Genomic DNA, 288,358 nt, shown 5'->3' with positions numbered 1-288,358 from the left:
TGTTGTTGACATAGAAACTATCTTTAAATGCTCACACTGGTTCTTAAACAATATCACAGTCCACTTCATCTTGACCCTCTCAGCAAAGTAGCAAAAGATAGTTACTTCGTTTTTATTACAGACAATGTTAAAATTTAGAGTTAGAATATGCTGGAGTAGATTGTTCATAAACTCTTTTAGAAGTGTTTGGCTACAGATACCAAAGTACCATTTACTTTGTAAGCAGAAGGTTAATCTGTGCTACCAAATTCACAACTGAGTAGAAACCAGGCAAGGTAGCAGAAAAAAAAAAAGAAAAAAAGATACAAAATGGTTTTAATAACTTGTGCATAATTGACATTGTGCTGGGTACTGTAAAATGGTTTTATCATCACATCTTATCTTAGAACTCTATGATGAAAATTTCTTTTTACATAAAAAGTAACCAAAATTCAGAAAGGTAAGATGACTTAGTTCACACTAAGTCAGCAGATGGAACACAGTTTTAAGCCCTGATTTGTCTGCCTTAAGACCTAGCTCTTTTGGAACCCTTGTGCACTGTCAGGCGAAATATAAATTGCTACAGCCATTATGGGAAATAATATGAAGGTTCCTCCAAAAACTAAAAATAGAACTACCATATGATCCAGCAATTCCTGGTCTGGGTATGTATTGAAAGAAAACTAAATCAGTACCTCAGTGAGATACCTCTACTCCCATGTTTATTGTAGCATTATTCATAATAGCCAAGATATGGAAACAAAAGTGTCTTTTGACAGATGAAAGAATAAAAATATTGCTCTCTCTCTCTATATATAGCACAATATATACAGCAATTATAATACATAGTAGAAATATTTTATATATATGCATATATATATGTATGTATATATACTACAGTCTTAAAAAAGAAAGATCTTGCCATTTGCAGCAGCACGGATGAAGAACCTGGAGGACATTACGCTAAGGGAAAGGAGTCAGGCACAGAGAGAAAAAAACTTCATGATCTCACTTTTAAGTGGAGTCTAAAAAAGTAGAACTTCTGTAGAAGCAGAGAGTAGAATGTTGGTCTCCAGGACCTGTGAAGTGAGAGGATTGGGGGCATGTTGGTCAGAGGGTACACAGCTAGTTATGTGGTTTGAATAAACCCGGTGATCTGAGGCATGGCATGACCGTACATAGTTAACGATACTGTGTTGAATGCTGGAAATTTGCTAAGAGATTAGTTTTCAGGTGCTCTAACCACATAAAAAAAAATGGTAACTATTTTGGGGAGAGAAAATGAATATGCTAATTAGATTGACTTTAACAATTATTTGACTATGATTGTGTATATCAGATTATCATATTGTTCATCTTAGCTGTATATTCTTTTTATCAATGAAATAAAATACAATAATTTATAGTAAAAAAGAAAGACCTAGCCCATTTCATGGCGAGTACTGTCCTTTGAATTAGGAGTTGAGCTCAAGTGGCAATCTTCCGACCCAGAGATATGACTACACTAATAATTGGTCCAAAACAGCCTTTCTCCATTTGCTTTTCTCTTTGTGGTGTGATGACCTTGGTGTTTCAGAATCTAGTCTCTGTTTTGGAGGCAATACAGACTTAGAGGTAGGCGGATCTACTAGCCGTGAGACTTCCTATAAATCATGTAGCTTCTCTAAGTCTCAATGGTCTCATCTCTGCATTATTAAATTTATGCCATAATACTTAGTATATTGCAGAGAGGATTAAATAAGAAAAGCTATCTGAAGTACTTAGCATAGTACTCGTCATGAGGTAGAATTACTGTCTTCTACATAGTGCATTGGATTTGAGTATTTGTTGCTACATTACTCATTTATGGCTGGCACCTAGGGCTTCACTATTCAGAGTGTGATCAGGAGACCAGCAGCACCAGTGAGCTACTTACTGTTGCCTAGGAACAATAAATTTCACTCTGCCCCCTAGACTCAATGGCTGAGGCTCTCAACTGAATGATAAAGACAGATTAACGACAGCAACAAAACAGTTTTTAACACAGGAATTAACAAAGAAAATTTGTGACTCAAGGAGGCAGCCAAATGAGTGAGGCTTACATACTGTCCCAGGAGAAACAAAGGAAATGGGGTTTGGAGCTTCTGGGCGTGTGCAGGGTACACCTTATGGGAAAGCCAGGGGAAGAAAGGGTTGTCTTGTTATGCAGATAAGAGTCTCTCGGATGATAAGAGTTGTGTCCTAGAGTAGCTAGCTCTCTTTCTCATGCAGCAACATTTTTATAAATGGCAATCTCCTTTACAAAACGAGAAATTTATACTTGATTTTTAGGTACTTAAGGAGAGGTAGTGCTGGTTCTCTATTCTTTTAGCTCAAAATCATCCTTTTACCAAAGTGGCATATTTTGGGGAGGTATATTCTGGTACTGTCATTAGCTACAGAACCGTAAGCTCCAACGGGAACCTGCATTGTAGCATGATCCTCATGATTTTTAATGTACATGAAGGTCTGAGTAGCACTCAAAAATCAGATTATTTTCTCATTATTATTGGCCTTTATAATAGGTAGCTCAGCTTACTTCCTCCTTTCCAATCAGTAATGCCAACCTTCTGTGTATCAATACGCACACACATATACTTTGTGCCAGACAGTATGATAAGAACCAAGGGTTCAGCAGTGAGCAAAACGGTCTTTGCTCTCCTGGAACTTGAAATTCTGGAGGGCAAGCACCACCAACGAAAGGAGAATTCCTCTGAGGACTTAAGGAAGTACATAAATGTGTTCCATGAGGTCGAACCAGGAACAGGTAGCGGGAGTGGTTGCAAGCAAGAAGGTAGACATGCCACCCAAATTCATGAATCGATCTTTCTACCTAGCCAGTGTTAAGGACTGGTGAGCAGGCTAAGCCTTATGAAATTAGAACTATATTTCCAGGGGCTTAGGAAATCCTGTGAATCTGATGGTTATCCATTGAATCAGTTGCCTCGACAATTCATGAAACATCTTGGTCCGAACTAAGTTCGCTTTGGTCATGAGTCCGAGGAAGCTGCCAGCTGATGCAACAGAAGGCTCAGTCTATATCTTGAGCTCCTCAGCGGCACTAGGCTAGTGGAATTCAGAACTCTTTAAAAGAAGCTTGTTAATTAAAGTGTATTTATTGAAACATCAAAATTAGACAGGCTTGTGCATGGCTTTCCTTTCCTATTCCAAGATATAATAAAGCTAAAAGCCTGAGCTCCCCTCGTAGATGTGATCAGTTGATTTTCTACAACCTAGTCTCTCACCGCCAGAATACTTACTTAGTCATTTTTACCAAGAAGTGCATAAATGTATTCCATAAGATTTTCTAAAAGGCAGAGTTTTGTAGGATTTTGTATCACATTGCTTCAAAGTATAAACTTTTTTTGTTTTATTTTGTTTTGTTTTAAATCTCTAACCTGAAAAAAAAATAGTAAAATTATGGTGAACTGAGGAAGTTAGGGAAGCTGTCTTTGACTACACATTGGCTTATTGGCTGATGTACATGATGGCATTTACTTTTGAGTTGTGTGGATGTTAAGGTTTCCTTTCTATCTACAGCTGTATTTCATTCTTAGCAAAGCGTACCAATTGGTGAGCGTCCCTTTCCAGTATCCTGGTATCTTACCTGGATGCTATACCAGTACATTATTAACCTTTTCATAACCCTATGACATAGGTGCTGTTTTTAATCCCCATGTTTCAGAAAAGTAAACTATAACTTAATTATATTGAGTTTGTGATTAAATGTTTTACCCAAAGGAGGTTGCATAGGCCAAACATTCAAATAGATCCAAGATAGATTCACATAGATTGATTAACTGCTCTTTACCTAGTCTGAAAGGGCAGTAGGACAACCTGGTTTTCTTTGAAAATATTTTATTTTTTTACATTTTATTCTTTCACACACATCCTTAGATATCAAGGACAGACTGTTTTGTCCTATTTAGTATGGCATTGAAATTTTTAAAGAATCCTGTTCTGATTTAATTTAAATCCAACATGAAATATAATTTATTTTCCTTTTCGTTTTGATATAGTTTATTTTATATTGTACCTTTTATTATCTTACTTAAAGGTAACCTACTTGTTAGCTTCATAAACCTGAGTGGGTTACTTACTGGCTTTGGGCCTCAATTTCCTTATTTATAAAATGAGAAAAGTAATAATACATACTTCACATGGTTGTAATAATGAATAACAGGCTAATTTTTTTTCAGTGACTACAATAAGGTTGGCTATGGGTTTGCTAAATAAAAATTAAAAAGAGTTAATATGTCCAGAGAAATAAGCTTACTTTTTCTAGATAATTTCTAGTGGATTTTTTTTCAATTACAAGAAATCAAAACATAAAATCAGCCCTGAGTAGAAAAAAAAATCAATATTTTAGTTTTTTTTTGAGAAGTATTTCCAAATGTTGATTTAAAATGTGCTATAAGATTCATAGTTCTTTCTCTTTCGGTTGTAATTCTCCAACCAGAATATCGACTACTCAAGGCCAGGTTTGGGAGGTATACGTTGACCATTTTTACTCTTAGAACACAATAATCTGCCCAAAAGTTGGTGTTTATGAAATGTTGGTTGAATGAATAGGCATATAAGTGTTCTTTTGGGGGGAATTTTCCAGGAATTCCCAGCTTGGTTAAACAGTCGCTCCTCCAGACATCCTCAGTTAATCCTCAGTTAATCCCTATGACTATGGCAAATTGACCACTGTGGTGGGTAAATTCTGATGTAGCTAGGCAGAGGTTGATAATACAGATCAGAGGCTGAGAACTTCTGGAGAACTTACCACCAATTTCATCATCCCCCAGTAAAATACTTTAAAAATAAGTTTTGAAAATGAGTCCTTGGGTTTAGTATCATTTGTAGCATTATAAGGAAATACATAAAGTATCTCATAAGAAGAAAAAAAAAGGTTTGTAATAATTCCTGGAATTTTGAAGCATTCTGTCTGATGAGTAGATTTTTTAAAAATCTCCCTAGAGAAATTTAATATCTTAAAAAATTGTTTAGCAAATTGCTGTAGAACAACCAGGAAAATAAAATAATCTCTTGTTTACATTCGGACTATTTTCTGGAATTTGCAGTTATATATTTTTAAAATATTACCATTATTTAAAAAATATTGATCAGTGTCCTGGGTTTTTACGAAGACAATGTACTGAGCATATGAGTATTCAATGAGTTTTAGTTTTCATCATTATTATTGATCTTGACATCTTTAATACCTTCTTTTTCTCACCCCCTTCAATTCTCATCAGCATCCACTTGCTCCTTGGTCTAATCCAACCTTCCTTGGGCTTGAACCAAGCCTGGCTTAAGGACTTCTCTAAATCTAGCAACAAAAGTTGAATTTATAATATTTGAGTTTATTTATAGTGTTGGAGTTTACTGCCAGAAACCACCCCTAAAAACTCTTTCATTACTTTCTCGACTTGCTAGAAGTCCAGTAGATTCGTGGGAGCAGCAAAGCTAACCCCATATCCACTTCTGCACACACTCGGCCTCCACTGAAGTTAATGGCAACTACATCTGCAGCATTAAAGAGCGATTACTTAAAAAGTGCACAAGAGAATAGTGGGAGAAGACGAGGGGAGTATGAGGAAAAAGAAATATGTAGACGACTGGGGAAAGTATAAACGACAGCAGAGTAAAAGTGGATGGGTGAGTAGGTAGGAAACGAGACTTATCTGGAATAAGGGATCAGTGACAGAGGAAAATGTGTGGGAGAGAGAAAGTACTTAGTGAAGTAACTGGAGACAAACTCCTCAAACTCTTTCACTTTTTCTTAAGCGTTTTTCATTTTGATAACAACGCCTCAGAAAGTTGCCTTGTTTTGACCTACCAGGATTCTAGAAATCGATTTTTCTTTATAACACCCTTTTTATGTCTCTAGGATATGGTGCTACTGAAGGTAGACATATTTCAGTAAGACTAAAGAAACTCTGTGGGTTATGTCTCCTATCAGCTATTAGCTTTTGTGGTTGTACTCTGTGACATAGATTGTATTGTGGATAACACAAAGTAAAAGCAGCTAAACAGCATATTTGTTCTCAGTGCTTGCACTAGTCTGCCCAAGCTGTCATAACAAAATACCACAGACTGAGTGACTTAAACAACAGAAATGTATTGTCTCACTGTTCTGGAGGCTGGAAGTCCCAGATCAGGGTGTCAGCAGAAGGAGTTATTTCCAAGGGCTGTGAGACAGAATCTGTTGAATGCCTCTCTCCTAGCTCCTGGTCGCTTGTTGGCAATTTTTGGCATTCCTTGGCTTGTAGAAGCATTACCCCAATCTCTGTCTTTATCTTTACATAGTATTCTCCCTCTGTGTGTCTGTGTTCAAATTCCCTTTTTATGAGGACATTGTGCCAGGCATATAGAATAAGGGAATCATTCTTCTGCAGTATGATCTCAACTCGATTACATTGGCAATGACTCTTTTCAAATAGCACATATTCTGAGATCCTGGGAGTAATGAACTTCAACATGTGAATTTGGGGAGGTACACAGTTCAGTGTATAACAGCGCTAGTTTGAGAAAATTTAACTTAATTTATTATTATTGGAACACTATCATTTAGGTTTGGTGTGCTTGGATAGGTTCTCTTAATGAATAAAACCCATGGAATGAAAGACCTCTAATTAAAAAGTACAACTTCTAGGCTACCCAGATGTGAACTCTCATATGCAGCGTACGTGGGAAAACCTATTTACATGAAGTGGGAGCAGGGCGCTGAGGTAAACTGGTAACGGGTAAAGAAGGGTACAGCTGAGCTCAGTGGTCCACCTTGTCTCTCTTACTGATGCATCCTGCAATCACGAAGCCCTTCTCTTTCCAAGTCCGGCTCAAGTTACCTGAAGAAATTCTAATGGTCTGTTTTTAATAAACTATTTCTGTACTGACTGGAATGTATTTTTTCCAAGTGCTTCTTCGCTTTTTCTCATGTTGGTTAGAGGAAGCCCTTAATGGGGCTTATCTCTAATCTCTAGATTTGGGTCCACTAACAGAGAACATACCCCTACCTTTTCTATATCACTTAGTCTTTAAGGAGGAGGGTGTTGGCAGAAGTAATTTCACTTCTGTTTTTCTTCTAGAATATATTTGCAAACCCTGTGAAAACATTTAGTCCTAACCAGATTTATTGCACACATACCACACTCTCCTTGCCCCTCATCTATTTATCTTCTCTCTCTCTCTCTCTCTCTCTCTCTCTCTCTCTCTCTCTCTCTCTCTCTCTCCCCGCCCCCCAACTGTGCTGTGGAAAAGTCTTAGGGGTAACAGCTCACGAAGTCTGCATTCAAGTCTATGAGAAGTTTTAAGCTATTGGTTTATATTTGAAGAATATCGTATTTTTGACCCTGGACTACTAGTATATGCAGGGAAACAGAAAGACATGAGTCTGACTAAAACCACATTATTAAGGAAAAGCCATAAGTTTACTTACAGCAACACCAGTAAGAGAATCACAAAAATTAGATTCCAATAAAACAAAGATTAAAAAAATAATTCCTAGTATACTTATAGTTAGAGATTTTATCACTATTCCAAGGTGCCTAGATGACTGTGTTACTAATAAAATAATGTTAGAGGAACAGTAAACCTAATTTTTTTTACAAATGGCAAGCCATTTTGATATCAAACCACTATTTAAAAAAAATTGTCATCTTTTCTCAGTGAGAGAATTATCTATTTGGAGAAATTATGATAATAAATATTTTTACCACATGTATCAGAGTACATTATCTAAGGCTATGTACCCTTAAGGAAATGAAAATCTATTAAAATAATTCTCTAGTAAGATATGTATCATCATTCTTTCTTAGACCTGAGGCTCAGTTCTTATCTCAGGCATTCCCAACTGTGCAACCCCATTGTTGACAACTGAAGCAATTTAGAAAAATTTTGGATATGTACCTTTTCTGGGTGGTTGGTAATTCACACTGATAAGAAGATTTTGTCTTTGTCTAGTTTATTAGTAGTTGCTTCATTTGACTAATTTTTCCTAGTCCCCCCTTAGACGGCTCTATCTCATAAACCTAATATTTACAAAAGGCTGACACAAAATTTTTGTGTACCTTTGTTTTTAGTTACCCATAATCTTTTTTTTTTCGTGAATTCAACAGAGAAAGAAAATTGAAGTTTCACATTTTTTAAGTGCTTTTCCATCTTTAAAAACTTGATTTCTGCTTGAATCTGTCATTCCATATTTTAATTTAAGTGGATTTAAATCCAGTGACCTTCTTTTCCTTCTCTCTTGTTTATTACACAGGTAATACAGGGCTATTATGAAAGAGTTGAAAAATACGGATAAGCAAAAGGTATAAAAAGACATTTGTGATCACAATGGCAAGAGTCAACCACTGTTATTTTCATCTTGCTGCATACCTTTCGCCTTCATATTATTATTTTTTAAATATGAAAAGAGATCATACTATATACACTGCTTTTAGATCTACTTTCACTTAACAACATATTGTGAATATGTTTCCATATTATTTTACTATTTGCAGGCATTTCAAATGGATGTTTAATATTCCATTATAGGAATGTGCCATTCTTTTCTCCATCGAGCCCTTACATTCAAATCCCTGAATATTCCAACTCTTTTCTTTTTTCCTCTCAAATATCGCAAACAGAAATACAGATTTACAAACACGGTTGCAAAAACAGCTAAATATTTGCATGTATCTTGAACTGCTTTCTTTAGATGAATTGGGAAACTTCTAATATAAATGTCTTAACAGAATTTGCCCCTGTTGCCATTTTTCTGATCATGAAAATGAGTAAAATACATAGGTTATTTTCCCACCTCCAGCACAGAAAAATATAACTTAATGCTACAGTGAGCCATCCACAAAGAGTCACTGTGCATGCTCCCAGTGGTACTAATTAGGTTTGCATGGCCTGTTTTCACCATGTAGCTCGGTTCAGAAGGTATGGATTGCTAATGACCAAATGACTCAGGGAACCATGATATATTGAACCAGTTAGAAACCTCGACTTGTATAACTTTATTGGAAGAAGAGATTATCATTTACAGGACATTTCATAAGAAAAATCATAGCTTTAATTCCTGTATATTAGCTGTGAATTCTGATGAATTTGTTTTGGCTAGATCCTGAGCCAAACAAGCAGAAAGCATTCAGTAATCAGCTTGCTCCTGGAAACCTAGCAGTAAAACATGAAGTGGTGAGTGAAGGTCTGAAATTGTGGAGAAGGACCGCATGGAGACCACAGCTGCACAGTGACTGTTTCTTCATTCCCTTTCCTAGGTGGAAGAAAAAAATAGAAAAAGAAAGGGGAGGAGGACAGGAAGAGATGAGAGAAAGATCGAAAGGATTAGTTTGGCCCTGGAAGTGCTCCAGCAGAGAATTTCTGGTTATTTCATTTTTAGATCCACGTATCCTTGACTCTTAGAGGATTGGTTGGAACAAGCAGTTTAAAAAGTGAACCCACTAAGCAATAAGCGTTAGGCAATGCATTTTGAACGCTTTACAGAGCATAAGTGGTTTGGTAGTATTTATAAGTGCACGGTGGAAAACTAAGACTCACGTGTCCAGATTTGTCTCTTATTACAAGTCGGAAAGGTAGAAAAAATGAGCAGTATAATTTAAAGGCAAGGGAGGTTTTATTATCAGATTCCATTGCCAAAAAAACTTCTCTGGTTTAAAAACACAGTAATGGTTTTTAAAACAAATCAGAATGTTGACATTTTAAATGTTCATTTCTTTATTTAAAAGCTATGTGATGAAAATAATATAAAAACACATATATTTCAGATTGCCAATATATATAATATAGAGAAAATTAATAATGTGAAATAAAACATGCCAAACAGTATAGAAAATAATACTATGAATACTCATGTTCTGATTATCCAGCTCAGGAAACAATAGTTATCAATACTATTGATAACTTCTTTTTTCCTCCCCAATTGCATTGAAATATATATAAGTATTGCAAAAAAAATGTAACAATTTTGTACATTTTTAAGTTTTATGTACATAAAATTGTACTGTATTTTTCTGTAACTCGATATTATGTTTGTGAGAATCAACCACATTAATACCGGTAGAACTAGGTTATTTGTTTTATTGCCGAAGAAATCTCATAGACCGTATTAAAATATACTTATCCATTCTCTCATTGATAAACATTTAGCTTGTTTCAAGTTCCTTGCTATTACACCCACTACTGACAGCAGCTTTTCTCTCTATGAGTCCTGTGCACAAGTTTGACAGGGTTTGGGGAGATATTTCCAGATGGAATTTCTGAATTAATAGAGCGTGTGCATTTCCAACCTAACTAGAGTTTGAAAATTGGACTCAAAGAAGTTTTTCCAAGGTACAGTCCAACCAGCGGATAAGAGCTTTATTTTTCCACATTCTTGGTAACACTTGGCATTATCGGGTTTTCAGTATTTGCCATTCCAATGAATGTGAGACAATATAGTGGTTGCAATTTGTACTTTTGATTGCTAGGTTAAATATATCTTTTAAAAAGACTTTATCCATTTTCTTTTTAAAGGGCAGTGTTAGTTTTAGTGTTAGTGTTAGTGTTAGTTAGCTACAAACATGCATAGCTTCTTCCATTATCAATATCACTCACTTAGAACAGTGCATTTGCTACAACTGATGAACCTACACTGACACATCATAATCACCCAAAGTCCATAGTTTACACTAGGGCTCGCTCCTGGTGTGGTACATTCTGTGGGTTTGGACGAATGTCTGATGACGTGCGTCCATCATTATATAATATCACACAGAGTATTTTCACTGCTCTAAAAATACTCTGTGCTCCATCTATTCATCTTTCCACTCCTAACCCCTGGCAACCACTGATCTTTTTACTGCCTCCGTAGATTTGTCTTTTCCAGTCTCATATAGTTGTAATCGTACGGTATATAGTCCTTTAAGATTCACTTAAATACATTTAAGTTTTTTTCATGTCTGTTGTGATAGATCATTTCTTTTTAGCACTGTATATTTCATTGTCTGGATATATCACAGTTTATATATCCATTCACCGACTGAAGGGTATCTTGTTTGCTTCCAAGTTTTGGCAATTATGAATAGACTTGTGCGGGGTTTTGTGTGAACATAAGTTGGCAACTTCTTTGGGTAAATTCCAAAGAGTGTGATTTTTGGATGGGGTAGAAAGATTGATTTGTTAATTCTCCTTGTGGTTGTACCAAGTTTTGCTTTACTTATTAGGAGATTATGGTGTTAATGCGTAAAAGTAAACTGGAACTAGAACTGGTTTCATTATGTGACATTTCGCACTCTAAAAGCTTTTTGTCTTAATGTCTATTTTGTTTGACATTAATATAATTATTATAGCTTTCTTTAAGTTAGTATCTTTTTCTAGGTATATTCTACATACTTTTATCTATGCTTTTGCTTTTTTATCTATATAACTGTATCTTTTTAAAATGCTTTTGCTTTTAATTTTTCTCATTCTTTCTGTTTACATCTATCTCTTAGAAACAGCATGTAATTGGCTTTGTTTTTTTTTAATCCAAATTTTAAAATCCTTGTCCTTTAACTGGCAAATTTACTCCAATGATTTTTATTATGATTATGTATATAAATTAAATTTTCTTCTTTAAATATGTACTTTAAAAAATATGCCCTTTCTTCTTTTTTTATTGCTTATGGAATAATGAGTTTTTAAAAAAATTAACTTTCCCTGTTAGAAGATACATTTATTTTAACTTTTTAATTGATTGATTACCTCTAAAATTTTAATGTAGTTGATTAAACATAATTTAAAGTTAATCCTTAAAAATATGTTTAAAAAAAATGAGACTTTTCAGGGAAACCAGCCTATTTTATTTATCATTCTGTTGTGCTTTTTCCTCCTTTTCTTTGCTTGCTGGTGGTTTCCCATCCTCTCCCCTAACCCCCCACAGGTTAGCTTTGTAGTTCAAAAAATGTTTGTTACATTTTTTTCTGTATTTCCAGACATTTGTAGCATTAGCTTTTTTTTTTTCTTTCCCAAGATAGATTAAGTACAACACTATCAGAGACAAAGTCAACTTCGACTTTTAATTCCATGGAGTCAATCCTTTTCTTAAGGGCTGACGGTTCTTTGTAGGATGAGAGAAGAGCGTGAGGGCTAAGTGCTTCAGAGTAATAAATTTGCCAGAATGGATGTGAAGCCCACAGAGGAGGCTGGGCAATGCTGAAGGGAAAGTTTCGCTTCACGGCCCTACCTAAATCTGACCTTACCCACCATTTTAATAAAATGAAGGAACATCAATTTCTCCCAGGGATTTACTGTTGCCTTTGTAAGAAGCAAACATACTATTGACTTAGAAAATAATAGGTTATTTTTTCCTTTTGAGTTCAGAGTTTTCTGCGCAAGTAATCTCCAGGAAGAGCAAGGGGGGAAAGTTTCGCTTCTGTAGCTGCTGGAAAGCTGCATATTCCTTCACAGCAAGAAAAAGTTCTTTATGACATATCAAAAGTTAGAGTCCTTAGGCTCCTGCTGGGGACTAGCATGGTAGCTGCTATGAGAGCAAAATTAAAATAGACTCTTTTCTCAGAAAAATCTAATAAGTTGAGTCCTCTAGAGCAAGGTCTTTATTCTTAATGTGTTTCAGTTTAGGGCATGATTTCAATGGGAACGACATTAAAACTGTAAAAGAAGATTGCTTACCTCGAAATAAGTTACATCTGCCAAGCCCATTGCTAGTTTGCAGAAATATGCAACTTCAGACAACAGTCACTGGCCTTTAATGGTATCTTAACATCTGTTCTGTGTTCTCTCGTCTTAGGGTGTTATTTCTGTGCTGAGGATGGATGTGGGAAGTGTGTGCTAAGTCATTGATTGGTTTAGAACTAGGCCCTGGTTCTCTGGGATGCTTTCCCTCTGAACCTTCCTCCTTATGACTTGGGCTTTTGGGAATTTATATGAGATTCATATAGAGTAGGAGACACTGAGGAAAAGAATTCATAGGGCACTAAGGAAATGCTGAGGATAGAGGGGCTGGGACTGGCCGAACCTGAGAAGGGGCAGTCAGTCACTTCTAACATAGCTACGACTGAAACAAGGTGTATCTGCCTTATATGTCAATTCTGAGCAACTAGAAGAATGGAAACAATCTTTGTAAGCTTTTGTATCTGCAGTGAGTATGTGCCTGACAGAATAGGTGTTCAAATCTGAATTGAAAAAAAAACAAAAAAAACAAAAAAACATTTACAAACCCATATTTCAGAAGGTCAAAGAATTAACAGAAATTAGAAAGAATTTATTTTCATTTCCACTTCTGATAGTCATTGGTGAAAAAAGAAACTGAAATAAAATAACTCTATATTCTAATAGTCACAAACAGAGGTTTTGGGGATTGCTACTTTAAGTTTTTTTTATTTAAAACACATGTTTACAAATGATTAATACATGGTCTGATGACCTATTTAGAAACTTCTAAGTGATATGTTAACTTTAGCATTGCTATATCCTCATTTATATTCTTCTCTAGTCGCCACACACTATATATGATCAGGATTTACTAAAGCAGTGACTTGAAGTGGGTGTTTTTTAAAACTGAAGACACTTGCTTTTCACAGCAGCAAGAACTATGATTAATATTTCTTGATTAATATTCCACTGGTCTGAGAGTGCAGGAGACAGAGTTCAGTCTCATTTCGGCCTGCAAAGAATTTTTCCTCATTTGAATTTTATGAGCCTCAGTGTTTTAAATTACAAACCAGTGCAGTTTGACTACACGACCTTGATGGCTATCTATAATTGCAAAGTATGATACTCTAACTTATTGAGGATTACCTCGTTCCCCATTGAATTAATTCCAATTACCTTGATTTTTGCACAAGTTATATATTTACTACTGCCTATCCGACATTTGGTGGAATTTGTTTTGTTTTTAAGGTAATTAAACTATTGCAATAGATAGATGTAATTAAAATATTGTAGTAAAATATTGTCCACTGCATTTAAAAGAGAAGTCATCAGTCTGAGGTGCCAGTTACTAATCATAAAAACATACAATAATAAGTAATAATAAAATAAAAATTTATATAAAATAACTAGCTGTACATAATAAAGTAAGAACATTCTGATGGTGAAAATGTGGAGGAGTTGCAAAATAAAGTCTCTAGGCATTTGATTAAAAACCAAACCCAAACCAATCTTTCTCTCTCAAGGGAAACAAAAACAACTTCTCAAACCATGTCACCATGTTTCAGGGTCAAAATATTTTTCTAGTATTTATTGACTATTAAAGCACATTTGTCAGTTCAACCATCCTCTGACTTCGTCAGTAATGATAAAGGGAGAAGGGTGAAAAGAGAAGAGTCAGAAGTAGCCAGTAGAGGAGAGAAAAGATCTAAGAAGATGAGAGTCAAAGGACAGAGGGAAAATGTCTCTAAATCAGGTTGATAATAACATTCTAAGACAAGCTGCATGCTTTTATTTTTTAGAAAAGAATGTTTGACCTCATAAAATACCTAGTGAATGTGTTTTGTTCTTCCTGACCCAACCTAAGAACAGAAAATTGAATTAGAGATTGACTACAAATACCCAACATAAGAAAGTTCTGTTCAATGTTTACTGTGACTGGACATACTTCATTCATCTTAACGGTATTTTTTGATAGCAAGCTTAGACAGCTTGTTGTCTTTTTCAAATAGTTCACTGGCAAGCAACCAGATATTTGAAGATAATTTCTATTTTTCTATAGCTTGAAGACTGAATCAGAAAAAATAGCATAATATTTTAGTTTTGAAAGTAAATATTAAACCAAATCACTCAGAAGATGATTTGTTATGTACAACCAAACTATAGATAATATATTTTTTACTTCCTCTCTATATAAATACTCTAGTCAAGTGGCTCTTAGTCATGTCATAAGATTTTCCTCTACCCCTATCCTTACAATTAAATGGCCTGCTTCTTTTCAAGAAAAGTTTGTGTTTTTATTAATATTCTTTTGGTCGCTTTGGTAGTTTGATGTCAGAACATGAAATATTGTTAGTTTTCACTCACTTGCCAGTCAAGACAAACTTGAATGCATAGCATCAGCTTTTTGCCTTGGAAAGACCTAAGGGTGGGTTCACCAGCAATGAATAGAATAACTCGCTGGTCTGTGCCTCAGTACCTTAAGCTAAAATGAGGGCAGTAGACACAATTTAGTACTGTCCACCTATAAATTTTATGATTAGAATAAAAACCAGAGAAATGAGGTAATGCTTGAGATAAACTTTTACACTGAAATTCTTCTGTAAGATTCTCAAGTTCCAGGAGGACGGAGCTGTCCATAATGGTCAGCTGACTGACAATACATTATTGCCCTGTGAGGTAAGGAAAAGACTACCAATTTATTTAACTTCCGTGAAGCAATTACCTGTTAGTTAAGGATACAAAAACAAATAAATTATGATCTTGTCCCAAAACATGAGGGCAATGTTTGTAGATGAATATGTAAACTGAGTTATGTAGTAGTAAATTAAAGCAGGTGTTCAAACAAACAGATTCAGGGATTTAAAATATTTGCTGATTGTATTAGTTGCCTATTGCTGCTGTAACAAATTGCCATAAACTCAGTGCTTTAAAACATCACCAATTCATTATCTTATTATTCCAAAAATCAGAGTCAAAGTGGGTTTCAGCTGGGCTAGAACCAGTGTGTTGGTAGGAATTTGTTTCCTTCTGGATACTAGAGGAATTAATTTTCTTGCCTTTTCCAGTCTCTGGAGGCTAATGGTGTTTTCATCTCAAAGCCAGCATTGGCCAAATCGAGTTTGTCTCATATCAGTTGATTCTGACACTCACTATTCTAACTCCCTCTTGCACTTAAAAAGGCACTTATGATTGCCTTGAGCCCACCCATATAATTCAGGACAGTCTCCCATCTCAAGGTCAGCTTCTTAGCGATCTTAATTCCATTAGCAACCTTACTTTCTTTTCACTATGTGACATAAAATAGTCACAGGACCCAGGGATTAGGATGCAGACATCCTTGAGAAGCCATTATTCTGCCTGCCATGCTAATGGGATTGTAAACGCTGGCTTTTTATTTAGCTTTCATGAGCAATGGAGTTAATCTTGCTCATGCTACTGTAACTTAAGAACACATTTAGTTCCATAACTTTGAAGTCCTCCACTAGTCTGACATGAGTCTTTGAAAATTCACCCAGAACACAGAGGAGAGTTGGGATAGAACATCTCTGGCACTACTTTCATGGAAGCTGTGAACCCATGTTTCCCTTGCTCATCTTTAGTAATTCTAAATCACTCTGACCATGTATTGCTTCAGTATGTACAACTCTAAGGAAATGATATTTTATTAGTATCATCTGTTTATTACAGACCATGAATCATGAATTGGCTCCCAGGACCCTAAGGCCTCACTCACTCTAATACTAATTCATAGGTCTTAATAGTATCATTACAAAGAATATTGAAAACTCTTTTTTTTTTTTTATTGCCAAGACAGTGCTGCAGTTAAAACTCATTAATGCACTTCAATATTAAATATAATTCTTGCCTCCAAATAGGATGATGCTAAGAAATGACAATTAATTATTCCTCTAGGAGGGTGACTCCTAATCAGAAAATTTCAAAATTATTCTCCCAGATTCTCACTTGATAAACCAAATGCAATTTTTCAGAACTAATAAAAGCTGAGGGCAAAGAATACAGTTATGGTAGGTGTTGTGGGCCTTACCATAATATCCTAAAGAAGGCTAGAAGTGAATTTTTAGGGTGCCAGATGTGAGATGACTCAGTTTTTTTCAAATAAGAAAAGATTATAACCTCAAGATGTTCAGTTATAGTAATGCTGGGACTAGAAGCTAAGAATCTCGATTTTTAAAAAATTCTTTAATAGTTTTAAAATAAATCTATGAGTAGCTTCTACTCTAAAGGCTTATTATGATTGAAGTCACATAGTATAAGCACATTTCAATGCTTCTTTCTTTTGAAATACTTGTTAAATACATTTTGAAACAATTATAAAAATTAAAAAGGAATTAAACCATCCATAACTCTCTTGCCTACTTATAGTTAAGTTTTTGTTATATTTCTATCTAGTAGTAAGGTCTTCTTGAATGATACAAAAAGAATCAGCATTTCTCAGCATCCTGCTTTTTTTCATCATTCATAGTTCAACCAGCTTTATTATATAAACTTACTTAAAAATCTTATATGCAAGTTCTGCAGGGCCTAAAAAAAAAAATGAACCAAATTTGCCTGACTTATAGAAGTTTAGAAGCAGAGTGTATATAAGTATCACGTCTCCGCTAATCCTATATAACCTCTAGGGTGACAACATGGCCAGGGAGTGGGCTGGGGGTGGGGGCAGTGAGAGAAAAGAGAAAGTGAGGAAGGAAAATCTTTGCGCAAACATTGTGTTAACTCTGGGAAAACAAAGAGGTATAAAATATGGATTTTATAGAAGCTTGTAGTAAGGTTGCATAAGTAAGACATAGACCCAGAAATAATTTCGATACAAGAAAGTAAATCATCAAGGACCAAGTGAGGGGTACACACAAAACTGCCAAAAAAATTTAGGAGAGCTCATTTTGGTCTATAGCAAAAAGGCAGATAGGAAAGTTTTCATGAAGGAATTAAGATTGAATTGTTTCTTCAGAGAAGAGAAGACGAGGGCTTTATTCATTTACTTTCTCTCCTTTATTTAACAAATGCTTACTGGTTACTTATAGAAAATATTGCAGACCACATAGTTTGGTTTGGGCTTGAAGACTGGTGAGAATGACTGCTTAGACTTGGTTTAGGTTGCCACGAGGTAGGGCTAGAATGAGACCAACAATGGAAGTGAGTGGTCGAAGCTCCCTTATGCTTCTTTAGTTCCTCCTGATTTAGTTCCTCAGAGCGACTTCTGATTTTCAGCTTACAGGGAATGAGGTATCCACCAAGCCAGATGAGCAATTGTGCAACAGTATGGCTTGTAAGAAGCCACACCATCGTTCCAGGATTTATCTCATTATGGAATAAGCTAATCAGTGCTGAGCCACAGTTACATTTTCCCATGTCTTACTTCCCTCTGCTTAGGGTTCACACAAGGTTTCCAGACAGAGATCTGCTATGAACACTTAGCATTGTGTAAGGGGGAACAAGACACATAAGTTCTCTGTTCTTATAGAGTTTAAATTCTGCAGGAAGTTGAATAAAATATTCAAAAAGGAAGGTTGACGTGCACAATGATGGAGAAGTGCAGCTTGTTCATGAGATAAAAATGGGTCTCCAGTGAGTATCTCTAGAATAGAAAATAAATGGAATGATGGAGAATGGGTTGTGTCAATTAATAAGAGAAATAAAATGAAGAATATTTTATCTGAGGGAAAAGTATTTGGGTATTCTACTAAAAATAATGAAGAGTTGTTTAAGATGGAAATAGTATTTTTGAGGAGATTAAACTAGCTAGCTATACTGTGCAGTGAATTTGAGAGATCAGAGTTTGAAGGGGAAAATATGAGTGTGACAGTTAATTTTATGTGTCAACCTAACTAGACCATGACTATCCCAGATGCTTGGTCAAACATTATTCTGGGTGTGTCTGTGGGGTGTTTCTGGATGCGGTTAACATTAGAATTGGCAGACCGACTAAAGCAGATGCCTTCCCTAATGTGGGTGTTACCGGTCAATGGAAGGCCTGAAGAGAACAAAATGGCTGACCCTCCAATGAATAAGAGAAAATTTCCTCCAACCTGACTGACTACTTTTAGCTGGGGCATCGATTTTTCCTGCTTTCGTACTCTAACTGAAATCTTGGCTTTTCCTGAGTTTTGAACCTGCCAGCCTTCAGACTGGGACTACATATGCTATTGGTTTCATTTCTCTGAAGAACTCTGACTAATACAACTAGTTAAGAGATTTTTTTTTTTTTTTTGCAGTATCCCAGGTGTAAGGTGATAAGAGCAGAGACTAAGAGGGTGACTGACTCTAAAGAGGCAAAGGAAGGGAAAGTAGAACTAAGTGATTGAACAATTGACTGACTAAACAGGGCCGACAGAAAGACTAAGGATTACTAAATATCTGTCTTAGTCTAGTTTTCCTAGAAAGTAGACACCCGATGCAAGACTTACAGACACAAAAGTGGTATGATTCCTCAGAGAAGGAAAAATAAGGTAAAATAAAATGATAGACAAGGAGGGAAATCAAATACCAGGTGGCCACAGCTTTAAAAGAAACACAGATGGCTGTTGCTCAGTCACGGGAGACTTTTCTGGGAAGGCTGTATAGAATCACTTTGACTTGCACTATCTGATGAAAGGAGGGGAGAATGAAGTTGATTTTGTCTGTCAGACACTTATTCTCTTTCATCTCTTATTGATCCAAGTTTATCCCACAGAGTATTAATTCCTCTGTACGTGGGCAACCTTTGGGGAAGCCAGATCCCAGGACAGTTTAAATGGTGTCTAGAGCCCTGGGTGAGTCAGCCAGATGGTGTTAGAGAGCTGTCTCCTTGCCTGCTCACCTGCCTCAGGGCCTGACTGGATGAGCTAGTGATTGGGCTTCATGCAATCCTGTATCTTCTCGTGCTTGAGCAGCAAAAAGAGAGCCTAGCTGGAATGTTATAGCCATTGGGTAAGGTATATCGAGAGTACCTCTGAAGCAACCTGGGAGCTGAGTATGATGGGTTCAAGCAGTGATGCTGTAATGATTGGTCTCTGCTATGAAGGAAATAATGCTCAATGAGCCTATTTCCAGGAAAGATCAAAGTCTCCTCTGTAGGTACAGTATTGTGCTGGTGCCAGACACATATACCAGAGGGAAATCAGAAAACTATGGGCGAGTGAATCTTAAAAAGTACAAAACTGAGTTTGGAATAGTCAGTTCCTGAGAGAATGATGGTACCATTGACCAGGATAAGAAAATGCCCAAAAGAAACTGACGTAGAAGAAGAAAAGTGACAGAGAATAAGTCAATGATTAAACTTCATAAGATGTCTTGATTTTTGGTGTGGGAGGAAGAAGAGAAACCATGAAGGAAACCCATAGAGAAGAAGTGGGTAGTAAAGTAGGAGAATAGGAAAGCCTGCGGGGATTGAAGCAAGAGGAAGGGCTGGAAAAGGACTGATTAAAATTGGCCAGTGCCACAGACGCCAAGGTGAGGATGGAGAAAAGACCATGAGACTTGACAATGAGAATCTTTACATATGAAAGACTTAAAGTACAGTGAACAAAAGCTTGAGGAATAAATTATTTATAAGAAAACAGATCCAAAAGGGGAGAAAATATTAAACGTGGATAGTTCAAAGATATATTAGAATAAGACGTAAGGTGTAGAATTAGCATGGCTGTAGGCAGAGGAGAAGAGCAAGAGACTGAAGATTTGGAGAAGAGGATTTATCTGAAGGAATGAGATCCCAGGAGAGTTGGAAGAGGTAGAATACCTTAATGTAAATAGAGAGGCTGCTTTTCGCATGGAGAAGGGCAATTCTTCCTCTGAAAAAGGAGTGAAGAGAAAAACAGGCACCTAGAAATACAGAGAACTTTGGAGGTGGAGGTCTACAGATGCAGAGATGGTTTGAGGTGGACAAAAGGGTAGATAAAGGACTTGTGATAAAAGATTTATCTCTGAGTCAATGTGGAGGCAAGACCCAGACTGGATGGTTAGACTGGATGGCTGAGGACTTAAGAAAAGGATCCAAGAGAGACAGTCAGCAGAGATAATAAAAGGCTGAGCTGCGGTGACGGCAGTTATAGCAGCTAAATAAACACAGACAACAGTATTTCTGTCATCCTCGTATGTACGATTTTATCCCTCTTATTTTAGTGCTTGGGTGCTAGATGAGAATTGGGGAAAGTAGGTGTCCCAGGGCTGGAGCTGGGCAAAACTAAAAATTACAGGATAGAAGGCATCCGAGACTCTAAGTAAGGCAATTTAAAGTTGCTGGTCAGTGTTTCAGGCTAAATGTTAGGGAACAAAGTTGTAAAGGTGCTAATGAGCTAGACAGCATATGGGAGATTAAGGAACTGACCATGATACTAGGGGAAGAGCCAGATCAGTATTATGAGGGAGTGGGAAATGCTAGGTCAGGAAGTCATGTTTAGAGAGGGAAATAGTTGAGGGAAATGAGGGAGCAGAGGGAATGATTTCTATAGGTAAAAGATGCCTGCCCTTGCAGAGCTCACACACGAGCAGGGGGAGACCATCGATAAAGCACAGCCACAGTGAATAAGCAAGTTACTTAGGATGGAACAAAGAGAAGAGGATGGCAGAGCAAGGCAGCATGGGACTGCAAGGGGAGGGAGGATGGGACGTCAGTTTCACAGTGGGGTCAGGGCGGGTCTCACTGAGAAGGTTTTATTTGAATAAAGACCATTGGGGGTGAAAGAGTGAGCTATGAAGAGGTCCAGGAGAAGCATGTTCTTCGAAGAGGAGACAACACACGCCAAAGGCTCTAACAGGGAGCACGGAGTGCATGAGGACCGGCAAGGAGACTGTCTGCCACTTTTCACTACATCGTGCTGCTGGACCCCTGCCTTTTCTGAGCTGTGGAAAGGCAAAGCCCGGTGTTCATGTCATGGCCAGAGACAGGGATGGCACGGACTCTACTCCAAATTCCTTCCCTCTATGTAGTAGCGGTACCTACTCTGTTATTTTTGTGCATTACTTGTGAAATACAGAAGTCTGCATTGCAGGCATTAGCTGTGCAAGTTCCTTACTATAGAAAAACTAATTTTTACCCAATCTGACCTTCAGCTAGAGATATGACCTCAGCAAATGGAGGAAATGAACTTTACTTCACCCCTTCAGGTCTGGAGTCAAGAGGATGAGTTCCTGCCCATACAAATGTTAAATTTCTATCTATTAAAATGTTTCACTAGAATTTTCCATCTTTACTGAATAGTCAGCATGTCATGTAGGGGCTTATTATGAATAAAATCATCTGGAAGATCTTAGTCACAAATTCTATCCCTAGTAACTGATATGAGAATACTTCTAAGGGAGAAATCCAGCTTTCTTGTGAAAATGCCTGACTGGATAAGCCCTTGAGAATTCATAGGTTTTGACAAAGACTTTGGACTGTGAGGCTATGAAATTTGGAGTCTGAATCAAGATTGTTTATTTCTTTAGTAGTCAGGGTGACCTTAGCTAGGATCTGGGTTATACAGGAGTTATGGGTGGCATTAAAGGCGGGAAGGATATTGTTAGCCTTGGTTGTTAGTTATAAGATTGAACACATCCTATGAAGCATTGTTGACATATTCGGAACGGACATGGGATTATTTCTAATGCACAAGAACTCTTTGATAAATGTTTTCTGAGAACCTATAATAATGAAACAAAAAAGGACTTTCAAATATCACAAGCTTTTTAATCAAAAATAAACACCGGCAACAAGCTGTAAAATAACATTCAGTACAGGAAAGTCCCGTTTACTTTATCATTCTAACAAATAAATAATTTGAAATAGAGTTTGGGAAAATTTATAACCAAAGATAAGGACAAAGCTCCGATGCCAGGGTGCGAGTGACAGAATCATAAGATAAAGCTCCCTGGTATTTCTGTCATCGTATCCTTGTTTGTTATAGAAGCTCAGCTAGGAAACTTTAGTTTATCAAAACAAATTTATCTCTCCCAGATGTTCTTATAAACATAAAGACCACATTGTCTAAGATGAGCTTCTGCCCAAATGTAATTAGGAGTTGACACTATAATTTTTCAAGCCATATTGCTAGTGAAGTTAAAATCTGATAATTTCTACAAATTCTGGTGACTGTGCCAGGAGGTTATCAAGAATGGTCAGTGTGGTGCTGGGTAATATAAGTGCTCTCAGCCCCTGAAGGCAAGTCTCTAATTCTCACTCATCTATTGTATCAGTTAGAATGACAACTTAGAAATCTAATGTGTTTGCTGCCTCCCTGTAAATTAGAAAAGAAGAGTGAAGAGGAGAGAAAAGAAAAGGGGATAAATGTCTTTGGCTGAACCACCTCATTAAGGGGAGACTGCAAAACCCAAACCAACTGCTTTGAATACAAGAGAGAAACCTTCCCAACATAGACCGATTAGATGGGAAAGAGCTATCATTTACCACTAAATTGGGGAAGAAGGAATTTATTTACAACTTTGCCACTATCTAGAAGTTGCACTGTAGTTTGGCACTGATGAGCCAGCTCGTGGACAGTGTAGAAGTTGGGGAAGATTAGTTCATTCATTTACCTAAAGAAGATCTCAGGTAAATTCGAGGAACTTGAATTTGCAAGGAGGTGGAAGGAGTATGTCTAGAATGCTTTAACTAGAAATGGGTTCTGATGTTGGGAATGAATTTCCTGATGAAAGACCATTTTTAAATGATCTGGTCCATTAGTCATCACCTGCTGCACTCAAGCAACAAACAACTGTCGGCCACCACAGTGGTGAAAGTTATGCAATTGCATGTTTGCCTTAAGCAGATATTGAAGACAAAGGAAAATAATCCTCTGAATCATCAAGTGTTTTTATCTATACTAGAATTCTGGATCATGGAGTTATTTAGGCACACCACATAGCCAGGAAGAAAATATGAATCAGGAAAATATGTTCTGGGGGATTCAGTGACCTTAACACTGTGCAAGTCAATTAGAAATTGGCTGTTTACATATTACATAATTAAAACGGTTATATTACAATGGTGGGCAGTGTAATAAAAGGAAAATTTTTTTTTTAACGCATAGGTTTAAATTTTTTTAATTAATTTTTTAATATAGCTTCTTCCGTGTACAGAACTAGCTTTTCTTTTATTTTTTTTTTCATAGAAGGTGTTAAGAAATGTGATTGTAGCAGACTCATATTTTAATGCCTGATTTGAAAGCTGTAGGTGCTTGTCTTCCCCAGGCATCTTGTATTTCAGTGCCTTTTCTGTCATTCATTCTTTCGATGGCAGGCAGACACAAATAAAAACTATTTCTCTGATTTCTGTCTCCTTTTCTCTTCCTTGTTACCCTTTAATTTCTAAAGAGTTACTTTAAAGGCTCACAGACTTTCTCAGGTCTCTTTCCCTTCCAATTCTTAAATAAATGCTTGTAACAGGGACTACAGAAAACAAGTGCTTGCCTATAGACATGTATGTTTTCTGGGGTTGTCAGACATCATGTGCAGCTCCTGGGCTGCTGTGACTTTGAGGCTGACTTGGTCAGCTAAAGAAGGTTAGTCTTTTATGAGGTTTTTCCAACAACACCACAAGCACCAAAATTTTGATCCCATGTGAGAGAAACTGGAAAATAAGCGGAACTAAATTACAGTTTTGTTTCTCACTTTAAAGACAGAATTTTGAATTCCAAGAACAAGGACACTTGAAATGGGATTAAATACTCTAAAATTGACTTGACCTTGTCAAGTCAAAGATTTCCCAAGAGTTATACTTTTTTTACTTTAAACTATCAATCATGATCCTTACTTTGTTTTAACTTGAGCTTTTTCCATCCTAAAATAAAAAATGAAATGTTAGATAAATATCTATTACCATTGCTACCCACTGGAATAATGCAACAGTTTTTTATCCAGTGACCTTATTGCCACTGTTGTTTCTCTTTGTTTTCCATGTAGCAGAACGAATGATTAAAAATTTTTTACAAGGGCATCATGCCATGCCACTCTCTTGATGAAATCCTCCAGTAATTCCAGGACTCTGTTTCGAAGTACTCAATTTCACTTGATAGAACTATTCTCAACCAAGTGTTATTATTTATTTAATCGATTTGTTTATTAACATAATATCTGTTTCTTCTATAAAACTGTTAGCTGTGTAAGGTCAGCGACCATATCAGTATCTATCTATTACTTTTAATTCATACATCATGGACAAGATAAAAATGTTTCTTGACCACATGGACCTTGTGGTTTAGTAGAGGGAAAAAAAATCAGACAAGTAATACTTAAAGTGTGATATGCAATTTCTGAGACATAATGTCATGTGAGTGCATGACAGGAATATCTAGATAGTCTGAGAGATGGGGTTGGGTCATAAAAGAATTTCTGGTGTAAATGATATATAAGTTGATACTTGAAAAGTGAATCAGGCAATTAAAATAGCTAAGACTGGTTGTGGAAGCGTGTGTCAGGGGGAGATGCTAAAAGAATTATATTAGAGATGCCTGTAATATGGTTCAACATGCATTGTACTTGGTGTGTGAGGTGAAAGTGGCAAAAGAAGAGTCTAGCCAGCGGGGCAGTTTGTGTGAGCCCCCTGAGCTCTTAAGGACTCAGGAAGCCACTGCAGTTTTATCAACAAGGAGTCAGAGGATCTAGTAACACATTCAAGCTCTTGGGGAAAAGGTTGGTGGAAAGCAAGTCAGAAGACAATTTTGGCAACCCAATTGAGTGACTAGGGCAAATTGGAATAGGACAGTGGTGGGGTTACTGGGACAGAGAAAAATCTGAAAAATTATTAAGAGGTAGGTTAGACAAGATTTGATTTTTGACCGAATGTGAAAGTGAAGTAGAGAAAAGAGTTGGGAAAACTGAAGTTTTTGGCCTGGACAATGAGGAATACCTAGAGAGAAGTGCTTGGAGGAGACAATGACTTCAGTTTTGGATACACTGAGCTTCAAGTGCCCAGAAACCACCAAAGCAGTAATGTTCAGTAGGCTGGTATAAACACGAGTGTGCTGCTGCACAGAGAAATGTGGCACAACGATTTGAGATTTACAACCATTTCGATGATATCACTGGTGGTGCATGTGTAGAGCAGGAGAAGGTGGCCTACGACTGAACCTGGAGGAAATATTTTTTTTTTGAATTCTTATAAGTTTATTTGAGCCTAACTGGTGACATATGCTGGGAACAAGATCCCAGATGCTCCCAAGAAAATATTTCCTATTTATGTAAAGAGCAAGCAGTAGAAGAGGACCTTTAAAAAATATCTGAGAGGGAAAGAGGTTAGAATTATGGGAGTCAATGGGAACAAAAGTGTCTTAAGGAAGGAGTGGTCAGCCAGCAGTAAAAAAGTCCCCAGTAGAACTGTCAAGAAAAAATTCACCAGTCACTTGGGCAGTAGTGGTTTAAATAGCCTGGTAGAGGTGAAACCTGGATTGTAATGGGATACAAGGAAATGGAAGGAAAATAGATAACTTTTATAAGATGTTTAGTTAGAGAGGAAGAAAAGTAGTGGGATAGCTGGAAAGGTAAGTGAAGTTAGCAAAAAAATTTTCACTGTAAGAGATACTCGAACATGCCACATGGTTATGCCAAACAATCAGTAGAAAGTGAGTGGTCGAAGTAATTGATGAAAACGTCCAAAATCTATCCTAGAAATATTTATAATTTTCTAATATGTGGGTAAAATCAAGTATCAGGAAATAAGTATTACAACCATATTCTGTTTCATGCATTGTTGGTCAAATTTTGTAGAAGATTGAAGTTAAGCATGAAATTTGTTTTGACATAGCTTAATTTGAATTTTATTATTTGCAAGATGTTTGAAATTGGACTTTTTGGAGCCTATCCATCATAGCAGAAGTCTTCAACTTTCTGAGTAATGGTATTGGGCATTATGTTAAACAGCCAGAGGGTGCAAAGCTATGCAATATCTTGTTCCAAGTAAAATTTTAAAGGTTTGTGATATAAACTAGTCAGATAAGTCACACTACTGAGAGCAAAATTCATTTTGACGCATCTCTGGCAGGTCTAGAAAAATATGACATATATTCTCTACCACACGAGAAGAGTTGTATCAGAGTAGCAGAGTTTGTAATTGTTGAACCTGAAGAGGGCTATACCAGGACAGACGCTGCCCCCAACTGGGACCTGAGGAGAAATCTCAGTGACTCTAGGTTGAACCAATTCAGAGATTTCTGGAATGATCTAGAAGTTCAGACTGGAAAGTAAGGGGCCACCACTGAAGAACTCAAGAGGTGACAAATTCCACAAGGTTGTGCATTTAGCGAAGACTTTCTGTGTAAGTAAACACTAATTAGCCCCTCTACCAAGGTGAATAGAACCCACAGAAAACTCTTAAGGAGGTTGTTGGAAAGAAAAAGAAAGCATTAAAGGTTAATTTTATTTCATCCATGCTTTCTCTTCTCTCCCTATAAAGTCGTGGAAATCATTCTAGAAAATAACATGGAAAATGCCAATGTTGGTTATTAGTCTAAAAACAGAAACTTTGGAAAGTTCAAAAGGGAAAGAGAGGTCAGTACAGACAAGGCAAATAAACTACAGCCAATGGGCCAAAAAATCTACCCGCCACCTGATTTTGTTAATAAAATTTTATTCAAACACCGCCTCACCCATCCGTTTAAGTCCTGTCTATGGTGGGGGCAGAGTTTAGCAGCTGTGACAGAGACCTCACAGACGGCGATGCTAGAACTACTCATTATTTGGCTCTTTAGAGAAAAAGTTTGCTAGCCCTCTAGTTCAGCGAATCAATTTAAGTTTTTAAAAATTTCTTTCTATAGGTTCCTCTTTTTAATTCAGTCTGAAAAAAAAATGCAAAAGTTTACTTTGTAAATTGTGTATATGTGACCAAAGGCTTAATTACCTCTCAACCAGCCTTCTCTGATTTGAGTAGAAACTGAAAGGAAGCAATAGGAGAAAGGTGAGTGTGTAAAGGTAAAAAGTGAAAGTAAAATATATAAGAAAAGAGTAAATTTATAAAGTTAGATGCACTTCCAGAGAAAATATTTTCAATTTTAAAATTATTTCAATCCCTCGTCCAGATAACTCGATATTTAAAGGGCTTAAAAATAAAGAAAATCAAATGAGTTTCCTTCTTCTTCGTCCTCCTTCCTCATGAAGTTTTCATTTCTTTATAAGGAAGAAAACAAATGTTAGGGGAAGAAAATGTGGTGTGTACTAAGATGGCTTTTTTTTTTTTTTTTTTTTTTGCTACTTGGTAATGGTGAAATTACATCAAAACTTTCCAAATAAAAACTAGAATGCTATTTCCTGTGATTTGTTCTTCCATACTGGGGCTATCTCATTTTCACATTTCTCAGAAATTTTTTTCTTTAGTAGATTATTATAGAATTTGATAAGCAAAGTTTTGAAGCTTAATAACTTCTATTACCTGTTCTTGGGCAAAAATAGACATCAAATGCTTAAAAAATACATCCCTCTTGACTCAGCAATTCATTTAATTCAAAATCATCCTAAATAAATTATCAAGGACATAGTCAAATGTTTAGATATAGAATATACAAAACAAAATTCTTTATAATAGATAAACATGAAAAATCTTTAAATGATCAATAATAGAGGATTTGGTTGAATAAATTATGATATTTACATTAAATGGCCTACTTATAGCCATCAAATAATATCTTAGGTAAATATTTCTGAACATAGAGAACATTCATGGAAACAGGATACAACATGGTATGTATATTTTGATCCACTTTTAATTTAAAGGTATATCTTTCTTATACCTATATACCAATTTTTAATCCTAAACTTTATATATTTTTAATATGGTCTAATTTAGAAATGTATATATCAAGTTTTTAATGGTGATTATTTCAATGATAAAATTATAGATATTTTAAAAGTTAAAAAATGTATAATCTCATTTTTCCTAAATAAATGTTTTGTTTTTTATTTTACATTTTATTAAAAGCTATTGTGCCAATAATTAAATGTAAAAATAAAATTACATTGTATTTCAAGTTTAATTGTATAATTTTTGTTCATTATTTAAGTTTTTATTTAAAATATTTATCAGAGGGGATTTGGGGCAGGGGGAGGTAGATGAAGGTAAAGGGGGTCAAATATATGGTGATGAAAGATTTGACTTTGGGTGGTGAACACACGATGCAATATACATATGATATATTATTGAATAGTACACTTGAAACCTATATGGTTTTATTAACTAATGCCACCTTAATTAATTTAATGTAAAAACAAACAAACAAACAAACAAATAAGGGGCAATAAAAAATAAATAAAATATTTATGGAATTATTTTGAAAAGTTTCTGAAGTGAGCGATACTATGAATTCGACCTACTTGAGTAAAAAACCAAGAAGTAAACTTTTCCTTATCTTAACAGTCTTAATTGAAAATGACCAAGGGCATCAAACTAGATGAACTTTGAATTTGTTGCTAGCCTCATACTTTTTTGAAAGAACCGGAAGATGTCCTCAGGTCCTAATTTACTTCCATCACAGACTCCGCTTTTTGAAGTCTATAGACTCTGATATGAATAAAATAATGGTGGTTAAAAAATTCGGTCCTACAAAGCAAGATCAAGTTCAGAGGTGATTATTTGTCAAAACTCATTAGTGAAAAATAGGTTACATTAGCTAAATAAAGGCTGTTCACTAATTCTTTAGTTCATAGTGTTTTAGGAAAGCAGATGAGGTCTCACATCATGGCACAGCTGGGGTCGTGGTGATGATCTAGGGCTTCCCTTTGAAAGAATCAGATCCACGTTTATGTAACTAAGATTTTTCTATTATGCATTATCCAGTCATTTATTTATTAGTACAAGTAGTCAAGATTTAAAATTTAATGTACCTATAAGTGAACAACTTATAAAGCAACTTGAATTTGTTTTCTAACCTGACAGTCTAATTTTGGTAAACTTTCAGTAAAATGTGGTGTGTGGAGGAGGGGAGGGATCTCTAGTTCTTTTCCACTTAAATCTAAACTTTAAAATATTTTATTTTCCTTAAAATTACCTATAGTGATTTACTTTGGAAATTCTTGTAATGGACTATTTTAGTTATTCTGGAAATATCATTACCTGCACTGACTACTTACATTTTTAAGAAAATTGCTATTTCCTAAGGAGCAGTGGGTACCCTGAGCTAGCATGTTGAGTCTCAGATGCATTGGAACGTGTTTTCATGTTACTACTTCTGATAGAACTGATTAACTCAGAATAAGTCGTCAATAGAAGGAACATAGACTTGTATGGGTTTGATTTTATATATTCTCATATGTGAAATGTGCTTTAAAAATAAAACAAAAGGCAAGTCAAATGTCTGAGATGCTAGCTATATTTGAAAAATATGAGAGGAAATAAGAAAGTACAATTTTAATGTAGAAGAAAGCATCAGATTTGTTCCTAAGAATATATTGGTATTCATTCATTAGATTACCAGATTTAATCAACACCAACATTCTAAATCAATACCCATCTATTTTGTTCAAAAGTCTTCCATTATTAACTTTAAAACCAAAGCAAAGATTCACATGACGTGGTATTTTGCGTAATACTTTAGCCTTTTGGTAGACAGTGATTTGATAGAAATTGGTTTCCTCGGTAGGCTGCCAGAATTTTTATGTTGCTTTATTAAAATCATTTGTTTACTGCTATGGCTGGATTTTAAAACTACATTTCTGAGCCAGTTTCCTCTGGAATCTGGCATTTTCGGGCTAGAGTGAACTATCATATATATATTTTTTTGATGTAAAAAATACACTCTGAAAGACTTTTGACATTGAACAAAAGTGTCTTCTTCCATTGTTGTTTAAAAACATTTCACTTAAGATGATGAACAAAGAAGAATAACCAACTCCTTTTCCTGAACCCAGCCCTTGAGATACCACCAAAGTAAGAGGGTGATAGGTTGAGCTAAAAATGTAATAAAATCTACAGGTATTTGTGGGGGAAGGCAGGTATGCCTGGTGTGTATGCACTCATAGCCTGGGAGGAAGGCAGGTATGCCTGGTGTGTATGCACTCATAACCTGGCATAGCAGAGGATCTGGCACCACAGATGACAGGATGAAATGGAGATTTCAGGTTGGATCCTTCCTTTTCCACCACTGCTCTGGACGTGCGTCATTGTCTGTACTATTTATTGCTTATAAGGCAGGAAAACCAGAGCCAGCTGAACCAGGGCATCTTGCAGATCGGTGGAACTCCACGCGGATTTGTATCCTTCTTTCTCACACCTGCCATACTCCATGGGTGATATTACAATTAAAGAAGAAAAGGTTGAAATCTTTGGAAAAGAGTGGAATTGGGGTAGAGGAGTGGACCTGTATTAACAAGAAATTGAAATAAGAGAGGATATTGGTATTATGGAACAAATTTAAAGGAAAAAAACAAGCAGAAATATAGGATCGAAAAAATATTATTGAAATAAACTATTCAATAAAAAAGATGAATGGATAAATAGTTACAGTTAAAGGATGTATGAGTGACAAGGAAAGTTAATTCAAGGAACTCTCCCAGAAGACATCATATATGAATAAAGAGGTGGACAATAGAAAAGAAAAGATAAATGATAGAGTGGAAATAGATATGTTAAAAGGACCTTAAGAGTCACAGAAAGCTAAAAATTAATGGAGAAACTAGCTTTTGTTTAGGAAAAGAGCATCACTCTTACCATACCAACAAGACAAAACTGTACAAATGATAAATGTTTTTTTGAGATTGTCATAAAACTTAGACAGGAGGGCAACGAACTAGCCTGAAAACTAAGGAAAGACAGGCATTCCAGGGACAGTAGTGAGTACTGTCTTACCTGGGATTGTGCAAGAGAACAAGACCAGACCACAAAAGAAGCAGGTAAGATTTTGGTTAAAGTTTTCAACAAATTATAATAGGCCAAACTTGGACTAGCATGAAAGTATAAGAACCCTGAGAACAGTAGACACGGGAGTTCGTAGGCATCCACACGCTCTTTTCCATGGACCTCGCCAGGCCCACAGGAAGGACTGGGAGAGGGGTGGAAGGCTGGAGAAGCCTCCCCTGTGGGACAGGTCAGACCAAAGGCGCTTCTCCCTCTGCTGGAAAGGCACAGAATCCCACTCAGATTTTTCTCTCAGCCAAAACAAATGCCTTAAACTGAGGAAGGACAGACAAATCTAATGCTCCCAGACCACCTACTGTGGTTGTGCTAAAAGAACAGAAGAATTCTCTTTCCTGGGTCCAGATCATTAGGAATCTGCTCTTGCTAGGGGAGGGGCAAGGACCACTGAGCCCCACCTCCAACACCCAGGCACAAAGGACACATTAAGATTCAGGCCTAACCAAGACAGCAGAGTCTGCGACAATAACATGAAGGATAGGGAGAAGGATCATCCTGTTTTAAGGTTTTTAAACTGCATGTGATTTTGAAGACACTGATGTACCAAGGGTAAACATAAAAACTACAAACTCCAAATATAGCTAAGCTTCTAACTGGATTGACCCTTTCTCACCATGCATGTAGGAAAAATGTAGCAGACTTGTGTTTATTAATCATAAATATAAAGGCACATGTTATAAACTAAAAGCAACCACTAAAAGTCCTTTAAGACAAGGTATAAGTAATAAGTTAATGTTGGAGATAACTGAAATCATCTAAAATACTCAGTCCAAAAGAATACATAAAATGAGGAAAAAACAAAGAACCAATGGAACAAACAAGAAAAAAATGGTAAGATGAAAAATTTTAATCCAAGTATATTAATAATTGCATTAAATTTAATAGTCTAAACATACTAATTAAAAGACAAAGATTGTCAAAATGTGATGATTCACATATTTTAATCTATATTTTAATCTTTAAAATTAACTACAGGAAATCAAAGCGACATTGAAGTTATACATTCTGTATATGGGTTGCAGACAGAAAACACATTTATTACTGCCTTTTGATTTCCCTCCAGGAGAAAATCTTAAGATTGAGCTCCTGGTGAGAGTACAATTAAGTCCACTTTGCCTGGGACAGGCCCTATTTACACCTATTGCCCTATTTATTGTCTGATTGGTGAGGTCACCAATCACTTTCAGATTTATACTCTTTGGACAATAATCATGTGATAGCCCTAATTCTGATTGCTACATTTATGTAATGAAAATATCATTGCTAGACTATCAAATTTAGTTTATAATCTAATTTATGGTTTGGGGTCCTGTAAACAGTGAAAACTATAAAATAAATATCAATTTTTTGAATATTTTAATTTGTTTCTCTTATTGATGTTGGTATGCCCATATATTTAAAAGAGGTGTGAATCATCACTATAAGTTTTCAAGTCATTATCATTATAGTAGTTTATAAGAATGAAGAATAAAAATAAAATGTTATGTCTAAAACAAAGAGAAAATAAGAGAAGATATACATTTTATTGGCGACTGATTATTTGGAACATTAGAACAAACCTACAATTCATTTTCTTTCATATTTTATAAAGGTGCCTTGTACACCTGGCTATTATGAAAGTCCAAAAGTAATCTTTAATTTCTACTTTTTAAAAGAGTTCTTTAGGTAAAAATAAGAACAAAAACAAACATTTGAAAATATAGTGAAGAAATTTGGCAAAAATTTAGAATAACAAAAATTAGGAACATATTTAACAAGAAGCTATTAGGTTGTTATTAATAAATTCTTTTCCAAGGTATTATTATTTTCAAATTACTGCATCTCTTACTACTATGATTTTGTTAATTTATTTGTTATTATCTTACCATTTTCAAAGGCACAGAAACAATCTACAAACTAGCCATTAGTCTTATCTTTTTTCTTTTTGTAAGTAGCTAACCAATAACAAAATAAATAGTTTGATTTGCATATTTTCTTCATATTTTAAGTCATAATTTGAATAAATGTACTAAAGAATGTTGAAATATCATAAAAGAAGGTAGTGAGATGAAAAAATGCTAAATTACGTTGCAAATCGCAAACTAGGACAAATGAGTTGTAAATTCTATAACATGTTACATAAGACTATCTTAATCTGGAAAAGCAAAAAACTAGATTCTGGGTAAGAAAATTTATTGTATATCATTGTCCTGATGGGGATCACAGATTCATTTAAAAATGTGCAAAAGTCTCTGATACCCAGTGTTAATTAGCCATGACCTTTTTGCCTAATTTTGTGAATGAATTCAATTCACTAAAACATTGTTTTTCATAGAGAAGACAAAATGGCCAAATTCTGACATGTCGTGTTTAATGAAAGCCTTTTCTTCTTTCTTATTCTTCTAAACCTACAATGCTCAGGTGTATCTTTTAAATCTCACTCCTTCAAGAACGTTTCCTTTGTAAGGTGTTGTTCTCTCCCTTCTCCCTTTCTTTCTTGTCTCTTCTTTTCTACCCTGAAGTCTTGCTCTTGGCATAGTATGTAGATTCGATTTTTTTTTTTTGAGTCAGTTTATTTCCTTAGGGAAAAAAAACCATATTGATAAAAGTGTACAATATTCATACAACATTTGATATTAATATATTTGAGATATCAAATTAATAAATAAGATTTGTCTTGCTTTATGATTTAGATTTATTGAAGCTCCCAAGATATCCTAATGACTACCAAAATTTTAAATTTACGATTCAGCCATCTGTCTTAAATTCCAAATCTACATTTCCCAGTATCTACTCAATTCTATAATCATATGTCTCATATGCACTTCGCAGTCACTCAATGGCTACACACATTATAACACTTCTTATATTGGCTCTTTATCTTCTATTTCTTCGTATAGTTTATGGAATCTTTACCAAGGTTAAAATAATCAAAGAAAACAATTGACTTAAAAAATTTTTTATGTTAAACTTCATGAAGTAGAGAGTCTCTACTCTCAAGAGTCCAGACAAACTGCAAAGTCAGGGGAAAGGACTGTACCCTTTTATAAAGAGGCAAGCAGGAAATTAGTAAGACATATTTGGCCTGAGTTGACTGGCTGGGGTTGCAGATCTGACCTTACTTAGATAGATCAAGGAATAAGAGAGTAGCACAGAGTCTAGCTGTTTGGCTTGGTGTTTGAGGGTTGGCTGGCTGCATGTACTGCCTTTCTAGTCAATAGGAACATTTACAAGGACACAAAAGTTATCAAAGTTTGGATTTGCTGTCGTGGCACCTCAGGCAGGACAGGCTCCATCTTGAGCCCAGAAGTTTATTTCACTACCTAGGTGCCCAAGTTAGAGACGCAATCATTTCAGAAACTAGCATAGTACGGCGTGGTGTATAGGAAAGCGTAGTATGCTTGGACACAGGTAGGAATGGGTACAATCCTTAACGATGCAACTTTCTAAATGTGTAGTGGCACGCCTAAGAGATATTGAGGGTTCAGTTCCAGACCACCAAAATAAAGTGAATATCACAATAAAAGAAGTCATAAATTATTTGCTTTCCCAGTATATACATAAGTTATGGTTACATGATACTGTAGTCTGTTAAGTATGCAATAGCATTATGCCTAAAAAATAATGTGCATATCTTAATTAAAAAATACTTTATTGCTAAAAATTTTATCATCTGAGCATGCTGGGGAAATGACACCGATAGACGCTCAACTAAGGGCGCCCATAAACCTACAATTTATAAAAAACACAATATCCGTAAAGTGCCATAAAACAAAATGTGCCTGTACTTTAATCTATTTTATAATCTGAAAAATCAGAAAAACAAAATGTATTTTCTAAGTTTGTCGGGAGACTTATAGGAGCTAATGTGTATAAAAGTGTTTTGTAAAAAGCATTAATTTTCTAAATTATTTTTCATCTCTCACTGAGCATCATGTTCTTGTTCATTCGTACTTTCTTATTATCTCTCAGATGTGCTTTCTTATCTCTTCTTATCTCTTCTTCGGTTAATTTCTCATCCTGATTATCTCACTTCCCACATTGTCCCCGGACTACAACCACACCACACTCCCCCAGCCTCCACTGATCTTGCACACTGATGGAAGTGATAGCAAGGAAGTGCAATTGGATTTTATTGCCAGGGTTCTTTAGAATCCCTTAGCTGTTTGCAAAGATAAAAGATAGCACTCAATGATAGTAAGCATGCCAGAAAACAGCATCTCTTATGCTATTAATGGGAATGAAATTGGTCTTTTCCCAGAAAGCAATTTGCTCTATATACCAAACCCCTTTAAATAGAACTTCTTGGCCCAGTAGTGACACTTAACATGTACTCACTCTGAACTAAAACAAGAAAACATGTCCTGGGTTTCAGGCAAAGCTTCTTTGATGAGCAAACTTCTCAAATCCTTCTCAACAATTGATCAATATCTTAGAATAAAAACAACAATAGGACTAGATTTAAAAAAAAATAAATAAAAAGTTTCTTAGTACCAAGAGTAGACAGTCACAAAATCAAAGAAGTGTCTGCAAAGTCTAGAGAAAATTTAATCAGTCTGAAAGAACCAAGACTGACAGAAGAACTCATTGTTGTGGAAAAGAAGTAGAGAAAACTCTAATGAGACTTGGGAAACACCATTGACTTCAGGAGATTTGGGACAGTATTCCCCTTAGACTGGTAGCACTTGAAGGCCCTTAGAAGCATGACTGTGGTATAAAACATGTGTCAAGCCACATGATAATTTGCTGATAATATATAGAGTAGGTTTAATTATCTTCTTTGTTTTCCCTGTTTAACTATTGCCATTGATGAACGGGAATTAATTTAATTGACAGCAAAAAAAGAAAAAAAATCAATAAAAATCTTTCAGTGGCTCCTCAATACCTTTAATGTAATAGGCAAATTCTTATCATCTTCCTGTTTTATACTCTAAGCTCTGTTGAAATATTCAGTTTTTCAAAATATGATATTCTTTTCTCTTCCACATCTTTATAACTGCTTCTGCCTGCAACTGTCCAGGGAGTTCCTTGTGATCGCTTGTTCCTCAGCTGAAACGTCCTTCCTTCCTGAAGTATTCTGCAATATCTCTAGGCATGATTTATAATTCCATATTTTTGTGATCTCACGATACTCTGCCAACACCCCAGTTGTGGTACTTGCACACTTAGCTTATTGTTTGTGTATATTTCTTCTGTACCATGAGAGCTCTAGCACTGCAGGCATTGTGTCACTTTAAACTTTGTGTGTTATTAATAAATATTTGTTAAGTCAACACACAGGAAATGGGGCATTACTATTTCACTTTCTTCAGTCTCTTCACTGGGTTTAGTGGGAAAATTTATCACAGTATTGCCTGTAGGACATCTTTGAGTAAAGAAGTATTTTTCTTAAATATTGTTTTTTTAAAAAAATATTTATCACTATATATTAATTTTAAAGGAGTATTTAATTAGTTTTTATTTATTCTACATTTATTTATATTTCTTTATCTTTCTAGATCAAGAAGATCCAGTTTCCTGTGTTTGCATTGCTTCACTCACATAAGTTATATGACATGACTTCACTTAAATTATTTCATAATACAATGGCAAAATTTCTATTTGGTCAAAACTAAAAGTTATTACAATTACCAGTTGTATTTATTTCTCAGATGTGAATGTCAAGGGCTTTAAATGCGCTATGCAGAGATGGTACATTTATAAAGGCTCAAAAAAACAAGCTGATTACTTTCATTTTCTCTATGCTCACATTCCAAAAAAAAATTCTGAGCTGGCTTTTAGACTTTAGTAGATTAGATTTATGGAAATTAAAAATATGTTCCTATGTGAATGTTCTGTTAAAAAAATTTATGCTGATACTCAGTGAATTTTAAGCTTATTTAGTCTAAAGTAAACTATTCAGTTCTTTCCAGAACCTCAAAACATATATTTAATTTTAAGAAAAAAGTTAATTTCATACATAAATGATTAAAGATTTTGACTTTATTATAACATAATTATTTTCATTTATTTAAAAAAAAAACATTAAATTGGTCCTTTCTGTAATTTAGACAAACACTGTTAATAGTCTGCCATCTCTGACAAATTAAAAGGGTCAAGATTTTCATAAAGTGTTGAGCCTTGTCAAAACACTTCTAGGTTTGCATTTCTTCCTAGACAAATGTAAAAAGTATCATACCTAATTTTGGATTCTTATCTAGAATTGCCCTGAAATAATTGAAAATATACCGAACACTTCGCTTTTCCCAAAGTATGAAACATTTTACTCTCAAACTTTGGCTGAAATCTGAAACCAATGTGAGCTTTGACAGAAAAAATAAATAAATAAAAAGAGTATGTGAGGAAGAGGGAATGGGGGAAGGAAGGAAATATATTAAGCAGAGGCTAATACCACTTTGTTAAAACTGCTTTTTTGTGGTTTTTGTTTTTGTTTTTGTTTTTTGCTTATTAACAACAGAAATTTATTTTTTTATAGTTCTAAAGGTTGCAGAAGTCCAAGATCAAGGTGATGGCAGGTTTTACATCTGGTGAAGACCTGCTTCCTAAATGGCTATCTTTTTGCTCTAAGAACTCTTTTAGTTTTAATCGTGATTTGTGGGGTTATCTGTGCACACATGCTAGGGGATTACAACACAAAGCACAGGAATTGCCTTTTCAATTTTCAAAATTTTCGGTTTGGCAGTTTGCCATATTTTTCACACTTATCAGGAAGAGGGAAAGAAACTTGTTATGAAGCCTTTTTTTTTTTTCCTTCATAAACATGATCCCAACTTTCATAGAACCATTGAATTCGCTATCCAGACTATTTAAGAAATGCAACTTTGGTACTACAATTATTGGCTTGTAGAGGGCGCATTTTTTTCTTACTGTTTTTTTTTACAGCAATGTGTTAAATAATATAAAGCTTTATGAGCATGTCACAATCTGACTCAGTGACTCATATGTTGGCGGTGGCCATGTAAACAGAGCTACTGTGTCTGAAGGTAATAGGTAGCTACTAGCTACCTTTTTGACAGTTTAATATAAAAATTAACTTAAAAATTTTTCAAAACAAAGAATATTTGCAAAGATTTGATTTCTGGATCTTTGAATTTTATCATGAGATTTTTCATTAAAATAGAATGAAAACTAAACTTCAGAATAAAGATACACAGTATTTGGAGTTTTTAGTCCTCTGCCCCAATTCATCTTAATTTTTCAAGATTAATTACTTTGATCTATTTTTGGATTTCCTACATTCCTCTAGAATATTAAAAATATATTTTAAAACTATTTTACCAGGCTTTACAAGGATGTATTCCAACATGATAAAATGATGGAGCTGAATGTTAAGCAGACTATCTTCGTTATTCCAAGAACTCAGTCTAGGAAAATTAATTTAACAATTGATCATTTTGAACGATTTCTTTTGAGGTATTTGACAAAATAAAAGTCACTACACTCACTAATTGTCCTAGAAGCCCCACAGACTACATGGGGAAGTAGAAAGTATACTGCACTCCAGTCTGGTTGACCAAGGTTTGAATCTTATCTCTGCCAACTACAAACTACGTGAAGTTAGGCAAGTTCTTTATCCTCTGGGAGGTTCAGCTTCTCAATTTATGGTAGTTATTGCTACATTTTTAGAAAATAAACTAAAGAACATGATGCAGGTGCACCTATTAGCACTAGACAGATCAAATATAAAACTTCAAGGACTCAAAAGTGTCAGTTTATAATTTTGTTACGTTATTGACATAAACATTTGGCAATATTGGAACAACTTAATTGACATGGCATTTTAAGAAATGTATATGCATTATTTGGGGAGGCTTACTTAATTTGGCTTAAAAACAAAAGATTAAGTTACCAAGAAATAATTTGATTCTTTGGATACTTTAGCCCTGCAGCTGCCTGAGTTAAGGACTCAATCTGAAAGGTTTTAGAAAGACCCTGGGTTTCTAAAGGTCTTTAAATTGAGCCAAAATTTAGATTTTTAAACTTTTTAATCATTTAATTTTTTGTTTAAGTTTTATTTCATAATAGAATAAGGTTATTTTTTTTATTATAAGAGTAATACAGTTTATTATTTTTAAAAAGTACCACTACAAATACATGTAAGAAAGTTAAATTAAAATGAAAGCTCTTCACCCTCAGGTAACCTTAACATTTTGGTAAATATTCTTTCATACATCTCTATACACAACTGTGAAGCTTTGCAGGCCTGCCTCTGTCCAGGAGCCCCCAACTACCACACACTCCAGGACTCTTAGCTTTATGTCTCAAGGTTCTCCTCTGGCACAAGAGGAACCAAGTCTTGTGCTCATTTTCTCCATCAGGATCTCGGAAGAACAGAGCCTACAGGCGTACCTGGCGGGCTTCTGAGTCTGCCTGCTAGGAAAGGGAAACGATGGGTGACTTGGAATTGAGAGAGGCAGGCTGAAGACTCACACTCACGTCTCCCTCTTTCAGAATTTCTTTGGATTCTTCACGTATTTCATGCATTCTATAGATTGGGCAATATGATACCTCAAAGCCTCATCCCAGAAGGTACTTTATCCTAGAAGACCCAGGGAATACAGGTTTTCCTCTCTATAATAATTGTTTATTTATAGTTTTTTATCATACTGCTTCTTGAAAAGTTTACTTCTTCGTGAATGACTCCTTTCTTTCTTAGTATAATGACTATTTTTACCCCTAAATGTACTAACAAAATATACTACAAGAAATTACTTTTCAACATTATGTTTTCAGGAAAAGACATACCATCAATAAAATTGACAGAAGAAGTTATAGTCTGAGAATATTCTTTTTAACAATGGTTGAATGTAAAATTGTGGAACGTGTACACATACTGAATGAAAGGTATGTGAAAAGGAATGAAAGATTCTTGAGTCTTATGTGCATGTACTGTCTCTATAGTTTACAATACTCTCATATACAAAATTATTATGCTCTTAAAGTGGTTTCTATGTTATAACATGATTTTAAAGTATAGTTTGAGGTTGAAAATTGGTGAATAAAATGGTGCAAAAAAAGACTGTACCTTCCAAAGAATGACTGGCTTGAATTCTTCCTCCACTAACTTCTACCCACATTCCAGCTTCCTCTTCTTTTTTTGGTGAGGACATTAACCCTTCATGGCACTAAAGTTTATATATAAACTGTAGGCTATTTTCAATTGCCATTATTAATTACGTAAGCTTGTTTTCACTGTTCAATTCATATGTTTTCTTATCAATTGAAAATATCTTTGGGATAAAACAAATCATAATTTGTATCATAAAAGTTAATAGAATTCTAAAAAAATTAATGGTTTTTCATTTAGCAGCAAAGATTTTAGAAATGTATTAAAGTTATCCAGAAAGATATAGGTGTATTTATTCAGAAATATTAGAGACTGCTTACTTACAGCCTCTCCAAAAGTAAATAATAAATCCTAGAGTCCCCATATTTTCATTTCTCACAAGCCTCTTTCTATTATTAATATCTGTGTTAGGAATTGTGCCAGAAGTAGGGAAAATAAATCTCACTGTCATAGCAAAATTTATATTCTCTGGAATAATATAAGGGGTTCAGAGAATCGAGCAGAGCCTGGAAGCAGCAATCAAAGCTGCCGGGTCAGCCCATCTTGGAATCAAAGCCCAAAGCCACTGGACACTATTGCTACCGCTTGGTCACTGCCAGGACCATTGAGTCTGACTTTTGCACCATTAATCTTAATCATTCCTTACTCATTTGGTCTAAATTAAAAATAATGGGTAAGGCAATTCAGTTGGCAGAATGTGGCTCTTGTGCCTGGCCTCTGACCACCAGTGTGTGAAGAGAGGTGTTTCCTTCCTTTAGAGTCTTTGGTGGGAGGTATGACACTGCACCCCTTTGGCATTGTATCTATGGGGGATTCTCCTAAAAGAGAAAAGGAGAATTTATGTTGGAAATTCAAAAGAAAACACATATCCTCTATAGTTATCTTTATCGTAGAAGACATGATAAACTTAGTTATAAAATAATAAAACTCAGGGGAGGTCATTTTCAATGGGAAGAGAGAAATGTGAAGTAGCACCTTATACTAAATGGTGGACAGGTACTTTTTAAGAGATATTTGGAGCAGAGCTCTCTGAATGAGTTTCTTTAGCAGGGATATTAATGTATAAACAGGTACTTGTCAAAGGCTAATGCAATAAAAGAAGAGAGTTGATATTTAAATAGTGCAGCCACCATACCATGGGAAAGCCAAATGACATTACGATCTCCTGTGTGAACAAAGTTTGAAATATCGAGATGATATTTATATTGAGGTGGTTATTTTATTTCAGGAAAATGGCATCAGCTGCCATATTAAATCAATGTTGTTAATACAATTTTGTTGTTGTTGTTTATATTTCTTTTGGTCTTATAGTTTTATAAGAGCTATAAGAATATAAGTTTTCTATCTATTTTTGTGTTTGTGCATATCTAAGCCAAAGGGGCTATACAGTGTCCATTTTAGAGAAAAAACTCTTTCTTAGCTTTGATTAATAAAATATATTCTTATCTTTATTCCGAATGCTATTAACTGACATGATAGAGATACTTTTTTTGATACCTTTTATCCTTATTATTATGAAAATAGAAAATAAATCCTTTTGTTTCGTATTGCTACTTTTGAAAAAGTTCCATGTTGGAGGCAGTTCAGCTGAATGGTTAAAAATTTGAGTTTTGAATTCAGACAGCTTTATGAACTTGGGAAAGGAACTTGGCTTTCGGTTTCATTGTTTAGAAAATGGAACTCTTAATACATAAATCATTGGGTTGCATAGCAACCCAGCAAATAAAACCTAGTACATAATAGGTATTGGATAAATAGTAGACATCATTGTTAAATTTGGACTCAGATATCACAAAATCTTCAGTATTGTTCGAAGAGATATTTGGTGGGGGATGATTGTAGTTGCTTAATATTTATTAAGTAAAAATAGCGTTTAAAGTCCAGAGAACAGAACAGCCACTCAAAAAAAGCAGCAGGTCATTGTGGGAAGATTAGTAAAGGATAGGACATGAAAATGACACGCCTCCATGTTAAGTTTAAATACTTTAGGGTCAGTTGATGACCTCTAGCTAGGAAAATCTGGTTTGTACGTGTTTACTCTCCCTTCGCCAGCTTGTTTCTCCTCCATTTCTCTCTAATCTTATTTCCCCTTCTCTCTCTCTCCCTCCTTAACACCACAAGCATTCCTCTACACAGGCTTTTGTTTGTCTCTTCTCTTTCTTTATCAAATTTGCACACAGTACTTTTTCATGATTAATTTAGACCAGTAAAACAACAATTTTGGCCATTTTTATCCTCTGTTCACCTACTTTTAGCAAGAAAATTTTTAAATTATTTTGTCAGACAAAAGTCTTCTTTAACATGTGATCCTCATGCCTGCACATGTCTGATACAGTTTGCTGTGACTGCTGTGTGTGCAAGAAGAGATTCTATGGCCTTGAGGCACATGAATTCACAGCTTAATCCTTTATCGGGGAATATGGAGTCCATATGTCTTGAACCCTATAATGGGAGCACTCTAGGTCAGCCATCAAAATCCTAAGGCTCATAACTTAGGCTGCACTTAGAACAAACTGAGAGTTTAAAAATAATACATTTAAAAATATTCTGCCTTCAGCCTGAAAAAAAAATTAATTTCTGAATTTTAATCCACAGAGATTCTGATTTAATTTGTTTGGAGAGAGGCCTGGGCATCTATCTTTTTTTAAAGATAGATGGGCAGCTATCTCTTTTAAAACACCGCCAGGTGTTTTTTAAAGTTCAGCATTGAAAATCTCTGCTTTAGATCACTGCAAGCCCTAATAAATATCTATTGCCTTCTACATTGTGTAATTAAGCCATCCCTGGAGCTATTCTCCCACCAGATAGCTGATAGCTATTTCACTAGACATGCGGGTTCTTGATGGATGACTATTACTCATTTCACCTTTGACATGTGGCCCACAGAGTGCACTTTGCCAGTAAATGACAGCTACAAGTAAACTAGTAATTATGACATGCCTTAAGCAAAACCTCAGAGATTGATGAGGAAAAGAAAAACATAGTTATCGGACAGTTACATAATACTGATTGCCTTGTCCTTAGCCTGGTTCTCTAGACTTTCCATGGAGACATTTTTCAGGTTGCAGTTGGAGTGTTTTAAAATGTAAACCTGATGATGCCACCACTTTACTACTAACACTTTAACATTTCCCCATTTTTCTTGATAAAATTAAACTTCTTTAACAAGAACCTTAAGACCCTTCTTAATTCGTCCCCTGATTAATTTGCCTTTTCAGCTTCATTTTTAGTAGGTATCCCATCTCACATTCTGCACTGCCGCCAGACTGGACTATTTCTTCAAACATTTACTCTTCATTCTGAGTCTTCGTACACACCACTCTCTCTACTTTCAATGTCCTCTTCATTTGCCTAATGTCTATCATCTTTTAGTCTTAGTTGGCACTTCCTCCTAGAAGAGTAAGGTACCAGTCCTAGCATTTGTTACCAGGTAACTGCTTCTTTATTTGTCCATATTTCCCATGTGACTGCAAATTGCCTGAAAGTATGATTTGTATTTTGCTTACTGAGTACTGTATCTTTTGTGTAAAGCAGTAATATGTCTAACACATACTATAGGTAATATTTGTTACGTGAATAAATAAAATTTTTAATAAGACTCTGGAGAAATAAATGGGGATAAGAATAATTTCTATTTTTTCCTTTCTCTGGCTTAAATATATTTACCTTAATTATGAAACTTGTAAGGAAAGGAAATCCTAAATGTGAATATTGTTTTTAAATCTCTTTGCAAATGGCTTCCTGTTGTCTTTCTTTTTTTAAATTAAATTTATTGGAGTAATATTGGTTAATAACATTATGTAAGTTTCAGGTGTACAATTCTATCGTCCATCATCTGTATACTGCATTGTATGCTCACCACCCAAAGTCTAGTCTCCTTCCATCACTGCGTGTTTGAACTCCTCTACTTTTTTCATCTTCACCCTCTCTTCTTTCCCTCTGGTCACCACCCACTTGTCTTTCTTAAGCTCACACACTGACATTCATATTTGAAATATCCACTTTTCCAGTTTAATATCTTTTGGTCTAAAAGATACAGAGTAAAATATCTCTTACTGTATTTACCAGAATGAAGTCAAGTTTACCATTTAAATAATTATGTGTATAAAACAAATTTTCTCAACTAACTTTATCAGAAATTCAAATTTAAGAGATAAAAAAATATTCTACAAGCTGATACATTTATACCATTTTAGATAAATCTATTTTGGAGTCTGTGATATTCCTGTGTTTATTTCATCAGTATGACCAAGACTAGATATGTTTCCTGGCAACATAGTCAAGAGATTATATGAACACATTGAAATAATAATAACAATATTGCAATTCCAGTGTTCTCCACTATGCATTTCTGTTAGTATTTATTTATGTGGTGCCAAGTATGTACCAGCCATTAGAAATAGAAAAATCTCTGAGACATTAAGTATGCTAAGTAATATTGCTTTGGGAAAAATATAATAGGATATGATCTGCTTTCCAAAGGGGTACATCTAGAGTAGGGGAACAGGACACTGGGCTTCATTATTGGATATCATGCAAATAACATGCCTGCAGGCAGCTACGTCAGCATGGCACTTTGGTGGGGAAGCGGCATGAGCAGGGGGCAGAAACACCACCAGCAGCGATGATAGAGTAGTTGGCAGTGTTCAGAGGCCTCTCTGTAAGAGGCTGGAGTCAAAGGGGCATGAGAAAGGTAGATGTCACATGGCAGCTGAGACAGCGTTCACCTGAGGGCTCACAGCTTGAAACTCTCAGCAACAACAGGGAAGTACCCTACCCTTTTTTCCAGTGAGCAGGGCAAACTTATTTGTACCAAAAGTGTGACTTCACAGTTTTTTCTAGGTTGCAATACTCTGGAAAACACAGGTTATTATTAGTATGTTTTTTAAGGAATTTTTTTTCCCACAGTTATATGCTTTTGATATTATATGCCATAGATATGATCTCACTTATTTTTGCAAAGGTCTCAGGTGGTTGGAATTGGCTAGAAAGAATTTATTTTACTTTACAGATAGACCAATTAATGTAGACAATGTCCTTATGTCCTCATTCAGTGTTAACCTGTTCAGTCTGTCTCTGAGATAATAACCCAGTCTCTCCAACTTCTAACCTTACTATGACTATACACAGTCCAGGGGAGTGGGGCTGACATCTAAAATCTTAATAGTTTTTGGTTCTTTAAATTGCCAATAGGCAGTAGAAACATACAAGCTAGGAGGAAACTCTGCCCCTCCTTTGTTGTGTAACCTTTGATCAAGTCACCTAGCCTTGCTGGGTTTATTTTCCTCTTTGCAAGTAAAATGCTTAGGTCAAATCAGATATGGCTGGCCTGGGGCCTCTGGGTCCTGCCCTCCCCTCCCCAGCACTCTTATCATCCATAAATAGGTTTCAGGGAGTTGACAAATCAAAACTTCTATGTAACATGCCGAATGCATGCAATTTTCTCAGCAGGGAGTTCAGAGATAACAACAGATTTAAAAAAACAAAACAAAACAAACAAACAAAAAAAGACCTGTGATCAAAAATCACTGATAGCAAACAAATCAACAAAATTAGAATATATAACTGTAAAGGCCCTAATTGACTTAAATACCTATGATTCTAAGTATTTTAGAATTAAATGTGATATGAAAGAAGAAAAGCACTTCGCCAGTGTAATTTCCAATTACTAATGGTTATAGGATTTCAAAACAACTCCAAGCTAATCTTCAGAGGAATGTGAATAAATATGAGAGGGCAGATCATTATATCATCATATCTGTGTCTAGAATTCCAGTACTTTTATGTCTCTTCATTTAGTCTTATTTCAGGTTATATGGGAACATTTCCTTTGTGAGAAATCCTGAGAAATTGTTGAATCATTTGTTTTACAGACATGTGGGTGCTCTAACTTCTCACGATATATGTTAATGTTTTAAATTAAGATGTTCCTAAGAAGACAAATTTGGTTGTAATTCAAATGTATAAAGCTCATGTTTTTGGTTGCAAATTCAATTATGTGAATCATGTTGAAATTACAAAATCATTCCAGGAGCTGCCTGTGGTTTTTTCGGGGGGAGGGGCTGGGGTGGGGGGAGCTTTTGGCAGCAATTAAGGGAGTTTCCTCAAAGTTTTTGAATGCTTATATTATTCTCAGTGAATTTTTGCCAATAGGACACTTGAAACTTGTCTGTTTTTAGAAAGCTAGGGAATTCTTATCATTATGCACATGGAAAGATACAACAATTTTTATCTGGAGGATACAATAAAATGGATGATGGTCTAGCTCAGTGATTCTCAAGTTAATTTTATTTCTTCACCCCCCAGAACCTCTTACAGGCACATTCCAATGCCAATGTCCCCAAACCTCTCTTTCCAGATAAGATCGTCACCAGTGATTGGATCAGCAAGAAGACTGAGGCTATTAGCAGCAGACCATCTCCTTCATTACTGTTCTTACCTTCTACCCCAGCACCATTTCTAACTCATGCTTCATGCAGGTATTTTCTAGATTTCTCCTTTTATTTCCATTGCCACAATCGCAATCTATTTTCAATTCCATTTTATCTCTACTACTGTTACTTATCTAAATATCTTAACTTTTCTTTCCATAATATTTTCTTCTGTGAGTTAGCTTACACTGAGCAGTAAGAAGTATCTTTCTCATGCATTCCTGATCTAGCCATATATTTATTTTCTGGATCCTTTAATAATTATCAGTAATTTCAAATAACCTATAAGCAAGTTTTTTTTCTCCTCTCCTTATACATATTCTATCTCAATAAATTTGTCCAACACATATATATGTTCTATGAGGTGCTTGACACTAAGAAGAGAAAGATGATAGAAAAGAGCCTTTAACATATGAAGGGAATCACAGTTTGTAAATTAAATAGACATGTAAATAATTTTATGTTTCTTCTGAGCACTTGGCAAAATGATAATTATTTGACTTATTATTCAATGTTATCTTTCTCACCGGAGAATGGATCATGGCTCTAAGTTCAATGTTATTTCCAGCATTTAACCCATACATATAAGGACAGAATGCATAGTTGTTGGATTAATCACTGAATTATTGGTAGGACAATAGTATTCTAACGGCGGCACATGCAAGCTTCAATGGAAGCAGATAAGATCTACTTATTTTTGTGTAGAGATCAGAGGTTTCACAAAAAGGACAATATCTGGGCTGAGACTTGTAAGAGTCAGTAGGAGATGAGGAAAACAGGTAAGTTAGATATTGCTGTGGCAGAGGATAAATACAGAAACTGTTAGGAGATAGAGCTGGAAAGAACTTTTTTTCTGTAGGTCAGCATTTCCAAAAATATGTTCTGAGGACACTGGTCTTACCTGTTCAGAGAAAATAGTTTTCCATGGGTGGTAATGTGTGGTAAATGTTTAACAACTAACTTCCTTGAAAAAATAAAAAGCCCTGATTTGTAGCATTTGTTGGGAAGAGATGCAGAGTAGTATACCTTTTTATAGTATTTCTACTAGATAGATACAGTAGATATAAATAACTTCAAGAATCCAGATAGTAGTAACTTATAGTAACTATATAGGAGGAAAAATAATTTTCCCTCTACCTTCTTGAGTGATAAACACAGATTAACAAGAGAAAAACAAAGAGAAGTTTATTAACATGAGTACCTCATGTATAAGTGGGTAATGCTCAGGGAAAAATGACTAACTCTCCGAAGTGGCTTAGAATTCAGGATTAAATGCCATCTTAATAGGAAAAGGGGAGGAGGAGATGTAGGCCTCTTAGAGGATAGAAAATGATTTTTAGTTAAGATGAATAGGTTCCCTTGAAGAATAGATGGGAGGTATAGTTTGTGACAAAGTTTGGGTGTGGTGTCTACTTCTGGTCTCTTGTCAGGTGACAAGAGTAAATCCTCCCCAGTGGATGAAACTCTCTGAGAGGGAATTTATGACAATTAAGTTTTTATTGGAGGATCTACCTTTAAGCAGGTAAGAGGAGTTCAGAAAAAAGCCTCTCCCTGCATTTGTTATTTTTCAAGTGCCTAGAGCTGAAAATAATCAATATGCCAAAGGGGCATATTTCGAGGTGTATATTCCGTTGCCCTTGATAACATACTTAGAAAGGGGTGAATTTTGAGTATTTATTAACTTAGTTTTTAATATGATCTATTTAACTAAGTTTATATAATTTAATTTTTATAATGATTGTGTTTAACTACTGACTTTCAAAATTTGTGAAATAGTTGGCTTTTAGAAGCTAATTCTGGATCCAACATACTACGAGTCAAGTACACTTAAGATAGTTTCCTTTTAGAGATTTAGCATGAATATTTGTTATTATTAAGGGTCCTGAGAAGTCTTGAAGTAGAATCATGTATCTGTCTTGGTTTACTGATTGGACAATAAACTCATTTTTAGCATAAAAGGTACTAACAAATCTCAGAGAGAATAATATGGCATCACATATATTGGGGACTTGCTGACTTATTGTCCAATTTGCTTATTTCTATTCTATAACTAGAAATAATAATAGAATTTACTATTTTCTGTAATTTTTCTTTTTCCTTCATTGCTTATAAAAGAAAGATCCATTGGAATGCCTACTCCAAATTATATTCTACCTTTTCAAATTTCTGCTTGAGTAACACTTCTTTCCCAAAGAGGATGAAACCCCTCCCTCGTCCTGCATGGCTTACTGGAAGATGAGAGGCTGAGTTGACTTCAGGGGTGATCTGGGAGGAACAGAAAGCTGGCTTGTTCCACAGCAAGAGAAAACTCCTGAGGAGCAAGCTCGAGAGTGAGATTTCTCCCTATTCTGTGGTATTTTCCTCCATGTCTAACAGTCTAACATCATCCCCTCTGTAGAAGGAAAGCCATTTGGCTACCTTTTTCACAATGAAGGATTAAAGATTGTATTACAATTCCTGGAGAATTCGCCATTTAAACGGTGGCATCTTAACATGCCATTCTACCACTATTATGTAGGAGTAAGAAACTGGTCAAAAATAAACACTTAAATTGCCATTGTTCTTTCAAAATCTAGGATATTTCATTAAATGTATGACTGTTAGTAAAGAATGCTGAGTCTCATTCAAATGCTTTTTTTTTTTTTTTTTAAGCAATCTGTCAAGACGGGAGGCCCAGAGAACAATTGTAGCTAGATTCTTACAATAGGGGAGATAAATGTGGTAGCAAGGAGGCCACAGGTGATAGAATGACAAACCTAAGTTAAAGAAATTTTAAATCTCCCTGACTGAGTAATTGGCTGTGACCTTACTCTCTCACTGGCAAAATGTGTTCCAACCATGTTTACATGTTGGAAACAAGCAGCACAGGATAATGATGCTTGAGAGAAAGGATGCCAATGAGGTGAACCCTGGAATTGCCTTAGTTTTCCACCTGGAGACCCTTTCTGGAGACCTTTGCTTCACATAAAGAGGAATCCAAGCAAGGGAAGTAGTTTCACAGATTCCACTGAGGAGATAGATTCAGAACTCATATAGGGGGAAGGGTGTCAATTTATGAGACAAAGCAGCAGTGAGGAAGCAGAAAAAGAGCTACAGAAATTTGTATACCAGTTCCTTTGAGTTTATCGTTAAATCCTGAGCTCTGCATTAATACAGTGAAACTCCATGAGGCCAGAGAGAATTGCCAGGGAGCTGACAAATTTACAGAACTTCCCCAGGACTGAGAGTCTACCAAGTCTGAGATAGCTAGAGTAGAAAGACCTCATTAAGGAGATCAAGAAGACAGAGAGAAGACACAAACTGATGATTTGAGGAATAACAGAGGAGTTACCACTCTAGATCCTTTTAACATTTAGAGAATAATAAAAGAATATGAACAATATAATGCCAATACATTCAATAATTTTAATTAAATGGGCACATTCCTTGAAGGACACGAATCAGCAAAACTGATGCAAGATGAAGGTGAAAATCTGAATAGCAGTCTGTGAAGCCACCTTATGCTGAGATGGTGCTTTAAAGCTCTCCATTCTTCCTAGCAGCAGTTACTTTCCTTAGCAAAACTCAATGAAAAGTCCATAGCTATTTATGCAGAAGTAAATAAAACAGAGAGGGTGTCTAGACATGAAGGGGCCAACGTAGAGAATGTCTAGAGATAACAATGCCAATATCTCCTGGGAAAGCTCTCACTGATGTATCAAAATGATAAAAAGTGAAGCTTGCCAGGAGATTAAAACAAGAACGGTGAAGTTGCTTGGAATCAAGCCATTAGGGAACAATTCATTTGAAATTCAAGAGATAACTTAGAAAATAAGGATGGAGAAGAAGCCAGAAAAAACAAGATTGTTAAGATAGGTAAAGAGGTGAGTTTTGAAAATGGGAGCAGAATATTTCCATGTGATAAACTGAAGAAGTGAATAGGAGGAAATAAGGTAAACTTTATAGATTAGAAAAAAAAGAGGTCAATGTTTACTGTTAATTGCTTAAATCTTTTCAGTGATATAGCCTCTGGGTTTGGATGTAGAGAAAGTATTAGGGAGAAAAATGGAAATGATTTAAACTAACCTCTAGAAGAAATAGTGAAGAAAAAGATTGCTAACTAGTTCAAGCCAAGTTGAATTTACTTGGCACGTTCTCTGAATGGGCACAATCAGCAGAAATGGGTGTGAGAATGACAGAAACCACAGGATTAGTTCAAGATGAGGAATTATCATTGTTGGTATGACAAAATGTTAAGGACACAAATGATTTTAAGGCAATTTTTTGGACATCATTGACATGACTTACCACAAAATCTAGGCGGGGTCAATAAAAATGGCACCGAGATACCAAAGGACACCAGAGGAGCTTAGAGCAAGTTCTGCGAGACGTAGTACCTTCTCTCTGGTTCGTCTTCTCACGTTGTCATATAATGCATGCCCCTACCATGTAATTTTACTTTTTTAAGTAAAAATGAATATTCTTTACTTTAAAATATTCCGTTGTCACACAAAAATAGTCAATCATGCCTCAAACCTTCGAAAACTGTAACCAATTACAGTAATTAGCTCTCTCACTCTGAGAGAGATATTCTTTACTATAAAAATAAATTATAAATGTACTTTCTCAAAGGCTAAGCCCAGTTTTTCCCTTATTGTCCTCAATGAAAAGGCCTACCCGTTACTCAGTCACTATTCATTTTTTATTCACCAAGATTGTGTGGCTATAGTCGTGCCATGTTTTTAATATTCTCTTAACAATCTATTAAGTTGAACCAGATGAAACTGTCATTTTTTGTAAATCAAAAATGATTATTTGTGCACAGTTTCACATGATTAAACCTAATATTTCAAATTTCATTTCTCTAACTTTGAAAATATTTGAATTAGACCCAGAGTCTGATTGTTAGCGAGTGAAAAATTACAGTTTGTATATGCCACAAACAATTTTAAATATAAAACTTTTACTAATAGTGGACTAATAACACTATTAACTTTAAAAGGAAGTAGCACCACTAATTTCTGAAGACTATAAAAATCTGGTTCATCCCCAGGTCCTTTCAGTCATGCTCACTCATCCATAGCTTATTCCTTGTTTTTTAGTTCTACTGTATTTTTTTCTTCTTAGCTCTATTGTGCAATTCTTATTTCATTTTAATTTTCTCTCACCAATTTCAATTTAATACTTGAAGCACCAAATCCGTTTGCAAACTTAATGAACATGCGTCAGTATTTCACCTTTCATTTGTGATTCCCCCGGGCAATATCGGAGTAGAAAGACCCCAGTCGGCACGGTTCTGCAAGCTGAGTGTGCAGCATGGTACGACCAGATTCCCTTCTCAGGGTATCATATGGCTGAAATCAAGGTGTGGACTGGGCTGAGATGTCATCTGGAGGTTCGGGGGGAGGGGGGGAAGCTCACTTTCCAAGTTCATTCTTTTTGTTGGCGGAATTCAGTTCCTTGTGGTTATAGGACTGAGGTTACCAACTCTCTGCTGGCTGTCACTCAAGGACTCTTCTATGTATCTAGAGCCTGCCTACATTTCTCAACAATTGGCTCCCCTATCACCAAGGCAGAAATGGAACACTGGAATCTTTCTCGTACTTCTGATCTCTTACTTCTGCACGCAACCTTTTTTTTTTTTTTTATATGTACAAAGTTTAATGGGCAAGGTGAACCTGCTGAAAGCCTTATAAGAAATTTTAAAAGTCTCGAATAAGTCATTTGAAATTATGTATGGCTCTAATTGCCTGATTACTGTGTAAATTTGTAGTTTAAATGCAACTATTCCAAAATAATGATGCTGAAGGATATAAGAAAGAATCGTCTAAGCCAGTTACCTTCTAAAAATATAGATGGCGTATATTCTGCTGTTTGTGCATCATCTTTTGGATGGCTAAGATCAAATCTTCAAAAAATAACAATCATTTTCTTCCTTTTTATTATATAAGATGTTTCTTTAATGTCTATCACAGTAAGTCCTAAATGGATTACAGAGAAATATTGGTCTTTACAAACTCTCTCATCTATTTTGACTTTGTATTTACGACTCATGTTTTAGGAATTATTTATGCCAACTATGTCAAAGAGCATTTGGATTTCTTTTTGTTTATTTCCTAATGTTGGCTTATGAATATGCAATTATATTTCCCCATTTCTGTTGTCGATGACCTGTTTTTTCAGAACAAAATTTTTTCACATTGAGTAAAAATGCCAAACTGAATTTTACTGATAATCTCATGAGTACTTAACATATACTATTCCTTACAATAAAGATGTTAGTTAAAAGTATGAAATATAAAATTAATAGGGTCTACCTATTTAACACTTTATATTGCTTGCTTTTGCATTGATTGGTAAAATAAGAAATAATGTCAATTTTCCACTTTAATTTTATTTTATTATTATTATTTTTTTAAGCAAGGCAACCCTTCTTTGACCTCACAGATTGCGAGGACCTTGTCAGTTTACAATCTCTTCTTTTTTATTTTATTTTTTATGCCTACAGCACCTGGTCTTTGCAGGTGGTCTTCCATCCAAGTACTAACTAGGCCCCACCGTGCTTGGCTTCCGAGATCAGACGGAATCAGGCTTGTTCAGGGTGGCATGGCCATAGACTCCACTTTCATTTTAGAAAAGAATGAAATTTTTATTTTTAATTTAATTCTGACACCTTTAAGAATTTAACTTGTATAATTGACATTGTTACTTCGATTTGTCATGTATATATTTCAACCATCTAGATATTATGCAAACATCTCTGAAACTTGGCGATAAAGCAGAACTTTCCATTCCAATATGTTAGCTGAGTCCCAGAATTAGTATTGTTTAGAGACAGCTGTCCTCCCGAGACAATTCTGACTAAAATGAAACATTTTCTGGTGAACAATTTTCCAAGCCTTAAGGCATCAGTACACTCTGTTTGGTTCATCACAAATGGTAATTCAAAGGATTTGGCATTAAAGGAATTATTGTAAAACATCAAAATCACGTACTAAAACTTTTTTTTCAAACGGCCACAGAAATTGCAGTATCTCTGCAAGTGACTGTTTAGTTTATCCTACCTGCCAAGTATATAAATGTTTACCTCTTTGAAAATGGAAGAATGCGTTGGTTAAATACATTTTGAAATGTTCTTTGTCTTATAATATCCCTGACCCATCATTGGGGAGAGTTTTCTCTTCCAGGTGAAAGATGTTCTGGCATGGTCTCTCACTATTTTATTGCTAGAGAAAATATCTCCCTCTGGTATTTCATGGATTTCTTTTTCTCTGCATCACTACCTAAATGTTTGTCTCATTTCTCAGTCTCAGGCATGTGGGATATGTATGTGTGTGCGTGTGTGTAAAATAAAGTAACTAAAAATTTCAGAAATGATCTTGCTTTGCAAAATGCATGTAATTATCAAGTGCATTGAGCTAAATATCTCTGAAACATGTGATTAGTTACAATTTCCTAAGAAGCAAGTAACTTTAATCCACTGATTTCCTTAGGGAACAGGAAAATCTAGAGCTCAAGTTTTACATCATCATTCCTTGGAAAATTGTGTTTTTGTTTTCTGGTCGGGAAACAAAGAATGCACCATTCCACTTACCTAAGCCAGGTCATATTAGAGAAGTGGAGGTGTCCATCCCCAGGAGTGACTGAGGATCATCAAACATTGAACTGATGAAGAGCTGAAACTATTTTTCAGCTTTTCTGAGTCAGGTCTCTGTGGTCTCATTATATTGCTTTGTCTGAAATGCAAATTCCCAGAATGCCAGACACACCCATATTTCATTGCAAGTACAAAAACAAAGTCAAACACAGTTGACTTCTTTTATTGCCTGTCACTTTGATTGGTCTTGTCTCCTCCCTGACTTCTTCCCACCCCAATTAAGTTGAATAACCAAAAACTGCCTCTGTTTAATGGAAAAAACAAATGTATTAAGTGGATAAAATACATAGAGAGTTTTTCTGTGTAGATAGATAGAAGCCCCCTCTTTTAGCTGATGGCTCTGAACATCGCCAGGGGTTATTGATGTGTTATTTCTTGGTGGTAGAGCTGACCTTTACTGGGGAAGGTGATACAGAGACAGGCTCCTATCCAGCCCTGCTGCTGTTGGGCCTGTTTTCCCTTTTCACACAAGATTAAAGAGGCTTACTTGAGATTCTATGTTCTGGCGAGCCTTGTTGCTGAACTTGGCAAGAGCCTTAAATTATCTTTATTAGAAGCCATGAATCAAGTTCCATCACAGAATTCATAACTTTCCAAATCTGGCTGCCTCCTTTTGTCAAACTTTAAAGAAAGGTGTGGCTTAAAGTTTATTTTGGGGTGCAAAGATCCAACCATAATGGCAAATTTTGTTCTCTAGCATAGATGAGAAGTTTTCATTTAAATTAAAAAACATCAACCTGTGATTTAAAAGTCTGTCTACAGAAGTTCCAAGTATAATTCAGAGAATTTTGCCAATGAAAAGATATGAGCTATAAAGGAACTATGATGGATTTTGAAAAGGACCGATATTTTCTTTGAGCCTGGTGAAAATCTGTTGGCTTTGTTCTTTAAAGACTCATGTAGGAACAGCCATAATGGGAAATTCTGTTTGTACTTTCTTAGAGCAAAGGTTTGAAATTGCTCTCTCAAAATTGCTTACAAGTTCTAGAAATCTAGACTGAGTCTAAAATCTCAGTGATCTACAAGACTTAACCTGTCATTCAGACAATGAGGGGGTTTCATAAATATTGACGAGAAAAAGTTTAGCATGTATACAAGCTCTCCTAAACCTGGGTCTTGTTTTTGTAGCATGAGCTGCAGCCTGCAGGCCTCTCACAAGTGAAAGGTGACATACAATCAATAAATGTATAGAATAGGCCACAGAAAATCTCAAATACATCTTTGATCCTAGAAATGATTTGGGGCTGGTGGTCAGAGTTGGGGTGAAAAAGAAGCCAAAATGTTTTTCAAGGTGAAACGTGGGAAAAGATGGAACATTAGTTCACAGAGAGTTTAATAAATGTAAGATAACATCTTCGAGGAATGTTTTGGAATTTACTATCATTCTGTACAAGTGACAGGGCATAGACCAGAATATAAATTCTGAGTCAACTCTGCGAATCATAGAATTGTCCAGATAAATTGGGGTTAATGGCATTTTTTAGAAGACTGTTATGTAGTCAAATCACTGTTCATGAAAATATTGTTGGTGAGCTGAAGGCATTAGCTTTATATTAAAAATGCTGTTTTTAATGTTATATGTAATTATTTAGTAGAGAATAATTTGATGTTAGAAGTAAGAAAGAAAGGCACTAACTAGTCCAGCTCCTATTACCAATTCTTCGCTACTTCGATAATTGAGCTGTGAATTTTGTGAGCCAAACAAGTAATGTATATTGTGTCCCTTTAAGCCTCAGGATTACCCAGGAATGCATTCTTTTCAGTTATGTAATAATAGCTGACTGAGAACGCAGAAATAGGTTAAATCTTATTAACTTTGCAGTGTCTATCTATTGCTCTTAATTGTTCAGAGGCACCACACTGGAGACCTTGTTATTGTGAGAGGGTAAGTTAGAAAGTGGAACACTCCAGCTACGTATGATTACACTTAACACGCCACCTGACAAAGCTCATTCTGTGCTGTAAACACTCCTTGTTTAAGAAGTCTTAGAGTAAAAACTTGGCTGAGAGGCTGAGAACAACACACTGTTGTTTTCTTCCTACCTGCCTTCTGTTGAGAATATTTTGGCAACAGACTTTCTAAAATCTGGGAAGTGTTTGTTGAAACTCTGGGTGTTTATTCGTTTGTTTGTTTGTTTGTTTTTAAAGAAATTGCTATACCCTTCCTCTTTGGTATAGACTACTCTTCACAGAAATCCCCATCAATTAAACTTCTTTCCATGAGGTAGGGAGGTGAAGAAAGAACACCTCTGTTTTAGTTTCCTTAGTAGAATAATGCATATTTGCTGTATATCATAAGAGGCTGACAGGTTTGGACCCTGCTTCCAGATGTCTAGATGGTTTGATTACAGAAGAAGAAGAAGAAGAAGAAGAAGAAGAAGAAGAAGAAGAAGAAGAGGAGGAGGAGGAGGAGGAGGAGGAGGAGGAGGAGGAGGAGGAGGAGGAGGAGGAGGAGGAGGAGGAAGAACAACAAGAACAACAACAACAACAGCAACACATGGCATACATATTTTTTTCTGATTCAGAAAGAAACAGATTCCTGTCAAGTCAACTGAAAGTTATAAGTTAAAGGAAACTGTTATGTAAATAAAGAAGATTGATAAAACAGAAGAAAACAGGGCAAGTACAGACACTTTGCCCAGAAAAAAAAAAGGCATATAATAAAAATTATTTCTTTTAAACAAAGACTGAAATGTTTATATGATTTACTACAGTCTAAATTATATGTATCTCTAGCTCCTGAGGTAATCTCAAATTCAACATATTTACAAATAGCTTATGTCCTAGAGTCTTTGTTACAAATTATCATAAACAAAAAACATATTTAAAGTTAAAACTAAAAGAAAAAAGAAACTGTATGAATAAGCAAGTTAACCAGGAAGGTTTATGTAAGTCAGACATTTGTCAACATCTAGACATATACTATTTGGAATAAATTTGATTTATACTTGCGTAAAACTCCATAACTCCTAAAAATTAAAACTTTCTTTCCAGTATAAAGTTTAGTATTTTTAAAGCCGCTTGACTTCATCTTTCTAAAAAAGTATATATAGTATATATAGTTAGACCAAGAGACAACAGGTCAAACAGTTCTTTCCTTAGGTAATAATTATGGAAAGGAAAAGCAAGAATCTGATTTTTGAAATCAAAATTATCCCTATCACAAAGAAAAAGATCACTCTCAGAGGGAAAGTAACCTTAATTGGTGCGACCTTCTGCTGTTATTCAGAGGCCTTTGAACTCTGTTGCTGAGGTCGGTACTTTACTTTATGAATTGGCCAGTATGTAATTTAGTGGAATGAACATTAGACGTTACGGGGAGGCTTAGGTTCTAGCCTTTCCTCTAGTCAGGTGGCTTTAAGTATGTCATGGGAACATTGGGTAATCTATTAACAATAAAAACAAAAACAATATGCAGAAATGATTTAAAAGAAAGACTTTTAAACTCAAGATATTATCATTATTATTACTAGAATAAGAAAATAAAACCCACTGCTATGATCCCAAAATATTTCCTCTGGAGCTTGATTTTCACCAATGTTTAATGAATGTTTTGGTCCATTTCCCTAAAAATGTGTGGGAGAGACAGAGAAGAAGTAGAAGAAGGTAGGTCCATGGGTCATCCAAAGTAGGAAAATAAAAAATCGTGACTCTACTTTATTTCTCTTATACTTACATTCAAAATCTAAACCTTGTAGTTGAGCCACATAAACTAGTTATAATTTTTTTTTTTTTTTTTTTTTTTTAGATTTAAAAGTTGTTTACGGATGCTTGGGTAGCTAGAAAGGTAACAACAATAAATTGTGGTGAATCCTTTAATGTTGAAAATATTGGTTTTATAAAATATAAGTATATTCAGTATTTTTTCCACATAGAATCTGGTGACTTCTGTAGTTTTGTTTTGGTTGGTTTTCCTCTTGGAAGTATGCTAGTACATGGAAGATTAGAAAATACACTGAGAATTTATTTCTTTAAGATTTTAACTAGAATTTGGATGGTGAATACACAATGGAATGTACAGATGATGTATTATAAAGATGCACACCTGAAACTTATATAATGTTATTAACCAATGTCACCCCAAGCAACTTAAAAAAAAGATTGTTAGCAAATATAGCCATATTCCAAAGCTATCATTTAGACAGAGCTTCTGTCTTTGAGGTAGAAAGCTTCAGAAGGAATTAAAAAATAAGTTCCTGAGTTTGCCCGATGCCATTTTTAAAAGTTCTTTCTGATAAGTACTTCACAAATTTTCCAGAAATAGAACTCAGATTCAGCTGTAAGAATGAAGTATAATTATCAGTGGGTTATGAGGGCCATAGTGAGAATAGTGTGCAAGTAGATTTACTGAATTTTAATTTTTTGGCATTATACTTCTAAATGTTTTTTTTAGAGGTTTATAAACAAATTTAAATTGATCTGTCTTCTGAGTCTAGGATTCTCTGCTACAGTCCATTTGATATAGTGACTCCAAGTTTCCTTTCTGGATTACATTATTGATTTCTAGGGTGGGAGTGGATGTGTGGAATGGGAGGTAATGAGGAAAATTAAGACATTGTATATTCTGTGATTTGATAAATTTTAATATTTCACCAGGTTTGGTCTACTTCTGCCAGAACCCTATGAAGGAAGACAGGTTGCTGATAAATGAGTTTATGTGAAACTTAGAAGCCTAAAATAAATAATGTAATCTTCAAATTTCCTGATTAAACAAAATAAAAGCAAAAGGTTAGAATCTCAAAACTAGGAATATTTGGTATTAATCTACTGGTAAATCGGTACTATGGGGATGGGGAAAAAAAATCCTTCTTTTTTTTCTCCTCTGGTTTTTTTGACTGGCTGGATAATCAAATCCAGATACATATTAACAATAGAAAAATCAAATTTAATTTTTTTGTGTGCACAAGAATTCTACATACTCGAGAAAGTCAGAGACCTTACACACATGAGAGGTTCTGAGACAGAAAGGGAAATTGGGTATACATGACATTCTGGGCTAGGGATGAGGTCAGGTACCTGGGGCTTCAGAAGATCATCGCAAGGAGATCATATGTTTAGTAATTGGTAGTCCTCTTGCCATATAGGTATGTCAAAAAAGATTCTCTCTGTTAATCTCTTATTTAGGGCAAGGCTCCTCATTCCAATTCTTCTAGATAGACAAGGGGGCAGAGCAACAATATTTTCTCTTGAGCCCACAATTGCCTTTATCCAAGAATAATCCTCATATTACTGAGGCACATCTTGGGGTGGCTCATTGTAAACCCCCACAGTACCATGGCTCAAATGAGGCTTGAATGGTGTTTGTTTGTTTGTTTGTTTGTTTGTTTGTTTTTTACCTGAAAGTAGATCGTAACCAGATAAATAGATCAGAATTTTTCACTTCAAAATGATCATACGTGGCATTAGTTTTTCTTAATATTGTAATTTTGCACACTAAGGAGTTTTGTTAATATTATAAATTTTTATAAAATGTTAACTCAAAACCAAATGGTCAAGTGGTAGTTTTACATCTTAATATAATACCTTTCCTCTCTCTATGTTAGAAAAAAAAATTTAAACATTTTAAGATTTTAATTTTTTTAGGAAAAAAACATTTTTCCCAAGGTGATTTTATAAAGCTTTTTCTTTCAAATATTTGGAAACCTCCCTAAAACCAAATTACCTTTTATTCGCTATGTTAGAAAAAAAAATAAAGCTGTAGTTCATAGATAACAGAATGGAAGGGGAAAAAAGGACCCCATTTCTTTTAGAAATGTGAAGTTTATTAAATAAGAGCTGAACCAACTTTAGTTATATCTGGATGCAATTCTAATAGTTAATCACTGCTTCCTTGCAGTGAGACAAGTAGAAATTTTTCACAAAGCTGGTTCATTTCCATTTTGGATGGAAAATGCAGCAGAGAGGTCATGCGAATATCTTGTAGGGACAGATTGCTAAGAAACCCATCGACTGACAAGATAGTATGATAGAAGGAGGAGGGTAGGGAAAGGGATTAGGAAGGCAAATTACAAGGTTTAAAATGTGGCACCTATTCAGTTTGTTTATGACAAGTTTCTGGCTTGGACTCTCTTCTAGTTTAGAGGTTGTGTTCTTTGTCAATTGTTGGTGTCGGCGTAATAAGAAGCCCAAAAGTTAAAATGTGATTTCTCAACATTCCCTACATTGACTGGCTCTGGAGGAAATTAAAGTGAGTGAGGTTAGTTTCTGAATAATGTTTATTACTTTACTCCTTTTTCCTCACCCTAAGCCGTTCTTACGATCTCCACTCAGATTTGCCTTCTTCTGGAGGTTTTCGTGGTCCAGAACTCTTTCTCCCATGCCTTTCCTTCACCTAATAAAGTTTGTATTCCATTTTCTGAGGATTAATCTGTTAAACTAATGCCTGGTAATTTGTTTAAGAATAAATGATTGTTCTGTCTTTGCCCATCTAAGATTATAACTTTGATTATTAAGATCTTTCAAAGCCTTATCTTATTAGCATATCTAATGTTGGTTATTTTGTGTAATAGGGCAGCTCATTAGCAGAGAGAAAATTTTAGATTAAACAACCCCCAAATGGATCAATTTCCTTTCTGGGCATAGTTTTTGAACAGGACTTTCAAAGTTGACATCAAACATTTATAAAAAAGCACTTGATTGATGACTACATATATACAATATCAAAGCATGCTTAGCTCTAATTATCTTCCTGGTTTTTCCATTCAATATTCTTGAATCTGTGAAATGCTACCGTGAATGAAAATAAAAAGTAATGATCAATTTAACTTTCACTATGTTCTTATATTCATTTCCTGGATAAGTCCACCTTCCCAGACGCTTTATATATTAGTTGGGATTTTTTTGTTGCAAATGACAGACCTTCCACTCAAATTAGAATAAATAATAAACCAGATTGATTGGCTCACATATCCAACAAGTCCAGATATGTTTTGATTAAGGCAGTCTCCCCATGTTCTGTGATTCTCTTGGCTATGCCTCCTCCAGATTCTGGCTTCATCCCCAGGTTGGCTTTCATCACAGTCACAAAATGGCTGCCAGTAGCAACGAGGAAAATGTGTTACTTGACTCATATCCAAGGGGAGCGGTCACCTGGATTCTTTTTAAAAGTTTTAGAATAAAAGTCAATATCTTTTAGCATCCCATGAGTGTAGATACAAAGGTAGAAGTATGGGAGCAATTAGTGGCTGTATATTTTATTCTGTATACAGAAACCAGAAATCAGTCATTAGCATGGTATTCAAGTCAAAGTCATAAAAGATATAAAGCTCCAATAGATGTTAAATCTCAAAAGAAACTATTTTTAAAAAGTACAAAACCGATTAAGGGGTGAAAATGTTAGCTAAAGTCTCATGTGGCAAATTACATTTATTCAGATCAGATAGAAATATTAAACAATGTCTTCAACCTGGTGTCACTGGCAGGAGCAGTATCGACTTGAACGTCTACTGTCTCAGGTCTTTCATGTTGGCTCCAAATCAGGTCAACAGCGATTTTTTAGATGCTGAGGTGGCAATACCAGTTCTTATTTGAGTAACAAAATTGTCTCGTAAGGTTTAAAATGAACTATAGTGATGATCAAGCACATCAGATTAATACTTTGTTAAAGTCAGTCCTCACTTAACACCATTGAAAGATTCTTGGAGACTGCAACTTGAAGCAAAACAATGGATATAAAAACCAACTTTACCATAGGCTAGTTGATAAAAGCAAGAGTTAAATTTCTAATATATCTCTAATCACAAAAACATTATCAAACTTCTAAATAAAAGCCTAAAACACTTTTAATACTAAACATTGACATAAATGTGTGCAGTACATACATTTAAGAAAGATTAATAAAAGCAAGCGAAATCAGCATTTTCCAACTTCATTACTACAGTTCAGGGTCACGGATGGCTGGATCCTATCCTGGCAGCTCAGGGCATGAGGTGGGCACCCTCCTTGGGCAGGATGCCCTTCCATTGCTGGGCACATACACACCACCCTCATATTCACTCAGACTGGGACGATGTGAACATGCCAGTTGACGTGACCTGCACATCTTTAGGATGTGGGGGAATCGGAGTCCACGAAGAGAAAATTCAAATAAATGACAAGAAACGGCAGTGCTGATACTTTCGGAGGTCCAGGATCCAGTTGTTTTGCCACTAGATGCATTTCTGTAAGACACCTTGTTGTCCTTATAATTTCTTTCACTTGTAATAAAGAGCCCGAGTTTTACTGATTTATTTTGTTTTGTTTTTTTCTGGAATCTCTTCTGTAGAAATGTAATTTGTGGAATACAAACTGGAGATAATATCTCCTCTAAAAATAGTCATTCTAGGAGAACCAGAAAAAGCCCTCCACCATGGGCATGATGACACCCAGAGTTTCATTCCTGAGCTGCCATCATTATTTTCCAGATCTGTCAACTTACTCATTTATTAAAATAAAATGGATTTCATATTTGATGCCTGCCTCATGTAGATATGAAGAAAATAAATAATAAGCTCCAACATTTTTTGAAAAGAATGATTCTAGTTCAAGGTTACTGGATTTAGAGATACGTTTCAATAATCTCCCCAAGGTTGTTTAAACTTCATTTATTTTCCAGTATTGGGATAATAATGGTATCTGTCTTATAAGATTGCAGCAGGATTTGAAAGGAAGTTCATGGTGTCTGGGACAGGGTAAGCCCTCCAGAAATATTATCTGTGATCCTGCTGATGCTTTTTAAAACTTTGTACGTGGCGTCTAGAACACCTGTGAGTTGCTCTACTTCCTTTCCCTGTGACTGCTGATTCTGATCCCAACTATGCTCCGTCTGTGTTCACCTCTACATCCCCATCGTTACTGCATTTAATGAGGACTCTATCCTCTCTCCTTCAGAATTTTGTAATATTTCCTCACTTAGATATCCAGACTTTCAGGCCAGCCCTACCCTATTCCATTCTGAATCCACCTCAAGATTATCTTCTCAAACACAAACCTGTTCATATTACTTCATATTAACAACCATTGAAGGTCTCCTGTCACCAACATAAAGTGCAAACTTCTTAAAACGACATGCAGGATGTGTCATACAGGTTTCAACCCTAAGTTCTATGCTGAGCCCATAGGGAACGGATTATAATTTGTTGGACTAATTATACCGTTTTCCTCTCTGTGAAACATCTTCCCACACTCTTAAAAATCTTTCAAGGCTGGGCTCAAGTGTCTCCTTTTTTATGAAATCTTCTTCCCTGACCCCCTCAAGCAGAGTTTCCATAGTAACTTCCCATTCAACCTCATGGATAAATCTATTACATTCTTTATAACATGGAATGGTGACTGTTTTCCCTCTACATGGTTGTTCCCCAAACATGATTTCAAGCTCCTTAAAGATAGTTATGTGACCATCTTCTGCTCCTTGAAACAAGATGGCTATTCAATAAATGTATGAGTAATTGAAGGTAGAGTTCTTGATAGTCTTGAAATTTACTATATTAAATGTAATTTTAATTTAAAATTAAATTAAATTTAAAAATTTACTCAGTAAATATCCTGTTTAAGAGCTTTAAGAAAATTAACTTTCCTCGCAAATTTCTCTTCTATTGAGAGAAAGGACTGTTTTCAACTATAGCAGAGCACTAAATTAAGGTAGAGTTTGAAAAAAAATTTAAAAAAAAGAGTAAAGTTAGTATCTTTAGATAGTAGGAGAGGGAAGAATAGAAACGTATTTCATGTTTGTTTTTTTTTAACTTTGTTTTACATTCAGGTTAAAACATCATTAAAATATGATGTTATCTTTGTCACAGCTAAGCTCAAATACAGCAGAGTTGATTGACTACATCTAAATTAAATGAGAGGAGTTTAAAGAAGGGCTAGTTTCCTTTTTATTTACTTTTTGTTTCCATGTTATTGTGAAAAACCCCAATAGAGATGGATTCAGGGAAGCTTACAATTGAAAATTATTTGGGTGATGACTCAGCCTCTTCTCTCCACTATAAAATGCTTAAGTAGCCAAGAGGAGATAATGAAAAAAGACACTAGCATTTTGTCTTGGAAACCTAGAAAATAGAGTAGACTCTTAAAAGACAAAGTTTTATCGGAGATTGCCATTTCTATCCTTTCTGGCTTTCTACTCATCAAGTTGTGTTTTGTGTGTGTGTGTATCTCTGTGTGTGGACAGCTGTCTAAATAGTGTTATTCTGCTTAGTTTTTTGTTTTGTTTTTTAAAGTTTTGAATGTTTTATAGCAATGACAAAAAACAGAATTGTTTGGAGTTCAGCCTTCTTCATTAGTCACTCACCACAAATTGTAATAAGTTGAAAAAGGTAATGGAAAGCAGAGATCAATCACTGCTGTTGCACTGTGTGTGAAATGATACTGGGAGACAGAGCAACCCAGTGACCCAACAACCCTGGGGCCTGGCATGTGATATTTTAAAACACAAGAAAAAAGAATTGTCCAGGGTAAAGTCCTGGGATGAATGGACATTTTTAGATTCTGACTGAATCCCACTCCACCCACCCCGCCCCAAACAATTCAAATCAACCAGCAAGTCATAAGCACTTACTATGTCCCAATGAGCTACTGGGAACTATGGGAAGGCCTGCTTTTCTTAGGTGCTATGATTATCACATAAAAATTTATTCATCATTGCTTCATTGAATCTGAATCGACGATTACAAACTTCGGTATGCATACAATTAAATTTAGAAATCTATTCTTTATGTTTTTATACAAGGCTAAATATGAAAAACATATTTCTCTGAAATTCATTCAAGTCCCTTTCTTGTGTCTTTACCCAAAAACGCCCATCACCCTCTGCCCTCATCCCTGATTTTAATTTTCTTTCATTTACAGGATTTTAGCTACTCATCCCCCTTGTACTCTCTTCTACTCCCTCCCAAGAAGACCTACAGATGAAGATAAAAAGAAAATAGAGTAAGCAAAAGTCCGGGGTGGAATGTGGAGAAGCCTGTTACTTGATAAGGACTGCTGGGGAATTGAGATCTGATTGGGAAAGGCCTGGAATGTCTGTCTGGAAGTCTGGACTTCAAGCCTTTGGATAAGGAAGCTGAAGGTTTTGAGATGAGGAATGGCCCGATCAAAAGTATGTATTAGATTACACCAACATGGTAGTTAGGGTTAACTGACAAAGACAGACACTGAAGGCTGGAGACTAGTTATGAGAAAAAATCGAAATACGTTAGCACATGTAAGATGTTATAAGAACTTGACTTTGGGTAGTAAAAGTGGATCAGAGAAAAAAGAATGGGAAAAACAAAACATCCTAGGCTAGAAAAATCCAATATTCCGACTCAATTTTACAAAAGGCAGCACATTCCCCCATAAAACCCTAAAGGTCTGCTCGTGTGATTCCTCTAAACTTATGAAATGCTCTCACTGATAAGATTTAGGAAGAGTAGACAACAAAAAAGAAGTTTTATGGTAACGCTTTAGTGGTCATCAGGTAAAGATGATAAAATTTACTTAAAACTTATACTGGAAACATTCTTTTACCAAGAAAATCTCCCACCTCCATCCCCGTGGACAGAAAGAATGGAGCAGACCACTAATCAACTAACATTTTGTCAGCTCTTTGCCACAAAATCTGAATAAAAAAGACCCTGGATCAATCCAAAATTAGATGGCTATTGCGACTTGTTTAAAAAGTTCCTTGCCAGTAGCTGAAAGCAGGCACCTGCTTGCTGTAAGATGGGGCAGCAACAAAGTAAGGCCACACAGTCTGGAAATCCTCCTATCAAAATACTCTGATAATAAAAAATAAGAGAAACTGGACATGAACCAAAAGTAGGAAAAAGCAAAATAGCAAATGAAAGTCATAATGACCCTTTACGATTAAGGAAAGTAATACCATGAGTGGGTTTCACTTGGTATAAACTTAACTGCAAAGACCATTATGTAGTATTGTAGGGTAGAAACAAAGTTCAAAGAGATTTAAAGCTCTTTTGGTCCAACTTCCCACTTACGCAGAAATTCTGTGTACTAGATCCCTATTAGGTGGCTATCGGCCTCACCCATTTCAGTGAGCAACTCATTTTCTGCTTAAAGGGCAAACGTATTTCATTTGGAGTATCCTCAGTCTCATGGTACCTTATATCCCTCGTACCTCTGCTTATTCACAGTTCTAGTCCCTGGAGAAAACTGTGTCTATTCCATCTGCCTTACAACCACTCCAAAATGTGCAGTTTCGTATACTTCTCTCATTACACTTAAGGTAGAATCCAAGCCCTCTTAAAATGTACTTAGACTCAAATACAATATCATAGAAGTTGTCTGGTTAACACAAAAAAGAGTGGAAATATTCGGGTGTTCGGGGGAACTTACATTTTTAAGACAGCTTAGGATGCTTTAGACCTTTAACAGGTATTTCATTCATTCATTCATTCATTCATTTATTCATTCAATGATATCTACTTGATGCACACTAAGCTCTATGCACTGTTTTACATACTGGGATTAGATGGAGAACAGAAACAGACAAAGTCCTGTTTCTATAGAGCTTATATTGTGGTAGAGTAGAAAAACCATAATGAAGTAAACAAATAAACAACCAAGGTAAATTCACAGAGAATCAACTATATGAAGGTAAAAATAAAAACAAGGGTGATATGATAACCTAGGTGGGATAGCTAAATGGTTAATTTAAAGTGGTGGTCTTGGGAGGCCATGCTGAAGAGGTAACATTAGAGCCCAGCCAATAATATACAGGAAGAGAGCCATGTAGGCAGAAGAGTGAGTGCAAGGGTCCAGAAGGGAGAGAAAGTTTGACACATTTAAGGGTCAGAGAAACCAGTGAGCCTAGAGAGCTGTCAGAAAGGTGGGGAGTGAAACCAGGTGAAAGCACAGCAGGATTTTATTTTAACTGCAGGGGGAAACCATCGAGGGTTGTGAAGAGAGGTATAAGATGATTTTATTTACAATTTTATCACCCAAGCACTCATTTGTTTTCTAGTGGGTCTCTCATTACATGTACTGTTTTTTCTTCTTTCTTTCCTTTAGACTCATCAACTAATGATTATTATTCAAATTTCTTCTCTATTAGCTTGTTAGTCATACATTATTTACTAAGCATTCTTGATTTCTTAGTATCTAATGTTAATTAGTGATTTTTACCAAATCCTAGAAAATATAAATAACTTGGAACACTTAAATTATTCACTCCTTAACTTTTGTGCTTTCATATATTTTTAATCCCAAAAGTCATTATTTTCATTGCTTAATAAACTAAATATTTATATTTCCTCATAGTTTTTCCTTTTTCATTACCTTTTATACCTCCCTACATTTCTCTTCCTCCATCTAGGAATCTTTTTTGGTGCCTGAAAAACTCCTTGTTTGTATTTCTTGGAATGTAGATGTGTTTAGACAAATTCTGTTTTTTTCCCCCCTGAAAATATCTTCTTTATTGCACTTTCAATTTTGAATGTCTTTTCTTTTATTTTACTGCCTATATAGAACTCTGGATTTTTTGTTTGTTTTGGAACTTTAAAATATTATTTTATTGTCTTCTGACTTATGTAGCTTCTGTTAAGAAGACAGTTGCCAATTTTATTTTTGCTACTTTGAAGACATTTTGTTTCTCTTTCCCTCTGGCTTGTTTTCAGATTTTTTCATCACTAGTTTTCAATGTTTTTTACTATCATTTGGCAAGATGTGCTTTTCTTCTTGTTGTCATTTGTATTATTTCTTAAATCAGAAACTTAAATTACTTTTGAAAAATTTTTGAACATTACTTTGAAATTTTGTTTTTGCCTTGATTTCTTTTTCTTTTCTTGGACTTTAATAATACCTGTTAGACTGTTCTAAAGTCCATATTTTTCTCATGCGGTTTTGTTTCCCTTTTTTTTTGTTTTAGGTTATTTTATGAATTTTTTAATCGAATGCTAGAAATTGTGTATGAAAAATTACAGAAGCTTTGGCTGATAACTTTTCTCCAGAGAAGGTTTTCACTAACTTATGGCAGACAAGTAGTATAATAGTACATCAGTTAAATTTAATAAGGGATTAAACTCATTTGCATCTGAGTTTTAGTGTTTGTAAGGCTTGGTCTCTATTTCTGGTTTGCCCTTACTTATAAAGTGTAGATAATATTTCGGAGGCCTCAAATGAAAGCCTGAGAGATTTTCTACTACCTCGACACTGCAAAGGGCTCTGATTTTTTTTCTACCTCACATGTGATAGTGATGAGAGCTATGCTTAGCTTTCAACCTGTTAGTAGCCACTTCATACTTAGTTTGTCTGCTAATCAAGCCAAGCTGCTTGTGAATTGTTGAATGGCTTGTGGTGAAACTGGCTCAGATCTTTAGGCTTTCTTTTCTCTACTTCTTTTCTCTGTATAATCTTTGCCTCTCAAATTCTGGAGTATTGATAGCCCTAAACTCCATTTTTTCCCCGCAGCCGTGTAATTTTAATTCTGTTCTATTTTACTTATCTGCAACTTAGCGGCCATGCTCTGCTGAGTTTTTCAGCATCTCTGTGATTTAAAAAATTGACCTGTGCTTCAGTGGAAAAATAGCGAAAATACCACACTCATTTTAGCGAGTTTATTTTCTCTCCAGCATCTTAGTCCCTCAAATTCTGATTGCACTGGTAGCTTTCCTATGCCATCAATGAGATGATTGTTTGGGGGGTTTTTTTTTGCAATTATATTTTTATCTCTCCCTTCCTGCTTCTTCTTGCCACTTCCCTTTTTCTTTCGACATCCTCTTCCTGCCTTCATTCTACCAGTTGAAGTCCTCTCGGGGGGGAGGAGTTGCCTTTTTTCTGGTTCGTTGTTCTGGCTTTTCTTCCTTCTTTTTCTTTCTTTCTCTTTCATTCTTTCTTTCTTTCTTTTTCCTTCCTTCCTTCCTTCCTTCCTTCCTTCCTTCCTTCCTTCCTTCTTCCTTCCTTCCTTCCTTTCTTCCTCTTTCCTTCCTCTCTCCCTCCCCCGCTTCAACTGGTTTTAGGTGCTACAAAAAGATACAACTCAGAAATATTTCCTTCATTAAAGATTCATTTAAGAATAGTTCTGCCACAAATCACAAGTATAGTATTTCATCCCAAGCCTGCTTATCTCAATGTATGTACTGCCATTACATTGAAAAAAAAAAAAAGACACGGAGGAAAAAGTGCAAAATAATATCTATCAGACTTAAGAATTATGATTACTATTAATTATGATTATTAAAGATATTTGAGTGTTTTTCAGGCAAATGAAATTGACCTCTCTTCTTTCTTCTCCAGTCCACTGGCCGGAAGTGAATGATTCCAAAGCTGGAGATGATTGTTTGGGGTTGTTTTTTTTGCAAAAAAATAGATACGAGGCAGAAGGATCCAGAAAGAACCCCCTCTATGGAAAGCTGCTTGCTCAATAGCAGCATTGGATTCTTGTGTGAACAAAGAAAAAAAATTCTCTTGTTTCAAGACATGAATTTCAAGGTTTCTCCAAATCCTTTGCTATTACTATCCAATGATTACAAAGGATACATAGTTATAAAAAATTATTTGGTAGGTACAGGAGCAAAACATTTAAAATTCACTTATATGTATATACATATATATCACACACATAATTGAATTTAAGGGCAAAGAAATAAAAATTTACTTAAATTTATACATTTAGATTTTAGATGATGGTGACTGCTTAGAATGCAATTGCTTTAGGGCTCCTTAAATCCAGTAATTTACCAGTTTATTCCCTTAAAATTTAAACTTAGCAGTTGAACCCAAAGATCTGATAGAATTTAATAAGACAGGCGACATGTTGTGATATCATTGTATCCTCTATAGCCTCTGTCAATGATGGTGAGATAGTGTTTCTTGAGTACATATCTAAAGTCACAGTATAAGACAAATATAACAAATGATCTTAAGGATTAGCGATAGGAATTAGTAATAAATTCCTACATTTCTACACTTAAAAACATAAGCTGTTACATGCAAAATGACTGCAGGGTCATTAGCTATTGTGGAACTAGACCCCAGAAAATCACATCATTTTATTCTTATGGACTTAGAGTGATACCTGTATTCCCGTCTCTTAAAAATAAGCTTTAATAGGTGTTATGTAGCAAGCTCAAATATATGATTGTAGCAGGGAAAATATCAAAAGTATGTCATGCCTGTCATTGCCTATGTTTCCAAGTCCATTCCCTTCCATTACACTGCTCAGCTCTATATCACAAGGGGCTGACCCTGCAAACTACATTTTCCCAACTCCTATCTCAACCTAAACACACTGACAGGATACTGAAGGGCAAGCAGATGAAAGATATCAGGGTATTTCTTCCTCCTATTCTCATCTCTGGCAGTGGCTGCCTCCTTCAGGGTCCAACTCCGACCAGAGAGCCCTGCTCTGTGGTCTCAGCTTTGCCTGGCAGCCTCCCCTAATGGTTCCTGGGTGTTTGGTAATCTCCTGAGGCCCACTGGTTTGGAAGTGATGGGGCCTTTCTGCTGCTGGTGATAAAAATTATGACAGAGACTTTAACCTGACATAATCAATTAGGAGGGTCTATGAGAGGAGCTAGGGCTTATGGTAGGAGTTCCCACAGTCACCGTTATCACAAGAATCCTATAGGAAAAACTTCTGTTTACAACAGAGCTCTATCATTGTTAACTTCCTCTTCCCTTCTGTAAGTTCCTTCTTCATCTTTGTCCGAAGTCAATGTGTGCATGTGGCTCACCATGTCTGCATACACTGGATTGCAATCCTTTCTTGTTCCTGAAAAAGTCCTTTTTGGTGGTGGACTACCTAGTTAATTCTGTTCTGCAGTTGGTACTGGGCTGGATCATTGTCTCATGTGTAGCTCTTTAGTTCTTCCAATAGGTTTGTAAGCAGTTCCCCTTATTAGATTCCTTCGGACTTCACTGCTGTTTTCTGGACCAGACCTTAATCAGTAAATGTCTGCACTAGTATCTACATAGATTACAACATATTGAAACGTGTATATAAACTTTACCAAAAACTTGTTCAGTAATTATTTGTCGAATGAGTGAATATATGTGGAAGTGTTACTTGAAAACTGAAGGTAGGGGGTATTTTAAGTTAAACTTACAAATTCCTATTCAAATTTAGTGTAATTATATGCTGCTAATGACACATTAGTATGAAGAATTAGAAAAGGTGTGAATATATTTGAAGAGAAATATAGGATTGAAATAGTAACACAGTCAGAAATTCAGAAATGAAGGGAGTCTAGAAGCAATGATTGTAGTCAATGTTAAAGCAAGTAGCTTTTGAACCATTTTCACTTTGACTCACAATAAGAAATATATTTTATACTGATAACAAACACAATCCTACATGCATGTGATGCCTACTGTATTTTTTATTCATTTTCTTCTCTTTTCTTCTTCTATCATATCTTATCCAATGTGACATGACATATCCAGTTTGAAAAACATGACTCTAGGCATGTTAAAGGAACCATGATAGTCTCTGAAAATTTATCTAAAGGATTAAGGTATAATTAATCCCTTATGCACTCTTTGTTTCCTCTACAGTAGCTGCCCCTTGTTTTTGTTAGCTCAGTCCGTAATCTCCCACTTTGTGGTAATGACAACATAACTTTCCTCTTGGAAACCTTCCCTTTCCTTTTCTTAGTCCACAGGGTTCAGGTCCATTTCCTGCACCTCTCATGTGCCCCACCATTCTCCAATTCTACCAGCTCTGGGGGAGGCATGTCATTTGGTTCTGGTCAAGCCACCTCTCTGACTATAAGGAATGTTTCAGTAATTGCCACATAAGCTAAGAAAGGTCAATGACCCCTGTTGCTGAAAACAAGTTCTTGTTTTGGCTGGTGAGAATCAGACTGTGGATGCTGGAAGCATCACATGGGAGAGCTGCCTAGGAGGGAACCCAACAAGAGGAATGAGATGGAGGACTGATGACAACATTTGTGACTTTGGATCCAGTCACCTTTTCTTACATACCAGTGTATGTGACTTTTGAAATACTAATGTAAGAAAAAAGCTATCCATCAAATATTTAGTATGTGAAATGACATAAATTTTATTAAAAATTTACCTTTTCAGATCTCTTCAGTATCCTAAATTAATTAACAGATCGAGGAAAAACAGACAGAAATCATCACATAATTATTTGTATCTTAAATGGTACTATAAGATGGGAAGAATAAGTTTGTTGGACATTTCAATGTCATTATCAAGTCTCAGTCTTTTTACAGTGTCCACATATGTTTAGTTTTGCCCCTCTGGGAGCTCTATTTCATTCGTTAAGAAAAATACATTAGAAAAGAATACATATTATTTATATTAGGATTTTCACTGGAAAATACAGTTAAGGAAACTAAAGCTCCCCCACCAAATTTAATACTTATTTTTTTAATCAACCAGTATATAGAGATATCATGTAACATTATAGATTTTAAAAGATAGTTATAGAAGATAAATTTTAACGTAAATAACTTTTAAAAATATAAATCATATTTTTTCAGTTCTACTCAGTATTTGATTTTAAATGCCTGCATAGTTTATTGACAAAATTAGTTCAAAGCGCAAAAAGTATTAAAGGCTGCCAATACAAAGAATTATCCATAAATGAAAAGTTTAAGCTATAGCTTTGAACATTACAGTGGAAAAATATGTGGATACATCACATACAGAACCTATATTTACTGATTAGTAACTGCCACATCTTCAAACAAGTTTGTACCTAATTATACAACTTATCTATTAGGCGTTCACAGATGTTCATTTCTTGGTATCTTAAAAAATATATTATGTGAAAATCTAGACAACAGGTGCTCGTATTCAAATTATTTCTTAAAAGTGAAAGCAACAGTTTCTATGGCAGAATTAAACAGAGTAAGATATGACAACCCTCCAGTATCTCTAAGAAATATTTATTAATCTCACATGGATGAATTTTGCTCCTAGCTGGGAGCTCTGGAGTTAGCAGACAAAGTGAATCACTTATACAATATTTCAATTTTTATATGTGGTAAGAGAAAATGATTGAATTGGAAATCTGTACTTTCACGATTATTAGCATTAACTATTGCTTACAAATAGCATTACCCAAAGCAGATGCATTTAATGATCATATCTTAAAATATCTGACAGGGAAAATGTGGAAAGCATCATAGTTATTTTTACTTCTTGTGATGATTGCTTTGATCATATAAAAGCGTTTACAGTTGATGCTGTGACAAAACTGGTTTCTTCTCCCAGATAGCTATAGATAAAACACTAAATAACTTTTGAAAATTAGAAAAAAAATTAGTTTTTTTCTTTTGAAAGGTAGGCACTTTTGAAATTGGTACAAATAAATGAAGAAATATGAAAAAAATACAAATGCAACTTTTTTTCTTAGAAGCACTATCTTTTTTGCTATAACTATTACAAGTTTCATTCCCGAGATTTTTGGAATCAATTAAGGTTCTTAAAGTAAGCAGAAGAAAGAAATGTTTTTCTCAAATGGGAAGCCAAACTGTGGATCAACATCTCAGCTCGTTTCTTTCTGTCATTTTTCTATACATAAGATTTTTCACTTGAGATATATTTACACTGTAATTTATTCCTTAACTACTAGCCCCAAAATATGCCACATCTTTAAAGAGCTGAAATGTTCATTTGAAAAATGGTTTATAAGTAAAAGTTATTGTTACTAAATATTTGCCATTGTAACTAGCTTTCCTCTTTTAAAATGTTAATATCAAAACAAAATGAGGGTTTTAACATCTGGTTTGATTTAAATTACAATTCAAGTATCTACTTTAAAATGATGTTCTGAAAAACATTAATATTTATGAACCACAAATTTAAATACATCTTCAGGAAAGCAGAATATTCCTTGAATATCCTTTATTTTAATCCTTACTTAGACTCCAAGTATCAAAATTTAGCTTTGGCCAACATCATATTTTTTATAGTTCCTCATTTTTTATCCATATACTTAACTAATCATTTAGAAAAAAATTAACATCAAATGCATAAAGGGAAGCTTCGAATGATAACATTTTATTTAAAAAGTTACATTCCAATGAAGATATGGTCTGCATATAAGTCACATGTGCTTATTTTCAGTTATGGCTGATATATAAGATGTTCACTGAGCTTTTTCAACATGTGGAATTTCACTGCACTCTTGAAAACGAATTCCCGTAGTAGCTGTGATCTTCATAATAGCACCATTTAAAGTATCATCTTCGATAAGTGTTATTAAGCTGTTGGCAATCACTGATGGGCTAAAAGTAAAGAAAACGTTGGTGTTTTAAAACTAAAGATGAGGCATAATTATCACTTCATTTTGATTCCTTTTGAATAATCTATTACCTTTAATTAGGTATTAATTAAATTACATGATAAATTTAGTGGTAGATTTCCATGCCTGACCTTCTGTCATTTTGACAGGAAGGATTTATGAATTTATATTTATTACTTACATTGCAAAAATGACTATTTTCTCATTTTCACCCTATCAGTAGATCCCAGACTTATTAGAAATATTATTAGAGTAGAAATAAGAAGAAGTATAACTAACATTTATTGAATGTGTATTATTTGTCTGTTGGCCATTTTAAGTACTTTATGTGTGTCAACTTGTTCCTGGATTTTCAAAAGTCCCCTAAGTTTGTTTTAGTATTATCCCTATTTTACATGCAAAAAATTGAGCTCGACGGACAAGTTCATGGTCAGTGGTGGAGCCAGGGTTTGATCCCAGATGGCCTGATGGCTTCAACATTACACCTATAAGTTCATACTGTGAAACTCTTATTACTCTAACTCAGACATCTGTTCACCAAACATGTAGGTTGATCAATTGTTTCTTATGTAAATGATTGAAGCTGGGGGGCCAATGAAATTTCACAAAGGGTATATGTAAATACTGCTTGGAATTTGGCAGATAAGGTATCATTGCTTCCATAGGTAACTAAATATCGCCTTTAAAAAAAAAATCTGACTGACTCATGGACGTGGACAATAGACTAGTGGCTACCGAAGAGGAGGGGGGAGGGGAGGGAGAAGGTAGATGGGGTAAAGGGGGGTCAAATATTTGGTGACAGAAAGAAATCTAACTATAGAAGGTGAACATGCAGTGTAAATATAGATATGCCTTACTGTTAAAGTGTACAGCTGAAATTTATTGAATTTCATTAACCAATGTCACTATAAAAAAAATAAAAAAATAAAAAATATCTGATATGGCTGAAGGTATTAATAATACATTGTCTATATCTCAAAGCAAAATTCATAATGTTTAGACAAATACATTCTATTCGGCAACTCAGAAAAAGTATTTTCTTTCAGCAAAGCAAGACCTTGAAGCTTGCATTAGTTTCTCAAGTTGAAAGCCCTACTTTTCCCCCCTTTTACTGCTTATGTCAAAATAGTACTTTGCTTTCTCGTATTAAAAAAAAAAAAAAATTGGAATATTTTTACTTACTCCAAAATCCCATAGCATTTCATCATATCCTTGATGTGGTCTGTATAGTGTATATATTGTCCCATGTTCTCTTCTTTTTCAATGGTTTTGAGGATGGCAGTATTAACATAGCCTGGGCAAATGGCATTCATTCTCACACCGCACTTCATCAGATCAGCAGCCATCTGCCGATTGGAAGTAGAAGGTTGCAAATTTCAGTAGTTTCGTAAATGCGCAGCACAGGACAAACTGATGATTAAAGCTGTTTAAAAGACTTTTACTAAAAAATACTAGTCAGATATCTTTCTTACTTTATAACACTGTCAATGTTAAGGTTGGATGGTAGCAGAAAGTAAAAGAGTACATATATAAAGTGCTGAATTAATTCTGAAAATCTCACCTAATTAATTTTTTAAGAAATGAATAGTGCTGGGCATTCCCTGAAAATACTTAATTATCTAAGCTGCTCTTATCTACTGAACTCTGTAGGAACCTGAAGGTAAGAAGTTGAGACTTAAAATTAATATCCCAAATTTTCTTTCTAAGATCGAGGTTGCATAACAGAGGATATCTGCCTAAAAAATCCTGTTGGTGAAAAGTTTTAGGACTTTGATTCTAAAGACATTCTTACCTATCGAGCAGACAATTCGAGTATTTTCAGACTAATGTTCTTCGGCTAAATTTCCAACCTACTGATTTTATTTGAACCATTTTAAAAACAAAATGTAGTTGATTATTTGAGGATTCCATTTGTTTACTTGCTAAAATTTATTGGTAACCCCCTCAAATCAATACTTATGGAACTTTCGGGGTCATTTGTGGACAAGCACAGTGAGAAATATAAGCTGCCAGACACAGATGTTGCAACTGAGGACAAACAAAACAAGGCTCTGTTTTCTTGTTCCGGCTCTCCTCGCTATAAACAAGTGTCCTTTTCATGGAGTATTTAGTCCTTGTTTTTCTTATTTTGGGGCTTTCTGTTGGTGATTTTGCTATTTAAAAATGCTCCCTTCCCCCAAGCATAGTGCTGAAGTACTGTCTAGTTCCTAAAATACATGGGTTAGATCAGCCTCACTCAAAAAAGCGTAAGTGCTGTTGACCATGAGTTCAATGTTAGTGCAATACACAATAAATGAGATACCATTAAACAGAAATCATATGCAACTTTAAGTAGAAATTCACATATGTACTGACTGGCTGATCAAAATGTTGTGACCAGAGGCTTGCGGGAACTTTATCCTGTATGTCCCCTAGGAGTAATGAATGGTTCAATATTCTCTAATTCAGTGTTGCAAGTGATTTTTACAGAACATAACTACCAGAAATAAGAAGAATCAACTTCACAAGTTGCCTATCTTGTGATCATACATATGAAATTTCTGGTCTTTGAGATTTATTTTGCTTTTTAATAACTTTATGTGTGCATTAAAGTTGAATTAAAGATTAAGTCTTTGCAAATTAAATAAGAACTTTCAATCAATTTAAATTAAGGCTGTAGAGCTGCTTATCTTTCTTTTTGATTGAACATTTACTGGTCATACATCTGTTTTCTTCAGCCCTAGTATTCATTCGACTGTTAGTATTTTTCTCTTCATCTGTCTCTGCCTCACCTAGACTTACCACTGCAGAAATCTCCCAATGTCAATTAGGTCTAAAATATTTTTCTAAGCTCTGTATGCCCTTCACCCTAGGGTCCATGGAGACATGTCCTCGACTACCAAGTAAATTCCTACCTTACCCCTCCAGCCCGCCCCCACGCTCTCTCGCTCTTTTTTATAGCATCTTCAGTAAAGGATAAATAATGTCTGGAACATACTGCATATTTTATGTAAGGAAGCCTGAATTTAAACTATCTTTCCATTATTTAGCCTTAGGATATTTTTCCATAACATATCTGTGTTTAGAACCTACTTCACTTTTTTCCATCTTTTACCTAGATATATTGAATTCTGAATTTATAGAACTCATGTTACACATATACACATACGGAAAGAGAAAAAGAGATACTGTGGTTGTTATATCCTCACCGCTACTGAGCGTGTGAATCCAACTATGCCATGCTTCGAAGCACAATAAACAGGCTGTTGTGCAGCAGCTATGAGCCCTGAAACAAACAAAGAATTTAAACAATTTTATTAAAAAATAAGCAAACAAAACCCAATAATTGCTCTATAAGTGAACAATTTGTGTCTGTTCATTTTTAAATTATTCTATCAAATACGCTAAAATAATCACCAGATAACTTTTTGTAAACCCACTAGTCTCAGCATAGTTTTTCCTTCCATAATCTCTGTTATACTGTCTGGAATTTATGGTGGGCAAGTTATAGCCTGGGGATACAGACAAGAGAGATGTGTAAGTTTGTCTGTCTGTTCGTTTTTTGGCTCCCTGACTTGCTATCAAGAGAAGTCAACGTTATCTAAAACACAAAGATAATCTAAATCTAGTAAGTTACCATCTAATTTTCAGTTCTTAAGTCAGAATTTTAAAAAGTATATATTTTACATTTTAAAAAGCTTCCAAATGGCTAAAGAAGTTTAAATTGCTTTAGTGGAATTTGGAGATTATTATTTGCCTTCATTTTAAATTAGTATGCATTTTCCTCTCACCAATTGCACTGAATGATGACTCTATAAGTGTTTAAGAAAATTAAAAGTTAACGTCTTTTGATTTTGATCATAGTAGATGCCTAGATCTTCTCACTCTATTCTCTATCTATTCAACAGGAAGCCTTTTAACTAGCTCCATTTGTATATTTTGATTTTTAACTAATTTCTTGAATTAACTCATTTTGCATTTTTTAAATTTCTCTGACTCAAGAAATGATAATCCTTGATTACTCTGATGTTATTAAAATCAAAAGTTATGCTAATAATGCTCAATTATCTGCCAAGGCACGCTCATCTCCACCCAGCTACCTAGTCCCAGAACACCACCAATCAGTAGAGCGTGCTGTGCCAAAGTTCAGCAATAAATGTAGATCTTTGCCACTCCCTGGGCGCCTGCCAGGTCTCAAATTATACAGAGTGCTCGCTCAAGAGCAGTTTAAATCCCTGAGAATGATAGTTCACAAATCGTGTGTCCACCCGATGATCGCTCAGTACTGTAATACATGGTTCTCGTTTTGTTTTTAGGTTAAGTAAAATGTATAAGTTAATCAAGTTCAGGGTGTCAGTCAACAACAACATGATGTCTGCCTACGGCGCGCGGTTGCATTGGGAGCTTGAGATAAGGAAAAAAATAGGTGGACCAGGCATTGCTGCTTCTCCTTCTTTTAAGTTAGTTGCTGTTTTGTCCTCTCCTTAAAAGGTTTCTGAGACAAAGGCGGTGGTTGCAGGATGGCGTCCGTGGACTATGAGAAATGCAGAGTGAACCCTCATCGGAGATAAGCTAGCTGATACAGCCACGAAGAGCACAAGAATGAATTTGGAAGGAATTTTTGCTATGTATGTGGAGCTATTGAACTTCCGAACCCATGTCACAGAAGTGAAATAGATCAAATACTGCCATGTTGTTTCCGTTTAAGAAGCAAGCGAAAGACACATACTTCCTTTTAAAGATATAGCTGGAAATGCAACGGGAGCCTGAAAGAATTTGTGCATTTTAAAAGTGGCACTCAGTTTCATGAATCTTGGTGTGACATTCTAATCCCATTGTCACTGCTGCGCTGCAAAATGTTTACTTTTGCATTGCTTTCACTTTCTGGCACTAGATCAAAGGCTGCATAATTAATGTCAGACATGCTGAAATCAAGCATCCTTTTACTTTTTTTTAAACAGCTTTATCGAGGTATAATTGTCATACGATAAACTATATATACTTAAAGCATATGGTTTGATAAGTTTTGACATATGTATAAACCCATGAAACAATGACCACAATCAGGATAATGAACATATCCGTCACCCTATGTTTTCTCATGTTCCTTTGGCCTGTCCCTTCCCCCTAAGCTACCACCAATCTGCTGCTTTGTGTCACAACAGTTAGTTTGCCTTTTCCGGAAGTTTATATATTCTTTTTGTCTGACTTCTTTCACTCAGGATAATTATTCATCCATGTTGTAGTATGACCAACAGCTCATTTCTTTTTCTTTCTTTCTCTCTTTTTTTTTGTTTTTTTTCTGAATAGAATTCCCCTGAAAGGTTAAACCATCAATTGTATGTACATTCACTTGTTGATAGGTATTTGGGTTCTTCCCAGGTTGGGCTTTATTATAAATAAAAAGAATTCTATTTTTCAATTGTTTTATTTAGGCAAGTTAAAATTAATTTAGAGGGCTTTTATTGATCTCCATTACATGTAAATTTTAACTGTTGTTTCTTATGTTTCCAACAGGTAGGGTAGGTTAGTGATTTGCAGCACTGTCCACAATTGCCAACTGACTTTGGATGTAGGGATTAACTATCTCTGTCTCAGTTTTCTGCTTTGAAAAGAGACGCTACATGGGAGAAAAAAAAGCTCCGTTTTAAGCCTTTTTCTTTTTTTGACAATGATTTTAGCGAGGGTGACAATTTTTCAGAAATCCAACATTTTCTATTGGATCCCAAGACCCATTTTTCCTTTACAAGTATGTTATGATTGCTATTGTAGTGCAGCTTTGGTACATTTCTATTCTTTACCTTAAACCCAAAACACCAACACATAATGTCGCTTCTATGTGCCTCAAATAAAAAATGTATTCCGAGGCCGGTAATAAGGGCCAGCACTTAGAATTGCACCGCGTATGTGTGATGTGACTCTGGGGACACAATTCGTGTGGTAGTTTGTATAAATGGTGCCCCTACTGTTCCTACAGTTTTTAACCTGAACAACTACAGGGCAGCCCTCTCTGATAGAGGAGAATGACTAGGCAAAAGAGACAGAAAAGGAGGAACCAGTGGAAGTGGGAAGATAAGCTAAGCATGTCCTAGAAATTAAAGATAAACGTATTTTAAGAAGCCTCCCTAGAAAAGTCAATGTTATCAAGGGCAGAATCAAATGAGAATCGCTCTCTTTGAAATATGAACATCACTCAATATCATTCATCTAAAAACAGTATCTCTGTTGGTCTCACATCTTTCCCCAGCTACCATGCAATTTCTCTTGACAACAAAAAGTACTCAAAAGAGTTATCATATTCATCGTTTCTAATCTGCATCTCCCATTTGCTTCACAACTCACTCTAATCACACTTTCATGTGGCCATTCTAGTCAGTCTTAGGATGATGAACATCTTACATCTTGCCCAGGCTAAATCTCTTGTTTTCATCTTGCTCGACATTTTCCTCAGCAGCAACCAAGATTCTGCTTGAAATAATAATCCTTGAAATACTTGCCTCTAATAGTCACTTGTTTCCTTATACGTCACACTCGCTCACAGCAGCTTCTCATGTTCTTTGCTGGCTCTTCTCCCTTGACCAGACCCACAAATAGGCTAGAGAATCCCAGAGTTGGCCCTGGCCCTCTTCGCTTTTCTATGCACACTCTTTCCCTAGGTGACCTCGTCCACTTCTGTGGATGAAATTCATTCAATATTTGTCTCCTCTTTCCCCTACCCCCATGGTTCTTAAATTTCAATTCTAGATCTTTCACTAGGATACCTCACTCCGTATCAAGTTCCAGTTTTCTTTCCTTTAGTTTATGCTAATTCAAATGGTTTCATAAGAGTGAATTCATTTTAGAAATATGTGCTTGGTACCAAATAAGTGCCAAATAAAAAGAAAACATGTTTTAAATATAGTCAATTTAAATATAGAAAATGAATGGGAGGACCACCATTTTACTAGAATGTAAACGTGAAAGTTAAATGTGATAACATGTAGCTGATAGTTTATCACGATGCCTGGAACTTGGCAGGTGCTGAGTAGGTTAGGCTTCCTTCTGTATATCAAGAATAGTTGCAGAGGTGCTACAAAGTAATTTTCTTTCTTTGGGCCTGGATATGAAGAAAGGTATCAATATTTTTTGCCTGAAATTTCTGGGCTATTGTAACATTCCAATGCTCTTTAGGCCATGGGAGTTCCAATGCTTCGCAACTTAAGTGTTTAAGTGCTCTATGCCATGTTAACTATTTAGTTCTGCCATATTGATATGAGACACTGATATATATGTAAATGAAACTCGAGGTAGAAACTATACCTAATAACTTTTATATCCCCATTTCCTTTCTGTAAATGTTCAACCTATGTTTGATTAACTTGAATTTGTCATTTAACGTGATAACTTTAGCACTTCCAAGCTAATTACATTATTTTAGATAAAACTTACAGCTCCAACGCCTATGTCATTGGACTGATATTTAAAACATGCTAAAAAAAATTCTGTGAGTTTCAAGTATTTTCTTGAGACTCTAATATTTTCAACTCAGAGTTAATAGGGCTCTCATGGGATCTCTCACAAAATGCCTCTGAGTGACTCGTCAGCGGCACAGAGAATGCCCCAGTGGACACCAAGACCTCAGCAGCTGAGTGTGTAGGCAGGTGGAAGCAGGCCTGGTAGGAAGATTCCTTTTTCTGTGACTACTTCGTCCTTCCCACTGTAGCAACTAACTGTTTAAGAAGTACATTTGGCTCTTTTGGGATGTTTTATGGGAGCACAGCTGTTTAATTATATGCGTCAAACCAGCTTTCACTCTTCTGTTATTCCTTCCAACTTTTTCTTTATTTTTAGCAGTTAAAGATGAATGGGAAAAACGAGCGCAGGTTTATATATTATGTTTGCAAACAAAAACTCATACGGAAGTGTCTATGTGCTTAAGACGATGAGAACAACTTCTGGGGCTCCAGGCTGGAGCACACCCTTCCCTCGGCGTGCTGAGGAAGCACTCTGCACTTTAACTACTTCTGTTTGTTAAACTTATTAATTGCATTTGATACTCGTTCTGCGTCAGTGGCCATTACTCATTAACTTCTCTGCCCAAACCTGTGTGTCAAGGTTTTACTATGATAGTGAAGGACTCCACTGAATCTATGCAAGAGATCACAAGGATAGACTCTGCTTGAGCTGAATGCAATCCTCAGCTCTGTCTTTAATAGAGGGAGTAGTAGAGGAAAAACCAAGAAAAATCTGTGAGGAAGGAAAGTTTGGAAAACACAAGGAAGCAAACATTAGGAAAAACTTTTCCTACAACTTTGCCAAATTAGACATCAATAAAGCTGGGGTGAGGGGGAATACTTTGACCCTGGAACTCAACCAACATGTTATGACTTCAAGGGTATAAATTCATTGATAACATTTCTGAAGAAAGTGTGAAGATGAAGAGTCCACATTTACTTCTACGACTATAAAATCCTGAATTTTTGTCAAACTAATCTCATTACGGAAAAAATAGAAGCTCTTGGTGAGCAGATAAAATACAAGACAGTATGTTTAATACTCTTTCTGAAATGAGGGCACCTTGGTGATAAAGCCCTGGGTGGACAGAAATAGCAGTGGCTGTCCGGGTTGGCAGTGGCAACAGGTGACAGTGTAAATGCACTGGGCGTGGGTGCTGAGCATTTAGAAGGGAGGGTGCCTCAATCAAGCAGAAGGGACAAAGATAAACTATTTAACCATTATAAACAGATCACCCTGCCTGTGAAGAGGACTATCATAGGGAGAAACAGTTCAGAATGCTGTGATATTCATTAATCTATAAGAGTACTAGATAGGTAATTTGAAACCAAAACAATCTTATCATTGAATTTACACCCATTAATTGTTTTATCTGCATGATCAGAGAAAGATTCGCAGGTGGCTCTAAGATAAGTAAGAAGAGAATTAACACCCAGGACCTGGTAGTGTGATAAACCAAGCTCTTAGCCAAGAAAGCAGAGCGGATCTCTAATTGTAATCCTTAAATTGCTCTTCTCTATGGCGTGTTGTGACTTGTGACTTTGGTAAGCAACTCATGTGTTTTCAGGGCTTTACTCTGTGTGTCAAATGGGGCAAAAGCTTAAGATTTCACTAGAAGTTTAGTAGTGTTTAGGATTAAAGCAGCACCCAGGAGGCCTGAGGATACCAGCAAATTATACTGGCTTAATCAAGTTATAGGAATCCAGTTTCTTCTACTTCACAGGCTAAAACAGACATGGATAGAGAAACAGATTAACAGACTCATAGGTAGAAGAGGTAAATAATCTGGTGGTTAAGACATAAGTGGTCTTTTATTAGGCAGCTTGCACTGTGAATTCCAGCTCTACTGCTTCCTTGCTATGTAAACGTTGTGCCAAACCAATGAACCCCTCCTGCCCTCCTCACCTACAAAATGGAGATTATAGAATCTACTTCACAGGGTTGTTGTGAGTTTTAAATTAGATAATGCATATACCATGTTTAAAATAGTATCACGTAAACAGTGAATACTCGTTGAATGTTAATTATATATTTAAATATTTTTATGGGATGAAAGCCAGTACTACATTACATTTCTCTATTCGTGGTCTTTAGGGCAAGTAAGCCTCCTTTTATGGCATAGAATCTCTCCCAGAAAGTCCTAAATTGATCCAATCCCAAGGCCTTCCAGCCTTCCTTAGAAGAAATCATTGCCTCCAGTGACAGAAGGCAAGGGACTCCCTGTACAGTTAGTGTTCCTGATTCTCCAAGCTTTGCTCACCCTCTTAGCTTAGCTAGAAAAGCCATGGAATTGTCTCTTGATTACTACTTCAGGTCCTTTTACATTTATATTTTTAATAAAATAATAAAAATATTTTTTGTCAATTCTCCAATCATTTACCTATTTTGTCTCTTATAGTTTTATTTCAATATCATGTAGATTGTAGCTTTGATTATTTGTCTTTAGGGTTTCAGCCTCCCAGAATAAATTTTGGTCCTCTCTGGTGCTATATATCTTAAATAATGCCCACTCTTACCTTTCAATGTATCCTTTCAATGTTATAATTTACGAGTGGATGTCATATTAAGCATAATAACCAGATTATCCTGAAAAATTTTATAGAATTAGGTCTATAATAATTTTAAGGTTGCCTTTTTTGTCTTAAACAACCCAGAAAATGGGTTGTTTTTGAGGATTTTTAAAGAAGGAGCTTTCTAAGTCTCCACTGGTGGCTGGTTGATAGTGGTTTAAGGACCATCTGACAATAATTCTCGGATGAATGAGAAAAATGCTGAGAATCAGACACTGGTGTAGTCACAGGTGCCTCCAAACCTGAATCCCCAGATACTACAGGAGCTGGGAGGTGGAGGACAAGGTGAGGATGGGAGGTAAGGCACTTCTTCTTGAATGATCCCTCTAACTGAAACCAACCAGATAATTTAAGAAGAAAGTCTCACTATTTTTGGACATGAATTGTTTAGACTTGCTGTCACTACTGAGCAGACTTCTATAATTTCATAATATTCCTTGAACTATTCAAGAATCGCTGATTTTTTTTTTCTAGCATTTTAAAAGTATAGTATCTGGCTAAGTTACCCCCAAAAGTTCCCGACAAAGGTTTATAGTTACTGGTGAGTAATGTGGTATCAGTTGAAATTAAATCGTATCAACCTGAATAAAACCTTTTGGATTGCATAGTGTGGCGCCGATCATTGGCTTTCCACTGAAATCCACTGTTTCCTTAGGAATACAGCGAGGCTATACGTTTCTCAGACTCTCTTGTAGGTAGGTGAGCCATGAGATTAAATTCTACACTGAGACGTGAGTGGAAGTGAGGTCTGACATTACCAGGTAGGGGTTTTAAAAGAGCAGCTCTGCTTCTTCTGGGTTCTTTTTCTCTTTCTAGTGGAAAGAATCCACCAATGCCACAGTGACCTCGAAAAGTCCATGTTGAAGACAGCAGAGCTTCTGCCAACCTCATTTTCCAAATGACTACATATGCCACTTTGGCATAAGAATTATTTTGAGGTTAAAGCATTTAAAGAACAGCAGACGCAAGAAAGGCACTCCGACCTCCCCATTTTCTTCACGAAAGCAGGAGCTAAAACTCTAATGTAAAAGATGCCCTACCTCCACCAGGAAGGAAAAAACATTCTTATCGCCAGAGATTGAAGTCAAGACTGAGAGAAATCTGCACGAACAGACCTGATTAAAATAACATAACTCCTATCTCCCTTTAATCTCCTTGTACATGTAAGTTACTTTCCCTCAATTGCTTCTCTTTGTTCAACCTAGTTTACAAACACTTAGGCCTACCCACTGCTTTGAGTTTTTATTTTCCCCTGGAGGTGTTCCCACAAAAGTCTGTATGCTTTTCTCCTGTCAACCTATCTCATGCCAACTTAACCCTAAGGCCCAGCTGGAGACCCTGAGAGAGTAAAGGTAAAGTCTAGCTGTTCCCACAGCATATCCCAACTACTATAAATGCCGTCTTTTAAAATCACATGCTCTTAAAAAAATAATAATAAACAAAAATAAATTACTCGCTTTGGCTAAAATCACATGGGAGTAGACATACTTGAATTACATTTTGTGCTTTTCACTTTGTCAAAAGTGCTGTCACATGAGTCACTGCTTTGGATTCTCACAACCACCTTTGAAAAACAGTAACTCTGAAAACATATATAAATTTTTAAAAAATAGTATTGCAGTGAGATAACTTAAAAAGTCGCAATTTAAAATGATAGAAATAAGTGCGATTCAAACTTTTAATATGAGATAGAAAATTCTATAGCCATTAGAAAAACATAAAAATTAAGTTTCAGTTTAAAACTTGAGTTAATAATAAATTGACTCTGAAAGTTTACTTTTGTGGCCAAAATCACTAAGAAGAAATCATTATTAATACAAATAATACTCTTACCTGCTAGAGATGCCATATTGATAATGACGCCACCTTCACCTCCATTTTGCTTACTCATGTAATCCATACCCAGATAAGTTCCACTGATAACAGACACCTAATCCAGAGGCATAAATGGGAAAAGTAACACAGCCATTAGACTTTGTCATATAATCACACACCGATGTTTTTATTTCTAGCCCAGGTACTTACAGAGATTTCTGCAAATATTAGGCCTATAAAAGGATCTTAAGTGGTTCTTTTTTTTTTTTTAAAGCTAGTTATTGGACCTGGATCCTCTTTTGTTTGGATAAAATTGTGCAGTTTATCACATCTCTGCAAAACTTTACTTCATTTAGTTGCCCAGTCAAGATTTTTTTTAATAAAGATGGTATCCCTGTGGTGGTTTGTCAACTTTAACTCAATTTTCAGCATCTTCAAGAATTCTATATACTCCTTTTATTTTGTAAATATTGGATTCAAAACTTATTTACCCTTTTTAGAGGCATATGGTTCCCATGTCTGGGGAATCCACATTTACCTGCTCTGCTCTCGTTGAATTCTCTATGATCTTTCAATGCATAGTAGTGGATACCCTTAATTTCCTACACAGTTTTTACTTGCTTTTTTTTCCCCCTAATAAAAACTCTATTTTGCATTTACATCTACATCTTCACCATGGAATACAGAGGAAAGTGATCCCCCAGCTTCATTATAGATACTTATTATAGATAATTAAGTCATGGAAATCCCATTCTCCTCATCAGTGACTTGCCCAGCATATGACCCGTTTCTGGCCAGTGAGAACTTGAGGAGCCGTTGGCTGGGGGTGGGGTCTGGCTTGGGGAGGGGTGCTGGAAGAGCAAGCTGATGAAAAAATGTTCATTACTCTTAGGAAAACCAGAAAGAAATAATTACATTACTCCTTTTTTCATTGCTTTGTATGGGTGCACTGGCTGGAGCAAACTGATATATATTGCTAGCATCCTTACAATGAAACCAGCATGAAAGATGGCAGGTGGGAGAGATGAAACAAGACTGGGTCCTGATGATACCACTGAGCTGCAGTAGCAAGCAGTCCTGACACAGCAATCCTGTTGTGTGAGGTCACATAATTGTCTCACTCAGTTTGAGTGGAAGATTTGCTGTTACTTGGACACATGGTCTTTGGTAATGTCTATCACTTAATTTTGTTCATCACTTCTTGCAACTCTCCTTTTGATGGTTTACTATGTTTCACTATTCATTTCCATATGTAGCCACCTTTTCTGTTTTATTTTCACATTTAAGAACTTACCACTGCCCAAAACAACTTGTGATATAAAATTTATATTAGAAACCCTGTTTTTCCCTTTTAGATTTAAGAACTCCTTTCCCTTCCAACTTAGACTTCTAAACGTGCAAATCTTCTTTTGACATCTTAATTTCTGCTTTTTTCATTCTTTATAATATTGCAAAGAAAGCGATACAATAGATAATGAGTGTGGAACTGAAAGCACATATTGATGTTTACCTTCTTTTTATTTTAAAAAATCCTTTGGAAATTTTCTCGACAAGTGTTCAAAGTTGCCTCTCCACCTAATAGGAATTCTGGAACGAAGAAGTAAATTGAAGATTCTATTCATTTAAGCCATGTGTCAGTTTGATATTAAATAGGCTTAAGGAGAATGAGTAAAATCTCTACATGATTCCCCTTAAAATGGAAACACAAAACATTAATGGTTCATATAAGAAGCAAAAAAAAAAAAAAAAAAAAATGTAGATGCTGTTAGTTTCTGCCCAGATCTCCAGCATGTCCGAACAGAATTTCTATTTACATATATTGGTGCTATGCTTTTATTCTCAGGTATTTACAGCTTTGCTGACACCCCACTTTTGTGTTTTCAACATCTACAAGATGCAGCTAGATAGAAAGTTTGGGAATGTGTAAGCTTAATTTTTAGTTTTATTTAAAAAGCAAAATTTATTTCCAGGTCTTTTCACTAAAGCATTCTATAACTTAAAACTATCATAAATTCCCTTATATTGGCAATAATTCCCCAGTAAAAAGGATAAAATGGACAAATGGTAAGAGCTTACTCATGTAACTCTTTTTATCAGGCTTCGTGTCTTACCACAACATTTTTACATACACACGTACGTATGTTCCTACGACATATAATGTGTGTGTGTGTGTGTGTGTGTGTGTGCGTGTGCGTGTGTGTATTTGCTACAGAAATTTTCTAATCTGGCATTTCCTTATCTCCCTCTATTCTGGGGTTCCTTTTAATTTATTTATGATTCTCATGCCACACTAACTTTTTTTTTTAAATTCTGTCATGTAAATCATGAAACTTTGCCTTTTAGTTTCTTGTCCTTTCCCCAGCCATGTTCTCAAGGAGTATGCTAATATAGATGACTATTTTTTTTTCCCAAAATCCTATTACATCTTTTATTTTCCATGTTCAGTCTTTTTCCATTTATGCTTGTTTAGAGGATAAATATTGTCTTCCTCCTTGCAGAAGGCACTTATAATCTAGCAAATTCGGCCTGGCTACAATAGTTCAACTGGATCTTTAGATATGATGCTGTAACAATAAGAGAAAATAGTCACTAATTTAATTTGTAATGAACATCTTGGGAGCCAAGAAAAGAGAGCACATGTGACAATAATGTTTCTATTCATTTCTTCAACTCTTCAAACGAGAAGTAGTGTAGGGCAGTTTTCCATATAGAAACGAGATCGCAAGAATGAAGAAAATGTAGGTTTTTATAGTCAGAATGAGAAATGCAATCTACTGAGAGAATACTATGTAGTAACAATTTTCTGCAAGTTTCATACAAATTATGGTTTATTTAAGTTTAACCATCGTTAGAGGTTATCCTCATCTTTTCACAAACTGGGAAATTCAAGATCAGAGAAATATAATAAAAGTTCATGAATTCTAAATTCAGGACTAAAATCTAGTTTTGACTAATTCTAAATGCGTACTTTTCCAAATTCAAATCTTCAGTCAACTCTTGGATTTCTGGGGGAAAAAATCACCAGCAATAGCCATCAACTTTATTCATTCATTCATTCATTCATTCATTTAGGTTTATTAAAGCTTCAAAATGTAAAATAAGTACATTACAAAATGTCCTTATCAATATTTGAAGTTCAGTCTACCTCTGCCCAGTTGCCAGAGTAACCTTTGATAGTTCTACAAAGACTTCTTTCTAAGCATTTCTAGTGAGCTTTGAGCTGCTACAGAAAAGGCTGCTGGGTTGGTTTCAGATTAAGGAGGAAGTACGGAATGACTTAATTGAAACAAAAGACTGGGAAGAGGTTTACAATCTCCTGCATGGGAGGAGTGGTAAGATTGAAGAACAAGGAAGAGATAAGTTTGGTAAAAAATAAAAGAAGGACAGATAATAATGTTTGACAATACTGATGTATTAGGAAATCATCTAAATATTTATTAAAACACAAAATTGAATACCCATGTATGTAAAATATCATAGAATGGCAGTTTATTCATCCAATTAATATTAACTGAACATCTACTCTGTATATGCAACAATAATTTTCTGCCTTGAAAGAGCTTATAGCATACTACTATAAATTATACTTGTATAAAAATAATTCTAAAAAAAATAGTAATTCTAATAAAATTTTAAAATCAGTACATTCTATAATAATGTTAAACTATGGTGTTTGAGATTTCAGAAGAGGGAGAGATATGTAGTGAGGTCCTTTAACTAAGTGACTACTCTTGGATGTAGACAGGAACATTAAAAAGTGTACAAAGAACACACAGAACTGTATGAGGAGGCCAATTACATTGAGTGGAGTCTAAAAAAAAATATTATATCAACCATACACAAATATTTGCAATATACATATAGAGATAATCAAGTTGGAAAGACAATGATTGGCCATACTCTAATCCACTCTTGCAATGGGTGTCCTAGGCAAGAGGGGAAGTAATATGCTTTTAAGTTACAAACATGGGTAGCAAAGGTTAAATCTTGTTCTAGTAAAATTAAATAAATGTCATCAGTCCCTGGAATTAAGCTAAGGAGTCGCCTATGTCAGCAGAGTCCAAATTAAAATAAGAGCCAGGTAATTTTAATGAGGAGGGATCCATGAGAGTGAATTACAACTAAAGGGATCAAATAAAATTCCTCTGGTCTTCCAGAATTTTCAATGTTCAGATAATGTAGGAACTTCCCAGCTTGGAACAGGCGTTTATTCACCTAGGCTACATTCAGACAAACATGTTCTCTTAGTTAGATTAGACAGATAATTTGAAATCTATTACCCTTTGTGATAATGTTTCACAATTCGCTATTTTCTTGTTTCTTATAGTAACTCTAATTATTGCACACTATTTTCTGACATCTGATTTCTCAGGAGAAAGACCCATTATGAGTGCACTGGATATAGAAACTTTATATCCTAGTGACCTTTATCTATAAATATAACCTTTAAATATTACTGATGAAACTATTAAAAATATCAGTAATGATGCTAAAGAGAGAAAGTTGCTGCACAAATTGTGCTTTTTCACTAGGATAGATTGATTTTTAAAAAGTCCTGTCGCTTTGTGGTTTTAGAGAATGGAGTAAGCTTATAAAAGCATTCTTAAAAATTTCTGAAGCTCCCAGTTGGTTGTAATTCATTTTTTATTTTATTTGTCAACCAAAAAATGTAACAAAACATAGTTTATAGTAAGTCTGGGTAACCACCAAAGATTAAATATATAATATGCACAGTTTTTTTACTAGTAGAAGAAAATTAAAGCTATTCAATGGAATTTAACAAAACAAAAACAAAAAGGAAAACTTAGTAAATATAAAACATGAAGTGGGAGAAATAAATCCTAATAGAAGAGTGAAAATAAATATAAGTGGCTTAAATTCACAAATATAAAAAGCAAATGTTCCCAGATGTCTTCTTTTAAAAATAAGATCTTATCCTATACTGTCAGCAAGAGAAAAAAATATAAGATCTTATCCTATGCTGTCAGCAAGAGAAAAATTTAACATAAAAGGTTATTTACATTTTCAAAATAATGTAATAGAAAAATATATGTCTAGGTAAACATAAACCAAGAGAAAACACAGGTATTGATTTTATATGTGGAAATACAGAATGGATTAAAACCTCACAGGTTACAAATGGGGATACAACTTAAAAAATCAAAGCTCAGTAAATTATAATCAGCAGCAGTTTGTGCTCCACACATTATTGCTTTATAATAAAGTCCAAACAGACAGACTTACTGAAAGAGGTAGGCAGATTAAAATTTGTCATTTAATATACGATTATATTCTGTTCAAAATCTGATGGATTAAGGAGATAAAAGTCTGCAAAGGAATGTAGGTCAAACTTAATAAGAATATTATATATATATAAAAGAAGCTACTCTTATTAATAGAGATACAAATATAAAATTAAATTAGGTGTAACTAAACAAATGCAATGGTGTATTAAACACTGATATACCATGGTAAAATATGTTTAGCCAAGAGATGTAAATATGGTTCGCAGTTGGAAAATATTTCATTTTATTTCACTTACATTACTGGCCTAAGTAGAAGAAAATTATAGAACTGTCTTTTTTAGAAAAAAAAATGCCAGTTAATTTTTAAAAATTTTTAATACTATATATACATATTTTTTTTTTTAACATTTTTCCCTCTCCCCGCTCCTTTCTCCTAGAACTGTCTTAACTCAGGCAAAGCAGCTGGGTTTGTTCTATATTTTATTCTTTACATTTTGTCAAGCTGAATACTTTAAATTGGTGCACTTTATGTAATTTAAAATGTGATTAACAATTAAACACACAGGCGCGCGCGCGCGCGCGCGCACACGCATACACAACGTCCCCCCCCCCCGCCCCGCCCCCGCCACCCTCAGAAAGACTGTGAGGGGAACTTCTCAAATAGATTTTAAAGTTATCTTGAAACATAATAATATCCAGGAACACTTGAGACAAGTTTTTAAAAGCACTGCAAGCAGGGTATGTGTACTTTAAAAGAATACTTTTTGTTTTCAGTTTAGGAATTTTAGGCATCTATCAAATTTGAGGGCAACTTTGTACCTTTATGAAAATAGTGCTTACGGATTCAGCTCTTTGTGAGCTAGTGTACTTTTCATTGCTCCCATCAAGTTATTATTACAGTTAAGTAATTACTCCTGGGAATGTCAATTCAAGTCAAACATTTATTGACTAAGCACTGTCTTCAAGATATTATGCTTAATACTGAGAGGGGAACAAAAATGAACATAACACATTTCCTGTTTTTAAGGAGTTTATAATCTCCTAGGAGGATATTATGAAGTAAAGGGCCACTTCCTGTATGTTTATTCACACAGAGTGTCCTCTCTGTACTTCACCCATGCCTGCTTTCCAAATGAGAATGACCTTACCCAAGAAAGGGTGACCCTATGCACAGCTCATCTTGGACATTTTGCTTTAGCCAAGGTTTGGGTTTTACTAAACCCCAATATCTTATGTCGAGTGTATTTATAAAATGGAATAACCAACAGATTTGTGATAAAATGGATAAGATGGAAATTTTATTTTCTAACTGTATGTTTTATAATTTAAGTAAGAGCTAAACAGTCATCAAATATTGTGGAAATGACACGCACACACACACACACGCACATACAAACATATGCACCGATTTTCAAGATAAAAAGCTTAATAGTTACAAAGTCCAAAAGTCATTGTAGCCTTGTTTTTTGTTATATTCCTGGAATTAAATTAAGATTTATTTTTTAAATAAATAAGTTAAGATAGGGTTGGCAAATGTTTTTTCGGTAGGCAAGATGGTAAATATTTCATGCATCGCACATTATAGGGTCTTTGTCACAATATTTAATTTTGCTGTTGTAGCATGAAAGCAGCCAGAGACAATGTGTAAATGAATGACTACAGCTGTCATCTTTTTTTTCAACCATTTAAAAGTTTAAAGCCTACTTTTAGCTTGTTGGTGGCAGGCTAGTTTGGCCTGTGGGCCATAGTTTGCCAACTCCTAAGTTATGCAATAAAGTATATTATTTTTCATGTTTCCTTTTAATATTTTAAGGAAGATTTATTTGCATAATTAAAAGTCTCAAAGTTCTTCCTATTTGTAAAAGGAAATGTTTTTCTAGTTTTCTTAACTTCTCTTTTTCTATGTCATTGTATTGTTTCCATGAATATAAGAACAGTTTTTCCTTTAAAAAACATCACATTATTAAAGAATTTTAGGCAATAATCCAATTTGATAGCTTACCAAGTTAATTTGCAGCATTTTTTCCCAGTTTTTCTCATTATTCACTCCAGCATTATTGACCAAGATGTCCAGTTTTCCAAAGTGGTCAACCGTTTTTCTAAAAGTGTCTTAATTTAAAAAAGAGACATTATAGATATATCATTATTTTCCATATATATGTTTAAATCATATCCCATGCCATGAAATAAATTTTCATTTATTCATTCTAATAATGAAAATTACACTCTTCGACAATGACTTAATGGCTTGTTCCTCAAAGCATGGTGTGTGGCAATCAGCGTTACCTGAGAACTGTTTAAAAAGCAGAATCTGTGCGCAACAGAAATAGCTTCCAGATGATCTATCCTGTTTCTTATTCCAACAGCATGGATGTTTAAGATTTGACTCCAAAATATGTGCAATCAATGAACTTTATCCTCTGGCAAAATATGTTCCACCAGCACTGTGTTTACATATCTCTCCTACTCATGCTTAGAATCCATGTCATAGATATGTATCAGTGTATCAAGATTCTAATTATGTATCATCTTTTAAAACAATTTTCCTTAACTACAGGGGAACTCTCCCTTCTAGCATGCCACTCCATTTTCAGTCTCTTACAGAATATCCCAACATTTTCAAAGAAAGTTACATTTCAGTGTTCCTTTAAGTCCAGGAGTACCAGAGTGACTTTTATGGAAGTTTTTCTGTTCCCTTGATTAAAGATGTGCCTAACAACTACTAAGTCTTTCAATAAAACTTCACTAGCTACAAATATTTTATTTTTCTATTTTTCCTAGAAAAAAAATGTATTTTTTCATGCAAATCTATTGGGCCTCTCTATATGACCAAATCCGTTTATTGTCTACACCAATATTGTCCTTGATATTTCACAAGTACAGTGTTCTATTCTAAGTGAGTAGATGGAAACAGGAAGCATTGAGGAAAAGTCTCATAGAAACTTTTCCTCTGCCATTCTAACACTGCAGTACAGCTACTATTATTTTTAAAGCACCCTCTCATAGGGGAAAAACCAAAGAATATCTGGTTTAAAGCACCTAGCATGTCTGTGATGATGTCCCTTAAACCTGCACTCCAGTACATTTAAAAGAGAAACAGTGCCACATTTAATTGTCACTGGACCGTGTCACTCAGCTTTCTGGGAGAAGTTGTTTGCCATAGTCCCTTAACCTACATTTAACTCTCCAAGTTCCATCTGCAATTTCAATCATTTAATAATTACTGTAGCAGCACTGTCTTTGAATACACAGAGGAATTTTGATTACATTAAGTGCTGCCAAATGACTAAAATAAAAGAATTTCTCAAGCTGACTTGGGTTTTCCCCCACTCGTTTTTATGGCTATTGGGATGTCAGCAGGAAACATAACACTCTGAGCAATCCCTTGGAGCTTGGAAGGAGCTGCTCTCCAGGAGGAGGCCAAGCTGTCTGCCCAGGGCTGGCTCTCTGGCTCCGGGCTGCCTTCAGGCTGTTGCTTGTTCAAGGCTGTTGCATTCATGGCTTGATGCCCTTCTCTTACCTCTCAGTTGTTCCTGGTCAGCCACATCGCACTGGATAAATAAAGTCTTCTGAGGTTCGAACTGCTCATCCAGGGCAGCTTTGCACTTCATACCTACTTCAAGATTACAATCTACCAGCGCTACCTACAGACAGAGGACAGAAGCCCAGGTACCGCGCAGCTCGTGAAACAGACACACAGTAAATAAACAGCAAGACGCTCCTCTTTGGGACCTGACATTCGTCATCTAAAGTTGGGTTTCTCTCCCAGCCACTTTCGAGGTCTGCTCGAGACCATCGGCCTTAGCAGCTTTTCGAAGTGGCAAAGTGGGCACTTGAGATGCAACCTCCCTGTTTCCCCGGGAGCCCCTCGGCTTGTTGTGGGAAGTGCGGAGCGAGTCTGGGGGTGAGCAGACAAGTTTCTGCGGCACGGTGCCGCTCTTACCTTGGCGCCTTTGTGCAGAAGCGCCTCAGCAATGGCTCTGCCGATGCCCTGCGCCGCGCCGGTCACCAGCGCCACTTTGCCGTTCACGTGCATGGTGTGGCCGCTGCCGGGGCAGTGGGTGAGCTCCGCGTCTCCGCGCCGCCGCGGCTTTAAGAGTTCCGGTGCGCGCGTGCACCCCCGCCGCGCGATCTGCTGCGAGTGAGCGAGGGGTGGGGGGGAGCGGGGCGGGGGAGGCTGTCAAGCCAACGCCCGGGCACCCTGGAGTGTGTCACCTGGCCCTGAGCGCTCCCAAGCGCCAAGCTGCGCGATCTTTGCCTTCCTGACGCAAAGCCAATCCCTGGTCACGGCCTCCCCTCAAGCTTTGGCTGCGTTACCGGCGCTGAGCAGACAAGAGAAGCAGAAGTGTTATTTCTAAAAAAGATTGCCCTTCAGTGTGCTGGAGACCACCCCATAAAAGGAAGGCAGAGGAGAGGCTTGAAAGCTTGGTTTCTACCTCCTGCTCCCAGGTAGAAATGAGATCCTGGGCATTGAGTAACTATATGATTAGATGCTGCTGAGTACCGCAATTTTTCTGAACTGAGTTTTAGAAAAAAGAACTGGAAGAGAAGTCTTCCTAAATAGAAAGAGAATAGACATGGAGTCCAGCTTACCACTTGCCAGCTGCGTAACCAGAGGCAAGTCACTTAATCTTTCTTAGGTCAGTTATATAAAATTTGAGATGGGGATGATAGTTTTTATAATAGTGTCAACAGGAACGGTAAGTGATAAGATATATGTGAAAGTATCTAGCACAGTACTAGGAAGCTCATTAGATGCCAGTGGATCCCAGGGAATTCCTGGCAAAGTTGGAACACATTTCAAAAGATTGTTTTTAGCAAAAGGTTTAGAGGAAGGGGAAAATAATTAGATAAAATTAAGCCTCAGATACTTTAGAAAGGTTTCTTGATAATTTTTATATGAAAGCAACAAGAAAAAGAATTATAAAATAAGAGTGATTATGAGTAATAAATACAACGAAATTTAAATTTCACTGTAAATAGGTAAACATAATCTCAGTTGTTACTGTGTACTCATAGATGGCAGTCAGAAGCAGAATATGGCAGGATATGTGTTAAAAAAAAGAGTAGATCTGAAAGCAGAGACAGGGGTTTAGAGAACACATGCACAGTCCAAAGTCCGAGATTCTAAAGGAGAGATTATTCAGGCCAAAAAAGAAGGAAAAGGGAAAAAACGTGAAATTTTAGACCTTTTTTATACCATTGATATTGGAATCCAGCTTGGTTAAATCAATTTTAATGGGTTGAAGAATGAATGCAAATGTCAGATAATGAATATACACGAATATCAAAATAAGTTAACTAAAGGTAACAGCAAGGGATTTTTTTTTTCCTTTTATTCAACAGAAAAACAAATTAAAAATGTTTACATGCCCTAGAAATGATGCTAGTTGAGAAAGAACTTAAAATAAGGAAGAAAGAAAACAGATAAGTAGTGAAATAGTGGTCCCGTGAAGAGGGAAAGGACTAGATTTCAAAGTACAAATGGGGAGATTAGAACCATGCCAAAGAAATGACATTGCTAGCATGACCTGGAAACAAGGAGAGAGGAGGTAGATAGAGTCAGAGACATGTTGATAGTTAGCAGAGGAAATTTTACATTATACCTTCAAGGAAAGTAAAATGTCTCCTCCTGAAAGGGAGGGAGAAAAATAAAGAGATAAACTAATGAGAAGAGAGTTCTAATGGTCGAATTAGCTACTGTAGGGCGTGAGAGAGAACAATGTAGAGGGCCACTCTTATAGTTATAGTTTATGATTTGCCCTCTAGCCGCCTAAGTTTGAAAATAGAGAAGATGTATAGATTTGTCAGTGCGGATCCAAGAGGTGGACAATGGCACTAAGGCAACTGGCAAGAAAGTAATGTATGTATTTTGTATGTGCATTCACCATTACAGTGTTGTGCAAAATAGTCTTATAGCCCTAAAAATTCCCTGTGTTCCTGCCTTCCACTCAGCCCCTGGCAACCATTGATTTTTTTTTTTTATCATCTCCATAGTTTAGCCCTTTCCAGAATGTCATGTATTTGGGATCATAGCTTTTTCAGGCTGGTTTCTTTTACTTACCAGTATTCATCAACACACGTACAATGAATGTTTATAATGTACAAAGCATTGAGCTGGGAGCTGGAGAAATAAGAATTCATCCCTATAATAAGTTCATGATCTAATAGGGCAAACAGATATGTAAATAAATAAATTATAATAGATGTGGCAGTTTAGGAGTCTTACTAAAAATATAGGAGGTAGCACAATAGAAAAAAAATGAATAAATTATTTATTGATGGGGGTTCATGGAAGGTAGTTTAGGTAAGCTTCCCAGAGGAAACAATTTCTAACATGGACTGAGAGAGGGTGTTAAGGGTGGAAAACTTTTAAATGGCCAATTTCTGCTTCTATTGTTTAATGTTAAGGGTGTAGTTATCCTGTGCAAAGATATGCTAATGTTAACTTGTGCTACTGTAAACCTGCTTGCTTGTTTAATGTAATTATAGGCTTTATAAGGTACCTCCTCTGAAAGCTTGAGGCTGATTCTCTAGTGGGGAGAGTCAGTCGCCAGCCAGCTAATAAAGGCTCATAATTAATCTTAATTGGCTCCGTGGGTCTTAAATGTGATCGCACCACATTCCCTGGGTAAGATTTTGCCAGAATAAAGAGTTAGTATTCTCTAGTTTCTTTATTTTAACAATTTCAGGAGTCATTTGCACTACATACATTTCAAATATATAGCCAAGTGAAAACCACCTCCTTTCTATATATCCCTGATACAATGTAGGATTATATTGGCAATATAACCTGGGCATATGACAGAAATAAGTGAGCACAATTTAAAAGACTCTTCGTAAATATGCAAATAATGATGTTATTGGCCCAATCGACTTGTACTTGTTTTTCTGTTCTTGATAATAAATGTGTGACCAATATAGCTGGAATTAAGGGTGTTGTCAGAGACTGTAAAAGAAAATCATCTGCCACACACTGAGACCAAACATGCGACCTTCGGTTCTATGCCAGAATGAACCGTCAAAATGGTTTAATGGTTGTTTGTTCAAACATAAATATATGCACATGTATACACAATATATATCCAAAAATATTGCTGATTTTTCCTTTAGGCAAATTTCTATTCTGATAAAATTAATATGTTAATATAATTTTAGATTCTTTAAAGCTTTTTAAAAAAAATTTCATGTTTCCTTAGTATTTTTTGGGTACCTGCAATTATGAATGTAAATTGGATGAAGACATTCAATCAGTATTTCTTGGATGAAAGCATAAATACAAGATTTATAATCCAGAGAATGAAATATGTGAAACTCAATCCCATCGAAATATTTTTTTTTAAACATTTTGATATTTCCTGTAATTCCTTATTTACACCCTCTAATTTAGACCATATAGTCTGGATCACTGCAAATAACTTTGAAAACATGAGGGGATTTTATCATCGACCTGTTACTTTAGGTAATTGAAGTAATAACCCATTGGGTTATTGTGCTCAGTAATCTTACAAGAAATTTGCAGAGGTGGGCATAGCTTTAATTAGCTATTTGCCTCAGAGCTTCTGAAAGACTCAACCTTTAGTCATGCTTTAAATGAAAAGAAATGGAGTGTCTCAAGTCATTTCCAGTACTTAAAACATTTGGCAAAAATGTGTTCCAGGGTTTTTAAAACTGATGTGTTCAATTTTGCAGCCTCTTTTGTCCTCAGGGTACATTGTAACATCTGCTATTCCATAGTTCATATGCTAATCATGGGAGGCCTTGTTTTATTATTGTTTTTTGTTGTTGTTGTTGTTGTTCCTTAAATGTATATGAAAAATAAAACTCACACAAGCCTTAGGGCAAATTAGATATTGTTATTTTTTTCTTGCCAGGTACTGGAAAAACACATTTTTCCCTTCATTTATATCTAAAGCATATGAATTGGACAGCTATAGAATAAAAAAAAATTTTCCCCACACAAAGACCTTAATAAAAAAATATATTTCCTGAATTGCATCATTGAAGAAAGTTTCTGATGACTTTGAGGGCTAGTAGAATATGCCAAAATATATCTCTCTGACATAAGAATTTTTTGAGCTGAAGACAATAAGTATAAGAAAAGCTCTCTGCACTACCATTTTCCTTAAAAAAAAGGAATAAATTCCTGGAGGTGTCCCTTCTCCCCTGTCCACCAGCAGGAACCAAAGTTAATCATTGGAGACAACTCCAGACACTTGTCAGCCCAGAGGCAGCACCGTAAGAATTTATATAACAAACTTTGCTAAAACTAGCTCTTACCTAAATTAGCTTCCCGACGTCTCTGCCTTTTCACAATTTGCTTCCCCTAGAAGCTCAAAGTCTTTTTCTTTTGTCTTGCCAGTTCTCTACAGAATTACTGTTTTTAAGATGCTGTATAGACCCAAGTTCTAACCATGCCTTTGAGTTTCTCATCTCTGGGTGCTCCCATGTCTATGCACGGTGTACAAGTTAATGAACTTCTGTTTGCTTTTCTCTTGTTCATTTGTCTTTTGTCTAATTTACCTATGAACCTAAAATGGATAGAGGGTAAAGAAATTTTTTCCTCACCTACAACTTTAACTCCCATTGACATGCCTAGAGTAAAAGTTCTTAAATTTCTTTGCAGACCTGGGCATTTCTTGGATTCTCTGGCTGGGAAAGACTAGTCCCACAAAGCACAGATAGGCAGAGTGAGCCCTTGTGCAGCAGTTTTTGTGATTACAGAACAAACAGCTGTTCTTGTCTCACTGAGCTGTATGTTGAAGAGAAATTACATGCCTCTTAATTGCTAAGCAAAAAGTCTTGAAATTTACAAAGCGACTTCTCTCATTACTACCCCGGGAAACAAGCACATTTTAACCCAAGCATCCCACAATCTCAGTGTGTGTGTGTGAGTGCGTGTGCGTGTTACGTGAATTAAACTTCATCTAAATTTAGTTTCAGGTCTTATATTCAAGGTCTTTAGTTATATTCAGGTCTTTAGTTTCAGGTCTTATATTCAAGTCTTTAATTCATTTTGAGTTAATTCTAGTATACAGTGTCAACAGCAGTCTAGTTTCATTCTTTGGCATGTGGCTTTCCAGTTTTCTCATCACCAGTTATTGAAGAGACTTTCCTTTCTCCATTGTATGTTTTTGTCTCCTTTGTTGAAAATTAGTTACCCATATATGTGTGGGTCCATTTCTGGACTCTCAGTTCACATCAAAAAAAGTAAGAGGCAAACTAAATCATTACAATCTATAATAAAGAGGGCGAACTGGTGGTAGGAAAGAAGGAAAAGTCTCCATTAGGAGGGAACATTTAAGCTCTGAATTCTGAGGATTGAGAAGACATTGACCATCCAAAGCGCAGGAAAGTTTTGAGTGGAACTTTTGTTTTAATGGGTTAGTGCAATATTAATAGCGAAGATCAAATACGACAACTTTCAAAATCCTTTACTTAACTGTCAGGTGTAAACAGAGAGAAAAAGCAAATATTAGAGAGTCAAACAGATGAAAGAGATTGAGGAAAGGTGAAAGGAGAGAAGGACAGTGAGTTCTCAGTAATGTTGAATCACAGAGCAGTCGAGAAAGAGTGCCAACAAAAGTGCTAGGAAAATATCAAGTAATAAATGTATTATAAATGTGTATATTTGTTGCTTTAGTAATCCTACTTCTATGCCTCTATCTCAAGGCATTTTTAGAAGTGCATGCAAAGGTGTCTGCACAAAGAAATAATTTTTGATGTTATTTATAATAAAAATAAAAGCAACAAAATAGAAAATTGGTTTCAAAAAATTATGATGTATCCATACAGTGAAATAATACACAACTGTTAAAAAGTATTATAAAGTAGCATGTCTCGACTTTTGGATCTCGAGATTCTTTTACCCTTTTACAAATTAAAGAGAACCCCAGAAAACTTTTGTTTTTGTGTGTTTTATCTTTCTATTCAATCAATATTATTATTCTAATGGCATAGTTCCACTCTGGAACCAAGATCACGAGGTATAAAGTAACAACTTCTTACATGTGCAGATAAACACAGAGAAACATAGCAACATGTGCTTTCTATAATGAGGAGGAGGATAATTAGTATAAAGATTAAAAAACTTCCTATATGACTTACCACTAAAAGTTGACTTGAGAATTCCAGCTCAACGGTACGAGTTAAGCTGTCTCAAAACCTCAGAATCAAAATGTAAATTAATATACTAGAATCTATCAAGGTATTTCTGAAGAATTTATAAGTTTCTATGCTAGAATGTATTTCAAAATAAGGACAGATTGTAATGAACTTCTTGTGTTTGCTACTTTATTGTATTATCCTTGTTTCTTGTTTAGCAATAGCCTAAACAGGCTCTGCAAGATGCTCAAAAAATGGTTTCATGGGTGCAGCTACAGGCTAAACAGGAATGTAGAAAAAAGAACTACAACAGGCCCTGCTGGTTTCTTAGAAGTGGCCCTGTAAACTTTAAGAGGCCTTCTCCTTAGGAGACATGTGCTTCCAAGCCATTCAACTAGTGACACTGTCAAGCCTGCTTTCAGCTCATTCCTCTACTTGGCAGGATTTAATCAAATGCTCTCAGTGCTGTGAGGAAACCATCATCATCCTAATTCGATCACCTTGTAAGATTCCTCATCCCATCCTCTATCCCTTGGGCAGTGTCCCTCGGTCTTACGGACCAAGTCCTCAAACACCTTCGGTAATGTACCTATCCAGGCTCAAACTGTTGAAAAGTTGTTTGTTAGGTTGAACAGCAAAGTATTTCCTAAATAAAAAAAAGAATTACTGTTCTAATTCTTTCTCCTGGGATGACAGAACAACTCTGCTCCTTCTTCATGTTACTCTTTGAAATACTTAGAAGCAACCATGATATTTTGTCTAAATATTCTTGTTTTCTTATATTTACAGTTCGTCACAAGGTTTTAATTTTCTTTACAATCCTCATCATCTTTCTCTGGACATATTTTGAATTAAATAGTTTCCCAGATCTAAACACAAAATTCTAAAAATATGTATACCATGTATAGGGATAAGTTGTCTCATCAAATTGTACATTTCTATGGTGCTTCGAGTTAAATAATTTTCAAGTATTTTGCAGATATATTTGTTATCTCTAAGTGTATTATACTTCTTTTTTAGTATTACTTTTTACTCAGTATTTGAATTTTAGTCCTACTTCTGTGAAATCTAACAGTTGATACAATATAACAACCCAAAGATACTTTTGGATCTCGAATTACGAGTTTGTTTTTCCTTTGTGTTTGAAAGAGGTACTGAGGGAATGCTCCATCCATTTCTCACAGGTAAAGTTATGCTGTGGGCTTACGGCTGGTGCCTGTTCTCATTTCTCGATGCCCTTGCCACACCAGTTCTTAAATATTTTGAATGTCTCCCATTTCCACTTTTAGATATATGTCAATGGGATTTGACATAGTCAGGGATAGATTTATTATAAAACATCACAATGATAGCCATATATGCTCTCCTCTAAAATGATGACGAAAATAAACTTATAAAGCTGTATTGTCTACAATACACACATTAAGGAAAGACTTGAAAAAATATCTGTAATTAGCCAATTTCTCTGGTTTTGAAATAATGATAGTTACAAAAGCCAAATGTTATCCAACCTTCAGGAATACATTTATTTGATCATTTAAAAAAAAATTTCTCTTTTAACCAAAATGTGTTATTTGAAATGTTGAGTCCTTTCTGTGTATCTTGTTCAAAATGTAAAACAATGCATTGTTCTCAGCTCAAATGGTTCTCTGTGACTATCTTCTTTGGATCTTTGTCCTTCATACAGTTTTGAATCCGGATACGTGATTTTCCTGCCAGAAGTTAATGCTTACTTCCCATTTGTTTTCATTTCCTGTTGCCTTCAGAGCTCCACAGAGAAAAGATGCTCTATCTGCAATCTCTAAAGTATGTGGCTTTCTCAGGCAGATTGTTTATTTAATGAAAAAGATAGAGGAGAGGTCCACTCTATTTGTTTAGAGTTATATAAATATTCTTTAAAAGGAGGATTTCCTCATTTATTCCTCTTTAGCCTTCCTGTTCAGGGAGAGTTTTAAATACAACTTTCATAACTATATGATGACAATTTGAGTTACAATTTGATAATTGTACAAATAAAGACATTGGAAATAGGGAAGGGAAATAGAATAATAATTCTGAATTTCTCTTTATATAAACTAAAAATGTAGGATTATCACTTATATATATATTCAGAGCCAGCTTATTATTATAAACCCAATAATAAAAGCAGCATACACAGTGCTATCATAATAGCTCAATTGGTATGGAAATTGTGAAACAAAAGACTTATAAATAACTGTTTTCTGTCAGTCTTATAGTTTTATTTTCCTATCTTACATTCTTCCTCAGATGGAGTTTGCACACCAAATTTTAGTCGAAGTTAAAAAATTCTTTAAAAGATAACAGAATAGAAAAATATTTTCGATCAGAAACAATTTATTTTATTTCCCCCTTAACATCAAACAAAATTTGTTGTGAGTAAATCTTACTTACTATAATGTCTATTACTTTTACTTTCCACAGAAGAAAAAATCCAAAAAAAAAAAAAATGAAAATAATAATTTAGCTGAAGATGTAAAATGAGATTAGTGTTAGTTCAATAGATATCAATAGATACCATGTTTTCTTCTTTACTGAAAAATCTCTACAGCTGCTGATGGCGAAATCCTTTAATAATAAGTTTGAATAAAAGAGTGGATGTTAAATCATTATGCAAAATCCCCGAGTTAATTACCAAACTTCATTTATTTTACAAACACTAGCATACGAATAACTTTGAGGCACCATTGTGTAGGAAGAGTAAAAACGGAGACTGAGTCATGAGATGTAATTCAGTTCTCACAAAATTACATCTAGTTTCTGTCATTTAATAATATGCTTATTAATCTAGAGTCCCAGCTGATAGTATAAGTACTGCTTAGACAGTGTTTTTATTACTCAATAGAACTTTAACGTCTACTTTTTCTTTAATGAGGAAATAAATGTACTTTTATTTTTTACTTAGATCAAATGATTACGTAGAACATTAAAATTCCTGAGAATAGAAACACGTATCCTTTTATACCATTTTGTCCAATTCTGAGTCTAATATGTTATGATAATAGTCTAGATTCGTGTCAGGCATTTTTATACTGTTGAGACTTTTATACTGTTGGGCATTTTTATACTGTTGAGGCTTGAATTACATTAGGGCTTTTTCATTTTACGGGGTGAATATTCATAGATCGGTTGCTGATTTTTTTTCATGAGTACATTTTTATAAAACATTAAACATTCCAGTATAAAAATAGTGAAGTGAAACCACCAAAATCACTACACTAGCTCAACTTCGTTTTGTCTTAGTTACTTAAAGAAAAGAAGGCAAGATTCACATAAATTCTTATCTAAATCATGATACCCATAAATATAGATGACTTTGTTTAAGAAGAAAAGAAATGTATTCAAATCACAGTAAAACAGCAGAGAATGAGAAGGAGAAAGAGAAATGTTGTGGATTCAGTCTTATTAGAGGAACACATCATGTTTCTTATAAATAGTAATAAGAGGTTGTCAAGTGTTTTACCACAGCTTTTTGAAAGTGACACATAACCTTTAGATTCGCCTTACATGGTACATGGTTTTCTTATTTGGAGTTCTGCCGGTTTTCTTCTGCAATGAAGTCTATTAATTATTCTGTTATCATTTTTATTTAGTATTTTGGATGTTATTTCCAGGAGAGCCATAGTTTGAAGTGCCTCAAAATCTTTGGACTCAGAAAGGTAAAAAAAAGTTGCTTTAAGTCAAATATTATGATAAAAGCAAAATAATAAGCAAATAAACATTGAATAAATGTTAGATAGACTTAAGTAGTTTTCATTATGTTCATCTCAAGCATACATTGAAAGCTTATTAAGCTATATTAACTCATGTAGCAAATGTCATTAAAAAAGTTATTGCTCTGGAATCTTCTTCTCGGTTCCTTTAGGCAGAACCACATCTGAAACAAACATGTGAAAGCATTTTTGTGCAAAAGATAAAGAGGAAAGGATTTTATATACTCCTTCAATGACTGTTCTTATGCTCAACTGTACTGTCCAGTCATATGTCATCCTTTTTCAGTTATCTTCCTTTCACTGTAAGTTAAGACAAGTTAGTGCTTTCTCTTTTGTCCTCACTTTTGGGTTGTTAGTTCACCACTGTTGTGTGCTAGATGGATCTTTGACCAAGATGGCTGGTTCTCCTTCTCTGTTTTGCTCCTCTAGGCAAAGAACCATAATTGCTTGAGCCTGTTGCCATAATTCTTTTTTATCAGGCCTTTCATACCCATGAAGGTTTCCTTCTGCCCTTTTTCAGAGTCCTCCGAAACTAGGGTTACTTATCACTGACATAATTGACTGACTTTATTTCCTAGTTAGGATTATCTTAACAAGATTTTTCTTCATAACTTTTTTATGATACCTTTGAGTTATTTCCATATACTGGTTAATAATGTCATAATTTTTCGTTTACATTATCTAAGATTTTATGACCAAAAAAAAAAAAAAAAAGGAACACAAGTGAATTGAAACTGTGGAATAAAGCTCAAGGTGTTTTTAAAGAGATCTATGTACTACTCAGCTTCTTTAATTTCAGATTGTAAAGATAGTCTATTCTTTATTTTGCAAATCTGAGACCTGAATCACAGTACTTTCATTACCTCGGTAAGCCTCCATTAAATAAAATATTTGCAACTATTGCTATTAACAATTAGAGCATCAATAATATAGAATGATGATTGTTGCTATATAGGTAAATTCAGAAGCTGCTAATACAAAAAAAAATCTAATATCGGATTTAACGTATTCCAAGGCTGATTTGGAAATTGTGTTTAAATTTCCTGTCTCTAATGGATCTTTGAGTGATGTTTATCGCTATAATGTATAGCCACTGGGTTTAGACAGAGGAAATTCCTCACTGACTGCTTCTCCTCAATCAATAAATAGAGCAATTCACACTTTAAGTCGATGGTATGTTCTGCAATTAGCCCATAGAGCAAAAGCTAAACTCATTGAAAATTACTGAGAATATTTTATATAGCTCACAAAGTACACTGATGTGGTTTTGTGTACAAAAACACCAAATAACATGCGTACACTAAACTGTGGAAACTACTAAGCTAAACTAAAGGAGACAACTAAAGTAAGATCTATAATGTATATGTTTGTTCATTCAAACCAGCCTTCTTTTAAAACAGGCATAAAATTCCTAGCAGAAATGGAGATGAGTAAAAGACTCTAAAAAGAACTCTGCTTCCTGGTACTTTTTACTATTTTCTGTTTTCACACAGTAAGCCTTATTCATGCCAATAGTGTTGTAAAGGGTACAAGAGACAGTGTGATCACATCTATGCATATAAATGAGATGCTGGTCAGATTCTAAAGTGAGAGAGGAGGTTAGTTGGGTAATGTTACAACTTTACTGTAATTCTATTCTTCTGAACCATTATATCTTTTTATTTGTAATTCCTGCACGGATTACTATATTCTCTCTTTTGTTTATTCGTTATTTTTGTATTTGTACTAGCTCTCCTGTACAGTCTAGGCCTTATGTATATTTTTGATTCAATTAAAAATTAGCACTAAATAAATACTTGTTGAATAGCTGAATTAATTCATCTCCTACAACTTTCTAATTTATTCTTCTACATTCTAGTCTACGTCCATATTCTTGTTTTCTTTCTTTCATCATTTCTATTATTTTTACCATATTCATACATGCGGCCTCTGCCTTTTCTCCCTTTCTTCCTTCTTCTCTTTCTCTCTTTCTTTATCTCCTTCCCTTCTCAGAAACGTTTCTTCTAGTCAATGCTATTTCAACTTATTTGAACATAGGTTTCACGTAGATTAAAACAAAGATTTTGTATTTTTATAAGAATTTTAACAGCTCATAAAAATTGTAGCACAAAGAAAGCAACCATAAACTCAACACCCATCATTACCATTTGTGAACATGGCTCCGGCTATCGGCAACAGCGTATCTGTAGATGAATGGCTGAATGGACAATACAAATAAAAGCGGGGGCCGCCAACATTTGCTGGCGCTGTTAAAATGCTTTCAGTTTCTGTTCACTTGATTCTTTCCATGAATTCATAATTATTTCCATCTCCATTTTATAGGTGAGGAAGTTGAAACTCTTGGAAGTTAAGCAACTCACTTAAAGTTACACCATTAGTAGAAGTTGAGTGAGTAAACAAGTGACCTTGGGTTGGTGAGAGAAATTAGAGAAGATGAAAAGACAGTTCTTTTTCTTTTTAATTAAAAGAAATTATTTTAGAGTGGTTTTGGTTTCCCAGTAAAATTGAGCAGAAAGTAAAGAGAGCTCCCATATACTTTCCTACCTCTCAGCTTCCCTCATTATCAACATCCTGCCCCAGAGCTGTACATTTGCTATAATCCATGAATCAATACTGACACATCATAATTGCCCAAAGTCCATAATTTACATTAGGATTCACTCTTTCTGTTATATAGTCTATGGGTTTTGGCACATCTAACCATTACAGTATAGTAAAGAATAGTTTCACTGCCCTAACAATCTCCTGTGCTCTACCTGTTCATTTTGCCCTCTCCCCTAACCTCTGGCAACCACTGAGGATTTCACTGCCACGATAGTTTTGCTTTTCCAGAATGTCGTGTGATTAGAATTATACTGTATGTAGCTTTTTCAGATAGGCTGATTTCACTTACTAATATGCATTTTCGTTTCCTCCATGTCCTGTCATGGATTGATGGATAACAATACTTTTGAGTGAGAAAATTTTAAGGAGTCATTGGTAGCAATATTTTTATTTCACTCTGGAAAAAGATGTAAATGTACTTTTTGAAAAGAAATTTTACTTATTATTTGGACATCTCCTGCTTCCTCAATAGAATGTGGCCAGGAGAATATTAAAACTATGACGGATTAGTTATATTAGTTGAATAATATAAATGTGATAAAAATGAGATTATTAATTTTGATGTAGGTTCACTGCGTAGCATAAACTATTAAGTAGTATTTGTGTAAGAAATATCCAACCCTTTAGAGAATTTCAGTGAGTTTATTTGAGTCAGAACTGATGACAATTGCCAGGAAGCAAGATTTCAAATGCTTGAGGACAGTTTTGTGGTTTCTTTTAAGCATTTGATATTAAGAAGGGAATATAAGGAAGATTGCAGGAAGATGGGAGAAAGAAAGGTGGCGATTGGGTTATAAGATAGTTAATAAGATTCTGTGCCCTCTCGAGGGTGGTCTCACTTATTTCAAGGGTCTGTTAACCCAGATGCACAAAAACAAAAAAACAAAAACCAGAGCTTGCTTAAGGCAAAGATAAATCTTTTACTAAAAAAAAGTTATATGCCTGGGGTTGACTACCCATTTGTGACCCATGCAGTTAGAAATTTATGATCAGATCATCCTGAGGTTACTTTTTGTAGAACCCCTTTTTCATCTATAGTATGTAATTAGTTTCTATTGTTGGTTAACTCTTGTTTGCTGCAAGTGAGAACTAAATGCATGCTTACAGAATTTAATTAAATGAAATCTAACAGTATATTGCCCAAAGAGAAAAGAAAGGTTTAAATGTTATTTCCCCACCCCCAAATTTAATTCAATTATAATTGCATGAAATTTTGAAAAATGCTTTTATTATAATTTAATGAAAATGCAAGGTAGAGAATTAAGGCAGGCATTGGATGTTCATGACTAAGTAAATATAACTATGGTGAAATCTGTCACAATGGGAAAAGTGTTCATCTGTTTTTCTATGCTTTAACTCTTCCTTTAATGAGAATCAGACTCAGATTTTAAAGGAACTTAAGATGTCATCAAAATCGAGGAAGTATGCATATTTTATTACTATTTGACTGAACGTTTCTCTTTTCAACTGGTTGTTTGGGCATAGATATTAGCTATGATACTTAGTAGGAATTGTGGCTGTTGATTCTAAGTCATGGAATCTGTTTTTCAACCTTGCTCTTCTCAAGGAATTCAATCAGCTAGGAGCTTGATACAGATCACCACCAGAAAACTGAGTACATGGTTACTGTCAATGGTGAAGACATTTTTTTTCCCCGAATATATGTATGTAAACAAAGAACAGACTTCCATTTATCTTTACAATTGCTTTAAGAATAAATTTAAATATATTTACTAGAGGCTTGTTTTGTTTTAAAAATTAGTTTCAAACTTCAGTTACCTGAAGTTAATTATTCCCAGTCTTCACTTTAAGGCAAAATTCAGTCAGAATTTAAGTCAAATTCATCAGACACACACATAGCAATTGTGTAAAATCAAGCAAATTTATTAAGTATAATTTATTAACATTAATCAGTCTAATAACAATTATCCAAAAGACCTGGTTCTACACAGAACTTGGTTTATTTTAGAGAAAATAAAGTAGAAAGATTAAATGACCTAAAATGACCACAACCTCTTAAATTTCCAATGGTATTTTCTTTTATAAAATATTTATACATCAAGAATAAACACTGGGTGGGGAAAGTGCTGAAATCAGAAGACAAAGTCGTACTACTCTGGTGATTATAAAGGGATGCAACTGACTGATGAAAAGGTGAGTTTTATTTACGTGTCAAGACTATCGCCACCCTTTTTTAAAGCAGGGCAGATTCTTCTCTGGTAATTAAAATAATGCAACTCTATTTTGCTTTATAATTTTAACTTCATATGATGAGGTCCCAAAGAAATAGGCTTATTTTGATTCATAAATGATATGTCTCCATTTATTTAGAACTTCTTTAATTTCTTTAATTTACACATGTATTACAAACCTATAAACTGATCACTGTAATACGAGCCTACAAAAGAAAGGCTACTAAATTTTTCTTTCAGTATCAGAGAAATTTTTGAAGGGCAAGTAAGCTTTCTTCAGACTCTTGTAAATAGGTGGTCATCAGGTGAACGAATGATTTTAGAGAGAAAAGAAGTACAAAAGCACTGAGTTGTGAGTTAGGACTAAACATTTGAATATTTGCAGGTAGTTATGGTTTGACATATTTGAAATCACTGATGCATACGGGGACTGTGAAGGGAGGGGTGTGGCTGGCTAGACCCATGTCTCATGTGCTCCTTGAGAATAATTTTTTTTTTCCTGTGAGCAATGGGGGCTATTGAAGGATTTTAAGCAAAGGAGTAACAAGCATGGTTAAAAGATCACTCTGAAAATTGAATGACTTGTTTAAACATAGTAAAAGATGTTTCTACTTTAACATGTGTAAACTCCTGTGGGAAACAGCTCCATATCAGACTATCATGTAAACTGTATAAATATTATATTTATTTTTGTTGGACTTAAATTTATCTTCTTTTTAGCATTACCAAATACATTTAGTTTAATTAACATCACACTCTGGTGAGCAAGTTTAACCCAAACCTGTATACCTGATTCTGATGTTATCCTTATTTTCTATAATTTCTATAATTGTCTCTTATATTTAATTATACAAAAAGATTTTATTGTTTTTCTTTTGTTGTCATTGTTACTGTTGTTTTTATTATGCTCAGTTATATGGATAAAAAGGAGTTCTATGAAAAGTTATCTCACAGGGCGATCATAAATTTCTAACTGGGCGGGTGGTGGGTAGTGGTGCTGCAAGCATGTTAGCAAAAGGCTTATCTCTGCCTTAAGCAAACCCTGTCCATTGTTTCTGTGCATTTAGGCTGACACACCTCCGAGATGCTCTTTGCAGATTCCTCCTTCTAAAGTATGAGCACCCTCAAGAACGCATATAATCTTTTTGATCATCCCGTCATTGGATTCCTGTCTTGCTTTCTCCCACCTTCGTGTAGTCTTCTTTAAGTCCCCTCCATAATTCCCAATGCATAAAAGAAGCTGCCATCTCTAGGAAGCATTGTTCTCAGTCTGTTGAGCTCTTGCTTCCAGGCACATCCTCTGTTTGGCTCAAGTACATTTTTATAAAAACTCCCTAAAATACAGTCAGATATAGTTTTCCTTGAGACTAAAACAACTATTGTCAATAATAAATCAGCCCTTTCTCTTGATTACATGCTTCTAAATATTACATTATATTTAAACAGATAAGTTATTGTTATGATGATCCAGTCTAGACATAGTAATATACACCAGAATCTTTTGAAGTTTCCAAAATATTTTAGTCAATTGTTTAAGACATAAACAAATCATGACAATTTTCTACTATGAATCTCAAAACCATTTTAAATGAATTGGCATTTTATGAATCATACCAGTATCCTCATATATTTAAAGTAGATGTATATGTATATGTATAAAACACACTTTTAATCATCTACAATGTTTGGAACAAATGTGGGTTCCCAGACATTCTGCACTGGAAATGATTGTCTGGTGTGTGAAGTGTAAATGGAACAGCAGTGTTTGGTCATGGGAGAGAAGAGAGGTGCTCGCAACAAAAAATAGGTCAAAGTGAGGTAGAGGTGGTCAAATTCCCCTGTAACAAGAGATTGCCAGCTTTTTGTCAGACATCTGGAACCGTGCAAATCTTCCTTCTTTACAATGACTTTCCTCTTCTCTTTCTCCTTGACTCAAATTGGCCTTGGGCTCACTTGCTTCTTCTCTCTCCTTGTCCTGCATGTTACACCACCACTCCCTTAATCATTAAACACCGAGGTCAGCATCCAATAGTCTTAGGAACAAAACCTCAGGTCCTTTGACCACAAAAACAGAGTTTTGATTGAACTAAAGAAAATATCTTGCAGCTCCACACTTATCAAGGCAGACAGACAACCCTACCAGCATCCTCTTGAAACCAGACAGAACGCTGCCAAGACTCACATCAGGGCCTGATGGAATCATCAAATACCATCTGCTCTAGCCTCGACTAGTCAGTAGAGCTTATGACCCAACTCCCTTTGCCATCATGATAATGAGTTTTCCCCTGTATAATCTATCCTCTAAAGGCTGTCAGGGAGCCAGGTTCTTGAGCACTGCTAACTCACCTGTGTCTCCAGGCTTGGCATCATGTCCTTAAACAAACCTCTATTTTCTTTGCTGAAAATGCCTGTACATGTCTCTTTTGGCTATTGACAAGTGCAGGCAAAACGATTCCCTTGAGTTTGGTAACACATCCATGCATTTCGCATTTCTGAAACTAAGAATGTAATGGGCTTTCAGGTGAAAGGGAGGCCAGGTCAAACTTTGAGACATATTAGTCAGTTAATGTGCTGCTATGTATTCTAACTTCTCTTTGTGGATTCTCTGTCTCTGGGTAGAACCAAGGATGGCAATACTTTTGGTGATCTGTTGTAAGTTTGATCACGTCTTAATGTTTTCTCTTCTGGTAGAGTTTTTACTAGCCTTAGTTAGCCCCATTGAATTGCAGTTAACCGAGCTGACCACAGATGACATTTTGCTACAAAGAGTTCAGGGTATGGCTCAGTTAATGGAAATAGATTTGTGGCGCCTCCACATAGATCCAAAAAATTCTAGAAACCAAGCCAAGTCAACCAATGATAAGTGAAAATAATTCCTTAGGCCACTGAGTACTACTTAGCATTGAATAGAAACAATTTGATTTATATTGCCTTTATGTTTTTACAACATCAAAACTTCTATTTTTAAGAAATATTTTTTTGAATATACTTTGAAGAACAATTAACGATCTCTTTAAAATAACTGAGACAATGTTGGGAAAGGTGCTGTGCCAAATATTCAAGGCAAACGGCATAAGTCTTTTTCTGCCCTTGCCTGTTTCATGCTTTCATCTCAATAAGTAATCTGGTTTTTTCCCTTTTAGGCATTTAGGTTAAAAAGTTTTAACTGTTTCATAATAAATACTGTCCCCATCCCCCTGAAAGTTTCAGATACTCTAAATTTTCAACTTATTCCTCTTAAGATAGATATATTAACTTTGATTTACACTATGTCACTATGCATTTACATTACGTCACTATGCATTTAAAATAAGAAAACTAGAGATAGATGAGAGTAATTGAGATCAGTATAATCTTCATAAATTCTCTTCCACACCCATTGTATTCTAACATATATTTCGAGAAACTCTTAAATGTAGGTATTATTTTATCAATAATATAGTAGCATAGGGAACATTCTGCAAATAGTTAATTTAAAAATCCAGAAAAAAAAGTTTTATTTAATCAAGGCGAATAAGATAAAATGCAGTGCAAAGGACTTAAAGGAAAAGGCAAAACGTAAGATAATATTCAAGCTTAAGTTTTTTGTAAGAAATCTACATAAATTTTGAGAATTGTTAAGATTTTAGAAAATGTTATAATTTATTAGTCGAAGTGACACATGCATAAAGAATCAATCAAAAATACTGAATAATAATAGTCTCTTGCCAATATTCTTCTCACCCACATTTATTCCTCAGAGGGGCATACCGTCAAATCTTTTAGCTCCTTTTAAAGCATTTTCTTCAGTATTTATACATATTTATTATATGACTATTATTACTTGATTTATTTCATATATGCATATATGGAGAGAGAGACAGAGAGGGTCAGAGAGACTACCTCTTATGATATTAGGGATTGAGATCTGTTACATAACTCTTCATGTTAGTTTTGCATTCTCATATAACATTTTGTGTGCCTTGGTTGTCAACATAACAACTTCTACTATTTTTCCAAATATTCTACCTGATTTATCAAACACCTATCAATAAATTTACCAAAAGTTCAAACACATCAAATTATCTTTTAGTGACACTCCATTGTTCCCCTCCAGAGTTCCCCTTTCCACAGCCCTCTGTTGCCCAGTTCAAGTCAGGATGGCTTGATCTAGGTCTGGCACACAGCTGTCATTATAGAATTTGTTTTTATATTCCTGTCATTGGTTTATTCATTTATTTTGCTGAAACATATTATCTGTTACTATTTTTTTAAATATTTGTTTATCTAAAATTATCTTTATTATATTCGCTCATCGATTTATAGTTTAGCCGAGTATACATTTAGGGTCAAAAACCATTATTCCCTGGAATATTGAAGGCTCTGCCTCACAGTCTTCCAGAGCCCAATGTTTTGGGGAAAGAGCAGGGAACACGTCAGAGCAGTTCTACCTCCTGACTTCAATTTTTGATGTTGGGTAGTTTCACCTTTGCCTGGGAGGAGACCCCGGGGTAAATGTGGTAACCAACAACTGTGGAAAATGAAAACATGGCAGTGGTGGACTCTGAAATCAGTGGTTTGAGGGGACAGGATACCAGTGGGCTTGTTGTATGAGCTCAATGTGTGTGGGAAAGGAAAATATAAACAAACAAAAACCGAGAAATTCCAGTGAAGGTAGAGAGTCTGAGGTCAGAAAAACAAACCCTATGAAGTTTTTCTTCAGAGACTCGGATATCATGACCGGAACGGTGTTAAAGTTAAAGGAAGAAGACATTACTGGTTACATTTTAGCATCTCCAACTGCCAGTGGGGTCAGTATTCAGAGTTTGGAAAGGAAGAGCATTTTGTCTAAAAAATTAATTTTAATTCAATAGGACTATTTAAAACAGATCTTTGACTACTTTATACTGATTCAAGATTGACAAAATCTGTTTTTTGCCAGTTTATCATTAGCTCAATTTGAATCAAACTGCCAAAATGTTATTTTAATGAATTTTATTGGTCAGCTTCAACTCTAAGTTAAATATAAACATATAAATTTATTTAACCTTAATTTCATCTTATTTATGATATGAGCATGGCTCATACAGATTAAAAAGTCTCCCAGTAACTGAATATATTTTTAAGATAAATTGAACTTGTTGACTAGATTTTTCTAAGAAAGGTTTCTGTGGATTTTTGAAAATAAACTTAAATGTGCCCACAAAAATAAGACATTATTAAGATATTCTTCTTGATCTTCTCCTGACTCTTTCCAAAACAAAAATTGAAACTTAGTTTGACCTCTTGTACCATGATGTTTGCCATGTATTCCAAAACCAAATTATATTATCACCACAAATAAAACATTTAATGAAACAGCTGCCATGGAAAACTGATTTTGAATGGGGCATTCCAGAGTCGTGTGTAATCTTTAGCATCAGCATTGGAGAAAACTTGAGCTCTCATAGGGCGTTTGGTACTAATTGGCAGTGTGTGTGTGTGTGTGTGTGTGCGCGCGCGCGTGCGCGCGTGCACGCATAGATAGATAGATAGATAGATAGATAGATAGATAGATAGATATGTATGATTAAATTAGAATTATTTAATATAATACTAAGTAATATCACTATGTTACCTAAGTGGAGCTTTTACTGAAATATTTTTCTATTGAGAAAAACTTAACAGAAATCTTTTTATTCCATTGAAGATGCAGAAAGGGCATTTTAGGCCAACTCAATGGACTCCTATAAATTGTCATTTGATTCATACAGGAAAGCCCCTCTGTTATAACATATTCTTTGAGTTGGTCTTCATTTTTTCTCCCCATCTCTTCTGCACTTGCTGGGAGGAGACTGCCATTATGCCACATGAAATCTCCTTGTCCACGCTCTGGCACTCAGGCTGCTCACAGGGATGACTTGTCAGTAATTCAGACACCTTTCTCTGTGCTGCTCTATTGATGGCAAGTCAAAAGTCAGGGTGGAGCCTTTCACTGAGGCAGGGTGATAGGCTTTTTCACCCCCTTTAATGATAGGATAAGATTATAAGCAAGAGAATATTTTTTAAGGGGACATGGGAGAGGTATTGACAGCCCCGCACAATTCCAGACTTTCTTGATAAGAAGGGTTGAGGGCAATGATCTTTTTGGAAGGCAGAGATGAAGGAATACATGTTAGAGCTATGTTTGCCTCAAAAGTACATAGCTTTTACTTAACATTTTATGTTTACTTGAGTGGGCTTTGGAAAGGCCGTTGGAGATTGTGGAGGGACTTTTGGCTTCACTGATCCTCTTCCAGATCAGTGAGAGTATTCTCACAAAATTTTTATTGAATTATTTATTGTGATACAGGAGATCTCAATTTGAATATTTGACGAGTAGTATGAAAAGAATGATAGGAAATACATGAGTTAGCTTTCAGTTAATGAAACCGTGATCGTGAAGCCGGCACATGAAGAAGTAGAGCCTAGAGAATCAATTACAAGGAAATAGAGTGTAAATCTGGTCAACTTATGCCTAAAGTTTGTCCTCCTGGGCTATGAGTTACATAAATTAATAAATAACCTTGGATGAATTAGACCCGAATTTTTGTTCTGCAACTGAAAGCACTGTCATTGTTATGAAAGTATAAAGCCAATGTCATTTTGCAGTACTTTTTAAGAAGAATATGGTACCTTATGTTGGGTGATGGAACTTTGCCATTTGTTTTCAAGAATTTACGTGTTTATTATTTACAATGGTTAGTGCAACAACACAGTTTTATGATTATCTTTGTTTCAAAAGAAAATTGTGACACAGAGAAATTAACCACTTTGTTGCAATCTGCTCCATGATTAAGCAAAGTTAAGAAATTAGAGAAGAGGTTATACAGGAAAATAGAGATGAAGAGTTAGTTGAATGACACAAACATTTAAATGGGAAAAAACATAAATGGTCTGGAAAAAAATCATTTTACTTTGCTTCTCCTGCTACCAAATTAAAGAAAAATATATGGGTTAGGCCATATGGGAGAGAGGACATTTATGCCTTTAGTCTCATTTTAATACCTCAAACTCCACAGCAATCAGGCCCTTTCAAGTAGTAATATATTGAAGTGACAGGAAGGAACACACACGGTCCTAGTAGAAAGTCAGATGCAAAGGAGGATTAGCAATAAGATGATAAATTTTTATTTATTTTTCCGACTTTTTATATTTGTCACATTCACAAATTATTAATGAATAAGAATGATATAATAGTACTTTTTCTTTTTTAGTACGCTGTTAACTAATTGCAAGTTATTTAAAGGAAGCCTGGCACATGGTGTTATCCCTCCCCGATTTAGGGGACTAATCTAGGAATATTCGTAATGAACAGGGTAAACCTGGATCTGGGGCTGTGGCAACCTCTAGGTCAGCCTCTGGTTTTTATATTCAGCATGTAACTAGAACCACGGAGTTGTGCTATAAACCTGAGTGAATCATGGTTCATTAGATGATAGTCATTCCGTTGCTAGAAATTTCCATCCTACAAATGTCAAAATTAGAGTGCTCAAAAGTCCCAAGAGATTTAAGAATGAGTCCTCAATTAAAGTTCAGCATTTGCATGGATTAACAAGAGAGGAAGTATTCTCCGGAGAACTAAAATGCTCTCATTTAATAAAGTACTGACAGTTTGAGACAAGCAGATATGTGGCATTTGCAATTTTTTTTCCCTAACATCATTTTCTCATTTATATTAAGTGGCATTATATTTTATGAAAGTTGCAGTTTTCATAAGAAAAATTGTGTTAAGACACTTTCTTTCACTTCAGTGCCTCTAAAATAAAAAAGCACTAAAAGACATCAAGACCTTTCAAGAGTGACCATACGTAATATTGAATCATCATATTAATATCGATTGAAAATATCTTTCAGACTGATTGCTAAATAATCTATTGTATTCGATGACACTTGCCACCTATATACTTAAAGCCCTGAAGGAGACTGGCATTGCATATATAACTTTGTGATAAGATGCTTGCAATAAAATTATTCTTCAAATAATACAGACACTATAATTCTTCTCTCTGACCTTGACCAAATAGATTTTATTACTTTATCGCTCAGGATTGTGGAAATCTGGTTTCTGGTTTTCCTCAACTCACCTCTTTTGAGTACTTCATTTCATCAGGAAAGATATCTGTAACACTCTGGAAGTACTTTTTTCAAGATGTCATCACCTGTGCACATGCAATCAAATTAGATTTTATAAAGTCACAAGTGTGAGGCTCTTATCTTAGTGAGTATTGATAAAAATAGTGGGAGCCATATAGTAATGCCACAGTCCCTTCTGGGCTTTCCTGAACACCTCCATATTTGTCTAAGTTGACTCACTGGCATCAAATCAGAGAAAGAGTGAGAGGCGCACACTCTGTTCTATCGACGAAAGGGTTGGGTACATCGTTTTCATTTGCACAGGGGGGAGGACATTCTTTTCAGTGTGTGTGTTGCAGCATGAAAGAGGGATGCAGGGATAGTCTAATCAAGAACTCAGGCGCTCTTTTCGACTCCCATGAGGCAAGCAAAGAAAATACAATTTTTTCTTGTAATGTTTTTACCCCTTTCTCTGTATGTAGTATCCTGCCATGTACTGTGCCCACATGGTTTCTTCATAGCAATGTCAAAATCCAGAATCCTTCTGGAAGAAATCTACCCTCTCTTCCCAGCCCCCACCGGTAGCATGAGAGATGGAGGCTGATAATTTTGAACATTATACATAAAAATTTAAATCAGAAGGATGCCAATTTCTCATTCGTGTCTTTAAAAATAATGTAAAATAACAACAATTTCTTTAAAAAATAAAGACACTTTATTAATGAACTAAAGAATCCAAACTAAAACTTTTATTTGCATATTCATTTTCATCATTTCTCCATATACATAAATATTACATATAATTATAAGCCAAATTCATATTACCTTATTCTATAGAGTTCATAATCATTTTTCCCATCTGTGTAATATTGATGAGCTATAATTTATTTGAACACTCTCATGGAGTCAGACATAAAATTTTTAATGAGATTTTGCTCTAATGGGTACTACTAGTATTAACAGCTTTATATATAAAACTCTTTTGCTTTCTTAAAATAAATTTCCAGGAGAAGAGTTACTAGATCATAGTGAAGATCATTTTAATCTCTTTTGATGCAATTTTGAAAAGAATTACTTCCTTTTATTATGCTTCAAGCAGTGTATGTTCTGGCTTCACCACATGATGGTTGATACTTGAATATTGACATTCTGTGGTCATTCACCAAATGTTTACAACACACAGTCTTCCAGGAGTTTAGGATATATCAGGGAACAAAAGCAGCCAAAGATATCTGCCCTCCTATAGAGAAAAAAAGAATCTGCTTAGCCTGGGTTAAAACAGGCCATACAATTGGTTCAAATTTACGTTCTTTTAATCACTCATGAGGATGTGTGTAAATTTTCTACTCATATATTCTAGAGCCATTCTTTAAAGCAGAGATTCTATGTGGCATGTGACCTAAATAGATCACTCTAACGTTAAGCAACTCAGGACTCTTGCCAGTCCTCTCTGTTTCTTATGCTCTGAGCCAGACTTGTGCTTTGGGTTCCCAGTGGCAAACAGTCATCACTCCCAGAAAACATGTGCCAAGACAACGTGGTGAGAAATGTTCGCAGCTACAGTTTTCAGTCACCTGAGAGAATCCGCAATACCAGGCTTTCGTACCTGTTCATTCAGCCTGTGGACCTCACCAAACACGTGAAGTGGATTAAATAGATGATGTAGACCTCAACACCTTAAAAAATTCATTTCTGCCACATTTTCTGCTACCTTTTCTACTTGGGCCGAGTTACTTAGTTGTCTTGTTAGATGAGCTTGAGCTATTCCCCCACTGAGTCATAGCACAGTCTGGGTGTGGCTCATAACGAAAAGGCCATTGACTGCCAGAGAGCTCGTGATCGGGACCTGTATTGACTGAAGGAAGGCAACAGTTTCTTGTCAGATGGTTTTGCCTCGACTGATTTGACCGTGAGCACTTAAAGAATAAGAAATAAGTAGTGCTCAGAGCTTAAACATTTTTAAGCGCAGAGCTTAAAAACTGAGTATACCAGATATCATCATTTTGATGAAAGAAAAACAAAAACAGAAGTAACTCTAGGGACCAATATTCAAGTTAAGGCAGATGATTTTGCCCAACTTCTCTCAGTCTTAAGCACCCCTATCTTAAATATATTTTATGCAATAAAAAGTCCATGAAAAAATCCATGGTTTCTATAATTAATTTCTCACAGAAATGCAGGGGCCATCCTCATAGCAAATCTGCAAAGTCAAGACAGGAGACCAATGTGTAGAATCTGAATCTACTTCCTTTGTAGGTTTTGAGAGTTCTGTTTACACTGAATGGCTGAATGTTGTTCATATGTGTTTTGTTTTTAATTGGTAAAACATAATCTTTTAAAATGTAAATTTGATGATGTGTCTGTCCAGCCTCGTCACTTAACATTTTCTGCTTTGTCCTATGTCCAGCTACTCGTGATTCTTTGTTGCTCCTCGTTTCCTGGGCCTTTTCCTCTTCTGCCTGTACAGATGTTTTTCTCTTCCTTTGTTGGATAGCTCTGATGATTCTTAAGGATGGCCTCCTCCCCCAGAAAAGTTTTCTTTCTTTTTCTCCCACCTTCTACTTTATCAAATATAATTGACATGTAACATTGTGAATTTCAAGGTGTAAAATGTGATGATTTGATACATGTATATATTGTTAAATGATTATTGCCACAATGAAGTTGGTTAACACATATATCACCTCATATAGTTACCATTTTATTTTTTTGGTGGTGAGAGCTTTTAAAATTTACTCTCTTGGAAGCTTTCAAGTGTACAATACCGTTTGTTAACTATAGTCACCACGCTGTACCTTAGATCTCTGGAACTTACTCCTCTTTAACTGGGAGTACAAATCCTTTGATCAGCATCTCCCAAATTCCCCCATCCTCAGCAGCCGGTAAGCACCAATCTACCTATCTCTGTTTCTATGGATTTGGCTTTTTTAGGTTCCACATATAAATGAGATCTTACAGTTTTATCATTTTCTGTCTGACTTATTTCATATAGCAAAATGCCCCCATGGTTTATCCATGTTGTCACAAAAAGTAGGATTTCCTTTTTTGTTTCTCCTTATTTTATGGCTAAGTAACACTCCATTGTGTGTATATACCACATTTTTTTAATCCATTCATTCGTCGACAGGTTGCTTCCATTCTTGGCTATTGCAAAAAAAGCTGCAGTGCACACTGGGGTGCAGACGCCTCTTTGAGATGATGATTTCATTTCTTTCAGATGTAGGCCTGAAGCGGGATACTAGATCATATGGTAGTTTTCTTTTTAATTTTTTGAAGAAAGGCTACGTTGTTTTCTGTAGTGGTTATGCCAAGTTACATTCCTTGGAAAAATTTCAAATTATTTCTTCTTTGCTCTGTCCCCTGCAGCTAACTGTTTTCATAGCATTGTATTTAGTTTTTACTACATCACACTATATTTTAATATTGTATTCTCTTGTCTCTTTTCCTTATTATGATGAGCAATATGAAGGAAGGAAATATTTGTTTTATCAGTATGTGTCCAACAGTGTTTGGCTTCTACTAGATTCTTGATAAAAATTAGTTGAAGAAATAAATGACAGAAGAAAACAGAAGTAAGATCTTTCAGATAATCTGGCCATTTGCACAATTGAGAGAGCAGGGGCATATTAACAAAAAGAGAGCACAGTGTGAGATGTTTAGCAGCTTCTGTTTGAATCTTCTCTCTTAATTTTCTTTCAGACTTTTTAAACAAAGCTTTTATCAACTAACTATGTGCCAGTACAATCATTCATTAACTGTTTTGCGAATCTCTACAGTATAGCACTCTGCTAAAATGAATAGGGATTCATATAATCTTGTATTTGATGTTTTAGTAAGAGAAAACAAAGAAAATTAATTCATAGTGTCAACAAAAGGTTGCTGTCACCAATCCAGTGCCAACAAAAGACCCTAATCAGGTGAGCAGTTTGCAAAACAGGGAAATGCGATCTCTAGAGGAAATCAAAAGTGCCCTCCTCCAAAACAAAGGGAAGGCCCACTTATATAGAGAAAGTACCCTCCTTCATTCCTGATTGGTCAATTTTTATGCAAATGTGGAATACAAATTTGTACAGTTTAATTGTCCAAATAGCACTCTCTTGATTGGCCAGAATCCCTATTCTGATTGGTCATTATGGAGCTGCTCTGGTTGGTAAAAATACAAATGAGGATATAGCTGATTGGATGGCTTAGGTCTCAGCCCATTGGTCAAAATATGATTCCAAGAACTCTTTCATAAAGTTAAGCTCAGATGGGCAAGAATGAAATACAGGGGGCTTGGTCCCTCTGTCTGCTGCTTTTACCTGATACGCAGTGTGCATGTGAGGCCTCTGTAAACAGTGGCTGCTACACAATAATTATGAATTTGGGCCTAGTTAACCACAAGGAGTACTTTTGGCAGATATAGTCCTTTTCAAGGTCAACAATAGGAAAATTACCAGTGCACCTTACCTTTTAATAAACACACAAAACACCTGATATTACCTCAAATAAATTGTAATTGAGATATTGGACTGCAGTTGATTTATAACACAATGCTGATGGAATGATTGAATTGTTAGGGTGGAAATCTGCCTCTTTCTATTCTATATTTGCTAAGGCAGTATGGTAGAGAGAAAACATGTTGTGTCATATTTTTTCTTAGCTGGAATGGCAAAAGAAAACTTTGTAGAAATTACTAAAAGTAAGAAGTGTTATCCTTTACACTCAGAGAAATTGATGATCGAGAAAAAAATGACCTAAAAATGAAAAAAAAAAAAAAAAGTACTCCTAAATATTAGACTTAACATAAACCATTCTCAGAGGAGCAAAAATAATGATATTTGTGAGAAGTAAAACTAAAACTAGTTGAAACAATCAGAGAATTCAGCAAGATAGTATATTTCTAAATATGTCAAATCATTAAGTTTTCTTAATACAAATAATCACCAGTAAGAAAATTTATGAAAAAAAAAATTTCATTCTGAAAGGTAAATCAAATAATTATAATTGGTACACATTTAACAAGAAGTGGGCATGGCTATAAACAAAATTTTAAAACTCTACTGAGAGTTGTAAAATTGAAAAATACTTTGGTAAATGGAAAGCTATAATGCTCTTCAAAGGAAATTTAGTATGTTAAATATGTTAATTAGCCATAAATTAACCTAGTGATAAAAACATAATTAATATGGGAACAAGGTTGTACAAATAAATTTTCAAAATGATGCCAAATTTTTATCTAGAAAGTAAACATATGAAAATTTCCAGAAAGTTTTTGAAACAAGAAGATAATGAGTAGATACTAGCCCTACCACAAATTAAAATGTATTATGAAAATAAGGAGGTTAAAATGGCTTATTTCTGGAGAAAACAGAGGAGTTGAACAAAATAAAACGTCTAGAAATAGGCACCAAGTCAATGAGTCATTGAAAGCTTATAGAAAATGATCAAGGAACATGATGAAGCATTTCAAAGGAAAAGAAATACAAACGGCTAATAAACATATAGAAAAATGTTTCACCATTTCATTAATAAATGTAAATTGAAACAATTTATCTTTATTTTAGCTTTTGGATTAGCAAACTTTACCAAGATTGGTGATCTACTTAAATGATCATCTCGGTGAGGATGTTTGCGAACAGGTATTCTTACACACTGCCGATGGGAGGCGAAGGTGGTGCAATGTTTCTGGTGAACAATAAAAATGTACATATCCTTTCATCCAGCAATCTCATTGGTAAGCTTTTTGTGTGCACATGGGTGGAGATGTTTTCCAATACATCTATTATTGAACAGTTTGTTGAAGAAAGTAATTGTAACAATAGAAATGTTCATTAGTGGGTTACTGGGTATATAAGTCAATACAGATTATTATTGAATACTTAACAATTAAAAAGAAAAAAGTAGATCTACATATACTTATGAATACATATACAAATCTGTATAGAATGCGCTCTTTTTTGGTAGGTCGAGTGCTAGAATCACTGCTTAAAAACAAAAAAGAAGTTGCTAATTGAGCATTTATCACCTGTGCCACCGCTTTTCCTGGTCAATCCTTGCAGCAAATATCCTGGATTTAGTGGGCAATGTTGCTTTTCATCCCAGATTTCTTGGATATTTGTTTATGTTTTCTCTGAGGGTAGTGTTTTCAGTGGCTGTGGCTTATCTTCAGAAAACTTTCCTGGGGCTGCTGGAGCTGTTTTGCCAGTAGATGCAGAGGATAAAAATGCCTGGGACACCCTGACTGCTAGTAAACAATGCCTGTTGGGTATAAGCGTTTCTGAAAATCCAGTTCCCTTGCCTTGGGTTGGAACACCTCTGAGGTGTAACTTACATTCCAGGTGGCAGAGGGGGTTAGGCTGAGGCCTGCCCAGCTGTGGCCCTGTGCCTGTGGTCATATCTTTGCTTCTCATATAGCACTTCATGTGATAGCTTTTTGTAAATATACTTGGACGTTAGATTTTTGAAAGCAGGAATTATGATTTCTGTACCTTTGCATGATCCACAGAGCGGCAGAATCATTTACACGCAAAAAGAATTTATTTCATAAACAAATGACCGATTGAGTAGTTTTTATTTTACTTTTTGTCCAGAGATGGCTAGATGGCTTTTGTTTTGTTGCGGTTATAGCCTTTTCTTTTTCTTGCTTATTCCTTTTTGTAAACTGTGGCCTGGATTTGTTGGCCAGCTTGCTAAAATGAGTGGTGCACCATTTCTCCGCAGGTAAACGAATGATCTATATGATATGAAATCAGGCCTTAGCTTAATTGGTCTGTTCTCAAATAAATGGAGCTCCCCTGTCATACTTAGAACTGTGACAAAAAATTCTCTCCTTGGCCAAACCCTAACGTGGCTTCTAGCAGTCTAAGGCCCTGTCCCAGGGGTGGCACAGCCTCCTCAGTTCCTGTCTGGAAAAACTCAAGTCGGCCAAAACAATTTACCAGGCGTTCCAGCTAACGCCTGAGGCTAGGCCCTGACCTCCCTTTCTTTGAGCACTTATTAACAAAAACAAACAAACTTACTATTGTAAATTCTTCCTCTGTCCCTTTGAGATGTATATGCATCTCCTACAACCAAGGATGGTCTTTTTCAAGGACTTGAAAGCCATTCCTTTGAAATACAATCATCAGGAAGGATAGGGCCCCTGTCTCCTAGTCTCTGTGGGAGGGTAGGAGCTTAACTTCAAAAATGCTACTTAGCAGGCACAGAAGGCCTAATGGAATTGACGCTGATCTCCTACCCAGCTTTGTGTAATTTTTCATCCTTGACTCTGCTAGGGCCTCCACTCACTTCTGCTCCCTCCTCCACCTCTGTGCAAATTGAGATAGAGTTTAGTTTTACACAAACTCTCCCCTACTGTAGCAGTCGACACCAAACAAAATCTGTCTTGACACCTTTAACCAGCTTTATCTTTGACAACTGTTGTGTAACTTGTAAAAAACAATTTCCTTTATAGCTATTTAGGGTTAAGATTCACTGAGAGATAATCAGCATTTTTGTTTTCTATTTCTGGTCCTTTGCAAATATTGTGTTCGTGACTCCCACAGTTTCAGATCTGTCTTGTTGTCGAGACGTTTTTAACCCAGTTACTTTACAGTTACAGATTTGCCCAACTCTGAAATATTGAATGTAAAAATATTTTCCCTCCCATTTAGTGATCACCAGGACCGCCATCTGACATTTTACAAGTTCTTCTGTCCATGTTTTTAAGGTCTGTAAATATTTCTTATTTTTGAAATCAATTATTTTAGTTTCCATAATATATAGGTCATTTGTTATATAGTTATGGGATATTTAGGATAAGGATTTTATCACTAAAACCCGACATTTCTAAATGTAATAAACTTAGATTTATTTTAGATTATTATTTTAGATTTTTATCATTATTTAGAGTATTATTAAAATGCAATAAACACTATTCGTAAATGTAATAAACTATTTTTGCCAACATAAATATGTACATTTTGCAATATTTAATAACAAAACCCAAGCAGAATATGTATGTGGAATTATGCAGGTAAACATGTTTGAATGTGTTTTGTTTTGGTGTGGTGGTAAGCAGAAGAGAACTTGGCAAGTGTTTATAATAACAGATACTATTTACTATTTACCTTCTATGTGTTAGCAACTTTATGTATGTTATTTGATTTCTACAACAAAACTGCAGTGTTTCCAATTTTAAAATGAAGGAAATGAGACTCCAAAAAGCTTTGTAATACGGAATTTAAACCTAAGTCCGTGTCATTCCTAAATCTGTGCTCTTTCTACTATACCACACTCCCTCTCGACTCACATACATTTGATAGTTTGGAAAAGAAAAATTTTTTGCTGAACAATTCTCACAGATTGGCTGGCAGAATCAACAATACTATGATTATGTAAAGGGAAATCCCCAATTCAAACTTAGACACACACACACACACACACACACACAAATACAGTTCACATAATTTTAAAAATAATTTAACTAGGTTCTCTAATGATGTCGTTTACTCCAAATTTAGAGTTCCACGGGACTATGGAGAAAGATGACAATTTGTCTGTTTTGCACATTTAGAATGAATACATTGTATTGTTGTGATGAACTTTCCCGAGAGGTACTTTAAAATTATATAAACAAAGGAAAGACAGCTGCACAAAAGGAAATTGGCGGGAAAATATAATAAAAACAAAAATGTCTTCCATAAATAGAAGTTAAATATTCAACTTGTTAAACTGTAACTCTTTTATGGTTTGTAATTTGTTTTTATTTATCTTCTTGTCAAATTTGCTGCTAAGGTGGAAATAACTCTGCTTTCTTTTTTTCTTTTTTTTAGTGTTATTACTTATATTTTCCTCTATTGTGGCTTCTAATGGTCTGTAGCTAAAATGTACTACCATTTAATATATACTGTATCGGGGTTTATTATATAGTCTGTAAGGCTAACTGTGACATAAGCATTTTTGCAAATCAGGAACTCGATTTTATATCTCTGTGGACTTCTAAATTACTGCTAGAGAGGGCGTAATCTTATTAATCAGATTAATTTTAGAATCCATAGTAATAACGCCTTTGGGCTTTAGAATTAAACACAATTCTATATGATTGTGGAACTTCTCATTTTGGCTTTGAAGGGGAGGGAAAAAAATATTTTTCTCCTACCCATCTTTCGTTCATTGGCTGAGACCCTATACATTAGTCTGGCAAAAGACAGATTACCAAGAGAAAAACAAACAATTTTATTAATGTGAGTCAACATGTGTATAAGGGAGCACCCAAAGGAGTGGTTAGAATTTGGTTTCTATACCATCTTAGGCTAAACAAAGGGAAAGGGGTTTGGAGGTTTGGGACTTCTGGGTGAGGGACACAAGTTCCGGGAAGGTGACCAGGAAAAGCGTGGTAAACAAAGGTTGTTTAGTAAGTTTTGTTATGCAGATTTAAGCCAGAGCCTTCTCTGGTAAAAGCTGTTGGAGTCTTCTTCCTGGTACAGGAAATTTCCTTTTCAGGAGTTTTCTGGTTCTCAGTGGTTTTTAGCTCAGAACAATCTATATGCCAAGGAGACATATTTTGGAGTGGCATATTCTGGTACACTTCAAAGTCTCTTCTTTGTGTTAATTTCTTTAAATCTACCTTTTATCTTTCAATATGTGGACCGTAAAATAGTTTTAGTATCCCCAATTATTTAAGAATAAATCCTTAAATAGCTAATATATATTATATATATCTATGTGTGTGTGTGTTATACATATATACACACATATATATGTACATATATATTCATTTGGATACAATAATACAATTGTACAGTCTCAGAAACAAACAAAATAATTGTTACGGAATAATCTCCTTAAATGATTGAGAAAATCAAATCAATAGTATTCTTTTTGTTGTATTGCCTTTTGTGTATAAAACCACGGAATAATGAGGCTTAATGATGGGCTGTTGGTCCCTGTCAATGCTCATTATTATAGTGCTCACAGATTTGGACGTGTAGCTTTGGTTTGAGACAAAAAATAGAGCGCACATTTTTTGCTTCTTATTTAAATCATAATTTTTAAAATTTGATTGTTAATAAAGACCTGCTTAGTTTCATAGTTCTTCATTTAATTATGTTTCTTAGTGCTTTATATTTCCTATTTCCTTACAACTTTTAAAGTGAAATAATGTGGTAAATTAAAAAAAATCAACTAATTTTAACTGCCAAGATGATTGTTTTTTCAGCCTTATTTCCTCCCTCCTGCTTTGTCTTTTATCTCACTCTTCCTTTCTCCTTCTTTCTTTTGCTTCCTTCTTTTCTTCTTTGCTTTTTTCCTTCCTTGCTTCATTTCTTCCTCATCCCCCCACTTTTTAAAATATATTTTAAATACATTGAATATTCGCATCTGTTTAAATACTTAGAAAAACAAAGAGCAGGGTGTCTTTTTAAAAAATTCTGTTAATCGGCCTCTCAAAATTATGCATACATGTTTTGTGTGTGTACATGTATACGTGTATATTTATGATTATATCGATATATCTCTATGTATTTATCGTGTGACTTGGTCTATGGTTTTGATCGGATCCTGAAACAAATGATAGAACCTGTGCCTTAGGAGAAGCTGCAAAATTGCAAAGATTAAGAAATGTTCGTAACGAATATTTAACATTTGTGATAAGGGGATTGAGATGATTAATTGGGGAAAAAATGTAATTGATTAGCAGGAAGGAAGGTGAAAGCAGACCAAATATTTTGGATGTTTAGTTATGATCTCCTTGATTTTCTGCTTTGCCTGGAAAAGGAAAAAAAAAAAAAAGCACAGAATTATAAGACAGAGAAGCCATGAGAAACAGAAATTTTTTAACTTCTGTAAAAAAGTCCTGATCAAACAGGCCTCTGTCAAATCCAACCACAGCAGAGAGGTTTAAAGCAGCAAAACATAGTTTCAAGTGTGGATGGATAAAACTGGTAAACCTCTTTGCAATGAGGAGGAATCGAAGTTTTGTTTTGTTCTGCTTTGCTTTGTTTTTTTTCCCAATAAGTAAGATGGATACCTGGAATTACTCTGAATGCACTGTAAATAACCATTTTTGAGAAGTTAATAACTCATTCCTGGGCATTTATGCAGCTGTAAACTTAGCTATGAAATACATATCATAGTTTTAAGCAAAAATTAGTATTAATGAACTTCTAATTTTATGCTATTAAAAAGTACAATGGACTAGATCAAAAATTAAGAATTCTAAGATCTGTTTTCCACCTCTCAAGTAAAAGTCTACTCTCATTTTAAAGGCAGTTATAATCAGGTGGGCCTGCTTACCTACATTTGTGCCTTCTTTTATTCTTCCTTCAAGAAACCTTTACTGAGTATTAACTATGTGCCAGGCATTGTGTGAGATGCTAATTCTACAGAGATAAAAGAAAACTTCTGTCTTCTGGAAGATTAGCCCGGGGCAGACAGACAAGAAAACATGCGATTACAATGCATTACTGTGAGTACTAGAAGAGAAATTGAGGATAATTGCAGGGATTTGGGGGAATCTGGGTAAGAGAAGTATAGTCTTCAGAGAGAGGATGTGGTGATCAGGAGAGGGTATGCCATGGCAGACACGGCACCTGAGCTGAGTTCAAAAAACTAGAACACTTGGGCCGTTGAGAAAAGTGAATTTTCAGTAAGTGGGAAAATATACGCATCCTAGGTGTCATGAAGAGTACGGCAAATTCAAAAATTATAAGAATGATTACAGCATAGAATGTGGATGATAGAGTAGCAAACTGGAGTTGGAGAATTTGGAACGCCAGGTTATTTAGTGTGGCACCTAGACTTCACAGACTTCTACAGGGTTACCTCACCGCTCACCACTGTGACTCCTCTTCCTCCTTTCTGCTTCCTCTCTCCGTAGGTGGCCCGGATCCCTTTTATACCACATGGAAGTCAAGGGACATGGATGCTAACTGATTTTCCTCCTTGGCTTCTTCATGCCAAGGTTGCAGTTCTGCTCTGCTGCAGAAGCCTGTGCTAGTCTCGGTCACCCTACACAACAGACAACACTACCCCACTCGGAGTTTCACCTGGAGAATGCGACACAAAAGCCCCTCTGCTCCCAGCTTCCCCTATAATTTGCACACCCCCTTCGAGAATACACTTCAGAGGGGACATGTATTTCTCACTTCACGCCTATCCCTATCACTGCCTTCCTGAAACTTCCACTCTTCCTTGGGAGAGGAAGGAGTGAGTTTTCTCTCTTCCTTTATGGAAAGGATTTCCCTTACATCATATCCTGGACTTTATATATCCCTGACTTATGGAACCTTATAGTCAGATACTGCCCCTTGTTATAATTATTGGGAGCTTAAAGTATTCAGAAAATCCTACTCGTGGCAAAGCTTTTTATTTGTCTATAAGTGTATCGTAGTCTCAAAAATGTTATTCTGTATCTCAAAATCTGAATATCGACTATTTACCTTTACATCCTTTACCAGCAGTCCTAAACCATGCTGAAGCAAAAGCATGCCTTTGGTGGAATAGAGACGAGGTGGACAAAAAAAAAAAAAAAGCAAAGGAGACCGAGCACATTCATGCTGCTCTACAAATTTTACCAGGCTACATTGGCAACCCTGTGATGCTAGAAGAAACCAAGTCCTCTCTCAGGATCTTTGCCTCTGGATAGTGAGAGTTAACAGGGAACTACATGGTAGAATTTTAGCAGGGAAAATTCAAAACTAGGAAGGGTTTGGTGCTCTCTTGATAAAGTGGAACAAGAAAGCCAGTAACAAAAAAAATGAAATGCTAAATCCAGCAAAGAAAAAAAGGAAGTGTAATGAATGTTACAACGGAAGTATTAGAGGGCATTCTTCTCTTCCCTGAATATTTTAGCTTCATTTATAGCCTATGACATTATTCATAGTAATGTTGTTTCTCTGTATTTCACTTGAGAAGTGACCTATAGGAGTGAATAAGTAGATAGTAAGATATTCCTTAAGTATGGTAGGATGTAAGACATACATTGCTAATTTGGGTATTTCTTATATCAAGACATTTTTCTATCTGGTATTTTCCATCTAAAAATTTTTAGGTCCTGACCACATTAAGCAAATCACATAAAATTAAAGCAAAGCAAATCATATGTCTTGGGCTTTTGAGACTAAAGTTCAGTGCTTCAATTTATAATCAAAGTTCAAAAAGATGAAACCTATGGCGAGAAGGTATAATGATGAACACTAGATGATCGCTTTGAAAACTTTAACTCAAACGCGGATCACCTGTTGATTCCGTTAAAATGTAGATTCTGATTTTGCAGGTCTAAGGCAAACTTGAGACTCTGGATTTATCAATTACTCACGAGTCCCTGGGACACACTGACACCCTCAGTCACACGAATGCATGATACTGAAGAAGAGTTCTCTGACTTGATTGACCTAACTGGGTTCCAAAATTGTCTTGAGTGTTTTGGGAGTCGTATTTTTCCAAATGCATTTTAGAATTAACTTATGTAGTGAAGGGTGGCAGAATATACCACCCCAAAATATGTCAGCTGGCATAATGATTATTTTGAGCTTAAGGCACTTGAAAAACAGCAGAATAAAAATTACTTTCTACCTCATGAAATTTTCACATTCCATTTTTTTCTGCCAGAGATGTTGTTTGGTCCATATTCTTTGTAACTATTTTCTTCACATTATTCATGCCGAAGCTTAAATCTCATCTATGAATAAATCCTGACTCTTTTCATGATTAATAGTATAGAAACCAATGACAAACTAATTAACTTAAGCAATGTAGGGGCAATTTATTGGCCCAACACCGAAATGTGCAGAGGTGACTATGGCTTTAGTCACAATTGGGTTGGATATTGAGAACTCTATCTCTCACTTCCGTTTCTTAGACAAATTCCTTCTAAGTTGTAAATGTGACCACAGCCCACTTCCTACAAACTTGCCACTTCACAAAGATGGGAACTTCTTCCCTGTTTTAAAGTATCAGATTCTGATTGTCTTCATTTGGGTTATGTGCTCATCCCCAAAGCAGTCACTGTTACAGGGGAAAAGAACCATAATTCTATCTCTATGGTAGGTGGAACAGGTACCTTGGCGAAAAGTCTGTCCAAAATTTCTCAGCACCAGGAATAGATAGCTTCCCACTCATTGAGATGCAGGCTGCATAGACCAAACCATCTGATGTATACTAAACTTGCTCAGAGATATGTGTTTCTGACACCTCCCCCATCCTTTTAGTCTCTGTCTAAGCCCTTTGTAAGACTGATGTCACTGATCTTGATTGGGATTATTTCGTCTATGTTTCCTGAACTAGAATATAAACTCCACGACAGAAGGACACTGACTTCCTCATCCATTACGGCATCTCTAGGGTATAAGACAATGTGTGCCACAAAGAAGGATTCAATAAATAGTTTGTTAAAAAGAATAAACTTAACTGAAATCAATAATTGTGAAAAATAACATTTTAATATTTATGAAGAGGTGATAATACTTGACATTGTAGTCTTAATTTTTTTTGAAAAATATTGATGAGAAAACATTTAACTTTGGCTTTTTGGCCCTCTTTTTCGAGAATACTGCCTGTTAGATCTCTACTTACAGCTAACAGATCTGAATCTCCCCACAGACTTAATGTATGAAATCTTCAAGCAGGTCTAAATGCATAATTTTAAATTCTTTTTTTTTTCATGTCTACACCTTGCCTTTTATACATATTGATTATCAATATATTTTCGCATATTTTATTGCTATGTTAACTTAGACATTTTACTTAAAATGCCTTCATTTTCTTGTAACACTGGAATATTAATATCTCTTTTAAAGGGTATCATGGAGATTAAATGAGATAATGTGTTCTTAGAAATTAGTCCAATACTTTGCAATAAAAAAAAATAGTGAGAATTTTTTTAAAAAAGATCATTATTACTGTAATTGTTTATTACCTTTTGGTATAGAATGTTTTGTGTGGGCAGAATTCATGTCACAATAGAAGTGGCTGGATTTCCTTATAAACCATCCTTTATGTAAAATTACTTTTGACAAGTATAGTATATAGAGAGAATTCTGAGTGCATCTCACTATCTTTAGGTTAGTAGATTTGTTTGTTTGTTTGTTTGTTTTAGTTTTCTAAAAATCATATTGCAGAGACCATAGTGATAAAGAAAAAAGAGAAAACATAGTTAGGGCCATTTTCTTATGAGATGTCAGTGCCCACGGCAGGCACCTGGGGCCTCGTGAACTCACTGATGTTCGCATCATTGGTTGAGTGGTGGCAGGAAGGAACACTAGGAATTAAATTTTGTGTTTTCCAGTAACTATTCTAAAGTCATTTTTTCCCCAATTGGCTTGTAAAATATTTTCTAGGGTTATTAGATATCAGTATATTATATACGCTTTTCGTTAAAGACATTGACTTACATGGAAAGTAGTTTAAAATATGCCAAGTAAAAACTTTAGAAAAAATTATTCCAAGCAGCAGAGATAGTCGGAACTGTCCAGCTCTGCTCGATGGAAGCTTCCATTTGAAAGGTCCACACCTTCACCTGATCCAGGTGCTCTCGTATTCTTGCTTCTAGAATCATGACTTAGATTTTCCCTTCTAGAACTTTCCAAGTAAAGACATTAGAAGCAGTATGGAAGGGGCAGTGTGGGGCTGTGGGAAGTCTCTCTCTCTCTCTCTCTCTTATTCTCTCACTCTCTCTCTCTCTCTCTCTCTCTCTCTTTTTCAATTATAGTTGACATACAATATTAGATTAGTTTCAGGTGTACTAAACTTATTGGGGTGATCGCTTTATAAGACATATAAATGCGAGAATTCTCTTTCGCAGGGAGAACTTCGTGGGATGTTCTGAAAAGGTGAAAAATGAGTGGAACCGAAGAGCCAAAGAGAAGCAGGTATTATTGAAAGCCTGAGTCCTCAGCCAAGGATCACAAGATAAATAGATAATAAGAGAAGCCAGTTAAAGCGTTCTAGTCTATTTCTTGGAAGAGGTTTTATTGTTTTATTACTTCATTTTACGTGTGAGCCATAGCAGGGTGTCTGTGTGTATATGTGTATATGTGTGTGAGAAAGTGGGTGTTTGAGTGTGGGTGCATGCACGACAAGAACCACTGACAAGTCAGACGCTTATTCCAGCAAGAATCAAAGAGGATAAGTCACACGAAAGCAAACAGCTATCTCAGTTATTAATAACTGAATATTCATACGATTGCCTACTTTCCAGATGTTGATTTCCTTTTCACCTTAGATTCTGGTTCCAACCTGTAAGGTTTGCCTGGTGATGACTCACTTCCTGGATTGTAGGACAGGGATGGGTGAATTTTTCAAACCCTGCAGTGGAGAGCCCAGAGAAGCCAAGAAATAGTGTGCATGGTCCCTGATGTAGAAGGGAGGAGGCGCTGAATGGAGTAGCTACCTCCAAAAATCTTTAGCTCTTATGTAGTTTTATTTAAATTCAGTCTGGTCGATTATTTGTTTTAATTTGTGTACTGACTTCTTAAGTGGCTTCTCTGTCACCACTCTTTCTAATTCATCTATTCATCACAAATAAGCCCTGATGCTTCTCAATACCTCAAAGAAAACCTTCTTATCTCCATAAAATCCAAGTTTGACTCACAAGATCTTCACAAGTTTGCACCATCACCATCTTTCCAGTCTGACCTCTAACTACTCATTATTCTTCTTTCCACCCCATCAGTATTTTCTCAATTTTTTTGTGTTATTTTTTCACTTTTCAGCATTATATCTGTTCCCGCAGCCAGGAATAGTTTCTTCCATTCCTTCACCTCATCTTTTAAAATTCACTCGAAAAACTCATTTGAAAAATATCATCTCTTCTTTTCAGGCTATTTGAAATGTTCATTCATTTTTGATGCATTTAAAAAAATATTTTCTTTAATAGTTGTTCTCATTTCCTTCTCTTTCCTTTCGCCTTCTCTTCCTTTCCCTTCCTTCTTTAAACAGTTTTGGAGTGTGTCTTCTGTGCCAGATAATGTGTTAAGTGAAAATATACGGTCCCTGTGATCAAGGAGCTTACAGTTGTAGCACCATTTAATTGTTTGTGACCTATGTCCCACAATAATCATAAACTACTTGGGAGCAGGAACTGTCTGTCTTGTCATCAAATGTTCAATAATACTTAACATAGCAGAGGGTACAGAATAGGCTCCCAGGAATGTTTTTTAGAAAGAATGAACAAATAAGTTAACGACTTTTTAAATAAAAAAAATGTATTTTGCTAGCTGTTTTATATATTTAGGATGTCTTTATAATCTATCAGCTAAAACAAATAAAAACAACAGTACCATTTGGGCACTGGACTAAGCTAGGTATATGCATGATCTCGTTTGTAATTCACAACCCTCTATAAAAGATCCTCTTATTATCCCTATTTTATAGCTGAGGAAACTAAGATGTGGAATGGTCAGTCTTAGAGCTACTAACTAAATGGTGCAGCTGGGACCTGTGTTAACTCGATGGACTTTGGCACTCAAGTTCTCGTTATTTGCTCTCTCAACTGTCTTCAGTTTCAGTCTCTCTTTGCAAACACTGGAATTATAATAAAAGGAGTTTTTGTTATTCACATATATACATTAAAATTCAAATGGCTTAATGTTCGTTTAATGTTCATTATGATTTTTATGAGAAAATCGACTTACTCAAAACCAAAAAAATAACGTGAAATGTTATAGTACCGAACATATATGCATTGAAAACAAGAGTTTCTACTGTATACCTCTAAGGTATACGGTAGAGTTATTGTTTGCTTAAGACTTTCTCGACTTGGTACAAAATGTTCCTACTTTAGATTTCAAACAGTATCACAATCAATTTCACAGTCATTTATCAGCATGCTTAAAGTAATGAACTTCTGGAGGATTACACCCCATTGGGCATGTTCCAATGACAACAAAAACCCTATGAACAGAAGGAACTAGCAGCAAATTTAAGGAGACAGTCAGGAAAAAAGCAATGATAGCACAGGGAAGAGCTGTTCTAATAGATATAAACATAGAATATATTGGAGGTCGGGATAAAGAGCCCAGAGTCCTGGCTGTGTTTCTTGTTGATTTCAGCACTTGTTTCTCTTCATGAAACATCCACCTGAGAGCAATATCTACATTGAAAGCCTGAAATTAATTTTTACGATTTATTTAGTTTTCTAATTTTTAATCTTTTTGTGCCACACGTATCTTTTCTTAGTTGAATTTAGCATGCTGTTTTCATGTGAACTTTTACTTTCTCATTCAATATTCAATACACTTTGAATTTTCCATTATTTATTTATTTTGCCTTTTCTGCTTTTGGACATTACTTCTGAGCAGATACACAAAACACATATCTCACATACACACACACACACACGAATTCGGTGTAGTTGCCATATCATATGTAGCATGGCAAAAAAAAAAAAGGCAAGGAAATTAAAAATAAATTAAAAGATTGAATCAAAAAACTTAAATTATAAAGTACATAAATACATTAAAACCTAAGCTAACTTGTAACCAAGTAATAAGAAGCCTTAGTTAATGAGATATAAATGAATTTACTCTCTCGGATTTAATATTCAAGAGAAAAAGTAAATTAAGCATTCATATTTGCTACATGTATACTTCTGTATCTTTATTTCCACACTATAAAAGTTGTGTTTAGAATGATTACCCTTTGGCATTTAAATGCTCATCTTTTAAAACAATATAATTTTACACTACTACTGGATTATATTTACTCCAACAGGTATCTTTTGTCTTTTTTTTGGAATATGTTCTTAAGAATATGTTTTTCTTGAAGGTATATGCATGAGATGATAGATGTGTGGGAATCCTTTCGCAACATATGCATATATCAAATCATCATGCTGTATACTTTAAATATATTACAATTTTATTTGTCCATTATACCTCAATAAAGCTGAGAAAAAAAGAACCTAGTAAGACCAAAGAAAAAAGAGAGACTTAGAAATCCTCAGCCTCAGCCGGAGAAGAGAGGACTGGTCAAGTATAGATAAATGACTAGTAAACAGCCTAGTAAAAAGTAAGAAGGTTATATGGGGATTTATTCTATGCCTCTAAAATGCCATCTTAGTTATTAGAACACAGACTTCTTTTCTTACCTTAGAACTTCTCTACTCAAAGAAGAAACATTCAGGGCATATTAAAAAATGTTTTTCTTATGTCGATTGTTGTGTTAAATTGGTATAGACTGGAAACCCTTAAATAAACTGAAATAGTTTGAGAAACATTAAACTTCAGATACACTCTAGGAATGATAATATGATTGTTTTGTTACAATGACCTGTTTCAATCAGCGCTAATAAAGATGTGATGTATGGTTAAATAATTTAATTTATGTGCATGTGCAAAATAAAATAGAAGTGCTATATTTAAGCGACTAAAGGAAGAGTTTTAATAGACCAATGCATGACATAGTGGGACTTAGGTTGTGTTTCATGTCTTTGGAAATACAGCTCCACATTCTGCAATTGCCTTTGTTTGAAGAATCTTACTCCGTACGAGAATAGATAAGCAAAGGGACAGGCAACTCCTGATATCTGATGCTATTTCCGCAAGTTTTTACTTGGTCCTATTTTGTTTTGTTGACATGACTGGTGAAAAATGGGATAAGCCCTCCTAAATGGTGTTTCATCCCTCTTACAACTACTCCTGGGGGTTGAACTTTGTATAAACTAACCCTTTACATATATGTGGTTGCATCTCACCAATGACATTGTTTATTGTTTTGTATACTTTAGGGTTTCCTCCCTTTCCCAAATGAAACTGTAATGTTTTATGAATTTGTCTTGGATAGGACAAGTAAATAGGACAAGGTACACACACACACACACACACACACACACACACACACACACACACCCCTTTCTGGAAAGGCTCCAAATTATTGCTATTCTTACGGTTCTCCGGAAGTTTTCTTACACAAGATTGCATGCTTTCTATCTCTATATAAGATGACTCTTTCATCTTGGCTACTGCTGGAGTAGTTATCTGAACCAAAGTAGGCCATTTTATAAAGTGGATAACAGATTACGAAGTAACTTAGATGCAAAACTCTGCCCAATAGAAGCAGACTATATTGGAATATGACTGGCTGAACAATTAAATTCTTGCATTTGGAGGATTTGACTAGAAGACCTACTGGGGAGGTTAGTAGTTGGTAATGGGAGCAGAAATTGAAAGAGTGTAGAAAAATGACATGTCTGGAGTAGCCATTATACGTAGAGAAAAAGCTAGGGAACACTTGGGCATTATATACAGGAGCAGCTGAAGTAAAGACAAAGTACATATAAGGCTCATAGCTTTGAACTAATAAGCCACCAGGAGTAGGAAGCAGTATGCTAAGAGGGTGTGACCAGGTGGTTATCTGTTGCTAGTGCTTTGGTATGTATTTTGAACAACTTCCCAATGTCTAGGAATTCTGACTTTGCAGTACTTCACCATTCATTCCACAAATACTTATCAAGTGCCTATGTGTCAAGTGCATGCTCTAAGTGGAGAATTTGTTAATGAAAAGAAAAACTCTTACTATTATGGAATTTATATTCCAGAAAATTTGGAATTTTCTTTGTATCGCTATAATAACCTTTATCATCTGAAAGAAATACAAGTGTTCTTTCGTTCCTTGAAGTCTGTCTAATAAGAATGTTGTTTCTATTTCATTTTCACAGGCATTATTTTAAAGTATTTTTTCCTTTTTTACAAATGTCAGTTCATTACCATATATGACAACTCTAAAAGTATCTAAGTTTTACAGAACTAGAAACGAAGATGAAAAAAATTTTTTTAATTGCCTAAAATACATGGTGCTGGCGGTACCATCTACTACTAGTAGATGGTGTGGCCAAGTCTTTAATTCAGGTAGTCTGGCTCCAGTGTTCATGTTTTTCACCACTTTTTTATGCTGCCTTTTAAGACACTAGTTGTAGAGTTCCCTTTGGGTTCTGTGTAATTACTAGTACCCATCGTGCATCTCCTAATTAATTTTATTTTTCTTGAGGGCAGAGTTTCTATTCAGTCTTTAATATATATCATCACAAGTATCTACAGATAAGAGACTATAAACATAATGGGATGATGAAGTGATAATGCTACTGGTTATATTAGCCACCGATTATATCATAAGGTAATAATTGTTATTTCTTAAAATCTTCCTGGAACCATCAATCATTATACAATCACATATTATTATATATGGTAACATCATGGTGAATTACAGTAATTCTCAGACGGATGTACATGTTAACATATCTTTTATATGTCATGAGCTCTGAGTCACAGGGGTGAACCGATATAACACAACTAGCCTCCAGCACTACAGTAATTCTTCAGAAAGATGACTTACATTTTGTTATATAATATCATTGAAAAAATTTTTCATGTTATTCTCACCTGTTGTTTTATTATGTGGAATTGTGCAAAATGGTCAAAAATATATAGATACTAGAAATCCATATCCAACATCGAGCTGACCTCACCCTGCCTGCTATATTTACTGCAGTGGTAGACACCGGACACAAAGTATTATATTCATATTAAATTACTTACAAAAATATTTTAAATGTAATCTATTTTGTCTCACTTTTGTTTCAATGTATCAAATTGTGATGTAATTCACCAAAATCTCCAAATAGACCACAGATGTTTTTGATGTCTACCCAGTAGTCGCACTGGAGCAATGTTTGCTAAAAATCAAAGTTGAACATATCCCATTGAAAATCAGTAGTGCAAAAAGATTAAAATGTTTGAAATGCTGCAGATGGCTTTTAAATGTATTCCTCGAGGTATGAACCTATTTCCAAGGAAATGGTTTGCAAATGTTAGTAAATCTCTTATTTACTTGCTTTTTTTCAGGTGTCAGGATTTGTGTCTGCACTGAACCCATTTTGCAGAGCGCTGCTGGAAGCTTCTATCCCTGTTACATTTATAAATATATTATAGCCTCACAAAGAACTAAGTAGAATTACTTGGGAAAAATTTCTTTGGGTTTTCTTTTCAGTAAGAAAGCAACAAGTGAAGGTAACGATGATTAGAAATAGTTTCATCTATTTAAAAAATCTGGAGTGAAAAGTTTTTAGGGAATTTGAATAAAACTAAGCAGAAAAACAAGTTCGACCATTGTAATGGTAACACTATTTGGACTAAAACATAATAAATAATCTGAATAACTGCAAAATTTAATGTTAATAATTTTGTGATTAGTAGATTAGAGATCAGAGTTAAAGTTTGTCTTATAATAATATTCTTTTCTGGGACAAATAAAAGACCATTTTATACTTTTAAATGATCTTTTTAACCGCATTATTTACTGTAAAAACTTCCTATTACACTATGATTCAAGTTCTCTTCCAGTTTCAACTCCCCAGCTCAAGGTAGGTATGTGGCCATAAACTATGAATGTTAGAGGTATCAGGTACACCAAAATGTATTATTTATCTATTTTGAAAAGATAATTTAACTCTAATACAGAGAAACATAAATGTAAAGCAAATTAATATGCCATAAGCTGGATTACTGCTCATTACCAGTAAGAATATTTACATTTAATTTTCTAAAGGAAACTTTTAAGAAAGCTAGACTATGAGCAAACTGACAATCTATCGTGTGCCTTAAAAATTTCTACAATAGCCAACATTTGGTAATTTTCTATATTTCACTAACTTATTTATAAAACAATCATATATTGATTGATCACTTCCTAAATAAGTGCTTGATGTCGAGGTTACAAAAATAACATATGGTCCCTACTCTATAAAGAATGTGGTTGTAATATGAACTTTTAAACAGAGGAATTACAGTCATGCGGTATGAGAGATTTGAATTAGGGATAACATGTGGGTTTTCTATTGATCTTGACCCTCATAACAAACCTTTAACTCCATTAACAGAGGGACTATAAAAAATACTAGTTTTCTTCTATATGAAAAACATCTTACTCATGGTTTCATGCATGGAGTGACACTTGCTATGATTCAGAAAAGTTCTGAGTGCCTGAACAGTTCTTATAGAGAAGGCTAAGACTTTCAGCATTTATAGCAAAAGAGAATCCACATACTTTTGGACTCAAACACTCTTTTCTGTCTCTCTTTCTCTCTCTCTCTTTTTTTACTAGCGCAATCTGGCTCAGAGGTAACTGGACCGTTGCTAGGCCACCCCCAGGTTTAGATTGCCTTTAAGTGGACCACTGCCCCATTTAGTGTGGTACATGATGAGCCAGGACCCTAAACTCATTAATCTCCCCCAAATTCTAAAAGCTGATGATGACATAAGGCAGGTATGAATGTAGAAGAATCGAAGGAAGACAACATATTTTTGTTGGAAGATTTCAATTAAATTTGACTTTATTGTAATACTTTCTAATTTGTTAGAGTCAAAAAAATTATTTTATTCATTGAAAACTCTTGTGATTTATTTCAGCCATGATTATGGATTGGTGTATGTGCTTGTTTTTCAGGTTTTGAAAATGCCTGCTAAGCAGAGTTTATAAACTGCAATAATATCTTAATTTTTGTCATTAATAAATATTCAGAAACAAAGTGAACTTAGTTTCAACTTTTATACTGGCTATGACACAAGCAATAAAAATACCACAAATTTATTGAAGAATAAACACACTTGAAGAAAGATATGAGTGACTAGTAAAGAGCACAGAGGTATACAAATTAACTTTTAAACATTAGTTCAATTCAAATAATTTCATGTTCCCTTTCTCTGATTCATGGTTCTCTATAATTTTAGTAGACTCAGCATGGTCTTTTAAAGCTGATGCCAATTCTTATACTTTTCACTTATTCTGAAGTTAGAGGAGTAAATTAATTATTTATAATCTTTCTCCTTAAATTATAATTTTACCATGTATAATAGCTGATTTATAATATATGCTATATTTCTTTGGAAAGACATAGAGCAGAGATGAATGAAGGAATTCTATCCAAATGCTTTCCAAAATTAAAGATTCATGCATGAGGTAAAACTTTTAAATGTGTATTTAAAATAGTTCTGTTTTATTATTAAATAGAAATTGAAATTAAGAACAAAATTTAGCCATATATTGAAAGCCAGAAAAAAAAAAAACAGCAAAAGAAAACATTTAAATTAACAAAGTTTGGGGATGTTTTGGCTTAAATAACACAATTCAGACTATTGCTACTTATAAAGTACATATTTTTATATCATACATTAAAATAGGCAAATAACAGGACAGATAGTTGGATTAAAACTTGATCTCCTTGACAACATGTTTTAATTTCCCATGCATTATTTTTCTTAAATATTTATATTGACCCCATATCTTCTATAGAAATAGTGGCCAGTTAACTCAGTCAAAGAAATTAAATGTATGTCAGTATTTTAAGATGGAGGTTTTTCATATGCTAGGATGATGGAGAGACTGAATAAGAACTTTCTTTGTCTCTCCTTTCGTGTAAAGTCGTCTCTTCTAGCATTTTCAACCTTTTGGCATCTAGTCAATTATGGTTGTGTAAGTTGACAAACGAAGCACAGGAAAGTGGAACATGAAGTTAACGTTAGGCTATAAATGATGAGACCCCTGCACATATTTTCTTGACTTCAAAATTAGCATACATCTCCAGCAGTGCCAACTCTTTATTTATACTTCTTAAATTAGCTCAAGAGAGAGAGAGCCTGCATCTCCACCAAGAAGAACCCTTAAAGAAATTGTAATGGAATTGAAACACAAAATGGATACCTGTGGCAGATTTTCTTCTATAACACTAAAATTTCTTAAATATTTCTGCTTCGGATTTTTTTTTACTCATTTTAACTTTACATTTATTTCATGATACAATATTCTCAAACTTTATGGTAAAACTGTCACTTCAGGAAGATGTTAATATTTATCTTGTAACTTCAGATCCCAGCCAACCAGGCTCTGTTCTCTCAATTTGAAGATCAAGAGTAAGGACCGACTGAGAGTGCGGCTCTGGCTTTAATAGTTCCTAGGATTAGTAGTGTTGAACAAAATTGTCTTAAATTTTTAGGTTTCATTTCATCACTTGTAAAATAAAAGTTTTGAGTAGGTATCCTTCAAAACTCTATTTGATAAAGCTGTTAAAGAGAAGGACTATACTGACTTGTATAATTTTTTTCACTTTCATACACTCTTTTATGCCAAAATATTGCCCTCGATTATTAGTGAAATTAGCCTCATCATTCTAAATGGCATTTACATTCCCACATCAATGAGAGGGAGCCATCTCGTGGTTTAGGCCCAGCCTGTCTTAAATTTATAAGGTAAAAGAATGTGTAATCTTTGAAAATATAATAGTTTTATATACTTATGAACGTAATATAAATTTTTAACTTACAGGTAATTTTTAAAAGCTCCAAATTTGGGTATGAGTAATTGTTTTTTGGACAATTCTGGGGACTTGTTTGAAACTAAGAGTATATGGCACATAGCATATTATTGTCTGTGATTTTCCTATTTAGGGAAAACTTTTTAGTATGTACTAAATTAGTAGTTGTAACACTTAGTGAGGGTACTAAGGGGTCGAGCCATCCATCTAAGAAAAAACTCAGAGGACAGAATAATGATATTAAAGTAGACAATTTCATATGAACTTTTATATTCTGTAATTATACTTCTGAGTCATAAGAATCAAACCTTTTGATCAATTAGAGATTTAAACATGCTAATAATGGCATGAAGGCTCATTATATTTTGTTGAATAAGAATATAATATTTATTACATTAAAAAGTATGCTCATTTAGGACAAACGACACCAATGTAACAATTAATAAAAATATGATAACAATGTCAAATACTATCACATTAACATGACTTTTTAGTTTCCTTTTAGAAACTAAATTATATTGTCTCTTAGGTGAATGAGTCACATGGACATGTTTTCCCTAGATGTATTTCCTTATACTATACTATCTTTTTTCATTTATCCTAATATTTTCATTAGTTACCTTTCCAAGGCAATATGAAAATGATATTTCTAACATAACCAACTTAGCATCAGCAAAAGTGTTCTGATTTTTTAGACTCAAAGTAAATTACAATATTTTAATTGACTATGTGCAATACATCTATTTAAATTCCATAATTTTAGAGAAAATTCAATATTGTCTAGAGATTATTGATTACCTAGAATTGGTACCAACATAAAGTGTGCATAAAATAAACCTCTGGTCCATGACATATGGTTCCTACAGATGTCACTCCCTTCCTCACTTTGCTCCTGAACACAGAGGAAGCTTTCCTGTTCACCTCTCCTTGAGATTTCCATGGCCTCATCAGTAAGGATTCTAAGAGATTTGTCGATGATGAGGAGAACAAAGAAAGCACCCCGAGATAATAGTATTATCACCAGGTAGACTCCTAGTATCCATTTTAGTATTTATTAAATAAAATGTAATAGATTAAAATTATATTTCTTTCAAGGGATTTAATAATTCATTATCTATCTTCTGTCAGCAACTTTTTGGCAACTGAAAAAAATATATCTATGCTTTTGGATTTTCTACTCTGTCTTAAATAATATGCAAGTTTGAATAAATTCACTTTGTTTATATTTTATTCCATTTTTTAAAATTAGGCACTGAAGAAATACAGGGTTATACTCATAAGAATGACCTTTGGTAGAATAAGTATTTCGAGCAAGGTCAATCTGTACAAAATTACTTTTTTGAGGGGAGGCAATTGTTTCAAAAAAGAACACTATAAATCTATAAATACAATTATTCCTGTAACTGACTATTTAGAAGAGTCTTAGTCTTTTTTTTATTTTTAGAAAGAAAGACAATCTGACATCAACTCAAAAGGTTGAAAGAATCATTTTTTTTTTTTACAGATGGCTTAAAAACAGAGACCTGTTTAGAAGACCAAGAGCCATTGGGCTACACAAGTAAACATTATCATTTGATTTCTAACTAGTCAAGAACAAGTTTTCAGACAACTCATTCCTCATGTCACAGAATGAACTCTGGGTACGCCTTCTTTCACAGCCAAGCTTCTAGTTAACAGTGCAAGTAAGGGAACTTTTTAGGGTGGTACCCTGTTGGGTAAAGAGCGTGTACTGAGATAACTTGATATGACAGCACATGAGGGTCCAATATAAGGAAATAGAAAAACAAAATATCTAAATATTTATAGTATACTATAGTTCCTTAACTATGCCTCATTTCAATTTAAGATTTCCATGGATGGTTAATTAACAATGTCACTGTACAAAATTACAAACAAACATAAAAAAAATTAGATTATTAAGGGAGGAAGCAACTATCAGCAAGAGTAAATTGTGATAAAATACCTAGAGAAAAACAACCAGTTTAGTAGTATTGAAAATGATGACTATAATAAGAACAATGAAAATATTTTAAACCTTGCTAGTACATATTGAGGTATAATCCCATTGTGCTTATTTTTATACATTTTGTTTAAGCATATATCACCTACAAGATACCTCTAGCTCTTGTACTTACAGATGAACTTGCCTGATTCTATGGCAGCATTGCAGTCAAGGGTTTCTACCAATGTTACGATAGGAACCAGTCAAGTACAACTCAAGTAGTTAGTGAAAGCTAGCTCATTAAGAACAATCATAATGACATTTTTAGCAAGGAAGTCTCAATCTATAAATTTTTCTGAACTTTATATATCCAATAAATATAAAAAGACATGTAAATTATATGTACACCAAAAATGCGAGTCAAGTTAACATATACCATACTGTAACATTTTCTTAAATTTCTTATATATTAATCTTTTCTTAATCTTTACTTACTGTTATACTATTGGTAAAGTCTATCCTAATTATGTAGAGAAAAAAAAGGAGGCTGAAATTTCAGATTAAAAAAACAAACAAAACAACCTAACAATCAATCCATTTTGAAATGATCTTTATGGGTAAGTTAAGTGGTTTATTCAAAACACAGGTTTTAAGGAAAAGGATTTCAAACAAACAAAAATTGTAAATACAATAATGCTAAATCATATTTCTAGATAGTAACATATCTCTCATTCTATCCTGAGTAGAGATGTTCCCTTCACCACCTCCTTTGTTGAACTTTTCCTATAATAGAATGTATATATTAAGGCTTCTCTGAATTATATATAACTGGTTTATAACCTAGATGTAATGGTTTCTGTCAGAACAGAAACTTTTGTCCAGAAAACAACATGACCCTTTGATAAAATTTTCTTGATAGAAACGGGACAAAAAAGGTATCCATATTTTTGCAAAGTGTTAATTTTTATTGTTTTCGATCTAATTATTTACAGTTACACGATAAATACCATACACTGTACATGAGTTAATGACTCTGATTAGAGAGTTTATTAGCTGCAGAATTGAACTGATGGTATAATGAGAAACAAGTTTTTAAAATCATGCATAAACTTTTAAATATATTTTCAGCATAATTTCCTAAAAAAATACGACATCATCTAGACAGAAGACATACAGACATCAGACTCAGAAAGATCTGTTTAAAGTCTACAGAAAAATAAGTAACACCATAGAATAGCAATACTTTTTTCGGTAGTCTTTCAAACATCTTGGCTCACTCATAATCAATTACTGTATATGATATTAAAATGGTGACACATTGAAAAAATATATGGCACGTCATCTTTTCCTTTTGTTTTCCACAGCATATCATATAATGTCATAGAACAGCAGGCTGCTTCACTCTATTTTTTCCCAGTATTATCATTGATCATACATTAAAATACAAATTTAAGGAATGTCCATTGCGTAATACATAGAGATGAAAGTGAAGGAGTGCAAAATTAGTCCAGCATCTTCAAACGAGTCTTATACTCAAATCCTTTCCTGGCCTTTAACTCACAGCTCCTTTCCTCTTCATTTGCAGTAACAAGGCAGGCTGGGTAACGTGTATTAAGTAAGGGTTGCCTGAAGTCACCTTTGCTAAAACTACCCGAGAGAGGTCAACCATTAAAATAAAACAACTTAAATCATTATATTTTTATTATAGCTTTGCTTGACAAATATGAATTGTGTTTGGCTGATAATATTTTCTAAAATTCATATTAGTGTGAAGAGTTTTATATAATATCTTCATACTGTGAAATGCATTTTTAAATATTTAATTTAAAATTATTGCTAAGTTAGAGGAAGACATTTAAAGTGACTGCGAATAATTTCTCATTAATTTCTATTTCTCTCATAGACAATTTAATATTTTATTATTTTACAAACCTGAAAACGTCATTGTTTAACACTTAAAATGCATTTATGAATGGCGTTCTAAATAAGAATAAAGGTAATGTTAAGGGATTGATCGAACCTAAACAGAGGGAGCAGATATGAAAAAATAGATGATGTGCTGTCTTCAGGGAGTGGAGTGGACTTATTTGGAATTTAAGAAATAAAAGTCATTTCTTGATGAAGATCAACCTTTTAAAAATCTTTTAGAACTGTGTTACAATGGAACAGGCTACCTTCCAAGTAATGAGCTACCTGTTGCTCTAAGAGTTTTAGGACAATTTGGATAATTTTGTACCAGGAATGTGATCGTGAAGGTTCCGTCACTGAACTTAAACACTTCAAAGATTTATTTGAATTTTAAGGATAAAAATGAGGGGCAGTTCAACTGAATTTGAAGAAAAAAATTATAAAACTTTCAGTGTTAAATCAAGTCGAATCAGAAAATAGTTTTATGTATGTCCAAGTCAATTGTTCTCCCTCGTGGAACTTTGTCAACAATCCAATTGATATCTTCCTTCAAATATACGGAATTCAGCATTTAGAAGAGTGTCAGATATGTAGAAGGTGGTGTTTGATGAATATCTGTTTAATCTATGACTGAATCATAATCCCCTATGCTGAGCACCAGCATGTATATACTTTTAAAAATGCATAAGGGGCTTCAATATACAGTCAGAGTTCAGAACCATTATTTTAAAAATCATACTCTACCACCTGTAAAATTCTCCTCTAATTCAGCTTATGTATAAACCATAACAAATACTGAGAAAACTGCCTACGATACTACAAAATCATGTGAATTACTAGTTATTGGTAGTTGTCTTTAGGCAGAACCATTTGACAAATATTTAGTCATTCTTCAAAGACAGTCCAAGTAGTATTTTAGAATTCTAATGTTAATAGTTGGAGAAAAATTTGATCCACTTAGTTTTGTTCAGGTGTCATGGAGGCAAAATATGGTTTTGTAATTAAGAGTTGACCAAATCAAATGACTGCACTGCTCAGATTCCCATTTATATTTCAAAACCTATCAAAGGATTATGAACCTTTGTCCAGAGAAGTTGACTTCTTTTGCATTTTCTATTTGAAGGAATTTATTCCATTATCATTTACAATGATAAGAGTGTATGTGAGAGCGCGTGTGTGTGTGTGTGTGTGTGTGTGTGTGTGTGTTGTAAGAGAGGGAAAAAGAAAGAGATAAAGGCAGATTAAGATGGAAGAGAACAAGTAAGAAGAACCTAGATATTAGCTTGGGATTTCTCTATTTTGGGGCCTGATTTTTGGAAATATCTTCTCCAGAATATTTTCCTGCCCTAGTTATTTTCAAATCCTAGAAAGTTATATTTTAGGCATGGGCTCTAAGCATCTTTGTTATGGAAGAATATGCATACCTCTACTTTTTAAATATTTATAATAGCAGCTGTCTCCCTACAGAAGTTCACTCTTTAACATCGGTATGTTTTTAAAGAGGAATGGGAATGAGATAAAAGTTTAATTATAAAGTTAATTAAATAAACACAATTCCTAGTACATGCTGCCTATTTATTCATGAAGAGTTTATAGAATAAAATGGTATTCCTATATTTTACCACTCTGTAGCACATGAACAAGAAAATAAAAATCAATGTATCTGCTGAGGAAGACATCTCTTAGAAAGAAAGAAATATGCAACTGGTATTATGGGTATTTCATTTGCACACAATCAAGAAGGAACGTGTGTGTGTGTGTGTGTGTGTGTGTGTTGCATTTTCTAAAATACTGAATTAAAAAGCACCAAATTGTCTTATATGTACAAGCTGTAATTCTTATCATTTTTAGCATCCCTTTAAAATGCTCAAGTGATGAATTGTTCAACTGCAAGGCATAGAAACTAGAGAAATGACTGCGTGCTTTATTAAAGGTTATCATGCTGTGATCACTGAGATGGACATGCTTATTCCTGCAGTGCTATGAATGGCATTAAGGAATTAAGAAGGAATTGTGGAGAACAATTAATTGGCTGTTGGTATATTCAAAATTTCAGTCTTTTATAAAATTTAATCTTCAGGGTCATACTTTTCCACTGCTCATTATTCAGATAGGTTCAGTTAAAGAATGTTTTTGTCAAAATTCTGTACCAAAAAGTCCTTTAACTTTGCTTGAGCAGATTGGACAATTTTGAGTACAGTTTTAAGATAGATCAAAATTTGCCACAAAAAAAATTGTGCAATATTTACAACTAAATTCTTTTCTGAAATGAACATGAAGGCAGTAACTGACAATGCAAGTTACATTTATAGTCAGAGATGATTGTGCTACAAGTTTCAATACCCCTACAGTAGCATGTAGCTCAGTTCGGAAGCTGAACATAGGCAATAAAATTATCTAGTTCCAAAAATAAATGTCCAAGATGTAGTCATCATAACTGTGCTTAATAGGTGGGTATAATTCGAAAGACAAGTTTGCAATAATAAAGATACAAAAAATATTCTCTGAGTAACTTAAACAATTTTTGACTAACCCTCTCAATGAACTAGATAATTATTAATTTATAGGTTATATTTCCATTGACTATATTTGCCTCGAATAAACTGTTAAAATGAAAACGCCTTGTGGGTAGAAACCATGCTTGTTCTCTTAATGTGTTTTAACCAAGTCCATTATTTTATAGTCTTTGCCTTGTCAGTACTAATGAATACTAACAGATTATGAACGTTTATGCTGTATATACTTGGAATGGCTTGTTTTTCTGTACTAGTTCATCATCAACTAGATGAGAAATACAGATGATGTATGCTGATACATTTTGAGAGTTTTTAGGGGATTATCTATGTTGCAAAGTATATAAAATCTATTTTAAAGTCGGAGATATGACCTCAAAGATGGTCAATGATTTATTGGTCTGAGGACTGCGGCATATTTTCATTCTCAGAGTTTCTTCCTTAGAGTGCTCTAAGCTATTGTTAGGGGACATCTGTCAATTTCAGTATTGCCAATTTCCTACTTTGAAAACTGAGAGTATTTTCTCCTTTTAATATTTTAATATTTCCCTTGAGTCTATTTCATGGAATGTGTGTTTTATAGATAAATGAAAAATTTAGCTGTCAATACAATATTCAGTTCTCCAAAGTGATTAGCAGGTTGAAGTATATAATGTTAAGAATAGAAAATATATATTTCTTAAATGGAATGAAAGACATTTAGAGAAGGAGATGAAAGTATGGAAGATCAGGAAAATCAGAACCACTGTGAAACATATTGGCTTATTTTTTCACATTGTTTTTCTAAAATTTCCATTATCTTCATAAGATCCTGGGAATTCATAAACCTAATATATGTATTCATATTTTAGGAATACACAGATTTTAAAGCAGTTGTAATTCAAAATTAAGGTAAAGGTTATTTGAATATAGCCACAGAATAGGAATCAATTACAGAATAAGTAGTCATAATGATCCCTTGAATACAGCTGCTAGGAGTTGGACTGGCAATTCAGGGGGACTATCATAGTGAAACATCCAAAAAGGTTGAAGTTTTAAAAACTGTGGCTTTCTTGCTTCAATAGTTTCTTTCTGGAATCTATTTTAAATAGTAAAAAAAAAGTTCTAGGTCTCCACTATAGTGAACTCCAATTCTAATGGTTAGGAAAGAAAAAGAAAGATGCACACATAAGCTAAGGTACAAGGTTTCCTAAGAATTCACATACTATGGAACCATATAGTTCAATGGTTGAGGTACATAATAATTTTAAAAAGTAAAATAAACTTTATGCACTGTATAAAAATTATAAGCTTTCTAATGTGGTTATTTTAAAATACTCCAGAATGTCTGTATTAGAATTATAACTTACATGTGAGTAGTTAGCATATATGTATACATTTTGATTTTTTCATTATTAATAGTTTTCTGTTTGGTTTAATTTGAAATATCAGGGTCTGACACAGAGCTTATTGAGGCAAATACTCCCTCAGGATTCTAACTATGATGTGATTTTCCAGTTTTAAAGGATTTATGTGTGTTGAAAGAAGTGATACCTTCTTTTAAACATTTTGGATTCAGCCATATTTGCCTTGTCATCTTGCCATATGAGTGAAGGCTGTCAGAATATTTTTTTCTGTAGTAAGAAAATGATAAGTATACATACGTAAGCAAAGTATAAAACTTCAGAAATAGAGAGATTTATACAATGTCAACAACCTTATTGACAAGTTGTCTCATGGCTAGTATTTTTATATTCCATGTTTCAGGTTTTGAAAGGAGACATTTTTATTCTCAGATATAAAAATAAGTGAGGTTTGGGAATATCTTTTAGAACATAAGTTCATTATATCTCTGTTTGCTTTCAGCAGAATTCACTTAATTTAAGTAATGTTGGAGAACTTTTGAAATTAGATTTGTGAAGTACAGAAAAATGTACTTAAGTATTTTAGAGACATATTAAGACAATGAAGTTTATCATTACTTCAAACTGTCCAGCTTATTCTCAAAGAACACAAATAACTATCTCTCCCTAATCTATCTTTTGTACAAGAATATATTTCTATGGCTCTGGTTCATACACACCAAATGAAGAAGCATATGCTTACCTTTTGGGTGCATAGTCCTCAAAATAAGTAAAGTACATAGTAATCACTTTCTTCAGTTGTGACATTTACATTTAGTGACAAACATGATGATTTTTTTCCCTAACAGTGTTTTAAATTTTTATAAAGGAGGGAAATTTGGTCTTTTACTAGCAAAAATTGCTGTACATTATTTTATAAAAGTTATCTTTAAAAACTACAATTGGATAGACCAAAGTTCAATAATACTAAGAAATTTTTAGCTTTAAATGGCAGTTTTTGCTTCTAGTTTGAGATGGTTAAACATCAGAAAAGATCTCAATCTGGTTCAAGAATTGACTTATCCATCCCTCTTAAATCTGTATTAATCTTAAATCATTTTTTAAATGTTTAAACCTTTCTCTTTCAATAATTGGGTACACTGAGTTACCATTTAGAGAATCTAATAATTAATTACACATACCTAAAAAGCATTCTAGACCTTTTTAAAAATACAACGTTCATGATAAAAATAATGCGAAAAATAGCAGCATTGAAAAAGAAAGAGTTTGGTTCAATTAATGCCCCATCTTAGTTAAAATAATTTCATGGGGTTGTTGATAAGTTTTAAGTAAAAATTTTATTTAAAATTATTCACATCTAGTGAATGGCTTGTATATTGAACATTTGATTGAGAAATACAAAAACAATCAATCCTTACTTTATAGAAATGACTTATTTATATAATTTAAAATTAATATTGTTCTTATGTTTGGAGTTAGGAGTTTGAACTAATATAACCTTGATGGGAAACTGTTCTTATTAAAAATCTTTCATCAGTCCATTTTTGTTTTCATTAAATTCATTTTTATCAAAATGTATTATAATCCCATGGAATTTTAAAGTCTCATTCTAAGCTAAAATATAAAAGTCTCACTAAACTTTGTTTAATTATACCAAAACATTAAACATAATTACGTACAATTAAGCAGCCATTAAAAATCTAAGAAAACAAGAGTGCTGCCTTGAATTTTTCAGTGTTTGGCAATAATTAAAAATACATAGCTATAACACTTATTTAAACACAATTATGTTGTTTTCAATATTTCCACCTTCATTCATAGGCATAGAAAGTTAAGAAAAGTAAATTTTTTATATACTATGATCTCTTAAGCCATTTACTTTAAATTTCCAAAGATGGGAATTTAATATTCTAAAAAATTAAATTTAGTATTGAATAAAAGTTTTTTATTTTATTGTTATAACATAAATTGATCTGAGAGTATTTGTATATACAATTACCTATTCCTATTGAGTAAGTTTTTCCACTGAATTAACTAATTACTTTTCTATTTTGTAACTTTAAGAAAATACTTTAAAGCCTCAGGCTATTGACTTTTTTTTCTTCAACATTTCTCCCTTTTTTAATATAAAGTTTATTGTGCAAATTTTACTTTTGTAAGACTTAATACTGAATTAAAAATCAAGGAATCTAAAGTAGTTTTCAGATATACTATTATGTGATATTATATAACATACAAACACATTGGTAGTAATACTTCCACTTATGTAATTTGTTGTAAAAGAGCAGATAATCTTAATTTAATATGAAATACAATAAGCATAATATATATTTTGCATCCATTAAAGGAATCTTAATCTGTCTCATGACTTTGCATAGCAATTCATAATAATACCTTTCCTTATGCTGTTTTAATACAATGGTCATCATTGTACACCACACACACACACACACACACACACACACACACACACACACCACTATGGCAAAGACACTTCCTTTTGAATTGACTGTTTTATACGTGCATGCCCCTGCAGACTTAATCTTATTGATGGTGAATATCCTCATGTCTAAGAATTTTATAGATAACCCAGTAGAAAATATTAAAAATCAAAAAGGCTAATGGGAAGCAGGCTCGAGAGATTGTGTCAATCTTCTTGGCCCTGTCGATAAAGACCTTCCTCATTTCATCAGGGCTCCTTGGAGTTCCCTGGACTGGGTGGTTTGGGCCCTTGGGAGTCACGCCATCTTTTGTTTGCAGACACGGTCCCATTCCATAGGCTGTGAAGCTGAATCGGCTTTCCCTTATCTCATCATCCTGCCATAAGAAAAACATAAGAAAACACTTCAGTCATGGAATAGAGCATATGTAACACATTTCAGAATCACAACTTAAGCTTTATTATGATAAATGTTAACATTATTATAGGATAATTTAAGCCTATAAAGATGAGTGTTTTTTTTCCTCATTCAAATTTTATTGATTTATCTTGCCGTATCATATAGATGTATCCATTAAGAAATATGAAACTCTCAAATGATATGTTTTAATGAAAAAACCTAAACATTCTGGTATTGTCTACATATTGCTAGAATATCTAAATTAACTGAGCAAGAAAAAATCTATTTGAATAGTATGTTATATATGTTTATGAACTATGATGTCAAAGGGGAAAATACAATGGTCATTGACTGAATTTTTCTTTTTCATTGAGGCAAACTTTTTAGAGCTAATTTCCGCAATTTTACGTTACTTTGTTGAACAGTCTAACTCAATAACACTGCTTGTTTTTTGTTATCCTCACTTAATGTTACTTCTATATTTTATACTAACCCATTTGGAAGACTACAAGATAGTTATATATTTTGATTTATATACAATTACTTTTCAAGTGCATTGGTTTAGTAGATATTATGAATAAAATTCAGCTAAAGTTTATTTCATGTTAAAAAAATTATAAATTATTGTTCTAAAAAATATTGTTACTTTTTTCTTAAATGTTGCAAATTGAAGAGAATTTTCTATGTATGTACCAAAAAGAAAACCAAAATTTAAAAAAATTATTTAATAAAAATGATAAATAAAAAAATTTTGATAGGAAAATATATTTAATAATTATAATGAAATTCATTAATACATAATTTAACAAATTTATTTAGAATGTAATAGTAGATTACTGCCAATTAACTGGATTCTTTTTGTTACTAAAATTGAAAGTTTAAAAATTGACATTATATTGATTTGTTATAGCTCTCCTCCTATGGAAGTAATTTTTGATGGTTATATAAGAGATAAAAGTAAGTGCTGAAGCTCTTGAAAAATTATATTAGGTTTGTGAAAGTAAAATTACAATGAACAGCATGTTACAAAATATAAAAGTAAAAAATAGAAATTAAAATGTATTCTAAGAATGAGAAGATGATCAAAGTCAATATATTAATATTCAAAAGAAGTTGATATATTAATGTATAAAATAGGTTTCTGGTGAATTATAAAGGCAATTCCACCTGAAAACAAAAACACAATTATTGGAAAATATCTCATCTTAAGATGTACGAACAATCGAATTTTGAGGAAACAAGTACGACATAAAAGCTGATGATCCAAATTACATGTAACTACTTTTGTAATCTTGCAAAAGATTGGAAATTGATTTTCTGACAGTCTTTAATGTGAATATTTATTTATACTGGCAATTTTTTTAGCTTCTGTGGACATTTTAAGGCTAAATTATTGTTTGCTTTGAATTTTCTATATCAGAAAAACAGTGAATATACCAAGAATTAAACTGTTCTTAAGTAAGTGCTGAAATAGTATCCTTATAATTTAGTAAATTCTGCTGGTGTTGCATTCCAGAAGGAAAACTTAGGTCACCTGGGTAATTTGTAAAGTTTTTGCGTGCAAACCAGCTGGACGCTGAAGTAAAAATTAACCTTTTAAACCACATATGTTTCAAAACTTTAAAAATCCATCTCAAAATAAGATAAAAGATAACTTCTCAATGAACAATTACAATGAGGTGTTGATCTATTAGTTGAACCAATTGAGACACTGATTAAAAATTGCTAAGATTTTTAGGATTCTAGCTGCTGTGTTTAGAAAAGCAGTATCCATTGACAACTTTTTCCCATTTTATTGAGAAATACTTGATATACATCACTGTGCAAGTTGAAGGTATACCGCATGATGGTTTGATTCACATATATTGTGAAATGATTATAATAGATTTAGTTACCATTCATTATCTCTTATAGATAAAAGAAAAAGAAAAAAATGTTTCCTTGTGATAAGAACTCAGGATCTACTCCCTCGTAAACCACACAGCAGTGTTAGCTAGTCATCACGTTGTATATTACATGCCTAGTGCTTAATTATAACTGGAACTTTGCACTTTTTAATCACCTTCCTCCACTGACTATCTTTCTAACCATCTGTCCTGAAGAACTTGTTATTTTCAACCTTTAGAGACCCCCAGACCTCAAAACAGGGACAATCCTTTTACTATTTAACATATTTAGTAAACAACTGTATTTTTCTCAACTATATCTTCCCACACAACTGACAATGAATAAAGGGTTAACATCAGGCATGGGCTGTTTCAGGACTGCAGAGAATGACTTCCGATTTCTTCCAGCATCATCCTTGAAAATATGGAGAATATAGAGTTTGCTTCAGTTACTGTGAGGGAAGACACCTGAATTGGGAAAGCCATGTAGTAGCCTGAAGGTCTTGGGCCTATGTGACCAGACACCATACAAATTTGGTGGGGGATAGGGCTGTGGCTTCTCTGTGTCAGGATAATCACATATGCCTTGACTTTTGTCTGTGGCAGCTGCGTCTACACATCTGTGTGGGTGAGGGGCAAGGAAGCCGTGCTCTCGAGTAACTGCCAGGCCTCCCGATGAGATGAAGATGCTATGTCTGTTGTGGCGCCTGCCTCCCATGCTCCCGTAGGGCTGAATAAACGTTATATTAAGTTAAAGCCTATTGTGCCTAAAGGGTCTGATTTGGAGTGAGAACCCCAAATCTCAGCAGTGGTGACAGAAGCTGACTGATCAGGCCTTCAGATCATTTCAGACTCGATACAGCCAAAAGTTCTGGGAGGGAATTCTGATGAGAACGCGATACTGACCTGTCCTGGGCAAAAGCACTGTGGAAAATAATTGGGGATAATCTTCCTATAGGAATATGGATGACAGACGTATCTCTTGTTAAATTGACAGATGAGTGATCAGTGAGATAAAACTGAAGGGAACCAGGGTAATAAAACTGAGGGGAAAGTGGCTCAAGATACAATTAATTCCTTGCCTCCTATTAAGTAATTAGCTGTGAAACTTAAACCACTTAGGGCAGAGAAAAATGAGAGCAAGTAAAGCAAGCAGCTTCATGGCCTGTGCTCAGGATGAAAACAACGGTCCAGCTGAGACTTAAAAGGACATTACACCTAATCTCTGTAACCCCAGGCGAATGTCACTGGAAACCAGTAACTATTGTGCAGCCCTGTCAGATATAAATATAATTTGAGCCACAAATGAAAGCTCAATGTGTAATTTTAAATTTAAACTTTACATTAGCTACAGCTTAACAAGTTAAAAGAAACAGGCACAACTAATTTTAGTTATATATTTTCTTGAACTCAACATGTCCTAAGCATCATTTAAACATTTAGTGAAAGTAAAAATTAGAGATATTTTATATTCTTTATTTCATACTAAGTCCTTGAAGTCAGGACATATTTTAACATACTTCAATTCAGACTACATATTTCAAGGGCCCAATAGCTACATGTGGCTTGTAGCTATCATACTGAAAAGAAAAAAAAAAGCAATATGAAAGAGCTGGATCTCCATGCTTTCCAAGATCTTAAGGTTGATTGACCTAGGAACTGATAATTTTTTTTTTTTTTTTGCATGCTGTAGCATGAAAAGCAATGTTGGGGTGAATGCTAACTCCTAATTTGCTGCAGCATTGCCATTCAGGAATTACTGGCAGGCGTATAATCAATGAGCCTTTGGGAGCCTTATCCTCTGACCTAAACACTGGAAGACACAGTGATTAGGCGAGTCCCTCAGGCATGGGTTCGCCATGTGGCTCTCCTCTGGGGAAGGCAGGAGGGTATATTTAATTCATGGGTATATTTGTTCTTGCAGTTGTCACGCTAGGTGTTACTGGTGGAAAAAAAATATCTGGTCTATTCAGAAGAAAGGTCATGGCCAGAGGTGAATCTATTAGCTTTCTTGAGGTAGCTTTTAAGACACAGAAGAAAACTGACAGAATTCCTCTGAAAGATTTCCTGGCATATAATCACCAGCTGAGAGGAAGGAAATCTGTTCCACTTCCAGCAGCTGCTTCCCCTGAAGGACCCCTGTTAAATGTGTTGCTTTCATCTCAGAAGTTAAATCCAATGATGCCGATGGGGAATGGAAACAAAAGGCACTGATATGGGTTGCTGAATTTACTCCATCCGTTAAGGCGGTTGAAACAAAGACTATTTGACTTGAAGGCCAGGATCTCCTTGCTCAGTTCTGAACGGGGCTCCAAGGCTATGCTATGCTTAAAGTTGAATAGCCAGGGGGTGGGGAACACAGCTTTTTGGGATTACCGGATGCCAATGCACAATGTACAGTAATACTGCTAAGGACCGAGGAGACAATGTTAAGAACAAAAGAGAAGCTTGGGGACAGAAAAAGAGGCAAAGTGATGCTATAGTAGTAGGTATAATGGTTATAGTAAAGACTGCGGATAAAAAAATAAGGGACTAAGATATATCCAGTAGGTGGCATTGCCTTTGGCTACATGTAGAATCTGAAAGGATATGACACATGAATGAATGATCTTGTCACTTCTGGCTTGAGCCTAATCTAGGACAGTTGTTCCTTAGCCCAGTTGTAATTGGATGTACTAAAATGAGAGCCCTTGGAATTGCCTAGACCTTCCTAGGTAGTAACTATTAAACAGTATAAGATTCCAGCAGATAAAGGAAACTTGGCTCTAATTAAGTAAATGGTGGTAGCAGGGGTGCTAATCCCTCATTAATTTTCTCTAGCAAAGTCCTATCTGGCCTATGATAAAACTAAATGGGTCCTGCAAGATGACGGCTGACTACTTGGGTTCACTACAGAAGTCCCCAACAGCCTCCACCACAATGAACGCCATGAAAACCCTTCAAGAGTTTCAGAAGGACAAAGGAGACTGGTATGCTTTGACAGACTTGACTTAGCCTTTCCTTTTAAACCCTCCCCGCAAAAGTCAAACACAGTGCATCTTTTTGTGGGGTAGACCCAACTTTCACCTTACTGTCTGTCATCCCTTAAGAAAGCTTGAATTTTCCAGCATATTACCACAACCTGGTTGGAAACAGTTTGGTCCAGATCACTGTCAAAAGTTGGTTAATGATAAAGGATAGTTTTCCTCTCTGAGGAGAAAGTCAAAGGAGGATTTGGAAACTGTAGTGGCCATGTGACTAAATAACTAATCCAGAAAAAATTCAGGGCCCAGTTTCTACAACCTGGGCGATAGCCTGGGCAAAGTACTGGAGACAATTCACAAACAATAAAGTGCAAAGTGCTGTCTCTTCTGGATCCCACTATGGGAAAAAAAAAATTGCAGCAGTTTTTGAAATCTGGCAGAGACATTTTGTATTTCTGCTGGCCACACCGTATCAAGTGACTGGAAGACAGACTGAATTGGAAAGGGGTACAAGATCAAACTGTGAGAGATGTGAGGCAGCCAAGAGCCCAAGCTGCTTTTCTGAGTTCTTAAAATTCATCAACTGCAAAGTTATCTACTACTAAAACATATGTAGACTAGATTTTCTGGAAAAGCTCAATTGTGGCTCTCCAAGGGAGCTGCTAGGATTCTAGACTAGAAAACTCTGATGCTGCGAGCAGGTATAGCTATTTGAATGACAGCTACTGGCATTCTCTTGTGCTCTGGTAGAAGCAGCCCCCCAAACTGAAGGACTCTAATGAGCATCAGACTATATTTAGCCCTAAGATACCTACCGCATCATAGGTGGTGTCAAAAGGCATTCCAATGTAAGTTCCTGAGAAAATCAAAATGGTATATTCAGGAATAAGCTATGGGGAGTACCTCAGGGCAAAGTACACCATCATGAAAAGGTAGCCTGGTGAGGGATCAGTGGTAAAGTCTCCGGTTGAGCCACCAGAAAGGCCTGAACCTCATGATTCTCATCCCATGGAGGCAAAATAGGCCACCTTGTTCACCGATGGAAACCCTCATTTAGAAGGTCAGGACTCAAACCATACCCGTGTGGAGCAAATGACTATAGCTAAAGAAAGCAAGGTAAGTCTACACATTAGGTTGACTTGAGAACAGTATATATGGCAGTATCCAATAATTGGCCCTTACTCTGAGAGCAATCTGAGCTATCTGGATACCGAAAGACTCCTGGGCCCAAGCCATGGCCTTGCCTTATGGTCAGGTAAATGGTTGCTTGTTAAATGGACAATTAAGAACATCCCAGGGTAGGAGATATAGTTTCTTATAAAAATTCCCGGGTGAGATTAAATTAGGTCATGCAATGACCACCAAGTTCCTGGCTCAGAAGGGGACTAGAGTGCCACAGCTGATGTCTTGGACTGGCCATGGATGTAGCTATGATGGTGTCCAGGCCACACAGCAATGGACAGTACTATGAAATGTTCTTCTGTTGCTCGATGAAGCCATTGGTGTGGTGAAACTTTGTCTTAAACGTTGACATGAGGAAAAAATGGCTTGGAAATTGCCATTGGGTTGAGTTTCCTGATAACAGGCATTAACACGAAGGAACAGATTTAAACATAGGCAGCATATAGAATGGCCCAAGAGCACACCATAGAAATGGGCATACCACAGCCCATCCACCTGCAGAGCAGTGGTTTAAATATAAATTGGAATGAGCAATTAAAAGATTCATTGCTAAAGACAGGATGACAAGGACATGAGGGTTGGCTAGCTCACTGGATTAGTGTATGCATGAGTGAGTAGATATGAGTGAGAGGAAGGAAGAAAGCCTTTAGAGAGTATTTTGGTTTCTGGTGGTGGCAGTGTGGGGGGTGGGTACAATGCTGTAACATAAATCTGTCTTTCCCACCTCAGAATTTTTCTTCTGTGTTACCGGATATAATGATTCTAGGTGTACATATCCTATGTGGTTGAGTAGCTGTGAGGCCTCACAATTAAATAGATACTTTAACTGCTGTCTCTCTTGCCTTTTATCCTTCTAAAAAGTTAAGTACCTGATATATAAGATTAAAGCCTATTTCTTATGTCTTGTAAGTATGATTGTCTCCTTAAGCCTGTAATTAGAGACATGGTGCTGTACTGAACAAAGCTACTTCACATTTGGATATTGGTTTTAATATAAAATGACACATTTGAACAATTTAAACTTAACTGTCTTCCTATAGCACTAGTCCATCATAAAAGCTGGCAACAATTTCTAAAATTACCATCATTCTATGTGCAAGCTATGATGATAGTCTAGGCAAGGGTAATGTTTCCTGCACTACTGTGCACATAACACTAGTCTTGGAACCACTCGGAGGGATTGCAGAGACCCAATTTTCTAGACCTCAATTGCAGAGATTCTTGCTCATTAGCTTTTTTGCTGTTCCAGTTATCTGCATGTCCAACAAGGTCTGTAGGTGATAATATACAGTCAAGTGTAGAAACAAAAGTTTCCTAGAGGCACAGTACAGCTATGCTAGTCAGCTTGAATATCATGATGGAACTTTTTTTGAATTCTTCTAACACTTTCTAATTTACATTTTAAATGGTAGTTTATGAAAATATGCCCTGTAATGTCTTGCGTGCTAGTGTTAAACTATTATTTTCCAATAATTTCTGTTTTTAAGTAAGCCTATTTCTCAGTAAGTTTTCTATATGAAGATTATCTTTATAACTTATATTTTTATCCATTTTAAAATTTCCTATAGGCATATGTTAGAAAATAGACTTTAGAAATTATGTTATAGAATGTGATTTAATACACAATGCTAAGATTCTTAGTTTCTAGCTCCAGGTTTTTATACAGGGTGAGAGAAAATATATAAAATACCTGATAAGGTACTCAAATTGCTGCTGTTATTAACATTTTGTTATAACTGTATTATTGTGGAAATTGCATAATATACAACATAAAAAATACTGACTTGAATTATTTTACTATTAGATATTTTAAATACACAAAAACTAAATTAGCACTAAAGTAGTAGATAAAACAGGCCTACTCAGTTGCATACTCCTCAACTGGCCTTGCACTCGAGTTTCACTAAAAATTAACCAACAGCAAAAAACTAAAAACATTGCTTTGCTCCTCTAGGCCTTACTGTCTGATTGTTACAATAGATGGGGGTTTCTATATGACAGTTAAGATTCTTTGTGAATCTAATTCTGAAATCAAGGAGTGTTTCGTGTTGTCAACATGTTCCATGACACAGCACTAGTGTTTTAGGCATGCCCATAGATAGGCACATGGAGTCATCTCACACCTTCAGAAACAGGGTCTCGGCTACATCAGACCAGGCAGTCAGATGATGAGAGCAAGGACCCCTGGACCTCAAAAAGGCCATGTGACTTTTCTTAAAAAGGACAGGTCTACTGGAATTTTTTTAATGGCTCTACTTAAAATAATAATTTTAAGCATGGTTGAAGCTTTTCTAATAGCTCATCATCAGTACTAGATTACTATATGAAAAGGTATATTAAATTATTTTGTAACTAATTTCTCTGCTTTGCAAAACTCAATGATAAAATTATCCTGTGTTGATAGATGTTCTGATGTGCAGTAATAGTCTTTGTCCAATATACACTCAAATATTTTTTTGAGATAATCATCCAGATTTTCTAGAGATATTTTCAGTTTGAGTTTCTAATGAACTAAAGGCCAAAAAAAGCAAGCTGTTTAGACAAATATCTAAAACCTTTGATACTATGTGTTAGCCCATATTTAATGTTCATAAAATTAAGGCACTTTACAACTCAAAATACAAGTAATAATAAAAATTAAATAGAATAAACTAAAAATGAGCTAAAGAACATGGTGATTAAAAAATAGCTTAATTTGCCCACAAGTAAATCCTTTTAATATACTTCAATCAAGTTAAAAGGCTAGGCAATAAAGACTGTAAAAAGTTATTTCTTTAGTGTACTAATCCATAAGAGGACCTGTTTTCACTAAATTTGGAAATGAAAAAAATATTTCAGTAATTAAGCATCAATATCATGTTGTGAAACATTCTAAATGCTTTTTAATTTTATTTAGAGAATTATGTCAAAGACTGATTCATATGATATGCATATTATAACTGAAATATTAGAGATAGGTTAAAATACAAAGATAGATATAGTCATTCGGTTGAATAGCTTCCTTTCTATCATCAAACATTGCTTATTAATATATATGTGAGATAAGAATTAATTACCTCAGACGAGGAAAAGCTAGAGTTTATCACCACCAAACCAGTATTATAAGAAATGTTAAAAGGACTTTTTTAAGAAGAAAAAGAAAAAAAATCAAAAACAGGAACAATAAAATGGCAATGACTACATATGAAGAATCACTTTAAATGGAAATGGATTAAATGCTCCAATTAAAAGACATAAGGTAGCTAAATGGAGAGAAAAACATGACCCATAGACGCTGCATACGTGAAACTTCAGATCAAAAGACACACAGACTGAAAGAAAAGATACTTCATAAAAATGGAAATAAAAAAAAAAAAAAGCTGGGGTAGCAATACTTATACTAGACAAAATAGACTTTAAAACAAAGGCTATAATAAGAAACAAATAAGGACCCAGCAATTCCACTTCTGAATATTTAGCCAAAGAAACCCGAAACACAAATTCAAAAAGACATGCAGTCATATATTCATTGCAGCATTATTTATAATAACCAAGATATGGAAGCAACTTAAGTGTCCATCGACAGATGAATGGATAAAAAGGAAGTGGTACACGTATACAATGGACTATTATTCAGCCATAAAAAAGAATGAAATCTTGCCATCTGCAACAATGTGGATAGACCTAGAAGGTATTACATAAATGAAATAAGTCAGAGAAAGACAAAGAAAGACAAATATTTTATGATTTCATTTATATGTGGAACCTAAGAAAATAAACGAACAAAGAAAACAAAACATACTTATAGAGACAGAAAACGTTTTGATGGTTGCTAGGTGGGAGTGGGGCCGATAGGATGGATGACAAAGGGGAAGGGATTAAGAAGTACAAATTGGTAATTACAAAATAGTCTTGGGGATATAAAGTACAGCATAGGGAATTTTGTAATAACTATGTATGGTGTCGGATGGGTACTAAATTTATAGGGGTGATCCCTTTGTAAATTATATAAATGTCTAATCATGGTATGGTATACCTGAAACCAATATAATATTATATGTCAACTTTAATTGAAAAATTAAAAATTGTTAAAAATAAAAATAAATTTTTAAAAAAGCATTAATCACCTATCCTCTTCCAGTCCTCAAAAGTGAACCCCCCCCCCAAAAAAAAAAATTTGTTTGGATGCGGGAGCAGTGAAGAACGTAAAGATTCTCAGTGAGTGGTAACGAAACATGCGGCATCTAAGAGTGTTAGTGATGAGTATGCAAATTGTTGTGAGATACAATAGCATTAAATATGTTAGTCTTATCCTAATGTTTCTCCTCTAGTAGGTACATTTGGGGTGTTCTTTATACAATCAAGATGTTAAGTAAATTATCCCAAAAGTCTTTTTTAAAAATAATTTTCTATAACTTTTAATTACCAAGTTGGAAAGTAAGAGGGAAAATGTTACTTACTATTATTTATCATTTACATGATTTCAAAGTGATTTTGAAAAAAAATATAACAGTGGCTTATTTTTATTGAGAAAAATTACTATCATTCAGAAAATTCTGAGGTAAGATGAACTATATGAATGAATTTAGTTTCTAAACTAAATATTAGCCTAATATAAAATATTTGGTTTAATACATCATATACATTTCTACATTATTTAAAAATGAGATGCTTGAATAATGAAATTATAGATGAGGTTAAAAATACTTTATAGTTGCAAGTCAATTGTCAATATAAAATTCTTTAAAATCTAGCTCCCTAGAGAAGTTTGCATTTGTTATAGATGACTTATGAATTAGTTATGAATTAGCCAAGTTTATGCTTAGCATATTGAACTTAGAATCAGAGATAGAATGGTTTGGAGATTATTGAATGGTAAAATGTAAGCTTAAAAAAATAAATGTTTTATTTATAAATAAATGTTTTTAATGGAACATTATGAATATGTAATACATATGTTATAGGGTATTGAATAAAATAATTTTAAAAATCTATATATCTATTTCTAGCATAATCTGCTAGATTCTTTCAGTGCTGACTCATAACTGTGGCATGACATGATATCACAGATGGCATATGTAGAAAGCAGTACTGTAAATCTATTTTAGCTAACTTTGAGATGAAAGTTTCTGTAGTGCTGTAAAAGTACATTAAGTAAAGATTATATTACTTTATTGAATATTATTTTCCCAAACAAATATTTTAGAGGCACTATAGCTCTAAAAAATATAGCTGCATTTAACCTAAACTCCAAATATTTGTTTTCAAGAAATAATTAAATTCTTAAAATTTTTGTTCTCCTTGAGTGAATGACATTTCTAACTTCTGTGTATCAGAGTCATTGAAATAGAATTTTGTTTGCAATTTTTGGGAAACTACTGTCTTCAGATATGTATCAAAGAGATATGTAGGAAGTAATTTACCTATTGAAAAAATATCTTATAATCTAGAATATACCATACACTGACCTAGGACGAAAACTTTATTAAACAATTTAATATATATGGGTGCTGCATTGTTTTCAACAATGGAGTCTCATTCCTTCAACCAAAATAGTGTACATGTATATTTGTATTTGTCCTAAGACTATAGAACTGATGAAATGTACAGAACAAAAAAATCAATTATTGGTTATTCTTAGAAGTTACTTTGAGTTATTTTTGAAGTAAGACAGGATATAAATACCTAAGTAAATAAAATAATAAGTTTTTATACAGATAGTCAAAATACAGTCAATGACATATTTATTTTAAAACGAGAACTATCATGACTAGTAATACAAACTTGGCAATTATTTAAATCTAGAACTAAAGTTCATGCTTATTTCATTTGTGTATATACATGATAATTAATATACAATAATAAGTAGGAAGATAGAGGTACTAGAATACTGTGTGAATGTGCTTTCTCCCAGAAATCCATTGGAAAATTACATTATGTTGCAATGCAAAAGAAGCAACATGAAATGCTCTGAAGCAATCCCATATCATCCATATCTATTAACAAATTACATATGCTCAGAAATATGTTGGTGTCTTCATAACCCTGCAGGACGAACATAATGATATCATACATGGGAAGAACAGCTTCTAACCAAAATACTTTCACGTCATGCACACACCCACTCATACACAGCCCTGGGGATAAGCGTCAATGACCCGGAGTGGTGGGTAATGCACACAGCAGGCGATGACAGTGTGGGGTGGGGAAATCTGCATACAAGAGCAAACATTTATCCTTTCACAATAGACACAAGTTTCACTTGTACCTTTAGAGAGACAAAAGTAAGGTTTAAAATATTGTCTCCAATGCCAAAGCCAATGCTGAAGCAAGTTAAAACTTTCCTGGGACTAATATTTATGTCAGTATCAATTTCCTTGTTGAGACAAACTTTCTATAATGAGGCTATTTTATGTTGCCTTTTCTGCCGAATTAGAGTTCTAAAAAAAAAACTCAAGTAACCAGTACTCATGAAAAGAAAGGGCACCGGGTCGACATTTAGACTCTTTAATTGTGTTCATTTAAAGATTTAGATCGATTAGATTGTGTCTAAGCAAAACACGTTTTCATTTTTTTTAAGGATGAGTTCCGTTGTCCCAGAGAGTTATTAGTTTGAAGAAAATAGTCTTTAAAAAGTTAAAAATCAACCCCAAATTTGCATAATGATTAGATTATTTGTAAAAATAAATGGGAATACAGAAAACTTCTAATAATGTACTTCAAATTGTATTGTTTCTTTTTAAAAATAACCTTATTGACTGTTACTGAGGTAAACCTGATTTTTCACCAGAGTTCTTCCTGCATTGTTTTTGTAAAGCAGTATTTAATTAGTGTCTTCTATACTAAAGCTCTTATAAGAACTCTTTAGTTACTGGAAATTTAAATATATACCTCTCCCAAAGAGGTTACTATAAGTGATTATGCAAATTAGATGCAATTACTATTTTAAAAAATTTACAGTTAAGATAACAAATAAAGGTAATTGGATCATGTGAAAACTTTTTTTCAGGGATAAAAATAAAAGACAATTGGCTAGCTGTGTTTGGAACAAATATACAATTTTATTAGAAAAGAAAAATAGTTGAGTGATTATATATTATAATATAAGAAAACATAATACATGTTTTATAATAATACTGGGTCTAGATATTGGCTATGATATTGAGATTACTCTAATATTCATCTAATATTATGTCTTTTGTCTATTCATCTAACATTATATCAATCCTGAACTGAGGTATGTATATATGCGGTAGAATCATCTGATGAGGTATTTTTAAATAATTTTCCCTAGAAATTTTAGTTTAATAAATTGGACTGTATGGATATGATTTTCTAGCCTAAATTCTTAGTTTTGGTATGTTTAAATTCAATTACTAAATCTGGACACATGTCCTTGTGATTTCTTTCTAATTGAACATTTTAAAGGATGCCATTATTAAAACCAAAATTATTCATTTACTGTAAAGAATTTCAACATACCAACATTCAGAGTGAATTCTATAGATACATCAGCTGGACAAAAGCTTTTCATTTTTAACTTATTTTTAGGTTTCTATTTTCTGGCAAAAATTATTTGTATAAATAAATTTCCCATTTATTTTGAAATTGATGTTGTCAAACATATGATTATTTCTTCTATGGAGGCTATAATAAAATATATGTGATATTTTTGTTGAATATGTATTCGAAAATCTTTTTGACTGATCAAATAACTTGGTTAATAAGATGAAGGATAATATTTAAAAATCCTTTTACTAAGTGAGGAAAGACAAATGGAGGTGTTAGAGAGTATCAGCTGAAGGAGGCGATGGTGGTTTGGCTTTAAATATTCAAGAGCCCGTGTTTCCCCACCAGACACTGCCTGGGTGCAGAATACGCTGTCTGCTTTTTTACTGATGACCACATTCCTCTACTTAGATTTAAGAAAGTGAATTTACCGTGTCTGAGAAACGGTAAAACTTCTCCAATGCAAAAGCTTCTGTCTGTGGGAAGGTAAAGTGGACCAAGAGGGATTGAGAAACCAGAGAATCAAGGCATATATGGTTAAATATAATTGCACAATTTGTTTTAATTGCACGTATCATTTCAACATCCATATGCATCAATTAATAGATTTTCACATATGCAAGCTATCCGCTCCTCAAAGTATGAAATGACCTAAAAAATTGGACTTTTTCTCACACTGAATATTAATTATAATATTTACTCCCTGAGTATTTCAAATAGTGATTAGAAAACAATAAGCTATTACTATATTTTGCATTTCTGCATTTTCCTAGCATGCTAATCACTAGAAAACAATCTTGCTGTCTTTCTGTGAACTAAAGAAGGAACGTCAAATATTTGTAACCCAATACTCTTTAGGTGGTAAAACTGAATAAAGAGCTGCTTTGTGAAGGATAATTTTTTTTAAAGTAGGAACTAGATTGAACATGTAAAATATAGTCTGTTATGTTATCCATTGGATACAGCGGCTGTGGATTTGTGATGGGAGTAGAAAATATCTGAGCTCTCAGCCTCCATTCAGACACCACATGCGTAATACTTTTTCATTTCTAGTGTTTTCAGCACCAGGTTGATACTTTCTAAATTGTAGAAAGGAGGAGAAAAGTAGAGAAATGGGGGGAAAAAAACATAGGAAAGCAACTCAAAATTAGACGGGGAAATAAGTATTGCCTTACTTCTGTTTTATGATATTAAAAGGAAAAATTGTTTTTATCAGTCATTATGGGGAAAGAAAGACAAGAGCTTCCCCTCTGTAATACAGAGTTTTTTGTTCTGTTATAGTGTTTCAGCCAGTGCCAGGCATCATTAGAGAAAGGGGGAGTAAATAGGCATTAATGGAGGCAGAAAAAAAAGGAGGAAAAAGAGAGAAAGGGACAAAAGTCTAAGAAAACCAGCCAATAGCAGTGAAGTCAGGGGAAAGAGACTTTAAAAGTTAATCTTCCATCAAAATATATTTTAATGTATTTTGATTGCTCTTAGGTTCATAACATGATATGCTCTTATTTTCATAAAAATGTGGTCGAATGCAAGCTCTAGCGTTGTTTCTCTGTCCAATGCATTACCCAGAGTATCAAAACACTCATGTTCCTTCCATGCTACACTGAACTGGAGCAGGTGATGATTCTGAGGAGTCAAACATGACTAAATAAGTTATTTATGAATCTATAAATCACGGTCAATAATTCAGAAACTGTAAGAAATCCTTTAAAAATTAAATCCTTAAAAATGCATACTATATGAGCCAGAAGATAAATTTTAAGATTTGAGTATTTTTTGACTTAAATCTTCCAGTATATTGGATTCTGGCCACGATTTCTCCTGTTGCATATAACTTTTGTTTCTCTATTGCTTAAGGATCCATTTGCTTTTAAAATATCAGCAGGCACATTCACATTAAAAGAAGTAAAGTCATAGATATGCTGGTCAACAGGAACATTCTCTTACAGAATAAGAAAAGGGTTAATTAAAACTATGTGCCTGTACAGAAAGATGACACTACGAGTCTTAATAAAGGGGAACAACCCCATTCTTTACATCCAAATCCAATTAGAAGATTATTTCAATTTCCTGTGACCTCCTAAAGATGCTCTAAATAACATTTCTGCTGGGTTGCATTTATCAGGTGATAGCAAGGCAAAAATAGTATCTTACTGTGTTTTCCATGGGAATTCAGAAGAAATGTCTTAAAAAACATGAAAGTATGCATTTAAAAAGACACCACATAGCTTTACATGAACATCATATTATTAATAAATAGGTGAGATTTTATGGAAATAATTAAAGAAATTAATTCGAAAAAGAATTTTAATTGTTATATTTGATGACACATATCAAGTAAAACCACCAGAAACACTCTAACATTGTAAATAACAAATGATATATTTTTGTCAGTTGCAGCAAAAAATGGTGTCATTCCGGGAAGTACATTAGAAAGAAGTTGATTAAGCTATCATGTCACCAAATATGCTGTATAAAATACAGCTAGGTGTCATCATTTTCTGCCAGAAGCTATTTTTGAAAATTTAAGTATCGGTTAGACAAAACCAAAGGAACATCATATCATTTAATCTCTAGTCTCCATTTCTTCTCTGTGCATTCTATCAAATATAACAAATTCACTTTCTAGTGAAGAATGGTACCCCAGTGAACCTAGTACATTTAATCGCATACCTTATTCTTTTTCTTTCGTCGAAATCTCAGAAGTTCTTTGTGTTGTCTTGATACAAAATTGACAGCTGCATATTCCAGAAGTGCTGAAAACACAAAAAGGAGGCATACCGCCATCCAAATGTCAATAGCCTTGACATATGAAACCTAGCCGAGAGAGGGAAAGAGAGAAGCAAATTGACTTGTATTGTTACTTCCATTGAGAATGAAACTGGATTTTTGATTCTAAATTATACCGTTTTATATACCAGCTTGGGAAAAAAGGAAATAACACCAATTTATTTTTTCACTTAAGAATTTTTCAGTAATTAATTTCACAAAATTTATATATTAGTTATACATTAAAATTTGTGTGGTTTTTTTGCTACTTTTTTCAAATGAGGCACTAGACCAAACAATATGATTGATGAAGGAAAAAAATAACATGAAATGTAATTTCATCTTTAGGGTAGTTCAGTGTAATGCTTGAAAGATATGAAATAATGTTAAAATATACCTTCATGGTAAGATAATGGTTGAAAAAGTATTAAGTAACATTGAAATACAGATAATGTTATTGACCTTTTAGCTCCATATTTTCATTATTAAAAAAGTGTTTTATTCTGAAATAATTTTAACCTTACAGATGTTGCAAGAACAGTAAAAAAGAACTTTTACATTCTGCAGTTAACATTTGGTTACATTTATCTATCTCTATATCTCTGTCTTTATATCAATATTTATATTTATGTTGTTCTTTCTGACCTATTTGAGTGTAATATGAAGACATGATGCCACATTACCCCTAAATACTTACGTGTATTTTCTAAAAGAAGAAGACACTCTCCTACATGACCTTAGTACATCCAAGTGAACCAGGAATTAACAATTGATAAAATACTACCACCTAATCCTAAAACCCCATTCCCATTTTACCAATTGTTCCAATAATCCCCCTTTCAGTAGAAAAAAAAAATTATTTTCTTCCAGTCCAGGACTTAAATCTAGAATCCTGTGTTGCATTTTGTCATCATATCTCTTTAGTCTTCAATATGAAACATTTGCTCAAACTTTCCTTGCCTTTTGTGGCCTCTATAGTTTTAATGAGTACTGCCCAGTTTTTTAAATGTCTTTTACTTTTTGTTTATTTGATATTTACTCATTTTAGACTCAGGTAATGGAATTTTAATAGGAACGGAGATGCTCCATTCTTCACAGTATATCACATCAAGTGGCACTCAATGTTGGTCGATTGGTTAAAATATTATTCTCTATTACGTTTCTCCATTAAAAATTTACTAATTTTTCCTTTAGCGTAGATGATTTTAAACTACATAAATATTCTTTTTCTCTTTAAATTTTTACCCTCTAGACATTGAAGATACTTGCTGAATCAATTATTCACTCTTCCACATTTGTTTGTTTGTTTGTTTGTTTATAGTACAGACTTAGAATAACAATTATGTTCAATGTTATAATGCATTAACATTATTATTTATTTTGATGTCCACATTATCTAGATTGAGTCAGTAGGAGCCTCTAGAAGTTAGCCCATATATTTTTTTTGGCAAGTCTCCAGCATGATTTGAGTATTTCTTTACTTTCTGGCACAAAATATTCCATACTTACCTTGTACTTTTCCTGTTCTAGTCCTTGATTATGCTTTTTCTCCTAGAATCTTTTCTTTAGTAAAGAACAGCTTTTAGAAACCAAGACTTGAGCACTGCGTTTGCTCACTGCTTCTAGACCCTCTTAGTAGACAGAGCTAGGAATTTTATATATATGTATATATATTTTCAAATACATGTATATATTTTCATATATAATTATATATATTATATATAATACTATATATGTAACATATATAATATATATGTAGTATATGTATTAATACTATATATTTTTATGATTATTTATATAATGCTATATATTTTTATGATTATTTATAATTATATATTTTATGAGTATTATATATTATATATACAAAATATCTATCATCTACTTATCTACTGATATTTTTTTTAAAACATGAATTTTTACACTTGTATTTCAAGTTCCAAGTCAAAACCTCAGGGTTCATTCTAACCTTTACCCTTTCTAGATTTGTAGTACTTTCTCGACACTGAGAAAATTGGTTCCCATCATCTTCAACATGTATTGATTATTCTCCCTGTATGTAACTAATATCTTAATTCTGCCACCTGCCCCACCCTGAGCCTCATTGGTCCCAGCTGTCTCATCGGTTCTGGACCCATACCCAAAGGTCCCACTGGCTGCCTTGGTCCTGATTATCTCCTTGATTGACCCTGGTCCTGTCAGGCCCAGCCAGTCCCCTTGACCCTGACCACTTCCTACCACCTTAAAGGTAAGGAAGAGAAGAGAAAGAAAGGGAAAAGGAACAGAGAACTTTAAAATTATTTTTTTTAAGAGAAGAAACACTAAGAGAAGGGAAAGAAAGGGAAGAGGAAAAGAAAGAGATAGGCTCCTATTTCCTAGAAACAGACTCCTTTAGACTTAAGTCCTTTGGAGAAAACAATTCAGTAACTTTTAAGAAATTCCTTTAATATTGCTCTCAGGTTAACTGGGCAGTGATTTGAGGTTGTAACTGAACAAATATTGCTGTATATGTCAATTGTTCAAGGATAAAAAATTGCCTTGGGTCTTGGTGTCACTTTTTATTGTGTATATGTATGTATTACACAGCTAAAGTGTTATATCATACAAGCAGTGTTAGCAAAATCATTACCTTTGGTGGAGTAATCATGAGATCACTCATTTTATTACATATCTTAGACATGCCAATAGATGTGAAAAAAAATTATCTCGTTTGCCAAGAATTAGAAATAAGAATGATATTTATGAGAAGCAATTTTTTCAGTTTTTTCTAAGAAATGTTCAATTACTTAGAAGTTTGCTTTCCACTGACAAATATAAAAGTCCCTTTCCCAAGAAGATGTGGATTCAGAAGATGTGAGCAAAGATGCATTACTTCCTCCTTTAGACTAGTGTATAGTTATCTTAAAGAGCAAATCTTACACTTTGGAAATAATATTATTTTGATGCTGTTTGTATCTTCTGTATTTTTTTTCTTTCTCATCATCCTTAATATTTGGTGAAGTTATTTTTGTCAAATGTCACCCTGTAGAAATCTTAACTAAATATAGATTATGGTATAAAAGAGGAAGTGGCTCAATATTCGGAAGAAGTTATGATCAAGGGAAACACCTCCCCGCTATCTTCTCCAGTGGCCCTTCGGGTCTCAGGCTGGTCTTTGCCCAAGTCTGCTTCAAAATCCCATAGCACCTGTGCTTACCTGATCACGTTGCATTGTAATTATTTATTTCTTTTTCTCTTTCTATTTAAACAGTGAACTCTTTGAGGGCAGATGGCACCTCCATTTTGTTCATCACAGCAAGAGTGTTACGCACATGTATATATATATTTGCTAAGTGAATGAACAAATAAACGAGGGTGTAAAATGTTAAAACCCAGTGGAAGAATGAATCATGAATGATGATTCACACAGAGATTTACTTTCTGGAGTAATGCTCTGTTAACACCTTGGGATAGACGGATTTTCTTTAAAAAGGGGTCATTTCTTGACACTTCCAATGGTGTGATAACTGACCTATAAAATATGCCAACAAAGGTGCTCCCTGAATCACCTCCTGTATCATAAGCTTGACTTCTGCTGATGAGAATGACCTCTACTGAGCAAGAAGTATGCCCTCATTTTACTCCAGTACTGTGCTAAGTATCCATCAGTTTGTAAAGTATAAATTTTAATCTCATAAATTCTACAGTTATGTCAGAAATTTTGGGCTGCCTTCAAATAAATACAGACCTGGAAGATGCAGTACTGCTTTCAAAAGCACCGTCTCAAGCTACACCATTGAAGGAAGAATGTGAGTCGTAAAGTTTATGTGCATTCTTTTAACAACCTGAATCTATAATGACACGAACCAAAGAGATTAAATCAGAAATTTACTTTCTGAATGAATCCAACAAAACTGACATATGCAAACATCTTAGTGTCTACCAGTGTTCTATTCGCCGTGAACAGCTCCCGATTGTTGAACCTTAAAAGCCTACTCATTCTCTGCTCTTACCCTCTTCGCCTGTTTCAACTCTCTTTCTCCTCCTCCACCCTCACTGTCCCTTGAGGTACAGCAAACTTGGGACCTGATAATTTGTAACTCTAAGCCTACTAAACTTAAATAAAGACAGCCATTTTTACTTGCACATAATGGCAACTTACTCATAACCTAAGACACAATCCCTATATGATTCAGAATTATCACCTACTTTTCATCCTCTATTGTCTGCTGTCCTTTGGAGCAGTCTCATTCCAATTCAGTTTATTCTTCTGGACCATCCTGCCAACCGTCCCATTGTCCACTGTGCTATTGGAACCTTAATTCTACTTTAAGCAGCAATCTCTCTTCAGTATTAATCTTTGAATACAAGTTCAAAATCTGTGTTATGGTATATAAAACCCTTTTTGATTGGCCCCCACTGACCTCTCCTATTACATGCATTCATTCGCATTTTTCCCCATTTAACATTTACCGAACAGCATTGATGTACCCAAGTTCTGTTCCTAGTGTTGTAGTTGCAGAGATGAGTAAGGCAGACAAGATTCATCTTTAGTGGAACTTTCATTCAAGTTGGAGAAAATATATGATAAAAATTAAGCACATAATAAAGATAATTTAGGAGAAGTATAATAAAGAAACTATAATAGGGTAATGGGAAGAGAAGGACAGGGCACAGGGATCTGGGTTAGAAAAGATGATCAGAGAAGGCCTCTCTGAGGATGTGATAATTAATTACTATCTTACACCACTTTCTTACATACTTACTATGCTCTAATAATACATTCCTCCTTTTAGTTCTTGGAACCTGGAGGTGATTGACAAGCTCCATCCTGCCTCAGAAGCTTTGTGTTCCCTGTTAATTCTGTTTGGGTAACCGTTGTTTACCCTGTAAGTCTCAGCTTAAAGATCACATTCTCAGGAAAACCTTCTCCAAATGCCTAGACGAGGATGGCCCTTTTTACCTCTCTATCTCCACTTTTTCTCACAGAACCCTTTTCTCAGATCATGCATCACAATTGCGATCATATTTATTTGTGGGTAGTTCCTACAAGGTGACTGTTGGATAGCACCACTTGAATGTTTCACCTTCAGTTAATCACTCTGTTTCACAATCCCTAAGTACTTTATATTTTTCAAAAACTTTTGTTAGAGGGTTGCAAAAATTATTGTGTTTTTGAGGATTTCAAGGTGAAATATCTATACCGATATTTTAACAAACTATGTGTTGATAACAAACACCAAATAATTTATACTATCATTGACTATGCTGACATATTCCATTTATGTATCTTTCTCCACTTAAGCTAATATATCCTATGAACTAAAACAAGGGTCAGGTCTTACTCATCTTTGGATTTCTAGTACTTAGCACAGTGCTTATTACATTATGGGCTCTCGGAAAATGTTGATCAATTAAACCATGTGGAGTGATTTGCAACCACTGGCCATTTATTATTTGAGAAGTAATTCTAATAACTAACATGCCAGTAAATGTTTTTAGTAATGCCCAAAGAACTACCAAGTGTCCAAAAGTAATACTTCTAATCCTCACAACCATTGAGGAAACTACTCGCATTTTAAAAATGAAGAGACTGAGGCACAGTAAAATAACTTACTTGGATAAAATAAATGCACAAGTAACTACTGCTAGAGATTGACTATGTCCTTCCAAAATTCGGATGTTGAAATCTAACCCCTCGGGTGATGATATTAGGGGTGGGGCCTTTGAGAAATGATTAAGTCATGAGGGTAGAGACCTGATAAGTGACATTAGTGTTCTTATAAAAAGACCCCAGAGAGCTCCTTTACCCCTTCTGCCATAAGAAGACACAGCTAGAAGATTCTCATTTGTGAATCAGGAAGTGTTCTCTCACCAGACACAAAATCTGCCAGTGCCTTGTTCTTGGACTTCTGAGGCTCCAAAACTGTGAGAAATGAATTGCTGTTGTCTATAAGCTACTCAGTCTGTGGTATTCTGGACTAAGACAGCTACCATGTTGCAGAGCTAGGACTTAATATAACTAATCTGGCTCCAGAGCCCATTAAACTACTGTCCTAAGTCACCTAGTTATTAGGCTGCTTCTATGCCAGCTTCCTCTACAAATGTACAACTGCAAACACACTAAGTAGGATTCTATCTGTATCTTAACATGCCAGCCCCTTTAACTTTTACCTGATAATTAAGAGTGAAGTCAGTATGCAAAGTACATATAGCATGGTTTTCGAAATTTGCTGTTTTTATCAACAATAAACTTCCCAGCAGACAATGTAGCAAAGGAGACATGAGCATTGTTTAATCACATAGAAACAAACTAGTTTTTTTCCTTTAGGGAAGCAACTCCAAATCAGGAAAACGTTTCATCCTTTGAAGTACAACAAAAGTCTCTTCAACATCATCCTTACATTAATTATTATGAAGTGTTTTTGTGAGCCAGGAGACCATTGTCTACTTGCAATGTGATAATCCAAGAAGAGATTCCTTTGATAAATTAGCTGCATGTGCAGAGCTAGGTTACTGCAAAGTCTTATCTTTCTCATTCTACAAAAATGTTTTATAATGTAGGGAAAGAATATAAATATCAGATGTTCTTTGGACATCTTATATTATGTTTTCCTAAAAAAAAAAAAATGCATTCATTCTACTTTGTAATGCTATCATTAAAAAATAGAGAAAGCCTGCTTTTATTTGAATATATATATTCAAATTATATATATATATATATATATAAAATTGGATTTTATCATTATCAATCATCCCAGTTATAAAGATTGGAATCAAATCCCCTTGAACCTGGGAAGCAGTCACATTTAGAGACCTTGCTTAAGTGTGACTTTCTCTACATCTACATTTCCAACAAGGTAAGCAAGTGAGCATAAGAAGGATTCAGGCTAGGATGTGATACAATAACAAACAATCCCCAAATCTCACGGGCTTGAAATAAGAAAGGACATTCCATGTCCACTTTGAATTTAATGGTGACCCTGGACTAGTGTTATCACTGTCATCCTCATTATGACCTCAGTTGGAAAATTGGCAGTGACCATAGCAGAGGAAAACCAAGGCACTGATGGGTGTCATGTTTGGTAATAAAGACTCCAGGATCGAAGTGGCACAGGTCACTGTGTTCAAAACCCTTAATCGGAACTACTCACTTCAGCACCACCAACAACAGAACAAGGAGGTGCAACCCTACCTTGCGCCTGGAAGACGGGGAAAGTGAGCATAAGTGGTCAAGGGAATGGATGGGGCAGATTCTACTATTTGTACTTCTTAAAGGAAAAACAAGGATCCCTACAAGCACACGATTGAGGACCAGTGTGTATTATGATCTGAACACTGTTTATGATATCTTGAATATAAAACTAACGCAGCTTTATTAAAAAGCAGACTTCATCGCTTTGTAGAAAGAAGCTGTTAATTTTTAGAGTGCAACATAAAGAAGGATAGAAAGACCCCTCCCCTGATCTTCAGCCAAAAATTTCCTCACATCATAGTGCCGGGTTAAAGTTCAGTAAAATCAATTGGAAGGATGTATACAAAAAAATAGAGTCCAGGTAGTACTCTGAAGCACTGTCTTAATATAGGACAGATATAAATAGATATCGAGAAGGCAGAGAGTAGACAGGCAGGATGCAAGCCAAATTCAATCATGAGAATGAATTTCTTCGGTGCTTCAAAAAAGAAGACAATGCTCCTGAGTGTGGAATGCATACTCACTAGTTAATCATAGTACTCATCCCAGCCCCTATTAATTATACCAGGCTGATTTGTTCACTTATTTGTACATATGACCTCAGAAGCCTTTTGCTTTGTATATCCCTCTGATTCAAAGGGATATACAGATTGCATATCCCTCAGGCAATCCATCAATAAATTTACTTTTACACTAGTCTTTGATAAGATTATTATGTAGCAACAATTTTAGATTATATTCCCTTACAAATACATTGGGTGAGCTATATTGTAAGTATAGAACCATATGCTGTAGTTGAGAGGCCTGCCAAGATGCCTTCACCTTACTCCACATAGAGATGATCAAAAGTTTTGCCTCCCGGGACCAATAATATCCTATATACCATAGCTCAGGGGTAACAAAGCATTAGTGAGTAAACAGTTATTAGATTATAACCCAGTCTATAAAATTATAGTAAATTACACTTACTAAATTATAAATTATAACGCAGAATATGATTAATCAATCTAGAAATAGAAATTTAAAAATGCATTTACAAGCAGCATGACTTAAATTTAAAAATGAGTAACTGATTAAACTAGAATCTGGAGCCTGAATCACAAAATCTCACCTAAACCTACCTGTAAGCACCTTATAAGGTAAAATTTCCAGGAACCACTTGAGAGTGATTATTTTGTCAATTCTCTCCTTCCTCAATACGAATATTTTTTATTTGAGAAAGAGGTATAAAACAATCACACTGTATTTGTATTGATTAGCTTAACGAGCCTTTTTAATAGGGTGGTATGTTCTTTCTTTACTAACAGTAAATCCTGGTGGATTCTCCCACTTTCTTAGAATTTTCAAGTGAACTGTGATGAATAATTCTGGCTGTGGAATGGTCAAGTGACTCAAGTGTACAGCTACATGCTTTTTCTCTCAGATATGCTGAAAAATTTCCAGCACATGTCATGGCTTTATTCTAGGTGTTTTATTTCAGATCACATTGTCTATTTATTAATCCTGGGTTTTGTAAAATCCAAATTGTAGTACACTTAATCCTACATTCCTCTCTTGTATAAAACCTGTGGAAGAATTTTGTAATGCTTATAGGAAAGAATAAAACAAGTCTCAAAATCATTTTGATCTCCATTTAAGACCTAAAGCTAGAAAGAGAAAGAAATAAGAACAAAGAAAAAGAATACATAACGTTTTAAAAACAGATGTTGATTAGAATAAAGCCTATACTGAAAAAGCGAAAAGAACTGGCCGGAGAACTGTTTTTTGGAATACTATGCCAGGTGGTGAATCACGCAGCACAGAATGCCCTGAACTTCGACATTTCTTATCCTGGAAGGTGATACAGTAGCAGAGCCGTACTGATGTCACATCCATACTGATTATGATCCTCCTAACCCTTAGTAAATGGAGCACGCTTTGAACACAATATTTATTTTCCACATAAAGGTTTTTATTTTAAGAGAGAAAATGTGAGAGAATTGTAATAGCAGAGCTGCATTATTCCCAAAGAGATAAACTTGACCAATTCCTCTGGTCATTAGATAAGAAAAGTGCAATCAAAATGACTCAGGGATTTTGAAAGTTCCTCCAATTCTCTGTAATTTCTTCTTCAGCTATGAGTTTATCATCGTCTCTTCCAGAGGACATAATTCTTATGTTTAGCACTTAGATGAAACTGTAAATTCTGGATGCTGCTGGAAATGCTTCTTAGGAGTATGCTGTTACTGGCATTTCTTAATATATCGATTTTTTTTGACCTGCTTAGTTAAGGTTGAATAATTGTGGCTTCTCTCTCTTCTTTGTACTGGATGTTTTGTATTTCTGTAACATCATCTTTATTGTAAAGCTATACCTTCCTATTCCCTTCTCCTGAGGTCTAATGCCCTCGTTTATAACTTCAAATGGGAATTTTAAAGACAGGTAAAGACTGGTAGGTGCTTTCAACACTGATTTTTGGAACTGATTCTTTATTCCAATGGTGAAGGGGGAGTTTTACATTAGTTATTATCTGTCAAGAAGATTTGTGGAATGGTTCTAGGATATATGTGAATGAGGTAAAGGTAGTTTAAGATATAATTTAGGTAAAATTAACCCAAAGTTGCATATACACCTTTGTTTTTAAATTTAGTTTGATGCCAAAGCCATTGTTGTTTCAAAAATATTTTACACTATGTGATTGATTATAGACTTTTTTCCTGATTGTGCCATCAGATTTAAAAATTTATGCAGTGGTTCTCTGTGTATGTCAACTACAGAAGACATGCTTGATAATTGCTAATTTTCAGCTTAATGAGATCTAGTAAGCCCAATAATTGTAGACTCTAAGATCAAATGTAGAGCCAGAGATATCTATTAATTTCTATTCTCTTTCTTATAGAACCCACCTATGTTTAGAAATTATCTGTTAACAAAATATTAATAAAATTGAATGATATTCATATGCATTATATCTTATGGTTTTAACAAAAAGGTGTGAATGAACAATTCTTTCATTTTCTAAGCTTCTTTCTTTTTCTCTCTTTTTTCCTAAATGTATATAATATGGAATCAAATTATGAAAAATTTAAAAATTAAATATATTGCTCACAAAATATTGTATTATAAAGTTAATTTTTTATTAAATATTTTGTTACATTAATAAATTTAAAATGAACCCACTTACATCATATTTGTACTAAACTTGATTTAAGTGGGGGATGGGTGGGTGAAAGGGGAAAGGGAATATAATCAATAATATTTTGATAAATTTACATGGTGACAGACGATTACTAGAATTAGTGGGGCAATCACATTGTAAAGTATAAGAATGTTTAATTATTATATAGTACACCTGAAACTAACATAACCAATATAAAATTGTATACCAGGTATATTTAAATAAATAAATCTGAAAAAAAGTAGAAAAAAAAACCCCAAAAATAAATGATTGAAGTAATTGTAGTTAACTATATTTTTAATGAATACTAGAACCTTGTATTATATGGTGAGGATCGAAACGTTACTGACAGTAATAGTTATTAATTGCTATACTAACAGGAAATCTTGATTACTCTGCAATTCCGCTCTCCCCACATTTACATTGTTGCCAACATTTACAACTTACTCTCCTTTAAAATTACAGGATTTTTTTTTAGAAGAATAAGAACATATTTTTTGAGAACTGATTAGATAAAAACGCAATAGCGAATAGAAATCCCTCATTTTTCTTCCAGTTTTTTTCAGCGTGATGCCACATATAGATGTTTGTGTGCCCACACAATCATGGCATTCGAATTACAGTTCAATTTATATTTTCTAACAGTTGTAATCACTTTTATAGTTGACATCTTTATGAAGAATAAAAACTGAATATGAAACATATCTTTGTTATGTTTTCTACGAACCAAGTTTTTAGATAAATATGATATTTAATATTTTTCATTAATTTATTGATTCTCAGGGGAAAAATAGGATTCTACATAAGTAAAGATTAATTTAGTTAAGCTTTTACATTCTCTAGAGAGAGAGATGAAAAAAATGACTTCCTCTTGTTTTTCCAGTTAGGATTAGGTACTGAGTAAATGTTTACAAGCTCATATTGTCTTTAAATATCTGCATGACATTTACTCAATAAATATATACTGTGTACTGATTTAGGCTCTGAGGATAGAAAGATGGAAAAGATAGTTTGTCCTCTCAAAAGCTACTCCTGGTGGGTTTCACAGATAAATTGGCAAAAAAAAAAAAAAGAGTGAGAGGAAGTTATTCCACATAAACAGCTTTTGGCATATAACTTTCAATTCTCATCAGCTACTGGCTTCTGAGCTTCTGCGAAATATTTAATTGAGTAGCCACCTTTGAAATTTCAAGTATTTCTTATTTTTTAATGTTTCATAGCTCTGTTCTGAAAGAAATGGTCGTCATGGTGGGGGCAGAACGGAAGAAATCATGGAGAGTCTTTCCTCTCTCTATCCTTTCTTCCCCTCTTATTTTCTCGAGATTATTACTAATGTGACAGAGTCTGGTCTAAAGAAGGAAATAGAAAGTTTTAGCAAATCATAGTCCCTGAGGTAAATAAGATTATTTATTGGCAATCCCTCTCTTCCTCTCTCCTAGGGCTCCCGGTGGGTGGAGCACACTCCCGCACCCTGTTTGACTTATTTTGGCTAGGAGACTTGGTATGAGTTAGAAGTGACTGTGCCAATGCTGAGCAAAAACCTTGCATGTTTCTGCTCGCCTTCGTGCTTTCCTACGCTCCTCCATGGAAAGAGCATGCTACCGGCAGCTGAGGTCCCCAAACGGCGAGATACGAGATCCAAGCTCATCCTAAATCGGCTCATCTCAGACAAGCCCAGAAGAGGCACAGGCAACTCACTAACTTCTGAGAAAGAATAAATGTGAGGAGCCATTGAGATATGGAGATTGTTCGTTATGCAGAATAGTTGCAATACAACTGCATTGAAACAGTCCCTATAGCCCCACGAATCTCCTGTGATATTGTATTCGGAGCTAAGGTTTAGAAGAACTTGAAATCTAGAGATTCTCTCACTCCTGCCAAGGCAGTCTGGCAGTCTGTGTCTGGAGTGGTGAGTGTGTGTGTGTGTGTGTGTGTGTGTGTGTGTGTGTGTGTGTGTGTTTATGCATGTACATGTATGCACATATGTCTGTTTAACGTATTAGGTTCCACGGTCTCTGATATGGTAATGGATTTTAAGCTCATTTCTAAAAATCTAAACTAGTGTGTACATGGTGATACTCCTGTATTTCTGCAGATGAGATGAAATAGAAAACACATATCACAGCTGGACCTTACCTAACCTTTAGGAAACAGAATGAAAAAGTAACGGGAATATGTCTCTAACAGAAAATAATTGATCTTCGGAAGCAGAAAAGAAAGGGCAAGGTGTATATAATATGGCAGAATACCCTCAATCTTCCTAGACTTCCCTAATGCAGGTTCTTTCTAGAACCCATAGCTTCCAAATTAAATTTATATTTTGTCTCTTCTACTGATTCTCTCTATTCCTATCCATCCCCATACTTAAGAAAGAAAATAGTTCCCTCAGTGCTAAGATCTTAACAAGGTCTTAGTAAAAACCAAATTTATACTCAAAACTAATTAAATGATTTTTATTATCCCCTCTTTTACCCTGACTTAAACTTAATCTTCCCAGGAAAGATTGCTTTTCCACATCTCAAAATTACCACAAAATGTTGAGATCTCGAAGTGTTTGGGAGACAATTTTGGGGGGTGAATGGGTCTTGCCTTTAACTAAACTGTCAAACCAATTCTGTGTTTCGGGGAGAGATGGCCATGGGGGAGGAAAGGCCAGAGGAGACTTTAAATATTCCGGCCTATTTCCAGCTAGAAGAGGAGGGTCAACCACAAGCATCTTCTGTCCCCCCCTTTCTGGGCTTTCTTTCATTCTTAGAAAAATCATCTCTAGTCTGCTTGCCTACCCATCTACAGTCTACTCCTTGAAATCTGAGGCCTGATGTCCCTGGTCGGAATTTTGGGAAGTTCTGTTTTTTTGACAATTCCATGTGGTTGTCTTATAAACATCTCAAAGTTAACATGTTCCACCACAGGTCAGTTACCTCCTCCAACCTTCCTTCCCCATCAGTAACTATCACCACTAGTTGCCCAGTTACTAACCCAAATGCCACCCTTCGCTCCTGCCTTTCCCTTAATCCTCAGTGACAAATCCTATCTATTTCAATTTCAAATGCCTTTTCTTAAAAAACATCTACCTCTTTCCAAATCCATCTGCTACTTTCCACCACTGCTGCTATAGATCTAGCCAGACCAGCATCTACTCTGGACCACAAGAGTTTGCTTGGTAGTTCTGTACTTCTACCCCATCTGCCTTATGTTCCCATAGAAGTCAGAGTGATAACTAACTCCTTTTATTAAAATCCTTCCAAAATCCACCCCAAAGAAATTCAATCCTTTCTGAGTCTGTGAAACCCTCCATGACACGACTCCATGATTACCACCATTGTTTCTCACTCGGTATTAAAAAGTATTCAAGTTATACAACTTTACAAAGTTGCTCACAATAGAATGCACTGTCACCCCCTTCTGGCTGCTGCAGGCACTGCAGAAATGCTGAATAGTTCCAAGTTCCAAGAAAGGAATAAATGAAGTCTTCTTGGTGGGGCTATTACATGCTCAATTTATCATGACACTGCAGAGGCCAGTATCAGAAAGGACGCTCAGCTCTGTAGTTCTCAAGGGCTGGCTAAAGTACATTGTTTGAGATTTTCTACTCTGAGTCTTACTTAACTGATTTCCAGGCTTCTTCATTTTCTACAAGAGATGCTACTGGCACAGAGGCTAGACAAAACACTAAGGAATAAGTTATCATAACTTAATGATTTATTGATTCTTATTCCTATGCCTGATAATTCCCTATTGTTTTCCTGAATTTAATTTTATTTTCTTAGTCTCCAGATTTTGTCAGTAAGACAATGGTGGTTGTTGGTTGTTTCAGTGGCAAGACTTTCAGGTATCTGAGGGTTCTTCTGTGAGGCAGATCTTAAGCACACGGTTTCAGACATCTGTTCCTCAAGTGTGAGACCTTTACATCTGCTCCCCCCACCGAACCACAGAATCAGAATTGCATTTTTTAAGAAATTCTCTACACTTATGAATATCATCCAATAGGTTAGTTCTTACTTATCCCAACTCTTTAGCAACTGCTTTCCTGAATTCTAAAGAACATAATGAATATGCTCAACCTCTCATTCCTTAACTATCACAAAGCCTAAGATGATATAGCTATCCTCTCTTAATATATCACCTTACCAATCAATTATTTTTTGTGGGTCAGAATTAAATCTGTTACCGCATTTCCAGTGGTCATTGTCTCAGTGATCTGAGAGATGAAGAGGCTTTCTATACATTTACATATATAATTGAACTCATGGTTAAAAATTCATTCTTTCCCCTAGATCATGATAAAATAAATGCAATTTTTAAAATCTTTTTTATTTTTTGAGAAAAAGTATAAAACTATCCCAGACTTTCTTTCAACAACAACAACAAAAAAAAACCTTATGTCTCCGTTCTGTTGTTTTTAATCTATTGCTTTTCTCTATTTCTGCTTTCTCCACTCAAATCTCCATGATCTCCCACTTCCGCCTTAATCTTTGTGTCCAAATGCCTTTATGCTGTGCCTCATGAAAGCTTCCTAAAATGAAGCATATTGTGCTCTTCTTTCTGGCTGACAACTTATAGAATGAATGAGTTTTCATTTCTGTTTAGCTCATGAAGAAAATCAATGAGTAAACTGGCAATTTCCTTTACAAATTGACTATGGAACTTCAACTATTACCCATTACCTATTGAGTAATTTATACACATATAAATAAGCATTGAGGCTAATTAGTTTACTCTCATAAACAGATTTGTCATTTTCACTTGGCCAACATTTTATAAAACAGTAGTTGATATGGATCATTTTGAAAATGCAATTAAGTTCTAATAAAAAGATATCTAATTTTGAAAAACAACCATTAAATCTTAACAAGTGAGCATTGTCAACTATCAAGTTCTTCCTACATTAAGTAACATTTTTAATGATAAAATGTCCTGTCATCAACTTTTATTTATTTATTATATTAAAATATCATAATAAATTGAATTGTGAAATGCAATTGATAGTAAAGATTAAGGGAACAATGGCCATTTGATGGGTAGATAGCATCAAATACACAAGAATAGTTAAAATAAATTTTACCTATATCATTTTAATGAAAATAATAGTGAAGTTTGTCAGAAGTTAGACCAGATTATTTAATTTAAATAGTAGGAATGTCTTCCTTAGAAATCATCAAGAAGAAAACAAATTTTTCTTGCTATGCTGCTAAATGGATGAAGAGAGCTATTATGTTTTATTTTAGTATGTCTTGTGAAAAGAAATATTTGGTCTTTTCAAGCCTCATAAAGAGTTTATTTTAATTCTGGCAGCTCATCCAGAATTAAAAATCATGGTATTAGATAAGCTTTCTTTTTTATTGACCTATAGCTACTTAAAAGCCAGAAGTGGGGGCGGGAAACACCCAAAATAATAAATGTTATATTTACCTCAAGAGTGTAGCAATATTGGCACTCTCATACAATACTTGTGGGAATGTAATTGCTTTAAATTTTTCTGATGGGAAATTTAACTATATATTAACGTGTATAAATACCAGTGCAAAAATTCCAGTTCTAAGAATTTATACTAAGAAAATAATCAAAATATGTGTAAAACTATATATGTGTGTATATAACTTCATTATATCAATGTTCGTTGTTATATTAGTTCTAATAGTCAGTAAATATATTGTTGTGTTACATTCATACAATTGAGTATTGTGCCACCATTTAAAGATACCATATAGATTTAATTTACACACATGTGAATAATTTCTAAATGTTTATAAATTTGTAGATAAAAAAATTTTAGAGTGTATAAGAAGAGTATTATTGATGTTTAAATAATTGGGGGTCATAACACAACTCTGAATAGAAGTTTCGTTGGTTTGCAGAATTTTTGTCTTCATCTATTTCTGTGTTTTACAAGTTTTTCTACTTTGGTTATATATTACTTAAAAATCAGTAATGAATAATATATACTATTGAAAAATTTCTGGCAAAAATTACTATTACATAAATACATCATTTTATATATACTACTATATATGTGTGTATATATACATGGTGCAAATATATGTATATGTCCATTTAATGCACTTACCTTTGGTAAAGAAGCTCGTGATCCTGAACTCTGTGTGGTCATAGTCAGCACAGTAGTTATTCCCAAAGCCACCCTGGCTGGAGCAGCATCCATATTGATCCAGAATGAAACCCAGGATAGAATAACGATGAGAAGACTAGGAATGTACATCTGGATCAGATAATACCCCATTTGTCGTTCAAGATGGAATCGCACTTCTATACATGTAAACTTTCCTAATTGGTTGTAAAATAAATACAGCAATTGGTAAAAAATAGGCCTTTGCTATGGCATCAAATGTCACAATTTTGTTTCCATAATTTTGTCCTAAAATTTTCCATTATAATAAAAAGGGATGCTAAGTCATATATGCGTATCGGTTTCTGGAAAATATTTTTCTTATTTTTCTGCTAGCATCTAGAAGCAACATAATATGAGAATGTGCTGCTAAATAGTATGTTTTCTTATGATTTCACACCTGATTAGCACTTCATACTTACCAAAGTACTCAGAGATCTATTATTTCATTGATTCTAACAATTGTCTCTGAGATGGACAGGAGAAATGTGTATCTATTATTTAAATACCTTCTTTACTCATTGACTTCCCAGTACTTTTAAGTACTTATTTAGAGCCAGGTGTTATTTGTTCCAGAAATCTTACATTTACTTTAAAGTAAGTTCTAAAAGATAAATACAATTGAACATGATTAATTCCTTAAATGCAATTTATGTAAGTTATTTTATACATTAATAATTTGGAAACTGTTAATGCAAACGAATAGAAAACATGTTATTTCTCATTAATAACTTTGAACATAACTTAAAAACACGCTTACAAAAAAGAAACCTGAAATACATTTGTTCTATATATTTAATGCCTTTGTGTTTCTATCATGGTAAATGATTAATGAGGAAATAAATTGTGGTTTAATCAAATATTTTGGCTTATCCCCTATTTCTATTTCTTACTGTATTACCATGTTATCTTTTCTTTAAATAATTTCTTATTTGAATCATCTAACTCTTGGTTTTATTCCCTCCTTATTCTAACTATTTTAAGAAAAATAAAATCGTTCTTTAAGTGCCAATCTCTGATCTAATAGTGAAAGGAAGAAACAAAGAGTACATCTAGGAAAATTGCTACCTGCTACTGTAAAGCATAGGCAGGGTTGCAGGATGAAGGGATGGATGAGATTTTAAAAGTCTTCAAAGGTTTCATAAACTCTGGGGAAGCTGGATTTCACTCTTAAGTGCCTAGTAGTCAAAAACATGTATGCAAGCTATACATGATCCTTTTATCAATTTACCGAATACACACAGAATGCCTAAACATTCTTAAAGTAAATGAAAATACTTTAGGTTTTCTCAATCTGATAAAAGACATCTGTAAAAACCTATACATCACACTTAATGGTGAAATACTAAATGCTTTCCCACTAAGTTCTGGAACAAGGCAAGAATACTTTCTCTTGTCCTTTTTATTAAAAATCATACTGGGAAGTTCTAGCCAAGATAACTAGGCAAATGAATAAATTAAATAAAAGGCATTTAGATTGCAAAAGAAATGGTAAAATTATCTTCATAAGCAGAAGATATTACCTTGCATGCAGAAAAACTTCACTAAGTAGTAAAACATGCCACTATATGGATGAACCTCAGAAATATTATGCTAAGTGAAAGAAGCCAGTCACAAAGACCACATATAACTCCAATTATATGGAACATCCAGAAAATTTATAGCTATAGAGACAGAAAGTAGATTAGAGGTTGCCTAGGGCTGCTGGGTGGGAAGGACTGCTATTGGAAGTAAGGTTTATATTTTCAGGCGATAAAATGTTAAAAAATTATAGTGATGGTTGCACAACTCTGTAAATATGCTAAAAATCCTTGAGCTGTATTCTTTTAAATGAATTTTCTAGTATATACATTATATCTCAATAAAGTTGATTTTTAAAAAACATTCTTCAGTTATAACATGAGTGAGGTCTGAGGATCTAGTATATAATATGGTAACTAGTTGATAACACTGTACTGTATAATTGAAATTTGCTAAGAGACGAGAACTTAAACATTCACACACATACACGTACATGCATACACATGCACAAAAGGTAAATATGGGAGGTGATGAAGATGTTCATTAACTCAATGGGGAGAATCTTTTCACAGTGTATACACATATCAAATCACATTGTACGCCAATTATCTTACAATTTCATGTCAATTATACCTCAACAAAATTGGGAGAAAGCATTCTTGCTGATATAGACCTAAAGGAAAGTTTTCCCGTTTAGAGCACAACTTTTCTTCTCCTCTTCCTCTTGGGATGGGCAGGATATAATATTCTCACATGTACATACAAATTATCCATGTTTGAATCCACTCTTTTATTATCTTTCTCGATAAACATTTATTGAGTATCTATGCTCTTCAGCAGATCCCAGAAATATAGAAATAAAAAGAGATACAATCTTCAGCTTTACCAACTTATGGTAATGAAGGAAAGAAACAAAATTCATAAGTAAACATATAAATTAAAGATATAATTTCAGATAGTGAAATCAGGAAGTAGAAGGGAAGAGGATTTGGGTATTTAACATAGGTTTGTTATGAAAAGTCATTTGAGGAGTTGATATTTGAGCAGTCCTGAAGTATATGAGAATATTAGATTCGGGATAATTTAGGGAAAGAGGCTTATATACAGAAGAGCAAGCAAGTACAACTGGCCTGAAGCAGGAATGAGTGTGGTATAGAGAGGAAGCATGCCTTTGTGGCCAGAGTAAAGAGCAAGAGGAGGGAGGGAGAAGAGGATTTTGGAGAGAGAGGCAAAGGACATCACCAAGTCTCTGGTACTTTGTTACAGCAGCCCAAAGAAACGAATCTACCACTTGAAATAAAGTCCAAAGGCTTTTCAGCATTTCTCTTAAAGTTGTTTATCACTGCAACTGGCCCTAGAGAATTGAACAAAGACACTGGTACTGACCTGCCTACCTTTTATCTTTGTGTCGAGATGTTAACCTTGGACCACCTACTAAATAGGATAACATCCTCACCCCTCAGGAGGCGAGGGGTGAGAAAATGGCAGTGACTTTTTCACCAGACACTATGAGTTGACTGAGGAGATAAGAGATTAGAGACCCTGTATGGGGACAGGCCAGATCACAGTTCTGGAAAATGCAGAGCCCAAGAGGAATCAGTTACTGTAATGAAATGATAAGAGCAGCAGCTGATGTTAATGGGAGGCCATACACTAACTACACTGGAGTGATGCCTCAACTAAGGGCAGTTTAACAGAATCTGTAAGAATAAGTTAGCCAGTTATAATAGATATATGGGAATCGTCCTTTTTCAGTTGAGAGAAGTGAACAGATTTCATGAATGTACAACTATCACATTCAGTCTTTCAATCCTTGATGTTTAACTACATCTGATATCTATTCTCAAAGGCTAAAGGCTACTGTGTCAAGGTGGATATTAGGTGCTTAAGTAACATTACCTTGAAATTCATGAAATTGTGGCCTAAAGAAAAATTTAAGCAAGTGAAACCTTTAAAAAAAGAATCTTTTTCTTTCATTTTGTTAGCAAACACAATGTTTACTGCCCAAGACGGGTTAAAAAGTATCTTTTATTTCTCACATAAAAATTAAAGAAACTTTTTTAAAACATCATTACTGTGTAACTGTGGGCTTTTTACACAAAAAGACTAAACATGCCCCATACAAACCAATTATATAACAATATGCAATGAGTCAAAGCATCTGCAAGTTCCAAAGGCATCCATTTTTTGCTCTATGGAACACTGAGCTATAAATAGTTAAAATAATTAACTTAACACTATAATTAAGAAACATCTGACTGTGATGAAATCACAAGTTACAAGTGTAATAAAGAATACCTAAGCCCTACCTGTGTTGTAATGTTTAGTGCAGTATCGTAAATCTTTCTCTTCCTTCAACAGAAACTGGGGCAGAGTGAGTCCTTCTGCCACTTGCACAGGTGCCTCATCTTGCCATTCAAAAATGAGATCATTCATTGTGTATCCAACTAGGCAAAACATAATGAAATATTTATAGCATAAGAAGGCATTCAAAGAAATGAAAACACATACACATATAGTTCACATGGGACAGGAAGATGGAACATTTGAACTCTATCAATTTTCTATTCCATCTCACAATTCCATCTCACAAAAGTATATTGAAGTCTATTTACATGGAATATTCATAAAATAATGTAAGAAAATGTAGTTGGCTAATAATGAGTATAACATGCATATAGAAACCGCAAAGGACAAGCATACACATTCCTTTCTTAGTACAGGCAACTACTGGATTAATTCAACAATTAATTTTGGTTCTACTCCATTAAATTTCGCCTCATTGTCTCTCAAAATATTCAGTACTCTTTCAACAATAATCGAAATTGTCATTGGTTAGGAAAAGACCTCAACTATAACATCTGTGGGGGAAAGTACCAGAGCTGATACCTTTCTCGATTTAATCATCGACTATTTTAGTTTACAGTATCTGCTTCTATGTTCTAAGTCCCAAAATGGACAAATGATATTTTAAGTAGAAATGTTTGCTATTCAGAAAAAGTCGGAATACAAGAAAATCCACCAAAAAATAGTTTGTACAGGAGGAAACACTTGCACAAACTATTAGTTAGTTCAGGATAGAATTAACTAAAGTATTTTGTAATAAGTCAGAATCTTTTAGCAAATTAAAATTTCATATTTCTATAGAAGATGTACTTAAGAAAAGCAGAATTTTATCTCTCTCTTTCTTCTGAGTGATAAGCTGTTGAAACATACACCTGAAGGCTGCTGCGGAAAGAGAGTCAGAAGTGAGTGGAACCTGTGGGAGAAGACTTGTTATGTTGCACAATCACCAGTCAGGTGGAAAGAGAGGAAGCACAGTCTGGCCTCTGAACTAAGTCAAGTGGTCAGATGAAGGAAGCAGAAGCTCTAGGTCCATGAAGCAGCAAACAACAGGAACTGTTCCCAGCAGATTTTCCTATAGCCTATATTACAGCTGTGAGAGTGATCAGAATCAGCTGGCATGGTAGTCTGACCAGAGCAATGGGTAGGGAAGAGAACTGATCACCATTCCCCCTCCCACAAAAGAGCTGACCATGATCTCGTTCTGGTGGGAGCAAGTGCAGCCAGAGGCCCAAGAGCATCCACCTGACACGAGCATCCCCACCAGCAATGGGGATGGTGGTAGCAAGGGCATCAGTGATTGGAGAATCTTCTTAGACTGGCTAGAATTCTGCTGTCAAAGTTTTAGCAGCAGTACCACCAGTGGGAAGGTTTATTATGGAGCAAGCACTCTTTGGTAGAGGTTGTAAAGTCATCCAGATTGAAGCAGGCAAATCTGAATTCTGATTTCAGAACAGATATGGAAACCTGAAGGAAGATATCTCTAGACCACTGGACTTGGCATAGCAGGACTTGTGCTTGACTTACTTGTACTGGAATTCAGTTTATGAACCCTTCGATTAATAATTAGGCTGCTAATAATAGAAAGCTTTCACTTTTATTCATAAGTCCTTTGACATATACATTATAAATACCATTTTACTCAGAGAGAAAATAGATACACATTTCTCAAGGATCAAGATAGTAGAATAGGCAGCAAGTCTTATTTGTTTCCAGGTAAGACATGTATCCTATCCTTCCATACCTGCAATCACTAAAGACCAAATACATGAGATTTTCTCCCAGTTTTGACAGATAAGTGGAGAAACGAACTGAAACTTTATTTTATTTTTACCTTCTAAATTTTTCTTAGGGTCATCTGTGAAAAGTAACTAGCCCTGTGAAATCCTTTCAAAGACAAGCTTTAGTTGGTCTCTAATGCAATTTATAGGCAGCAAATTTAGTTTGCTCTCATGTTAAATAATCATCCACACTAAGTGATTTAGGTATAGACATTTCATAATCAAACTATGCTACTTTGTTATAGTCCATAAAACATTTAAGTTTAAAACCAGAAGAAAAATAGTGAGGTAGCATGTTTAGGAGGCAATTCTTCTATTCTGAGTAACTTACTAGATGTTCAAGGAAAATAACTAAATGGTTATTTTGCCTCAATAAACTTTCAAATATAACTTTAAAAAAAATCAATACTCTTCTACATAGTTCACAGAGTTTTAAAGACTTGTATAAAGGTCTACCAATCTTCCCTATGCTTTTGGTTGGCAGACCTTTATACAAGTCTGAGAATGTTAAATAGAACAGTTTGGCTAATGAGAGTTGAATTGCCTTGTTGTATAATAACGTAATAAGCTTCTCAACAAAAAATACTTTATTCAGGGAACAAAGACATTAACTCTAATTTCTGCCACAATGGTAGCTGCAGTGGATTGTAAACAAACAACTCAATACAATCAAACGCTTGTTTCTTCAAGTATTTATTGAGCACTGACTGTATGTAATGCATAATGCTGGGCTTCAGGGAATGTAAGGTGTTATCACCAGGCAGAAAATAAGTGCCCTGGGAGAGGTACAAAGTGCTGTATGCATTCAGGAGAGGGACCTGTGATATCTGCTAGGCCTCATTTGAGTTGAACCCGGAAAAAAGGCAGGTCCCACACATAAAGAATGTGAGAGAAGGTGAGGCCCCCCAGGCAAAGAAAATAATATAATCAGTTGAAAGAAACTGCAAACTTCCATGGTTTATAATAGCAATAGCAATAACTTCATCTGTATAAAACCGGTCTGCATGAAGAAGAATATGGAATGAAAAGATAAATTAATGTAAGTTTGCATAAAGTTTAAATTCAAGGTTGAAAAGTTCAATTTTTTAAATTCCCTGTGGACAATGATAAACATTTCAATCTTTTGAGCAAAGGAGTAATGTGACAAAAGTTGTGCTTTAGAAACACTACTCTGGCAGGATCCTTTCATGGGATCCACACGGTCCAAACTGTTTTCATAATCATAAGACATTATTTGCCTTTTTCACTGTGTTGACATTTGCCCAAATGGCAAAAAAATAACAGTGGGTAAAGCTACTGCTTTCACATAATTAAAGGCAGTGGCACCAAACTGCTGGCTGTGATTGTGTTCTTTATCACCGTATCTCGCAGTAGGAGCAATGCCACTTTTATTTAAGAATGTTCTTAATTTTTGATGGATAATTTTATTAAATTTTGACCTTTCTATAAACATCCTTTTATTATCCTGTATGTCAAAATGTGAAGTATGTTTAAAGCACGTTCAGCTGCATACTGCAATTTGATGATTCTTTTAAGGAAAAGCACCGGGATGACTGATTTGCAAGTTAAACCAGCTGGTTTTTCTTGAAACACCTTTTTTACTTGAAAAAAAGATGTTTGGCAAACTGCAGTTATTATAATTAGGTATATGGAGGCCATTTTCTTAAAAATAAAGGAAGTGAGCGAATCTATCCCATCTAGGGAAAAAAATTGACAATATTTGTCATCAATGATAGATTTTGAGCTTTTGAGTCATAATTAGAAATTTGAAAAAGGTATTACCTCAATACTTAAATATTTTTTGATTAGTTTGATGGTAATATTAACAAATGTGACCTTTCAGTATTGTACAATGACATATATCAATTTTGGAAAATCTGAGTAATTCATTAAGCTACTTCTTTCCAAAAGGCCAAAGTATGATGTTAAAAATCATGCATAGGTAAAATATTCATTCAAAGTTCGAGATAGACAAATGGATTTTATTTACAAAAGTATGAAGAGTCTATCGATATGGTTTCCGATTTCACTTTGCAACTAACCCTTAAGGAACTACCATTTTCAGAAACTAAAGAGTTTTTTTATGTCTTGGAATGTTTTCTTTTTTGTATATTATAGAATATCCTTATTTAAAAGGCTGAATCATATTGTACTGTATGTATCCACCACATTTTCTTTATCCATTCATCTGTCAATGAACGTGTAGGTTGTTTCCACATCTTGGCTATTGTGAGTAGTGCCGCAATCAACATAGGAGTGCTAAATCCTGATTTCAATGCTTTTGAATAAATATACAGAAGTAGAATTGCTAGATCACATGGTGGTTTTTCCTTTAATTTTTGTAATAAAAAGGATAAACCTTGAGGATATGCTAAGTGAAATAAAGCAGTCATAGTAGTAAGACTAATAGTGCACGATTTCACTTATTCAGGGTATCTACGGTAGTCAAATTCATAGAATCAGAGAGTTGCAGTACTGGTTTAGGAACTGGAGGAAATAAAAAAGAGAATTACTAATCAACAAGCGTAAAGTTTTAGTCAAACAGATGAATAAGCCCTAAAGATCTGCTGTACTATGTTGTATTTACAGTCAGCGTAACGTATTGCGCACTAAAAATTGTTAAGAGTGTAGAACTTGTGCTAAGTGTTCTTACCTCAATAAGACAGATCAATTTTTTTAAAGGGTTTATAAATCAGAACAAAAATAAGCTGGAAGAAAATTTCTTAACCAATTTGTGCTAAAATGGGGATTATAATTTACTGAAATATTGCTTCTAATTTATATTACTGATAGGCCATTGCAAAAGAATAAGAGCTTTTTTCTTTGCCTTCCCAAGAATGCAAATAAACTTTCTTTAAAAATTGTTTAATTTAAATTTTTTCCTCAAAATTGGAAAATAATCAAATATATATTTAAGAGAAAATAAGAAATTAAAGAAATTCTCAAAGTTTCCAGTCCGAGTCACTGGCATGTAGCTATGCCACAGTATGCTTAGATCCCATGTCATTAAAGTAGGCTTCTCATCTTATAAAACACTTTTTCTCCAGTCAATCTATAATTGCCCTTTCCTTTTTATTTTTTCCATAGAACTTATCTTTACCTGACATGGTATATATCTTGATCAAGTTTTAATTTTATTTTTCTACTTAGCCTCTAGAATTTAAACTTCGTAAAAGCAGAGATCATTCTGTTTTAGTCACTGATATATTTTCTAGTATCTAAAATAGTATAGGGCATGTAGCAGGGGCTTGGATACTTAAATTATAAATAGAGAAGGGAAAAAGAAGATGTGTGTCTATATATGATGAGTTTATTTTAGATGCTGGTAGGAGATGCAGATGTTGGTGTTAACAAGTCTGAACATTAACTTATATGCTGAAAATTGCTGAAATCACAGACCTATATGTTGAAAATAAGATCAGCATCACAAATACAAGTTTGAGAGTCACCTAGCTACAGATGATATTAGAATTGCAGAAAATCCAAGATTATCAAGACCGATAATGTGTTTTGTGTTTTTTTTAAGCTATAAGAAGAATCTTAGAGAATGCCTTGGAAAATAAAGGTGAAGACAGAAAAGTAATAAACAAAACAGGAAGTTCAAGAAGGCACATTTCAGCTAAATGTGATTACAATGTTCTAAAAAATTATGTGAGTGGATTTGGTAAGTAAACAAGTTTCTCTCAAGCAGAGGCTAGGAAATCATTTGCCAGGAATGTTACAGGAAACACACATTATTGTGTTAGTTAAAATAGATGAACTCCGAAGCCTTTTCCTCTGATTTTCCAAAGCTAGTCCTCTGATTTTATGATATAATTGAATATAGCCTTACAAATCTATCCAATTAAAATGCACTATAGAAAAAGAAAAAAAAAACACTTGGTACTCTTATAGAAAGACTGATCAAAGGAATCAAGATAAAGTCTAAAAGACATCTAAGTACGTATAAGCATTAAAAACCTGTACTGATTTCTTGTAGCCTTGTTAGGGTGGTAGAGTATCGAATGGCAGTGTGATATCTGTGGGGCTGGAAAATAGGATGTAGACGTAATTTTGAGAGATACAGAAAAGACTTCTGGAGCCTGAACTTTTTGAGTGATTTCTCTGGGGCTAATTTAGAGTGGGCAATCCCAGAACACTAGCCAATGATCAGCATTTGGTAGTGACCGATACTCATAAGAAGAAGCAGCAGCGTGGCTATAATAGCCTGACAGATTTTGGTTCAAGACTCTCATAGACCCAGACACTATTTTATAACCCTATGTGGGAGAGAATATCCTGAATAATATATAATATTGAACTTATCAGCCTTGGTGAGTGGTGAGCTTGACACGGATTTATTTAAAATATTAAAAAAAAAATGTACATATGCATGCAAACATCTTAGAAAAATACATTTCTGATATATATTTAAATAAGCAATTATAATTTTAAGCACCAAAATGAGTTAAATTAATATACCGTAGAAGGCTACAATATTTGTAAGTAAAGAACTGTTATTTTTTCTTTGAAATATTTCTTGGGCCTCTTGAAAAAAAGCATGAAAATTCCCAATTTATCACTTCTGCCTCATGTCATTAGATAAGTTTTTTTTCCCATCTCTAATTAAACATAAGATATGGGGTGACACTTGTCTGTAAGATATCAGAAGATAATATATAATCATTTTTTAAAATTCTTATAAGTATTAGGAATTGCAAATTAAAATAATAAGATGCCACTACATACATATAATGGTCCAAATCCAGAGCATCAACAACACCAAGTATTGAGAAGAACATGGAGCAAAAGAACTCTTTCATTGCTGGTGGGAATGCAAAAATAGTACAGTCGCTTTGGAAAACAGTTCGGTACTTTCTTATAAAAGTAAATACGCTCTTACCATAAAATCCAACAATCACACTCTTTAGTATTCACCCAAATAATTTGAAAACATGTTCACACGAAAACCTGTACACAGTTATCTATAGTAGCTTTACATATAATTACCAAAACTTGGAACAACCAAGATATCCTTCAGTAGGTAAAAAGATAAATAAGCTATGACACATCTAGATAATGGAATATTATTCAGCCCTAAAAAGAAATGAGCTAGCAAGTCATGTAAAGACGTGAAGGAAACAAGTGTATATTGCTAAGTGAAAAAAGCCAGTCTGAAAAAGCTACATACTGACTGCTATTGCATGACATTCTGAAAAAGGCAAAAGTGTAGCGGCACTAAAAATCAACAGTTCCCAGGGGTTTAGGGGAGAAAGAACAAGCACAGTATAACAGATATTTAGGGCAGCAAAACTATTTTGTGTGATACTGTAATGAGATACATGTTATTATATATCTGTCAAAACTCAGAGAATGTACACCGCCAAGAGTCATGTAGATTCATGGATTGTAATAAAGTACCACTCTGGTGTGAAGGATTGATATTGAGAGAAGCTATGGATGTGTGAGGGGCAGGAATGTGTATGGGAAACCTGTATTTTTTATTCAATTTTGCTGTGAAACTAAAACTGCTCTAAAAAATAAAGTCTCTTTAACAAAACAAATCTCATCTATAAAAACATTCAAATATTACACACAAGAAAAAAATCTTATTACTAAAATGTTGCTTTACAATTAATTTTCCTGATTCATTAATTTAAATAGATAATTACTGAATGCCTACTCTTTAGAAGTACCTATGTAAGGTGCCAAAACTACAAATGATGTGGCTCCAGTCCAGATGCTCATAGTACAGTGGCAGTTGACAATAAAAATGGATAAACCAGCAGATTGTGAAGCGCCTTACAGAGGTAAGCAGAGAGATCTATGAGAGTACAGGAAAAGGGTTCTAAGCTAAAGCTGAGGGATGGGAGCAGAAGGAGTATCAGATAAACTCAAAAGGGATTACCACAGGATGAGTAACAATTATTCACATGTAGCAGGATTGAAATAGATATTTACTACATTCGGATGTGAAAAATAATGGGACATTTGTTTTCAACTATTTATAGCTATTTGTATCCAAATCTGACACCTCCATTCCCTCTAATTAGGGTGAACTTGAGAAATTTTACCAAATTAAAGATGACAATCTCTTTCTGGGAGCTTAGTCTTAAGAGAAAGTATTCAATCATTCAGGATTTCTCTTTTCCTTCCCTTCTCCTAGGTAAGACATCACTTGGTTATAAGAAAGCTACCCATCCATCGTGGTTTGCCAAGATATCCCTAGATTACTTCTTTTTCCCTCATGTCCCCTCTGATTTAGCGCTTGTTCCAGATTTTTCATTTTTTGGTTGAGTACTATTACTAAACATTGCTTTAAAATACACCATTATTGGTTTAGTAGGTCTTCAATTTTACTTCTAGATTCTTCCATGATATAAGAGAGTATGAAACTATTTTATTATTTAAATGTTAAGCTAAATCTGTAAAACAACCACCACCAGCAATGATCCATCTGTCTTTACCAGATCCTTTTAAGCGCTGCTAACTCCTAATCTGAGTAGTGGCAGTTTTCAACTTTGTTCTCCCTGCTGGCCACTTGGTGTACGAACATGTGACATCTGGGAAGTATCAAATGTCATGGAAAATTATACTTTGGTTGTAAACTAAAGCTAAGCAGTGTTGCTATAGGCCATATAGAAAGCAATCTGAATTCTTTGAAATCTAAAAACATTTGTTTATTTTATTATTAGCAATATTCATATTTTGCAATAAACCTCTCTAGCGGCAATGGGCTAAAAGAAATGAAAGTTCAATATTTACTAAATAATCAAGCACCGAATTTCCATGTCACAAAAAAGTCAATGGTGAATGTGCAACTTGAACAAAATGCAGTTTATTTTTAATATTCACCAAAGGGGCCACAGAAATATCATTGTCCACATAAAAGCCACAAGACACAACTGAGCTAAAAACACACCAGCATCTTTTTCAGAAGTTACAGTCCTTTTAAGAATATTGCCAAAAGATGATCATTTGATATGTGCATTTGCAGGGGGAGCATTTACATAACACTCTATGAGAAATGGTTTTTATTTAGATCAAATGATTGTTTTTCTGAATTAATTTCCCTTTTTTTGATACCAAGTTTTTTTGGAAAAGTGCATGACAGGAAATTTGCAAGCAATTAAATGATGTTAGGTTTGTTTCAGTCTCATTTCTTGCTTCAAAGAGAAAATTAATTAATTTTAAGCGAGTTTAATTTTTACGTTCAATTCTGTAATCAAAGTAAAACTTTTAGAAATACATTTGTTGAAGATTAAATATGTGCTGTCCTTGTAAATTCTATTGTAAAGTCTCTCTTAAATTCATTTAAAAAGTTCAACCTTGAAAATAAATGTCATTCGTTTGTGATGGAGTTGAATAAAATACTTGTTGGAACTCATTGTGATAAAAACTACGTTCTTACTAAATTAAGAAATCTATGAAACTGCAGTGTTCTTGGCATTGGTGATGCATATGTGATTTTTTTTACATTCATAAACTCTGTTACGTTCTATTAATTGAGAAGCTGTAGTTGTTAAAATTATAACTTGTTTATGTAAACACAGAAACTGAACTATAATTTTTTGTGCATGGCAAAGTTGAGGTTGAATTAAAATTATATTTCATCATGGCACGACATGTTTTCTCTATTTACTGCTTGTCATCAGTTAAAGTTCTTAAAAGTTTGAACATGTGAAGAACTACTTTATAAATCAACTTATATGTTCTGCAATGGTACTGAACTTTTGATAAATCAGTCCTCTAAATTTTAGCCACATTTGTTCATAAGTAGTTGGAAATATTAAATTAAATTATTTTATAACTTGAGAACTAAAATTCTATTTTCTGAAGCTTTTTAACAAATAGGAATATAAAAATGAAGTTCCTAAACAGAAACACTTTGAGATTAATTCCTATAATAGAAAAGGAGAAGCAGTGAGGTCTCAAATGATGTACGATATTTATTTTTTTTAATTTGATATCAGTACTTTAGAGTCTTAGCTTAGGGGAAGATTATATCGATTGACCACTTGTTTTTAATTGGATAAACTTATATGGAATAGAATTAAGAAGGCATATTTTCCAGCACTTAAATTAGGCATAGAATTTTTAAAAGATTCCTAATTTGACTTTGTCCTATATGTTGTCTTCATCTTATTCAAGATGAAGACAACATCTGTAGAAATATATGAGCTGAAATAGTTACCCACTTCATTACAAAAGAAAGTAAAATCAAACTCTGAAATGATCAAGTATTTTAGTTATCTCAACTATATAGAAATTATTTTCTCAGTAAAAAAACAATAATAGTCTATTCAGCAGAGTCAACTGACAATGTCAATAATTTCAGATTTGGTACCAAAATTATAACTTTAAAGATAATTCCAAATTATTTTGATTTGCTTTCATATACTCAAATATATTTCTGTAGAAAGGATTATATTTAAAAAACAGTTTAGAACTATTTTATTCATCCACTAAGATAAAAAAAAAACTGTCAGTTTAATAAATATTACACAACTATAATAATTTAAATATCTGTGGTGTCCTTACTTTGTTCTCAAAAGTGTTCTCATTTTGATGATAAATTATATGGTCATCCTGATGACAAGGACAAGCTTAACTACTCTCATGGCAACAAAGAGAAATGAGTGGAAAGTCACTCAGATCTGTGTGGCTTTGCTGGTCCTTTTTACCCTCTGCTGCAGGATATTTGGCCAGTGGTCAGGAGTTGTATTCTTGTATGAAACTAAGCCTAAGGCTGGTAAAATTCATGGTCTGTTCTCTTGGCATCACCGTGCTCTGATCTTTTCCTTTGTTGCCAAGGTGTATCAGTAACGATATAAAGGTTCAGTCAGACCCTTCAACTAACTACTCCTTCTCTTCACATACACAGCCTTCGGTCATTGTTCTAAGTTTTTACACTCCCCAAATAAAAGGATATGGGAATGACTTTATTGTAAATCCTATGGTGGAACAGTTGGAAATTGAGATACCCAGCAACATGACATATTCATGGACTATATGGGGACTTCTTGATCTCTTTCAAGTAATAACAGCTATAACAACAACAGAAAGAGCAAGTACTGCTTTAGCTTATTTACCTACCTACTTACCTATCTACCTTCTGTCATCTGCCTACCTATGTGTCTAAATACGCCATACTGATAGTTTTTGTTTGTTATGGCTGCCTATGTTGGCTGGGGCTACCAAAGGTGGACCCCTCTCAGAATTCTTGGAAGAAGTGTAAATATATATATGCTTTACTGTTAGAGCGTACAGCTGAAACTTATTGGATTTCGTTAACCAATAAAAATTAATTTTTTTTTTTAAAAAAGGAATTCCTAGAGAGAAATATGACACAGAACATCTGTTTCCCAAATCTCTCTAACCTTTCTGAAGCTTTTATCATTCTGTTGCACTGTCTTCTTCCATTGCATTCTAAACAGGTGAGGGTAAGTGTCCCCAAGGCCTCTCCCTTCTCTGCCTTTCCCTTCTCTGAACATTGCTCACTCGCTTGGGAAGAGTTTCTGCGTCTTAATATTTGCACTGTGGATCCCCCGTGTTGTTCTGTTTGCTGTCTTTCCTGCCCCATGATTTTATCCATCCCTTCTCATCTCTAGACAACATAGATAAAACCAATATAATATCTATTAGAAAAATCAATTTTAAATGTTGCACATTTTAAGATTAATATGAACAAAATTTTTATTCTCAATGTCAGCAAAAGATATAATATGCATAGTCATGAGCTTAGAAAAATGTAAAAATTAAATAATTAAACATTATTGAAAGAAAATAAGATTGCAATAAAGATAGAGACACGCCGTGGTCTTGGGTAGAAGGACTCATTGTTGTGAAATGTTATTCTTGCATAATTGATCAACGCCATTGAAATAAAAATCCTAATGTAATTTTTAACTAGAAATTAATCTGAAATATAAAAGTTTATGCATGGTGAGGGCAGTTTTGAAATATAATATGTCAGGAAGCAGACTCACCTAGCAGAGGACAAAATATATAAACAAAGCTATGGTGTTCAAGTGGCCTCAGGTAGAGAGCCTTGGTACCAATTAGAAAAGACTACAGAACAGAGTTCAGTATCAGATTCATATATAAAAACTTTAATAAATAATAATAGAAAAATTTCTATCTATTTAGAAAAAGAGTAACACAAAAATACAATCTACTTGTATTTAAAATGTAGGCACAACCTGTGCTATAAAATTTTGAGGTTAAAACACAATAGTTTTGTATTTTTGGAATGTAAAAGGTATTGTTTATTAAGAAAAAGATAGATTTTAATATGTATATATGCACATACATACTTAAAACATTTTGGACTATGAAAGATATTATAAAGTTAAAATATCAAGAACATATACAGACTAACACATACAAATAAAAATTAAAAGTTAATATAAAAATCAGAGATTAAAATAGACAGACAAAAAAGAAACAGCAATAGTCATGAAGTATGCAGAATAAAGACAGCTCAACTTCAGGGAGATAAAGATACAATGAGATACAACTTCACATCCATCAGACTAGAAATAAAAACTAAATCTGAAGTAAAATGGCAATGTTAATATGTTCACTACAAAATATTATTTTTTAATTATCTGTATTTTTATGTTTGAAATGTCTTTTATATTTATAATCATACATGCAGTGTGTGTATACACACACAGAGAAGGGTTATAAAGCAAACTTGAAAGCAGATAACACTAGTGAAGAAGATTGTTAGTTGAGGTAAAAGCATATTATTCAAATTTTCCAGTACAAACATGCTGATTTTGAAGATATCATTCAAATGTATTATATTATCATTTTAAAAATCAAATGATTCTTGATATTTTTAAAAAATACATAAGAAAAAAGAGCTTATTGTTTAGTACTGTATACCATGAATATTATACTATAAAAAATACTTCTTTGAAGGGAGAATGAAGGCTGAAAAAATATTGACTTTCAAAATGAGTTTTGAGATTTATTAATAAATTATAGATTCACATTTAGTTTTAAAAGTGAACTAGAATCATATTTGACCCAGCTTCTCAACTGAAAGGGAAAGAGAGAGAGAGACTACGATTTCTAAGTTTGACCCAGCTTGCAAATGCTTATGTTTTTAACTAGCAGCTGGAATTTTAAAAAACAAAAGGAAGAATATGCTCAGACTTGGCACATGCTTGCTGATTATTGCCAGGAGAAATATTACTCAAGTAAGTTTTATTGACCTGACAAGAAACAACTGCTATGTCAAAATGTATTTAAACAGAACATTTTTATTTATAGTTTGTGCATTTAATTTGAATAATCTTACCATAATCGTGGTTGTTACATGTGGTTTTATTTACGTTATAGGCCCGCTAAACTACCTTCTTAGCGATTGTGCTTTCTCTAAAACTCTCTGGTATAACTATCCTATAACCATTATTCTACTAGTACTTAGGTACATTTCTCTTCGAAGACCTAAAACACTTCAGTACAGACCATAGATTTAACCTTTCTCCCTCTTTCTGTTAGGAATGGTGGAAATATAATTTACGACTCCTATCCGCTCCTCTTAAATGACAATCACACTAGTAACTTTGTTCACATTTTTCAAAACTTTATAAAATAACCACTCATTGAACATCCAGTGTTTTAAAGTTCTAATGAGAAATCTCAGCTAAACTCAGCCTATTTTAATGAGGAAAAGGTATACGATTGGATGGATTTCTGCTCGTGGAAAAATGTGTCTGTCTACCAGAAGGCCGGAAGTTCAGATCTGCTCACATTTATGAAATAATTTACTTCGTAGACTCAAGCTATAACAAACAGACTCTATGAGCCAACATCAGCTTGGCAATATCTAAAGGTTATGTAATGTTTTGAGTAGAGAATAAGAGGCATTATAATAATCTTTTGACTGGTCTCAAGGTTTTTCGATGCCTGTTATTTCAGTATAACTAATAATTTATAAGAATCAAAAACTAAGCTAATTCTTGGGAAGGAAGTCCCAAGCAATTTTAGTGAGAAGATCACTTCGAATTCTTATTTCCAGAAGCATCTGAAGAGTATCATTATGAAACAGAAGAAATTTTAACATGACTGGATAAACACCAGAGAGTAAAATTACAAATTTCTCTTCAAGGTGAAATATTATAAAATGTCTGTCACTGCAAGAAATTCATTGAAGTGCTCAAAGACAATTAGCATAGATAGAAGATAACTCAATTTGAATTGTTCCTATATTATTTTAGAGAATATTTGTTAAATATTTAACAAAATTACTTGTTAAATAATTCAATTGTATTGCAATCACACAATCAAGATATTTTTTCTTTGTGTTCTAATCCATAACTAACTCTTTTGCATTCAAGGGATATAATTAGGGCTATTTTCTAATTGAAATGACAGAAACAGTGATTGTAATTAGGTTGAAGATGGTCGGAAAACAAAGGAGAGTGTTAACCACATCTAGAGCAATTTTTACCATTGTCTGTGCCCAGAGTACTCACAAATATCATCCAGCAGGTCCAAAATAGCAACATTCAGAAAATTCATGAGAATGGTGGTAACCCAGGTAACAAGTCACTATTTCTAGAAAATATTTTAACTTCCACCAATGGTGTATTTGTACCTTACTAATATATAAAGGGAATGTTGCAGAAAACCTTCGCATTTATGAATTCATTATAATTATTATAATTATTTTAAATAAATAGTTCTCTAGAGGGACTGGGGAATGGTATAAATATTCCTTACTCTGTCAAGTGCTAAAAATTTGCTAGCATAATTTTTTTTAACAATTTTCTTTGCTTTCATTTTTTTTTTTTTTTTTTTTTTTTTTTTTTTTTTTTTTTTTTTTTTTAGATCTACATCTGAACTTTTCTTTCTATCCTGACACAGATTCCAAGAAATCAAAATATTGCTAGGAACCAGAGGCTAAGGGAGGGATATATTGTGAAAGAACAGGACACTTAGGACTTCTGAGATCCTGGAAATTTGACTAGACATTCTATAAATATCTTTAAAAACTCCTGGAATATGAGCAGAACACTTAACCACAAAAGCAAGAATCCATTCATAGGAATCTATGAGCACAGCTGCCCCAGAAGAAAAGGTATTAATTTAGCAGCCACGGCCATCATCATCCCTACTCACAGTTTCCAGGTTTTTAGCTCAGTGTTAAAATACTTTTAAAGTCTATTTCACCAATTTATTAACATAAACTCTTTAATCACACTATGTGCCTTTTTAAAAATATATTATTTTCTCCAAACTTTCATTACTTATTTTTTCCTTATTTTTATCATCTTGTTTTTTAGTTGGTTGCTTTTTGATCTTCATTATAGTTAATTCGTAACATTATGTTTACTTCTTGCATTTTGTTTTCCTCTTGATTTTTTTTGTAGATATGCCATGGTTTCTAATGCTATGCACTTCATTTTACATGTCAGATTTATGATTTCGTATATTCAAAACATTTATGGAATCCTAGAGTTGAGGGAAACTTTGTAAGATAATGTAGCTCACTTATCTTATAAAAGAGAAAACTGAGTCTGAAAAATTAATGGATTGGCATAGAACTTTAGAGTTGTAATGAATTTTCCAGAATTTGTTCTCTTATATAGGGAGCAGCAGCACACTGCATAGTTTAAGGAATTATTGTGATTGGGCACTGGAGCCATTTCTGGAAGGGTCATTTGGAGTATGAGGGTTGCGGGGAACTGGTTGTTATTTGGGGAATGAATTAAGGAATAAAGAAAACATTGACAGCTCTGAGCAGTAAATAGCAAATGGAAGGGTCACAGAAAACATTCATGATCTTATTACAAAGTGTATTGGGATATTAAGGTAAACTATAAATAGTGTTTTCAGGAAGATATTTGATAGACTCTAATGTCATCCTTACAAACAAGGACTTGAAAATATGGTTAATAATAAGATGTTTAAGTGATTTATAGCTGATTTAAAGAGCAATTGTTAATTTTTTTCAGGAGTAATCAATCAAGAGGAATACTTCTGATGCATTGTTGCAGAATTTTCTCAGGGCTGCCCTTTTGGTAGTGCAGAAAGGTATGCTGTTCAATTCTCTGGATAATTAACTAGGAAAGATATGCATCATCAAGTTAGGCTTATGGACTGAATCTAGCAATATGATATTTAACTGAAGCAAAGACAAAATACTTTGCATTTAGTCAAGTGAACGAAGTGGGTAAATGTGGAATGGGGCACATAGAACCCCACTGTGGTACTTAGCCAGCGGTAGCTGTGGTCTCAGTCAAGAGTGCTTTGCAGCTGCCTCTTGTGTATGAGTGTTGTTAGATGGCAATCACGGAATGATTGGCACTGTCACCAAGAAAAGGTAACCAACTCTGCATATCTTAGTTTAGGCCAATTTAATACATGGATAGACAGCCAAGGGGAGGAAACAGGCAGAGGAGGGAACTCTTTTCTTATGAGAAAACAAGTGAAATTGCTGGGTATATTTAACTGATTGAGCTAATTTAAGAATATCAGAGTCATAATGTATAAATATTTGGAAATCATCAGATTTTAAAATGACTGATGTTTGCTATAAGTTTGTGAGTTATTAATACATAGGGGTTTGCTCTGTTAACTTTCCAGCTTTGTAACTTTGGGAAAGTCACTTAATCTTTCTACACCTTAATTCGTTGATATTTAAAATGGAAATAAAACCTATCTCATTAAATTGTGGTTAGGATTAAAATGATAATATGTGTAATGGATACAATATTATTATGACATAATCTTTTCTAAGACTTGTAACTACATTATGTTTTTATTATATTATCATATGTTTAGAATATCTGATAATTGGCAAAAATTCAACCTACAAAGATGTGAACAGATTGGGAGAGGATGGTCATGGCATTAATTAGGATCGAATATGTAATGTTTAAGTGGGGACTGATTTATAAGCAGCTAGTTCATTAGTGAATATTTTTATCTTGAAAAAATCTGCTTTCTAATCAACATTGCAACTGCAGAGGCTTAAGTAATAAACATTCAGAAAACAATAACTGTCTGTATTTCTGACTAGTCAAGCAAAAAGCATAGTATTATTTTAAAATAGCTTAAATAACAGTAGAAATTATTAGGAAATACTTGTGAAAAATCATTGCCTGACTCCTATCTTTTGCCTTAACTAAGTTTTAGCATAAATTCCAGAATAACCAGTCTGAGTCATATCAAATGTAGTTTTGAAATTAATATGAAACATTAAAAAAGCAAACACATCCCATCTATCCTTAGATATTTTTATTCCAAAACTCTATTAAAGCATATTTTTAAAGTTTTTTTTTAATTTTGGTCAGAATTTTTTTTCAAATTGACACTTAAAAATATTTTTTCTGTAACTTTAAGGATTTAGGCTGTTCTTTATGGAAAAAGTCCTTTCTTCGCCAATTATTTCCTTATATTTTCCTTTCCAACCTGAATAATTAAAATTTTTTTAACTTTCTCACATTGGTGGTGTCTTCCTTATTACCTACATTTCTCTTTAGACATGAAATACATAACTAGACCCTTCATAAATATAGTGATAATTTATGTATCCTATAGCATTTTTGTCTTTTAATAAACAACAAATATTTAGTACGACTAAGAAATTATCATTCAATATTCTTCCAAGATTAATCCTCCAGTTCTCTTTTTCACCTAGGGAAAAATAGCCCATTTAGAAATTTTTCCTATGGCAAAATTAAAGGTTAGGAATTAAATCTTTAGGTTTTTTTATTTGTTTGTTTACTTGGTTTTTTTACCCCTATTACTGTACGTTGATTTGTTCTGTTAAATTCCTTAGGGGCATAGTCTAAGTCATAATATAGTTGTGTTTCCTTCCCTTATAGATTAGCTGTTTCTGAAGCAAATAAATAAGATGCACTTACAAATAAAACTGTGATATCATTGAAAAGTTGTCTTTTGGAAAGATAGCCTTATGTTTTACTTCCTGCAGCCAATTTCCAAAAAATAAAAGTAAAAATAAAAAAGATTATGTACTGGATCCTAAACTTCAGACACTAATAACAATCTAATCCTGAGAAGAAAGGTTAGCGATCACTTTAATATTTAGCTTATCTTCACTAGGATCATCTCTCAATTTTACATATTATTAGAAACAACAGCACATGAAAACTATATACTATTTTTAAAGATTAAATAAAGCATTTTATAAAAAACATAGCTTCATTGTAGAATTCTCTCTGTAGCATATATGAGTTAATATTTTTATTGATATTTTATTAGGTCTCTACTGATGTGAATTTTGGAGAAGCATATTTGTCATGGTAATTAGCCAGTACTTTCTGGCTGAACTTGAGAGTAAAAAAAAATGAGTATTAGAATGAGATAAATAAATGAAACTAACACAATTTTTTTACCCCTAAAAGCAAGCATTCACAGTACTTATTCCAGAATTCTTTATGAAGTTGAATGAAGGATATTCTAGACCGAAGGAATCAATGGTATGTTGAACCTCTAACTTTTATAAAAACAGTCTGGTAAACTGTGTTGAGATTTAAGGATAAAGCACATTATGCGGCAGGCCTTTAGATTTGATAAGGAAAATGTCTGACCTTGGAACATATAAATGGGGCCACATTCTCTCCTCTTGCTCAAGTGCAATTCTCAGTGATGAAGTTTTAGCTTTCTAGGTTAAACTAAGCTCCAATTTTACTGTTGTTATTTCATTTTGATTTTAAATGGCAGCAGAATAAATCACTATGATAAACACCATTTGAACTGCAGCTAATAAATTTTTCTATATATTTAAACATTGAAAACGAAGTAATTTGGTTTTCTGTTTTTGAGGTTCCGGGCCAGTGCTATATGAATCTACACTCCATGAGTGAACTAGATTAATTGTATTTCCCAAATAGCCTCTAGGAAACATATTGTTCAAATATCACAAATTGTTTTTCATTGTCTTTCTCACTCTTTCCTTCTGTCCCCCAATTTTTCTTAAAATCAGTGATGCTGCCTTTCTTTTGCTCTCTTTTAGTCTTCATTTTTAATACTGTCCAGAAATCTCACTTATATTTATGTCTCCAAGCAATATTTTCAACTTTATTTCTCTATTATTTACACAGCCATTCCTAATTCAAGCTCTATTACAAAACATTCCATAATCTAAAATAAATGTCTATTCAAAGTGTATTTTCACTAGAAACACAGCATATTTAAGCAGAAGTCAGCGTTTGCACTACTTTTTCCATAAATCATCTGCTGTCTTCTAACATATGTAAACGAAAGAACATTCAATCCTCACGATGGAGAAAAATCTTGGGAAAATCATCTTTATAGTTAATTCTTATGCAAATCACTGAAAAACGTCTTCCAAATGTTCTGTTTCCTCCCCCACCCCCCGCTATTGTCTCAGCTCTTTGAAATTCTCATTAATTTATGACGAATTTAGCTATCTAGATGGAATTCTTTTCATTCTCTTATTCAAATAAAGCTCTTGCCTGAGGTTCTTTTCTAATGCCAGATAAGTGAATATGACTGGAAAAAAAAAAAAAAGGAGTTGCTCAGGATTTTCTTTATTGTTTTCAGTCTGGCATATCTACTATTATTTCCATGATCTCAGCTTGTATTTTTTTACATGCAACCTAATACTTTTTCTGCTTGAAGAGTTTCTCCAGAGGTGTGTCTAGTTTCTAAGATTATCCCCCAAGTGCCCGCTTTGGGGTTTTATGGAATTCTTTCAATGCTTTACTCCATTTTGGTCTTCATGAATAGAATGCCTCGCTCAAAAGTTTTTAGTACGAAAAACTGCTTTAGTAGTGTCTCGAAATTTTGATACTTAGTGCTTTCATTGTTCTTTAGTACCAAATCCTTCTTTATCTCTTCTTTAAAAAGTCATTTAGTATATGCTGTTAGTTTCTAAATAATTATTGTATAGTGATATATAATAATTTATTTTAATATATAATAATTTATAGTAATTTTATATTATTGTTGATTACTTTGCATGTTAGCCAGAGGTCACATTCCATCATGTGTTTATTCTTAGGAATTAATCGAAGCTTCCTTTTCGGCTTACTACATAATTTTTGTAAATGTTCTTTTATGCTAAAAACAAATAAATAAAACTATGAGTTTTTTATCCATCTATAAATTACTGGTTTTGTTCAAATATTTGTACATACACTCAAGCAAATTATTGATTTATCTATTTTTTAATCATAGTTCTACCTGCTTTTGTTTTATATTTTTGAAAATTATATGGAAGGCATTTTTATAATCATTATAGCTCATTTATGTATTGTTTCTTTACCAGCATGTTACCCAAGAGTTTGTCTTATGATTTTTTCCTTATAATTTATTTTTCCTAATTTTTTTAGACACATTTACCTGATATGTATTTTTCTATCTTTTTCTTTTTAAGTTTTTTTGCATGGTATTTTTAAAAAGTGTTTAGTTGACAACATATTATTATATTGTAATATTTCTTAATATCTAAGTTGGGAATTTGTTTTGTTGGGTGAAATCAACCTTTTGCATTTATTTTAATTATGCTAGTATTGAGGAATTTTTTTATCTCTTTCTGTGCTTCATATATACTATATTTTTATTAATTTTATTTTTCTCTTTTCTCACATTCTATTTGATGAAATCAGGATTTTTAGTTCTGGTTTGAGAGTTATTTATTTCATTTTTATTCTTTGAGGTTAAACTTAGCTCATACTTGTTTTTATTTTTCTCATCAATTTTTATCACAAAACTGCTCTTCCTCTGATTCTCTCTGTATGCCTCTTTCTATCTTTTCCTAACACTACGAATTTGTTGTATCATCCAGGATTTTAAATCTAAAATATGAATGTACACTTTTACGGGTGCAGAATTATTGCTTGCTGAGAACAAATAATTTTCTAAGTTTATTTCTAAATAAATTTCTAAATTTATGCACTTACTACTATTCTCTTAGTGGCCTTCTCCTTTGTGCTAACAGTGTGTCATTAACATATGCTTATCATCTTTAATTGGATTTTTATACTTGCATAAATAACTCCTCAACTAGTCCTTGATGTCCTTCAAAAGGATATTTTTGTGCTTTATTTACGATTGTATTACCAAACCTAATAAGTGGAATATATTAGCTATTTGATAGATATTATTTACTTAATGCTTAAATGGATGAACATTCTCCAGGTCACTTAGAAGAGTCCTGATCAACATAGACTTATTGAACATTTATTGACTTGAAGAAGGTTGATCATCATGGGCCATTAAAATCTTTGCCTTTAAATTATGTTTCTTTTTTGCTTGATTTCTATGCCTCTGGTCCCAATTTGCTTCCTTTTCCCCTTTGCAGTCAGAATTCATTCGACGGTAGGCACTGTTCCTTATAGCTCTTGCTTCCCAGTAGATTAAACTCTTTTAAATCTTTTAACTTGTCATATTTAGCTTTTATTTTTTAAAAGTGGGTAATTGTTCTGAGTTTAAGAAACACATCTTAAAGAATTTGACTTTAGTAGCTTCTACTTTGAAAAGATTTTAATATCTACTATAGGAGTTTAATAAATAGTATCTTTCTCATGAGCTAAGTTAATTCATAATAAGGAGGCAGGAAGTGTTTAATGATTGAAATATGAAAGGGACAAGTGAGGCAAGCTACTCACTCCTGATAAAGGAATCAAGAAACAAGGGGAGGGGGCAAGAGGTTCTATTTTCCCAAGTTGAGTTTTTGACTGATTTGGGAATGTTCTGGGCAAGACAGAAAGAATAAACATTCTTGTTATGTCAGCACTTGCTTCTTGCAAGACAGCCCAGTATCTTTCTTCACTCAAAAAAAAAAAAAAAAAAAAAATAGTCCAGTCACCCAGCTATCCCTCAGCTATATTATTCTCATTTTTCTTAAAGAACAAATGTTCATGGAATAATAGATTTTACTCACTGCTCTCACTTTCCCATCATGTACTTTTTGTTAACTTTTTGGAATCCAAATTTGACCCCATCATTCTAATCACATCTGTCTTTGTCACGAATAACAATGGCTCTTTTTTCAGTCATCTTTTTAAAAAACATTTTGCAGCATTTAATACTGATAAACGGATCTAACTCTACAGGCTCTTCTCTTTTGAAGATAAGATTCCTACGACAACCATCTACAACATATTATTATTTGAACCATTCGATATAGCTTTTAACAGTGTATCCCCAGTTCTAACTCCTCCCTTAGCTTTTTACTTAAATTTCCCAAACCTCAAGCATATTAACATTGGATATATCAATATTCTCTTCAACATTTACTTCTCATCCTGGGTTTTCTTTCTTTGTCAATATTCCCAATGTGATTCTATTTCTCTAAGCTCTTTAGCGCTAAGTCTTTACATCCACTTTGTATGAAAATGAATGAAGAGTTACAGAATATACCATCACAAAAATGCCACTTGAGCATATGGATTATTTTGAGCTAGAGGCACTCGAAAAACAGCGGTTGCAACAAGGGCTTCCTAATCTCCCCTTTTCTTCCTGGAAAGCAGAGATAAAAACGCCCATGTGCAAGAAGTGCTCCCTGTACCAGGAAAACGGAAACATTTCTCCATGGAGAATCAAAGTCAAGGGAATTCTGTACAAACAGACCTTGTTAAAAAAAAAAAAAAAAAAATCTTATCTTCCTCTAGCCTCCCCCACATAGTTTAGTTACCTTTCCATAATTGTCTATCTTTGTCCAACCTGGTACAGAAGCATTTCCTTTTCACTGCTTCTCTGAGTCTTCATTTTCATATGAGGGATCCCATGTTACATAAAACTCATAGGAATTAAATGTGTACCCTTTTCTCCTGTTAATCTGTTTTATGTCTTTAATTTTCAGGCTTAACAAAAAAAAAAAAAAAAAAAAAGTCTAAGAGGGTTAAGGTAAAATTTTGCCTCCCCTACAGCATCAGCCTCTAACGTTTCTACCTTCCACGTCATTGCCCTTCGTCCCTACTTTTATTCTTCTTTGTTGGTATATTGTGAAGCCTTCTTGAGTAAACTTGGGTCATTTAGAAATAAACTTGGGTCATTTGGCTGAGAGAAGCTTTAAGAGCATAAAATTGACCAAATCATGTTCTTTCTCCGAAATCTGGAACAACTCCTCACTGCCCATTAGGTGATAGCCAGCATCCCTGGTTTAGCAATTAAGGCACCAGTTTCCCTTAGATTACTTTGCACATGACTTTTTTTTTCTCAGTACCTTCCCATGTACCTAATTTTACTTCCAAGACACAGAGCCAGCCTGCCCTCAAAGCGCCTTCACAGTATGGATGAAAAATCTCTGCTGGGAATCTTTTGTTGCCCCTCCTCATTTATTGCTAAATAGCTCCCCCAACTAAAACTAGATTATTTTATTTTCCTTTTATTTAATTTAGTATTTTATGCATGGGTTTGCTTAATATTTAAGAATTACTTATAAAAGTAATGCATTTAAATCTAACAAGAAAGGCGTTAATATTAGAGAAACAGATATTTCCACTTCCCTACTTTAAGAGAAACCAAGGCGGAAGGAGGGCCGCGTTCCCCCTGTGAAGTAGGCACGCCATCTAGTGACCACTACACCACACTACAACCTTGCCTCTGAGGCCTGGAAGCCTGAAGATTCACCTTCAAATTTTCCTCAAGGAATATATCAAAACAACCCCCCCCCCCCAGGATATAACAAAGTACTATAAGAAAAACGACTTACTTTTTGAATAGCATTAAGCATGCAAACCAATTAGTTTAGACTTGATTATATAGATAAGTTCAGAGAACTAGAAGGACCTGAAATTTGTATGTGTTGACGTTAATCTGTGATGCGTATGGATCCACTTTGAAAGAAGATATTTAAAGAAATGTCTATAAGCTTGGATAAATCTCTGATAAAGTGAGATAAATTTCTTTTCTCCTGTGATAATATACACAGCATACCTAGCGGAGTATACTCTGGATAAATATTATCTGAGAGGCGGTGTAATGGTTTAGAGGCAGCAGAGATTTCGGAACCAGATGGTTGGCTATTTCCAACTTCCATGAATTGGAGCGCAATATTCAGTTGTTCAAAACGACCACTTTGCAATTGGAAACATGGGAACAGCAATATCTTTATGGCGAGTAGGAGAAATAATATATGGAAAATACTTGGTCTATAGCAGGCACACAATAAAAAAAAATGATAGTTTGTTATTAATCATGATTATTCCTTTCACTTTTGATAATTTATATAGAGACATAAAGCTGCTTTTGAAGCTTAAAATCTGTTATTCCTCGGTCTTCAGTTTAGTTCTTTATCATGGTATAGAGTGCATGTATTGATAGACATTACTTTCAATACCTGGTGAAAGATACAATGCTTATTTGGTAAGTATTTGACCAAATGTTAGAAAATAAATAGTCTACATAATATATTAAAAACCAGTTATATCTACTATATTTTTTAAAGTATTCAGAAAAGTAAGTTGTTCGTACTTACAACTCTCTAGTTGCATTATACATGTTTGCACATCCATTGGAAAATTCTTGAGATCCATTGGACAGGAAAGTGTTAATGTCAATCTGAAAAAATATCAAAGCAATTATTCTTAAAAGAAACTTATGACATCATAATGATATTATATTGTTCAGGGTACAATTGGAAAACAATGTTACTGCTGATGGTGACTGATATTTAGTCAAATAAAATTTGCTCCAACTTGGATATGTTATTTACCCTGAAACAGCTGTACACGTATATAATGGGTTTTTAAAAGGGATCGGGGGGGAGCTTATATTTGAACATCCAAGTCACATTTTTTTGCTTGTGCATTTATTTATCTATATTTACTTTTTTTCCTTTAGAGAGGGCTGTAGATTTCTAAAGTAAGCCTATATTTCTAGAAGAGACTCTCAAAAAAATAATTTGAGAGTCAGTTCTATAAAATTAATACCAAATGCCAAAAGACACGCTTCCCCCAAATCACAAGGGGAGCACATTTGTGGAGGCGAAGGTATTCAGGGGATTGCAGTCCTGAATGTGGAAAGGCAGGGTGCAGAGAAGCAATCCTGTGTGACACCTTTCAGTCATCTTTGAAACTGCATTGAAGAAGTTGTCGATGAACATCCAGCAGTATTTACCAAAGAAATTAATGTTGAATCTGGAGGACTTAAAAATTCTAGGTTTCAGACTGGAGTTTACTGTTGTGGGACTAGGGCACATCACTAAGTCTTATCAAGGTCAAGAAATAGCTGTCTAGAATATGTGTGACATCATTCCATGTCCACCAAACAACTTGTAATCTGGCTGCACGCAAAATGGGATGACTTGGATGAGGTACACCAGCATTCCACTCATGTTTCCTATTTCAAAAGGGATTCATATGTGGTCATTCCAGATCATTCGTCACTCTTGAATATTTTTTTTTTTATTGGACAAGTTAATTACCAAGTATCTTCAGGAGTTACCAAGAATTTGTAGTTTCTGGACCTGAGAAAAAGAGGACCAGATCCAAACAACCCAAACTTACTTAAAGTTCTTTTCAGAGATCTCTCGAGCCAGCCCTTTTTATTGAAAGTATTCCCAGAGAAATTCACTATATTTGTGAGCACCCGAGGCAGGTCCATTTCCCTAAACTTTGTGACCAAAGGCAGATCACTTCAACTCACTGTATTTGTTTTCACATCTCTAGAATGAAGATAATAATAGTGTCTACTCTGGAGAGATGTTGTGAGCAATACATGAGTTAATACACGTAAAGTACTTAGCCAAGTGCTTGACACACAGTAAACAATAAATATTCGTTATTGAGGATTATTAGTACATTCTGCCACTCCCAGACGTTCCGGTCTTTCCCTCCCCAAAATTATAAAAGATGAGCACAAAAATGACTGAATTAAATTACATGCAAAAATGGTTTAAATTTTAACAAAACGTAATCATCAGCTCTAGAAAATGTAACCACATTCTCCAAAATGGCATTTTTATACAGACCATGCACATAAAGTTAAAATGATGTATGTTCTACAGTGACTACCCCTGGTGAGATTCAATTAACATAGTTTGAGAGACATAAATGAAGCGACATGTGAAGCTGCTGAAGTTTTAAGAGTCCCAGGAGGATCATCTGACAATTCATTCAAGTCAGAGTCCATAACACACTAAAATAACTCATAGAGTTCATGCTTCAAAAGCAATTTTCTCCTGGCTCGGCTCAGTCAAACGAGCCTGTACGTATGATGCTGCAGATTTACAAAGTTCTCTCTTAAAAAGGTGATTCTAAAAACAGTCGGACACAATGTTCTCTGACTTGCGAGAGGGTTTATTAGAGGTGTATGCACAAGTACATTTGGAACGTATGCACGTTAATTTTCCAGACATCAACATCCTCTGGCCAGCCAGTTTCAAATGCTAGCTCAGAGAATTAATTCTGTGACCTTTTGTACAGAAGTAAATAGCATTCTCAGAATCTTTTCCAGACTCTCACCATGCGTGTGATGTCAAATTCATATCCTGGCTATTTTTCTGGCATAAAATGAGACATTACATAATTCTAAAAAAAAAAAAAAAAGTACTTGAAAGGAATTATTTGGGAAAGAAAAACCCTGTTTGTAGAACTCTTGTCATAAATCATATCTTGAAAAACATTTGTTTATTGACACTCTCTTTTTGTTTAAGGCACAATATAATTGTTTCTTTAACAACATATGAATGAAAAAATATGTGTCAACTTGGTGAGTATGATACTGAATTTCTTTATCAAAACATTACATATAAATTATAATTTTTCCTGACCACATCAAAAGAAAACGAAATTAGAAGTCAATTAATTACATTCTACTGGTTTGGGAATGAATGTCTTCTTGTGTAAGAGAGGACACTAAGTTCTCTTTCTGAGACAGGACACATAAACAGGATATGATGTTTTAACTTTCTCCTAAGACATCTTGGCTTAGTGAAGTAGTAGTATTTAAAAAGATGACTATAATCTGTGACAAACAATTGACCTGATGAAAACTGAGGTCTTACCCATTTTTGAACAAGCACTGCCTACAGTATAGTGTCTATCTTAACCATTAATTGAAGTATTAAAAAACTGTTTTCTGATATCTTTGTAGGCTCTTTATGAAAATAAACATTTTGATTAGTTCCTAATATTTCTAAATTTATTGCTATAAGGACTATTGCTTCTTAATGAATTTTCATCTTTTAAATATTATCTGTAATATAATAGGTAATATATCTATTATGCTTACCATGTGATAGGCACTATTTTAAATACTGTGTGTGTATTTTTTTTGTTTGCTTATTTATTCCTACAAATTTATAAGAGAGGTAAGCTATATTATTCCTATTTTAGAGATGAGGAAACTTAGAAGTTAACTCACTTGACATTACAAAGCAGAAAGAGCCGAATTCATAACCCTGGGAGTCTAGCTCTAGATTCCACGCCTTCGATCTTTAAATAAACTGCTTTTCAAAGGCATGTTTCATAAAAATGGTTTCTATACTTAATGTGACTTCTTAAATTTTATGTTTTTTTTTTTATGAGACAAGAAATGAACATTTCATTCAAGATTAGTAAAATATACACAAATAATTCTTCCGAAAGAAATCAGAGAAATGTAATTATACTTTAGAAAATATAAGAATTTCCCTATGGCTTTAATATCTTTATGCAAATTATTTGGTATGAATGATTCTACAAAGAGTAAGTAACCCTCAGGAGAGATTAGATTGTTGGAACACTAGAAGAGAGTTTAGAATTAATGTTCAAATTTGGAGTTTTGTTGTCATCTGATTATAGAGATGATCATAAAGCTTATCAACCCATCATCAATGCAATCTCAGTGTTATTGATGCTCAGTTAAGGAAGCAACTATAAACTGCGGCTTCTTCAGAAAAATTACATAGTCACGCACAAGCAAAATTCTCCTAATGAATTTTATGACATTTAGGAATTGATTTCCTTTATATAAACAGCATATTTAAAAGCAACCTTTGAAATAAGTTTGCCTTTTCTATTTAAAAATTAATGCCTGTAAATATTCAAAAAATAAATACATAAGTAAACTTTAATTCGTTTCACAACTAGATTTCAAAGAGTGATTATGTTTAGCTTAAATAAAAGCTGAAATTGCATTGTGATCTTAGACAAGTCACTGTGCATAGCATTTTTGATATACAATTTCTTCCCATTATTTGATTTTTAATGGAATAGTACTTCCGTAATGTAAGTAGCTAAGTTGGTGGTATCAGTATGTATTACTAGCATTAGTCAAGTAAGCAGCAGATAAGATTTAACTGCCCATGATGTGCTTTAATTATCTTGTGAAAAGGATATTGCCACCCTCACTTCACAAGTATTACACTTAGATAGATTAATAACTTGCAAGAGTCTTTACAGGGATAATTTGTGGATTCTGGGAAATCCCACAAATTTCTATGGTTTTGTTTTAGTTTTCTACTTTCTTTTTAGAAAGATAAAATTCACATCTTTCGTGCCTATCATATGCCTGGCACTATGCTGGGTGCTTTACATACACTATTTCAGACTCATGAGAATTAGTATTTTCGCTATCATGAAAAATGAGCCTTTCACAAGTAAAGAGACTTGCCACCAACCACAGCTGGTAAATTCCAGAGCCTGGATCTGGGGTGAGCGTCAGCTCGCCCCGGGCTCGTGTTCCTTGGGACACCTCTCGCCGGAGTACCGAGACCAAAAGCCTCGACGATTCTTTCCCCTTTGTAATTTCTCAGGGTTGTTTATGCAATTGCTAATTTTGAGAAATTAGATAACTTCGTTCCCCTGGACCAAGAGAAGGCTTGCTTATATCTTGCTATAAAATCAGTGAATCCCCCAAACTCGGTGCCCCACAGCTGTGACACGGACCCACAGTGTGTGTTAGGTCTGTCTGGCCTGCTGCATTGTTCCACTGAGATCGAGGACAAGGGAGGAAGGAGTAAGGTAGATATGCTGATGTGTGCTGCTTGCTTGCCGCGGGTGAGAAACTCCTTCGCCTCTGACCCAGGAGCCTGTGTCCTCAGTCAGCACCCATTAAATAAGAAATGGGTTAACTCCACAGAGTAAAATCAATATCTAACTTGAAAATCTGGAGTCATGTTTCTGGCCCCAAAGCCCTTACTTAAAAAGTACTTCATTTAAAAATGATCAATATAATGCATGTGTATTAGTTTGACAGTTCAAACAGTTATATAAAGCATATAAAAAACAATCGTACCTTTGCCTTACCCATCCCTACTTCCATTTTTAACTCCTCAGAGGCAGCCTTTCGTTAGATATTTGTCTAAGGTTTACATTCATGTCTAAATTGCTAAATGTTATGCTCAATTTTTTAAATTTGTAAAATTTCTATTAATTTTCCACGAGTGAAAATTAGAATTAATTTCTCTTTATGCCATGCTCCATGTACACTGAAGTCTCCCTCTATACTCAAAATTTAGTTACATAAACATTTATAGTTAAATTAATAATCGGTATTCATGCATGTTATGAATATGTAATTATTCTTCATGGTTAAGCTTAGTAGTTTGCTACGATTATAGCTCTTGGCATAACCTCCTTGAGATTTTTCTGGCATGCTTTCTGCCTAGTTCAAAAGGTAAAAAAGTAGCCCCTTGTCTAAAGAACATGGATGAGAAAATCAGGAATAGAAGGTTCACTGTTTCTACAGAGTTTAAATCAATCCTTTTTCTTTGATCTTTTTTCTAGCCTCCACTTTCTGAAGTCCTAGTTGCCTCAAGTTTCTGAAAGTTCAAGGATATTGTTTTCTCTCTTTTGGGCTCCCCGACTTTGACTTAGGTTTTGGCTATCATTGTCTGTTACGTCAGTTTTCACAAGTGCATAGATTTTTCAAGCTTCCTAAAATATGTTGCCATCATCATCTGTTGCTGTATTCTTTTCCATGACTTCCATCCTCCTGTGTGTGAATACCATTTTATTCCTGACTTGGGTTATTTCTTTGTTTTAGTGAGTTTTAGGAGAAAGTAAAGATAGATGGATAAGTCCAATAGGTCAGGTTTGCCAGGACGTTCTGCTTCTTTCTTTAAACAATTGGTAAAGCCAGAACTCTAATGAAACATCGCAGATGCTCCATTTGTAAATCGAATGAGTTTTTCTTTTTTCCTAGCGCAACTTTTGTTAACAAAGAAACTGTATGCCAGTTGAAAATTTCAAAGTCTTGTGAGATTTCCAAAAACAACTCACGAACAAGTTTTGGTGGTGTGAGCCAGGACATAGCAAACAAAAACTGGGAGCTGAGAAGCATCATCTCTTTCATCCGAATTCGTACCAAAAAGACGGAAATGCTATTCCAAATTATTCCATAACTTTTTTCAAAATATTAGAAGACGTGAGAAATTCATGACGGATGGCACCATTTTCCGATTCCAATAAAACTTGATATAAAAAACTAAATATCCATAATCATATGGACCACATATTGCATTTTAATTCTATCAGTGGAACTATTCTAGACATTATAACTGCGAAATAATTATTCCATGATACCTGGTGATATAGTCTTGCAATCTATGCCACCCAAAAATGTCTCCGAAATGAAACAGTGCCTCATAAAAAATAAATCATACCTTTCGCAAAGTTAATTTTAAAATTAGCAGGAAAAAAGTTAAATTTGCTTTATTTGCACCCTGTCATGGATTTCGCGCTGCGTATCATGATTTCACAACACAGAGGGCTCAAAGATCACGACTTCGGTTGAGCTTCTGTCACAAAATACATGTATTTAATTCATAAGTAATATGTAAGTCTTTCTGAAAGAGCCAAACAATACAAAATCACATATAGTAAAATCTACAGTTCACATTTATTCCTTCCCAAATTCAGCTAATCGTCTCCACAGCTGGTTATTTTCTACCAATTCCGTGCATGGATTTACACGTGTATTTTTACACACATGCTTACGTATGTAGAACGTTTTAAGTAAAAATAAACCTAAAACATTTCTCTTAAACTTAAATATGTTTTTGCAGACTTTATAATGAGTATACTTAGGTCTATCCTGCAGAATATTTCATGTTATAAGACTATCACTGTGTTCCGCCTTGTTCTCATCGAATTTACAGGGTCTTTTTTGTAGTTGTTCCTGCTTCAGAGGTGCAGTGGGCATCTCTGTCTTGTGCACACAGGAACACATAGGTAATGTAAATTCCTAAAAGTAGAATTGCTGAGTTAATAATGAACGACTTTTATATTTTTATATATCCTAACAAATCATCTTTCCCAAAGAGTTAATACAAAGTCATATGCCCACAAAAAGGGTATTAGACAACACTAATGTTAACAATCTGTGACTTTATGACAACGAATTTATTTTAAAAAGTTTTTTGTTTGATACTTTTTATTTCCCCCCATCAATGTCATCTTCAACTGTCAAATATAATTTTGAAACTCGAGATGAGAAGAAAAGTCTATTATTATATTTACTCATATTTTTTGCTTACTGTTTCCTTTCTATCTTCTGATGTTTCAATATTCCTTTTTCTACTGTTTCCTTTCTGTTTGGAAAACTTCCTTAGCTAAACTTTCAGGATAGGTCTGCTTGTGGCAAATTCTCTTAGTTTTCCTTTATCCAAGAATGTCTCGATTTTCCTTTCATTCCTAAAGGATATTTTCAGCGGGTACAAAATTCTGGGATGACAATTCCTTTCTTTCAGCACTTAAATGTGTCACTTCTTTCTGGCCTGCAGGACCTCTGATGAGAGATCTGCTGTCATTCTGTTTTTTTCCTAGTAGTAAGATATTGTTATTCTCTGGATGCTTTCTAAATTTTTATTTAGTTTTTATAATTTATGTATGATGTGACTTGGTATAAATTAGGCTTCTATTGGGACTTTTTTTGTCTGCACGTCTTCATGTATCCAAGTTGTTGGCTTCTTCATTTCCAAGTCTGGGATATATAAAGGAAAAAGAAAATTCCATAAATTGACCTCCAAGTTGTTTCTCAAGTTCCAAGTTACTCTGTCAGTCGGTCTCCTTACATCTACCATAGGGAGGCTCCTCAAGTTTGTTTGATATATATATGTGTGTGCGTGTCTTTGGTTTTTAGTTGTACTTAGCAGAAGAAATGGGGGAAACTATGTCTGCTCTACCTTACACTATCTTTTGAGACATATCCTTTTTAGTAATTTTCCATAAAGGTTCAAGATTCTCTTGCTTAGACCTGGGATTCAACATTAAGTTATTCATTTCTGTGAGAGCACAGGGTTTAATTAATGATGAGACCAGAAACCTTCCTTTATGTCTTATATAGCAATTAATTATTCAGGATCATATTGACACATATTAGTTTTCAGAAATCTGGGAAAAAAGTGTCACTTTAGAGTAGCATGGTGTTACCTTGCCTCTCTTAGAAAATAATAAGTGTATTAAAAAGAAATTTGTTCACATAAAATAGGAAAATATGAGAAACATACATTGAGATGAAGAGATTAACATTATTTATAAAACCACTTTGTGGAAAAGTTTTTTAAATTACTAAGATTAAATTTTCATCTTTGTTATTTCTCATCTTATTACCTGGTAAAAATAGCAACTATCCCTGATATTGGGCAGAGAAATTCAAAATCAAATATCCCCATGTTCAATGAGAAAAAAGTTGACAAAAGGAAAATAGAGAGATAATATATAAAGAGTTAATATTTAGCCTAAAGCATTAGTATTAAGTTTACCTTGATATCTTTTCAAATATGTTACGGGTGATACAAATATTTTTGAAATGGTAGACTTTTGCTATAAATTGAATACATTTTATAAGTAAATATCTAACGAATGTATTGTATACCTGAAACTAATATAAAATTTTAAAATATATATGTTTTATATATTTTTTCAGGACCATTCTGGTCCTGATTTCCTGTTGTTATTGCTGTTTTTAAATTTAAATAAATGAATTAAATAACTGTGGAAGATTTAAGATAATCATTTTATTTTAGAATATATCTAGGTAAAAAGCTATTTGCTGAATTTATACCTATTTGATATTTAACGAACAGCCAATGTTGAATGAGTTCTAAAGTTTGACTGTCAAGAAATTTTATTTTTATTATTTATATTTTGGTATTAATTATCATTATGTTTTCATATTAGTTTTGTTTATTTAATTTTTTTATGGTGACATTGCTTGACGAAATCCATTAAGTTGCAGGTGTACAATTTAGCAGTAAGGCACATATATATTTATACTGCATATTCACCTCACATAGTTAGATTTCTTTCTGTCACCACATATTTGACCCCCTTTACCCTGTCTACCTGCCCCCTCCCCCTTCCCTTCCTACCCTCTGGTTAATATTAGTTTTAAAAAACTGCATGGTCTTCTGAGACATGTGTACTAAATAACTAAAATGTAAATAAGATCTTTCTAAAATGATGACCAGAGAAGTTCAAGGAGATCTAAAAATGTATATATACTTGACAAATAATTTATGGGAAATGGATCCCAGGCAAGCAAATCTAAGTATTTCTTTACCTGTGAATATTTAAAGGAGTATGCATACATAAAATATAATCACAATTTATGATTATACAACCTTCCATTCAATTTGCTTTTAAACTACCCACCAACTTTTGTCAATGTTAACAACCTGGGCCACTTGTTTAAAAAGTGCATTTCCAAGAATTTCTCACATAGTTCCCAGATCTGGAACATACAGACGGTTATTGTCTATTAGACATGTTTGAGAAATAATACATTAAAGGAACTCGGGTGGTACAATGAAAGCACTTACTCAAAAATTTCAAAACACTCACTAAAAACAAACAAACACAAACATACTTTTTCATTAAAATCGGGAATTTGAGTCTATGGCTCACCTTATTGAATAAAGAACATTTCCATTCTTGAAAATTCTTAACAATTTGTTGTCTGTAGTAACTTCATGAAAGTTGGCACCCTTTTCATTGGCAAAGAACAAGTCAGGTTTCCAAATGGAGTCCAACATGGAAGGGTCTAGGTCTAAAGAGTCATCAGGATATTCACTATATGCAAGGCGAGGATCATTCCATTTCTGACGAAGAAAGATATTCACTCTGTAATCCTATGATAAAAGAAGAAAAGGGGAAAAAAAGACCTGTGCTTTAAAGAGTTGATATCTTACGTGCTATTCTTTGGGATCCTCTGAAGTATAACGGAAGCCACTGACATCCTCGCGAGCTTTCCAACCCCCACAATCCTTACTCATTACCAAGGGCATTTGAGTCCTGAGGCTTTGCCCATGTTTTTAGTGACCTATATGCCTCCAAAGAGAAGGTCACAGACGATCAAAATTTTATCATACTTGTATTTTGCGGTCCATTGAAATTTTGCCTCCTGCTTTGTCAGAATAAAATATTTGGTTACTATTAGAAACTTGAAGTAAAATATTTTCAATTTTGCATTTATTTTCTAGAACTATTTCTTTTAGTAGATATCTAAGAGGATCCAAAATGCATTTGTTAAATTTTCTTGAAAGCTGTCTGTTTTACAAAAATGATCATATATCATATATACTTCTTTATAATGAAGACACACATTTTCATGCTTAATACAGCATTTAAAATCTATAAAATAGGTGAATTGGGAAAAATAAAAGTTGATTTTGTAATAATAAAAGAATCATAAAGGAACATTATTGCCAGTAATTCTTCAATCTTGGCTAATGAGATTTCCCAATTTGATCTTTCATAGTTTAGTTAAAGAGTCAATGATTTTAGCCACATTCTTGTTCACAATTTCCAGACTAATGTATAAAATGACAAAGATTGGATAGCTGGGTGTATGGGCATTTGTACACAGTATAGGAATAGAAGCGTTGCCTAAGACTTTATAAATACAATTTTCCCTTAGATGTTTTGAAATAAGCAAATAGATTAAACACATAGATTTCCTTATAAGCATGAATAAAGTAAACATTTTAAGAACACTTTATTTGCATGGAAAATAGCCAAGGCTGGAAATGTTGAGAGAAACTGAACACCAGTTTCCATCTATTTTATTATTCCATTAATACCAAATTAGCAGTTGTCAGAATATAGTAACCAAATAATAGCAAAGGATACTTCCATAATATCAGATTTAGTACATGGCTTATATTGCAGGTAGGTCAAATTCAGAGTTTGCAGTGAATGTTACCAATTCTTGATCATTATATGTGCCCTGAGACACCTATCTTCTCATTGAAACTGAGGCTACGCACCAGACATTTTCTGCTTGCTAGGTGTCCCATATATCTTTCAAAGTGCCAGTGGGGCAAAAGTCATTTCATTTTTTTTTTTTAACCACAAAGCTCATGATAACATGCAAATCTCAGCCACAAGGATCTCTAGAAGTTGTAAATGAGGATAAATGAACAATCTTCTACTCGCCAGGGATAGGCCAACATTTCCTAGCCTACAGTTCAGAGCACCATGAAGCAGACCTCCATGCTTGGTGGCCAGTTTTTGTGTTCCTCGCTCTTCTGCTGTCTGTACCTTGGCCTTATGTCCCACCAAGGGGACTGGCAATTAGACTGAAGTCAGTTTCTCTCTGCCTTACCTATAGGAGAAGGTTAAAGCAGGACAAGTTATAATGATATCTGCCAGGGAAGATAACTGACTAGTAAAGAATTTCCTGTGGAACCGATTCTTAAGATATAGCTTAAAAATTTAAGTATTTTCCTGCTGTAACTAATTTATTGATTGAGAACACTACAGCTTTTCCCCCTACTGTGAGGCTAAAATAAAAAGTGCTTTTAATCTGCATTATATGTAATAAAATTTGGTTGACTCTATCTTTATGTTATTGGTTTAGTGATAAACTTCATAAACACGATCTCAGATCCTCCAGAAACACTTTTTGATCTAAGCGTGAGCTAAAAAAAGACATCGAGCATCCTTCGGTTTCTGTTTCTCAATCACACGAAGAAAATATCATCTGTCACCTGTCACAGAGGCCAAATGTTATCCTATATCCATTGTGCTCTTTCTGTCAATAACCAGAAATATCTCTGTTTTCCTAGTTTAGGTATTTGGTTTAGGGCCATGGTCCAAAGCAAAACTCAAAAATGACCATACCCTGAAAACCTAGAAACTTAAGTTTTAACGGTCCTCATAGTTTGGGTTTTGATCTGCTTGCAAATGAACATTGTGCTGAGAAGATTCCCTATTACATAACCAAATTCAGCATTTTAAAAATAACTTTTTAAGGATGATTCCTCATAGCCAATGTATCCCATTATACCTAGCAACCAATTATATTAATTATTTTTGCATCTTGATTGTTTGTGAAAATGTGCAAAGGTTAAATAAATAAAATGACATAGCCGAATAATAACACCCTAAAGAAATTCTTGTAACTTAATTTGAATTAACTTGTTTATTATAGAAGACCATGGACTGGAGGAAATAGCTTTGCAAATCAGAAACTAATGAATGCATATGCAGCATATGCAAAAAAAAATTTTTAATGGACTTACTAAAACCAGTTTAAAAATTCAATGACTCCTAGACTATACATAAAAGAAAAAGTAATTGTTTTATTAATGGAATTTTCCCTGTTTATCTGGGCTATACTTCTTTAAGGGTGAAAATTTAAAAAAAAAGAAATAAAAAGATAATAATAAACATGAAATAATATATACTGAGCGTGAAATCAATATGTATACTTCGCATTTCTAAAACCTATATATGTATTGAACTTATTCATTCAGTTTTTATAAAGCAGTTTAATTGACATTTTCATGGAATCATAAAATTTTAGGAAAGAGATATTAATGTCCTCTAGAATCATAAGATAACACATTTGTGCTCTTTTAAGCCACAAATTTGTGGTAATTTGCTACAGCAGGAGTAGGAAACTGATACGTTTGTGTTTTTTAATGGATTTGGGTACATTATCATTCTTATATTTTGAAGAAGTTCCTAGAATAGATTATTTTTGTCAGTCACTCTAGAGGACAGAGCGTTTAAGGCAAACACCACTGGATTCATAGCCGAATGGAAAAATAACTCAGAATTCTTCCTGTTTTTAGGAATCTTAATCAGAGATCCTGGCTAACGTCAAAATGATCAGAAAATAGCTTTCCATTCTCAAAGAATTAAAGACAAAGTGCAAATTCTCTGACAATTATTTTGCGGGTTTGGTTTTATAAGATTTTTTTCATTCAGAAAGACTGCACAACATGGGCTCCCATGCATCACAAAGTGCAGAACGCTAATACTCAGTGGTGGAATAATTGCGCCTAATGCCATGTCCATAATATCCCCCACCTTGCCTGCACCATCTGCTCTACGAACCCCACCCCAGGGAAGGTGGATGTCTGGGGCTGCCGATTCTGAAATAATGGCCCATTAGGAAAGTGCCTTTCGGTTCTCAATCACTAAACCAACAGGGGGAAAAGCCATTTTATAAGAACTATTTAGAGGCTCAGAAAGGTTATTTCTAATCTCTCCTTGACTTCTTCATTATCCATATGTTTAATTATTCTCTAGGAAAGGGCAGAATTATTTTTAAATTTTGAAAAAAAAATTAAAGAAACCTAATTATGTACCAATTTGGGAAACATAAAGTTAAGCATTTCCAAGAATTAGACTCAAAAATTCATAGAAAATGAAATATAAACAAAATCTATCCCATTTTTCAGAATTTCACAGGTTTTTTTCCCTTATAATAACAATGTTTTAAGAAAATATTAGTTATTGAAATGTATGTAATTTCTCAGGATTGGACAGAACAGAAATGTGTTCAGTCAATGAAATAACCCTCTTTGTCTCATTTAGTAACTTGTTTAAATATAAGATTTGTTTTAGTCTGTTTAGGCTGCTATAACAAAATACCATGGGCCGGGGGCTTATAAACAACAAACATTTAGTACTCACTGTTCTGGAGTCTGGAAGTTTGAGATTAGGGTACCAGTACGGGGATGAGGGTCCTCTTCTGGGTTGCAGACTTCTCATTTTACGTTCAAATCACAGAAGATGCTAAGGGGCTCTATGAAGCTTCTTTATAAAAGGACGGACTAATCCCATTCATGAGGGTTCCAACCCTCATAACTTAAATGTCTCCCTGAGGATCCGCCTACTAATACCATCACTTTAGGGGTTTAAGATTTCAACATATTTATTGCAGGGAAGATGAAGATGAACAAACACTAGCAAGATTGAAAATTAAACCATTGGCAAAAACAATAAAAAGCTATACAACTGATCCTTGAATGGCACAGGGGTGTAGGGCATCTACTCCAGCAGTTGAAAATCCAGGTATAAGTTTCAACTCCTTCAAAACTTAACTACAATCTACAGCCATGCTATCCTGAACAAGCCCGATCCTGTCTGATCTCAGAAGCTAAGCAGAGTCAGGCCTACTTAGTACTTGGATGGGAGACCGCCTAGGAAGACCAAGTCCTGTAAGCATAAAAAAAGAGATTGTAAGCTGACAAGGTCCTTGCAATTTGTGAGGTCAACCAAGGGTTGCCTGGCCTAAATAAATAAATAAATAAATAAACAAATCTACTCTAGATCCTGTTTTTTAAAAAAAGAAGAAGATAATGATAATTTGGGGGGGAAACAATGTCAAAAACTTAACTGCAGTCAGCCCTTCACATCCATGGGTTTTGTTTGCATCCTCAGATTCAAGCAACCATGGGTTGAAAACAGTATTTTCCATCCGTGGTGGGGAATGTGCTGCTGGGAAATTGCGGTTGGGAATGTGAAAATATTTTTTTTGATCCTCCTGTGGTTGAACTCACGGATGCGGAAATCCGGGATGTGATGTGAAGGGCCGCTTTTATTGAAATAACTTGCGTTTAAGTGGACTCAAAGGCAGTTCAAGCCGGAGGTATTCAAGGGTCAACTCCGTGCCATTCAGAACAAAGCCCAGTGCTTACGCTCTAAGGTAAGAATTTCAGGATAGATAAACTTAGTTCGTGGGAACATCATTCCAGAAGTCAGTAGACATTTATTCCAGCTAATATGATTAATTCAGTTTGGGTGTGCCTGGCTTTCGAGGTAAAGACCCGCGCAGAGCCAATACTTCCAGTAGCGGCTTCCTTTCAATGAAAAATAGTAACTGATGTTATTCTTTGGTTGTAAGGTAACCAGTTATTTTTGCCTTAATGTGCTCACAGCGGTGCTCCACCAAGACCCCATTTACCTAGCGACACCCTTCTGCCTCCGACCCTCACTTCTTGCCTTCCTACTCAATTCTTCTTTGTCTATAAATTGTATGCCCAACTCTCCGCCTTCTCACAAACTGGCCTAGACAGCCCAATAGAATGTTTTCTCTCTTTCACAGCAAGTTGTGCAAACAAACCCTTAGATAGGAGGGAAAAGTGACAATTTCTAGCCTCACATTTCTGCCCATGTTAGTTCCTAAATTTTTTCCCCCCGATTTTTCTTTTAGATTCTTTTTTCGAATTAAATTTGTTAGGGTGACATTGGTTAATAAAATTTTCTAGGTTTTGCGTGTGCAGTTCTGTAATACATCATCTGTATTGATTTGTATTCACCACCCAAAGTTAAATTTCCTTCTGTCACTATGTATTTGACCCCCTTTACCCTTATGTACCTTCCCCTTCTTCCCCTTCTTTCACTCCATTTTGTATTATACAAAGTAGAAAGAGAAAGTTTATATATTTCTTCTGGTTTAGGAACATAGACATGGAAATTCTGTTACTACTACTTAGATTCGTGATTTGTTAACATTTATGTCCAACATGGTGTGCTCACTATGATTTCATTTCTACTTAATGTTAATCACACAATCTGCATGTTAAAATGAACATAGCCATTTATGCATAGCGCTTATTAATTTTCAGTGTGTATATTTAATGACGTGAGGAAGGACCCACTTATTATTATTTATTTTGTGGACTTCCTTTAAGCAGTTCTTGTTCCACTGCTGGAATGTGACTTGGGACATAAAAAGTTAGAAGTCTTTTGGAAAATGAACTATTATTTAGTCTTCAGAACATCCTATTTTTAGTCAACACTGTAAAAGCTCTTCAAATCAACCAAGAAATTCTAAGAACTAACTAACAAAAAAAAACTTTCCTGAGGATAGTTGAGAGATATTTCACATTTTAAAGGATGGATAATTGCACCACAAAATAATTTTTTTGAAGATCTTCCAATCAGTATGTTTCCTGGAATGTCTGATGTAAACTATGTTCTATTTTATTGTATTTTTTTCTTTAAATTTAATTTAAATTATGGTCAAATATATACGTGTGTGTGTGTATATATATGTACATATATGTATAACATTTGCCATTAGTGACATTTGGTTACAATATTGTGTAACCATCACCACTGTCTAATTTCCAGATAATTTACAACCTTGAAGGAAGCGCTGTGCCTGGTAAGCAGTCCCTCCTCAAGCCCCTTCCGCCCAGCCCCTGGAAACCTCCTATCTGCTTTCTATCTCTATATATTTGCCTGCTCTGAATATTACATATTAATGAAATCATACGATATGTGGCTTTTTGTGACTGGCTTTATTCAGGGTTTATTTTCTGTGTTCTTAAAGTGTATTTAAGAAGGTAGAGAACATCTATAAAAACTTGAAAGGTCTTATTGAGAGAATTATAAACACAAGGTAATTTAATTTTAAAGACATGTTTTTGAAAGTGAATGCCATATATATAATATATAGCATATATATCACAATCCACAATCAAAAGACAAAAATAATAACTGTTATCAATTGAATGATTACTAACTTTTAGGCATGAGGCTAAGACGCCTTAATTATAATTTGTAATTGAAAAAATACTAGTTCAACTTTACCTTGCATATATAAATTTTTGAGAATATATTTCTTCTCGTAAAGGCCTAACAGCTTTATCTTGCATTACAAGTATTTTTCATGATAGTGAAAAGTCTGACACTGTCAGAGAGTATCTATTTGCTTCCCACTAATTAGGTGTTATTTTACTATCATAGGTAATTTGGGACTAATGTTACAGAACTGACTAACAAAAGATTTTTTCTGAACCTAGGTAACATCAAATATTGCTTAGGTAAGTAAATTATGCAGACTGAGTTTCCTTACCTCAAATGTTTCCAGTTCAAATATATTTAGATTTTTAGTTATTCATGTGCATATTTTTTAATTTAATCTATTTTGGGGGGTAATGTATACACTTATCTTCACAATTTTAATGAACTGTTAACACTTAGTAGCTTGAATTTTGGGGAAAACATGGTTTAATAAATAAAAACAAAAGAATAGCTATTATTGGCAAAGGATTTTTGTTGTGTTTAACATTTGTTTTCAGTAGGAAAACTGGTCATGTAAATCAATTATTCCAATAAATATTTTTAGTATTTTCAAATTGTTCTCAACACTGAGGCTTATCACACTTTTACATTTTCATCAATATTTAAATTTCCAGTAGTTTTCCTGAAAAATCCATTATGTCTTTTAATAATTCTTGGATACATGAGAATTTATATTGCATATTATTTACTATGAAATGGTAGAGGTTGGATATTTTTAAAACATTCTCACTTTGGAAGAGTTTTAGTGAGTTATATCTGTTTAAGAAGAAATTGTAATGGGGATGATGTTTTCTGCTGAGCAATTTAGACAGTTTTTCACTAGCCATTTGTTGATTTGGAGATTGGCCAAGAAGCTGCGTGGAGGCTATTCACTGCTCTTTAAAGCCTTGGAGGAATTAACCTCTTTTAAAAACAATTATTGAATATTGTGGTCTCATTTAGGATAGTTCTTGAGAGTAACAGATAAAATATTTGCTTCTTGTGCATCAAACGAAATAAATACTTAAAAATTTAACAATTTATTTTTAAAACTACTTAAATAGTATATATGCAACCCACCAAATTCAGAATTAACAATGTAATCAATCATTAGGGTAGACAATACACATTTTACTATTTCTATATTTACAGATATTCAGGATTATGTGTCCATATTTAAAAATATTTCGGTGTAGGATATCGTTATAGACAAAAGATAAGTTCCTTAATTTCCAATTCCAAACTTCATCTCTATAATTTTGTCTTTTTCAAAATGTCATGTAAGTGGAATCGTACTATATTCAACCTTTTGAGTCTTTTACTTAGCTGAAGTTATTATGTGTATCATTCCTTTTAGTTTTTGAGTAATATTCCATTGTATGGATGTACCGCAGTGTTTATTCACCCACTGATGGACTTTTGGTGGTTTTCCAATATTTTTGATTATAGATAACTCTGCTATATACATTTCTGTGCAGGGGTTTTTTTTTTTTTTGAACACAAGTTTTTATTTCTCTTAAATTTCACCTATGAGTGGCATTACTGTATCATATGCTAAGTATATGTTTACATTTACGAGAAAATGACAAACTATTTTCTAGATTGGCTATAAATTTGCACTCCTGCCAACAACATATAAGACCTAACGACTGCTTTGCATCCTTATCAGCATTCGATATTCTCAGATTTTTTTAAATTTAATTTTAGCTTTTCTAACGTGGACAGTTGCAACTCATTGTGGTTTTAATTAGAATGTTGCTAATGACTAATGATGTAGAGCAGCTTTTTGTGAGCTTATTTGCAATGTATATATCTATTTTTAGTGAAGTATCTGTTTGAATCATTTGCCCATTAAAACTTTTTTCCTTACTAAATTTTTTTTCTTACTGTTAAGAGAGTACTTTCTATATTCTAGATACATGTGCTTTTCCAGATGTGCAATTTACAAACATTTTTCCCTACAAGAGATAACTTGTCCTTTTCTTCTATTAGCAGCATCTTTCACAACACTCAAGTTTTTAACTATGATAAAGTTTACTTTCTTGATTATATCTTTTATAAATTGTACTTTCAGTATTATATCTAACAATTCTTTGCTTACCTCAGACCACTGAAATTTCTCCTCATGGTTTTGTTTTCTTCTAAAATTTTTATAGTTTTAGGTCTTATGTTTAGGATTATGCTCCATGATGAGTTATTTTTTGTATAAGGTACAAGTACATGTTGAGAATAATTTTTTCTTTTGCATGAATGATAAATTGTTTCAACACTGTTTGTTGAAAAGACTATATTTTCTTATTGAGTTACTATTAAGTTTTAATATTGGGTGATGCAGGTCCTCTAACTTGGTTCTTTCTTTTCCTAATTATTTTGAGATTTTAAATTTCTTTTCCTTTATTTGTAAGTTTGAGAGTTAGCTTATCAACAACTGAAAAAAATTGCTGCTGGTATTTTGATTGAAATTGCATTAAAACTGTAGATCAATTTGAAAAAAAACTGATATTTAAGTCATGTTGAGTCTTCTAATTCATGAACAATGTATGTCTCTCTGTTTTTCTTTTTTATTTCCTTCATCAGCATTTTATAGTTTCCAGCTTATAGACCAACACATGTTTTGTTAGATGTATATACTTAAGTATTTCATTTAGTTTGAAAAATGTATTTCTGTAGTGAAATGGGATAAAATTGAATATGCTTATGATTTTACAGTTTTTAAATTTGGGAGGAAATTGAATAAATTATAAATACAAATAATATATCTGACAATTTCTCTTGTGAAAATATTTCTCAAATTAAGACATTAAGTGAATGTAAATGGTGCCTCCCAGCATATTTGAGCTGAAATATTCATACATTTCAATTCAAAAAAGTTTACAGTTGAGACTGTCTTTTATTTAGCAGAATTTTCTTTCAGTTTACCAAGTAATATACATCAAATATCAATGGAATATGTTATGGTCTATTAAGAGTTGAAGATGTCAACCCTTTCTAATGTAGTAATCATAAAATTCAACCTTGAAGAAGAGTTCAGGTAATTTTATGTAAAAAAAAGAAAAAAGAAAAAAAAAATACCTAAAACTAAAAGCAGTAAGACCACATAGGAAAAAACTTATTCTCTAGAAAAATATCAGTGATGCAGTATTAGAAACACACTCAGCTAAGGAACTGATTAAGAAACATGACAATTTGCCAATACAGTTATTCTGCCTCTGCTATTTTTTTTAATGATCAAATAATTTACATTTAAAGAGTTCTTTTTTATTGAACACACACATACATGCATATATATGTATACATTATTATTATTTTATAAAATTTTTTATTGTAGAATAGTTTTAAACAGAAATATTTTATAGATTCACAATATAATAAAACTAATTCAGCAGTCAATAAATAAGAATTTTCAAATATAAAAATCCATTATTTTATTTCCTCCTTTTATTCTCAATTTTTTTCTGTTTAAAGAATAGATTATTTGGTCACCCTAACCTGAAGCATAGTAACAAGCCCAGTATATTAATAACGACTCTCTAAAACTGGCTGCCCAAATATGCCAATATCCAAATACTCATAGGATCATTGTAATTTATAGGTACATCTAGCCTTTATTCTAAATGTAAGGGTAATGCAAATAACTGTATTCAGAGTTCATATATTGAATCAATTCTCTTTTGCTATGAAACAAACCACCCAAAACTTTGTGGCATAAAATAACAATTTTATTTGCTCACAATTCCATGGATCTGCAAAATGGGTCAGGGTCAGCTGGGGGAAGAGAAAAAGGGGGTGCTCTCCTCTTGGTCTTGCCTGGAATCACTCAAGTAATTCTAGTCATTTGGCTGCTTGATGGGGGCTGAGTGGTCTAAGATGCCTCACTCACACATCTAACAGTTGCTGACTTTTGACTTAGGCCCATTGGTTCTGCATCACATGATTTCTTATTGTCCGTCGGACTGGAAGAGTTTTTTACATGACAGTCTCAGAGTTCTAAAAGGGTGAAAGCAGAAGTTTCAATGCCTCTTGTTGTCTCAGCAAATTGCATAGTATCACTCTGTCACATTCTTTTTTATGAAAGCGAGTAGCAAAACCAGTCCAGCGTCAAAGAGAGGAGAAAAAAATTGATTCCATCTTTTGATGAGAGGATCAGGAAAGTCACATTTCACAGAGGTGTACAAAGAGATATGGGAGGAGTTATGGCAGTGATCTTTACAAATAATCTACCAATAGCATTAGGCCAATGAATGGAAAGTCATTGTGATGAAAACATCAAAAAGGCCGGGGGCTGATCCATGAGGAAAGCTTATCCTCCACTATGCTTATCTCTTAGAGACATTACTGCTTTAAGTCATAGCATTTTTCTTAGTAGTAAAACAATTGTTAAATATTATTAAAGAAAATTTACAAATTAGACATACTCTAAAAAATAGTAGCTTGACTTCTCTCACCAGACACCTTTCTCACAAGGAAGAGGAGCATAAAGTATTTTCAAGAGACTCCTTCTTCCCATTTATATCCTAAAAATTACAAATAGCTTATTATTAAGGGGTATGTAGACCAAAAACCTAGGGAGAACAATATAACAAGGTATACTGTATTTCAAATTCAAGAAAGTATTACTTTAAAACTACCAGAATGATATTTTCTTAGGGTGCAAACTCTAAGAAGAATAGGTCTAAAACTACATAATGTAAGATATTATTTGTTAATCTCTGAATTTTATTCATCTTTGAATCCAAATAAATAAAAATTTCCTTGTCTCAGCACACAGCATAATTGGCATTAGCTAGAAATTTCCTAGCATGGTTTTTGTAAAAGTAAGATTTTTTTAAAACCAACAAGTATGAAAACATAATATAACTCAACAATCGTGTTTTTTAGAGAGATACAGGAAGAAAATGTCTCTAAAAATGTAAGGAATGTTTTCCATTAGCAAGCTGACTAAACGAAATTGAATCAGTAATTCAACATTTGCATGCATATTGACCAGGGCATACTTAATTTGTTTTGGCCCTAGAGAATGTATTGTTCAGTGTTTTTAATATGAGTTATTTTGAGAAATATTATTTGAAAAGTTAGAACACTAAAGCTTGCTTTGAGTATTGAATTGGTCAGCATGAATTAAGTTTCGTGAATTAAGAACATATTTCACAATAACTGTAATACTAGAAATCATCAAGGGCAAACAGTTTAGCTCTAATAAGAAATAGAAGCCCCAGAAAAGAAAGAGGTTTACGAAAATATGTTGCATTCTGAATTTAATGGCCACTAGGCTTTTATAAGGCGAGATACTGCTAAACTCATGCAGAAATTTAAGAAGGTAAAACAGCTCCCTCTTTTACTTGAACTGTTTGCTTTTTCCTCTCGGGAGAGTTAAATGAAGGTTGACAGAAATTCAGACTTGCAATGTAGGTAGCAAATTGTAAAGTCTCCATGATCGCAGTTAATGACACCTCTTAAAGACTGACTCCCGACATTTCATCGCCTTTCCCAGAAGGCCATAAATTACTAGAATATGATTTCTCTCTCTCTCTCTCTCTCTCTCTCTCTCTCTCTCTCTCTATATATATATATATATATATATATATATATATATATACTTTTTTAAATACAAAATTATATATATATTTAAGGTGTATAGTATGATCCGATGCATAGTCAAGCTAATTAACGTATCTCCTCACATAGTTACCTTTTCTTTTGGGATGAGAGCTCCTAAAATCTACTCTCTTAGCGTATTTCCAATGTTAGCTACAGTATCATTTAACTATAGTCATCAAGCCTGTGTGTTAGGCCTCTAGACTTATTCATCCTACATTACAGCAGCTTTGTACCCTTTCGCCAGTATCTCCCTATTTCTCCCAACTGCCTATCCTTAGTAACCACCATTCTATTCTCTATTTCTATTAGTCCAACATTTTTTTCTTTTTCTTTTTTTTTTAGATTCTACACAAAAGTGAGATCCTACAGTATTTGTCTTCCTATGTCTGGCTTATTTCACTGAAAGCTAGCAATCTTGGTGTGATTTATGTTTCATCATTCAGGTGCGCTTCCTGGCTTTGCCACAATCTGCTTGTTCTGAGTTTCTGGGGTTATGGCAGCACTGAGTTGTTCTGCGGGAGTGTCAGTGGAGTTCTCATTTCTTGTCACTAATTTCATGCTCGTTGAAGGAATAAATATAGAGTATTTAGTAAATAGTGCATATCTAGCAGTTCATGATGGCTCAGTTGCTGTGATGGTTTCCTGATTGCTAGGCCTTAGCAGTGTGTTCCCTTAGCCTCTTGCTTTCCCATCTGCTGATTCAGACAGGGCTAGCAGCTTTGCTGACAGGTAAAATCTGTAGTATAATTTTTCTTCTTCCAGTCATTTTGTAAACACCTGATTCCCAGTAGTAAATTTCTTTTTGTGAAGTGGGTTCTGTCTGAATACAGATTTGTTTATTTTATCTTATCTTTATCCCTGCGCTAATACTCATTCATAAACTGCATGAGGAAAGGTGATTAACCAAGATTACAAAATTTCTAAACTACAGAGGGTATGGAAAGGATAGAAAACAAATGTGTGACCTATTCACAAACTATCTCCAACTATGTACCCTGAGGAGACTCATCTACCAAGGCTTTGAAAAACACAGTGGTGAGTGAAGGAACAGCATCTTTAAAAAAACAAAACAAAACAAAACAAAACAAAACAAAAAACACTGTTGATGGCTGTCCTCCGTAAACTGGAGATATGCCACTAAAATGTGCTCCCAGTTTTCAGAGATAATGATAGTGGCCAAGGTGACAGATATCACTTAGCATTGTTTACTTAATCCCAGAGGCAAAATAGACATGGTTACTAGAACTGGACCAGAGTAGGAGCAGCTATTCAGAACATTGATCTTCAATGTTAGATGTTTGATCATGGGGTCAATTGGACTGAAATACATGTGTCACTCATTAAGGAAGATCTTACCTGTTCTGAATAATCAAAAGAACTCTAGGGCTGACAGATAGAGGAATTGCCTGAGTTACCAAGAGAGACACAAACCTTTATTTAATGAGAAGACATGAGCAAGTTGACGAATTCAACCTCCTTTGGAGAAGGCCCACTAAGTACATCGCAAATGTATGCTATAATTCTACAGGGACCTGCAGCAATTATGACTGTACACTAAGGAACAGCAATTATGAAGACCAGTGTTTCTGAGAACATTGGATCACAGTTCTGAGTTGATTCTAGCCTCTGAACATGCAAAATACTACTACAATACAGTTTACAGGAAAATCAGAAAATAATGAAATTTTGATGAGAACTTATTTCACATTGGTTTCAATGGCTCTGTGAATCCATTTTGTTTTATTTTCTCATTTCCTAAGTAAATGGCTGGAGATTAAAATCTCATCAGCTGCAGAGTCTTCAGACAAGCTGGCCTGCGGAGTAAAAATTATGAAAGTGTGAAGACCCACGTGGAGTTCTCCGAAGCCCTTTCCTTGCCAGTGTGGTCCATGAGGATTCCTGGGGGAGACAAAGAAGTGACTTCTCTCTGAAGACCTGTATGATGGGGGAAGTGGGCTGTGATTCCTTTCATGGCCATTTCACTTTCCTGGTTGTCCTATGCAGAAGACACTCGATCTTGTGAAATGACAGTGGAACAGCTTAAAGTCATTTAGCTGATTACTTCCATTACAGCTATTGTTCCATGTATAATCTTTATTGGAGCAAACCAGTACGGTCACTGGCACCTGTTTTATGACTGACATGTTAAATACACTTTTTTCTCTAATGCAGAGAACATCAGAGGCATCGGCTTTCATCTGGTAGAGATACCCTTGCTGTTTTGTAAATAAGGGAGAGATTCAACTCTGCAGTTTAGTGCTATAATTAAGTCTTTGTGAACATGATCATCTAGCATCACAAGGCATCCCACTGGTCTACTATATTGAAAATATCATGCTGCTAGAATAGGTGAATAGAAAATAGTAGATGCCTTTATGAGAGCCAGAGAATAAGAGATAATCCCCAGCAGACTTCAGCAACATTTCAGGGCCCAAGGGTTTGGAACATGTCTGAATATCTCTTTAAAAGTGAAGGACAAGTTGTTTTTTTTCCACTAAGAAAGTGAAACAATACTGACTAGTGCTCTTTGAATTACGGCAGCAACATACACTGCATTCGAATATGATGCTTTAACCCATTCATCAATTAACCATGAGACTACTAGTGTTGAGTGGTGATCAATCTAGAGCTTCCTCTACCAGTCCTTTCAACATTTTAATAAGCATTCTAATCTCTGCACTATATCCTATTTCCACCTAAAATAACTAGAGTGTTTTGGTTTTATGTAATTCAATAATGAAAGTCACAAGAGAGAAAGAGATTTGAAATTAACATCAGAGGTTGAGATGTTTGAATTTATTTAAATTTTGGAGCAGATTTCATTTTTTTTAATTTTATTTTATTATTAGTCTCAAGTATACAGTACATTGGTTAGACATTTATAGAGTTTGTAAAATGATCCCCTTAATTGTTCTTTCCTCTGGCTCTCCACCTGGCCATTACATCACTGACTGCATTCCCTGTGCCGTGCTCCCCATCCCTGTGACCATCAACTACTAATTTGTACTTAGATTTCATGTTTTGACCAAGTCCTGGTATGTCCATGGAGATGAATTATTGAAGTCAAGTGAAAAAGATATTTATTGAGGTTGAGGAGTTTGGGGTAATGGAAATATTAGATGTTGCACCCACTTAGGATTAATGCAGACCTGGTGATAAAGAAAACTATGGATCAGCTGCCCAAGTCTTAAATGAATGAATAGAATAACCTGACAAGTCTAAGCAAAGAAGGAGTATGCATAGTCAAAGATAGTAACATCAAAGCAGTATTACAGAGAAAGGGTATGAAAGTGAGATAAAGAAATACAGAGGACACTGTAATACTTCCTGACCTGAGATTCATGGACTATGAGAGACTGAATGGCATGCTCATCTCGGGTTGTAGAAGAGAGTCCTCCTTCAGTGACACCAGCCTACGGAGAAACTCTTCATCAGAAAGAGTGTGTATGTGTGTGGGTGTGAGGGGGGAGCAGGTAGCAGTGAAAAGTAAAGCTGCTAATCAATAAACAGGGGTCCCAGAGGGGACAGTGGACAAGTTAAGGCAGGAGAGAAGTGGGACATGGGTCGTAGGCACGGCTGAGAGTAAGATGAGAGAAGCACACCCCTAGAACAATTCACTTCAAGTGCTGTAGATGAAAATATGTGGGCGGTGAAACACTGCCTCTGTAACTGGCGTCAAACTTTTTGGAAATATTACCCCCAAGCCATAAGCTGGATCCTGGGGGAAGGAGTGGGAACAGGGCAGAGGCCTCGTATCTGGGCCCTGGGCATCTCTCTGCTAGAAGCTTTACTAATAGGTGGGTTGATCTTCAAGTTATTGGTGAAGTTTTCAGGCAATTCTTGAAGTGTCTTATACAGAACTTTCCCCTCAGGAATCTTTCTAAGGCAGTTTCTTCTTAGTAAAAATTACCCTCACGCCACCTTAAGACGAAAAAAGAGAAACCTAGTTCTATCTATCTGTCTGTCTATCTATCTATCTATCTATCTATCTACCTACCTACCTACCTACCTATCTATCTATCATCTGTCTATCTCTGTATCATATATCTATTTATTTTTGAGTAAAGTACACCCTGATAGAACCTCCCTCTGGCTAAGCCATGATAGTAATGCCATATGTGCTATGTGTATTTCACAAATATTTGTTGCTACTGGACCAGGCTTGGGGAATGAACTCCATGATAACTATTTTGAGAACAATTTTATCAAATAGTGAAAGATATGATGCAATGATGGTTATATGAGTGAAATCAAAGCATAAATATCACAAAAGCAGAAAAGGAAACAAATCTGGCTCCTGCGTCAAATGTGGAAAGTAAGTCTGAAACAAATCTGAATGTATTGATAAATAGTACAGGTGTACATACAGGCACATGCATAATGTTTGAAAAAATATCTAAAAAAGAAGACATTCATATATTAATAAAAGAAGGAATATAGTTTAGCCTCCGATCCATATATATTAATAGTTTTGCAAATAGCTAAGGGCATAAAAATGTATCCGTTTTCTCTCCGAATAGCCAGTGTTTCTGTCTCATTTTCTCCTACTGTTCCATATGCTACCAGTCAATGAGGATAGAAATACTCGCCTTGGGCAAATGTACTGTAAATATGTACTTTAGAGAACACGTTCTCAGTGAGGACAATCGTGTTCTCAAGGGAGCAAAAACTGGTTCTTGGTGGGTGGAAAAATCTTACTCTTTTTATATATAATCCAGAGATATACATAGGGTATATAAACAGATATACGGTACATCAGAAGTGTTAAAATTTCATGGGGGGGGGGGCAATTAGGGAAAAAGATGACTGAAAAGATTCCTTAAGGAGGCATACCGAAAAAAAAAAAAAAAAGTGGCCGAGAAACTGCCTTAGAGAAAACTAAAGAGAAAAAAGGATGCAGAGCCTATTTGTTTCTTTTTGTATCTTCTGTCAAGTTTTGATTAATCGTATTTAATTTTATAGTCCATGGGTGAGGAATAGCAATTATCTTCAGAGCAAGTTAAAGTATGATAAAGAGTAAAATATATTTAGGATCAGAATTTTTAGCCTTTTTTTTAGTAGCTGCTTCTTGGGAGGTGTATGTAACGTGCATATAATATAGGGTATATTAAAATGGTAAATGATCATTGAAAGACTGAGCAAGCAGAAACCGCAGGAAGACCTGATGCTAATAAGGAATGACCCCAGGAAAGAGAGCACCAGTGAAAGGGTAACCTAAAGCAAACGAAATGACTTCCGCTGAAGAAAGGGGTTAAATTTTATCTTATCAGCTCAGAGAGGGGACTGGCTGTTCTCTTAGTACTGCTGGGGTAGAGTGATGTGCCAGGCCAGAGGATTCCTGGAACTCTGGGAGTAAATGACATCACTTCCTAACATATAAAGGGGATGGAGGCAACTCCCGTGGGGACAGAGGAGATGAGAGTTCAGTTAGGGAAAAGTAGAGAGGAATTCTTCCCTAATTCCAAGTCTGGAGAGGAGTTCCAGTAGGGTTGGAAAACTTAATGGAGAAGCAAGAATTCCCAATGTCTTCACTGCCCTGAGAGGGAAAATAGAACTTCATTATCATCTGCAGATAAGTTGAATAGGTTTCGCAAATGAAGGTTGCCCGGGACTTGTCTGTGAAAGTTGCATTTTATTTCCTTAACGTTGATATGTGTTATAAGATCATATTTGTTAGTTAAACCTCAAAATACCTATGTGGAAAGATAATTTCTTATCCTTTAGCTAGTCTCAGGAGTGTTGGCAATGTTCTAAGAAACTACTAAGAATTTTAAGATGGTACAGATTATAGTCATATATTCATGCGAATAAATCAATGTTTCTTCTTGTTTGCCCATAGAACAAATAGCTTGTTATCAAACCTCCTTGATGAGTTTGAGAGAAAAATAATTTTTCTTATATATTTTAAAACCAAATCTTGAATTACTAACCTCATTTCTGAGATATACATGTATATCTCAAAAATGAGATATATCTCAAAAATATAGATATAGAGATACGTACATGTCATTGTCATGTAGGAATTTCTCATTTTCTAGTGGGCTCCCTAAGCAGCAAGGACTGTTTAACTCTTTTGTCTGCATCTGTTCTATTCTGCAGGGCACCGTGGCACAGCCCCAGGTCCCTGTCAGCCTGGCTTGTTTGAGCCAATCTAAAACATAGTTAGGTTGGCTTGTTTTATAGATAAGCTGCCGGTTTTATCACAGCAACAGAAACATCTCATCTAACTGGTCTACAGAGTGTCAGCGTTAACTTTCACTCCTTCATCTGTCAGAAATCACAGCTGAAGAGCTATTTGCAATTTAAATTATTGCCAAGTACTTAACATTAATTGACATGTTAAATCCATGACTAAGTAACAAATTATGACTAGTGCCAATCATCTTAGAGAACACGATTCCCCATCTCGCTGCCTATTCTATCTTTAAAGGTTGAAATTATACTTTGGAGTGTATTCTTTCAGAAAATCAAACTCTCTTAGAAAAAAGATGCATGATGATAAATACCATGAAGATGAACACCATTGCTAGGAACCATTCATGAGAATCACATCATTTCTATGTCATGTTAGGTGGCCAATAAAAGTGTTTAATTGATCTGATAACAGAGAATTCTATACCACGTCTTCCCCTTGAGAGGACCACATGCCGATAATAGTTAACTTTGCATTACACGTTAGCTTTACAGAAGGCAGAGACAGGAGAATTAAGTGACATATGTCTTTGGCATTATAATTACTCCTGTAATTGTCCTCATTTTTCCCCGACCCAAATATTTCAAATACCTAAACAAAATACAATCGAGCTCTTAATCTACTCAGCCAGAGTAAAAGGAAACTACATAGATATGTGGTCCAATTAAAGAGAGAAGATACAGAAATATGTGCCTCACAACTCTCGCCGCACAGTTTTCTTCCTGTTGTCATTAGCATCCTTTCCTTTTTGTCACTTTCCCCGCATAAAATTGGAAATATGCTTTAAAACATGTGTCCATTTGAACAGTATTGCAGCACAACTAAACAACTGCATTCTTTGTGATATTCTTTATAAAAAATTGTACCTGTATATAGCAGGATCTGCAGACAGCCTCTTTTTAAGACACAGTGATTATAAGGATGGTCTTTTGGACAAGAAATTTATTTAGGGAGAGATTTATTCAGATTTCCAATGGGGTCACCAGGATGTATAACCTTCATGCATGCCTGTCTTTCTGCAACCTTTCCCATAAATATGCCCTGTTTCTGATTCATGCTTATAAAAGATAGTTCAGAACACATTCATACTGCCATTCGCCAGGTTACTCATGCTTGAAATTAAAAATCTTTCAGACCAATGCCATTGCTATATTTAGTTAGGCTTGCCCTGTTACTCAGATCTAAAAAAATAAGACAGGGAGAATAGGCTCTTAACGGACATAATCTTAATGTTCAAAGGATAGCAGGATGCTTTCAGGCTATTCTAAAGGGAAGTGGAATGGCATCTATCTAATCGTATGCTACATTAACATTATTGAACCTAAAATTATGAATTACACAGGAATAGTCTCAGAATGCTATTATGGCATTCATAATGTGAGTAGACCTTTGCAGGAACTTAACTCATTGGCAATAGATTCAACGAACCAACTTCTTTTTGGGAAAGTTTACAAAAGGACAGAAAAAAATGGACTTTCCTTCAAATTATGTGCATTTCCTTCTAATCATCATGAAAAAACATTACTGATGTTTGAAATAATTGCATCCTAATATTTTTTATTTTTAAACATTCTTCTTTGATCATCATAAGTACTATATAATAAGAACTCTAATTTCTTATCATAGAGAATGCTCCATATAAAATTTTAACATTTTTAAATGAATTTATCTATCAATACAGCCGAAAAAGTAAATGCTTTTTTAGAAAGGTTATAAAATTACATAGGAAGATTTGAATGAAAAAGCCAAGTTCATTTAGGCAACATTAGCCAACATTAACTTCATTGTACAATTAGTTACTTAGCACATATTTTACAAACTGGAGCACCAATTTAAGACAGTGACTAGGACTTAGAATTGCAAAACACAGATTACATTGCAAAGCAGTAAATAACAGTTTATCCATTTGTGTCAAGGACACAATAGCAAAGTTCTCTTTTTGGAAGGAAATAATTTTTGTTAGCCAGAACATACATACATACATAATGAACATGTCAGAGTGGATTGCTGCTCTATAGAGCTTATAATAAAAAAATTTAAATAAGCGCCCATGGATTTAAAGGAAAAGGTATATAGAACTTAAAAGCAGATTGGATAAACTTATATGATGCCAATGAAGTCTATCTGATAAATCAGTACAAAGAGTTAAGTGCCATCCTAACATCCAAATAAAGTAACATTAAAAAATACCTTATCATCATCATCATCATGTGGGAGCGAATTGGCTTCATGTAAATCATTGAGCAATTTGTAATAAAGAAGTAAAAATAGCCATAAAAATTCAGCTTATTTGGGATTTTTATGAATTTATAATAATTTATTTACCAATGACAGTTGGAGAGAGGAAATATGCAGCACAGAAATATAGAGAGATAGAAACTCTAATGGAGAGAATGGTATAGAATATTCAGTGTAATAGGTTTTACAGAAAGGACGAATGAAGAGATAAAAATGAGTATTATTATTCTTAGAAGATTAACATTAATCATAAATCCAGAAAACAACAGTCATCTTTTACAGAATAAAAATATATTGATATGTAAACTAAGTAAGAAATAAAAAGGAGCTAAAACCACAGTACCAATAGGAGGCACAAAAATGGAAACATTACAAAGGTTCCTAAGATGAAAAAGGATAATGTACTATAATTAACTTTATGCCAATAATTTGAAAATTTTAAGAAAATGGACAGATTCCTTGAAAAACAAAATTTTTGCACAATGGACACCATAGAAACTTTGAATAGTCCTATATCTGTTCGAAGGGTGAAATCTACAATTTAAAACATTTCTACTTATAAAATGACCAGCCCAGATGGCATTACTGGTGAATTTTACCAAATTCTTATAGAAGAAATAACATCAGTTTTTTAGAAAATAGAGGAAGAAGGAATATTTCCTAACTCATTTTTTTGAAACTAGCATAATACTGATATAGCACACTGCGCTTGACATTGTAAGAAAAGAAAATTATAGTTCAATATCCAAAATGAACATAACAGCAAAAATCCTAAACCAACTATTAGAAAATTGAATCCAGCAATAAAAACAATCATTATGATTAAATGGGGTTTATCCAAGGAATGCGGGGATGATTTACTATTTTATAATCAATCCATATTTGATTTATTTGAATATACTGCCTAATATTAATAGAATGAAGGAGAAAAGTAAGTCCTTTCGATGAATTCTGAGATAGCATTGAATAAAATTCAGTGCCTTTTCATGAAAAAAGAAAAAAAACTTAAGCATCCGTGTAATGGAAGAAAACTCCCTCAATCTGATAAAGAACATTTAGGAGAAACTTACAGTTAATACCACTTTTAATTGTGAAATATTGCATGATTTCCCACTGATACCAGAAAAAAAGACAAAAGTGACCATTCTCCCTGCATTTTGTTTAGCATCATGCAGGAGTTATGACCCAGTGCAATAAGAGGACATAGGAGAGAGGGAAAGGGAAAAAAAAGAGGGGAGGGAGAGAGAGAGGGAGAGGGAGAGGGAGATGGAGAGGGAGAGAGACTTAAAGCGTAAGATCGGAAAAGAAGGTACATAACTGTCTTAACATTTACATAGACACAGTCACAGAAAATATAAAGAAATTGGTGCACTACTACTAGAACTACTTAAGTTACAAATTCTTAGGATATATCTCACTATTCTTAAATACATTATCTATATATATCTAGAAACAGTTGGAAAATAATATTTAAATTATAAGTTTTACACACACACAGATTTCCAAGCTACGACTGCTGAGATGGCCCAGAAACAATTATACCTGAGTAGCAATGAGCACACCTAGTGCCCAGATCTGGGTTGTCAACAAATGTCCTGTGCAGAAGAATCCCAGATAATGTGTAGCTGTAACCCCCTCAGGGAGGCGGAACATAACCTTCACCTGCCCTTAAATGTAGGCCGTACACAGTCGTCCTCCCAAGAAGCACAATATGGAGATGAAAAAAAAGGAGTAACTTTACAGTGGAAAAATCTGACAAACACCTCAAACACATCATCATACTTAACCTGTCACTGATAATGAGTATATACTATCTTAATTGATAGTACATACCCTTGATTTAAAATATTGAGAATGGCACTTTACCTCTGTGATCTTTCTCTCAAAATTTTACAATCCCAGTCTAAGAAAAAAAATGTTAACTGAGAGGCATTCTACAACATACCTGACCAGCATTCAAATACAAGGAAAATTTAAGGAAAATGACAACTAAATATAATGTAATATTCTAGATAAATCCTAAGACATAAAAAATACATTGTTAAGTAATAAGGAAATTCTAAAAATATACGGACTATAGTTAATAATAATGTATCAAGTTTAAGATGTTAATAATAGGGGAAACTGGGCAGGAGTTATAGGGCCATTCTCTAAAATACCTTTGCAACTTTTCTGTAGATCTAAAACTATTCTAGAACAAAAAAATTATTTAAAAAATTAAAAGTATAACATTTACAACCATCCATAGATCAATACTTAGGAATAAACAAAATATGACAACTTCTAAAAAACATAGCTGAGAGTAACTGAAGTAGATAAATAAATTAATATACTATGTCCATGGATTGAAAGACTTAATAATTTTTTTATTTGTTTTGTATTTAAAGCCAGGAACAAAATAAATTTCATTTAACACTTTTTTCTAAAAGATAATAAGCATATAAAAACAAAGGAAGAAATTACTATTTTATTATCTCTAGATAAAATGATTACATGAAGGAATTCTAATGTATTAGGCCTAAATGAAAGCATGTTAGAGTGACGTGGAAAATAATTGCGTTTTTATATACTGGCAATGAAGAGTTAGAACATAACTAAAATGTTGTAATTTTAAAAAATATATTTTTAAAAGTAAGGTGGAAATGATTAAATTTATAAGATGTGAAAGAAATTTATGAGAAATTATATGCCTTTGTTGAATAGTATTAAATAATATTTAAGTAAAGGGAGAGATACATTATGTTCATGGATGGGAAGACAGTATTTTAAGATGACAATTCTCCTAACCCTTATCTGTATATTCAATTCAGGTTTGTTTTGTGAAACTTGACAAGATGATTCTCAAATTTATATGAAGAAGCAAACTTCCAAGAATAGTTAGGAATGCTTTGAAAGAATAAAGTTTATGTTTGGAAAGTCCTATTAAATATCAAGTCTAATTTAAAACCATATTAAATAAGACAATATGGTATTAGGTATTAGTGCAGGCAAATTGACAAATCGATCATTGGCACAGAATTGGGAGTTTTGAAATAGACTCATATGACAGGTATAATTACAAATTATTGTAATTATCCAATTATGAAATAAATAAAAATAAATGTCTACCATATATACATAAATGCCTGCACATATATAACTACACAGAATTCCAGGTGGACTAAAACCTAAAAAGAAAAAGCGAAATTCATTTAGAAGAAAATACAACAAAATATTTTTATGAACTTGTGTAAGAGAAGAATTTCTTAAAATAAATAAGCACAAACCGAGTAAAACAAGGTTAGATTTAATAAATTCAAGTGAAAGTAATTTATACATCAAAAGGCATAAACACGTTTTAAAAAGTAAAATGGGTATGTAAAATACATGCAACTGACAAAGCATTTATCTTCGAAATTAGGTATGTCATGTTTGCATTAGCATAACACAAACGAATAAGCATAAATAAGGGGAAAAGACATTTTGCATGACAGACACTCGACTAGCTAAAAAACATTCAAGAAAAATGCACAATCTCACTGTTAATCAAGGAAGTGCATGATAACAGCACTTAAATAAAAAATGGGTAAATACTAGGTGTGGGAAATGTGAAACAATATGAAATCTTATGTAATTGCTAGTGGGTATTTAAGACACAATGGCCACCTTGGGGAGCAATTTAGTAATATCTGAACAAAGTAATTTCATTCCTGAGTATATAACCTTGGGCAAATAATTCCGCTCTAGGTATGCACACACTGTGGAATATCTTGCATGTCCATAGTAGAAGATGGTGTGCAACCATTTTCAATGCAGAGTTCTTTGTAGCAGTAAAAACATTAGAAACAATCAAAATGTCCAGCAAATGTAGTATGGATAAATATGGAATACTTAATGAAATGAAAATGAATAAAATAGCGTTAAGCATATAAGCATGGCTTATCTCTAAAAACATAAATTTGAACCAAAAAATCAAGTTCCATGTAGATACTGCGTTATGGCCAGTTTGTTTATATTTTCATACAGTTAGAATGGAATTTTATGTCAATATTAAATTCAGAAACAAAGCTTCCTTTGGGAAGGTAGGGAAGCAGTACCTTGGGCGAGAGTAATTTACTTGGTCCGTTTATTTGGTTAATTTACATGATCAGCTTCAATTTATTTGTAATGTTTAATTTCTTAAGATGATAATAGGTGCACGAATGTTACTTATTACCTATGCAAAAATGCATTTTCTGTGTAGGTATAACTCCATTTGATAAAAAACTTTGATAAAAAACACTTAGAAAAAAATCTGTAGTTCAAGAGTCCATGAAAAATATGTGAATAAATATTACCAATTTTTATTCCATATTGCCTTAGATTTCTCTGGAGAATCTAACGATCTATTGATTCAAAACAGCATCTACATGTGCATGGTTACTGTTAACAACTAAAATGTGAATCTATCATTTGTGTGGAAAATTGAAAAACTGTACAGTTCAACAATACTGTGAGCTCACTGCGGACCCTCAGCTAGCCTCGTCCACCCCCACCATACATCTCTGTACATAGGCACTTGAGAAACTCATGCCAAAACATCTCACCTTTTTGGTTTTTATTTTGGAAAAATAATTTATTCTGTGGGTACTGGTGAAAAGTAATGACCTAATGAGTAAATATTGACTTAAGGCACATAGCAGAGAAATTCTCTAACTTATTTGTCACAAGACCTAGAGCTGCCTGTTTTCTGAAGATAGAAGATTCAGTCTGTATATCCATTTTTAAATACTGCTATATATATAAACCCAAACTACTAATACATATATATGAGTTTTTTAAAAGTCCAATTTACAAATGCTTTCTTCCTGGCATGTAAACCTAATCCACAACCCATCACAGGTTTGCAGGAGTGTGTTTCACTTAAGAGTTGCTCAGTTCAGAGATCTTACGCTTCCCCTCACAGAAGCAATAAAATTAATCACAAGCTCCTTTTGTCACCACAAGTTTAAAAGGCAAGATGGATGTGCCTCTGTCACCAAGGTCATGCTGCAAAATGAGAAAGAGAATGACTCTAATGATGTTAGCCTGTTTTATTTAATTTTTTAAGAACTGTGGTTTTCAGTAGTTGTTAAATTATTATCTGCTTAAGAAGAATGTGAACTTGGAATAATGGAGGCTGAACATATCCTTAGAGAATCTCATTATATGTGAAATACAACTCAAATGTGAGGGAAATAGGGACGTTTAGAATTTCATAATATTTATAGAAAAATTGCTAATAACTCTATGTCAAGAACAATAAAATTGTACTCAAGTAAGAATGGTTGGCAGTACGTTAATTAGACAAATATACGTTGGGAAAGGATGAGTTTAACAGTTAAGAAATTTACGCTATTAAATATGCACATAAATATTTTTAAAATTTGGCACAAAAAGATGTAAAACCTGTTAAATTTTTGAATTAACTTAATGTTCAAAAAATGGCTAAAGAAGTAGAATATCTACTAGAGAAATTTTCTCAAGAATCAGTTACCTCAAATGGGACTAAAGCTAGATTTTAAAATGGGGAGAGATATAATAGGTTAAACACTGGACCAGCAGAGGGAGCTTAATATATTTGGTCAGTAATGACATTAAAAGCAGTTAATATCTTTGTTAGGCAGAAATATATAGATTGAGAGAATTATTTAGTTTTATTTGAGATACAGTTCTCAGATGCAAAGGTATTCATTAATGATTATAGGTAATTTGAAATTTCATCCTCTCAATTTTAATACATTGTCTTAGTTGAATTAGGTTATTTGTATTATAAAAACAAAAATAAACAATATTTGTATAAAAATGAGAATGTTTAAAAATATATTAATGCTTTTATAAAAATAAATTAAGGAATGTTATGGCAAATAAAAGAATAAGATAAAGTTTAGTTGCAGAGCTGTGATGGTGAAAACTATGAATAAAAGACATCAACTTAATCAGGTGGTAACAAATATTTTATAATTCTTAAGGTTGAAATATAATAACAAGTTCTAATTTTCTCTGTTTCTATTCGATGGACCATGTAGCAGCTGTTCTTTCTGCTACATTAAAATTTTTTACAACTGTTGAATCAGATTAAATGAATAGAAATAATGTCATATGTTTAGCCATTTGGAAGACTAAAAAAGAAAGATAGCAAGGTGGACATAGTCAATTATATAACAGTTTATTTTATAATACTTAACTCTGGGGTGTTTGATTAATGTTCATTGATGCTGCTTGTGACTCTGAAAAGGAAAGTGATAGATTGTAAAAATGATTTCAAAGAAAATACATTATGATGAAATTTTTAAGAATGGAAAGGATTTCTCTACTAGAGAAGGGAAATAAAACTGAGTGAGGGTCACTGAGAGAATGTATTTGCAAAATTCTGCAAGCTTTTTGTAATATTCTGTAAAGGAAGTCTGTCCTAAGTTAAAGGTTAAGAAATTTAGTTGGTATAGTCATCCCACAGATTGTGTGTTCTAGCTATTTAGTGGTAGACATGAATTATATAATAACAAGCAAAGACCTTCAGGAACCTGACAATCTTTCAGATTCTAATGAGAAAGAAATCCGGCCATGTCTTCTCCACCCGATAAGGATAAGGAAGGCCATAAAAATTTCCAGTTATTGCTGTTGAAAGTATTTTGTGGAAACAATTTCGCAAAAGAGAAAGTATAAACATATTTCCAGGCTTTCAGGAATATACAGTGTATATAGTAGCGATTAAAAGGAAAAGTTGCCAGGGCTAGAAATACAGTTTGAGAATTCTATGTAGAAAAAAGCCAGTAGAGATTCAGTAGAGATTCCTTTATCTTTAAATGCGATTTGGACTGGGTACGTGCAAATGTAGGATATAAATCAGAAACAGATATACAACCAGAATCCAGAATATGTCAAAGTCTGGAGCAGGATTATAGGCACTTTAGGATCAGAATTGCACCAGAACTACACTGTGGTTAAACAAGTAAATTATATGTTCTCTGTGTTTACACAAACATACACTCATGATGTTGTTATATACTGTAGTTAAGATAATTCTATATAATGGCCAAATATGTGAGGTCAGTTTTTCTCCACTGATGCCTTTATTGTTTGAATAGAATCACGGAGATGCTGCTAAATGACTAAATATTGCATGTGTGATGAAAAGAGCATTTTTTAAAAATGGTGCCTGAATAAAGTCTCTTCCTGTTAAGATAGATCTTCTACACTCACGTACACATACACACACACGCATGCACGCAGAGCTCTAAACAAACACACATGCAACGATAATTTGCATATTAGTTACTTTTCCTTAGAAATTCACTATCAAATTCTGAGATATATAAAGTGAGCATAATTCTCTATTTAATGGTTTTGGAAGCTAATCTTGAAGTATTTCATATCCTATTTTAGTTAAAATCAACGTTGAAAATTATACTTGCAAATTATACTTGCTAAACTTGAGAATGAAGTGTAATTCTAGGTAATTTAAGAACTACTATATATAGTTTCAATTAAAAAATAAGTATCCTACCAGACAATTTTACAGATATTTAGTGGTTCTTGTGTCTATGTCTGCATTTTATTTTAGTTAAAGTTCACAATAAAAGCTACAGGGGAAAGAAGAGATACAACACTGATCCTTAGAGAAAGTTATAAAATTCAAAACAGAATAAATCTGGTCTGTAATGATAATTTTTTGGTTTTAATAATTATGTAAAATGTTCTCAATTACATAGTGATGAAGTCTCTGTTCAATAAGTTTAGTTAAATTAATGCATATACTACAATTACAAGATAATTATATTTGAGCAAATGCTATATTCATTTGAAAAAGTATCTGATAGAATACTTAAAACAATATTATGAGTACATTTATAAGTATACAGAATAATTAAACATTAAATTATTTACTCCTATGCTTTTGTCTGGTTATTTAAAAGCGTCAAAAAGGAATAAATAATTTATGTGGTAGAATTTTAGTTTTAATTGAGATTAACATTTAAATTATTGAAATGTGAAGAAGCAATCTTGTTTTTCACTTAAATTTATTTTCTAATATACCATGTCTAAATGAAATATTATTACCTGTAGTTGATTGCAATTTATACCATTAATTTTATCTTTTAAATCCTCATTATATTAATTTTGGATTTAAATTAAATAATATTAGCAGAAAATTTGCCATGAATGTGACTATAAATTACATTGGCATGAAAGTTGTTACAAAGTAAACATGCCTACCATGGTTGTCTCAGCGATAGAGCCAAAGCTGTTTATGAATATGTTGCATGTGACATTAACTGGAGGGCCTGAAAAAGAGATTAAAACATAAGGGGTGTTTAGATACTTATCTAAAACATTTTCACATAATTCCGTGCTTGTCATCATTACCAGTTTTTTACAAAAGAATATTTTTTAAATATATGTACACCCAGAGATGCTAAAAATTGAAGGTAGTCATTCTGTGAAATAATCTGGATTGCAAATCACGAATTCATGGTCTACTTTGAGCACTGATGCTCGTCAGTCATTAACCACTTTTGGTCTCAGTTTCTATGGTCTAGGTTATCTCTAATGGCTCTGTAGACTTAGTAAGTCCAACATTTGAGACTATTTAGGGAGTTTCTCTTCATGGTTCCCTCCGCATATGGGCCATATTTTCCTGTGTCTTTGGAGGTCATAATTTTTTGTTGAAAATTGAATACTTTAGATACTTAATGTAGCAACTCTGGAAAACAGACCTCCCACCTCCAACCCACAGTTTTTTGTTGTTGCTGGTGTTTCCTGTTGTTCTTTATTGTTGAATGACTTAATTTACTTGAACTAATCCTAGAAAGTCTGCATTTCCCTAGAATGTGCAGCCACCAAACTCTCTGCTCAGTGAGTTACTGGTCAACAAACGATTGATCAGAGATTTCCTTAATGCTAATCCGTAAGTCTTCCACTCTTTGCCAAGGGACTTCGTGTTTGTTTGGGGGCACTCCTTTAATGCTCATGCCTTACTCTTCATTGCCACAAGAATATACCAGAACTTTTCACAGCTGCCTATGGGCATCTCATTCACAAGATCATCTTTTAAAATTTTTGTTGTCTTATGTTTACCTAACCAGTATCACAGCCTTAGGCCGCTGCAATGTTAAACAATTTCCTGTGATCATTTTCACTGGGATTTTCCACTGAAAGAGTTCCCCGTCAAATTCAAATAAGGACAAGCCCTCCAAGTGGGACTCTTAAGGAACAGCCAGGCAGGTCAAACAGTAACATAGCTCTGGGGATGGACTTTGTGAGAATCTCCAAACCTGGCCTGTGCCCTGGTAGCTGCTAGGCTGCTGGATTTTACAGCTTCTGTGGTTGGGGGACCGGTGATTTTCAAGTCTACTGGGGACCTGGGGAGTGAGGCCATATTCATATGCCCTCCATCCTTAGAGAAGGTCGTCGATTTTTCTTTAATAGTATCCTGGTACTGTTGTGAGCTTTTAGTTAATTTTCAGGGTTCCGAAGGATAATTGTGACAATTTTACCAGTGTTTTTATGGCTATTTTGGAGGACTGAATTTACAGAGATCGTCATTACACCATTCCAGAAGTTCCCCGTGTGTGCCTGATTGAACGTTTATCATAAAACTAAGAAATTTTTATTTTTATAAGACCCTTTTATTCATTTCTTTACTAAATATCTAAAACCTGTACATTCCAAATTGAAGAAGAAACCAAGAGATTATCATCCAGCAGGGCAGAAGTTAGTAGGACTGCTTATTACCATATTCTGTGCTCTTTGATTCGTAGATACTGCTTAATCCATATAACACTGAAGTGGCTAATGTTCACCATTTACATATTATGAAATTAAAACTCAGAGAGGACCCTCAAAGTGTTAATAAATAGCTTAGGCAGAATTTGAACCATTGGTCTGATTCTAAGAATCATTCTTTTCCCACCATATCAAGTTATTCCCTAATCTTCTTTAATTTGGAGTTAATCTCTGAATTAGTCAGATAAAGAAAGGCACACACGAAACCTGATATCTAAACCTAACTTTTGTTTGTTTGTTTTTACCAAAGGATGTCCTCTTTATACCAATATTTAAAAAATAAAGTAAAACAAAACAAAAAAACTACTTCATTAGTTAGAATAGGTCAAAATATCATTTGAGGTTTCAATTTACATTTACTTGATTATTTGTGCACAATTTTTATTTGTTTTTCTGCTCATTTAATGATAGCCATTTATCTTGCTGGAATATGTATAGAAAAAAAAAACAAGATCGTTTAAAAATAAAGTCTAGGATGCATTGGCCTTTGAATCCTATGCATATTGAAATCACCTGGGTAGTTTCAGAAGAGATCGATATCTGATTCTGATCTTCTAATGTAGTTGATATGACATGCAATGCAGGCATTAGTAGTTTTAAAAAGCTCTCTAGGTGATTCAGATGAGCAGCAATGTTGGAAATCACTGACCTAGGGAATTTCAGACTAGGAAATATCTGTGGCTATTATACCACAGGGCTAAAATGAACTGGGGTTTGCTTAGAGATGAAGAAATACAGACGGAGGAATCAGGGCTTGGAAAGTTAAAAATGCAAGGCTATTAATTTTGATAAGAGAGTTGCCTATTATAAATTTGGTCAACAATACTGATAAAACATAGTAGATGCTTTGTACTGAGAAAGAACCCAAAGTTGATTAAACATCAAGATGCCTAGAACATAAAATTCAAATAGATATAAAAGCTAAATTCTTTTAAATATGAAAAATGAACATGTAAGAAGAAAACCACATAGAAGTCCTGAATCTGGGAGGTGCTATAATTATTTGATTACTTTTTTTTAATCTTTACTGATTATTTCTATATATTTGGCAGCTTTTTAAATTGGTAAGGTGAAAGGGGATTCTTACATATTACTATGTAAGAAAGAAGAAAGCACAGATATTTTACTTCATGATTATTTTATCCCATCATAAGAAAAGTATGAAGTCATGATTAAATATCAAAGGCTTTTTATTTAATATAAGTCTAAGATGATAAACTAAAATATATACAGAGACCACCTGGAATCTTGAAAAGCCAAAACCAATCTTTCATATTTTATAGATTATTCTCTTTTTTCTAGAGAATGCTGAAACTCTGCTATTTTGTTTTGCTGGTAACAGGAATATGAATCGAGGGAATTCCATTTAGCTTGAGATAAATTCTATTGTGCTTTATTGGCTCAAATCCTTTGGAAGGAAAACACATGAGATTGGTGTTGGGTTAATTCACTTTCCAGTAAAATGCTGGTGGAGGTACGTGGCCCTGCTACTAGGCGACTGCCTGCTATCTAACTGTGATGTCTGGCTGAAATTGGGAAAAAACAAGGCAGCCAGGGGATGATTTTTCTTATTTTAATACAACAGGGGCCAGGGTCATTATAATTGTTATTTTACAGGGACTTTAATTTTTCTGTGGACATTGAGTAAAAGGTGAAGCATTCTTTATTTTTTTGGATCTTATATTTTAAATTTAATTTTTATCTATAAAATTGTAGGTAATCATGGTGAAAAATAGAATGAAAGTAAAAATTCAGCATAGGCTTCGGGAATCTAGAGTTAGTCATGTCTGTTCTGGTGAATTTCATTGTCCCTTTGTGGGCAGGTGCTGTGTGGCACAGCAAGGAGCCAGTATCAAACCTTATGTTAAGAGAAGGACTCCTCTGACATATTTGTTTTCTCCCTAAAATGCGGCACTGGCATCTCAAGTTGACCAGAAGCTTGAATAGTAAGGTCAGTGAATCAAAAGGAAAAATAAAATGTTTCCACAGAAGAGCAATGGTGATTAACTGAGGCTTTCACTAGTATTTGGGAACTCGATGCCTCACATTATATGAAACAGATTCCAACCCTTGCCTCTCCAACGTGTTTCCAATCAGATGCAAAACAGAAAGCTTGGTTTCCAAATCTAAATTGCATGTGGTGGTAAAATGAATTGCAGTGGTCTCAAGTCTAAGCTCTATTGTTTAATCCATCAGTTATCGATGTGCTCCTAAGTGCTATTTGGTTCTCATTTGACTACTTATTTGCATATAGTCTCTTCTTTAGCAGAAATAAGGGTGAATAGATTCAGGCACCAAAACTTAATTCCAAATTTCAAAATTAGAGCTGACACCTACTTGAAAGATTAGATAGATAGATAGATAGATAGATAGATAGATAGATAGATAGATAGACATTTCACATATATAGAAATTATTTTATTTTTTAAAAAAATTGTAAAAACATTAGAGTATGAAGCAATTTGGAAATAAAAGCCATTGTTTTTAAAGATGTCTTGGTTTAGATCATGGAATCTTTTCAATGTGGTACTAAACTATTTGGAATTTACTTAAGGGATATGAAGAAGCCATTACAGAGTCTTGATCGTGGGAGTGTAGTGAACCGACACAACACGGTGAATGGTCGAATGGGTGACAAAAGCTTAGAAACAGAGAAAATAGTTAGGCATTTATTGTAATAGTCCAGATGGGAAATAGAATAGCCCTGACCAAGGACAGTGACAGTAGAGAGAGATTACAACGAATGAAATGAATATAGCACTATCATGTTTTACAAGCACTGTCTTCTGCACTTGAAGCTCTGTTCTGTGTCTGAGCAGGGCAGCAGTCTTGGAGTTGCCTTTCCATCCTAGATATCGATATTTATGTTCACAAATTTTGTAGGGAATGAAGCTAAGAGAAGATTGTAAATCTTCTATTGCCATTACAGAGAGCACCTGTTTCAGCAGTCCTTGGCCAATCTGCTACTTCTCCGTGCCAGTGCAAAAGCTGTTATATCCATCCACTACACTGCTATGTTTAGCAACAGAGCAAATAACTGCTATAGCATCCATATGGCAAATTGTGCTTTTAAATTGTTCATTACATTAGCCACTGTTGGCCTGAAAAGCAAATGACAGTAGTTGCAGATGTTTTTAGCAGCATGTTTTCTTTTAGAAGTTTCTTAAGGAAACAGAACATGGCTTTTAAGTTCAAAGATGATAAAGGCAAAGTGGCAAAGTACTATGCAGTCTTGGCAATTATATTATTACTCTTCACATTGGGGAAAATTGTTCACCAAGCAGTTCAAGATCAAACAAGCAGACAAACAAAAAATAACCCGAGTGTTTATGAAAATGACTATGTAATTTTTAACATAATGTTGTTTTAAAGCCTCACCTTTTTTAAGACAGGATGCAATTGAAAGATTAAGTCTCAAAAAAATTAATTTTGTGGGTTGTTTTTATTTTAGATAAATATCTATTTTATGTAGTCATGTCATGAGGAGAGACATTATTTTTTAATTAACAAAAGCATATTTGATGACTTTAAATCCAGATTTTAAATTAATTGTTAGATATCTGACAAAGGTCTGAAAATTACGGCATAAAAATAGGACCCTGTTTATTCTTCCCCTTGTCCTTAACCCCTTATTTTCCCTTCCCTTCCCAAAATCGCAGTCTTAACACCATTTAGTTGGGCAGTGCGAGAGAAGCCTCCAGGATGGGGATGGCTGTGGGAGCCTGGTACACTAGGCTAAGACGAGAGGGACATCTGCAGAGAAGGTCGCATGGCATGGGGTGCTGGAGCCGGAGTGAGTGAGGAGGACATTCTGCAGTGGTGCATCCTGTTTGGGGTATTAGAACCAGAGAAGGGTGTAGATAGTGTCCACATGGGGGTGTCTCTGCATGGGAAGCCAGAGTCTGACCAGGACCCCAGGGCCTTTGCGCAGCAGAGGAAGTGGCATCAGAAGAGAAAGATTCATTACATAATGATTAAATACGGAACTGCATTAAGGATAATGGGAACCATTTCTTACTGTCAGATGAGGAAGCCAAAATATGGAAACTCAGAAACTAGAATAAACCTATAGAACTGTAGGTGTCAAAGTGAACTCACAGTTTTCAATAGATAGAAAAGTAAATATGTAGATAAAAAATTAATATATATAAATATACACATGTGTGTATGTATGTGTGCATATAGATAAGTGTTTATGCATTTTTGTATATGTATAAAGATATATCCTGGCAGGCACTAACTTAATCAATTAGTCAAAGTAAATATCATCAGTTATAGTAAAAACTAACATGGTCCATCATTTGATAAGGTGCCATCGGAATATAGCATCACTTCTGTGATATTCCTATCAAGATACACTACCTAAACCAAATCATAAGGAAACATCAGATTAAAGTAAATTGAGGTACATTCTGTTAAATAAAGGAATAACGGTATTTTTTAAAATGCCTAGATCATGACAGTCATAAAAAGAATGAGTTCTGGTTCAAATTGAAGGAGACAATGAGGAAAGACAAATAAAATATAAGATGAAATTCTAAACTATGAAGTTATTATTCAGATAATTAATAAAGCTATGAAGCCAATACTCGGATAATTTGAATGGGGGTCTGCAAACTAGATAGGAGCAGTACATCCATTGTTGATTTGCTTGCTTCGGTGGTTAGATGGTGGTTATTAAGGAGAATGTTCATCTGTACCATACACTCAAGTATTGGGGCATCAAGTCAACAACTTACTTTCATGTAGTTTAGAAAAAAACATAGTTAAGTGCTATACTTGCAAATCTGTTCATTAGAAATTATTTTAAAATTAAAAAAAAAGAAATTACTACAGAAAGAATATAAAATAAAAATCAAATAAAACCTAAAAATATAGAAAACAGAATCTAAATCTGTGAACATTTTAAGTGAACATCAACAAATTTAGAAAGGCCTAGTATTAAAGAGATCGTTCTTGTTAAAATGACCTTCTATTATGTAAAAATGCAAGTAGAAAATATGCCTTTTTAAAAAATAATTGTGAATTTTATTCGAGAATAATAATGTCTAGATGGATAAGAATAGTTAAAAATGGATAAAGGAAATGCTAACGCTTTTCCTGAAAAAAAAAAAATATGAGCAGGAAATGAGTATTAGGCACACGTGCCACTCCGGGGTTAGAATATGTCATTACAGAAATGACTGCTTGAAAACTGGATCTGTAATGTGAGAGAAAGGGATTAATGCAGAGAACTATTACAGGAGAAAAGACAGAACACCACAAAGACATTGTGACGACAAGCAATGTCATTTCTAGATAAAGAGAGTGGCCATGGGAGATATAATGAAAAAGAAAACTTAACAAAAACGCACTTGATATCTGGGAGGAAAACAGAGTTAGGTGATTGCTGAGCATACTTCTGCTTGGATCCAAATTAGACTCAAAGGCCAACTGAGGGCCCAAACAATGTCAAAGAGGAGAAATAATATCTAAAGGAAGCTGGTAAAATAGTTTAGTGAAATAATATCTTATTGTCTATAGAGGTACTTTTATTTGCTATTCGATTAATTTTTATCTGTTAAACTGGCATCTAGTTTCAGATGACTCCTGGAAACTTCTATTTCAAGAGGGCAATTGAACAGTTTTCTTTCTCTCTGAGGATACAAAAAATATATTACCAAATAAAAATGAGACTAAGCATATCACACCAAAGAGAATGGAAGGAAAATCGTAATTAGTTTAATGATAGAATACAAAAGGCAGAGGAAAACAGAGCAAAGCCTACAATAAATACAGGTTAAGACTACGTGGAGAGATGAGCTAATCTTCTAAGAACGACCCGGGGAGGCAGAAAGCTTAGGGTCACCTATAAGGAAGGAGGTGAGGAGTTGGAAGGGGTGAGACCACAGGTACCTGTCTCAGAAAGCTCCCTGCTTCCCAACCATATCCCCGTAGAGCAGGGGCAGGCTGTGGTTTATCCCCCTAGAGTTTTTGAAGGAACGGAAATCACGTTTTTTTGTTTTTTTTTTTTTTTAGTATTGCAAACATAGTGTATTAAAGTGATTGGATATAATATGGTTCTGTGAGTCGGTGATGACTTTTTAATTTAATTGTCTTCTTTTCCAGCTTTATTGAGATATAATTAACATACAATGTTTTGGGAGTTTAAGGTATGCAATGTGTTAATTTGACAAGCTCACATATTGCCATATGATTGGCACCGTAATATTAGATAACACCTCTATCGGGTCATATAATTACTATTTCTTTTTTTGTGTTGAAAACATTTAAACCACCGTCTTAGCAACTTTCAAGTATATGATACAGTATTGTTAACTATAGTCACCATGCTGTGCATTAGATCCCAAGAACTTTATTCATCTTTTGTTTCCAAAAAGTTAAAAAAAAAAAGAAAGAGAAATAACTTTTTTGATTACTGAAAATAAGGTTCCTAATGGTACCTCTAAGCCATCTCTGTTTTTGTATCTGGCGGACCCCAGACCAAAGTCTGGTCAATACCCAGCTCTCGCCTAAGTGTTCCAGGACACTGATGTCTCTGTCAGATTTTCCTTTTCCAGAGAGAAATAGCAGAAAACTATCTCTCATACACACACACACACACACACACACACACACACACACACACACACACACGGACTAAACCTGTATCAGCACCCAGGAAAATCAGAGTAATCCTTTCTGAACTATAGAGTGTTTCTCTCATCTATCAGAAAACTGGCGACTTAAAGAAAATGAACAAGATGAATAAACCTAATTGGTCCTGCAGGAAGAAAAGAGAAATCACTGGGCAGAAACAGAAAACAGAAGTGGAAAGCAAGACCGGGGACGTAAGTCAGCGGTCTACTTAGCACAAAGAAATCTCTCGCCTTCTTTGTAAAAGGCCCAAAGAGCAATCAGGTTTCCTCAGAAGTAACAAATTTTACTTTCGGAGTGTTTGCCTCAAAGAAGTGGAGCTGTGCAGAAGGACTGACGAGGCAAGGAACTGCCGCTTTTCATCGCTAATGTTTAGACAATTTAAGGTTTGCCAAGTTCAGGTACATGATTTTTACCATTGTCGTAAATAAAACAAACAGCTAAACATACAAAATAGCACCTGCTTTGCAACCTGTGACACAACACTAGGGAAATGGTTGAGGATCAAGAGCGCTGTGAAGAGATCAAAACATGAAGCAATTAAATGGTCCTAAACATTCCAAAAGTATACGGACAACACCATATAACATCAAAGAGTGATTTAGATGACAAATCTGAATTACCATCCTTAAATCTGGAGGGAAAGAACAAGAACAAAGGGAATGGGCGAGGCGTGTTAGCCGCAGATGATAGAAGACATCAGGGTTTTTTTTTTAAGAGAAAGAAAATTGTTTTGGAGAATACAATGCCAGCATAAGAGATAATTGTATTACAGATGAATGTCCACAAGAGACTACTACTTTCCCCCAAGCTGTAAAAGATCCTCGTAATGCTGAAATTTCTCATTTTCATTTGCATATGCCACCCCTCAAACTGTACTATTTTCTCACAGCTCGCATTCAGTGTTTTCCTCCTGTGCAGTTGAAAATATTTCTGGTCAAAATCCTTAAAAACAATTCAAGAAATACAATCCACAATTTAAACGTTAAACTCATTTTTAAATTGAAGGAATTTATCATTTCTACTCATAAGTTATCAGTGAATTTTGCTCCTATCTTTTTCTCCTGCTACCCATTCTCAGTATTTACCTCTCTAATTAATTTTTATGCCATTGCTAAGCAATCTTTTTTTTATCCCAGAAGAACAAATTCAGGGAATAAAAGGATTATGGTAAAATACATTGGTTTTCTTTTCATCTTTGGAAATAAAAATAGCTTAGCTGAATGCCATGGGAAAGATGTGTATTCTTATAACTTAGATTATTTTTTATTAAATAGGATAATATTCAAGAGATAGTAAATAAGTAAGAGCATGGAAGAAGTTTTCTAATCTTTTGCCATAGATTAAATTATAGGACATATTATCGTTCTGGATATTCCACATATAACTTGTATAAATGTGTTCCTTATCACTATACTAAACAGAAAAAAAAAAAAAAAAGTGCCCGAACTGACAATTACATTCTTTCCTACAAATTTGGGCAAAACATTTGGTAGGTGGAATAATTTCTTAAACATTGTCAGTGGCTATGGATTATCCAGACCCTTTCCCAGGACGTAAATTCAACAACTGTTTGACTCTCCACAATATAGAGTCCTAATGTGGGGAGATTAAAAATAGGGGAAGGTTTACTGACAGCTCTACAGAAATTTCCATTCCAGTTAATGAGAATATTCTATTCCAGTAAGTAAGAATGTATGTATTAAAGTTATATATAACATATAATTTCCTAAAATGAATTGTCATGATGGTACATATTATAAACAATTAGAGAAGGAAAATAAAACAGTATTGATCCAAAGAAGACAAATTAGGATAACTATTAACGTGAGAACAAATTTCTTCTTTTAAAAATATTTTGTCTTAATACATACTAACATAGTACTCTAAAGGTTATTGGAAATAACCATCAGAATTTTTGGTGTAATCAATTTTAACATGGACCTTGTTTAATCATATTCAAAACACATTTCTATATTTATAGTAGTAAGCAGAAGAAATACCTTTAAAATTAGGTCTGATTCTTGCATCATACCCCGATGTCCTCCCCATTAATTTATCCAGAAAGTCAGAAGGTGACATTGGAGCACTTCGAGATCTTGCACTATCTGTTTCCTTTGTTGCAACCAAACTACAAATGAGAGAAAAATATATAGATTTTACCAAAAAAGCCTCCTAACAGTTGTCGCCTACAAATATAAAATTACTATGTTAAGCAAAAAAGACCTTGAAAACAAAAAGAAAAGCTTTACATACTGTACAATGAATGTGATCATAATGACAGATAGGTATTTATAGATTTACAGTCAGTATTTATAAGGTTTTGTAAGTTTTCAGCCCAAACTTCATTTCTCTTTGCAATTTTTAGCTAAAAGTATCCTTAGTGATTCAGGTATAAGAAGATATGAAAGTTCAGCTGTGAAATACTATTCTTATTGCTTTTATTGAAGGAAAAACATCACCTTTAGTTTCTGTGAATTTTTAAAACAGTAATAAAACTGATCGATTAAACGATCATGTTCTTTCCTTCAGTCAGTGTCTCCTATATTAGTAACACACCCAGTTAAATTCATTCTGCTTTCACTTTGCCATTCCTCTACAGTACATCCTGTTCAGATCTTAAATTTGTGCATCGAGATTGAGAAGTTACTATAAATGTGGTCTGTGCACCTGGATATTATACGATGAGAAACTGTGTTCATGAAAGGTAAAGGGTTACTGAATTTTTTCATTCATACGTTTTCCTTTTTATGCATCTGTGCATCCTGGAAACTCATAAGTGTAACTGGCACTCAGTTTATCTGAGTTGGTCCATGGAAAGCCTAGGCCTGCTTGCAAATATCAAAGCTTTGCTTAGGGAAGTAAAGCAGACTTTCTGAGCACACATGTGTTTAAAACTGATATATTCAAACTGATGTTACTTCCTGCAGATTGTCAATCATCACATCCTCCCAGCCCTTCGCTCAACTCAGAACATTGCCAAACCCTCAGCCTTTGTGGTCACCACCTACCTGCTCTCAGCAGTATCAAGTTATTAAATTCTTCCTGCCAGCTTTTCTAATAAGTGGTGAAAATGGGGCTTAGAGCTATCACCATTAAATTGTCGAATATATATACATATATATATGTATATATTCAGTGATTTCGTAGGCACAATTTTAAAATTCAATATCGGTGATAATGTGAGAATGAGATTATGAGATTTCTGAAAGCATTGTATCACAACTAACAGCACTTATTAACTATTCTAGAGGTTCAGTCTAGTTCTGGACATTCTAAGTCACTTACCTTCCCAGTAATTCCTACTCTGTCTTTTTTGCTTTCTTCCTAAACAGAAGCTTCTCCTCTCCCTATTCTGTTGGTTCCATATCACTTTCTGACACTTTATCTCTGATTGTCACTTGTCAGTTGAGCTCCCTGCCCATTATGATATCTGGAAAATTTATTTTAATGTCATCATCATCATCATCATCATCATCATCATCATCATGAAAAGAAAAAACCCATTACCTTCTCAAGAACTAAAATTTTCCTCTATCATACATTTTAAATAACTTGATCAAACTACTTCATGTATTACTGGTTAATTAATCTCTGGTTAATTGCCAGGATTCTGAAAAAGTTGGTATATTTTTTGAGTTTTCTTACTATTTTTATGGAGGAGAGAATTAATGGAGTGCTGTACTCCACTTGTATTGCTGACATACCACACTGACAGTATCTTCCTGGACTTCTTTTTTTTTTTTTTTTTAAATCGTATCTGTACTTTAAAGAACTACACTTCAGCATTGTCCTGGGTTGCTGCTGCTCCTCCTGCTCCTCCTGCTTCTTCTTCTTCTTCTTCTTCTTCTTCTTCTTCTTCTTCTTCTTCTTCTTCTTCTTCTTCTTCTTCTTCTTTCTTCTTTCTTCTTTCTTCTTTCTTCCTGTCTCTCTGTGTCTCTGTCTCTCTGTCTCTCTCTGTCTCTCTCTGTCTCTCTCTCCCTCTCTCTCTCTCTCTCTCTCAGTACCTTATGATATTAGAGGATTTAAAGTCTCTGAGAGAGAGAGAATGAGAAAGGGAGAAAGAGTAAAATTATCAATATGGCAAGTGTTACTAGAGCATTTTCAAAATTTGGCACAATAATAACTCAATAAAGAAAAAAATGATGGACAGAAATGGTATTAAAATTTCCACTGCATACCTACAATTTTAGCAAAGTAAAAGCAATTTGATTTCTTTAGGCAGATAAATGCTAAATTTTAAATGATAATAATTGCTTGCATTCATACAATACCTACCTTCTAAAAAATCTGTCTTTTCCTATACGTTGTATTAACCTACTTCTAAAGTAAATTTTTTTCAAATGTTACAGACTAACATTAATCTTAACATGGAATAAGAACATTAAAAAATAATATCTTTTTATCTCATGTCAAGTAATCATTTATCCATTGGCTATTATAAAAGTTTGAATAAGGTATTGACTATTTTCCAGTAGTGGAGATAAAGATGTCCTCTGAGTATACCTTTTCTTTAATTACTGCCCCATACTCAAGCAGTGGTAGGAACTGGCATGCTAATGGCATGTGATGCTTGTACTTTCTGTAGTATGTTATCATGTTAGTTAAGAACCCCTGGAATTCTGGACACCTATAGGAAGATGACAGGGTTAGACAATCAACATATAAGAAGATGTTCTGTGATTGATGTAATATGATTTATCGGTGGTTATTTCTGCACTTGACTTTTTAACATTATGAAGATGAAGAGAGTAGCAACTGTGTGCTGTGTTCTCCCTGCTTCCACTGCGTATAGCAAAGACCTAACTGGAAACAAGATGATTCACCGCAATGTCTCCAGATCATTAGTGAGCCCCTGCCACCAAGCGTACAAACACATACTTGCATTGTCCCAAATATTTCACATCTTATCACCGAGTGCTGTTTACTCTCAGTACTTGAAATTATGTAAATAATTAAATAATAAACACAAGATTACTATTGTTTTAATAAGAGGAAATAATTCTTGATCTTTTTTAAGGTTAATAATTTATTGTTAACGTTTGTAATCTTCATTTCTTCTGACACATTCAGAAAACATCAATTGGGCGACTCCAATAATCAAGCCCTCCTGAAATTTTATCTGACATTAGTACTTTAAAAATTTTTTTTTTAATTTTTCAATTACAGTTGACATCCAAAATTAGTTTCGAGTGTATATGATGTGCTTAGACTTTTATATAATTTACAAAGTGATTTCCCCTGGTATGTCTAGTATCTACCTAACACCACACTTAGTGATTATAATACTATTGACTACATTCCCTACGCTGTACTTTACACCCTCGTGACTATTTTGTAACTCCCAATTTGTACTTCTTAATCCCTTCACCTTTTCCACCCAGCCCCCTAAAAACCCCCTTTCATGGGGCAGCCATCAGTTTATTCTCTGTATCTATGAGCTTGACATTGGTACTTTTAAAATTCCATTTGAAATATGTTCTTATTGCTAAAAATATTTGTTTCCAAATATATTATGCAAAGATCGTGACACTTGATTTATAAGCAATGGGAATATATAAAAATTCATTTTATGAGTAGCAGCTCCTTCATTTATTTATTTAACAACCATTATTAATATCATCCAAACAGTCTGACATCATGCCTAGAATAGTTTGAAAGGGAAGGGAATTTTATATATTTATATAACTTATATATATAATATTCAGAATATTTAACCATCTTAAAGTTTACGTAAAGGTTAAATAACCTTTTTAAAGGTTATTATAAACCTTTTTAATGACCAACCTGCTATTGAAATGGTTTCTGCTAAAAATATAAATTTTTATCATTTATGCAATTAGTAATTAAAATAAGCTTAAGGAAGGAACACGCACCACCTCTTATTACTACCATAGTCTAGGATGGAAGATATTATATCACTAGTAAATAATCTTAGGTGAACCATTTCCACAAAATCTATTAAAATTACATAGTCTCTAAAATAACTGTTATTTTTACAATTAAATATAGTATTTTAATACTGAAATAAAAATAATTTACTATAAATTTAAACATGAAACTGTTTATGGTTCTTTTGACATAGTGCTTAAAAATTAATAAAAACGCTAAATAATTTAATTATTGAGTTGAGAAGAATACATGAAATACATGTCGGACTGGGATGGAGTAACGATAAGGTAAAAGAAGACAAATTATTTTAAAAATGCAATACCCAAGCTTTTATAAGTTTTTATAAACTGGAAGAAGTTTGTTAAAAATAAAATCATAGTGCATTTTCATTATATAAAAGTATCCTTTCTCATGCCAAATGTATTTAAGTATCTGTTAAATGTCGAAATGGTGAATTTTGAGTTCTCATATAATTTAGTAGCCATAAAGCACTATACTAAAGTATATAGAACACAGTTTGAATCTTTAAAGTGGTCACAGGTCAGTAGATTACTCTGTCTGGGCCCATCTGGGATCTACAGAGAAGCTGTGGGGAGTATCAGGGAGCAGGAGCCAGGAAATGAAACTACAGTGAAAAGAATGATTGGCCGGCTCCCTTCTTCCTACCTCTGTGAACAAAATCTTCACACTTTATAATGGAGATTCACCACCAAGCTCCGCAGAATGATGCCTATTAAAAAAATAAGAAACTTTTGAGCAGAGAACTATTCCGATTTTCTTTACTAGTTGTTTCCTGCAGTGACACATGAGACATCTAACAGCTTCTCGACAACTGATTTTATTTCTAAAGATTCGCAACTTTGACTCAAACAGAATTACCAGCAAAAGGACATTGAGTAATTGACTAAAAAGCAGTTCTACATAGCTTATCCTTTTCTTTCCTGAAATTCAGAGTGGAAGTTGTGCATATGGAAAGACCATTGCCTACACTTTTTGCTCTGGTATATTTATCCTAGGACTTTCTTCCTATTACACTATGATCTGAGATTTGCACCATGGGAACATGTGTAGACTGTCTTCAGAGAACCATAGTTATTTAAGAGAGTGCAGAATAATACACACATATTATAATTCTGCATGACCATTCTGGAATCTAACTCTAGTTTTTAAATAGTCAGCTTTATCTGTATATACATGCTCGAACACATTTTTTTAAAAATCATTAAAACTCAGGGTAGGAGGAGGCAGTGGGAAGAAATCTCAGATTAATTTAGAATAAATGTTGGAAAAGGCAAGCCTTTTTTTTTTTTTTTTTTTTTTGGTCTAAACCTCCTACTTTCAAAACGCTGTCATATTTATAGCAGGTTACCGAGGTTAGCAAGTTACTCATGATCAGTGCTTTTGAAAACAGCTTTGAATTTTTTAAAAGTCTTTTATTTATGAAAATCTCAAAATGCTGTTAATGCGCCTGCCACCCACACTTGGCTCTTCTCTTCTGTGCTGAACCATGTACTGAATTTACTATGAACTTTTCTTGGAAACTGTGTGTGGGTTTAAACACATTCTCATCAATGAACACTTTTTTTTAATTTAAGTATTCTATATATTCTTATTACAAGACATGCTACTTGAAAGTTTAGACTTCAATTTCTGAGAGGCTAGCAGAAACCTATTTTCTTAAACATTGAAATCAAACATCAAAGTTTATCAAAAAGATAAGCCCCTTCCCCGCCTCTTCCAGCCTCTTTCTTCCTCTTCATTGAGACAAAAAGGTAAAATATATCCACTTTCGAAGGATAGAAATAACCACTAAATATAGATGCTTTTAAGGAGAGTTTAATATAATTGTTAGTACTATCTACCTCTGCTAAATGTACCTTAAAATTGAGAGAAAACGTGAAAGTTGTAGGTAGGAAACATAATGTGGGTTTGAGACAGGTTTTGGCACATGGGCCACAGACTTCCACGCATCTGTTTTCACGAGTCGATCTGCACACAAGGAAGGGGAACCTGGAAGGAATAAATCAGTGCCCAGAGCCCTTAGGCAGAGAAGGTCTGCGGTATGATGGAGAAAGACCATGTACTCTGCAGCTGCACAAACCAGTGCTTCATGGTTACAATTCTTTGTGGAAAAAAAATTTACAGTTATTATTTGGAGATTTTTGAGTTGTAAGAAAACAAGCAATTGATGTTTCTAGCTCTAGTTTGAAAACTAAAACATAGATTGCAAAAGATGAGCATTCTTCCATTTCTTTCTAGCTTTCGTCTAAATGAGAGAACTAAAGAGGAACTGGGATGTCTGGCAACAGATGAAGTTTTGAGCATTTCACCTGAAAGCACACTGCCTCAGAGAAGGAACCATTGTTTGCCATGAAGACACAATGCAGCGAAGAAGGTTTTACGTTGATTATGTGATATTGTTGTAAAAGGAGAGCAAAGTGGAAGACTATAAAAGGTCTATTCTAGACTATCTTTGGAAACTCAAGAGAAATAACTAAAATTTAACTAAAAATCTTTAAGGTACTAGGATCTTGATTCTTGCCACTGTGGGCAATGTGTCAGTGAAATATGATTATCATTTTATAAAGTGATCTCCTTTCTACCTCCGGTTTGATGGGGTATAGTGTAAACCCTGACATTGTTTTTTTTCTTTTTGCAATGCAAGTGCCTGACTTAAGCTTTTATTGCTGTGGCACCCGTTACAAAGAGGCATCCACTTCAAAGACTGTCTTGAATAAACACGTTGCCAGCCACAGGACTAGATAAAGAGGCTCTTTTGTTGTAGAGATCTAGCTTGATTTCAGTAATTGACCTTTTGAGCTACTTATTTGTTTTCTTGTTTTGCACTTTAAATTCCTGCTCTTATGTTTTAAACTAACCAATAAAGAGTAAGCCTGCCAAACCCCAGGCCCCTGTCCTCAACCCCAATAAGAGCAGAAACCCGGGCCCCTATCTGCAAGCGTGATCTCTCTCTCTCTCTCTATTCCCCCCGCCCCCACTGCCACCGCCATGGCCCCAGGTGTGCTATGTAATTTCCAGGTCTCAAAAGTAATAAACCTGTATCTTTTCAAAGTCTCCCTATGGTTATTGCTGAAGGGCTTCTTGCAATTACACTAAGAACCAAAAGGGTTGATCCACTTGTAACATTAGTTAGGAAGGGAAGATATCGGTGGGACCCTCCCCAGGGCCCTGGTGAATGACCCCCAGGCATTTTTAGCTGATAGCATTACTATGAATAGATTGAGACCTGACCAAAACAGGAGGCCTGAGCTATTTTATTTACCTAACAATAAACATAATAGTTGCTTCTTGATCTCTCAGGCACAGGATTCATATACATGATATAATTTAATTCTATAAATGACCTCGCTAAGTAGATATAATTACTTATATATTATAGATGAAGAGTCTAAAGTATAGGGAAAGTTTTTACCAGACCACTCAGATATTAAATGTATAAGCCAATATTTTAAATAAAATTAAACTATCCACAGAAAACAACTAGACAAGGTTTAAAAAACTCTATCCACTGGAGAACTAAAAACAGTGAAAAAATCATGTGGCCGGGATCTAAGGGAAAAAAAAAAAACTCACAGTAGTGAGCCAGGTATTTAGAGCTGCATTTCCCTTAGGGGTAGTGATAAACTTCATAGTAGCTGAATGATTAACAATCTGTGTACAAGCTTATGGATTTAGGGGGACAAAAATTACAATCCAGGACATACCAGATGGGTGAACTCCTCTGATTTGGTTTTTGATCTCAAATAATTACAACTTTTGAGTAAGAACGAACCAGAATTATAGAATTCTTAGTTGGAGGCTAAGCATAGGTTGGACTCAACTCAATTTTTGAAGCTGGAATAAAATCATCCCAGGTTGCTAGCAATCTAGCGCTTTAATAAAAGCAAACATAAATCAAACTCCTGCTGTTCCCCACACAAACTTGTTCCTTCTCCATCCTTTTCAAACTTGGTTAACAGCCATGCCACCTTTCCATTTCTCAGGATGAAAACCTTTGATAACCCTGGACTCCTCTCTTTATTTCACGTATCACATCCATTCTGTTGGCCCTACCACATCTCCTCATGTCCTCTTCAACTTCCGCGGTGCAAACTGCCACTAGCCATTACCTTTTCCTTGGATGCTCACTGGTCCCCTAGTCATCTGATTAACTTCTTCTTATCTTTATGATCTTTTGAGCATCATTTCCTCAGGCAGCCTTAGCTAGAATATTTCTCAAGTTTCGGTCTCTCACTGGTTGGAGAGGTCAAACATCAGAATATGATCCTCCAAATCTAGCAATAATAATCTTATTAATAATACTAGAGGGCCCAGCCTTTCTCTCTTGTCCTTCTACCCAAGTTAGGAGTGATGCTAATGAATAATGAATGAAGATCACAGAACAGGTATTTGTCTAGAAAGTATCTAGAAATAAGGAAATGTCAAGATATAAAAATCCAAGAGTGTAACTTAAATCATCAGTTAGTTGTATGTCTGAAAACCGTTTGATGGTGGAACTGGAGAGTTGTTCATTGGACTGTCACGGGTGCCTTTTTAACTAGGCCTGATGTTACTTTGGTGTTTACATTCAGTGCTTACATAAATCAGTGCTTGTTAGAGGTGTCTATGTTCAGTGCTTGCTAGTTGTTGGTGATAAATCGTGTATCGTTTGTGTGTGAAGTGTTCATATGAGGTTCCAGGTAGGGAATGGGGTAAGGAAGAAGGACTCCATTCCATAGTAAAACTAGGTGACAAAGGATTAGATAGTGTAGTCACGTGAGGTTTCTTAACTCTAACCTTTACATAATCTTGTTCATTTTATCTATAAAATTTATTTCTATAAATTCACTCATTTTTACTAAACAATTTCACAACGTTGTGCTTGAAAAGCATGATAATTTTTCTGATTTCTATGAAAATTGTCTACTCTTATGGATAATATTTTACTTCTTTATAGTTTGGGGATCAGCTTATTTCCACCGAAAGAACGAAAAGGTCATCACATAGCTAATTAACTCACTGATTTGTAGCTTCTTAATGACATTTTCTTTAAAGAAAACTAATTAAATGTTTCAGATACATTGGAAATCACTTATACTCGACTTCATAGTTCCTAATTTGCGTCGAATGCACAAGTTAATTAAATGGAAGTCATCATGGTACAATGGTTAAGGCTCCAGATGGACAGCCAGGAAGCTTGCATTTTGTTCCAGTTTTGTCATTAACTAGTTGTTTTGCCTTGGGCAAGCCAGATATTCTTTACCAGTGTAAAAATGGAAATTTAAAGTGGCACACATTTGTCACAGATAAATTTAGTAAACCAAATAACAGCCTATAGATAGATTTTGAAAAATGCCAAACTCTTAAGCCAGTGCTTGGATTTTGCATTTGATACTATGACTCTTGTTCAGGCATATTTTTAAGTAAAATAAAGAGAAATTCACTCAAACTAATTTATGCAGAAGGGCCCTGGATGGTTACAGCAGTATCTCATGGAACTCAAGTGTAGAAAATACAGGCAAGCATAAAGAAAGACTATAGAAGCACCATAGAAGAAAAAAATTCTGATTGACGCATCCAAGTTTATGGGTTCGACTTATGGTTGAAACCACTTTAGCAAGAAAGGTGGACATGTGTGGTTATAGGGACCTTAACTGACACTTATTCACTCTTTTTCCTTAAATAACTTCTATCAGGAGATTCAGTCTTTCAGAACACAACTATTGAATAATATTTAAAGCAATTTGAGGTTTATATTGTCTTCTGTTTAATAGTTTTGTTTCTTTTCATATTCTAATAAGATTTTAAATCATTCAAAATAAGTCTTATCAATTTGTCTAACACTCATTACACATTTCTAGGAGTGGCTGCTGAAGCAGTAGTCCAGAATTTCAGGCAGGAAAAGACTGAATAGACAAATACAAGAGAAAATATCTTAGAACCTATGTATCCTGGGAAGTACAAGAGGCTAAAAGAATATTAGTCTCTGGAATAGAGACAAAGAGTGTCAAGATAACAAATGAGGCTGGAGAGAGCTATTATAGGTACCAGATCATGCCGTGCATTATAGATCACATTATGGACTTTTGTCTTTACAACCCCATTTGGAAACAAGTGGTTAAGGTAAGAGCTGAGGATAGTTTAAGTAATTTTAAAAGTAATGGGGTTGGAGAAGAATAGAATTCTGAGAAAAAAATAACTAATAAAATCCACAAAATTTACTGAATGTGAACAAGAGGAATGTCTCAAGCATGACTGTGATGGTTTTAAAAATAGTTACTCAAATTTTTTTGACACTCTTCCCTTCAAAGAGTGGAGCCCAATTTTTCTACTCTTGAATGTTGGCTCTACAAAGTGACTTGATTATGGTGTGTGAATTCTGTAGTTAAGTCATAAAACACATTGCTGCTTCTACCGAGCTCTGTTTTGGATCACTTGCTTTTCTCCCAGACAGACACTCAAATAGGTACATGGGAGACACTGAGGTCTCCTACCAATGAGATTCACCAACTTGCCAGTCAGTTGACTGAGCCAGCTTAAAACCAGATTCTCCACCCCAGTTAAGTCTTCATATGATTACAGCTGTGACTGATATCTTGACAGTAGCCTCCTAAAGATCCTGAGCTAGAACGCCTACTTAAGCTGTTCCTGAAATTCCAACCCACAGAACCTTTGAGGCAAATAAATATTTATTATTGTTTCAAGCCACTGAATTTCAGGAAAATGTGTTATGCAGCAATAGGTAAGTAATATTTTGACCCGTAGCTTTCTGGCTTGAGCAACTGTATGTATGGAAATACTATTTACTGATACAGGGTAGAGTAAAAAGAGGAACCAAGTTTGAGAGTTACAAGAATGAGTTCGTTCTTGGACCTGTTGTATTATAGGAGATTTCGAAACATCTAAGAGAAACTTATCTACTGTAATAAGTTATCGGTACTGAGAAACCAAAATTTGCAATATTTTACCAGATGGTTTGTTCAAACATTTTAATAAGCATGCTGGCTCCTCGGGGCCGTCACACGTGCCATGCCTTCTACCTAGAAGTCTCCAGTGAGCCACACTTATTGCTCCCTCACCACCTTCAAGCCCTCACTCAATGACGCCTTCTCAAAAGGTCTGAGTCACTTAACTAAAAATGTCTCCCTTGTTACCTTTTCTCTCTTCTCTTTCTCTTCTCACAATTTCTCCTTTCTCTTTTCTTTATAAAACTTATTTTTTAAAATACTACTTATTTATCTTAATGTTTCGCCCTGCTAGAAGATAACCTTATAAGAGCATAGAATTTTGCTTGTTTACTGCTATATCCTCAATATCTGGAATAACTTTTTTTAGAATATCACTGTCTCCTTGGAAAGCAAAGCACGTAGAGTCTTGGTCTGATGCTACTTTATATTTCCTCTCAGAGAATAAGTATCTTCCTTGAAAAGATCAGGTCAAAGCTGTAGCAAAGACTCCCCTGAAGTTTATATTTTATTTATTTATTTATTTTTAGAAAAAATAATAGTTATTGAAAGTATATTTTAGAAGGAGACCGGCCGGGCTAAGGAAGGCTGCAACCCTGTGGAATTCAGGAGGCGAAGAGACTAGACGGTACTCCCCAAGGGGAGGGGCGGGTTTCCAGCCAGGAATGCTGTGACCCTGAAGTTTGTATTTTATCTTCTTATTCCACATAAAACATTTTTTGTCTAATTAAATTTATTGTGGTAACACTTTAATGAACTTCTCTCTCCTTGAAAGAAAACAACATAGAATGGGTTAGCAGTATAACGCCTCAAATTCGAACATCTTTTTCTTCAAAAAAAAAAAAATCTGTATTTCTTTATGTGCACATGTATTTATATAAATATATGGACTGCGATCCAGAAAGAAACATGTCAAATGATTGCAGTCATTATCTCCAAGGAGAGGAATAATACAGCGGTGGTGACCAATGGGAAGTTTTGATTTATCTGAAATGTTTGGATTTTTATACTGAAAACGTAATCATTTATTACCTAAGAAATTAGAAATAAGTAAAATTCACATAGTTTGAAATTGATTTTAATTAAGTGCCTATAGTGATTAGATTCAAAATTACAAATATAGGTTTGTGGCCGTTAAACATGAGTTATCACAGCAGTTCCACACATGGCTTTTCAAAACATGCTAGCTACAGTCTGAATTCATACAGCAACATTCAATGGGAAATGTGTTGTCAATATCACCTTTTTTTTTTGTCAAATTAGTGAAATAGTACTTGATTTCTTAAAATAACTCACCAACTATAAAATGTTTCTCATAAATATTGTTGCCTTGCTCTTCTTTTTTGTAAGGGAAATTCTTTCTTTTCTCTCTGACTTATTCAGAATGACTTCCTCCCTTAGCCGATTCTAGACCACAGGCTCTGCAGCTCGTCTCCTATTCTAATGGTGCTCACTCACCACCCCTCCCGCCCCTCCCTCCCCCCACACGCTCATAGCCAGGAGGCATAAAGGACTTCGCCAACTCTAAACATTTTTTTCTTAATTGAAAAATGATCAGGGAATTTGATCTGACTCTGAAATATTGTACTCTTGGACAAGGAACTTAATAAAAATACTAGGCTATCAACAAAATCAAAATTAGGAAGTAAAATGTTCTTGGAATAGTAGACTTCACCTTTCCTTCAGTCAGAAGAGTCAGGGCACTCTAGGTGTCAAAATAGATGCCCTTCGATGACTTCTTTTTAAATGTTTTTTTTTTTTTTCATTTTATCAAAGACTTTGCCCTTTCTTGTCTCTTCCTAAGCATTTCCTAATCCATTGACTTCTTCCCTCCAGGGTATAAACAAGTTTAAATATTTTTCCATTTTAAAAACTAAACTAAACAAACAAATCGAGAACTGCATACTTCAACTGTGTCCACCATTACTTCTCCTTCTAGTAGCCTCTTAAATAAAAGGAACCTATATTTACCTTGTTCTTTAATTCACTAATGTTATGCAAACATATTTGTACATGTATTTTTATACCAAAAATGCCCTTGAGAGGCTACTAATAATCTTCTTCTATATTTTTTTTGTTTTTATGGCATTTGGTATTATTGATCATTCTTTCATTTCCAAAACTCTTCTGTCAGGTTTTGTGACATACTCCATGTTCTTTTTTGTCTCTAACCATACCCCCTGTCTATTTATTTTTCCTCCAGTATTTCTGCCCATCCCTTAGAAGTTATTGTTCTTAAAACAGTGCTTTTCAAACATGAATGTGCTTATGAATTATGAATTATCTGCAGGACTAGATAAAATACAGATTCGAGTTCAGTAAGTCTATGGTAGGATTGAGAATTGCAGTTCGAATAACCTCCTGGGCGATGGTTTTTTGCTGGTTCAGGGACCACATTTTGAGTAGCAATGCCCTAGACAGGGAAGGACTTTTCACATCTGCACGTGTCAGTGATTGCAAGTATGACATGATATGTTATCTGTAACTCAGTCAGCAGTGTGTGGGATGGGGCCTGGGGCAGTAAGAGCCAGGCTTGCTTGTTTACCTCAGTGGAATGAAACATCCATGTGTGCTCAAGTGTAAGAAAATATGGGAAAGCCCTGCCCCACAAATCTAGCCATCTAATTTCATCTACTTCCAGGCTCTATGTTGAAGTTTTCCATTAACTGGATACCTCATAGGCATCGCATTCACCATACACGTCTGGAACTTAACTTATGATACTTTTCTACATAGTTGTTCCTCTTCTTTTATGTCCTGTTCTCATCATGACACTATTATTTGCCCAGTTACTAAAGGTATAAATATGAGGATTGTCCCAGACAGTTCTCCCTTTCCTCGCCTCCAATTAATAGACAAGTTTTGTGTTTTGTTTTGTTTCATTTCTCATGTCTGTTCCTTTCTCTCCATTTTTAAGATACCCTATTGCTTTGACTGTGCGCTACTTTTCTTGATCCCTGTTTTGCTCTCCCCCACAGTCAACAGACTTCCTTTTCAGTTCTCCATATTACTTCTTTAGTGATATTCCTGAAACACAGTCTGATCGTGCTCTTTTCTGTTTATAATAGTTCCCTTTGCTTCAGTTAAAGACTGAGCTCCATAGTGCAGAATACAAAAAGGTGAGCTGGCAGTTATGGGACTCCCTCTAAAGGGACTTTCAAGAAGTGTAACAAGCCACTTCTATTTAACAACTTAATGACCAGACTTGGCCACATAGACACACAAATCTGCCATGGAAACTGGGAAATCCTTAACCTCTTGCAAGTGCCTTTAAAGAAAAGCTTCTTCCTTTTATCTGATGGCTAAAAAGCAGCTGTGCTGACTGCAATCAGAACACCCATCTTGAATCACTCTGTTAATGATGGCAAAACAAGATAGAAAGATTGGTAAACTCCTATTCCAATCTGCTCACGTCCACGGGTTTTTTCTCTCTTCTCTCCTCTTCTCTTCTCTTCTTTTCTTCTTCTCTTTCTTTTTCTTTCTGTCCTTCCTTCCTTCCTTCCTTCCTTTTTTCTTTCTTTCTTGATTTCTTCCTTTCTTTCTGTCTGTCTGTCTTCCTGTCTGTCTTTCTCTCTCTTTCTCTCATTTTGAAAGGATAATAAATCTTTCTTAAATCAATATTATTGTGTACTTCCTGTCACTCACAAATGAACCTGATCTGTACTAACACAGGAATAAAGGGTTAGTCTGTTCATCCCTTGTTTATTTTCCTACCACTCAACACCTCTCACATCTATGACTGTAATGGATTGTAGAAAAAAAAATACATTTTTAGAATAAAGGCAACTGATATTAAACTAAGCTAGAAATTATAGCTGTAATGTTAAGTATTTTCTGTTAGAGAGAGAGAATTACATCTCTGACTATATTAGTTTTAAAACATCATACTCTGTGGATGGATATAGCTCTACACATTAAATTTATTAAGTAGCGTATCAAATACAATCACTGCATCTATAGCAACATCACCCATCCCTTCAGAGGCGAGGCTGAGACCTGCCCCTGCGTCTTCTTTCTCCAAATTCCTTGCTTTCACATGTGCGCACAATGCATGCACAGAAAAGACAGAATACAAGTTAATTTGGAAAACATCTAGCTAAAAATCTTACTACTGTATTTTTGAGCTTGAATTTTTATTTGCTTTAGGAATTTGAATTTTTTTCATATCAATTAAACTTTTCCAATGTGATCTTTGCTGTAAGTTGACATATATGATAATTGTATACATACACAGAATGTTATGCATTTTGGCCTTTTAAAGTGAGCAAAATTTGAAGTTCACATGTTATTATTTAGGAGAAAATATTTAGGCTGCACATAAAACCTGATTCTCTACTGTGGTCTCAGGAGGCACCAACTGAGGTCTGCAGCAGAGTCAGTGTCTGCAACAATTCTCACCTTATTTAAGATTTGCAGGAAGAAAGAGATACCCTAAATTTCAGGATTTAAAGGATTTCAAAATACTTTAAAATGTTTTAAGGTCATTACAAAGGAACAATCTAAAGCAGAAGGGAGATTTCTAATAGTTTTATCCATATAATCCTGTTACCTCTATTCTTTCTAATAAACAAAACAAGAGGCAAGTTAAGGACACAGGAGATTCATTCATTCTTACTATGCAGTAGAATATACTATACTGAGTTATGTCCCTTAGTATTTTAATACATTAAAGTAAGTCTCTTCTTAAAAAGAAATGATTTAAGAAATGGTAGAAAATACCATTTTATGCATGTTAGAGTATTTTATTATGTTTCAATAAGAAAATAATTTTAGAGGTAGATTATTTTTAAATTTTCCTTGTCAGAAATACAGTTATTTGTTTATAAAATCGTGTAGTCATAAATCTTCTTTTTTTGTATTCTTGTTTTATTTAATCTACCAATAATTTTCAGCCCTCAAACTTCTGATACACAGAACAAACACATTTAAGTGACAAAAATTAATATAAATATATAGACATCAATGAACAAGTGAATGTAAAGGAGCTTATCCTAATGTTTTCTTCCCTCAATATCAAGTAATGACAATGAAACATTTTCTTTAGAAATAGAGTAACCTATTATTTGAATAAACATCTGCTGAAGTTTTCTAACCCTACAACAGTCATATAAATTTTTCTAGGAAGTTAATCCTAAAACAACTTAAAACATAAATTTACCGGAAAAAAATCTTGGGGGTTGCATGGTAGAAATGTTGCTATAAAGTTTGCTATAAAGCCTCCACTTCACCTGGAAACTGGCCTGTTACCTCTGCTAACAATGTTTTTCTTGCCTGAAATGCTCTTTTTTCTTTCCCCCATGCAAATTCTGTCAACCGTTTAAGGTCCATTTAAATTACCTTCTTCCTTATAAAGAATTTATATTCTTTTCCATTCCTAAAAAGATATCTGCTTTTTCTCAATATTTATAGTTGCTATTATTTGAGGATAGTTATTCATGACTACATTTTTGAAAACTGCAAGCAAAATAGAAGTCATCATTCAAACACACTTCATACTTCACACTTCTCTTGGGCCTAAAATATAAATGTAATTGAATAAACAGATTGAAAGACAAAAACAAATATTCTGTGATATCAGTTAATGTAGAGAATTGAAAAATTGTCAGTGATTCTGAGAGCAGAAATGTGATAGGTACAATAATAGAAATTCAAACATCGTGCTTTGAGAATATGCACCATTTATTTATCATTTAGGATGGTCATTTAATTTTGTCTTCTTTTTCCAGCACAGAGATCTTATAAAAAGTAGATAATTAAAAATTATATATCAATTTAAATACATAGTTTTATATATGTTTTTATGTGTGTGTGTATATATAGGATATATACATTTAATAGTTATTTTCTACAACAGTTATTATATTATGAGTTATTTTCATATTTCCACTATCTGTGAGAGAGGAAGCTATCACAACACGAAAGCTCAGCACTGCCTCAGTCAGGAGAGTTGAAGATTGATGCCAAGTAGGAACAAGTAAGGCACAGGTGAGTAGGGAGAAAATGGAAAAATGGAGATTTTTTTTTTAGAAATTTTTCTGTGAAAGCAAAGAGAAGTAACAACTAGATAAATACATCACGACAGAAAAACTCAGAATAAGGGGGGAAAAATGAAACATTAAATTACGTCTCGAATGCTGGACGCAGAGGAAGACAGCATAATATTTTTAGTTATGCCTAGAGAGAGTTATTTATTTGAAATTGTCAATCTGCTTTTGGGCATAAAACAAAACAATGCTTCATTCCAAATGAGCGAACCCTTCCACTAATTTTGAAGGAGAGTGCTGCCACACACACTCCTTTAAGCCCTAGAGAAAGAACTAGAAATAGGTTACCATTCCTGCCCGCAAGGACTTCACAATGTGAACCAGAGGCAGTACCCAGGCAGTTACTACACCCCTGGGATCCATGCAGTAATAAAGACACCGGGTGCCTGGAAACGTAGAGGCAGCATCCTCACCTGGGCTTGCAGGGAGGATCTGAGAAGGAGTCTTTGAGAAAGTAAAGTGAGTTGAGTACAAATCAGCCAGACAGATGGGATTCACATTTCCTCTCAGTCATTTCTTGGAGGACATTTGCATGGTCATTTTATGAAAGTTCAAATCACTTATTTTCTCCCAGGCCCCTGCCTTAAGCATCGTATGGCCAGTCTGAACCAAACCAAAATAAACCAAAACAAACCAAAAACAGGCAAATACTATAGAAAATAAAAAAGTAAACTATAATGATAATTTCTCTAAGAGTCTTTTTAAAAATAGTTTGAAAGTCATCTAATAATGATAGTATTAGGTGCAGTAGTGATTTATTAATGGAAAGCCTGGTAGCTTCTGGGAACCATACATACTCTAGAAAAAGATGCTAAAGTCCTCTAATGCTTTTAGGATTAACTTATCTTAAAGGCTGTCAACAGATAAACGATGCCAACTATTTCTTTTTTTACAAAGTTGCAAAGCTGTAATAAAATCCAAAACAAGTAAGTACTTTATTTTTAGGTCATAATCCCAAATGGTGAAACTATACAACTCTAGTCTAGGCAGCATCATGAAAAAGTAGTAGCCATTATACCATGCATTCTCAACAAGGTCAGTATCACCCCAGGGGAAGGGGAGAAAGTTTTCTCTTATCTTGAGGGCGAAAAATCAATGTCCTCTTTTCTTTCAACAATCCAAACCCCCGACCTTATTTTCTTTCTTTAAAAAGACCATACTTTGATGAAAAACTCAGAAATGTTCTCCAAATTCTGAACAAGCAGATTTTCCTTCTTGTAGTTTTGTCATTGTCGTTTGTTTACATATTTCTTATTATTACTAATTATTATTAGCTATCTTATGATTAATTATAATTATGAGTTAACTCTACCTTTGAAAGAGGATTTGTAGAAATATTTTGAGCCAAGTTACAAGACCATTCCTATAATGATAACTATGATAACTATCCAGTTATAATAAAATTATCTGCTTCTAAATTTTACCCATATTCCATTGTGAAAGGAAGCTGTGACTCTTCTATATTTCTGCAGGTTTATTATTGTAGCCAGCTCAATAGTTGTTGCTAGTAGAATATGATTTTAAAATTGGAATTCCTTTAACCAAATTTGACCATCATTATTCCCTAAGCACAGTATATGCCTATATCATTCTTTTGAAGAGAATATTTTTTATATCTTATTTCCACCCATGGTACAAGCTATCTAAGAAGATCCAGCACAAGTACCAAGCCTTCTGGATAGCTTCCCTATCTCACATTCCTTAAAGATTGCTGTTTGTGTTTTTTTTTTTTGTCACTTGGCCCTTGGTATTTTCTTCCCTGCCACACTCTGAGTTCCATGCCAGGAAAGGTGGTAGTTTCACAATCATTCATAGCCAAATTGTACCCAGCAGAAGTATTTCTGCACAGAACTTGGAAATCAGGAAAGCTTGCTGAATTGCTTAACATATTGCATTACTGTTACATATTTACATATATACATTAACATAATTGCATTATATATTAAACACATTTGTTGATTGAGTTGCCTCAGTACATACTTGTGTGGGCGAGGGAGAAAAAAATTAGAAGAAATACTTTACAAGTTGTTTTCTAAATCTGCAGGGCAAACTGCTTAAGGCATTGACTAGAGAACTGGGCCATGACCCTTCTATACTTGGGAAAATGTATAATTAGTTAGAGACACAAAGGAAAGAAGCATATATTATGTGTAGAATAGTTTTTAAAAACTGTATAGAATCTGCTACTGTACCTGAACATAAGAAATCATTATAATAGTAAAAGTTTATAACTTGAAGTACACTTTTCTTCAATATCTTACATAAAAAAATAGAACCAGCATTAAAAGGATTTTCACTATCCTCCAAGACATACCAAAAGCAAAACTAAGAAATTCTATGCCAAAATGTTGTTCTTAGGCTCTGAAGTAAATCAAGAAAATATTTTATTTGTGATTATCATGAAGCCTGAATTCACACAATCAGTTTTTGACAATATGCCATAATTTATTCACGTAGCAAGTCTGTGTTGATATCAAACTGTAAAGACGAAAAACAAAACTGTATGTTATGAAAATAGTTAATTAAAACAAAAATTTTTTGGCAGTTCCTCTGCTTTTGGAATTCGTTCCACAGGCCCTTCATAATCATCACTCATCTATGTTTCAAAGAAAGCTGAACACTGGTGTTTTGTTCTTTATTTTATAAACATGAAAACTAGAACCCAAAAGCCACAGAGGAATTGTTTCAAAAACAGCAATATTTGAGCAAAGCGTTAAACTTCTAAAAACTTCAAAACTAAGAAATTCAAATTTTTTTATGTCTGTTATGTTAGTTTTCTCACTTGTATTTACTAAAGAAACAAAAACTATCCTCTTGTCCACAGCCATGCCACCTCGAACAAGCCAGATCCTGTCTGATCTTGAGAGCTAAGCAGGGTTGAGCTTGGTTAGTACTTGGATGAGAGACGATGAAGGAAGACCAGGCGGTATAGGCATAAAAAATTAAAAACGAGGTCAACCAAGGGCTGCCTCACCTAAAAAAAAAAAAAAAAAACCACTATCCTCTTTAATAACTCCCCTTTAAAAATTATATTCTTATATTTGACGTATTCTAGCAATATTTCTAATTATAGTAGTAAATATTTTGTTCTGCTGTTTTTGCCTTAATAAAACTTACTTACTAAAAAGTAAAAATTATGCCAAGATAAAAGAACTAAAATATCATCTGTGAGCTTGCAATAGTAGTCTAAGAAAGTGCTAGAAATTTTTATAATAATATTACATTGATCAAATTTTGTACTAGTAATAGCAACCGGAACTACCAGACATTGCTGGTTGTAGTATAAACAGGTACAACTACTTTGGAAAACGTGCACTGTCTACTAAAAAACTAATCCTCTGCAGTGTCCACTAAACTACCATATGATCCAACAATTTCTCTCCTAGAGAAAGCGTTGGGCTCAACCCATACAGTCTCCAATATGAGTTTATTCACATGCATTTACGCGTATTCACAAAAAGATATATTTAAGAATGCTCATAGCAGCACTAGCCAAAACCTAAAAAATACCCAACTATTCCTCAACTGGATAATGGATAGATGGTCATGACTTCATGTAATGGAATACCATATGGTAATGAGAATAAACAAGCTTTTGCTACATGTAACAATATGTATAAATCACATAATGTTCATAAAAATCAGACTCAAATGAATATTTATATAAGATACAAGCACAAGAAAAATATATTTATTGTTTCATAAATCAGGATAGTGGTTATCTTTCTGCAAAGTAGTGCCAGGGGAAGAATTTTTTTTGTTGGGGGGGGAGGAGCAGGATGAGTGCTTCTGTGATATTGATAATGCTACTTCTTGATCTGTGGTCTTTTTACATGAGTGTGTTACCCTTGTCAAACTTTATACAGGAACTAGTTATTTATGCACTATTCTGTGTGCATGCTATATCTCAATCAAAATCTTTAAAACCTATAAAGAAAAGCTTGTACTAGTAAATTATTTTATTACAAATATCAATGGTTTCTAGTTCTTGCCTCCAAATGCTTTGGAAAGAATATTTTTAAATTAAAAAGATACATTTATGAATTAATACTACTTTTCTGACTTCATATTTTTCTTTACATGTTTTCTTTTAGCTCAATACATCACAAATAGACTTAGTGAACAAGGAATAGTTTCCATAAAAACATTTATTTTATAAAATATTTCCAGTAGAGGGAGCTTCACTTTCTTTACTACAGGAAATTTTCTCTCAAGGGCCATCACTGAAAATAAAAATAATAATTTTTTTATCTATGATTAAAGTTCTTCATAGAGTGATGAGCTACTCTCATCTAAGACCTGTCTTAGATTGAGAAAAATTTTATTCAATTTATGAAAAAAGAAAGAAAAACTTGATGAAGAACACATATTTCGCATAAACTTCTACATTGAGTATGTCTCTTTCAAGGAGTTCTTTTTGGATTACTGATAAACATTTTTAACATTTAACGTTAATAAAGATAAATTCTTATAATATGATCATGAATGTGAGATACATTTTTGTAGATTTAAATAAAACTAGACAAAAATCAGAAGCTCTGGAGATGAAGATTGCCGATCTAAGAATATATTATAACAAATATCATGGTGAAATGCCATTGTGCAAATTTGACCGCATTGATCAAAACATTTTAATTACTGACATTAAACTTACTAAATTAAATTCTCAAATAAGCTACTCTAATTTCTTGCAAAATAAATATGCATATTATCATCTCAGATACTGAAAAACAGTAAAATAACTAATTTCTCTTATAACATGAATTTTTTTCTCCTTTCCATGAAATTTCCATAAATTTTAAAGCTCTACACTCTTTGCTCTGATCACTACATATAAAATTTGTGACAGTTGTAAAGTTACAAAAATTTACTAAGTCATATTAAAATATTTTTACTGAAAATATTCTTGTTTACAGTGGTTTAGCCTCTTAAGAAAAAGTCAGTAATTTCAGGAATACAATAACCCTCATAACGAGTTCCTGTTACTACAGGCATATCAAAATGATATAACTTTCTATAAGGTAGTTTTCATGAAATACACTATGTTTTTTTAAGATCCCAAAATATGAAAAATTGATTTAGCAACTCAGAAAACAATATTTACATATTTCAAGTTAAAATCAGTATACATATAACTTAGTTACTCTAATTATTTGATTTCAATACTCTTGAAAGCTTGTGAGCTGTACAGTGAAAATTATAATAATAAAGATATTATAATAGAAAAATAAAATGTATATCGATGGCTCAAAAATCTGTGAGCAGTACCTTCCTTCTAAATTGTTTAATTAAATTATGTAATCTTTTGCTCATTCTCTTTAATTAAAAAAGAAAAAAACAAGGCCTACTAAATATTACTGGACATGATAAGAAAATGACATGTTATAAAACAATTTTATTGTTCAATAGTTTTCTTATAATATTACTTTCTCCAAAAAGATTATTTTTTACATAAAATATATCTAATGATTTATTTATGATTTTGCCTCCATGTATTACCTGAACTAAGAACATTAGAAAATAGTACTTGCAAGGCCTTTATTTTTTTTATTCATGTAACTTAACCTCTAGATACATCAATAACATTTGGAATTTCTCTGATCAGTAAATGTCTATGTTCAAAATTTTTTTTTTGCCTTTTAAAAAATTAGTAATGTTCCATTTCTAATTACTAAATGTTTTACGACTTCCAAAAAGAGAGGACATCCAGAACTTATAATTCACTTAGAAAAAGGAAGATCTTATAGCAGTTTGAGAAGGGAAAACTTGGCTTTTGAAATAATCGGGGGGTGGGGGTTAATTTCAGCTGCAATTAATATAAGATGCCAGTTACTGAAATGCATTAAGTGAAAATAGAGCAAAGTTACATGTTTTCAGAGGTCTCAATAGATAGACTGCTGAATACTTTTAGAAAACAATACGACTTAAGAGATGCTCTCAGCCAGTCAATTTCTAATTGCATTCTTGGTTTCATCAATAACAAGTGGTTGCAACCTAGTGCACAAGCTTTAATGAGTTCTCCAACTGTTAAATACAAGTGGACTCACCTGAGTAACAGTGCTGCTTCCCAAAAATAAAATCCAGAAACTAGTGTCCGAAAGTGTCTCACGTGGGCCATGATACGAAGAGATATTCACGATCCTGAAATTAGTCTTATCCAAAGCATGGGGGAATGAAAAAGCCAAGAAAGAAAATGTGCGCTCTAACTCCGTGTGGTGGTAGAGACAAACGCCTGGAAAGCTTCAGCACCATAGACAGCTCCCCGCTGTCCGCGGAGGCCCTCTCTTTAAAACACTTGAAATGCCTTTTCGACCCCTTCTCTGAGCTTTGAGCAGAAGGGAGATTCACAGGGTTACCAATGTGCAGGTGATTTACACAGTGAAAGCGGAATAATGGGTAAGATAAAATGTATGAAGTGCCTAGGTTCTGGGCAACAGTTCACTAGAGCTTTAGCGGCAAAGGAAGAATGCTCGTCCTTTCCAGACTCTGACCCACGTTTGCAGAAAGAACCGCAGCAACAGCGGGAACAAGGATGCTTCTTCACCTGCTGCAAGAGTCGCCGGTCCGAATCCCACTCTCTCCACCTTTGGCTAAAACCCGAGACGGCTAGCGCGGCAAAGGGAAGCGGGGGCGGGGCCAGACGACACTGTCTTGCCCGCAAATCACGACCGCACAGCGGGACAGAGTGACAGGCCACTCACGACGGTAGGCGGTGCTTAGCACATTACCCAAAAAAAAAAAAAAAAAAAAAAAAGCAATGAGTATCTGATGCAGAGCCTAAACTGGCGACTGAAGGGAGGTGGGGGAAGGAATCCTCAGGGCTAAGAACTGGGAGAATCAGCGGCTTTTGTGGATTAGGTAGCAGAATCGCTTTGGAGGGAACCTCCTTCTTCGCTTCCAGGAAAAGGTACAATTAAGTAATGAAAGGTCTTTTCAGATGTGACCCGGTCTCTTTGACCTTACACCGAAATGTAAGCGTGAACAGTAAGCCCATGGAAAGGGAAGAGCGGAGAACATGATGCATGGGCAGCAGTGGAACAGGAGAATCAGCTGCTTCTAGAATCCTCTCATAACCCTAGCCAGTTCCGGCTTGGAAACATGTTGCCTAGAGTAAGCTGAGTTTCATTCAGTCATAAGAAGGGTTCTAAAAAGATGAAGGTGGGAAATCTAAAAAGATGGCTATTAGAGACACAACGCTACCCACCATTTCTTCTTACACATTTTTCGTATCTTGACAGTATGTTCAAGTGAGAAGGACAAGTAGGTGATATATTACATCTTTTCTTCTGTCATCCATCTGTATCCTCTCTCTCTCTCTCTCTCTTCACTCCCTCTATCCCCCATTACCATTTACATGGGAATGTGGATTGGAAGACTGGAAAGGAAAATTGTGTGTGTGTGTGTGTGCGCGTGTGTGTGTGCACGTGTGTGTGCATGTGCACCCATGTGTGTGCATGTGCGTGCACGGGAAAAGGCTTATTCATGTCTCTCAATAATAGAATTTTAAACAATTAAAAGCTATTTTGTTAGATCTTTATGGTGACTTTTATCTACTATCAACAGGGATGAAAATACTCACTCCTTAACTTTTTCTCAAAATTCCC

The 288,358-nt window shown here is 34.3% G+C and overlaps 2 protein-coding genes and 1 pseudogene across 3 annotated transcripts; all 3 read right to left on the bottom strand.

Annotated features, from left to right (window-relative positions):
* Positions 1 to 53,387: 53,387 nt before the first annotated feature.
* Positions 53,388 to 53,506, bottom strand: LOC118612651 (annotated as a pseudogene).
* Positions 53,507 to 73,362: 19,856 nt separating this feature from the next.
* On the bottom strand, positions 73,363 to 95,946 carry HPGD (15-hydroxyprostaglandin dehydrogenase). The gene is made up of 7 exons (XM_016120104.2): positions 95,787 to 95,946; positions 95,364 to 95,487; positions 93,846 to 93,952; positions 86,616 to 86,712; positions 77,928 to 78,004; positions 75,922 to 76,085; positions 73,363 to 74,722 (listed from the first exon to the last, which is right to left on the bottom strand). Exons 1-7 carry the CDS (start codon positions 95,877 to 95,879, stop codon positions 74,584 to 74,586), a joined length of 801 nt encoding a protein of 266 aa, XP_015975590.1. The 5' UTR covers positions 95,880 to 95,946; the 3' UTR covers positions 73,363 to 74,583.
* A 58,056-nt stretch (positions 95,947 to 154,002) lies between these two features.
* On the bottom strand, positions 154,003 to 287,355 carry GLRA3 (glycine receptor alpha 3). Of its 2 annotated transcripts, XM_016120091.2 has the most exons (10): positions 286,802 to 287,355; positions 263,857 to 263,984; positions 253,649 to 253,716; positions 224,506 to 224,729; positions 215,151 to 215,233; positions 190,925 to 191,062; positions 187,038 to 187,252; positions 170,547 to 170,690; positions 168,308 to 168,352; positions 154,003 to 154,334 (listed from the first exon to the last, which is right to left on the bottom strand). In XM_016120091.2, exons 1-10 carry the CDS (start codon positions 286,870 to 286,872, stop codon positions 154,062 to 154,064), a joined length of 1,389 nt encoding a protein of 462 aa, XP_015975577.2. In that variant the 5' UTR covers positions 286,873 to 287,355; the 3' UTR covers positions 154,003 to 154,061. The 2 variants fall into 2 exon arrangements, with proteins under 2 accessions (XP_015975577.2, XP_015975578.2); XM_016120092.2 differs by lacking the exon at positions 168,308 to 168,352.
* Between the last annotated feature and the right edge of the window lie 1,003 nt (positions 287,356 to 288,358).

The sequence above is a fragment of the Rousettus aegyptiacus genome, unplaced genomic scaffold (assembly GCF_014176215.1).
Source record: "Rousettus aegyptiacus isolate mRouAeg1 unplaced genomic scaffold, mRouAeg1.p scaffold_m13_p_16, whole genome shotgun sequence".
NCBI classification, from domain to species: domain Eukaryota; kingdom Metazoa; phylum Chordata; class Mammalia; order Chiroptera; family Pteropodidae; genus Rousettus; species Rousettus aegyptiacus.
Note: the sequence above shows the minus strand (reverse complement) of the source record. Positions and strands in the feature narration are given on the sequence as shown.

Coding starts and splice junctions, on each gene's coding strand:
- GLRA3 (XM_016120091.2), bottom strand. CDS start 286,872: ATGGCCCACGTGAGACACTTTCGGACACTAGTTTCTGGATTTTATTTT. Junction 253,717..263,856: donor AATCAGACCTAATTTTAAAG/GTATTTCTTCTG, acceptor TCTCTTTTTCAG/GCCCTCCAGTTAATGTCACA. Junction 170,691..187,037: donor CACGAGCTTCTTTACCAAAG/GTAAGTGCATTA, acceptor TCTCTCGGCTAG/GTTTCATATGTCAAGGCTAT.
- HPGD (XM_016120104.2), bottom strand. CDS start 95,879: ATGCACGTGAACGGCAAAGTGGCGCTGGTGACCGGCGCGGCGCAGGGC. Junction 86,713..93,845: donor AAATGCTGCAAATTAACTTG/GTAAGCTATCAA, acceptor CCTCTGGATTAG/GTGTCTGTTATCAGTGGAAC. Junction 76,086..77,927: donor GATTCACACGCTCAGTAGCG/GTGAGGATATAA, acceptor TCCAATCGGCAG/ATGGCTGCTGATCTGATGAA.